The 260,786-nt window shown below is 40.2% G+C and overlaps 5 protein-coding genes and 1 long non-coding RNA gene across 10 annotated transcripts; 2 read left to right on the top strand and 4 right to left on the bottom strand.

Moving 5' to 3' along the window:
- The first annotated feature begins 5,598 nt into the window (after positions 1 to 5,598).
- On the top strand, positions 5,599 to 21,021 carry LOC147320070 (endothelial cell-selective adhesion molecule-like). Its single transcript, XM_086307595.1, has 7 exons — positions 5,599 to 5,605; positions 8,588 to 8,739; positions 11,205 to 11,397; positions 11,502 to 11,657; positions 11,844 to 11,966; positions 16,151 to 16,286; positions 16,762 to 21,021. The coding sequence occupies exons 1-7, from the start codon at positions 5,599 to 5,601 to the stop codon at positions 17,297 to 17,299; spliced, it is 1,305 nt and encodes a 434-aa protein (XP_086163721.1). The 3' UTR covers positions 17,300 to 21,021.
- Positions 21,022 to 34,618: 13,597 nt separating this feature from the next.
- LOC147320069 (endothelial cell-selective adhesion molecule-like) lies at positions 34,619 to 41,018 on the top strand. The gene is made up of 7 exons (XM_086307594.1): positions 34,619 to 34,673; positions 35,041 to 35,192; positions 37,655 to 37,847; positions 37,952 to 38,107; positions 38,294 to 38,416; positions 39,293 to 39,428; positions 39,904 to 41,018. The coding sequence occupies exons 1-7, from the start codon at positions 34,619 to 34,621 to the stop codon at positions 40,439 to 40,441; spliced, it is 1,353 nt and encodes a 450-aa protein (XP_086163720.1). The 3' UTR covers positions 40,442 to 41,018.
- A 2,874-nt stretch (positions 41,019 to 43,892) lies between these two features.
- On the bottom strand, positions 43,893 to 46,725 carry LOC147320068 (uncharacterized). The gene is made up of 4 exons (XR_015131204.1): positions 46,427 to 46,725; positions 46,138 to 46,224; positions 45,371 to 45,439; positions 43,893 to 44,523 (listed from the first exon to the last, which is right to left on the bottom strand). It is a non-coding gene; the product is annotated as an uncharacterized LOC147320068 (long non-coding RNA).
- A 12,521-nt stretch (positions 46,726 to 59,246) lies between these two features.
- Positions 59,247 to 71,822, bottom strand: fez1 (fasciculation and elongation protein zeta 1 (zygin I)). 2 transcript variants are annotated; one of them, XM_086307892.1, is made up of 9 exons: positions 71,500 to 71,822; positions 68,260 to 68,347; positions 65,372 to 65,458; positions 64,653 to 64,818; positions 62,107 to 62,414; positions 61,492 to 61,572; positions 60,538 to 60,613; positions 60,385 to 60,450; positions 59,247 to 60,231 (listed from the first exon to the last, which is right to left on the bottom strand). In XM_086307892.1, exons 1-9 carry the CDS (start codon positions 71,820 to 71,822, stop codon positions 60,215 to 60,217), a joined length of 1,212 nt encoding a protein of 403 aa, XP_086164018.1. In that variant the 3' UTR covers positions 59,247 to 60,214. The 2 variants fall into 2 exon arrangements, with proteins under 2 accessions (XP_086164018.1, XP_086164019.1); XM_086307893.1 differs by lacking the exon at positions 71,500 to 71,822 and adding an exon at positions 68,634 to 68,676.
- Positions 71,818 to 100,306, bottom strand: cfap58 (cilia and flagella associated protein 58). The gene is made up of 21 exons (XM_086307891.1): positions 100,210 to 100,306; positions 98,548 to 98,817; positions 98,217 to 98,365; positions 97,978 to 98,128; positions 97,424 to 97,618; positions 93,890 to 94,027; positions 93,545 to 93,704; positions 92,854 to 92,936; positions 89,375 to 89,566; positions 89,126 to 89,287; positions 88,804 to 88,950; positions 87,251 to 87,391; positions 86,959 to 87,182; positions 86,502 to 86,610; positions 86,313 to 86,417; positions 86,000 to 86,119; positions 85,666 to 85,790; positions 85,469 to 85,568; positions 76,554 to 76,750; positions 76,189 to 76,266; positions 71,818 to 71,852 (listed from the first exon to the last, which is right to left on the bottom strand). The coding sequence occupies exons 1-20, from the start codon at positions 100,213 to 100,215 to the stop codon at positions 76,242 to 76,244; spliced, it is 2,799 nt and encodes a 932-aa protein (XP_086164017.1). The 5' UTR covers positions 100,216 to 100,306; the 3' UTR covers positions 71,818 to 71,852; positions 76,189 to 76,241.
- An 8,755-nt stretch (positions 100,307 to 109,061) lies between these two features.
- On the bottom strand, positions 109,062 to 253,612 carry igsf9bb (immunoglobulin superfamily, member 9Bb). 4 transcript variants are annotated; one of them, XM_086307890.1, is made up of 21 exons: positions 253,367 to 253,612; positions 223,270 to 223,461; positions 204,902 to 205,048; positions 193,465 to 193,616; positions 190,764 to 190,881; positions 176,279 to 176,420; positions 170,150 to 170,295; positions 164,484 to 164,626; positions 164,095 to 164,235; positions 163,593 to 163,709; positions 162,893 to 163,043; positions 161,804 to 161,927; positions 154,158 to 154,333; positions 151,891 to 152,117; positions 142,748 to 142,832; positions 139,774 to 139,938; positions 136,854 to 136,899; positions 132,343 to 132,429; positions 125,205 to 126,842; positions 114,241 to 114,368; positions 109,062 to 113,002 (listed from the first exon to the last, which is right to left on the bottom strand). In XM_086307890.1, exons 1-21 carry the CDS (start codon positions 253,428 to 253,430, stop codon positions 112,788 to 112,790), a joined length of 4,404 nt encoding a protein of 1,467 aa, XP_086164016.1. In that variant the 5' UTR covers positions 253,431 to 253,612; the 3' UTR covers positions 109,062 to 112,787. The 4 variants fall into 4 exon arrangements, with proteins under 4 accessions (XP_086164016.1, XP_086164012.1, XP_086164013.1 ...); XM_086307886.1 differs by lacking the exon at positions 132,343 to 132,429; XM_086307887.1 differs by lacking the exon at positions 132,343 to 132,429 and having other exon boundaries at positions 161,816 to 161,927.
- Positions 253,613 to 260,786: the final 7,174 nt, after the last annotated feature.

Below are 260,786 nucleotides of genomic sequence, written 5' to 3'. Positions count from 1 at the left end.
AGCAATCCTTGATGTGCAGGGAAACATCAGGGTTAGCAAACTCACAACGCGAGTCTTCTTTCTCTGGGCCACATGTGTAATATTTATGTTTTTGTCCATCGAGCCACTCCATAGAGCTTCACCGCAAGTCATGTTTAATTGCAGCAGAGAATAAACACCAGCCTTCAGACCAGCTGCAAAACAGAAAAATAAACACGTGGACAAAATGCATAAATTTGCTGTAATGTAAGTTAATAAAGTAAGTTACATACCGCAAAAGCCAATAGCTCCTCCAGTCACACAACCACTGTTGCCTTGGGGCAGACTGACAGAAGCGAGGCTGCCATATCGCGCCATCGGCCCCTCTGACCACCACCAGTAGGCGGCAGGTGAAGTGTCTTGCCCAAGGACACAACGACCGAGTCTGTCCAAGCCAGGGTTCAAACCGGCAACCTTCCGGTCACAAGCCGAACTCCCAACTCTTTGAGCCACGATCGCCCCAAAGTTTTCTCCACTTTGGATGCCTCCAGTGAGTTCTGGCAAATTCCACTGGACCCCAGCTGCCAAAAACTGACCACGTTCATAACTCCCATGGGCAGGTTTTGCTTCAGGCGTCTGCCATTTGGCATAACAGCACCCGAGATCTTCCAGCGGCTCATGAGCACTTTGCTCAAGGGCCTAGATGGGACTGTCATTGTGATGGACGACATACTGGTTTTCGGGGCTAAGAAAGAGGAGCATGACCAACGCTTAGATGCAGTATTACTGACAATCAAAGCATCAGGCCTTAAGCTCAACAGGTCCAAGCAGCTATGGCCTGCATGCTGCACTGTTACAGGACCATGACGGGGAGTTTTGGCCTGTTGCTTTTTGTTCTCGCACTCTCACAGATGCAGAGAAAAGATATTCACAGATTGAAAAAGAGTGTTTAGCATCTGTCTGGGCCTGTGAACGTTTTTCCCGCTACATCCAAGGCATGGGTCATGTATGTGTACAAACTGACCATAAGCCCTTGGTGCCTTTGATCAACTCATACGACCTTGACCAAACACCACTGAGATGTCAGAGACTGCTGATGCGACTGATGTGATTCAGTGTCACTGCTGAGCATGTTCTCGGTAAACAGTTAGTGGTGGCGGACGCACTCTCCAGACATCCACTGCATGGATGCTATCAGTTCGAGACAGACAGCCGGGTCAAGGTATATGTGAGCAACGTAGTGACAAGCAAACCTATCAAGTCACATAAGTTGGAGGAAATTCACAGTGCTACACAGATGGACCCAGAGCTTCAAAAAGCAATCATTTTCATCAGACAAGGGTGGCCTTTGAGAATGGCAAAGAGTTCATCACTGCAAGGCTTCTATGCAGCCAGAAGCCACCTTTCAGAATCAGACGGTCTAGTGCTCTACCACGATCGCATTGTAATTCCCACAGCACTCAGACCCAGTGTCCTTGACCAATTACATGAAGGCCACCAAGGACTAACTAAATGTAGAGAGCGTGCAAGATCAACAGTGTGGTGGCCCACCATTGGACTTCAAATGACACACAAGGTGAGATCATGCAACTTTTGCAGAGAGCACAAGCCTACACAGCGACGGGAACCCCTCGTGACTACTCCTCTGCCCAATGGCCCCTGGCAAACGATTGCAGTACTCGAAAAGACATTGTTGCCCAGTCCAGTCAATAGGGACACGGTTTGCCAAAGGGATGCTCCAAAGGGAGACTGAGGACTATCTCCTTTCTATGTTCTAAGGGCAGAATAATACCTTATCAGGACTGAGGGTAGTCTACCCCTGTGATGTCGTACGTTCTGACAACACTGTTTTATATTTAAAGTACTTTTGTTAAAGGGGAAGATGTTGTGAGATTTATTTTTCTTGTACTAGTAAGGCTACTATGGGGCCGGCCACTAGAGGTCGCTGGAACACTGTATGTTTTTGGAAAATTGATGTAGCCACGTACACTGGTGCTACAGTTCAATAAAAGTAGTCCGTGCTGAATAAACCCTGCGTCTTATTGCCTCCTATCATGACAGAGCTTGAGCAAGATCTTACTATTTCACAGATGTGGCGTATGGCTGAATTGTGTAAGCCTGATTTATACTGTCCTCAATAAATCTGTGTTTGTTTAATATAGGGCAGAAATATGATAAAATACTTATAATTGTAGAGTTTGTTTTCATGGAAAGTGAGAATTTTTTTTGTTTTGAAACAATAATCATTTTTAAATAATCTCTTTAGTCACAATAAATTTGCAGTGAGCAGGAACATTGTGCACTGAATTCCTGTTTTTTTCTAAATGTAGGTATTATCAGCATCCGATAAAGATCCTTCTCAAAAAAAAGTCTTTGCCAAATTTTAGACACATTACAGAAACATAAGAGCTTCTAAAAGCATCTTGGCCATTTGGCAGCTGTTGAAACACATCCAGACATATTGGAATATTAGGATATATATTATTGGACTGGAATATTAGAAACTACATGTGTATCCCCAGTCAAAATTGCACTCACACAGTAGTCCTGAGGAAATAAACATTTTTGTCTGTCTTTTTTGATAACTTGTAAAAGTCAAAGTTTCCAAAGAATAGATTCAAATGAAAAAAGAAAAAGAAACTTGTGTAATTTATCAGGAGTGATCATACTAAATGCAAAACAGAAGCAAATGAACACACAACTGGGGTAGAATGTTTATTAGAATTTGCAATTAGCAATGTAACATTCACCTACATGACACAAAGGAAGTCATAAATATGCTAATATGCACAACTCTGTTGAAATGAGCTTCTTTCATCGGGGGATGATATCCACTGATATATCTCCATGTAGTTGGATAGGGATGAATGCACAGATACCTGTCACTCTGATGACACAGTAAATAAAAGTACAAAATAAACAGAGTCCATATCAAATATTTAGATACACGTAAAAAGAAATTAGAAATAAGTCAGAAGAGCACTGGATAATTAGCAAAAAGCAAAAAGTAAAGAAAAAAAGCTTTGTAATTCACTGCACTGCACTGCACCCGTAATAGTATTGTTTCCGCTCCTGTACACGGAGTATCAATGGCAATTATTAAAAAGAAGCTAAGCAGATCCTCATTAATCTTATAATATCATTCTGCTTATAACCTTTTTATTATAAAAAATATGACATCAAACATGAAACAGGCATGAGAAACAAAGAACAATCCAAACAGGTTTCCTGCTGCACCTTCAACTGTACAGGTAATGATTCAGAGTCAGAATTCAATTCAATTGAATCACAACATTAAGGCAGTTTATACTGTAGGATAAACCCTGCGGTATTACATAGAACATTCTAGCAACTGGAGCAAGCACTTGGTGACAGTGGGAAGAAAAAAAAAAAAAAACCTCTTTTAATAGGAAGAAGCCTCTGCTCTGGGAGCAACGGCTTCTTCTTCTACCACGTCTGGTTGGCTGTGAGGGGGGCAGACAAAAGACACACTGTCTGAGAGACAGAGATTAACAATAGAAATTAATATAGAGATTACAATTATTGATTACATGTACAGTGGTGTATAAAAGTTGTCACGGTCTGGAGGGCAGACCGTGGGGGATGTAGGAGAAAGGACCCAAAACGCAGACTTAATGGAATGAACAGTGGGTTTATTTACAGTGAGGTAATTGTACACCACACATTAAATCTCCAAAAGTGCTCCCTCAACTCCCGTGACGTGTCTTCTCCCAAGTGCTGGTATCCCGTGCTCTCTGCCCCTGTGCCTTCACACACCCCGTGTGTCTTGCAGTCCTGTGTTCCGCTGTCCTCCTGGGGAAAAACACAGACACAGCCGTTATGGCACCAACTCCGGCAGGCATACACTTTAACAACACTAGAAACACTGACATGGAGTCTAACTCAACGATCCTGCGCCGGAGGAAGCTCCATCGCTCTGTTAAGTAGCTCCCCCGACGATCCTGATCAGAAGCAGGTGTGTGGTAAGCTAGGCGTGACCAGCAGCTGGCAGGGCCACACCCATCAGGCCTGCAGGTGGCTGTCCTTCATCCTCCAGCCTCACACACACACACACACACACACACACACACACACCAGCATGGAACACAAGAGCACAGTGCAGCAAACATACATCCAATACACTAATAACAATAAAGGTCCACACTGTTCACGAACCCCGAGTCCCCGGCACCGGGTCCGTGACAAAAGTAACTAGAAAAATTTGCATTTCCTGCGAAAATGCTGTGTGGATGCCTTAACGCTGAAGATGTCTGCTGAAAAAAGCTGAAAAAGTTGAAAAACAAAAACAAAAAACATTGCCCTGAGCAGGATTCGAACCTGGCCCTTCTGGTCTAAAGGCGGCAATTCACCTCACTGCACCAAACTCATTCACACAAAGACGAGGTGGAGAGAGTGACAATTGTGGTGAAATTAGCAGAAGCTGCTTAGAATTGTGCTGATAAGAGGTGAAAAAGCTAAACATTTGGCAGAAAAGAGGTGAATCAGAAGAATTTCTGCTGAAAAGAGGCAAAGAAGCAAAAAGATGAGCTGAAAAGAGGTGTAGAAGCAGAAGTACTTGCTGAAGATGGCTGTATGTGTAATGACACACTGGAGAGCAGTGACACACAAGAAAGCAGAGCGCATGCAAGCAGGGAACATGTGTAGCAACTGTCACAGGTAGGATTCAAACCTCTGCCACCGGGTCTCACGGCAGATGCCCTACCCTCTGAGCCAAATGAGTTCTGGTCACAAGCAAAGATATGATGAGAGGGACAATGTGCACTGTGGAGCAGAAGCTCAAATTAGCAGAAAAGAGGTGAAGAGGAAGAACTTTGTTGTGAAATGAGGTAAAGAAACTGAAATTTGTGCTTAAAACAAGTGAAAAAGCTGAACTCTGAAATCCTGCTAAAACAGCAGAAGAGGCTGACATTTTTCAGCTACTCATTGAGCCAAACTGGTTCTCACGTAACTGAAAAAAGGTGGAAAAGCTTACAATTCTAATGAAAACAGCAGAAGAGGCTGAGATTTGTGCTGATAAGAGGTGAAAATGCTGAACCAATCAGAGGTACTGCTTCTGTCTGCTTCATCAGGCTGTGTACTTGTATGTATTTCTGCCATAGACTGTTAACAAGAATGTGAGGTCCATATTAGAAAAGCTGCTAAAATCATAAAACTTTGCAGAATTGTAATAAATTATCAATATGAATTACCGGTCTGTGATAGTGTATAAATTTGTACTCAAAAACTAGGTGGGATAGAAGCATAATTCTTGCACTGGGTGAATCAGCGGACTTTGGTGTACTTTGACTACGATTTACATAGCTCTTTGTATCTCCGTCGTGGAGACATGACGAGAGAAGAAATGGCTTAACTTTCGGAGTTTGAAAAATGAGAGGAGGACAGATTTCCACCCCTCAAACATGTTTTTGCAGAAACACTGTAATTTCGCTTAAATAGTATGAAATAGCAGTAATACTATGATTTGGCAGAAATACTACTTTTTAGCACAAATACTATTGTACAGAATGGTGTACGTCAGTTTAATGCTGGGTGGTGCTGCAATAGTAACTATCCTCGGTCAGAAGGAGAGGCTGACATCCAGGGATTAGATTACCACAGGTGGAGTTTATTGGCGGTCAGATGGATGGTACAGGGAGGCATGGCATACAGTAGGAGGATGTGGAGAGGTGATATGGTGTGGTTTCTATGATTAAGAACACTGGCAACAAATTCCTCCACTACAAATCAGTCTGATACCACTTCTTACAGGGTTCACGTTTACTAAGGCACTACCCAAAAGGCGCCACAAGAGGGCACTCCAACACAAGAGATGACCTATTTACACTGTAAACACCCCCTACTTAGCCACTACATACTACAGTGATATTACAGTATACAAATTCACACAAATACTATGATTTGGCAGAAATACTATTACTTAGTAGTAATACTATAACATAACAGTTCAATGTTCTTGCACAAATACCACAATATGGCAGAAATACTATGTTTTAGCATAAATACTGTGATTTGGTATAAATACTACGATTTGGCACACATACTATATTCCGCAGATACACTATAACATAACAGATATTCTACGACTTAGTAGTAATACTATAACATAACAGAATTATTAATTGGGCACAAGTACCACAATTTGGCAAAAATACTATGATTGGGTACAAATACTATGATTTGGCAATAATACTGCATTTTAACACAACTACTGAGATTTGATTGAAATACTATGATTTTGAAGAAATACTATTACTCCATACAAATACGATGCTTTGGGACAAATACTATGTTTGGGTTCCAATACTATGATGTGCAACAAATACTATGATTTGGCACAAGTACTATGATTTAGTACAAATACTATGATTTGGCAGAAATACTATGCCTTAGTAGTAATACTATAACATAAGGGATATACTATGGTTTTGCAGACATACTATGTTTTTGCACAAATACCATGATTTGGCACAAATGCTATGATTTAGCAGAAATACTATGAATGGGTACAAATACTATGATTTTGCAATAATACTGCGTTTTAACAACAACTACTGAGATTTGATTGAAATACTATGATTTAGAAGAAATACTATGACTCCATACAAATACGATGCTTTGGCACAAATACTATGATTTGGCACAAGTACTATCATTTAGTACAAATAATGTGATTGGGCAGAAGTACTATGTTTCAGTACAAATACTATGATTTGGCAGGAATACTCTGATTTAGCAGAAATACTATGTTTTAACATAAATACTATCTTTTGGCAGAAATTCCTGCTAAAAAGGAATATTTCTGCTTTTTAGCAGAAATACTGTAATTTGGCATAAATACTATAATTTGGTATAAATACTGTGATTTGGCACATATAATATATTCAGCACATATACTATAACATAACAGAAATATTATGATTTGGCCCCAAAACCATGATTTTGCACAAATACCATGATTTGGCAAATATACTATGATTTTTCAAAAAATACTATGATTTAGCAGAAGTACTAAGATGTAGTAGAAGTACTTTGCTTTAGCAGAAATACTATGATTGAGGAGTAATACCTAAACATAGGAGAAATATTGATACACAGACACACATACACAGACAGTAAAGGGAACAGGAGCTGTGGAGAGTCTGGGCTTGGTATATGTAGGTCAGTTAAATTAGCTGCACCTGCTGTTGTCAGCCCTTACACACGCAGACACAGAGAGAGGTGTGAGTTTTCTTCAGTGTATTTCTGACATTCAGGATTCCCCTCGAACAAATGGCCATAATTTCCTAACCGTAGAGGCTAGAACGGTCATTCAGACATTGTTTTGTTCAGAAGAGATGGGGGGAATCTTCAGGTCTTCATAATTCAGAGATAAAATATAAATTATTAAAGATATATGACTTGTAATACACTGTAACTGAGTAGAGGCGAAGCAAAAACTGCCTTGACTTGCTCTCAAACAACCTTTGGTAACTCTAAATCTATATGGAGCATCAAAATCATTCTTTCACCGTAAGAAACAGCAGGCTTTGGTGAACAGTCATGGAAATTTTCAGGGCTCTGTGGAAATCCATCAAAAAGATATGATGAGAGAAAAAAGTGACTCATTTCCAGAATTTGAAATCTGATGAAATCTGAGCGAGGGACAAATTTCCTACCCTCAAACAAGTCTAACTCATCTCAGAACGGTAATAGGTGAGAAAATAATTCTTGAATTGTGAGCATCAGGAGTGTCTGAAGATATACCGGGACAAGCCTCATGTCTTAACTTCGCTTCGTTAAGGAGATATGACAATTTGAAAATGCCTCTCATTAGAGAAATCCAGCGGTGATTTTGAACAAACTCTCCATTGAGTTTATATGGAGAGTTTTCTGACTTTGTGTTACTCTGAGGAGATTTGCAAAATAACTATGAGTCCCACAACAATGATAGGGACATTTTCTGAAAGCCAGCAAAAATACCTACGTTTTGGTGTATAATCTGTGGGGCTTGAGTGGAAATTGAGCGAGTAGCAAGAAGTTGTTTGGACATGAAGAGAAAATTCAAACAGTTTCACTGTCCCCTCTGACTTAATTGCATAGCAACCATAGCAACGCATGTATTTTCTGAAAAATGACAATTTTGCAACTGAAGACTTAAAGAGAGATAAGATGAAAACAGTAGAAGATCTGAAAAAGCTGAATCATACAGGAATAGCCCAATCATTTGAGAACGTTTTAAAGTTTGAATGGAGTTTCTAGGTGAAAGTATGAGGCAGTAGTTAAGTTTCAAAGACAAGAAAGTTTTAGCAGAATTGTGGAAGTTTCCCATTCATTTCAATGGGACAAATTAAAGGAAAAAAGTGTAATATTTTAAAAAGTATAATAGTAATAAACACCAAAAGTCATAGCCGGCATAAGCAGAAAGAGCAGAACAGTTTAGAGTTTGAACGGTGAAAATAGCACAAAAATTGTGGAAGTAGATCCACGGCGAAAAGTGTACGGAAACACCCGGAATAATAAAGAATAAAGAGAAACAGGAACTCAATAGTGTGGATGCCTATTAAGGCATCCACACAATAAAAAACTGTGATTTTTACAGTGTGTTTTTTCCCTTTCTTCCTTCATCCAGGCATATGGGCCAACTTTTTAATACCCCTGAAAAATGGAGAAGTGATCGAGGGTCAGTATGTGGAGCTGCAGGCCCGGTACACTGGCGGCAACCCAAATTCCAAGAGTATCGCCTGGAACTTTTTGATGCCTAACACCAGCCAGATGAAGATGGTAAGGAAACAATTACACTTAAGTCTAATATACTGTATATCAAGCCAAGACAATAAAAGACTTAAAGGTTTCTAATACTACTGTGCTGTGCAGATAGATGATCCAAAAGGAGGATCACAATCAAATAGATTTAGGGGAAGAAAGAGAACTCAGGAAGGGAAAGGATACAGGGTTTTTTTTTTATTATTATTTCCCTTAGTGTCTCACCTTACTTTACTCTTTACAGGAAGAAACATTCATTAAATGTAAAAACATATTCACTGATAAAAGAACAAAACTTAACTGCAATCTATTCAGAGTCGTATGTGTTTAGACAAGATAAAGTGAGCAATTCCCCTCTGACAAATTGTTCAATTCTATTGTATTTTATTTATACAGCACCAAATCACAACAACAGTCACCTCAAGTCACTTTATAGTGTAAGGTAGATCCTACAATAATAGAGAGAAAAACCCAACAATCATATGACCCCCTATGAGCAAGCACTTTGGCAACAGTGGGAAGTAAAAACTCAGTTTTAACAGGAAGAAACCTGCGGCAGAACCAGGCTCAGGGAGGGGCGGGGCCATCTGCTGCGACCAGTTGGGGTGAGAGAAGGAAAACAGGATAAGACATGCTGTGGAAGTGAGACAGAGGTTAATAACTAGAAATAATATGTATATAAACACATAGTGAGCGAGAAAGGTGACTGAAGAAGAAATACTCAGTGCATCATGGGAATCCTCCAGCAGCCTCAGCATAACTCAGGGTCACCTGATCACGCCCTAACTGTACTACTTTAGCAAGAAGGAAACTCTGAATCCTAATTTTAAAAGTAGAGATAGTGTCTGTCTCCCCAATCCAAATCTGGTTCCACAGAAGCGGGGCCTGAAAACTGAAGGCTCTTCCTCCCATTCTACTTTTAAATGAACTAGGAACAACAAGTAAGCCTACAGTCTGAGAGCAAAGTGCTCTAATGGGGTGGTATGGTACTAATTATGTAAGTAACTAAAATTTGACAAAGTGATATTTTTTCCAAACTGCTAATATATGTTTCCTATGCATAATATAATAATAGTAATATGGAGAAAATAATTGACAAGAACCTATTGTGCCTTTTCCAGCTCTTGGTTTTGTTTTTGAATGCTATTAGAGTTGCTTGGCATCATTTGTAGTTGAAAGTAATCATAAATACCAATGCATGAGTTCTTGGTGCAGCCCCTCAGTTCATCTTCTCTTTTAAACAGACAGTTTTTGCTCCTCACCGTTCTTACCTTTAAGGTAACAGGCGATGATGCTTTTAGATCACTGTGGAGTGATTTTGGCCCACTCTTCTTTGCAGAATGCTTTAATTCTTTCACATTGGAGGGCTTTTGAGAATAAACGGTCTGTTTAAGGTCTTGCCAAAGCATCTCAATCAGATTTAAGTTGTTTTCTTTTGCTGCTATGTTCTGGATCACTTTCCTGGTGCATAACTCAAATGTAATTGAACTTCAGAATACAAGCTGATGGCAGGAGATTTTCCTTCAGGATTCTCTGGTATAAAGCAGAATTCAAGGTTCCATCAGTTACAGCAAGTGATCAAGGTCCAGACCATCAGGTGACTAGATTACTCAAAGAAAACAGATTTTAATCTAAGAACATCTTTACTTTTTACTGTAAATGATGCATCTGCCTTGAACCGTTCTATTTATACTGTATTTCAGCCCCTTCCACTGCAGAGATACATATGCTGGAACTAGGTTTTATATCAGGCTTCTTTTGTTGTGTTTTGTTTTTTATTGTACAAGAGCCATATTCGTTAGAATGTAGTATTTATCTAACAATACAGACCTGCATAATTTGTGTTAATTAAATTGCAGAGAATGAGAGCTGAGAATTTATAGATCAGGTTCAAGAACATTAATATTACTGTTTAATTTGGCCTTATAGGTGGAAATGTGAAGGTTAGATTTTATTTTATTCACAACTGAACATAGAAAACATGTCCAATGTTTAAACTGAGAACGTACCTTTTTAAAGTGTGGGCTGTGAGTCCGCCGTGCACTGTTTACCTCACCTGCCGATATGCGTCATGTGTAGTTGCTTTGGAGGAGGCTGTAAAACTTTGTGTAGAGTCCAGTAAAGGTTGATGAGTCAGTGAAGCTAACTTCTGTCCAATGTCAGTGATACTAAGGTGAGTTGTTGAAGATGTCCTGAACTTTCCTCTGTAAGCACTGCTGATTTTACCAGTGTTAGTGAAACTTTCTTTTCTTTAAAGTCTTGCACTTGGACATTTAGCAAATAAATCTCTGGAAATGTTTTGGATAAATACAAAGTCCATTACATCCCTGACCTGGATGTCAGTGACACAGGTCAGTGATATCTGTTATGCACAACTACTTCTTCGTGTGCTTTCTTTTATGTACTAAAAGACCCCAAAAAACCCCCTTTTTTTAATCTTCTTTTTGTTTCATGTGACGCTTGCTTTCTGTCCTTCTGTCCAGATCATCTCCTACACCGACAACGAGGTGAAGGTGTTTGACGGACAGTTTAAGGGCCGTGTCGGTTTCCTACATCAGATGCCATCATCAGATGTGTCGTTCTACATCAACAACACCCGGGAGTCCGATTCAGGAAGCTACATCTTTCAGATTGTTAATGATGGTATTACTGAAACGGTTACCCTGGATGTGAAAGGTAAGGGAAATTCACCCGTTGCACAGCTGTACTTCTCAGATTCACTGTGAAACAGTAAAACAGAAAGTCTTGTAATAAAACATTACATAATCCTCTCCCCTCAGTCCCTCCTTCTGTTCCGAAGTGCTCTATGACAGGGAAGCCAGAGGTAAAAGGAAATGTTACTCTGATCTGCATGTCCAGCTCTGGGAAACCTATTCCTTTGTACAAGTGGAAGAAAACCAGCCCCACCTCTGAGGTCTTCTTCTCACCCATGCTCAGTGAGTGCACAGCGAAAAAACAAAGAGTCATTGTTTGCTATAAATGTGAATTATTGATAGAAAAAGCAGCCTGCACACCGTCTTTTGGGATTGTCACTTAGCACATCTTTGAGAACTGTTATACATGTGAAATAATGTGTCTTCATGTGTGTTTGACTGTCTTTTCCATGTAAACTGCTGTGTTAGATGAGAAGACTGGCACTCTGAAGCTGAACAACCTGAGCAGCAACATGTCGGGGAAATACGTGTGCACAGCCAGCAACACGGTGGCAGAAAAGAGCTGCGCAATCGACCTGCACATTACCAACTGTACGCAGCAAGTGTAACCCTGGTTATGGTTTATTAATAAAAATAAGTGATGAAAAATAGTTATGGACCACACATTCAGATACACTATTATCAAGCATGAACAGCGAGCATCGATGTAATTAATTATTTCTGTTGGACACGATCATATCCTACTAATTTCTTATGACTGCTGACACGTCATAAGAAAACTAAATGAATATGCAGCGAACTTTCTTACATATATATTAAAATATTACAAATATACAATAATTTAGCAAAAGTATCATTATAAACCCCTATCACTCATGACTTACACAGATTCAAAGTAAAAAACAAACCCTGTTTGCCAGACATGTTTAACGTTGCTAGCATAGGGCTGTGACATTTTACATTGTAACCATTAGCTTAGCTGACTTTTCTATTCAGCAGCTAAGAAAATTATACTTTTGTCAAAGTTGGCTGAATTTGTCTTACTTTAACATGAGTCTGGACAGTCAACCATGCCCAACACAACCTAGCGTCCTGGGAATATATAATGTTGCAGAAGCCTGAAAACAATGGACAGCGGTAAATTAGTGATCAACATCGCAGCATTATTGTAGTGTCTTTACATTACAATATAAAGCGCCTTGAGGCAACAGCTGTTGTGATTTGTCCCTATATAAATGAAACTGAATTGTAGCTTAAAACTGATTTGCTAGGCCACAACACAACTGGTCACCTGATTAGTCCATGTCTATGTCAAACAGAAAGGACATCTTTACATGACTCGAATATAAAACATTAATCATTAAACATTGTGATGCTTCAAGATGGCGCCGAGTATGGCAGCCTCGTCGCGAGCTCCCCCAAGCAACGGCTTTCTTCTGTGTTTAATTTTACTTTTCCTTTATTTTTTCACGAGCAGCACTTGTCTCCTTGTGTACGACCGACAAACCTTACTGGACATAAAAGACGGTCTTTCTTATAACTTTCCGGAGTTCAAGTTTTGCAACACGGACGCTCCGTTTGCAGACCCCCCATTCATCTCACCTGAGATGCCTTTGTTCTCTGGCCCTGGAGGCCGCAAACGCCGACGCAGAGGGAGAAGATCTGGCGTTCTGGTTCGACTGAGACGGCGCACTTACAGACCACCGTTACCCAGTTTATTACTGGCTAATATGCAGTCTCTGGAGAACAAGCTGTGCGAGCTTCGGGCACGGATCTCATTCCAGCGAGAGATGCGGGACTGCTGCGTGATCTGCCTCACAGAAACCTGGCTATCGGACAAAGTACCGGACTCCGCAATACAACTGCCGGGGTTCTCTGTGCACCGCGCGGACAGGTCACAGGATCTTACTGGGAAAAGCAGAGGCGGTGGTGTGTGTTTCATGATCAACAACAGCTGGTGTGATTATGCGAACGTGCACCCGGTCAAATCCTTCTGCTCACCGGACCTGGAGTACCTGATGATTAAGTGCCGGCCATTCTACATTCCCCCACAAGCCGACACTGACCGTGCACTCAGGGAACTGTACAGCGCGATCAGCAGCGAGGAAACCGCACACCCAGAGGCAGCGTTTATCACAGCCGGAGACTTTAATAAGGGAAACCTGAAGAAAGTCTCACCAAAACTCCATCAACACATCCTTTTCAACACAAAGCCCTCCCCCGCGCCCCATTCGGCCAATCAGATCACTGCTCCATCCTGCTCCTGCCCGCCTACAGGCAGAAGCTGAAACAGGAAGCTCCAACCCGGAGGGCGGTGCACTGTTGGACGGACCAATCGGAGTCTGCGCTGCGGGACTGTTTTGATCACGCGGACTGGGAAATGTTTCACGTGGCCGCCAGAGACATTGATGAATACACAGACTCAGTCTGTGGATTTATCAGGAAATGCGTGGAAGATGTCGTCCCATCCAGAACAGTCAAATCCTTCCCAAATCAAAAACCCTGGATTAACGGAGATGTTCGCGCGGCACTGGCGGCACGGAACACCGCCTTTGCCTCCGCGAACACATCGGACTACAAACACGCACATTACCAACTCCGGAAGACGATCAAAGCAGCCAAACGTGAGTACAGGGACAGGGTGGAACAACAGTTTGACAACCCTCGGAGTATGTGGCAGGGACTAAACACGATCACAGACTTTAGAGGGAAAACCAGCACACCGCAGACCACGGCCTCTCTGTGTGAGGATCTAAACGTATTCTACGCTAGATTCGACACAGCGAACACCATGAGACCGGACAGTGTGCGCACCGCGGATGACGTCAGTGCGCACACTGTGTCTGAGGAGGATGTGCGGAAGTGCTTCAGGAAGGTGTACGCACGCAAAGCTACTGGTCCGGACGGGATTCCCGGCCGCGTCCTCAGGTCATGCGCGGCTCAGCTGGCTGGAGTGTTCACGCACATCTTCAACCTTTCCCTCTCTCTGTCTGTAGTCCCAGCCTGCTTCAAAATGGCCACCATCGTCCCTGTACCCAAATCCTCCACCATCTCCTCATTGAACGACTGGCGACCTGTAGCCCTGACCCCCATCGTAAGCAAATGCTTCGAGAAGCTGGTCAGGGACTTCATCTGCTCTGCACTACCTGACTCACTGGACCCTCTACAGTTTGCATACCGCCACAACAGGTCCACTGATGATGCCATAGCCCTGACACTACACACTGCCCTGTCACACCTGGAGAAGAGAGACACGTATGTGAGGATGCTGTTTGTAGATTACAGCTCAGCATTCAATACCATCGTTCCCTCGAAGCTGGACAGGAAACTGCAGGATCTAGGACTGAGCAGCTCCCTCTGCAGCTGGATCCTTAGCTTCCTGTCTGACAGACGCCAGGTGGTCAGACTGGGCAGCATCACCTCATCCCCCATCACACTGAACACTGGTGCTCCACAGGGGTGTGTACTGAGCCCTCTCCTGTACTCACTCTACACCTACGACTGCACAGCCACTAACAGCTCCAACATCATTGTGAAGTTTGCGGACGACACTACAGTGGTGGGTCTTATCACCAACGGTGATGAGACGGCTTACAGGGAGGAGGTCAGCGCCCTGACCCACTGGTGTCAAGACAACCATCTCACCCTCAACGTCGCAAAGACAAAGGAGTTGATAGTGGACTTCCGGAGGTGCAGAGAAGTACACACCCCCATCACCATCAACGGCGCTGCTGTGGAGAGAGTGAGCAGCTTCCGGTTCCTTGGCGTACACCTGGCTGAGGATCTTACGTGGTCAGTACACACAAACAAAACAGTGAAGAAGGCGCAGCAGCGCCTCTTCTTTCTCAGGAGACTGAAAAGATTCGGCATGAGCCCCCGCATCCTCAGGACCTTCTATCACTGTGCCATTGAGAGCATCCTCACTGGATGCATCACCACCTGGTATGGCAACAGCACCGCCTACAACTGCAAAGCTCTCCAGCGAGTAGTGCGGTGCTCTGAACGGATAATTGGAGGTGAGCTTCCCTCCCTCCAAGACATCTACAGGAAGCCGTGCCTGAGGAAAGCGGGGAGGATCATCAAGGACTCCAGTCACCCCAGCCATAAACTGTTCAGACTGCTTCCATCAGGAAGGAGGTTCTGCAGCATCCGGTCCCGTACCAGCAGACTGAGAGACAGCTTTTTCCATCAGGCCATCAGACTGCTGAACACGTCATAGACACCTCAGCTTCACTACTGGAACTTCAACATTATGCACTCCACACTGTATATAAATGCCACTTGTTTTGCACATATTCAACTCTGTATATTTTATATATTTTATTATTATTATTATTATTATTATTTTATTTTTTTACTATTTAATTTGTAAAAATGTGTATACACACACACACACACACACACACACACACACACACACACACACACACACGTAGGAAAATATTTAGTATACACATCCAGAAATGCATATACTATTATATATTGTACATATATTTATTAGTTTCAGGTTGGCCATTCTTGTATTTTGCTCGTTTGTGTTGTTGTGTTTGCACATCTCTGTTGCTTGTGGGGCTCGCACACAAGAATTTCACTCGCATGTGCTGTGCCAGTGTGCCTGCACATGTGATGTGACAATAAAAAGTGATTTGATTTGATTTGATTTAATCTGCTTTTCTAGCCAGTGCTGTACAAGTACTATTGATTCTACACGAAATGAGGTAATAAAAGTGTTTTTAAATTCTTTGAGATAGTAATTGTATGTTCTTTAATTCCAGCCAATAAAGTGGGGGTGATTGTTGGTGCCACAGTTGGCTCAGTGGCTGGCTTCATCTTCCTCCTTTTTGTGTGCCTCGCTTTTGTCTTCGTGATAAGGAGAAGAAACAACGAGGATGACTTGGCCAATGAAATCAAGTGAGTCAGTGTGGCTTAAATGCAAGCAGAATTTTATCATTTAAAATTCGTAACAGCATCTCAGCTGGCCAGCAGATCTGAACCAGGACCCTTTTGCCACAGTGCTAAACAGTGTCAGTTCAGGCAAGTCATAAGTGGCAGCGTTGGTAGATGAAGTTCTTGTTGCTGCTGCTTTGAATCAAATTCATTTTAGTCCTTTGCAGATGACCCAGGTTTTACTTTTGACATGTACCAATTGCACAGGAATGCACATTTTGATCTTGCACATTTCTCAAACTAAAGTGATTCTATCACACCTGTTTAAGAAGCCTGTTTTTCAGATTTAATTTTCATATCCTGTGATAGCAGAAACAAATGACCATAGTTTCAAGATTTAATGAAGTACTCCATTTCAGTGTTACTGTGAACTAATTATGCATTTCTAAAAGTAATCTACACGCCACAAATAAGTAATCCTGCACCTCGATGTCTACAGGGAGGATGCTCAGGCTCCCAAGCGTGTGTCATGGGCTAAGAGCGGCATGGGTTCTGACATCATCTCCAAGAATGGCACCCTGTCCTCCATCGCCTCCAGCCCACACCACAAAGAGTCCTCCCATCACCACAACAACCACCACCACCACCTGCAGCAGTATCCACAGCGCCCCCCCTCAGACACTGCATCCATCATCACCGCCACAGGCAGCAATGCCGGCTATAGACCGTCCCGCCACCAAGGGGCCTCCACTCCCACCCATTACAGCTACAACAACAACACCACCCTGCCACGTGAACAGCCATTGTCCCCCGAGGCCGGCAGCAATGGCGGTTCCATGCCCAGACCCGAGCGCTACACCCAGTTGCCTCAGGCACAGGCGCTGCCGCAAACGTACAACCAGCCTCGGCTGCAGCTCCAGACCGCTCCCTCCCCGCCACCACTACCCACCTCCACCATCATGGCCTCCAACATCACCCGAATGGGAGGCGTGCCCATTATGGTTCCTGCACAGAACCAGGCCGGATCTCTAGTCTAGCATGAGCTAAGGGAATACTCTCACAAAGGATCAATTGCTGATTTTTCAAAGGGACTTTAATATTTAGCAAAGAATTCAAAATGAAAGGTCATTTACTGATGCCAACAAGCTCTCAGACACACTGTTTACTTCCTTTAAGAATACTTACTTATAGTTCTTTTGTACTCTGTATGCACTGTACACATTTGAAACTATGTATAGATATGATTTTCATACATTTGTCCAGTATCATCTTTTCTACTTTATGGATTTTAATGTTTTCATTTTTCATATTTAGATTTTTAAATGTAATTTCTTCCAAACTGTTTTCCTCCTGCCATTTACTAACCGCAGCTGGAACGCTGTGTGTGCTAATCTCACGGACAGAAAAAAAAGAGCACCAGCATGCTACACTTTATCCATTGTCTTTATTTAGAGAAACTACCTGAAGGACTCATAGGTCATTACTGTTTAAGAAGGAGAATGTTGCTCATAAACACTGGGTTTAATCTATGTATTATTAACTCTATTTCAGCACCAGACATCAAAAGACAACATAATGTGTTGTGTGATAAAGTTTGCCCTTGCAAAGTATCCTAATCCTTTTTTTTGGCTTTGCTTCTGTTGGGTTTTCAACTTGCTTTCAAAATGCTTTTAAACTCACTTCTTTAAATACAGATGAGCAAAAGCTTCTGATAATACTGAGCTGTTTAGGACTGCAGAACAGTAAATTTGCTTATATTCTTGACTAGTACTAATAACCAGTGTTGGGGAAGTTACTTTGAAAAGGTAATTAATTATAGTTACTAGTTACTTCTTCAAAAAAGTAACCGTTAGTAACTGAGTTACAATATTCTAAAAGTAATTAATTACTTGAAAAGTAACTATTGCGTTACTTTATAAAAATGTTTAACCCTCTGGGGTCCAGGGTATAATTGGCCATTTTAACCACTTCTGATTTGACCTCTACATTTCACCTTTAAAAACTGTTTACTTGTTTGGTATCATTCTTTTCAGCACAACCTCACGTGTCTGAATTTCCAGTTATGTTTTCATTTTGACATACTGTATTAACACAATTGATCTAAAATCAGACAAAAAACATAAAATCAGAGTAGAAAAAGTTATATTTTTTACTGTAACAACAACAAACATGTTTAATGAATTATATTTCATAACTTTAAATGCAAATATAAATTGTCAATTTTAAAATCCTATGCACAAGTTTTGCAAACAACAACGTTATTTGCATCCATTTACCTTTTACCTTGATTTTTTAAATAACCATTTCAAACTATTTACAGAACAATCAGTTGTTCTGCATTCAATAAGATGCAACACAAATTATTTGTGCCACTCCAAAAACACAATTTATGTCCACTATAAAGGAGAACATCACAGCCTGATACCTGCAGGTCTGACAGCAGCAGGTGTATCACTCCTGTTTCTACCTGGAGACAGCAGTCGCCTCATTGTTCTGACACACAACACAAAACTATCCACAACACTACACACTAACTACACACTCCAAACACGCTAAACGTCACAAAACTCTCTCTCTCTCTCTCTCTTTTTCGTTAGACAGTGATCATGATTACCGTCCGCGGGAGCGCGCGCAGCTACTTAACGCTGTAGCGTCCACATTACTTACAGCTACTTCCATGCAACTGATATAAGATGCAGTAAGCTGAACACAGCTTCAATCGTCTGTTTGTTGAAAAATAGTAACGGAGCGCATTTTCTTGTTAGTAACTGTAACGGCGTTGTAACGATAGGAATAGTAATTAGTTAGATTACTCATTACTGAAAAAAGTAATGCCGTTATTCCCATCACTGCTAATAGCTAATAACTAATCATTTAAAGTTGCCTGCAGCATTCAAATTGTAAATATGTGAATTTTGGGGGGTAATTGGTAGCACGTTGTTGAGTGCAGCCTTTATGGACAACAGAAACAGGGGACGTGTTTGCCTTTATTACCACTTTGTGTTGGCATTCTTTTGTAACTTAGTCATCATCTGCGTCATCAGCATAAATTCATTACATACATTCATTATTTGGACCTGTTCTTCTAGACTGGCGCAAAGAGCTTATAGCATTAGAGAAAGACACCCGGTGATCACACAGTCCCGCACAGTGAGGATAAAGCTCTCGCTTTTAACAAGAGGGAGTAGGAGCCACCTTCTTTGACCAGTAGTGGATCAAGAAACTGAAAAAATATACAACCGGCCATCTGCCACAACCCAACCAGTCGCGGTAGATTGCCGCCCTTCCCTGAGCCTGGTTCTGCTGGAGGATTATTCCTGTTAAAAGGGAGTTTTTCCTTCCCACTGTTGCCAAAGCGGGTCATATTACTGTTGGGCAACTAACAATAATATGACTTTCTTTGTATTATTTCTCCGTATTATTGTAGGGTCCACCTTACAATATAAAGCGCCTTGAGGCAACTGTTGTTGTGATTTGCTGTATAAATAAAATTGAATTGAACTGAAGATCAAAAAGAGGCCACCAAATATATCAGCTAGCAGCAGAGCACCACTATGCATCACATCAGGATTAGAACCATAAGGCAGGTCTCCTTTCAAAATGGTCCACCGCACTTCAGTACTTATGTATTTAAACTCCTTGGAAAAAAATTGTGGATATACAGTTATGTAGCACAAATTTGACAAATTTCTATAGTTTCTTTACTTGAGTATATCAAGTATTCACATTCTACTTAGAAATATTTGGGGAAATGTTAACAAGCGTAAAGCGCACGAAAGTCTGTTAAGAAGCCTCGAGATGCATTGTTAGGTCAGCAAATTTGAGCCATTTTATCAAGTTTCATTTAAGCTGATGGAGTTTTTGGCTAAAAACCTAAAGACTCCATCAACATTATTGCAGGACCATCAGTCTTGCACTACAGATATTCCTGGAATCTCGACCTCTTTAGACTTTCTTTATGCACCTTGGAAGTTAACAAATGTGTTTCAGTTTGCTTCTAATCTGAAACAAATAAACTAGATTTGGTTCAGAAACTATTTTCCATTTCCAAAATGTGTGGACATATTTTGAATAAAAACTGCTGTGAGGGAGGCACTGTTTTGTAAAAATCACATTTGTAAGAATGTATCCAAATAGCTAAGGTCATTTTAATACACTGAATGATTCCAGAACTTCTTTTCATTAGTTAAGAACTAAAACTATTTATTATGTTTTTACACATTAGCGCTATTTGTAATGTCTGTTGTTACTGAATATGATTTCGATTTGGAAAAGAGAAGAAAGTGTGGTCATATTCTGCTGTAGTGTAATTACACTGGAGCATATGTTTGTTATTTAAGCTTTTGGTTAATGTGCACAGATATTTTTACAATTATTTACATGACATTCTGAGATGAAGGCTGATGAGGTTGAAGGAAAACATACTGTAAAAGCATCTCATGCAAACCACTTGAGAATATAAGCTCAAGACTAAAGTCAAGATTTCATGAGGGAAGTTGAAAGAAAAGAGGAAATCTGTTTGCTGTGCATTTAAGACTCTGTGTCCTTTAAAAGTGTACATTATGGACATTCAAATGTATTCAACGCAAGCCTTTATTTTTATATTGTACATGTATAAAAAGCACATTAAGAAAAGTGAAAGAAGTGCTCACTATCACACTGAGTTATAAACCAGTGTGGATTGTATAACTGCTGTGGACAAATTGGTGGCCAAACAAATATGCTTACTTATACAGACGGCCTAAACTGTAGACAATAATGTGCAGTGTGCACTTGTATCTTCCATATTTATGTTCATTGAAAATGCCTTGTATTATATTTTCAATTAAAATTTAAAAAGATCAGCTGTTTGTGAGTTTTGTTTTATTCTTGTTTTCCAAGTTTTACCAATTTTGTCTTCTTGGCAAGCTTGTAGAAGGAAGGAAGGATTGATGACTGAGCTTGAAAGGACACAGGGTTTTCCTTTGGCGTTTTTTGTTAGAAAAAAGCTGACAAGGATCTGTCATTAAACAATCCAGCACCAAGAGAGGACCAGCCACTCCTTTAAGTAGCGGTTCAGGACAATGTCATCACAGGCGTGTGGAAGTGTGGAACCAACAGGCAGAAAATCTCCACTAAGTCCCGCTGCTGCACAAAAACAAGCACACACACGTAAACACACAAACCAGGATAGCAGAGGAATTGAGTAGATAGCTGAGGTGGAGAGATGGACAGGAAGTAGGAGGTCAGCATGGAGAGGACAGAGGGAACAGATACAGAACTGATGAATAATCAGCAAATACAATGATGTCAAAAGTATGACAATCCCTTAAAAACATCCTGGGATCAGAGCTTTCTGTGTGAACTGAAAAAGATTCTTCATCTTTTTGCCAAACACATTTCGTTTTTCCAAGATCAGACCTATGCATCCTCTATAGCAGGGGTGGGCAACTCCAGGCCTCGAGGACTGGTGTCCTGAGACCTCTACTGAACCCGCAGTACTTCAACACAGCTCACACTGTTACACTGGAGGCATAAAAATAACCCCTAAAAAGAACAAACCCGGTGATTCTATCAGCTGTAATGGTATCATCTGTCCACAAGGTGTCAGATTTTATTGGTCGATTCACTGAGCAACCCTTTGATATCCATAAAGCTAAAACACTTCACAGCCTGATTGTTTGCTTTGCAACAATCCCACCAACTTCATATGTCTACATTATTGCTGTTGAGAGTTTGATGAGCCAGTACCTTCTGCTTCTGCATAGTCTTTATACAGCAATAAACAGCTGTGAATGTTATTGTGTATGAATTTTCTAGAATGAGGCTGTAGAGGTGCTACATAAATCCCAGTGAGGTTCAGTCTACCATGTTGTACTGGATGGGAGACGAGGAGGAAAGAAGCAAGCCTGCTGGAGAAACTCACACTGATTTACAACTGAAAGAAAAAAGTGCAAAAACAGAGAAAAGCCTTACATAAATGAAGAGCTTTTCCCCTCTGCTCCTCCTTCATCAGATCTCTTTCTGGTACAGGAAAATTCAGAATCGATTCGTGTTTATGGATGGATTTATGTGGATGGACCAAAGAAGTTCAAATGAAACATGGAAGCACATAACGGAGTGAGTAGAAACTAGGAAAGTGCTCAAAGCTTTAGCTGTGTGTGAAAATTAACCAAAACAACAATAATGTTTGTCAGGTTACATGGATGAAAATCATCACTTCATAAGATCACTCAGGAGTAACATGACTAAGTACAAGTTCCTGTTTGACTCTAAAAAAAAAACAAAAAAAAACTTCATATTTGAAAGTCCTGAAGTGCACAGTGTCATGTAAAAAAATTAGACTCTAGAAGTAAAAATAGTATTTTATATTCAGTCCTGTATTTAAGAGGGATCCAGTGCAGAGGAGCCAGTGTAGGAGAAAGATGCTCTCCCTTTCTGTTCCCTGTCATTTTTGCTTTGTTTTTTAGGAAATCCTGAAAGTAACAAATTACAGTAGTCAACAGGGAAGCAGCAAAGTCTTAAACACCAGATGTGCTTATCCGGGATTTAAATCTTGAAGTTGGATCAGTGACTCTTGGCTGAATGTCCTGGAGCTGTATGTGAGGCATTCAGGGAACACCAGTCAATCGCAGCTACATTGTTAGCAGAGATTATATTCTTCATGAAATGAACAAAATACAATTACTATTCTCTTAAACAAGCAAAAAGGAAAACCCACAAAAAACAACCATGCTGAGTAAGTTTTTAAAATGTCCTTATAAGATCCCAAAAGATTGACTCTGTAAATCTCAACGTAGCGTTTTCAGTGGGAGAAACATTTTGTCACTCAACCAAGTCACTTCTTCAGTCTCAGCTGGCTACAGGTTTCCCCAACCTTTTAAACAGTACATTTCCACAATGACTGAAACTAGCACCACTGACAAACAATCGGCTGTGAGGTCAGTTCCTTGATCATTAACATGCAAATTGTCTGAGACTAAGAAAGTCACACATGTGCAAATAAGGTTAGGTTCCCCCTGTGTCATTGTCCTCTGTGTACCTTAGTGTGTGTGTGTGTGTGTGTGTGTGTGTGTGTGTGTGTGTGTGTGTGTGTGTGTGTGTGTGTGTGTCCCCTCTTTTTCTGTCTCATCTCCCTTAACTGTTTCCGTTGTTTAGAGCACAGGATTTCCTTCTGTGCCACCTAAAGTTACGTAATATTAGCTGCGCTGTTCTGGCTTCTTTTTTGTAAGCCAATTGAAATTCCTTTGTGCCTTGATGCTTGCATAATATTTTTGCTTTCATTTATGCTCATGTTGCTTTATTATCCATCCATCCTCTTCAACGTATCCTTATCAGCCAGTAATGCAATTCATCCTGATCGGTGATTGGTCAAAAGTCTAGGGTGGCAGAAGGGGGGAGAAGAGGCTTGTGATTGGTGAAAAATGTGCAATAAAGGAGACTTCTCTTTTCCATTTCTCTTTTTTTCTTTATCAGGTGATGTCTCCAGCTCCTTTATCTCACCTGATGCCTGGACTGCCGTCTGTGGTCTTCAGTATGATCACAACGTGTTATTTATGTATTTTGACTGACTTACAATGACAGGACAGTAAGCATTATCAGTGCACATGCAATAAAAGCATGTAGTTGTCACTCGAACATTGATGAGGATTTTCCTTTGGCTCTTTTGAACCAAAACAGGTTGGAAAATCCCCTGAAATTAAGAGCAATCGAGAATGAATTGCTTTCTTCTCTTCTGTGTTATTATGATGTGCAAAGACTAGCCATAAAAGGAGTCTTTTAGGTTGCCCCGATGAGACGATGTAATATATTTATTTTATATTTATATATATTTTCCACTTTTATACTGGAAAATGTGAAGGATTATTTATACCATTGTACTAGTCATTTACAGACATGCAAGAAATTAAATGCATACCGTGAACTCTTGACCCGCACACGAAGAGACATTGTTGCACTTTGCTGCCATGTTAGGGTCCACTTGTCAAAGGTCAAAGAGTTGTAAAATCACGACAAAGATGCTATGAGAGATTATGTTTGTCCTGTGACAAAATATTTGAAGAGGGGTCACTGAATAGTTCATTATGAAAATGTTGTGATCATATACCTTTCACAGTCACTCGACCTCAACCAAGACTATTTGGGGGAAATTTGACTGTCATAACAGATAGATATTAGCTTTGTTATTGTTTCCGAATCAATTCCAGGAAACACTGAAGCTGTTGCAGAGGCATGTGTTGTACAAATACTTCAAAAACTTGTGTTTGCCACCTGCTTGTACACATTGCTTCTGTGGTTCCGGTCTGTTATGTGTTTTGTTATGGAAATTTTAACAATAACCTGCAACACACCCAGTGAGCTTGATTTGAAGTGGGTTTAATAAACACATTGCAATGTGGAGAGAGCATCCCAGTGAAACACTAGGATCATCCCACTATCTATTTAACGTCTCCCATTACAATGGCCTCACTGTGTTAACATTCCACATGCATGTAAACTGGTGATGGGAGTGCTCTTACTATAGTAAAGTGAGAAAGTGATATTACTATAACTAATGTGATATGATTAAACATGTGATTACTACATGAGAAAAGAAGTTTGCCTCCACAGTTTCTACATAGTTTTGTCTTCTGAGCCTGTTGGCAGAGAATGCTATTTGTGTGCAACTTAATAAAAACATATCAAACATATTTCTCTTTCTATAGATTTTATTTATTTATACTTGTATGTTTTGTCAGTGCCCTTACGATTATTGTGGTGCTGATTCAAAGAAGATCAGTAAGTCTAAGGCAGATTAAAGCCCAACTTAGGCATTCATTAAGTGAATCCACAACTCACTGTTACTATAACACAGGACACTTCATTAAAGTGGATGAAACAGGAATACAGGAAAACAGCACTGCAGGGTAGTCAATCAGTGAACTTGATTATGAATCCAATGCAAGGGGCTTTACATAATCAACTGTGTACAAAAAGTCAATAGTCCCTGTCAGGTACGCTGGAATCATACACGTTACCATCAACAGTATCATTGTGAATGTTACACACTTAAAGAAAGTTTACAATGAGCAACATGTACTGACAATAGCCATACACAGGTAAATGTGTAGTAAATGGTAATGCAGTAAATCTGCCTAGTACGATATTAAATACACGAACACTTACGACTTCATATATGTCACATCGTTTGTAACGAGCCACGGAAAGCACCACCGGGCACTGCAGACGTGAAGGCGCGTGGATACCGTCTGTGCCTGTGAATTTTTCTGTTTTGAGGACGGCTTCTTTTACCTGTCACTACAGATGGTCTGTTTATGTTTTGATTGAGAGCCTTTTTTTGGGCAGCTGAAGAGGAGAAGTCTATCTTATGGCCAACCTCTGGCTGTATCTTGGTCATATTACCCAGCAAAATCAAGTATGCAGGTTCATCTGTAACAGTCCTTGTGCCACAGATCCACACTGTTGCTTCTACTTTAAACAGAAGAGCAGAGACATGGGTGCAGGTCTCCGCGACTCCGGCCATACAGCTGCAGTGGGCGGCTTCAACCTTCCCTGTGATGCTCACAATGACCCATGGCTGCAATGCTGGATGATTCAGTCTTTGAGAGTGCAGTACCTGAAACACACACAGGCAAAGTTCAAGACACGAACTTTAATAAGCCAAGGCCGACACAAATGTGTTGTGTCTACGTTCAAATACATTAATCATAAATGTAACAACTAAAGTGTTTTTATGTATCCATATATAGAAAGCTGCATGTTATATTTTAAATCTGCATGTTTCTTTTTAGAAACCTATCAGCAAAAAACTTAAGTATGTAATGCAAGGATGTAATCACTTTCAAGAGTGAGAAAGCATAAAGTTCGACTTTAAGTGACAATTGTGGACACTTAATATGATAAGGCGATTCTGCAGGTCATTAATCAATGTATAAAACTAAAATAAAATGTGTCACTAAAATGTATTTAGTGACACAGCACACAAACACGGAAGCAAGATGTGTAATTAGGATTATTTATAATAAATATGAATTAATTAGTGTAATTTCATTAACCATAGAGAATAACTAAATCCTTCAGGACAATGTCACATCAGTGCACTGAACTCACTATGGCATCCATCTAACAGAGCTTCCACATGTTCTCACTGTAATTTCCCCTCATGAATGAATTTATGCTGCACTAATCTGAATGTTCGGAGGGAAATCAAACGCATTTTACTCGTAGTACTCAAGCTGACTTCACTTGGTTTGAATGACGGCGTACTCACAATTGCACCCAGTCCTTGGTGAATTGGATGTGCGCCTCCAGAGATTTATGACGGCGAAACTGGTGCGCCGTGTATGCGCTGACTTTACAGACAAGGTACGAGAACAGATCATGCTAAGTCAACAGCGGTTTGGTCTTCAGGGTTTCTACTAGCGGACGAACTCTCCTTTCCAGCACCCTGGCATAGACTTTCCCAGGGAGGCTGAGGAGTGTGATCCCCCTTTAGTTGGAACACACCCTCCGGTCCCCCTTCTTAAAGATGGGGAACACCTCCCCGGTCTGCCAGTGCACAGTGATTTTAAAAATAAAGATGAAATGAAAAGTAATTAATAAAAAGTAAATATTTAAACATTCCTACAAATGTGCAATGAACGTGTAAAAATTCTGTTTAGTAGTTGTTGCTGTTTCTTTCTTTCTTTCTTTCTTTCTTTCTTTTTCTTTTTTCTTTTTGAAAAATAACGACGTCTCTGAGGCGCGAATTACTACGTGAAAAATGGCGTCATCTTGTGGCCCCTTTCTGTCACTATAATTCATTCAAGGCTTTGTGGGAAATGCTTCTCCTGTAAAAGTTTCAGTCACCGGCGACATTTTTTCATCAGCAGAACGTTGACCGTCATCACAATGAACCAAATTCGATGACGTCACAAAAGTCAGCTCAAAGCACAACCAATCAAAATCTTGACTTTGATCTGAAAATCCTTAAATAGCCGTTAGTTCGCAGTGTTCCTCACAGCAATCAGTTGCGATTAGTTCACATTTGCTTCGTGTTTTTAAACAGTTTCCTAAAGAGATTTAAACTCTTTTTCAAGGATATTTTAAAAGTTCTGTACCAATCAGCTAAAGTTTGACAGCTGTACCGACCAGTTTCCTCCAGTCTATTAAAGCAGACTGTTTTCAAAAAATGGATAGAGGAGACGGCTCACAAAACCATGACGATGGTGAACAAAACCATGTTGGTGTAGGACTAGCAGTCAATGAGCTGCTTTTGGCACTGCTGCAACAGGGAAATCTTAGAGCAGTTGACAGGATGTTCCCCTGGATTGAAATCAATCAGTTGCGTGGTTTAGTTGATAATCAACTGCCACAACAAGAGGAGGCAGTTGATGTTCCGGCAGGAGGCATCGAAATAAATCCTCCCCAGGAAATAGCAGGACCCTGGGAAAATTTTAGAGCAGAGATGGGAGTAGGCGATGGCATTGAAAGAAATCCACCCCAGGAAATAGAAGGACCCTTGGTCATTAATGGAGCAGAGATGGGAGTAGGAGATAACATAGAAAGAAATCCACCCCAACAGATAGAACGACCATTGGTCATTAATAGAGCAGAGATGGGAGCAGGAGATTACACAGAAAGAAATCCACCTCTAGAAATAGAACAACCCGTGTACAATAATGTAGCAGAAGAAGATCCAATTATTGATGAAATCAGGTGGTGGGAAGATGAGGGATCTGAGAGCGACACTGAAAGTGTTCCTGATAGTGACACAGATGACGATGGAGACAATGGCCAGGATGCTCCTGTGCTATTGCCCCCCAACCCAGTACCAGGCGGTTCGAGGAGGAGACCAAGGGAGGAGGAGGATGAAGAAGAAGAAGATGGGAGAGCTAGGAAAATGTCTAAACACTGAATTTTGAGCTGAGCTGGACAGTCAGTGTTGCACCCATCTTCCAAAGCTACATGTGTCCTACATTGCGTTTCTTTCTGCAGAGGAGCTTGCTTCCAATAAAAGCAGCAGGAACAAAGACAGGAAACAAATAAAAAGGAAAAAGTGAAAAACTGCAAAGCAGAAAAGCAGAAAAGGAGGAAACAGAGACTCAACGAAGGAAGATAAATAACAGGAAAAAAAAGAAGAAAATGTCATGGCTGTGTGAAGGCAGGCAGGAACCCAAGAGCAGGACTCACAGAGGCAAATGTGAAGTCAAAACACCCGTCTTTATTGGGAGTTTGCCGATTGAACAGAAAACTAACTAAACTGGGAAAGCAACAGACAGGAAACCGGGCAAACAGAACAAACAGAGTAGAATGAAGAACGACGCAACGACGAGCAGGGTGAGACTCAGACACTAAATACAAGAGGTGAACAGGACTGAAAGGACACAGCTGGGAGACACGGCTGACACTGATTACACAGACGAGACAGGGAGAGCACAAAACTGAACACACTGACATAAGACACAGACCTTCAAAATAAAACAGGAAATGCACAGACTGGACTCAGAGACACAGTAACAGACAGAGAACAGAAGGAACACATGGGCAGAAACTAAACAGAGGGAACACAGAACCCAGTGTCCTACATGTAACATGCTCAGAGACTGAATCTCGGCTGGCCCCCTCTGACCCACGGACTTAGTTTCCTGCCACCAGGGACCTGTTTACCAGACTTCCCATATACCACCCGTGACCCAATATGATTGTGCATACAAGTGGAAAGCAACATATGTGTCTCATATCACTGGTACCTTGTTAGATGGTGATGATTGTGGTCTCACTGGTCGCAGACATGGAGGGAGTGGTCCTATTGGTTGGCTCCCACATTAGGAAGGCGGGGTTGGGGCCTTCCTATCACCATTGTGCTAACGTAATTATACAATAGCATTTACAACACCACCATCTTCAAATAGAAAAACACATTATGGAATGCTATCAGTTGTGTATTGGCCTCCCCAAACCCTGGACCTCAACATTAGTGAATAGTGGGATCATCTTGACAGAGAAGGGAAGGAAAGGCAGCCAACATCCAAAAGAAGAGCTTTGAATGCATGTCTTTATCCTGTCTTCCTTCTCACCCCAACCGGTCGCAGCAGATGACCGCCCCTCCCTGAGCCTGGTTCTGCCGGAGGTTTCTTCCTGTTAAAAGGGAGTTTTTCCTTCCCACTGTCGCCAAAGTGCTTGCTCATAGGGGGTCATATTGTTGATTGTTGGGTTTTTCTCTGTATCTATTATTGTACGATCTACTGTACAATATAAAGCTCTGTGAGGCGACTGTTGTTGTGATTTGGTGCAATATAAATAAAATTGAATTGAATTGAATTGAATTGAATTGAATTGTTCACACTGCTGACTCATGACTGTGTAGCAACACATAGTTCAAATCACATCATTAAGTTCGCTGATGACACGACCGTGGTGGGTCTCATTAGCAAGAACGACGAGTCAGCGTACAGAGAGGAAGTGCAGAGACTAACGGACTGGTGTAAAGACAACAACCTGTCTCTGAATGTTGACAAGACAAAAGAGATGGTTGTTGACTTTAGGTGGACACGAGGCGACCACTCACCGCTGAGCATCAACGGCTCCTCTGTGGAGATCGTCGACAGCACCAAATTCCTGGGCGTCCACCTGGAGACGGCCCTCGGCTGGTCCCTCAACACCAGCTCCCTGCACAAGAAAGCCCAACAGCGTCTCTTCTTTCTGAGAAGACTGAGAAAGGCCCGGCTTCCACCACCGATCCTGACCACCTTCTATAGAGGAACTATCGAGAGCATCCTGGGCGGCTGCATCACTGTCTGGTTTGGGAACTGTGCCATATCAGACCGCAAGACCCTACAGCGGATAGTGGGAACAGCAGAGAAGATCATCGGGGTCTCTCTCCCCTTTATTGAGGACATCTACACCACACGATGCATTCGCAAAGCCACCAGCATTGTGGCTGATCGGACACACCCCTCTCACACACTCTTCACACTCCTGCCATCTGGAAAAAGGTACCGAAGCATTCGGGCACACACATCCAGACTGTGCAACAGCTTTTTTCCACAAGCCATCCGTCTCCTCAGCAAAAAGGGACTGACTGATAAACACGCACACGCACACACACACATACACACACACTAACATTATCACTCAGCTTAACTCAACTACCTCAAAACATTGAGACTGGACTGACTAATCAACACAAGCACAAACACATTGACCTACACCACCAAACCATCGCACACACCAACCTGTAAATGGTCTTTTGCACAATATTATTACTGGACTTTCTGCACTAACTTCTGCACTTCCTAATTTTTGCTGCTACACTAAGGAATGTTTACTGTTCCTCCACTACCTCAACTCATCATCACAAAACCTTATTATTATGTTACGTTGTGTTTTTTTTTTTGTCACACTGTCACTTGCTGCTCTTGTTTGCACATTTGCACGTGCACTTTGTTGTCTGCTGTCTGATAACAAAAAAAAAAAGTCATCCTTAGAGATAGTTAGATAGTTTTTTGTTAATTTATGTTGTAATTTATGTTAGGTCAGTCTGTCTTGTCTCTGCTAGCCAGCTAACTAGGCCTCTTAGTTAGCTAGTTTAGAGTTTTCTGTTAAATTATGTTGTAAATTTATGTTGCATGTAGCACCTTGGTTCCTGGAGGAACGTTGTTTCGCCTCACTGTGTACTGTTAAACTGTATATGGTTGAAGTGACAATAAAGCCAACTTGACTTGAATTGAACTGAATTGAATGTCCTTCAAGAAGCCTGGAGAACTTTTCCTGAAGACTACTTTCGCTATAATAAAAAAAAAGAAAAAATTAAAGCAAAGGTAATGACTAGTTTGGGTGTTGTAGTCCTTTAATAATCAAGGAAAAGTAGTAAATCCACAATTTTAAAAAAAAATGCTTTTATTATAAATAATCCTGGTGTGGATTAGTTACTTACACATCAAACCAATGTTTTACAGGCAGAACATTGCTCATCTGAGTTTTTACAGACCCAGAGTGAAATTCACACAAGTTCAGCTTTCATTACCTGATCAGTGCGCCACTGAAGCAGACCCACTCTGCTCTGTCTTTGAAGATTCACCATGAGAAATTGGCATTCCTTGCTCTAACTGTCCACAATATGAAAGTCACAGGAAAAACCGACATGTCTTTTTTTTATGTTTGTTTGTTTGTTTTAACCCACTATGGTGCCACTTAAAATCCCTGTGTTTGAACAGTACACTTCAATTCTGCTTTAACAGCAATCCTTGATGTGCAGGGAAACATCAGGGTTAGCAAACTCACAACGCGAGTCTTCTTTCTCTGGGCCACATGTGTAATATTTATGTTTTTGTCCATCGAGCCACTCCATAGAGCTTCACCGCAAGTCATGATTAATTGCAGCAGAGAATAAACACCAGCCTTCAGACCAGCTGCAAAACAGAAAAATAAACACGTGGACAAAATGCATAAATTTGCTGTAATGTAAGTTAATAAAGTAAGTTACATACCGCAAAAGCCAATAGCTCCTCCAGTCACACAACCACTGTTGCCTTGGGGCAGACTGACAGAAGCGAGGCTGCCATATCGCGCCATCGGCCCCTCTGACCACCACCAGTAGGCGGCAGGTGAAGTGTCTTGCCCAAGGACACAACGACCGAGTCTGTCCGAGCCAGGGTTCAAACCGGCAACCTTCCGGTCACAAGCCGAACTCCCAGCTCTTTGAGTCACGATCGCCCCAAAGTTTTTTCCACTTTGGATGCCTCCAGTGAGTTCTGGCAAATTCCACTGGACCCCAGCTGCCAAAAACTGACCACGTTCATAACTCCCATGGGCAGGTTTTGCTTCAGGCGTCTGCCATTTGGCATAACAGCACCCGAGATCTTCCAGCGGCTCATGAGCACTTTGCTCAAGGGCCTAGATGGGACTGTCATTGTGATGGACGACATACTGGTTTTCGGGGCTAAGAAAGAGGAGCATGACCAACGCTTAGATGCAGTATTACTGACAATCAAAGCATCAGGCCTTAAGCTCAACAGGTCCAAGCAGCTATGGCCTGCATGCTGCACTGTTACAGGACCATGACGGGGAGTTTTGGCCTGTTGCTTTTTGTTCTCGCACTCTCACAGATGCAGAGAAAAGATATTCACAGATTGAAAAAGAGTGTTTAGCATCTGTCTGGGCCTGTGAACGTTTTTCCCGCTACATCCAAGGCATGGGTCATGTATGTGTACAAACTGACCATAAGCCCTTGGTGCCTTTGATCAACTCATACGACCTTGACCAAACACCACTGAGATGTCAGAGACTGCTGATGCGACTGATGTGATTCAGTGTCACTGCTGAGCATGTTCTCGGTAAACAGTTAGTGGTGGCGGACGCACTCTCCAGACATCCACTGCATGGATGCTATCAGTTCGAGACAGACAGCCGGGTCAAGGTATATGTGAGCAACGTAGTGACAAGCAAACCTATCAAGTCACATAAGTTGGAGGAAATTCACAGTGCTACACAGATGGACCCAGAGCTTCAAAAAGCAATCATTTTCATCAGACAAGGGTGGCCTTTGAGAATGGCAAAGAGTTCATCACTGCAAGGCTTCTATGCAGCCAGAAGCCACCTTTCAGAATCAGACGGTCTAGTGCTCTACCACGATCGCATTGTAATTCCCACAGCACTCAGACCCAGTGTCCTTGACCAATTACATGAAGGCCACCAAGGACTAACTAAATGTAGAGAGCGTGCAAGATCAACAGTGTGGTGGCCCACCATTGGACTTCAAATGACACACAAGGTGAGATCATGCAACTTTTGCAGAGAGCACAAGCCTACACAGCGACGGGAACCCCTCGTGACTACTCCTCTGCCCAATGGCCCCTGGCAAACGATTGCAGTACTCGAAAAGACATTGTTGCCCAGTCCAGTCAATAGGGACACGGTTTGCCAAAGGGATGCTCCAAAGGGAGACTGAGGACTATCTCCTTTCTATGTTCTAAGGGCAGAATAATACCTTATCAGGACTGAGGGTAGTCTACCCCTGTGATGTCGTACGTTCTGACAACACTGTTTTATATTTAAAGTACTTTTGTTAAAGGGGAAGATGTTGTGAGATTTATTTTTCTTGTACTAGGAAGGCTACTATGGGGCCGGCCACTAGAGGTCGCTGGAACACTGTATGTTTTTGGAAAATTGATGTAGCCACGTACACTGGTGCTACAGTTCAATAAAAGTAGTCCGTGCTGAATAAACCCTGCGTCTTATTGCCTCCTATCATGACAGAGCTTGAGCAAGATCTTACTATTTCACAGATGTGGCGTATGGCTGAATTGTGTAAGCCTGATTTATACTGTCCTCAATAAATCTGTGTTTGTTTAATATAGGGCAGAAATATGATAAAATACTTATAATTGTAGAGTTTGTTTTCATGGAAAGTGAGAATTTTTTTTGTTTTGAAACAAATAATAATCATTTTTAAATAATCTCTTTAGTCACAATAAATTTGCAGTGAGCAGGAACATTGTGCACTGAATTCCTGTTTTTTTCTAAATGTAGGTATTATCAGCATCCGATAAAGATCCTTCTCAAAAAAAAGTCTTTGCCAAATTTTAGACACATTACAGAAACATAAGAGCTTCTAAAAGCATCTTGGCCATTTGGCAGCTGTTGAAACACATCCAGACATATTGGAATATTAGGATATATATTATTGGACTGGAATATTAGAAACTACATGTGTATCCCCAGTCAAAATTGCACTCACACAGTAGTCCTGAGGAAATAAACATTTTTGTCTGTCTTTTTTGATAACTTGTAAAAGTCAAAGTTTCCAAAGAATAGATTCAAATGAAAAAAGAAAAAGAAAAAAAACTTGTGTAATTTATCAGGAGTGATCATACTAAATGCAAAACAGAAGCAAATGAACACACAACTGGGGTAGAATGTTTATTAGAATTTGCAATTAGCGATGTAACATTCACCTACATGACACAAAGGAAGTCATAAATATGCTAATATGCACAACTCTGTTGAAATGAGCTTCTTTCATCGGGGGATGATATCCACTGATATATCTCCATGTAGTTGGATAGGGATGAATGCACAGATACCTGTCACTCTGATGACACAGTAAATAAAAGTACAAAATAAACAGAGTCCATATCAAATATTTAGATACACGTAAAAAGAAATTAGAAACAAGTCAGAAGAGCACTGGATAATTAGCAAAAAGCAAAAAGTAAAGAAAAAAAGCTTTGTAATTCACTGCACTGCACCCGTAATAGTATTGTTTCCGCTCCTGTACACGGAGTATCAATGGCAATTATTAAAAAGAAGCTAAGCAGATCCTCATTAATCTTATAATATCATTCTGCTTATAACCTTTTTATTATAAAAAATATGACATCAAACATGAAACAGGCATGAGAAACAAAGAACAATCCAAACAGGTTTCCTGCTGCACCTTCAACTGTACAGGTAATGATTCAGAGTCAGAATTCAATTGAATCACAACATTAAGGCAGTTTATACTGTAGGATAAACCCTGCGGTATTACATAGAACATTCTAGCAACTGGAGCAAGCACTTGGTGACAGTGGGAAGAAAAAAAAAAACCTCTTTTAATAGGAAGAAGCCTCTGCTCTGGGAGCGACGGCTTCTTCTTCTACCACGTCTGGTTGGCTGTGAGGGGGGCAGACAAAAGACACACTGTCTGAGAGACAGAGATTAACAATAGAAATTAATATAGAGATTACAATTATTGATTACATGTACAGTGGTGTATAAAAGTAATAAAAAACTGTGATTTTTACAGTGTATTTTTTCCCTTTCTTCCTTCATCCAGGCATATGGGCCAACTTTTTAATACCCCTGAAAAATGGAGAAGTGATCGAGGGTCAGTATGTGGAGCTGCAGGCCCGGTACACTGGCGGCAACCCAAATTCCAAGAGTATCGCCTGGAACTTTTTGATGCCTAACACCAGCCAGATGAAGATGGTAAGGAAACAATTACACTTAAGTCTAATATACTGTATATCAAGCCAAGACAAGAAAAGACTTAAAGGTTTCTAATACTACTGTGCTGTGCAGATAGATGATCCAAAAGGAGGATCACAATCAAATAGATTTAGGGGAAGAAAGAGAACTCAGGAAGGGAAAGGATACAGGGTTTTTTTTTTATTATTTCCCTTAGTGTCTCACCTTACTTTACTCTTTACAGGAAGAAACATTCATTAAATGTAAAAACATTTTCACTGATAAAAGAACAAAACTTAACTGCAATCTATTCAGAGTCGTATGTGTTTAGACAAGATAAAGTGAGCAATTCCCCTCTGACAAATTGTTCAATTCTATTGTATTTTATTTATACAGCACCAAATCACAACAACAGTCACCTCAAGTCACTTTATAGTGTAAGGTAGATCCTACAATAATAGAGAGAAAAACCCAACAATCATATGACCCCCTATGAGCAAGCACTTTGGCAACAGTGGGAAGTAAAAACTCAGTTTTAACAGGAAGAAACCTGCGGCAGGACCAGGCTCAGGGAGGGGCGGGGCCATCTGCTGCGACCAGTTGGGGTGAGAGAAGGAAAACAGGATAAGACATGCTGTGGAAGTGAGACAGAGGTTAATAACTAGAAATAATATGTATATAAACACATAGTGAGCGAGAAAGGTGACTGAAGAAGAAATACTCAGTGCATCATGGGAATCCTCCAGCAGCCTCAGCATAACTCAGGGTCACCTGATCATGCCCTAACTGTACTACTTTAGCAAGAAGGAAACTCTGAATCCTAATTTTAAAAGTAGAGATAGTGTCTGTCTCCCCAATCCAAATCTGGTTCCACAGAAGCGGGGCCTGAAAACTGAAGGCTCTTCCTCCCATTCTACTTTTAAATGAACTAGGAACAACAAGTAAGCCTACAGTCTGAGAGCAAAGTGCTCTAATGGGGTGGTATGGTACTAATTATGTAAGTAACTAAAATTTGACAAAGTGATATTTTTTCCAAACTGCTAATATATGTTTCCTATGCATAATATAATAATAGTAATATGGAGAAAATAATTGACAAGAACCTATTGTGCCTTTTCCAGCTCTTGGTTTTGTTTTTGAATGCTATTAGAGTTGCTTGGCATCATTTGTAGTTGAAAGTAATCATAAATACCAATGCATGAGTTCTTGGTGCAGCCCCTCAGTTCATCTTCTCTTTTAAACAGACAGTTTTTGCTCCTCACCGTTCTTACCTTTAAGGTAACAGGCGATGATGCTTTTAGATCACTGTGGAGTGATTTTGGCCCACTCTTCTTTGCAGAATGCTTTAATTCTTTCACATTGGAGGGCTTTTGAGAATAAACGGTCTGTTTAAGGTCTTGCCAAAGCATCTCAATCAGATTTAAGTTGTTTTCTTTTGCTGCTATGTTCTGGATCACTTTCCTGGTGCATAACTCAAATGTAATTGAACTTCAGAATACAAGCTGATGGCAGGAGATTTTCCTTCAGGATTCTCTGGTATAAAGCAGAATTCAAGGTTCCATCAGTTACAGCAAGTGATCAAGGTCCAGACCATCAGGTGACTAGATTACTCAAAGAAAACAGATTTTAATCTAAGAACATCTTTACTTTTTACTGTAAATGATGCATCTGCCTTGAACCGTTCTATTTATACTGTATTTCAGCCCCTTCCACTGCAGAGATACATATGCTGGAACTAGGTTTTATATCAGGCTTCTTTTGTTGTGTTTTGTTTTTTATTGTACAAGAGCCATATTCGTTAGAATGTAGTATTTATCTAACAATACAGACCTGCATAATTTGTGTTAATTAAATTGCAGAGAATGAGAGCTGAGAATTTATAGATCAGGTTCAAGAACATTAATATTACTGTTTAATTTGGCCTTATAGGTGGAAATGTGAAGGTTAGATTTAATTTTATTCACAACTGAACATAGAAAACATGTCCAATGTTTAAACTGAGAACGTACCTTTTTAAAGTGTGGGCTGTGAGTCCGCCGTGCACTGTTTACCTCACCTGCCGATATGCGTCATGTGTAGTTGCTTTGGAGGAGGCTGTAAAACTTTGTGTAGAGTCCAGTAAAGGTTGATGAGTCAGTGAAGCTAACTTCTGTCCAATGTCAGTGATACTAAGGTGAGTTGTTGAAGATGTCCTGAACTTTCCTCTGTAAGCACTGCTGATTTTACCAGTGTTAGTGAAACTTTCTTTTCTTTAAAGTCTTGCACTTGGACATTTAGCAAATAAATCTCTGGAAATGTTTTGGATAAATACAAAGTCCATTACATCCCTGACCTGGATGTCAGTGACACAGGTCAGTGATATCTGTTATGCACAACTACTTCTTCGTGTGCTTTCTTTTATGTACTAAAAGACCCCAAAAAACCCCCTTTTTTTAATCTTCTTTTTGTTTCATGTGACGCTTGCTTTCTGTCCTTCTGTCCAGATCATCTCCTACACCGACAACGAGGTGAAGGTGTTTGACGGACAGTTTAAGGGCCGTGTCGGTTTCCTACATCAGATGCCATCATCAGATGTGTCGTTCTACATCAACAACACCCGGGAGTCCGATTCAGGAAGCTACATCTTTCAGATTGTTAATGATGGTATTACTGAAACGGTTACCCTGGATGTGAAAGGTAAGGGAAATTCACCCGTTGCACAGCTGTACTTCTCAGATTCACTGTGAAACAGTAAAACAGAAAGTCTTGTAATAAAACATTACATAATCCTCTCCCCTCAGTCCCTCCTTCTGTTCCGAAGTGCTCTATGACAGGGAAGCCAGAGGTAAAAGGAAATGTTACTCTGATCTGCATGTCCAGCTCTGGGAAACCTATTCCTTTGTACAAGTGGAAGAAAACCAGCCCCACCTCTGAGGTCTTCTTCTCACCCATGCTCAGTGAGTGCACAGCGAAAAAACAAAGAGTCATTGTTTGCTATAAATGTGAATTATTGATAGAAAAAGCAGCCTGCACACCGTCTTTTGGGATTGTCACTTAGCACATCTTTGAGAACTGTTATACATGTGAAATAATGTGTCTTCATGTGTGTTTGACTGTCTTTTCCATGTAAACTGCTGTGTTAGATGAGAAGACTGGCACTCTGAAGCTGAACAACCTGAGCAGCAACATGTCGGGGAAATACGTGTGCACAGCCAGCAACACGGTGGCAGAAAAGAGCTGCGCAATCGACCTGCACATTACCAACTGTACGCAGCAAGTGTAACCCTGGTTATGGTTTATTAATAAAAATAAGTGATGAAAAATAGTTATGGACCACACATTCAGATACACTATTATCAAGCATGAACAGCGAGCATCGATGTAATTAATTATTTCTGTTGGACACGATCATATCCTACTAATTTCTTATGACTGCTGACACGTCATAAGAAAACTAAATGAATATGCAGCGAACTTTCTTACATATATATTAAAATATTACAAATATACAATAATTTAGCAAAAGTATCATTATAAACCCCTATCACTCATGACTTACACAGATTCAAAGTAAAAAACAAACCCTGTTTGCCAGACATGTTTAACGTTGCTAGCATAGGGCTGTGACATTTTACATTGTAACCATTAGCTTAGCTGACTTTTCTATTCAGCAGCTAAGAAAATTATACTTTTGTCAAAGTTGGCTGAATTTGTCTTACTTTAACATGAGTCTGGACAGTCAACCATGCCCAACACAACCTAGCGTCCTGGGAATATATAATGTTGCAGAAGCCTGAAAACAATGGACAGCGGTAAATTAGTGATCAACATCGCAGCATTATTGTAGTGTCTTTACATTACAATATAAAGCGCCTTGAGGCAACAGCTGTTGTGATTTGTCCCTATATAAATGAAACTGAATTGTAGCTTAAAACTGATTTGCTAGGTCACAACACAACTGGTCACCTGATTAGTCCATCTCTATGTCAAACAGAAAGGACATCTTTACATGACTCGAATATAAAACATTAATCTGCTTTTCTAGCCAGTGCTGTACAAGTACTATTGATTCTACACGAAATGAGGTAATAAAAGTGTTTTTAAATTCTTTGAGATAGTAATTGTATGTTCTTTAATTCCAGCCAATAAAGTGGGGGTGATTGTTGGTGCCACAGTTGGCTCAGTGGCTGGCTTCATCTTCCTCCTTTTTGTGTGCCTCGCTTTTGTCTTCGTGATAAGGAGAAGAAACAACGAGGATGACTTGGCCAATGAAATCAAGTGAGTCAGTGTGGCTTAAATGCAAGCAGAATTTTATCATTTAAAATTCGTAACAGCATCTCAGCTGGCCAGCAGATCTGAACCAGGACCCTTTTGCCACAGTGCTAAACAGTGTCAGTTCAGGCAAGTCATAAGTGGCAGCGTTGGTAGATGAAGTTCTTGTTGCTGCTGCTTTGAATCAAATTCATTTTAGTCCTTTGCAGATGACCCAGGTTTTACTTTTGACATGTACCAATTGCACAGGAATGCACATTTTGATCTTGCACATTTCTCAAACTAAAGTGATTCTATCACACCTGTTTAAGAAGCCTGTTTTTCAGATTTAATTTTCATATCCTGTGATAGCAGAAACAAATTACCATAGTTTCAAGATTTAATGAAGTACTCCATTTCAGTGTTACTGTGAACTAATTATGCATTTCTAAAAGTAATCTACACGCCACAAATAAGTAATCCTGCACCTCGATGTCTACAGGGAGGATGCTCAGGCTCCCAAGCGTGTGTCATGGGCTAAGAGCGGCATGGGTTCTGACATCATCTCCAAGAATGGCACCCTGTCCTCCATCGCCTCCAGCCCACACCACAAAGAGTCCTCCCATCACCACAACAACCACCACCACCACCTGCAGCAGTATCCACAGCGCCCCCCCTCAGACACTGCATCCATCATCACCGCCACAGGCAGCAATGCCGGCTATAGACCGTCCCGCCACCAAGGGGCCTCCACTCCCACCCATTACAGCTACAACAACAACACCACCCTGCCACGTGAACAGCCATTGTCCCCCGAGGCCGGCAGCAATGGCGGTTCCATGCCCAGACCCGAGCGCTACACCCAGTTGCCTCAGGCACAGGCGCTGCCGCAAACGTACAACCAGCCTCGGCTGCAGCTCCAGACCGCTCCCTCCCCGCCACCACTACCCACCTCCACCATCATGGCCTCCAACATCACCCGAATGGGAGGCGTGCCCATTATGGTTCCTGCACAGAACCAGGCCGGATCTCTAGTCTAGCATGAGCTAAGGGAATACTCTCACAAAGGATCAATTGCTGATTTTTCAAAGGGACTTTAATATTTAGCAAAGAATTCAAAATGAAAGGTCATTTACTGATGCCAACAAGCTCTCAGACACACTGTTTACTTCCTTTAAGAATACTTACTTATAGTTCTTTTGTACTCTGTATGCACTGTACACATTTGAAACTATGTATAGATATGATTTTCATACATTTGTCCAGTATCATCTTTTCTACTTTATGGATTTTAATGTTTTCATTTTTCATATTTAGATTTTTAAATGTAATTTCTTCCAAACTGTTTTCCTCCTGCCATTTACTAACCGCAGCTGGAACGCTGTGTGTGCTAATCTCACGGACAGGAAAAAAAAGAGCACCAGCATGCTACACTTTATCCATTGTCTTTATTTAGAGAAACTACCTGAAGGACTCATAGGTCATTACTGTTTAAGAAGGAGAATGTTGCTCATAAACACTGGGTTTAATCTATGTATTATTAACTCTATTTCAGCACCAGACATCAAAAGACAACATAATGTGTTGTGTGATAAAGTTTGCCCTTGCAAAGTATCCTAATCCTTTTTTTTGGCTTTGCTTCTGTTGGGTTTTCAACTTGATTTCAAAATGCTTTTAAACTCACTTCTTTAAATACAGATGAGCAAAAGCTTCTGATAATACTGAGCTGTTTAGGACTGCAGAACAGTAAATTTGCTTATATTCTTGACTAGTACTAATAACCAGTGTTGGGGAAGTTACTTTGAAAAGGTAATTAATTATAGTTACTAGTTACTTCTTCAAAAAAGTAACTGTTAGTAACTGAGTTACAATATTCTAAAAGTAATTAATTACTTGAAAAGTAACTATTGCGTTACTTTATAAAAATGTTTAACCCTCTGGGGTCCAGGGTATAATTGGCCATTTTAACCACTTCTGATTTGACCTCTACATTTCACCTTTAAAAACTGTTTACTTGTTTGGTATCATTCTTTTCAGCACAACCTCACGTGTCTGAATTTCCAGTTATGTTTTCATTTTGACATACTGTATTAACACAATTGATCTAAAATCAGACAAAAAACATAAAATCAGAGTAGAAAAAGTGATATTTTTTACTGTAACAACAACAAACATGTTTAATGAATTATATTTCATAACTTTAAATGCAAATATAAATTGTCAATTTTAAAATCCTATGCACAAGTTTTGCAAACAACAACGTTATTTGCATCCATTTACCTTTTACCTTGATTTTTTAAATAACCATTTCAAACTATTTACAGAACAATCAGTTGTTCTGCATTCAATAAGATGCAACACAAATTATTTGTGCCACTCCAAAAACACAATTTCTGTCCACTATAAAGGAGAACATCACAGCCTGATACCTGCAGGTCTGACAGCAGCAGGTGTATCACTCCTGTTTCTACCTGGAGACAGCAGTCGCCTCATTGTTCTGACACACAACACAAAACTATCCACAACACTACACACTAACTACACACTCCAAACACGCTAAACGTCACAAAACTCTCTCTCTCTCTCTCTCTTTTTCGTTAGACAGTGATCATGATTACCGTCCGCGGGAGCGCGCACAGCTACTTAACGCTGTAGCGTCCACATTACTTACAGCTACTTCCATGCAACTGATATAAGATGCAGTAAGCTGAACACAGCTTCAATCGTCTGTTTGTTGAAAAATAGTAACGGAGCGCATTTTCTTGTTAGTAACTGTAACGGCGTTGTAACGATAGGAATAGTAATTAGTTAGATTACTCATTACTGAAAAAAGTAATGCCGTTATTCCCATCACTGCTAATAGCTAATAACTAATCATTTAAAGTTGCCTGCAGCATTCAAATTGTAAATATGTGAATTTTGGGGGGTAATTGGTAGCACGTTGTTGAGTGCAGCCTTTATGGACAACAGAAACAGGGGACGTGTTTGCCTTTATTACCACTTTGTGTTGGCATTCTTTTGTAACTTAGTCATCATCTGCGTCATCAGCATAAATTCATTACATACATTCATTATTTGGACCTGTTCTTCTAGACTGGCGCAAAGAGCTTATAGCAGAGAAAGACACCCGGTGATCACACAGTCCCGCACAGTGAGGATAAAGCTCTCGCTTTTAACAAGAGGGAGTAGGAGCCACCTTCTTTGACCAGTAGTGGATCAAGAAACTGAAAAAATATACAACCGGCCATCTGCCACAACCCAACCAGTCGCGGTAGATTGCCGCCCTTCCCTGAGCCTGGTTCTGCTGGAGGATTATTCCTGTTAAAAGGGAGTTTTTCCTTCCCACTGTTGCCAAAGCGGGTCATATTACTGTTGGGCAACTAACAATAATATGACTTTCTTTGTATTATTTCTCCGTATTATTGTAGGGTCCACCTTACAATATAAAGCGCCTTGAGGCAACTGTGATTTGCTGTATAAATAAAATTGAATTGAACTGAAGAGCAAAAAGAGGCCACCAAATATATCAGCTAGCAGCAGAGCACCACTATGCATCACATCAGGATTAGAACCATAAGGCAGGTCTCCTTTCAAAATGGTCCACCACACTTCAGTACTTATGTATTTAAACTCCTTGGAAAAAAATTGTGGATATACAGTTATGTAGCACAAATTTGACAAATTTCTATAGTTTCTTTACTTGAGTATATCAAGTATTCACATTCTACTTAGAAATATTTGGGGAAATGTTAACAAGCGTAAAGCGCACGAAAGTCTGTTAAGAAGCCTCGAGATGCATTGTTAGGTCAGCAAATTTGAGCCATTTTATCAAGTTTCATTTAAGCTGATGGAGTTTTTGGCTAAAAACCTAAAGACTCCATCAACATTATTGCAGGACCATCAGTCTTGCACTACAGATATTCCTGGAATCTCGACCTCTTTAGACTTTCTTTATGCACCTTGGAAGTTAACAAATGTGTTTCAGTTTGCTTCTAATCTGAAACAAATAAACTAGATTTGGTTCAGAAACTATTTTCCATTTCCAAAATGTGTGGACATATTTTGAATAAAAACTGCTGTGAGGGAGGCACTGTTTTGTAAAAATCACATTTGTAAGAATGTATCCAAATAGCTAAGGTCATTTTAATACACTGAATGATTCCAGAACTTCTTTTCATTAGTTAAGAACTAAAACTATTTATTATGTTTTTACACATTAGCGCTATTTGTAATGTCTGTTGTTACTGAATATGATTTCGATTTGGAAAAGAGAAGAAAGTGTGGTCATATTCTGCTGTAGTGTAATTACACTGGAGCATATGTTTGTTATTTAAGCTTTTGGTTAATGTGCACAGATATTTTTACAATTATTTACATGACATTCTGAGATGAAGGCTGATGAGGTTGAAGGAAAACCTACTGTAAAAGCATCTCATGCAAACCACTTGAGAATATAAGCTCAAGACTAAAGTCAAGATTTCATGAGGGAAGTTGAAAGAAAAGAGGAAATCTGTTTGCTGTGCATTTAAGACTCTGTGTCCTTTAAAAGTGTACATTATGGACATTCAAATGTATTCAACGCAAGCCTTTATTTTTATATTGTACATGTATAAAAAGCACATTAAGAAAAGTGAAAGAAGTGCTCACTATCACACTGAGTTATAAACCAGTGTGGATTGTATAACTGCTGTGGACAAATTGGTGGCCAAACAAATATGCTTACTTATACAGACGGCCTAAACTGTAGACAATAATGTGCAGTGTGCACTTGTATCTTCCATATTTATGTTCATTGAAAATGCCTTGTATTATATTTTCAATTAAAATTTAAAAAGATCAGCTGTTTGTGAGTTTTGTTTTATTCTTGTTTTCCAAGTTTTACCAATTTTGTCTTCTTGGCAAGCTTGTAGAAGGAAGGAAGGATTGATGACTGAGCTTGAAAGGACACAGGGTTTTCCTTTGGCGTTTTTTGTTAGAAAAAAGCTGACAAGGATCTGTCATTAAACAATCCAGCACCAAGAGAGGACCAGCCACTCCTTTAAGTAGCGGTTCAGGACAATGTCATCACAGGCGTGTGGAAGTGTGGAACCAACAGGCAGAAAATCTCCACTAAGTCCCGCTGCTGCACAAAAACAAGCACACACACGTAAACACACAAACCAGGATAGCAGAGGAATTGAGTAGATAGCTGAGGTGGAGAGATGGACAGGAAGTAGGAGGTCAGCATGGAGAGGACAGAGGGAACAGATACAAAACTGATGAATAATCAGCAAATACAATGATGTCAAAAGTATGACAATCCCTTAAAAACATCCTGGGATCAGAGCTTTCTGTGTGAACCAGAGGCGGAGCCAGACATTTGAAACACCCGGGGCTTAGCCCAAAAGGATAGTATGCATGTGGGATTTTTTTTCCCTTGGGGGGGGGGGGGGGGGGGTAGAAATGACTGAAAGATTAATTGGCTCTGTTTTGAGTTTTGTTCAAAAAAGAATGACTTCATATAGGGAAAAATATATATCACATGTGCAGAACACCTTAAACTAGTTTTTTAATTAAGCAGCAAGGCAGAACAAAATCAGGGCTGTATCAAGACACGAGGACTAAACCCCAATTCAACCAGACCGAGAACTGATCCAGAATTAAAACACGACTACAACAGTTCAAAATCAGGACTACTTGGGACTTAACAAAGACAGAACCAGAATCAGAACTAGATGATAGTAGCACTAAAAATCATCATAGACCTGCACTACATTTATTTTTTAATTTTACCAAAGTACAATATTTAGATTGAGAAAGGTTTATATAATTATTTAGCCTTGTTGTGCAAACAAGCCTGCATAACTTAATAAATATAGAATTTGAAAAATAACAAACCTAAAAAGAAACACTAGGTATGAGATACATGAGTACCTATGATACGGTGATACTTTTGGTAAACAACCATTTGACTAACATGTGTGTCTCACCTGCTCTTGTTCATCTCTGTTCTGTCCTCATTCTCCATCTCCCTCTCTGTTCCTCTCTCCCTCTTTGTGCTGACAATCATCAAATATACAGATATTTACAAACTCTTCAGATAAAAACACTAACACTTTTTAATTGTAACATCAAATCAGACTAAATGTTTATTTTTTTAGATTGATAAATATAAAAAACATATTTGTTAACTTTAAGAGTAAAGAGAGAAATCGTCTGTATTTCTTAATTGCAAATGGCACCAAATTGTATTCAAACTGAGCCACACTTATGGAGCTCCACAGTTCTTTTCCTGGTGTTTTGGTTGACATCTCTTGATTTTCCCATGTCACAGAAACAGGCTCTGTGTTTTGCCTTATATGCATCCACAGCTGTGCCACCTGTTTACTCACATGGACTCTACTAACCTATCAGAAGCTTCTTCAGCTCAGAATGGAATCGTCTGGAGTTTTCTTATTAATTAACAATAAACTTAGTGTATATGTACTCCTAAATTTGATGAAAGTGATAAAAAACAGAAAGCTCTGTCTCTCTTTATTGTGACATATAACTAATTCAAAATATATTTCAATATTTATCTAAAACAAAAGTTTACTCTAAATTGATGTTGTGCAGTAAAAATGTTTTATGTTTTCTCCCTAAAGTGTAAATATCTGGTTACAAATGTGAATATCCTGCTGTGTACTGAAATCCCTCTTGTTTTGCATACAAATATACTGAACAACATACAAAGCATAATATATAAAATAACATTTACCTGAGTTTTTCTTTGAAAGAACCCTCTAATGTCCATTCTTATATTTCAGTACATAACTGAAACCAATTTAGTCGGGGAGGGTAAGAACTGAAAATATGAAATAAACAAACGTAAGCTAAGAATCTCTAAAAAAAAATAGCATTTGTTCGGCTTTTCATTTCGCCATTTGTTGATTCACTTGAAGAGCAAGTAACGTAATATTGGTCAAGTGATCAGTTTGATATCAATCTTTCGTGATGCACCGTCATATTTACATTATTTGTACGGTACGAATGATTTGCTTTGGTACCTGGTCAAACTTAAGCTCTCCTTAGTATGGCTAGCTCCGTCTCTCCAACAGCGCACTGACGGGCAGCAGCTGCCCCGCCCCCTCGCTCAGTCGCTTAGTGCCTGAGCTTGGATCATACCAATATCAGGGGGGGGATTCACGCACAGTCGTAAATTCCCACAGTGTGCACTATGTGCTTCGAATATTGTGTGTACTTTTTGTTTTATACAGTTGTCATCCAGGCATCTAACTATGAAAAAATTGCACTCCAAAATACCCCGGGCTTCTGACAAAACAACCCGGGCTTAAGCCCAGTAAGCCACCCCCACGCTCCGCCCCTGGTGTGAACTGAAAAAGATTCTTCATCTTTTTGCCAAACACATTTCGTTTTTCCAAGATCAGACCTATGCATCCTCTATAGCAGGGGTGGGCAACTCCAGGCCTCGAGGACTGGTGTCCTGAGACCTCTACTGAACCCGCAGTACTTCAACACAGCTCACACTGTTACACTGGAGGCATAAAAATAACCCCTAAAAAGAACAAACCCGGTGATTCTATCAGCTGTAATGGTATCATCTGTCCACAAGGTGTCAGATTTTATTGGTCGATTCACTGAGCAACCCTTTGATATCCATAAAGCTAAAACACTTCACAGCCTGATTGTTTGCTTTGCAACAATCCCACCAACTTCATATGTCTACATTATTGCTGTTGAGAGTTTGATGAGCCAGTACCTTCTGCTTCTGCATAGTCTTTATACAGCAATAAACAGCTGTGAATGTTATTGTATATGAATTTTCTAGAATGAGGCTGTAGAGGTGCTACATAAATCCCAGTGAGGTTCAGCCTACCATGTTGTACTGGATGGGAGACGAGGAGGAAAGAAGCAAGCCTGCTGGAGAAACTCACACTGATTTACAACTGAAAGAAAAAAGTGCAAAAACAGAGAAAAGCCTTACATAAATGAAGAGCTTTTCCCCTCTGCTCCTCCTTCATCAGATCTCTTTCTGGTACAGGAAAATTCAGAATCGATTCGTGTTTATGGATGGATTTATGTGGATGGACCAAAGAAGTTCAAATGAAACATGGAAGCACATAACGGAGTGAGTAGAAACTAGGAAAGTGCTCAAAGCTTTAGCTGTGTGTGAAAATTAACCAAAACAACAATAATGTTTGTCAGGTTACATGGATGAAAATCATCACTTCATAAGATCACTCAGGAGTAACATGACTAAGTACAAGTTCCTGTTTGACTCTAAAAAAAACAAAAAAAACTTCATATTTGAAAGTCCTGAAGTGCACAGTGTCATGTAAAAAAATTAGACTCTAGAAGTAAAAATAGTATTTTATATTCAGTCCTGTATTTAAGAGGGATCCAGTGCAGAGGAGCCAGTGTAGGAGAAAAATGCTCTCCCTTTCTGTTCCCTGTCATTTTTGCTTTGTTTTTTAGGAAATCCTGAAAGTAACAAATTACAGTAGCCAACAGGGAAGCAGCAAAGTCTTAAACACCAGATGTGCTTATCCGGGATTTAAATCTTGAAGTTGGATCAGTGACTCTTGGCTGAATGTCCTGGAGCTGTATGTGAGGCATTCAGGGAACACCAGTCAATCGCAGCTACATTGTTAGCAGAGATTATATTCTTCATGAAATGAACAAAATACAATTACTATTCTCTTAAACAAGCAAAAAGGAAAACCCACAAAAAACAACCATGCTGAGTAAGTTTTTAAAATGTCCTTATAAGATCCCAAAAGATTGACTCTGTAAATCTCAACGTAGCGTTTTCAGTGGGAGAAACATTTTGTCACTCAACCAAGTCACTTCTTCAGTCTCAGCTGGCTACAGGTTTCCCCAACCTTTTAAACAGTACATTTCCACAATGACTGAAACTAGCACCACTGACAAACAATCGGCTGTGAGGTCAGTTCCTTGATCATTAACATGCAAATTGTCTGAGACTAAGAAAGTCACACATGTGCAAATAAGTCTAGGTTAGGTTCCCCCTGTGTCATTGTCCTCTGTGTACCTTTGTGTGTGTGTGTGTGTGTGTGTGTGTGTGTGTGTGTGTGTGTGTGTGTGTGTGTGTGTGTCCCCTCTTTTTCTGTCTCATCTCCCTTAACTGTTTCCGTTGTTTAGAGCACAGGATTTCCTTCTGTGCCACCTAAAGTTACGTAATATTAGCTGCGCTGTTCTGGCTTCTTTTTTGTAAGCCAATTGAAATTCCTTTGTGCCTTGATGCTTGCATAATATTTTTGCTTTCATTTATGCTCATGTTGCTTTATTATCCATCCATCCTCTTCAACGTATCCTTATCAGCCAGTAATGCAATTCATCCTGATCGGTGATTGGTCAAAAGTCTAGGGTGGCAGAAGGGGGGAGAAGAGGCTTGTGATTGGTGAAAAATGTGCAATAAAGGAGACTTCTCTTTTCCATTTCTCTTTTTTTCTTTATCAGGTGATGTCTCCAGCTCCTTTATCTCACCTGATGCCTGGACTGCCGTCTGTGGTCTTCAGTATGATCACAACGTGTTATTTATGTATTTTGACTGACTTACAATGACAGGACAGTAAGCATTATCAGTGCACATGCAATAAAAGCATGTAGTTGTCACTCGAACATTGATGAGGATTTTCCTTTGGCTCTTTTGAACCAAAACAGGTTGGAAAATCCCCTGAAATTAAGAGCAATCGAGAATGAATTGCTTTCTTCTCTTCTGTGTTATTATGATGTGCAAAGACTAGCCATAAAAGGAGTCTTTTAGGTTGCCCCGATGAGACGATGTAATATATTTATTTTATATTTATATATATTTTCCACTTTTATACTGGAAAATGTGAAGGATTATTTATACCATTGTACTAGTCATTTACAGACATGCAAGAAATTAAATGCATACCGTGAACTCTTGACCCGCACACGAAGAGACATTGTTGCACTTTGCTGCCATGTTAGGGTCCACTTGTCAAAGGTCAAAGAGTTGTAAAATCACGACAAAGATGCTATGAGAGATTATGTTTGTCCTGTGACAAAATATTTGAAGAGGGGTCACTGAATAGTTCATTATGAAAATGTTGTGATCATATACCTTTCACAGTCACTCGACCTCAACCAAGACTATTTGGGGGAAATTTGACTGTCATAACAGATAGATATTAGCTTTGTTATTGTTTCCGAATCAATTCCAGGAAACACTGAAGCTGTTGCAGAGGCATGTGTTGTACAAATACTTCAAAAACTTGTGTTTGCCACCTGCTTGTACACATTGCTTCTGTGGTTCCGGTCTGTTATGTGTTTTGTTATGGAAATTTTAACAATAACCTGCAACACACCCAGTGAGCTTGATTTGAAGTGGGTTTAATAAACACATTGCAATGTGGAGAGAGCATCCCAGTGAAACACTAGGATCATCCCACTATCTATTTAACGTCTCCCATTACAATGGCCTCACTGTGTTAACATTCCACATGCATGTAAACTGGTGATGGGAGTGCTCTTACTATAGTAAAGTGAGAAAGTGATATTACTATAACTAATGTGATATGATTAAACATGTGATTACTACATGAGAAAAGAAGTTTGCCTCCACAGTTTCTACATAGTTTTGTCTTCTGAGCCTGTTGGCAGAGAATGCTATTTGTGTGCAACTTAATAAAAACATATCAAACATATTTCTCTTTCTATAGATTTTATTTATTTATACTTGTATGTTTTGTCAGTGCCCTTACGATTATTGTGGTGCTGATTCAAAGAAGATCAGTAAGTCTAAGGCAGATTAAAGCCCAACTTAGGCATTCATTAAGTGAATCCACAACTCACTGTTACTATAACACAGGACACTTCATTAAAGTGGATGAAACAGGAATACAGGAAAACAGCACTGCAGGGTAGTCAATCAGTGAACTTGATTATGAATCCAATGCAAGGGGCTTTACATAATCAACTGTGTACAAAAAGTCAATAGTCCCTGTCAGGTACGCTGGAATCATACATGTTACCATCAACAGTATCATTGTGAATGTTACACACTTAAAGAAAGTTTACAATGAGCAACATGTACTGACAATAGCCATACACAGGTAAATGTGTAGTAAATGGTAATGCAGTAAATCTGCCTAGTACGATATTAAATACACGAACACTTACGACTTCATATATGTCACATCGTTTGTAACGAGCCACGGAAAGCACCACCGGGCACTGCAGACGTGAAGGCGCGTGGATACCGTCTGTGCCTGTGAATTTTTCTGTTTTGAGGACGGCTTCTTTTACCTGTCACTACAGATGGTCTGTTTATGTTTTGATTGAGAGCCTTTTTTTGGGCAGCTGAAGAGGAGAAGTCTATCTTATGGCCAACCTCTGGCTGTATCTTGGTCATATTACCCAGCAAAATCAAGTATGCAGGTTCATCTGTAACAGTCCTTGTGCCACAGATCCACACTGTTGCTTCTACTTTAAACAGAAGAGCAGAGACATGGGTGCAGGTCTCCGCGACTCTGGCCATACAGCTGCAGTGGGCGGCTTCAACCTTCCCTGTGATGCTCACAATGACCCATGGCTGCAATGCTGGTTGATTCAGTCTTTGAGAGTGCAGTACCTGAAACACACACAGGCAAAGTTCAAGACACGAACTTTAATAAGCCAAGGCCGACACAAATGTGTTGTGTCTACGTTCAAATACATTAATCATAAATGTAACAACTAAAGTGTTTTTATGTATCCATATATAGAAAGCTGCATGTTATATTTTAAATCTGCATGTTTCTTTTTAGAAACCTATCAGCAAAAAACTTAAGTATGTAATGCAAGGATGTAATCACTTTCAAGAGTGAGAAAGCATAAAGTTCGACTTTAAGTGACAATTGTGGACACTTAATATGATAAGGCGATTCTGCAGGTCATTAATCAATGTATAAAACTAAAATAAAATGTGTCACTAAAATGTATTTAGTGACACAGCACACAAACACGGAAGCAAGATGTGTAATTAGGATTATTTATAATAAATATGAATTAATTAGTGTAATTTCATTAACCATAGAGAATAACTAAATCCTTCAGGACAATGTCACATCAGTGCACTGAACTCACTATGGCATCCATCTAACAGAGCTTCCACATGTTCTCACTGTAATTTCCCCTCATGAATGAATTTATGCTGCACTAATCTGAATGTTCGGAGGGAAATCAAACGCATTTTACTCGTAGTACTCAAGCTGACTTCACTTGGTTTGAATGACGGCGTACTTACAATTGCACCCAGTCCTTGGTGAATTGGATGTGCGCCTCCAGAGATTTATAACGGCGAAATTGGTGCGCCGTGTATGCGCTGACTTTACAGACAAGGTACGAGAACAGATCATGCTAAGTCAACAGCGGTTTGGTCTTCAGGGTTTCTACTCCACTTTCATACGGGTCCACATTTCCGATGCACGCTACTTTTTGCAAGTACCGTCTCTTTGCATGTGGACACAAACTGTCTCTACACCGTCCTTTTCATTTTGAGCTACAGTGTGTTTGTTTTGATTCGTGGCCTGGTGCTCCCACAATGCATTGCGGCGTTACGTCAACTCCAAAGCCCGTTGCGTGCAGGAGAATATGCGCATGCGCATTGCCATGGTGATTTTAAACGTGCAAAAATTCTGTTTAGTAGTTGTTGCTGTTTCTTTCTTTCTTTCTTTCTTTCTGTCACTATAATTCATTCAAGGCTTTGTGGGAAATGCTTCTCCTGTAAAAGTTTCAGTCACCGGCGACATTTTTTCATCAGCAGAACGTTGACCGTCATCACAATGAACCAAATTCGATGACGTCACAAAAGTCAGCTCAAACCACAACCAATCAAAATCTTGACTTTGATCTGAAAATCTTTAAATAGCCGTTAGTTCGCAGTGTTCCTCACAGCAATCAGTTGCGATTAGTTCACATTTGCTTCGTGTTTTTAAACAGTTTCCTAAAGAGATTTAAACTCTTTTTCAAGGATATTTTAAAAGTTCTGTACCAATCAGCTAAAGTTTGACAGCTGTACCGACCAGTTTCCTCCAGTCTATTAAAGCAGACTGTTTTCAAAAAATGGATAGAGGAGACGGCTCACAAAACCATGACGATGGTGAACAAAACCATGTTGGTGTAGGACTAGCAGTCAATGAGCTGCTTTTGGCACTGCTGCAACAGGGAAATCTTAGAGCAGTTGACAGGATGTTCCCCTGGATTGAAATCAATCAGTTGCGTGGTTTAGTTGATAATCAACTGCCACAACAAGAGGAGGCAGTTGATGTTCCGGCAGGAGGCATCGAAATAAATCCTCCCCAGGAAATAGCAGGACCCTGGGAAAATTTTAGAGCAGAGATGGGAGTAGGCGATGGCATTGAAAGAAATCCACCCCAGGAAATAGCAGGACCCTGGGAAAATTTTAGAGCAGAGATGGGAGTAGGCGATGGCATTGAAAGAAATCCACCCCAGGAAATAGAAGGACCCTTGGTCATTAATGGAGCAGAGATGGGAGTAGGAGATAACATAGAAAGAAATCCACCCCAACAGATAGAACGACCATTGGTCATTAATAGAGCAGAGATGGGAGCAGGAGATTACACAGAAAGAAATCCACCTCTAGAAATAGAACAACCCGTGTACAATAATGTAGCAGAAGAAGATCCAATTATTGATGAAATCAGGTGGTGGGAAGATGAGGGATCTGAGAGCGACACTGAAAGTGTTCCTGATAGTGACACAGATGACGATGGAGACAATGGCCAGGATGCTCCTGTGCTATTGCCCCCCAACCCAGTACCAGACGGTTCGAGGAGGAGACCAAGGGAGGAGGAGGATGAAGAAGAAGAAGATGGGAGAGCTAGGAAAATGTCTAAACACTGAATTTTGAGCTGAGCTGGACAGTCAGTGTTGCACCCATCTTCCAAAGCTACATGTGTCCTACATTGCGTTTCTTTCTGCAGAGGAGCTTGCTTCCAATAAAAGCAGCAGGAACAAAGACAGGAAACAAATAAAAAGGAAAAAGTGAAAAACTGCAAAGCAGAAAAGCAGAAAAGGAGGAAACAGAGACTCAACGAAGGAAGATAAATAACAGGAAAAAAAAGAAGAAAATGTCATGGCTGTGTGAAGGCAGGCAGGAACCCAAGAGCAGGACTCACAGAGGCAAATGTGAAGTCAAAACACCCGTCTTTATTGGGAGTTTGCCGATTGAACAGAAAACTAACTAAACTGGGAAAGCAACAGACAGGAAACCGGGCAAACAGAAAAAACAGAGTAGAATGAAGAACGACGCAACGACGAGCAGGGTGAGACTCAGACACTAAATACAAGAGGTGAACAGGACTGAAAGGACACAGCTGGGAGACACGGCTGACACTGATTACACAGACGAGACAGGGAGAGCACAAAACTGAACACACTGACATAAGACACAGACCTTCAAAATAAAACAGGAAATGCACAGACTGGACTCAGAGACACAGTAACAGACAGAGAACAGAAGGAACACATGGGCAGAAACTAAACAGAGGGAACACAGAACCCAGTGTCCTACATGTAACATGCTCAGAGACTGAATCTCGGCTGGCCCCCTCTGACCCACGGACTTAGTTTCCTGCCACCAGGGACCTGTTTACCAGACTTCCCATATACCACCCGTGACCCAATATGATTGTGCATACAAGTGGAAAGCAACATATGTGTCTCATATCACTGGTACCTTGTTAGATGGTGATGATTGTGGTCTCACTGGTCGCAGACATGGAGGGAGTGGTCCTATTGGTTGGCTCCCACATTAGGAAGGCGGGGTTGGGGCCTTCCTATCACCATTGTGCTAACGTAATTATACAATAGCATTTACAACACCACCATCTTCAAATAGAAAAACACATTATGGAATGCTATCAGTTGTGTATTGGCCTCCCCAAACCCTGGACCTCAACATTAGTGAATAGTGGGATCATCTTGACAGAGAAGGGAAGGAAAGGCAGCCAACATCCAAAAGAAGAGCTTTGAATGCATGTCTTTATCCTGTCTTCCTTCTCACCCCAACCGGTCGCAGCAGATGACCGCCCCTCCCTGAGCCTGGTTCTGCCGGAGGTTTCTTCCTGTTAAAAGGGAGTTTTTCCTTCCCACTGTCGCCAAAGTGCTTGCTCATAGGGGGTCATATTGTTGATTGTTGGGTTTTTCTCTGTATCTATTATTGTACGATCTACTGTACAATATAAAGCTCTGTGAGACGACTGTTGTTGTGATTTGGTGCAATATAAATAAAATTGAATTGAATTGAATTGAATTGAATTGTTCACACTGCTGACTCATGACTGTGTAGCAACACATAGTTCAAATCACATCATTAAGTTCGCTGATGACACGACCGTGGTGGGTCTCATTAGCAAGAACGACGAGTCAGCGTACAGAGAGGAAGTGCAGAGACTAACGGACTGGTGTAAAGACAACAACCTGTCTCTGAATGTTGACAAGACAAAAGAGATGGTTGTTGACTTTAGGTGGACACGAGGCGACCACTCACCGCTGAGCATCAACGGCTCCTCTGTGGAGATCGTCGACAGCACCAAATTCCTGGGCGTCCACCTGGAGACGGCCCTCGGCTGGTCCCTCAACACCAGCTCCCTGCACAAGAAAGCCCAACAGCGTCTCTTCTTTCTGAGAAGACTGAGAAAGGCCCGGCTTCCACCACCGATCCTGACCACCTTCTATAGAGGAACTATCGAGAGCATCCTGAGCGGCTGCATCACTGTCTGGTTTGGGAACTGTGCCATATCAGACCGCAAGACCCTACAGCGGATAGTGGGAACAGCAGAGAAGATCATCGGGGTCTCTCTCCCCTCTATTGAGGACATCTACACCACACGATGCATTCGCAAAGCCACCAGCATTGTGGCTGATCGGACACACCCCTCTCACACACTCTTCACACTCCTGCCATCTGGAAAAAGGTACCGAAGCATTCGGGCACACACATCCAGACTGTGCAACAGCTTTTTTCCACAAGCCATCCGTCTCCTCAGCAAAAAGGGACTGACTGATAAACACGCACACACACACATACACACACACTAACATTATCACTCAGCTTAACTCAACTACCTCAAAACATTGAGACTGGACTGACTAATCAACACAAGCACAAACACACTGACCTACACCACCAAACCATCGCACACACCAACCTGTAAATGGTCTTTTGCACAATATTATTACTGGACTTTCTGCACTAACTTCTGCACTTCCTAATTTTTGCTGCTACACTAAGGAATGTTTACTGTTCCTCCACTACCTCAACTCATCATCACAAAACCTTATTATTATGTTACGTTGTGTTTTTTTTTTTGTCACACTGTCACTTGCTGCTCTTGTTTGCACATTTGCACGTGCACTTTGTTGTCTGCTGTCTGATAACAAAAAAAAAAGTCATCCTTAGATAGTTAGATAGTTTTTTGTTAATTTATGTTGTAATTTATGTTAGGTCAGTCTGTCTTGTCTCTGCTAGCCAGCTAACTAGGCCTCTTAGTTAGCTAGTTTAGAGTTTTCTGTTAAATTATGTTGTAAATTTATGTTGCATGTAGCACCTTGGTTCCTGGAGGAACGTTGTTTCGCCTCACTGTGTACTGTTAAACTGTATATGGTTGAAGTGACAATAAAGCCAACTTGACTTGAACTGAATTGAATGTCCTTCAAGAAGCCTGGAGAACTTTTCCTGAAGACTACTTTCGCTATAATAAAAAAAAAGAAAAAATTAAAGCAAAGGTAATGACTAGTTTGGGTGTTGTAGTCCTTTAATAATCAAGGAAAAGTAGTAAATCCACAATTTAAAAAAAAAATGCTTTTATTATAAATAATCCTGGTGTGGATTAGTTACTTACACATCAAACCAATGTTTTACAGGCAGAACATTGCTCATCTGAGTTTTTACAGACCCAGAGTGAAATTCACACAAGTTCAGCTTTCATTACCTGATCAGTGCGCCACTGAAGCAGACCCACTCTGCTCTGTCTTTGAAGATTCACCATGAGAAATTGGCATTCCTTGCTCTAACTGTCCACAATATGAAAGTCACAGGAAAAACCGACATGTCTTTTTTTTATGTTTGTTTGTTTGTTTTAACCCACTATGGTGCCACTTAAAATCCCTGTGTTTGAACAGTACACTTCAATTCTGCTTTAACAGCAATCCTTGATGTGCAGGGAAACATCAGGGTTAGCAAACTCACAACGCGAGTCTTCTTTCTCTGGGCCACATGTGTAATATTTATGTTTTTGTCCATCGAGCCACTCCATAGAGCTTCACTGCAAGTCATGTTTAATTGCAGCAGAGAATAAACACCAGCCTTCAGACCAGCTGCAAAACAGAAAAATAAACACGTGGACAAAATGCATAAATTTGCTGTAATGTAAGTTAATAAAGTAAGTTACATACCGCAAAAGCCAATAGCTCCTCCAGTCACACAACCACTGTTGCCTTGGGGCAGACTGACAGAAGCGAGGCTGCCATATCGCGCCATCGGCCCCTCTGACCACCACCAGTAGGCGGCAGGTGAAGTGTCTTGCCCAAGGACACAACGACCGAGTCTGTCCGAGCCAGGGTTCAAACCGGCAACCTTCCGGTCACAAGCCGAACTCCCAACTCTTTGAGCCACGATCGCCCCAAAGTTTTCTCCACTTTGGATGCCTCCAGTGAGTTCTGGCAAATTCCACTGGACCCCAGCTGCCAAAAACTGACCACGTTCATAACTCCCATGGGCAGGTTTTGCTTCAGGCGTCTGCCATTTGGCATAACAGCACCCGAGATCTTCCAGCGGCTCATGAGCACTTTGCTCAAGGGCCTAGATGGGACTGTCATTGTGATGGACGACATACTGGTTTTCGGGGCTAAGAAAGAGGAGCATGACCAACGCTTAGATGCAGTATTACTGACAATCAAAGCATCAGGCCTTAAGCTCAACAGGTCCAAGCAGCTATGGCCTGCATGCTGCACTGTTACAGGACCATGACGGGGAGTTTTGGCCTGTTGCTTTTTGTTCTCGCACTCTCACAGATGCAGAGAAAAGATATTCACAGATTGAAAAAGAGTGTTTAGCATCTGTCTGGGCCTGTGAACGTTTTTCCCGCTACATCCAAGGCATGGGTCATGTATGTGTACAAACTGACCATAAGCCCTTGGTGCCTTTGATCAACTCATACGACCTTGACCAAACACCACTGAGATGTCAGAGACTGCTGATGCGACTGATGTGATTCAGTGTCACTGCTGAGCATGTTCTCGGTAAACAGTTAGTGGTGGCGGACGCACTCTCCAGACATCCACTGCATGGATGCTATCAGTTCGAGACAGACAGCCGGGTCAAGGTATATGTGAGCAACGTAGTGACAAGCAAACCTATCAAGTCACATAAGTTGGAGGAAATTCACAGTGCTACACAGATGGACCCAGAGCTTCAAAAAGCAATCATTTTCATCAGACAAGGGTGGCCTTTGAGAATGGCAAAGAGTTCATCACTGCAAGGCTTCTATGCAGCCAGAAGCCACCTTTCAGAATCAGACGGTCTAGTGCTCTACCACGATCGCATTGTAATTCCCACAGCACTCAGACCCAGTGTCCTTGACCAATTACATGAAGGCCACCAAGGACTAACTAAATGTAGAGAGCGTGCAAGATCAACAGTGTGGTGGCCCACCATTGGACTTCAAATGACACACAAGGTGAGATCATGCAACTTTTGCAGAGAGCACAAGCCTACACAGTGACGGGAACCCCTCGTGACTACTCCTCTGCCCAATGGCCCCTGGCAAACGATTGCAGTACTCGAAAAGACATTGTTGCCCAGTCCAGTCAATAGGGACACGGTTTGCCAAAGGGATGCTCCAAAGGGAGACTGAGGACTATCTCCTTTCTATGTTCTAAGGGCAGAATAATACCTTATCAGGACTGAGGGTAGTCTACCCCTGTGATGTCGTACGTTCTGACAACACTGTTTTATATTTAAAGTACTTTTGTTAAAGGGGAAGATGTTGTGAGATTTATTTTTCTTGTACTAGTAAGGCTACTATGGGGCTGGCCACTAGAGGTCGCTGGAACACTGTATGTTTTTGGAAAATTGATGTAGCCACGTACACTGGTGCTACAGTTCAATAAAAGTAGTCCGTGCTGAATAAACCCTGCGTCTTATTGCCTCCTATCATGACAGAGCTTGAGCAAGATCTTACTATTTCACAGATGTGGCGTATGGCTGAATTGTGTAAGCCTGATTTATACTGTCCTCAATAAATCTGTGTTTGTTTAATATAGGGCAGAAATATGATAAAATACTTATAATTGTAGAGTTTGTTTTCATGGAAAGTGAGAATTTTTTTTGTTTTGAAACAAATAATAATCATTTTTAAATAATCTCTTTAGTCACAATAAATTTGCAGTGAGCAGGAACATTGTGCACTGAATTCCTGTTTTTTTCTAAATGTAGGTATTATCAGCATCCGATAAAGATCCTTCTCAAAAAAAAGTCTTTGCCAAATTTTAGACACATTACAGAAACAGAAGAGCTTCTAAAAGCATCTTGGCCATTTGGCAGCTGTTGAAACACATCCAGACATATTGGAATATTAGGATATATATTATTGGACTGGAATATTAGAAACTACATGTGTATCCCCAGTCAAAATTGCACTCACACAGTAGTCCTGAGGAAATAAACATTTTTGTCTGTCTTTTTTGATAACTTGTAAAAGTCAAAGTTTCCAAAGAATAGATTCAAATGAAAAAAGAAAAAGAAAAAAAACTTGTGTAATTTATCAGGAGTGATCATACTAAATGCAAAACAGAAGCAAATGAACACACAACTGGGGTAGAATGTTTATTAGAATTTGCAATTAGCGATGTAACATTCACCTACATGACACAAAGGAAGTCATAAATATGCTAATATGCACAACTCTGTTGAAATGAGCTTCTTTCATCGGGGGATGATATCCACTGATATATCTCCATGTAGTTGGATAGGGATGAATGCACAGATACCTGTCACTCTGATGACACAGTAAATAAAAGTACAAAATAAACAGAGTCCATATCAAATATTTAGATACACGTAAAAAGAAATTAGAAATAAGTCAGAAGAGCACTGGATAATTAGCAAAAAGCAAAAAGTAAAGAAAAAAAGCTTTGTAATTCACTGCACTGCACCCGTAATAGTATTGTTTCCGCTCCTGTACACGGAGTAACAGTGCTAAGTTGGCAGATAAAAGTGCATGGCTTTTGTATTCAGATTAATCACTTTTTTAATCAGAAACCATACGAAGACGTGTGTGGATGCAGTATGTAGTTTAATTTTTCTGACAGTGTAGTCCTTATGAAAAGAATCAATGTACAAAACCATCACTGGTTAAGAGGTCATTTTATGATTTCAAAAATCAATGAAATTCTGTTAGAATTAAAAACAAGAGAAAGTAAAGTAATGAAGGAAAAGAAAGCAGTAATAACGCTATCACTGTACCAAAGTGGTGTTATGGTCATTATGTCATGCTCCATAAGTGAAGTCTGTTAAAAGTGGGAATCGGCTGTTCCACTTGTTATTCAGATGGTCACCGTTTTGTGGCCTGAGTTTGATGCGCAGGGAAGGGAGGAAGTGAGCTCAGCGAAAGGCAGTAGTTGTAGTTGAGGTGAATATGATAATGTTGATGGTGAGGATCCATAGTTGGTAATGGTAAAAGAGGGGAGGTCATGCAGCTTGAACCAGAGGAAAGTAAGGTCAGAAATGCCCTTGGAGAAGGAAGTTTCCATCACACTGCTGCCTCTGGCTTGGTGGCGCTTTAGGTAGGACACAGGACTGAAGAGGAAGACAGAACAAACTGCCTTGATATAGTTTCCAACATCCAAGAAGTTCAGACAGGCAATATTTCAAGAACAGAAAATGTCCCTGTTTTCCACTGTGCTGTGTAAAACGCTACAAAAGTGAGTAGAAGACTGTGTTTGCATTTACCTTTTAAGATGTAGTCGGTCAGCAGTGTAGGCACCTTCTCACTGTCCTCCTTCATGGCATAGAGTACTGCATGAAAAAAGCAGACAACAAGGCTGAATGTACTACTTCTGCCTTTTATTTGGCTCTATTACAGATGTTCTGGTGTGGTCTTACTCTTTGTGAGCATCTGCAGGTCATCAACAGATGGAGGGGTGCTTTTCTTCTCATATGGAATAACCGTGTTTAGGTACTGAAACAGAATAAAGGTTCAGAAGGCTTTCTCAGACTAATAAGAGAGTAATAAGTAGCCTCTGTTAATCTGAAGGATTACATTTCTCTCTTTTTCTTTTCTTTTAAATTAGACTTTTTTGTTTGTTTGTTTAAATTAGAATTTTGTTCAACCAAAGTGCAATCAAGCTAGTGAGTTACTTGTAGCTTTACATTACAAGTAACATGAGAGTAGTATCAATTTGTCAAGCTACTTTTGACAAAATATCATGAAATTCTGTTAAGTCATGGAGATGTGCCCTGGCATGACGTCAGCCACCTTCGTACTACTGAAATACTGGATTAAGCCTGAAGTCACCAGGATTAGTCCGGCTCCTGTTTTGCAGTATAGCTCTAAGAACACCAAACTTTGAATCTGAACCGTCCATCATTGCAAACCAATCTAAGTACCGAGAAAACCTCTGTCAACATACAGTATACAGTTGGAGATCTTCACCCTTACACCTGCTGGTCTTCTTTCCACAGTGCATTAGCTGAGTTCAGGCCAGCTAAGGTAGCCTTTATTTTCTTTGCACCAGTGAACCTTGAGAAGTCAAAACCATGTAGCTGGTTCCAGCTGGTGGTTGCAGCTGTTCACCAGAGGCATCTAACAGGCTTTCTAGTTTCAGGAGGTTCTCTGACACAGCCGACTGGCCATCCTTACGCCTAAGGATGGCCAGTCGCCTTACACTCACGGCTGACTACAAGAACCAACTGTTCACTTACCGTCTAATGAAACGAGAACGCCTAAATATGTCATTATATAACTTGCTCCATCTGTGAGTATTCATAATGGGTTGGCTCATCTGTGCATGTTTGTTTGGGTTTTTTTGTTTTTTATTTAAAACATTTAAACCTTACCTGCTTGTCATTCCCTGTGCTTCCAAATGTCTGTCTGATGCCTGTTTGTAGAATGTTGGAAATTCCCTCCATGCTGAAACGCTGTAGGACACACACACATACAAAGATATAGTGACCATTATTACAAACTACCAATTCATATGACAAAATTCATTTTTTAAATTATTCTTCAGCAGATTTCAGCATGGTATCATTGTGCAATTTATTGTATATATTGCATCCACTTCCTTAAGCCATCGGTATGCTCATATTAGTTCAGTAACAGAGAGTAAGGTACCAAGAGCCAGACTCACAGCACTCAGACTGCTGCTACATCGAATGGAGAGGAAATCCATTAGGCAGTTTCTCTTTTGCTGGATAGGACTGCACTGGGCAGTTACTGTACATAGATGATGGGTCACAGCCACTTTATAATCTTTCCTGGAAGATAATTTAGAGGCTAATGGCCTTTAGATATCCATTATACTAACAGTTAAAGAGGATGGGGAAAGGAAGAGCTTGCAGGCATTCTTGTTTTACCTTCCTGTAATTTACAGTGAAAAGTTTAAAAAAGAAATCTGCACATTCATAAAATGCCTCATATTGTTAATATTTGAGATTAGCACCATTACCCACCTTAACAAGCATGGTCCCTGTCTTCTGGCCTGTGGAGCTATCGTTGCCTCCATTCACAGGCACTGTCCCTCCCCCCTGCAGGCTCATGGCCTTGTCCCGACGTCTGCGTTTGCTGCTGTCTCGTTGCTCCTTCTGCCTGTTCTGCACCTCCATTAGTGCCGTGATGAATGTGTTCTTCACCTCTTTCTCAAACTCCAGCTCATCACGACGAGCCAACTGGCTGACGAGCTCCTCTGAGTACTCACGGATGGCGACTTCCACCCGGTGCAGCAGCTCAACAAGCGCTGAGCTGGGCATCAGGCTCAGGCCTGCAGGATGGATTTGAGAGCGGAAAGGTTGTGGGAATCATTAGAGTTGAGCAGGATGCTAACAGTAAAATAATATTCTTTGAATAGTCTGACTATTGGGAATCGGTGCCACTGTGACAGTATTAATTACCAGTAATGTATACTAATGCGGCCCAGGGTAATTTTGCTATATGAATAAGGTACTGTTGTATGAATAACATAATGAGCAGTCCCTGATGATAGCTCAGCGTATAAAGGAAGGAAGTGCAATCAGTATTTTGTAAAAAGAACACAAACAAAACAGCAGCTTGGGAGAAACATTTCTGACAATGCAGCTGGTACAGTGTAATCATTATATTACATCGCAGATGCCTAAAGACGTTGTCTGTGGCTGCTCATACTGTAATGCTTTAGCTCAACTGGGAAGTTTTTTTGAATTACAAATTTGATCATGTAAAATGCATGTTGAGGCAGAAAATAATATTATATTACACCCACACTAGATATAGTGCCATAACGTCCATTTACTGCACGTAAAGTCTCCACCATTTAAAAAAGAATTGTGAAATAACAAAATGAATACATGAGTGAATATTGATTTTGAAATTATTATTATTATTTTTATTATTATTTAAATCTCTCTAACTGCAATTAAATTTCACAATAAGACCAAGGCTCTTTAATTAGTATACACTTCCCCCAGATACTTGAAAAAAATAATTTTATCAGCATTATTAAATACTTAATTTCCTAAAAAACACGTTTGTCTTTGATCCATGTATTCATGTATTCGTCCACTGTACAGTATTTACTTGTTTCATATAGTAAAATTCCCGAGAAAAAAAGAATGGTGTTAGAGAGTGTTAGCCAGTTATTTTAAAAAAGAAGACAATGTGAACAAAACAGCTGGTTTCTTCATGGTTTTGCGTAACTATTTTTAAATCCCTGTAGAACGGAACCGTGTAAGCTAGCGCAATAATTTTTTTTGTATATGAAACCAGAGGAGTTTCCTTCCACATATAGCTTTTCAAAAATTGCATAAAAAAATGCACTTTTTTGCAATTTATGTAGTTACTATGGACTTAATGCATACATATTATTAAAATATGGGCTATAACAGTTGTATTGATGCATAGCAACTTGAAATACTCCCAAAAATGGCACTACAGCATGTAAAAATATAAAGTAAGCTCTTGCGGCCTTGGTTCTATGGTAGGTCTTAAAGGGTTAAACATGAGGTGTTTCCACCACTTTGGTACATGTGACCAATTTGCAAGGTGATTATTGTGCAGGGTGTTCATATTATGACACACATATCGTGTCAGTCACGGGGCAATTTTTTTGTCATTACATTGCAACTGTGAATCTAAACTATATAAAAAGGCTTTTGACTCCAAATATCTATCTGTATCTGTAACCTTTTGAGTGCTCTTCTCAATGGTGGAAAAGTAGAAGTACAAATAGCGTAAAAGTAGCTGAAAACCACTAAAATATGGAAGCAACATTTAGATATAGTAGCCAAAAAAGAAAGGTTTATTTTACTCATTTAGTGTTGTGGGTGGCTTAATTTATTGTACAACCACCATTTTACTTTGTTTTTAATATGGTGATTTCTCAGTGCAGCCAAAATTTCATGTTTGCTAAAGTTAGCTTGGTAATGCTAACTGACATAGCTGATAATCCCTGCACAGATGCGCATGTGCTGCATGTTTAATGCTGTTTCTGTTGATGTTTCTTTAAGAAGGTTAACTAATTATTATTTACAGTTTTTAGTTGTAAAGAAAAGTTATTGACCTCTTAAACTCTCATCTTCAAACTAACTAAATGAGATAACTAATGTACACAGATGGATAGTTATAGTTGTATTTGAGACTTATTTTTCCCTGAACATTGTATCTTTGCGTTAGGTTTAAATGGATTCATGTTGGAGCTTTTATGAAAAGGGTGATTATAGTTTTTAGCTTTAACTGATGATAATACCAAATAAGAGTCACACCTTTGGTATTTTATTACTATCTTGAGGTATGTACCTTAATTTTGACCTAAAGGATGACTTTAATAGGAAATTATCACATTTCTGACATGCTACTTAACAGAAAATATGCACTTGTTATGAAGTCTAGTCTATTATATCTAGTCTACGAGGTAATCCTGAACGATAGCATTAGAATAAATTAGTTAAAACAGCTCAGTCAGGACATTGCATAAGTCAAATGAAAATAAGAAATAACCAGAAACATGGATTATTCACAGCTTTACCTTCATAGGAGCAGTTGTTGTTTGAAGCCTCTGACAGCTGCCTGATCTCTTCTAGCAGGGACAGATTGGTCCTGGAGGAGGAGTGACTGACCTCTTCCTCCTCATCCTCCTCAGTTTCACCAGGATCTGGAGAATTCTCCATCATTTCAACTATCTCCTCAATGACCTTGAACACAGAAATGGAGGGATTCACAAATAAACAAGCTGACCAATCTGTTTAAAGAGTTTACACCCTACAAGCATGACTGAGGATTTATCTATTAATGAGTTTCTGTGGACTTTACTTTTGTGTTTCTGTGTTTTTAACTAGATTTTGTTATTGTTTCTCCCTCTTTTAATGTTAATGTACTTATTTTTATTTTAACTTATTTGCATTTTTCTGTGTAATTTTGAGTATGTATTACTTTAAGACATTTTGGGGGTGTCCCCCTTTTAATCTGTAGTGGTTCAGTCCAGAATCTATTTGGGCTGTGGCTTAACCAATTAGCCAATTAGCCAGTACCACCTCGTTAAATTTAATTGGTCAACTTGTTTATTTGTGAAGGTGTGATTGGTCCACTTGGATTTTTTCTGTTTCCTGTTTTTTATTTAAACACAAACTGTTTGACATTTTGCAATGACGCTGATGAAGGCATGACGCTGATGAAGGCCACAAGCTGAAACGTGTTGGTCACAAAAAATTTGGCGTTCACTTGATTTTTACACACACACACTCAGACCTGATCTGCTGTGATAAGAGGTTCTTCATTCAGGCAGTTGGCATTGTCGTTCTTCTCATTCATCTCCTCCTCCTCTTTTTCATGAATCTGCAAATGATAAATTATGCCAACAGATTACTGTGGTGAGGATGCCAGCAAGAGTCAAATGCTGATGTCTTTGCATTGGAGTAATTGATGAAAATACACATTCAAAAAAAAAAAAATCAATTGGTGTGTTTGAATGACAGCTCATTCAGGAGTTGTGTTCATTTTTTCCCTGCTCTGTCCAGCAAAAAATGGTAGACAGATTCACTTTGGCAAGTAGAGTAGTCTGCGTGAGCGTGCTTGTGTTCATAAAGTTTCTCCATTTAATGTTTAATAATGGGTGTCAGGAGCTCAGCCCCATCCCCCAGGACCTGAAGCAGTAGACCTGGGCCCCAGAAATGTAGAGGCCCTCCAGAGCGTGAGAGCCCCAGGTGGACCACCACAGGGACAACCGCAGTTCCCACTCAGAGAAGAGCAAAGGAGAGCCCTGGGAGGGGTCACCCAGCAGCCACAGTGCAGACGCCCCAGGTGACTGCAGCGACAAGCTCACAGACTCCACTGGCTACACCGGAGCAGACCAAGCCCGAGACCCAAGGACACCCCAACCCCCACCAAGAGCAGACAAATCCAGGGGGCCCAGGTCCCACCAAGCAGCCACCAGGAACAAGCCAGTACAGAACCGAGCATCCAGACCCAGATACCGAGAAGTACCAATGCACCAGCAGATGGGGGCAACAGTCACTGGCAGGGAATGTGTCAGGGGGAAATAGGCCCCCACACCTGAGGGAGCCTGAGATGTTCTAAGAGAGAGGGGGAGGGTGACATGTACACATAGACAAACAGGCAGACACACACCCTCTTTGGAGACACACAGAAATGGATGCCGTACACACACTTTATACTCCCAGGTCCAAACACCAATAACCCCCAGATAGGCAATCAGCCCCCAGATTCAGGAGATGCCTCCCCTTCAGTCTGGGGTGGAGACAAGCAGACCATCCTGGTCCCCACATCAGGAGAGCAGCCCTCCAGCCCAGACCCCAACTGGCCACTTGAGTTCATTTCTAAGTCTGATGTTTAAATATTTAAAAGGTTTTACATAATTTACTGTTACATTACTATCACATTTTAAAAACCACTTACTCATTCCATTTTTAAAAGCATGTAAATAGACTGCATCCTGTTTACGTGTGGAATTGAAGGAGGAGGCTAGAGAGAGGGTGTCTGTCTCCTGAACCTGAACTGTGAGCAGGATCCACAGGAGGAGATATTTTTGTGAAATATCTTTACTCCTCACAACGTTTCCTGGACCTTTTACGTTAGTGATACATGAATCACCTCTGGTGGTCCACAAAGGTACTGTAGATGGGCTACAGCACTAACAGAACAGTTTGAAATGACTCGCAAGTATATTGAGTTAAATATTTTTTATAAATGTATTTATCGATATAAAAAGTGAATAAAACATTCGAATAGGAGCTGGTTAGTTTGTGATATTACTCATTAGCCTGACCTAAATTTGATGCTCTTGTATTGACGTTTGTGTCCCAGTGGCAGATGGGTCACTATGACTGAGCATTAGCAAGCTATAGTGAAACAGCCTATGTTTTTATATTTTTCAAATAACATTTGAGAAATACATCACTTTCTCTTGAACTTTTATTGAAGATGAATTTTCTGATTTTTAAGTTGGCTGCAGCGCTCTTGACTTTGATCATGGCTGCTCTAGCAACGTTCAAAACTTATGGGTTTCCATTAAGCCTCAGCTATACTTTGTCTGTGGTGCTATTGAGCAAATAGATAGCATGATCACATATGATGGTGCATGTACCAAACATTTTTTTAATTAAGCACTGTTACCATACGTTTTATTATCAACTTAGCATTTAACAGTTTATCCATTCCTCCATGCTGATACAATAATGAGAAAGTGATAAATATCCATGTTACAAAAGGAAAATCTATTTTGTGGCTCAACTCATTTCGAGTTAAATAGAACCACATTTTTATAATATTTAAAAAGTGTGGCAGGAGAAACAATCAGAGGTATAAATGCAGAGAAAAGATTGTCCTCACAGGAAGCTGTCATATGTTAAATATTTTGTGTCTCTCTAGGTATAAAACTTTTAGCTTGAAGGCATGAATGTGATACATTTCCACAGCCACCCTCTGCTCCTGTGATAACCACAGCTCCTCTGGCCTTCACCAGTCCAAACATGGCGTAGAACACTAAGTGTCTGCTGTCCAGCTGAATCTGACAGGCAATCAAGGAAACAGAGGAGGAGGAGGCAGAGCTTAGCTGAATGCCAGACCAGTCACGAGTGGTCAGGCATGCTTTCAATTGTCAGCATGAAATGAATTTTACAGGAGCAGAAACTAGTCATACAATTCATTTTAGCACATCGAGATGGAAAATAATGACACACAGCATTTGTCTTTAAGAAAAGCATCATTATTATCCTTACAAACACAGAAATTAGTGAATGTAGTTAACCATTCATAGCAAGCGAATAGACCAACATGTAAATATTTGACTGTGAGGTGAATTTTCTGGGTCAGACGTGTTCATGTAAGGATGAAATGTGTAAACAAACATTAGAGTGGACCAGAGAATGAGCTTCCCATTCATTCAGCACCCACATTACACCACAGTGCTAAGGATGCTCATCAGAATAGTTTGCTATCAGTTCAGTGTATTCGTTTATATTTAATACTAATTTACAGCAAGAGTCATCTCAAGGTGCTTTTTTACTATTGATGAGAATAAAAATTTGCATATAAATAGTGCAAAGCTATTCCTACATGTATATTATATTATATTAATTAGATTTAAACTAAACATGAAGGCGTGGCATGAAATGTACCTCCTGGTCAGAGATATTGCCGTTGATTCCTTCCGAGTCGGTGCCGTCCCAGGTGGCGATGTAGTTGTCAGTTAGAGCATCCCACACACTGCAAAACAACACAGACCCATGTCAAAATGCAAACCTACTCAAGCAAATATCAAAAAGAAGTATAAAGACACAATTTTTGCCCTCAGCTTTTGCCCTCAATAGATTTGTTTTTCTGATTGTAAAAAGCCATGTACTCAGCCCTATGTTCAGCATTCTGCAACTCAGTCAATATTTCATTGTGGTGGAGTTCAGGGCTGCAGGGCAGCAGTGCACAATAGAAAAGAAGTGCAGCTTACTACGTGTTAAACGGTATCCGCAGCAGAGATTTAGATAAAGTTCCTCACATCATTGTACAAAGTGTTCTCCAACTCTCCCAGCGTCTGTCTGAGGCAGAGTGAAGTAAAAACTGGGAGAGAAGTGTCCTTTGTGTCTGAGCTTGTGTGTGTGTGTGTGTGTGTGTGTGTGTGTGTGTGTGTGTGTGTGTGTGTGTGTGTGTGTGTGTCACTCAGAGGTTGGCTGAGGCCTGTTTCCCTGCTCCCAGTGGCACTGCCTCTGCCTGCTTACACAGTGGACTCCATTGAGCTGGCAGCTTACCTCACCAGTCATGCCTGTGTGTCATGGCTGCTCACACCAGGCCAAAGATTAGTTCTAGTTTTCCTAAAAGTTAACAAAGCCTGATGGCACCTCTCTGGGTTTTCAGAGGTATATTTGTTGCCAATGCGATTCTAATTTGCAGGATCATTAACAGCTCTGGTCGCAGAGTTTGCCTTTTTATATTAATGTGGCAGTACGCTACAAAGTGATTTCAAGTGCATTGGTATTGCTTTAAAACTAAAGAGCTTAAATCAGAATACAGGGGAAAAAAACTGCTTAGAAGTGTCAACAACACACCACAATCACACTGTAGACACAGTGCACAGCTGCACTGAGTGTACTGTAAGTGTTCAGGCAACATGCTGTAACTTGCACTGTACTGTATTTTCTAACTGTTGGATTTCTATTCTGTTATACAGTATTAAGGACCTTCTGACCAACAAAATATACTGTGCACCCCTTCAGGATACCAGATTTTAACTAACTAACTAATATAACTAATATCCTCGATGCATGAAGGAGCGTTTCCGCAGGTCCTTCCTCCCTGCAGCTGTCAGACTGTACAATCAAAACAACAATCATAGATGTTTACATCTGCGCTTTAACTACAATAATTTAATCAACCGATTTACACTACAACCTGGGTTTGCCTCTTATCTGTTGTTAATTTTATTTAATTTAATAACTGTACAGTACTCTGTTTATAGTAACTATTGTCCTTAATGTAAATGTGTAAGAAAAAATGTGTATATTTCTGTTCTGTGTCCTGTGTACTGTTTGTTATATATGTGTCTTTCTGGCTGCTGTTACAACCAAATTTCCCCTTGTGGGACAATTAAAGGATAATTCTATTCTATTCTAATATATTGTTACAGGATACAGTATCTTATTCTATATAAGATTTTTATCTAATCTTTCCTTTCTTTAACAGCCTTGAGCTAGTCGCACATGCTTTCAAATCCAGATGGGATTACTGCATTTAGTACTGCACTAATATCACAGATGAGTATGTGCCAAGGGCAGTGCTAGTAAGAACATTTTTTACTATTTCAGCCTGGTTACACACTGAGTCTAGCTAGCTGACTGGTGGCTGTAGCTTTATATAACACTTCAAGTGGTACCAGTCTTCTTATGTGATGCTTTTTCCTATAAATAAAACTGAAGAATTGAAATGCAGTAAAGCCAACGTAACCAGTCACAACCACATCAGAAACCAGAGCAGCACATGAAGAGCACGTTCTGTGTTTATAACACATGGTTGGTCATCTGGCCTACAGGGAGTGGAGGTCCATGTTCCAACGCTGTCCTGCTGTGTTTCCTGGCCTGCAGCCACACAACAGGAATCATTCTGTTTAAATTTCTAGCTCTCCATCAGCTTGACAGATTCACTCAAAGCTGAGTTTCAGATCAGGGACTGCAGGGATTACTCCAAAATGTGCCACATAGGGTTTTCAACCAAGCTGCAGATTTAGACTGGTGATTAGTTTTGTTGGTGTGTCAGCTTCTCCTGTTTGCTCCTGTGTGACATAACAAAACGCAAACCTTCCAGTTTCATTAACACCAGTACCACCTCTTCATGGGACAAACTCTTCTGAGGAACATGGAACACTCATGTATGTCTGATTGAAATGTATTTCTTATGGTTTCCTTATTTATGACACTAGTGTATCAATCCACCCACTGCCTTTCACTCTGCTCTGTACTCACTCAGAGCTTTATTAACCAATAAAAGCTCACTTTTCTCACCAGAAATTAATCATTGCTCAAAGTCATATAATCCTTTCCAAAAAACTCTGCTGTCACACCTACAGTCAAGCTATATTTAGCATGATTCAGAGAACGCCTCAGAAGCTGCTAGCAAGAGGAGGAGGCTCTGGCAGTCAGAGGAGAGGCAGAGACTGGGACAGAGCCAAAGCCAACTGAGGCGTACGACGCTGCACGCTGAATAATTCAGCATGCAGCCTGACATGGTGGAGGTGGGGAGGGTGGGGTCACAGTGCTGATTGACTGCATGTTTGGGGATGTTGTGGTCTGTGTGTGGAAATGTTTTGGCTTTTGTTCCAGGCTGCCAAGTCGTTTCAGCCTCCAGTGTGTGTGTTGTAAATGGAAGCATAATGAGCATATTGCTAACTGATTAACATGAAAGGCTGTTCTTTTTTTTATGTCTGTTGATATTCTACCTCCTGTATTTCTTTAGGGGACTAGGCATGTTTCTAAAAATGTTCTTTCATATACTTTCTATGTCAACATAACTGTAGCAGAGATCCTGCAGGTTCACCAAGGGACAGAAAATTTAAAGACAGAATATAGATTAATAACTTTTTCACTCAAACATTATTTTTTTTACGATAATTCCAAATAAAACAAACCCTTGTAGACTGTATCTGCAGTAACAGAAACTGACTTTATTTTTTTTCTGTTTTTAAAGGGATTTTAGCTGGGTTTAGAATTGGTGCCTCAAGTTAAGCTCAAATTGTTCTGGGTTCGTTATAGTTTACACACTGAACAGTGTCACATCCTTTATTACCACAGCTGTTTGGAAATACACAGTAACAGATGACTAAAGACTGAAAGATTCCAATAAGTAAACCTTGCTTCAGATATTGTGTCACTTACTCTTCATCTTGCAGTCGCTCCTCGTCCTCCTGATTGTGTGACTGGTTGCGTATGGGCGCCAGGCCCTCCGTCTTGGTGTTGTAATTGTGGAAGCACACATTGAGCTTCTCGTCAAACTCATTTACCAGGTCCTCCATTGACTTGAAGCTCATCATCTCAGAGAAGTTTTCCAGTTCAGAGAACTCCTCACGGGTGATGGAGGCCAGGGGGACGGTGGTGGTGGTGGAGTAGGAGTCGTTGATGAGGCTTTGGTCCATCTCATCCATCCTACAGGGCCGGAGGTCCTCAAACTCCTCATCTAAGCACACAAGAGGGGCTTCCATAGTGTCCCCTATCAAGTTAATGTCTGAGTCCTGCAGGAAACAGAGTCATGCAGCATTTAATGAACTGATTTTGCTGAATTTTGAAGGGCTTTTAAATTCAAGACATTTTAAGTTTGAGCATATGTTGCTTAATAAGCCAAGGCCACAAATGTGTTTAAAGAAAAGACCTGGTCAGTCACAGCACAAAGGTTTTTCGTGATTTCCATCTGTCCCCATCTGCTTTATTAACCAGTGTCCCAGAAGGATTTATCTGGTCTAGCATAAATCATGCCTCTCTGTCCTCATGTGGAATGACACCAGCACGTCTAGACAAAGAGGAGATAGAGGTAGGTGTGCCAGAAGGGGACCAGGTCCCAGGGGGGACCGAACCAGTTTGCTTTACTGGTAAACCAGTTAATTAAGTACACCAACAATGATTTAACTGATGAGCACTTCAATATTCTGGGACATGAAATTATAGAACCATTTGACAAAGTACATTGTATATTATAATCGTGCTATTTTTGTGTTGGTCAAAGCTTTGCTTGATATACACTGAAAAAATACTGAAAAAATAATTTTGGATTACATGAACATTTTCCATGCAGTTTTATTACATAATTGAACTGTAAAATATTTAATGGAATCTGGCCAAATCATTGGTGTCTATTCAGTTTATACCAAGCACATTTTCCTTAATGATTAATTATTTGAATTAAAAAAACAAACCCAAACCTTTGATTCCATACATTTCAGCTGATTATTATTTTTTAATGGTTGTTTAAGAGCAATTTTAACCCACACCACAACCTTTCCTGGACATAACCATGCTTTTTATTACCTAAACCTAACCAATCAGGTTGAGATAGCATACATAAACACTAGGGGTGCAACAATACTCGTATCGATATTGAACCATTCGATACAGTGCTTTCGGTTCGGTATGCATATTTATCGAACAATACAAAATGTTTTATTTATTCGATCAACTTTTCTTCTGACGATGCTGTCTGTGTTGAGCGCTCAGTGGATCTGCGTTCGACTACTCCGCCTAGGCTGCACTGTCGAGCGCAGATCCACTGAGCGAAGCGCAAGCTAGCAAGACAGAAGCTAAGCTCGTTGCAACATGGCAAACTGAACCTCCCCCACCCTCATTCAGATCTGGCCTTTGGAACTATTTTGGTTTCCATGTGAAGCATAACCCTGATGGTAAGCGCGTCATGGACAAAAGTCAAACAGTATGTCGGATGTGCCACGCAATGCTCAATTGGTGGGAACTAGTACGCTAGCGCAGTTAGCTTGTTAACCTGTTGACACCATCCAGCCCCACGCAACGGACGATCCGAGTTAACTCGTTAACGGAGATTTGCCGCGTTATGGCGTTAATGTCATTTTAACGAGATTAACACTGACAGCACTAGTGGGAACACAACGAATATGACTGCACATTTACGCCGACATCATCCTAGTGCAAAGACAAGTGGAAGCAGACAAAAACAACAAGCATGCATGCTACAAACTTTACCTGAGTCATTTAGACAGCCGTTAGCACATGATTCTCCCTATGGGGACCTGATATGTTTAATATGCTGCTGAGAGTATAGCCCAGAAGAAGCGTATAGTATAGCTTTTATTTTGGAAAGAGACATTTCTCTGTAATAAACTCTCTTTTCCAAAGAGTGATTTCTCGATCAGATAGATTAATTTTTTTTATTATTTTGTTGTTTCAGCAACATGAAATTTAAAAACTGTACTTTTGAGTTAAAATATATATTTATAATTTTAATAAATGACAAATTAAAAAGGCATGAACATTTTTTTGTATCGAAAAAATATCGAACTGTGACACCAAAGTATTGAATCGAACCGAACCGTGAATTTTGTGTATCGTTGCACCCCAAATAAACACATACTATACTGCTACTATAGACATACAATATAAGGATCCATATAATATTGATACATTTCATTTTCTGTTAATTAACTAAACTAATTAACTATCAATGTATCGTTTGTTCACAATAAATGTTACCTGAAGACGTTCTTCTCATTCAGATGGACTGACTCATGTTCCAGTAGTGGTACAAACATATAGGTAAGGATCATTTTTTAACACTATCATAACGCTTTTACTTCAGACTTCAGAGCAGTATTTCAAAATGTTTTAGAAAATAAACAAATTTATTGGTAAAATTTTACTAAAACACAAGTGACCATTAGAGTTTCAAATTGCAGCTTTTTTGTGTTGATTGTTTTATTATAGTACCGTATTTTTCAGACTATAAGGCGCACTTAAAATTCTTTAATTTTCTCAAAATTCGACAGGGTGCCTCATGTATTAATTCTGGTTGTGCTTGACCTCGACCGATTTTATGTGGTACACGGCATGGAAAAATATGTCAAAATGTTTTAGTACGACTTTGGTAAGCTACGAAGCTGCACCGCTTGATGGATTGTCGGAGCATTACGGCTACGGTAGTCAGCCTCGCAGAGTAATACGTACTGTGCGAGAACATAATATTGTGGTATCTGTATAAGGACCCCAAAATGGCACCTGTTAAGAGACATGCTTACGAAGCAGATTTCAGTCACGTTTTGTTATAATTCCGTGTGCCTTAAAGTCCGAAAAATACGGTATTTACCTTGGTATGTTTCATTTTTTCCTGTGAAATTAAGCTTAGCTTCAGAAGAACAGAGAAAACTTACAGGATGAGGTATGTTAAATGTTCCCTTTGAGAAATTAGTTCTCAGATTCTTATATTCAAAAGTTTATTCCATTAGTTTGTGGTTTAGCTTATGTTCCAGAGTTGGTGCCTAGTGTCAAACTTGATACCAAAATGTGGAAAAGATTAATAGAATTTATCTATTTAAATTGGTGAATTACTGTTACTGTTTACACAGTTTGTAGTAAAAATATATAAATAAATATCATACTTCAGTTAACTTAACTGAAGAGTAAAACCAGTATACACTGATAAATGTTAATTAAAAATAGTATGTGTATGTGATTTAATTTAATAAAACCAGAGAGAGTGAAGGGTGCTGACAGTCAGTGCTGGAGTACATCTTTTCTGACAAGTTGTGCTTTGCTCAGGCTGCCTGACGCAGGGTCAGACAGCAGTGAGGACTAATTTAGCTCCTTTGTGCTTTGCTGGACTGTGGCCTGGCGTAAATGGGTAAGTACAGAGAAGTCCATTTAAAAACAAGCTTGTTCGAGCCTCTTCCTTCTCATCGCTGCACTCAGCAAAGTGCTGCAGCCGGATATCGTCTTTCAGAATCTCTCCCTTACTTTCTTACTCTCCTCACTGTGTAGCTCGCTTACTTTGTTTGTTAGTGATCTCCCATTAATGGTCTTAACTCTTGTTTCAGTCCACACTGCAGTAGAAGACAAACACATACACATGTAATGGTGACTGACAACTTGTGTCTGTCAATAGGCCAAATTAGGTGGATCTGGTCTCCCAAATAAGGAGCACAGACATGGAAATTAGTGGCTGACTCAAACCTCGCCGTGGGGACTCTTTGTAGGAGGAATTGATGAACTGCTGCTTGAAAATCTGGCAGGCTAAGAACAAAAATTGCAAATTAAATTTCTTAAGAACACTCGTCCCATCATGCAGTAGCCTTTCTGCTTACTGCTGGGTCAGTTTAAGCTGGATGTGGAATATTTTGCCATGGCACAGGAAAGGTGGGAGTTTACAGCATCCTTAAAAATGGTGACAGTATAGAGATGGAGCTGTTAGAGATGTGCAGGTACCTGTATCTGTGTGTCAGCTTTTTTTGTATGTGACCTTCACAGAGAGTGGTAGTGGTCTCAGGTGTGCATGGAAGTGCCAACTGCCTGAACTCATCAGAGGTCATTTAATGCAATGGAACCAAATCTCTAATTCTATTTTTGAGTAGCAACTGCTGAATCAGACAAATCAAAGAGCAGCTCCCTTGCTCTTTTTTTCTAAAGAATTCTTTTATCCTCATTCTTTTGCTCAATTCATTTGAGCATTTTCAAATGATGCCTTGTTAAGTGCTTTTAAAAATAATAGGCTGTGGTGTATTAAGAATATAGAATAAAATGTCACATCTTTTACAGCAATCATTGTTTTAAGCTTATAAAAAAGTCATATCAATGTGATTTTGTCCCACATAAACTGAAAAGGATTCCTTTTAAAATCAATATTTACTGCCATGACAGAAATGGAAATCAAGCAAGTGCATGTCATCAGCTCATCAGAGGAAGGGGAAAAAAAGAGGTAATGGGGGAGGGAGAGAAGAGAGGAAACCATGGTTACAAGGCAAAGATGGTAGCAAGATGCAAACGAGGGTCCGGAATAACGGGAAGGACTGGAAGAACAGACATCGGGATTAGAGTGCAGACAAGAAGACAGATTACCTGTGGTTAGAGGAGCCGTTTTTGTCCTGGCGTGGTGTGTAGGCAGGATCTTCTCAGAGAAGAAGAACAGGCACCTCCCTTCACAGCAAAACCCAGAGATGAGCAGCAGCAGTCGCATTCATTCCAGGGTGAAAAAACAGAGCGAGAGGAGAATTCAGGGAGGTGAAGTGTAGTGTGAGCTTTGGTCTGTATCCCTACCCTCACCCGTTAGCCCACAGACACCCTTATCTGTCCTCCTACAGCCCGTTGTTTTCCAATCAATAGGCAGCCAACCCAGCTCATTCAGAGCCTGCGCACTGCCAGGTCCTGTGACGATATCAGCTCTCCTCACCCTCCCTTTCCCCACGCTTGCTTCCCTCACTAACCTCTCTTTCTCTCTTTGTCCCAGCCCCTTCCTGCTCTCCCTGCCTGCCAGCATTAATTCCCTAATATTCATGAAGTAGGAAGGAGGGGAGGCAAGGGGCTTTGGTAGGAGATGATGCTTGTAGCGAGGTAGCCCACTGTGTACACACAGTGTGAGCATCTTTTCTTTTGTTGTCTGCTTTGACATTCTGCCATAGACCTGAACACACAGAGAGGAAAATATAGCTTAAAATTAATTTATAGATATATACATATATACGAAAAACATCTTAAAAACATGCTTTGTTTTTTAAATGATGATGGAAATGCAAAGGAAAATGCAGAGATAGACACAAGGTAATGATTCATATACTGGAATATAAACCAGTGGCACTCTTAGGTTTTCTCATGTTTTCTCACATATACAAGTCAGATTTATCTTCAGTCCCCTTTTGAGTTGTTCCAAAAGGAAGATTAGGGGGAAACAATCTGCCTGTTAAAATATGAATTTATCTTTGAGTAGCTCAGGGTTTCACAAGAATTTCTGCATATGTTTAAATTATGGTACACATATCTTTTTGGGTTTGTAAGTCTGCCTGAACACAAGAAGGCAGGAATACTGAGATAAACTAGGAAGCTCAAAGAAACCTGGTTCACAACTTACCTATCTCCAAAAAGTTTACATAGCATTCCAAAGAGTTGGAATACTATGTAAGACACAAACAAAAACAAGATTTACAAATCTGTTAAACCCAAACCTGTTTACTTTAGAACATAGAAAACATATGAAATGTTTGAACTGAGAGATTTTACTGTTTGTTACTATTAGCTCATTAGCAAGTGGTGCTAAAAAGAAACAGCTTTGTAACTAGATGAGTTAATACCATGTAACATGACTGGGTATAATCTACAAAATGCATCTACAAAATGTTGAAAAATTTCAGAATAAGAAGTCAAATTGAACAGGATACAGAAACCATCTTCTCCCAGCCAAAGTTTATTTGAAAAAGAAACTTAAAATGACCTCATGTTTTTCCTTAAAGGATGCATTTTCTCATATTTGGCAGCAGTAATAAACAATGTGATGCCTTTTTCATCCAAGCCTGTGATTTAAATCCAGTTAATCCCTACTTTCGACTCTGTGGTCAAGGTTTAGACCTTTCAGAAAGGTCCATCTGGGCCAGTATGAACATGTGCACTCACATAACAGTTTGTATGTTACTGTCACACTCTGATGCTCAAGTTTCCAAATATCAAAACAAGATCTTCACTTCGGCCAGGAACATCCAGCTCTGAGCAATACATGAGAGGACTAGACTTATTAAAGGTTTCACAGAAAATTAGCAACCAGAGAGAGTTCTGTGCATGCTCTGTGTGTTTTCCCACTTATTTTAAACAGTGATGCTGTGATATTATTTGGACATTTTTCCTGCAACCCAGCACTTCATGAATATTTTCATTTTGTATTTGGTGACAACCATACAAATGAAAAAATGTTATTGAATAATATCCTAGAACTGAAACTGGCAGCTTCAGCAGTCACAGGCAGAGAGGAGTGTTGCGTATGACGTCAATACATAGGAGGTGCTGCCCTGGCCTGCTCACAGGCGTGCAGTGTAAAATCAGCATGCGCACTGCAACAAGCCAACAAAAGCCTGCACACACCATCTTCATTAGCCTGCGTGAGCAGCTGCTTCTTCAAGTGAAAAAGAGAAAAAAAGGAAGAAAGGAGACATGTCCTGTCAGAGGCCTCGCAGTACTACAGCAACACAGCTCACACAGTCCAGACTGGTTGCCATGGTTATACTGTAACAGCACTGGAAGAGGAATAACTCCATAAATAAATAAATATATATATATATATATATATATATATATATATATATATATATATATATATATCCATCCATCCATCCATTCGCTTCCGCTTATCCTTTTCAGGGTCGCGGGGGGCGCTGGAGCCTATCCCAGCTGTCATAGGGCGAAAGGCGGGGTACATATATATATATATATATATATATATATATATATATATGCTAAACAAGGGTGGAGGAATTTGTGTGCAAATAGTCATGAACTACTACACAAATAAAAGTATTTTATTTGAAAATGGGGATAATAAATGCACAACGTATAAAAGAGTGCGTGTTCCTGTGTTATTCCACGTAAACATGTTGCTATCACGCCTCAGTGATGAACACACCTTCAACCCACGAAGAATCGTCAACAAACAGCTGTAGCTTTCACAGGACTTTCACACGAACTCAGTTAAATTATCATGACTTGCTGCACACTGTGTGCCCAAGCTGCTATAAAAATGTACTGATTATTTATTTTAGGGCCACATGTAATACTGTCCCACCAGAAAACGTCTGTTTCTTTAAGGGTTGCACCTATAATTGTGCTCGCACTTATAATGATCACATGGTATCATTTGGGTTGCTGTGCTGAAAACAAATACATGTATGTTCTATTTATAATAAATTTTTTCTTCTGATAAGGCATGAGCCAATGAAGTGGTATGTTTTTTCGCTTGTTTGTTAGTAGGATTATATGTAACCACCAAGCCAAATTTTAGGAAACTTGGTGGAGAGTAGGAGCATGGGAAATGAGATCACAGTCTTTAAAATAGCTTATTCACAAACGATCCTCCTCCTGACTGTCCTTCTAGTTTAAATATATATTTTCTTTTATTCCTGGCAAAGAAAACTATAAAATCATGTCTAAGTAATTTGGTAGATGGAATGCACTGTGGTGAGTATTTTGCTGACATCTTGTGGAGATGACAGGGATATCATATTAACTTACTGAAATGTTTCACGTTTTATAACTGAATGATCCGAGGTAAAAATAAAAAAAAATAAAAAATACAGACAGAAGTACAGATACTTGTGTTAAAAAATACTGTAGTAAAAGTTGAAATACTTTTTTTACTCGAGTAAAAGTGAAAAAGTACAGACTCTGAAATGTACTCAAAGTAGAAACAGGCAACAGGTAAAGTATTTTCTGTTGCCTACATGGAAGAGGATGACTTCACACCTAAACAGAAAAATGAGTACAGTCTGGGGTTACAGTGGGATTTGGCAACACTGAGATCTGTAGCTTTTAATATCAGGTATGACAACGCGATAAAAGTCTTTTTTTATTAAATCTCATGAAAATAGGCTTCCAGTACAATATTCTGAACAGATTCTGAACACTACATTTGACAAATTTTTTAATGCTTGTATTGTTAAACAGAATGTGAAGTCTTTTTAAAATGCTTTAGATGGCAATAAACTAACTAACTAGAAGCAAAAACTGCTGCTGAGTGAATGTGTGAAAGACGGAGGTTTGAACGAAAGAAAGCATTTATATTAAAACATTTTATATGTATGCAAATTCCTTTACAGACAGATGAGTCAACATCTGGTTAGCATAGATCTATGGCAGAGCCCAGAAAGATCAAGACTCAGAATAGCACAACATTTAACAATCATGAACTCGATTAGATAGCACACACATCAGAACACTGCAAAACACATGAGTAATGTTCACATTATTCTCTTATTTTAAAAATGAAGAAACTGAATGTTTTACTGCCTGAGCAATCTGTAGTGGTTGATGTATAGTTTAATGGTCAAATGGAGAAGCAGTGAAGCCCAGATGGAGCTGTGCTGATGCTGTGGCTGTGAAAACTGAACACACGGGATTCTTTATTCTTTTCCATTCATACAATCATGTACAAATTGTTAGATTGGATCATTATATCCATCAGATATATATTATTGGGAGGTATAGTGTGCTTCATAAATAAACCCTAAAGTTGTTTGGTGCCCATCAGCAATGTTCCCTCTAATTTTTCATGTGTGTGAGCGAACACACAAACTCCCTGAGCGGACACTTGGACCACTGTGAGCAACATTAGACGTGTGCACTGTGGTCACGCCAGCATCGAATCCATCCAGGTTACATGGTTTATTAAAATAATCAAATTACAGCATTTACATTTATGTTAGACTACTTTTAATTAACTGCTTTAGCCCACTTACAATGAAAATGTAAAAAAAATCTTGTTCATGACCTGTGTAGCGTGTTAACACTATTGTAAGTAAAAATAACTTAAACTCCAATTTTGAAAACACAACTTTCTTTTTTTATTTATTGTTTTGTATAAAGCTCTGACTTGTATTATGAGTATGAGTCTGTGGTCTGGGAGAGTCCTGTAACTCTCTGTCTGCAAAATACAGTATATAATGACCAATGTTGGGCAATTAATTATATAGTTACTTCTTCAAAAAAGTAACTGAGTTTTGCAAACAACAAAGTTTTTTGCAGCTGTTTACCTAAAAATGCAGCCAAGGTGTTTTTTTAAATAAACATTTCAAACTATTTACAGAACAATCAGCTGTTCTGCATCACATTTGATGCCACACAAATTATTTGTGTCACTCCAAAACTAATTTCTGTCCACTATGAGATGAAGGAGAACAACAGCCTGATACCTGCAGGTCTGACAACAGGAGATGTATCACTCCTGTAACACGTGTAACATTCAGTAGTCGACTCATTGTTCTGACACACACAACAAAACTATTGACTACACTACACACTAACGACACAAGATTTGCGCTTAACGTCGCAAATCTCTCACATCTCAAAACACCGCCGTCACTCCTAAAACTTCCCCCTTTCCTAAACAACTACATGCCATGTTGCCATATCATTCTTTGATTGGTCGACATGGTACATTTTTCAACCAATAGGAAAGGGTGGGGTTTTTTGGTTTTGTTTTTGCTCACAGGCGGAGAGTGCTTTCGAGCGTTTTCCCTATAAAACGCTGTTTTTACGTTTCTTCCTGCAGTAAATATAAACAACGATAGTATTCAGGAAGAAAACCAAACATTGCAGATATTTTTATCATAACTCTGCTTTTCGTGCCCTATCAACACAATTTAAAAACTGGTATAAAGTCCACACTTTTTCTGTCAATTGTTCCGTCTGTCCTGCTCACATCTCCAATGGTTGTACACGTTGTCATTAACGTGGCTTCACTCCACATCAGCCACGCCGCTTTGCTAGCTAAAACACCGGTGTCGGCACATAAGGACGCTGTCATAGCCTGTCAACGACGTTGATTAGCTGCGTATATACGAATGTGAATCGCATCATTGGGATAAGGTGGCATACAGTGGGGCAAAAAAGTATTTAGTCAGCCACCGATTGTGCAAGTTCCCCCACTTAAAATGATGACAGAGGTCAGTAATTTGCACCAGAGGTACACTTCAACTGTGAGAAACAGAATGTGAAAAAAAAATCCATGAATTCACATGGTAGGATTTGTAAAGATTCGTAAATTAGGGTGGAAAATAAGTATTTGGTCACCTCAAACAAGGAAAATCTCTGGCTCTCACAGACCTGTAACGTCTTCTGTAAGAAGCTTTTCTGTCCCCCACTCGTTGCCTGTATGAATGGCTTCTGTTTGAACTCATCATCTGTATAAAAGACACCTGTCCACAGCCTCAAACAGTCAGACTCCAAACTCCGCCATGGCCAAGACCAAAGAGCTTTCGAAGGACACCAGGAAAAGTATTGTAGACCTGCACCAGACTGGGAAGAGTGAATCTACAATAGGCAAGCAGCTTGGTGTGAAAAAATCAACTGTGGGAGCAATCATCAGAAAATGGAAGACATACAAGACCACTGATAATCTCCCTCGATCTGGGGCTCCACGCAAGATCTCATCCCGTGGGGTCAAAATGATCATGAGAACGGTGAGCAAAGATCCCAGAACCACACGGGGGGACCTGGTGAATGACCTGCAGAGAGCTGGGACCAAAGTAACAAAGGTCACCATCAGTAACACACTACAACGGCAGGGAATCAAATCCCGCAGTGCCAGACGTGTTCCGCTGCTGAAGCCAGTGCATGTCCAGGCCCGTCTGAAGTTTGCCAGAGAGCACAAGGTTAAATACACGTAGACATTGAGGGCTAGCAGGAGGGACCATGCGCTTACCTGCTGCTCTCTGGCAGGTAGCTCCATGCCCTCCTGGGTTTTAAATGCACCTTAGAACACACATGCATCAACACTACAATGAGCGGGTGGAGGGAGGTTTGGAGTCTTCTCTCACCCCCGTTCTCTGCGACCTGCTGGAGCGGGGGGGATAGGAGGAGGAGTTGGCCGTCCGACTGCGGTCTGGAGTGTGGGGCCTCCCTGCTGCTGCGGAGTCGGGGCGGTCTGCCTCCCCCCACCGCAGGGAAAAGGGTAACACCACCTGGGTCTGGGTGCAGTTCCCCCTCCAGGGGCAAGGGTACCTAGACCCGGTTCGTAGAGTACGCTTGGGGAGTGTGATCGTGTGTACAGCGTCTCTTTATGTCTGTCTCCACGTTGGTTGAGTGTGGAGTAAGTGCATATGAGAGCATGAGGGTGGGAATGGATGTTTGTGTCTGTGTGTGCCTGTATTTCTGTGTCTATATGTCAGGTTGGGTGTCAGGCGCCACCTCTCTGGGGACATCTCAGGCCCTCCAAGGTTTGGAGGCCTATCTCCCACCACCACCACTTCCCCTGCCAGTGGCGGACTCCCTCAGACATCGGTGCGTTGGTGGTTCTTTGTGTCTGGGGATGGGCGTCCAGGTACACACCGGCTCACTCCTTGGCGGCCGCTTATCGGGGCCTGGAGCCTGGGGCTCGCTCGGGCCACTTCGGAGGTGGGGTGCCCCCGGCCTCTCGGCCTGGGGCTCGGTCACTCAGGCACGGCTGGCTGCCGGCGGAGCTCACGGGCGCGTCACTGCAACTCCCCCTGGCTTCTGCTCCGCGGCTGCTGAGTGAGCCCTCATCTGGGACTCTCCTCAGCTCTTTCTGGGACAGTGGCGCGGCTGCCCCTCTGTTGGTCTTCCTTGGTCTCTTGTGTTCTGGGGGCCTCTGGATGTCTGGAGTTTTGATCTCCTCCATACCTGCTTCATGCCCTGGAGGACGGGGCTGTGGCCCCCCCACACCCTCTAGCAGATCATTACATGAAGGAACCTTTTAAAAAACAAAAAACAAGCGCGTCCATGCTCACAGGTGTACACACGGGTGATCACACCCACAAACTACACCCTTTTTGGCTCCTACCTCAAAGCACACTGTGTTCTGTTGATCTTATGTGCTGCACAATAATGTTTAATATTTAGTATTTACTGTCATATTCCCATATATCATTGTGATGTTGTTTATTCTATTACTCTTGTTCTCTTCTGCTTGTTTTCTTTTTTTCTTTCTCAGCAGGTGATCCAGGTGATTGATATATGCATTTTTTTTCTTTTTTTTTCTGCTCATTCTGTTGGTTTATGTTTTTTGCCCTTCTCCCCCGTCCCTCTTCTCAGCTGTTTCTCTTTCCCTCTTTCTTTCTCCCCTTCTTTCCCCCAGTCAAGTCTGTCCCATATTCAGTAAGTGAAAATAAAATAAACAATAAAAGGTGAATCAAATGGACCATTACGGCAAGGCTGGGATGGTCAATTTGGTAAAGTAAATCCGTTGGGCATCTTTCTTTGCCTTTAGACAACAATTCTGATGGCAAAAGAGCCAAACGGGACAGGCAAAAAAAAAAAAAAAAAAAAAAAGAGCACATGGATGATACAGCAGAGGATTGGGAGAATGTCATGTGGTCAGATGAAACCAAAGTAGAACTTTTTGGTATAAACTCAACTCGTCGTGTTTGGAGGAAGAAGAATACTGAGTTTCATCCCAAGAACACCATACCTACTGTGAAGCATGGGGGTGGAAACATCATGCTATGGGGCTGTTTTTCTGCCAAGGGGACAGGACGACTGATCCGTGTTAAGGACAGAATGAATGGGGCCATGTATCGTGAGATTTTGAGCCAAAACCTCCTTCCATCAGTGAGAACTTTGAAGATGAAACGAGGCTGGGTCTTCCAACATGACAATGATCCAAAACACACCGCCCGGGCAACAAAGGAGTGGCTCCGTAAGAAGCATTTGAAAGTCCTGGAGTGGCCTAGCCAGTCTCCAGACCTCAACCCCATAGAAAATCTGTGGCGGGAGTTGAAAGTCCGTGTTGCTCGGCGACAGCCCCAAAACATCACTGCTCTCGAGAAGATCTGCATGGAGGAATGGGCCAAAATACCAGCTACTGTGTGTGCAAACCTGGTAAAGACCTATAGTAAACGTTTGACCTCTGTTATTGCCAACAAAGGTTATGTTACAAAGTATTGAGTTGTATTTTTGTTATTGACCAAATACTTATTTTCCACCCTGATTTACGAATAAATTCTTTACAAATCCTACCATGTGGATTCATGGATTTTTTTTTCACATTCTGTCTCTCACAGTTGAAGTGTACCTCTGGTGCAAATTACTGACCTCTGTCATCATTTTAGGTGGGGGAACTTGCACAATCGGTGGCTGACTAAATACTTTTTTGCCCCACTGTAGTTCTAATCCCACACGGGAGCAGCCAGTCACTAACTGACTAACACTGCAAAACAGAATTGTTAAAGTTTTAATTTTAATTTCAATTCAGGTTAGATTTTGTGCGCAATGCAGATTTTCTGTGCGCAGAGACCGTGCCAGCAGTGCGCAATTGCACACGCGCGCAGCTTAGAGGGAACATTGCCCATCAGAACCATACTGCTATTTCTAATCTGCGTACAAATATTCTTTCATACCTATATTGCTCTTTTAAGATTTGCATAATCACTCTTATTAAACAAAGCACAATATAAATAAATTCATGCTGGTGTACTGCAGAGCCAAGCTCTTAAAGACCTAAGTACAGGTTTTGCTGGAATTTTGCCAAAGATTTACACACATCAAAAATACTATATTAGAACATAAAACTGAAAGCAACAAATGGTCAACCTTATGCTACTGAGGTCATGGACAGGTGCGAGGTCATGTCATGATTTGTGAACTATTCATTTTGAATGTTTTAGTTTTAGTTAAATTATCTTCTTACAGGGTTATCAACTCTGAAACCTCCTCCTGTAAAATGGGGTTTGCTGCTCAGCTGAGGCAGAAGCTCCGGGTGCTCCACCTTGATCTTTGTCCTCTGCTCACTGAGGAGACACACAGTGAACGAAAGGATGAGCAGCTGAACGTTTTCTCAGTGCGTTATATACTGGAGCTTTTAATTAGAACAAAGATCAGCCTCACCTTTGGAGCTTTTTCTCACTTAGGTATTTCTTCGTAACGTTTGCTAGCTCCGTGGCCAGTCTTTGATTCTCACTTTTATACTCATTCATCTTCGAGTCAAGCATCCTCAACTCTGCTATCAGTGCCTGAAAAATAAGATGGAAAAACATATTTTTGTCAGAGATGTGAGAAACCAGTGCCATCTGTCTAAAATAGATATTAAAAAATACTGTCTTTTATGTTGGTGCCAATTTTCTGACTTTAAAACAATATATATTATTTTATTGAAGTCATTATTTATATCAAAAAGTAAACGCAAACAAATGATACAAATCTGTAATTTTCTGCACAAGACCTTGAGCTTTTTGGTTCTGTCTCGGATGGTCCACTGACACTGCTGGAGCTGCTCGGCTGCCTCAGGACCTGGCTGCCGGGCCAGAATGTGCTTTAGCTCCACATACAGCTTCTCCTTTTCCTTCATGGTAAAATTAAAAGAAAGGAAGTTATGGGTAAAGTACATGGCTTAAAAGAAGACCATGCATCTGTGAGTCACACTTATTTTTATGCGTAAACTTCAAAAGACTAATGATCCAAAGAGGCTTGTGCAGGTACAAAGCGAAGATCATTAGTTAGATCAGTTAGTTTAAAACAAGTGTTCAGGTGTTCACCTGCAACAAGAGCTCATGTTCCTCAAGGTCTTGGGTTTTGGCGATCAGGCGCTTTTGTAAGGACTGAATCTTACGGATGAGCTCGTATTTACCAGGGTCACTCCCCTGCAAGTCAGTCATTTAGAACATGTGAAAAAGAAAAGCTAGTGCTATGAAAGTTACGAGCTAACACAAGGATAAATCATTCACCTCTAGTTGCCTCCATCTGTGAATATTTATCGGCTTCAGTTGCTCCTCAAGCACGCTGTTCCTTGCTCTCTCTCTGAGCAGCTGCCTCTGCAGATGAAACAGCTCTTGCCTAAAATACAGGATTACGTGTTAACATAATTTCCATTTAAATTCCGTCAAACTGGAGGCAAAAACAACATTCTACTGCTTCACTCTATTAATTAAGAGTTTAAAAATGAATCCATTGTGAAAATATCACAAGAAATACTGGAATTTTTTAAAGGATCTATGTGAAACAATTTACTGTTTGACAGCAGCGATTCCTACCTAACAATCTTTCCATCTCACTCCTTTTGGCTCTTTTACTCTAAATACTGCGCTCTGCGGGTCCCCTCATTCCTTTTCCTTTTTGTGCTCAATGCTTGTATCTTGCCTTCCTTCTCCTTCTTCACTATTGGCCACAAATGCCTCCCTTTACCTCAGCTCCTCTGTGTTGGGCAAAGTCTTGTCAAGGATGCTTTTCTTGCGTCTGAGCCTCTTGATCTCCAGCTTGAGCAGGCGGATGTCTTCGATCCTCTGCTTGTAGTGAAAGTCCCCCTTGCTTAGGATTGACTGCTGGATTCTGATCTTCTCATACAACAGTGTACGCTCGTCATTGCTATGCAGCAGCTGCTTGCCCAGGCTGTCCCGCTCTCTGATCACCTTGAGAGAACACATAATCAGAGTCTTTTTCTGTCTCTCTCTACCCGTCTATGTTTCTCCTTCTTTACCTGTTCCAGTTGTTTCTTCTGTTGGGTCTGCTCAGCATCAGCATCCGATATTATCTTCTGCAGTTTTTGCTGCTCTGTTTTCTGGCTGTCTACACACTGCTTTGTTTCTTCCAGCTGGAGCTTGATCAGCTGCAATTCTGCCTGTAGGAAATGCAGGAAATTTAGATAGGAGCAAACATGGATTTAATTCAGTTCAAGACAATTTTATCTATATACCACCAATTCATAATTGCAATCCCCCCATTTACATGTTGAAATCTGTCAGTTACTCACTGGAGTAATTCAAATCACTCCAGTGGTTTAATACCTGTGGGTGAAAGCCATCTCCTGTAATGAAATTTATTCTCTAGTGCTGTGTAGTGGATCATTATAAAATTAAAGGCAATCAAAAAAATTGGTGAACAAGACAGGATTTTCAGGAAATACTGTTCAGCCTGAAATGTCAACACAAGTGATTAGAAGTGATGCCAACTGAGACTAATAAAAAAGCTAGATCACTATATCAGATATAAAACCTCTCAATTTAGCAATATGTGTTTTTATATTACCAATGTTTAGGATTATGATTTATTAAATGAACTTCAGAGATGCTGTGATCCCGAACATTGTAAGAGTTAAAGTAGAAACTGTTTGGTGAGAAGGCAAAAAAGTGGACAGAGGAGTGGGGACCATTTCTTAATAAACTTTCCCAACTGTGATTGGTTGGCTACATTCTTTTTAAAATGCCAATCCCAGTATTGAAGTGGTATTTTTCACAGGGTATTTAAGGTACTCTCTGTTGTCACTCTGCTCTACTCTGCACTGTCTCACAGCAAACATCATTATTTACATTAGCGGTCTAGTATAAGTGCAGACAGATTCATGGTTTCTTATGAACTCTCCCTCACATCTTTTATTCACCCAATTACGATTTCCACTGATGTCATGGATGATAAACAAAAGACACAGAGGGAATTATTCCACTGCAACGCCACTGTACCCTAAATGCAACATGAGAGGAAGCTCAAAATGTCAAGAGTAGTGCAACAAACAGCAGCTGAAGCACGTGGAAAACAACCGTTTTCAAACCTCCCCCCCAAAAAAAGAAACAGTAAAAACAACAGGCAAACAACAGAGAGAAAATCAACCATTCACGCTCCCATCCACATGTATGGTAAACATGGAAGCACCACCCAAACAGTCACAGGGAGAAACTCCACACAGTTGGTGTAAACCCAGGATCATCTAGCTTGGAAGTGACTGTGTTGACCAACTGAAGTAATAAGCATTTTCTAGTGAAACACTTCCCTCTACTGGTGAAAGTTTTAGTTACATTTTGCAGAAGGCATTTTGTACTATTTTATAAAAGCATTTATAAAGAAGAATTTAAATCAATTAAATCAATTTTAGAAAACTGTACAATACAGGCAAAACCATCCAGAATGGCAATGGTGGGATTCAAATGAATATATATTTTCACAAGAGTCAAGTTACTAAAAAGACAAATCAGCAGATAAATAAGGACGAGGTCAGACCCACACTCCATCATGAACCGCTGTGGAACCTTTCTGTACCTTGAGGGTCTCGTTTTCTTTCTCTAAGCGTTTGTGCTCCTGTTGATCCTTGGCAAGGGCCAGCTCTTTCCCACTGATCTCATCTCTGAGTCGGGTGACCTGGTTGTTCATGGTCTTCATCTTCCTCTTCATCTCTGCAATCTCTTCCTAAGGGAGAAAGATAGAACACAATGACCACACAGAAAAGGGAAGAAGAGAAAAGATGAAGAGGAATTACAATATAAACATCTGTAAATATGGTGTGTTCAACCTTTCCCTGGTGTAATTAAGCTCTGCTGAGTGATGACACCAGCAGTGATTCACATCATCACTTTGCTATTACCTGAGTTTCAATGAGGTTTTTGCTGTAGAGGTTCCTTTCAGACACGACAGTCTCCAGCAAGTTCTCGTGCTGTTTGAGCTTGCACGCAGCCTCAGTGACCTTCTTCTTCCAGTCAAATATCTCTGTTTCTCTAACTTCTACATCATTCATTTTTTGTTGTACCTGTGGAAAGAGGAAAAGTCCCATTTGTAAAAAAAACCAAAAACGAACAAGCTAATCCAGGAGACTAGCTCCTCCTGCAAGACCTGCCTTCTGTATGAGGTTGCTGGTCTCGTTGATGTAGCGGTCACGCTCTTTCTCCAGCTGCTGGATGATTTTGCGCTGCTTCTGGGCCTCCAGGCGGTAGCCGCTGATCTCGTGCTCCAACGTTTTCTTGTCCTGCTCAAGGAGCTTGACAAGGTTTTGCTGCTTCTCAGTTGACTGCACAGCTTTGATTAAGTTCTGCTCATGGGAATACAAGCATAAAAACAGTAAGCATTAACATAGGCTCCAGCTGCTGAGGACCAAAAGGAAGACACACTCATTTAGTACTGTTATACAGAAACAACTGGTTACTGAATATGAAGAGTGATTGAGGCAAGTACCCTGTAGACCTCTTCTATATCAGTTAATCATAATCACACATTTATCACAACAAAAAATAAATAACAAAAATTCTGAATTAAAAACTGAGAAGTTTAACTATTTTTTTAAACATATGTTCTTGAGTTTGATGTCAGCCTGTGTGTACACAGTCAACAATGTGGAAACCAGTACTGAATCTCTTCTGGTATTACAAACAAAATGATTTTGTGTATTAATGTCTGCATGAAAAATAATATCAATATCGAGCATGTTTTGTCACCAGATTAAAAAACACAAGGTAAAACTCCTCCATCCATAGAAAAGAGAGATATAGACAACATCCAGAACCACTGCTAAGCTCCCAGAGCACAAAATCTTTTAAAACTGGCCTGTGATCTGAATACTCAGATGCCACATCCTCAACAGCAATCATCCAGCTTAAAGCTTTCTTCTTGGTAGAGAAAAAAATACATCCATGAAAACCCTTCATGATTCTGATCCAGCCACAGGAGCACCACAATTCAGGGTACTCTTAGTGCTGGTTCTTAGCCTGGATTAATGGGGAGGGTTGTGTCAGAAAGGGCATCTGGTGTAAAACTTTCTCAAATATATATGTGTGTCATCAGGAATGAGATTTCCACACTGGATCGCTCAGGGCCCAGGTTAACAACAAATCGCCCCGGGTGCTGTTGGGCAGTGCCAATGGAAACTGTGCTACTCTTGGCTGAAGACAAAGCGGGAGGAGGGGGACAGGGTGTGTTAGGAGGCAACGAGAGAGAAGGGAAGTCAGGAGTGTTGAGGTGAGAGTGGGATTTTAAATATAAAGATTATGACTGATAAAGGGAGAGAGAACAAAGGCTGATTTAAGGCAGGGATCTCCAACTTCAGTCTTCGAGAGTTACTGTCCTGCAGCTTTTAGATGCATTCTTGTTCCAACATACCTGAATCAAATTAATGGCTTGTTTCCAGACCTTTGCCAAACTGGAAGACATGCTGAAGAGTTAATTCAACCATTTGATTCAGCTGTGTTGGAATAGGGATGCTAGGGATCAAAAAGCTGCAGGGCAGTAGCTCTCGAGGACTAGAGTTGCATCCTCACACAATAACCTGATATAGGGTATTGTGTGAGGATGCAACTGTCCCACCATGATGTAGATAGGAAACAAAATGGAGTAGGGGTAATCTTGAAGGGTGAGCATGGTGGAGGTAAAGAGAGGGTCAGAGAGGGCTATGAAATCCTATGCGAACTGGCAAGCATTTCAATATTGGCCTCATCAGTTCCCAAACACTTACAGAGCCTACCTACCTACATAACAAAATTAGATTTGTTAAAAGGGTACTGGCAGGTTCCTTTAACTAGTAGAGCCTCTAATATTTCAGCTTTTGTTACTCCAGACCATTTCCTGCAGTACACAGTAATGGCATTTGGTATGCGAAATGCACCAGCCACTTTCAAACGGCTTATAAACTCTGTGTTAGCAGGCATTAAAAACTGTAACGTGTATTTGGATGATATCGTGATATATTCGTTGTGCTGGACTGAGCACATTAGCACACTAAGGAATGTTTTTGGTCATTTAGCCCAGGCTTCCCTAACCTTGAACCTGGCAAAATGTGAATTTGCCAAGGCAGTAGTGACATACCTCGGCAAGCAACTGGGACACTGCCAGGAGTGCCCTGTAAATGCAAAGGTGGAAGCTGTCCTGAGCTACCCTGTGTCCACCACAAGACGGGAGCTCAGGCGCTTCTTGGGTCTAGTGGGCTACTACAGATGTTTCTGCTGGAATTTGTCGACAGTAGTGGCTCCTTTGACTCGTTTGTGCAGTCCAAAGGAACCCTTCAATCACAACCAGAGATTGATGAGTTGGGCATTGCTTGCTCAAGAGTACAACATAGACATCAGACATAAGAGAGGTATGGACAATGTGGTAGCTGGTGCACTGTCCAGGACGCAGTGTTAAACTCCCTAACGAACTCGGTGGTATGTGTTAAAAGTATGTCTGTTTTATTTTATGTAATATGTTATGTGTGTGTGTGTGTGTGGGGGGGGTGTTACGGTCGCTGACCTCTAGTGGCTCTCCCTATGTGAGAGAGAGCCTTTTCTCCCTCTCCTGTGTTCCAGGTCTGCCTCATGAGCTGCAGCTGAGGTGTGTTACAGCTAGTCAGCCAGGGCATACAGACTGCCATCTCAAACCACCACACCTTGTCTTCTTCCCCCTTTTTGCTCAAGCTGTGAGCTGCAGTGGTTTGGGCAGCAATCTGCGGCTGCGTGTGTGTGAATTTACAACTTTGGTGTAACCTTGGTGTGTTGTGTTTTTTTGTGAGTAAGGGTGTGCCTTTACTAAGATATCTGTGAACCACAGTGGAAGCAGGTAGGGGTTCTCTGCCATTTTTGTTTCAATCATTTTCTCCTGTTTTGTGGCCAGTCAGGGAGCTCAGCTAATGCACTTTTGTTTTTCGATAGAGAAAACTCAGTTTGTTTTTAGTTAGAAAGGGGGTGTTTTGTTTGTTGTTTTGGCCTTGGAGACCCTGACGAACAGAGCTTCCCTGTGTTCATACTTGCTTAAGTAGTGTTGTGTAATGAATCGTGTTTTACTGACATCTACCTTGGGGAAGTTTATCATTTCTTTTTCACTTTGTTACCCCCCAACACTTTGCTTTTAAGTGGGGCGTAACATGCTCATAAAAGAACGGGTGAGATGACCCAACAGCTTTCAATTTGTGTCAAAAGTGCAGAACTCAAACTATATCATCATAGTTTTAATCCTAACAGTGCAGTTAAGTGGACTTGAAGTTTTCATACATATTAGCCTTAGACCACAAAAATAGATTAAAGCCAACAAAATACCCATGCTTATGTACTGGACACATCTCACTGTAAATGAACGTGAACCATAGTGAAAAGCAAACATGTTATATAGTAAATCATCTCAATACATATTTGGGGTTCAGGTATTTGTTTTTGTCTGATATTGCAAAGGAGCATTTACTAGCAGTGGTTTATGCTGCTCTCCCGAAGTGCAGGGATGATTATACAGTATTATAATTATGACCTCAGAGGCTTAAAAAGGTTACGTTGTAATCAGATTCAAAATGAGCACATCCTATAAAATGTCCCAGCTTGGTTGATAGTGTGTCACAGAACTATAAACTATAACGGATACCTTATTTAAGATGTCTCTCTCTCGGATCAGCTCCTCTATGGCTTTCTTGTCAGCTTCTACTTGCTTCTGAGAAGATTCAAGATCTGTAGAGGAAGAAGGGTGATGATTACTAAATGATGTCTGCTCACGGTCAGTTGTGTTGAACATTTCAAAATTGACCATTTTTCTTCCATGAGTGTGGCGCTGTGTCATCTGAAGTCATTTCTCAGGCCTAGAAATTGCACTGAAAAATTACACTGCAATTTAGAAGGCTTTGTGGTGTCTCACTCATTAATGAAAATGACGGTAGCACACAAAAGTAGATCAAACTAACACTTAGTGCTGCATCCCTCTACTCTGTTCTGATCAGGTGTTTGTGTGCATTTCTAACAATCTTAACACTTTCTTACTTTTTGGCCTCATTAAGTCAGCCACCAATACAATATGTATCCATGGCCACAAAAGAAACACGTTCTCCAAACTCCTTCAAAGGATTTTTCATTGCAGGATTTTGTTCGTAATACCAAAAAGCCACTTACATTCTGGCTTACAGTTTGTTTTTTTTTGTTTGTTTTTTTATCATAGTGATTACTGTCACTGCCTCAAAATTATATATTATTCAGTATACGCCTGTAAAATTTCTACTTCAAAGTTGCAGATGTCAGACGGTCATGTGCTTGTGTTTCATGAGTCATAAGGTAAGCTCCTTTACCTTTCTCCAGACCAGCGATCTGTGCTTTCAGGGTCTCCCGTTGCACATCCACATCAGCTTTCTGATCCTCTATCTGGTGGAACTTCTTCTGGATGGCTTCTCTCATCTTTGTTTGTTTGGCAACTTCCTGACGCAACTGACTCACCTCCTCCTCTCTCATCTGACCAGTGGGGGCAGCAGGGTGTTTGAAACATTACACACAGTGATGAAAGAGGGATATGGACAGCATATGTCATTGTACATGCAGGACACTGACGCTGACTACATTCTGATATGTCTTAATGAACTCTCTGAACAGTACCATGTTGTGACTGTTTAAGTGTACATTAGTGGACAACAGTGTACCTTAAGCTCATTTATATTCTGTTGATTTTGCAGGGAGAGGTGTTCTTTGGTTGATGACAGCTGCTCACACTCGTGCTGCAGCTTGGTGTTCTTCGTCTGCATCTGCTCCAACTCCTTGGTTGACTTTTCATTCAAAATCTGTTGCAGTTAGAGAACAAATATGTATTCTTTCTTTCAAATCAATTCAATTTTATTCACATATTGCCAAGTCACAAAACCCTGACCTTTAGGTAAGGACCCTAAAATACTAGAAAGAGGCCCTGAGTAAATGTGGTTATCCCAGCTGGACATTTGTCAAATCTAGGAAGGCAGCTAAAGAAAGCTCCAGCCGATCCAGGAGGGAAGGACAACTGCTGCCTAAGAGAAAACCTGTAGTGATCCTGTATGTGACAGGAGTATCGGAACAGTTGAGACACATTTTTTCTAAAGATTTTTCTCTGTAGTTTTTAAATCCCAAAACAAGGTGTGCCAAAAATTAGTCCACCGCAGGGATCGGGTCCCTCGACACAAACAGAATAACATAGTGTGAGCTGTTAAGTGCCAGGAGGATTCCCAGGATTTATACATCGGGGAAACCAAACAACCTCTGGTGAAGCGGATGGCACAACACAGAAGAGCAACCTCGTCAGGCCAGGACTCCGCAGTTTATGTACACCTACAGGCCAGTGGACACTCTTTCACTGATGAGGATGTTCACATCCTGGACAAGGAGGAACGCTGGTTTGAGCACAGAGTCAAGGAGGCCATTTACGTGAAAAGGGAAAGACCATCTCTGAATCGAGGAGGGGGCCTAAGGGTACATCTATCACCATCTGACAATGCTGTGATTGCAACCATTCCCCACCTGTGTGAATGGGACTCATGGCCATTGATCAATGATCAGTTTACCTTGATCAGTGTTTGTTGATCAATGGTCATGAGAATTTGCATATTAATGATCAAGGAACTGACCCCCAGCTCATTGTTCATTCATTAGCTTCAGTCATTATGCAAATGTCCTGTTTATAAGATTGGGGAAACCTGCAGTCAGCTGAGACTGAAGAAGTCACTTGGATGAGTGACCAAACGTTTCTCCCACTGAAAACGCTGCGTCCAGATGAACACAATCAACCTTTTGGGATTTACTTACCTGGATGATTGAGGATGCATCAAGACAATACTTGGCCTTCCTGGGGTTCACTGCCCTCAGTGTGCGCCTCACCTCATATTCCTGCACTATGAGGCTTGGGCTGCTGCTGTCCGATGTTTTTGCTGCTGCTGCCTCTGGTCCCTTCACCTCAAAGCGTGCGAAGAAGTGGTTCAGCTCCTCTGCAAGCTCCGCGTTACCCTCAGTCAACGTGGTATTGCCAGGTTTGTAGTTGGTTAAGTGCTGAACTCCCTGCCATACCTGTCGTGAGTTGTTGGTGGTGAAGTGGTCTTCGATCCTTTTCTAAAAGAGTGTGCAGACCAGCTGGCTGGGGTCTTCACTAAGATCTTCAACACTTCACTGTCCCAGTCCTGCATCCCGCCGTGCCTAAAGTCAGCCACAATTGTCCCACTGCCAAAGCGTACCAACATTAGCAGCCTCAACGACTACCGACCAGTTGCTCTAACACCTGTTATAATGAAGTGCTTTGAGAAACTGGTCCGACGTCACATCATGTCCTGCCTGCCACCCACACTCGACCCGCTCCAGTTTGCATACAGAGCTAACAGATCAACTGAAGATGCCATTGCTACAACGCTCCACACCACCATCTCTCACCTGGAAGTGCAGGGCCGTTACGCCAGGCTGCTCTTTGTTGACTTTAGCTCTGCTTTCAATACGATACTCCCGGACAGACTAATAGATAAACTGCTGGAAATTGGACTTCCTTCCACCACCTGCCGCTGGATCAGAGACTTCCTCTCAGACCGTGTACAGAGAGTTAGAGTGGGGCCTCATCTTTCCTCAGCCCTCAGCCTCAACACCGGCTCTCCACAAGGCTGTGTACTGAGTCCCCTACTGTACACTCTGTACACACATGACTGTGTTAGTTAGGGGCTCATCTCAGGGGGAGATGAGACTGCATACAGAGCTGAAGTTCAGAGGCTGTCAGATTGGTGTGCAGACAACAACCTGGACCTCAATACCACCAAAACAAAAGAACTGGTAGTTGACTTCAGAAGGAGGAAGTCCAAGCTGCAGCCTGTCAGCATCAACGGGGAGTGCGTGGAAAGGGTCTCCAGTTTCAAGTTTCTGGGTGTGCACATAGACACAGACCTCCAATGGAGCTCTAACACCTCTGCGGTCTTAAAGAAGGCCCAACAGCGTCTCCACTTTCTGAGAATCCTCAGAAAAATGGACCTGAAGAAGGAGCTGCTGACCGTCTTCTACCGCTGCTCCATTGAAAGTGTGCTGACATATTGCATCGGTGTGTGGTTCTCCAGCTGCACCACAGCACACAGAAAGGCACTCCAGAGGGTCATCAACATGGCCCAAAAAATCATTGGACATCCTCTTCCCTCCCTGAAGGACCTGTACAGCACTCGCTGTCTCAAGAGGGCACGCAGCATCCTACGGGACTGCACACACCCAGGACACCGGGTGTTTAAGCTGCTGCCGTCTGGCAGGAGGTTCAGGCTGCTGAGGTCCCGAACAAATAGACTCAAGGACAGCTTTTACAACAGAGCAATGGCCCTGATCAATGTAAATAGCTGACCTGACTGGCTACCTCCCTGGACTTTTTAGGGGGAGGTAACAATGTTTAAAACGATAACAATAATATTTATATTTATAACAAGGTGCAATAATAATTAATGTGCAATAATAACAGTGTGCAATACACATACACTTATTCTTCTTTTTTATACTAAGTTAATATACTGTGTTGTGTTGTTTGTTACGTTGTGATGTGTCATATCGTGTCGTGTTGTGTTATATGTAGTGCCGACGTAGGACAGTTTTTCCAATTTCATTGTACTACTGTACTATGTATGACTGTGCAATGACAATAAAGAGTTATCTTATCTTATCTTACTAGAAAGAAGCTGTGTCACTGCAACTCTGCTCTGCCACCTCCAGCTCAGTTTCCTGTCTTTTTCTTTAGTGGCAGCATCAAAACCACACAAAACCTCACTAAAAACCTGTGAAAATTCCCTTTCACTCGTGCTGCTGTCTTTCTATCCCAAATCACCCCTTGCACTTGTTTCCACCCACTCTGCCCTGACTGCACACTCTTCCTCACTTCTTTTTTGGACTGTCTGTTACTTTGTATGGAAGTAACAAGTATGGAAGTTTGAAATTGAAATAGGAGCTAATTCGCTATACTTATTTGTAAAGGTAATTATTACAAATTCTTGTAAAGTAAGAAAAAGTAAGTTTTCGCAAGAATTTGAGGCATTTTTTTTTCCTTTTAAGCACAACATCTAAATATGTAAAATACACAACATACAACTAACAAAAAAGATTCATGCAATAATAACCTATGGTTTTAGCTGAGACAATAACTACAATAGCAGTTACTTTTGAACATGTCACACCAGAAATATAATCCATCCCACTTCCTTGCTTACTTTTAGCTCTTTTAGCTGCTGCTCCAGTTTCTGCTGCTCCTCTTTAGCCTTTTGGCCTTGCAGATTCAGAACTTTGATTTCACCCATCCTGGCCTCCATATCGACATGCATCTGCTTTACCTCCTTATCCAGCTTTTCCTTCAGCCTCATCTCACGGGAAATCTCATTCTGTTGCACCTGAAGCTCCTGTTGGAGCTGGGTTTAGACAGGAAACAAGCAGTAGTCTGGAGTTAGAGTGGAATTTTATTGTGTTTGTCAGAGTCAATGGTCATGCAATCCTACCTCGAGACCAAAACATGCTAATAGAAACTGCATGAAGTCATCTATAGAACCAGAAAATACTACATTAGTGCATGTTTATGTGTATTGGGGTTTGTTGAGACAGGGGTAATACACTCAGGGGTAGTAATACTGTGTCATATTTGAAAATTATTACAATTCATTTAAATATGTAATTACAGACACCCATTATTAACAGAGTTTCTGTTTTGCAGGCAAAGTTTAAATCACTAATCCTTGCTGTGTGTTGCATTATTAGATACAAATGCTTTTACCTGTGAAATACTCTCCATGGCACGCTCTCGTTTGGCCTCTATCTCTTGCTGGGTTGCAATGGCTTTGTTTAGTTTTTCTCTCAGACCCTCTGCTGTAGTCAGCAGCTTATCCCTCTCTTTGGTCAGCTCATCAATCATGTTAAATAGATCACTAAAAACCAAAAGAAAAAACACACAGACATGTTAAAAATGGTTTAATCCGACATCTGTACAGTCAAAAGAATGGGCCACAGACACACTTCTGTTCTTGGTCCCTGGAAAACCCAGTCTGAATTTCAGCCATTTTTGTTAGGTTGGAAACATCTTCTTGTAGTTTCCTGATTGTCTCTTTGTCCTTCTTCTCTTTATCATGAGCAGCATCAACCATTTTCCAGGCTTTATCCAGCTCCTACAATGTAAGCAAATTATTTTCTTTAGCAGAAGCTACATGATAAAGAAAACGTAAAAAAACAAAAACAAAACATTTCTATACCCGTTACCTCATGATCAGAAAATGATTGCTATGGTCAAGCACCTAAATGAATAAGCTATTCTGCACTATGCTGTAGTTCTTGTGTTCGGGGCACATACCCTTTTTAGTGATGTTATTGTTGTTGCATCTTCCTGGGATAATTTCAGGGCTGCAGCCACCTTAGTTGAGGTGGACACAATCTCTGCATTCAGCTCCCTGCATTTAGACATTAGCCTTTTTTCGTTCTCTCTTGACTTCTTCAGCGCATGGATGAGCTTCTCATACTCCACCCGGATTTTGTCCATGCTCGCATCGCCAACCAGCTCACTGAGGACCAACTGAAACTCTGCCAAGGACTCAAAAGAGTCTTCTCCTGTTGATCCCGTCTCCTGGAAACACAGCAGGTAAACTGTAAGTCTATCAGTCAAATCAACTGTATTTAAAGCACATTTAAAGCAATGTCATTTTATCAGACCAAATACAAATCATAAACCCTTTAACAAAAATCAAAGTAAACATCTATTTTAAAGCACATTTAAATAAAAAGACAAGCAAATTTTATTAAAAATTAAATTAACTATCTCGGTTAAGATTTGGACGGAATGCGTGAGCACCAATAAGAAAATCTGACTCGATAGAAACAAAAAACAAACAAACAAACAAGAGACCTCCCTGACTAAAAGCAAGTGGAAATAATATTTCAGCTGTTGGAGGGCACTTTTTGTGGAAGGTCAGACTATTTCAGGGTCTGGGGGCAACAGCTGTGTCTTAAACCAATTCAGGACTTCTACAAAGCCACGCTGTTGCAAGATATACAGCATTTTCTCATTGAAATATACAAGGCTTTCCCAGAAAAGACATTATCTGGATGACAGCATATGTTGCTCGCAAACGTGCATATACCTCTCAGCATTGATAATGCCTGTCCAGATGTGCAAGCTGCCAGTTCCACTATCACTAATGCATCTCCATAGTATCAGATATGCAGGTCTTTGAAGTGATAGCAAGAGGCCAGATGGTCCCTCTCTTCTTTATTCAAGACGAGGCAGTGTCCATGCACTTCCAACACTAGTTTCAAACTTTGATTCATCTGGCCACAGAACAGTTCAAATAAATTGCAATTTATGCAAACTATGTTCTCACACAGAGAAATGCTGCTGAGCCCATGCAATGATTTCCATGACAGAGTCCTGCTGTTTTTTAATGAAACACTGCTTGAATGACCAAAAACTGTCGGACTCCAATACTGGTTTTCAGTCTTGCACAGATATTTATCTTTACTTCTGAGAACTTCTGCTTCTCTAAGCTGCTCTTTTTATAGTCAGTCATATTACTGAACTGTTGCCAGTTCACTTAATTGCTTACAAAAAATGTTCCGCATGCTGTTTCTTTTTAGAACCACTTACTTTTTCAGCCTTTTTTGCCCTGTTCCAGATTTTTTACGACTTGTTACTGTTATCAAATTCAAAATGATCTAATATTTTTAATGAAATAGTAAAATGTCTTGCGCTAAAAAAAAAGATATATTTTCTCTGTTCTGTTATAAATAAAATATGAGTGTATGAGATTTTTTACACAGACTCATGAGGACACTGAGACAATCCTTTCTACAACAGATGAGCCCACTACTTGCTTTATGCTATTATGCGCTAAGTCTAAAATGTCTCTCCTTAGCTTTAATGAAAAGTCAAACAATGACATTTTTCACACCTTAGTTAGCCGTTTAATAGCCAGTGTTCGTCTGTGATACTCTGACTAAACCATTTTCAAGACAAACTTACCTCCATGCTACCAAGTGAAAGTCACTTTATATTTTCTGGGTAAAATTCCTTAGCATAGCACTGGGGTTTCTATCAACAGAGCTGTGTCATTGGTTGCTAAGCAACCGTGATCTCGCGAGAGGCATGGATCTCGGGGATTTACGAAGGAACGGAGCTTCCCTTAGTTTGTACACGCTTTTCTTTTCTGTCTTTATTAATCAGTTTTGATACATATCGTTTTTATGTCTCAGTGACCACAGATGTAGTGACCAGTGGGGTCACGTGAGTTGTCATTCTTTTCTAAGTTTGCACCATGGAGGAAAGTGAGCAAATGTTAGAGAGAATTTAAGAAGATGAAGTCTGACCGCATTCAGCACTTTTACATGCTGATTACAGTGCTCTCCTACGGAACAGGATTAGGGCCAGTGGGAAGAAAAAAAAGTGGGGACGTTCTTTATTTGTCCCCCCAGAATTCTGAGCACACGTTGTTCAGCAGGACCGGTTTGCAGTCGAGGCTGATAACTCAGTCCCCAACCGATCCAGAAATTTACAACCCTCCCTATTTATCACGGCTTGGGACCAGCATTAGAATACACTGGCTTGTGGTGCCCCTATACGGCTGGGCTTTCTAGATGCACAGTTAAAATGCTTACCTGTTATAATAATAATAATGGATTGGATTTATATAGCGCTTTTCAAGGCACCCAAAGCGCTTTACAGTGCCACTACTTCTTGAGCTGTATTTGTTTGTTGATGGGTTTTTCTATGCTGGAAAAATTAAAATAAAATATTGAAAAAAAAATGCTTACCTGTGCTGCTGTTTTTTTTGTTGGTATTGTTGTTGTTTGTTTGTTTGTTTTTACAAAGAAGAGAATATCAAGCTGTAGGGTTGCTAATTTTCAATAATAGCAAAAACACTCTTATCAGCTAAGAACAGAAAACTGAGTACAGTATAAGTTGTCTGCATCCTCACCAACAATTTAGTTGGGAACAAGAAGATGGGAAAATGCTGATTGATGAGTCTGGATTTCTGCTGTGACATTCTGATGGGAAAGTCAGAATTTGATGTAGACAACATGAAATTATGAATCTATCCAGACTGTAGCTCAAACTGTTGCTGGTTGTGTAATTAAATAACACATCCTACCAACCATGTCCATCCTTTTAGGACCACTGCACACCACTGTTTTACTGGCTGCTTGCAGCAGGATGGCGCACCATGGCACAAAGCTCAAATCAAATTGCTTTCTTGACTATGACAATGAGTTCACTGCACTCAGATGGCCTCCACAGTCACAAATCTGCAGAAACTGTGTAATGTCAGCAGTTCTGAAGGCAATGGGCTATAGTAGCACGTATAAGTGTAGTTACTCTAATGTTCCCTTTCAACTGTAATTGCTTTCCATTAATGTCACTGAAAACTGCCATGTTGCATGATCATCAGCGTAAAAGTAATGTATGCATTTTTAAGTAGTGTTTTACAAAGAAATCTGCAATTTATAGCCAAAATGTCAAAAATATTAACCTCCTAGGACCTGGAGTCCACATATGTGGACATCACATTTTGGGTTGTCTAGACCAAAATACAAAATTTTGCTCTACAAGGGCCTGATATCCACTTACGAGGACATCATACTGCCACTGTTCCATCAAAATTTAAAACGAATATCCTCATCTCATTTTTCTTAGGAACAAAAATCAGGTAAAAAAAAAAAAATCTGGTGATTCATTGTTTTTACATTCATCAGGTCCCAATATGCCCAAATATCAAAGAGAAATTAAAAATGCATGCCATGGAAGAGTTCGGGTCTTAGGAGTTTAAAGCAGTATTTTCTCAAACTATGTCTGTTTATTTACAGAAATCTCAGCAGTTTCTGGAATCCTTTCCTTTAATCATCACTCTAAGAATGAAGTTTACATGTATTTGGTTTGTAGTTTCATTTTCTTTTACATCAAATGCTGAGTACCATTTTACAAAAACGGGGAAAAAAAACAGCAACACAAAAGTCATGTTAGAAAATTTAAACATTTTAATAAATAAAAACTGATGTAATATACACCATTATGAATATACAACTACAACAAGCATACCAAGACATTTGAGATACAAAAAATTGACAGTTCAATTTAGATGCTTTAAAAGCTTCAATTTTTAGGAAGAGTGGGGAGGTGAGCAGTGATTACAATAGTCATACATTCCTGTTAGTGTTTGTGCCAACAAATATCAAAAAGCATCACGAGGACTGATTTCTCAGAGATGGGGAACATAAAAATGGATGAAATACACATTTGGACTAAAGATTTCCATGAAAAGACATTTTGAGGTACTGAGTTGTCTACTCCTGTAATTAACAATGAACACACTTATGTTTGTGTTGTTTTCCAGATGCACTGTAACTCAAAGCATTCCTTTATGTCACAGGAAGACTGAACAATTAAGAGAAGACAATGAGCACAGTTCTGTTTAAAAGAAATAAAACATTGTATTGCATTTTGTGATGAGAAAGAAAGAAAGTTTTCAAAAGGTTTCACGTGATATTTGAACTTAGTACACAATGAGCCAAAGGAGTATGTGAGTAGGTTGAAAAAGCATCTTTAGGAAACACTTTTTAGATGCTTTTTCTGGTCTTCAAACATAGCGATGCTACAGGCTGCTCCTCTCATGGGGATTTTTGGGGTAAGTTGAATTATACCCCATCGGTTTAACCTACCACCTAGCATTAAAGAGCACCTGCTGGGAGTTAGCATGATTCTTTGATCTTAAACAATGCTTCTCCAGGGATTTTAAATGATGTTGATGACTATTGAAAGTCACGGTGACCTTGTTTGTTTACTCAGCACCAAACACAATGTGTGGATACAATTTGCAACCACAAATACAGAAAACTTTAAACAACTCTAAAGTCTCCACACACACAAAAAAAAAATCAGTTAAAAAAAATCATCATGATGTGTTTTTGAGTGAATTACCCATTAAATTTCCTTGCTTTCAAATTTGCCACTCCAAATGTTACTCCAATTGAATCTGTGTATTCCCTGAAACAACAGCAGTCAAAGAAAACCTCCTGGAACATATAAGAGAACCAGGACAAACGACTGGCCAGACAACAACCTACATTGCAATACAGTACAGGATTGTGTAGCTACATTTTGTCTGAAGCAAGGAAATACCTAACTTAAAAAAAAAAAGCACCACAGATGTTTTTAAATAGCACCAGTTGTCAGAATGTATATGACATGTTTCTTGTCCTTTTCTTTTTGGCAATGTACAGCAGTGAACTGAATGTCTGGAGTAACTTTTAGCAGCTGCTGCAATGCTCGACCTCCACTTGAGTGCGAAATCCAGGAGAATGTTCAGTAAGTTGCACATGCTTCAGTTTCCAACAAAAATCAAACATTTGGAGCCCCCCTTACATCAGTTCCAAAACAGCAGCACAAAGCACTGCTTCTGTTACACATATACTGAAATATACACATATACACTGTCAAATATTATCAGTCTGCACAGTTTGTGAATTCCATAAATATAACCTACAATTAGATCTCTGTGCTCTAATGTGTGAAGATTGCAAGAGAGCACCGTACCGATTCTTTCATGCCAAAGTAGATTCAAAAATGTTTAACTGCAGTAGCCAAAAAGGTCTAAAAAAAGGTCTAATGATGTTAACCTAACACAGAGCAATACTCCTCTCCATAATGAATACATAAGCAGTGTGGGGTGTGGAAGGTGCAAAAACAATTCAACAGGTACATTTGCAAATGTACATTACTATAAAAACTAGCTCGCTGCAACCTTCTCTGAGATTCTCTGTGTAATAGACAATGAGATATACAGCACAGTGTGGTGCACCATTCTCTTTTGTTTTGTATACAATTAAACATACATAATTCTCTACTTTGTGTACAATTCTGCAGCGCTACAATATAAAGCAGTAGATGGATATAAAAATAATAGAATAGAATATAGACTTGTACATTCTTGAAAACAAGTACTGTCCCCAAATATAGATAGTCGTGTGTTATATATATATATATGTGTGTATATATATATATATAATCTGTCTCTATATTATTTTATTATTAAACTAATTTCTAGGATTTAGAACATTTCCATCACTCACGTATGTTATGGACACTGTTACATCATGTTATAATGTGTCACTAAGCATACCCTACTACAGTTCGCACCCAGCCAATATAGTCGATGTGCATTGTAGTTTCTTCTACACGCACACACACACAACAATGATGTATGTGCATATATATATATATATATATGTATATATATATATATATATATATATATATATATATATATATATATATATACATATATATATATATATATATATATATATATATATATATATATAATGTTGAGAGGGCGTGAGACAACGGATGTTAATTTCAGTTATTATTTACATGGTAGTAACAAACTTTTTTCTTAAACTGTGATCTGTTTTCTGCACTTTAGTTTGTAATGTAGTTTCATACATTACTCCAGGCTGAAGTAATACGTCTGCATATGTATTACTTGCAGCTGTCTGCTGCTGGCTTTTAAGTAGCTTTTGTTTGCATGTCTATTATTACTGTACATCCTTTCTTCAATCAAAGGATGCCTTTTTTTTTCAACAACAAACTGTACTCAAAAGTGTTTAACAAATATGACTATGTTATTTATTTATGGGCTTGTAGTCCCCATAATGAATGTTTAAAAAGACTTTGCAGAGACGTGAGCTGTTTTTTCAGGGTAGTGATGTATGATGGATTTCATCACTGTAACAGTTTGCAGTTCACAGCTATGATGTTAAAGCAATATCAAAGCAACCTCTGTGATAATGACTGACAATGACTGATGCCAGTGTTTACATATAAACTGAAAATTTGAGCTCATAAAAAATAATGAAAATGAGGAAAAAGATGAGTCTGGTTGCATTTAGCAACTAAATCTATTTTGTAAGTAAACAAACATTTTTCCTTTAACATGTGCAGCATGTATTAGCACCAGGTATTCTTTCTCATTTAGCACATGGGGTAAAATCCTCTTTAGCATTTAAAAATGTGAACATCTTCAACAATATGATGACTGGTCACTGAAAGAGGTGCTCCTCAGTTCAGGGACTGAGTGATACAGTACTGAGATTTTCCTCAAAAAGTGTCTTTGAATGCGTGATTTTAAAAAATGTGAAATTCCTGCTTCAGTACCATCAACTGCAAATCATCATATTTGGCTCAAAATGTAGAGCAGTATAGTGAGCTGAGTAATACATGATTTCACAAAGACACACTAATCAAGCATGGGTTTTGTGTGTGTGTGTGTGTGTGTGTGTGTGTGTGTGTGTGTGTGTGTGTGTCCAAAGTACAGTTTGTGATCTACACAGAGAAAAGAAAATGATGTAAATAATAAAAAAATATAAAATACATGGAATATCTCTAATATAAGACAAATTGATATTTTGAATTTATTTTGTTAATCAAATTTCATCTCATTTTTGAGAGATGTTACTGCCACATTCAGTGCAAAAATACACTACCAATCTTTCTTACATTACAAAATGTAATAGCACATTTGGTAATGTCTTTTTTCATTGCCAAACTATGAGTATTTTTCTCTTTAAAATATTTATTTCTGCATATATGTATTCTGAATGCAACAGTCAGGCAACTTTTGCACCTTAAAATAACTGCTTCAGACTCTCATAACTGTCCTGGGAAAGTCGCGTAATGCTTTATAACATAATGTAACACACTACCACCAATGGGTCTTCACCTAGCTAGAGGACAAAACTACCTTTGTATTCTCAATATGGAAACAATGGCAGCAGCAATGTGAAAGAACGTGACATTTATAGAAGGGAAAAGAGAGAGAGTAAGAGACTGAAAAATAATAAATGTTGGAAAGTCTGAAAGGTTGCAGGCAGATACTTAGCTCGCCTTCTTGCTGTTGGATTGATAAGTAATATTGGCTAATCTCTGATGTCTAGAGTTTTTACAATTACTTTGTAATAATTGTAGATTTATCTATGTTAGCAAAGCTGCGAACTAGCTAGTGTGTTTAAAGGCAGAGGGTTAACTGTTAACATCTAGTTAACTATGATAATATTGGCTCTGACATTGTGGTTGCAGGTTTTAATCTTCCAGCTTGTCATGGAGAAACGGTGTATTACAACTGTAGGGATGGCCATGTGCAAAAATACAGATTTTTTTAATATATACCTCCACAGAGCTAACATGACTTAGTAACATGTAGGTAACATGGCCTAACACACACTTACAAAGACATACCGAGGTAGTACATCTACCTGTCCTAATTAGCAGGACATCTAGAAACAATTCTGAAGTCTTAAATCCTCTTGACTACTCAAACCCACAGCACATGTTTTTGCCTGCTGCACTCTCTGAGTTGCATTATTCACCAAAGTAAGTAAACAGCTTTTTACAGTTAGTTTGATTTTGATTGTTCAGCTAAAGATTTTAATTGTGGCTTCTATCTTAAAACCAAGACCACTGTTGCAAATCCCAGTTTTTGTCAGCATCACTCAATCATTTATACCATGCAGACTATATCTGCCAATACACACTATTTACATGGACAAGTTAAGAGGCTAACAGTAATTTTTTGTCAAGATAGATGACCTTTCCCTCGGTCATTTTAAGATTTCTCAGCTATCCTCACTCACCTAAGTCTAATTAAAACCTTTGGTGATCAAACGATGCAAAGTCACACAGTTGTACAACTACAGTTGCTAAGCTAAAGAGCTGTTCTTGTGACTTTATCTACATGTATTTGAACAGGCAGCCTGTTGCACCTGTCACAGCTGAGTATACATGTCAGTATAGTATGTCAACCACACCAATGACAGGTTGCTAATCTGTCACAGGTCTAACACAGACAGAGAGAACCCATGGAGACACCATACAACCAACCTCTGCACAGAAAGGCCCCAGGGTGGATTCAAACACAAGACTAGATTCTTTGAGGTGACACTGCTAACTGCTGCACCACTATGCCATTCCCTACTGATACCAGATACATTCAAATAAGTCTGGAAAGAGTGTTATTCAAGACAAAAACCAAAAATGCACTCAACACAAATGCGTGTTCTACATGCAATCAGTGGATGAAAAGTGGGATGCAATTCTAAGTCTGAGACAACAGCGATGTCAGAGCTGTGAGTCTGTATTAAACCTGCCCATGCTGAATAAGTAGCTGTCATTGTTCCAACACAAGTTCTGGGTGGAAATCTGGTTGACTGGTAGGGGATGAGATGCAAAGTCAGTGAAATATGAGCTCGATATTCATCAAGTTCTCAGGCCACTATAGAAGTGATACAGAGGACTGAGTAGACCCTGCTGTGTGTGCTTTGGGAGACTTGACTCTCAAACTGAAAAATATACACTGGCTATATCTACTTAAAGTGTATTTCCATATGGACATAAATTGGGAAAACATATAAATTGCTCTCATTCATGCATGCATATCGACAAATATTACTAAAATATGCAATTTCTGGTTTTACATTTTACAATATATAGACTAATTAATTTCAATATAGAAACCTCTGTATACATTAGCTCACTTAAAATTCTTTTCAGATGTGAAATAAATACAACATAGAACAATATGTTGACTATTTAGTTAATTAGCAAAGTGAGCTTTCAGATATATGTATTTTAGAAATAATTCATTAAGAGATTTAAGTATACTGGTACATGTCAGTATAGTATGTACATTACAAGATAGCAATCACATTAACTCAGTTTTGTTTTAAAGGTGCTTTTTTAAAATTACCCTCTGCAGAATCTAATTAAATATTTGACTCCTAGGGGACAGTATGCTGAAATGTTTATGGATGTATGCTGCTGATCTTTTAAACCCTGATATTTCATTTTAGTCCTATCTGCAGTTCTTCAAGAGGTTTTCCTTCTGGAGGTCTCTGTCACTAATACTAATAACAATAAAGGGCTATTCTATTCTATTCTATTCTGAAGGTATTTTTAAGCAGTTGCCTGCTTAAATACAGGTTACAAACTGGTATTGCCCAGTACAGTCCATCCCTAGTTTAACTTCAGCAAATTAAACACTGTAGATAAACATTTTATAAATAAAGTCAAAGTGGCTGTTAATTCACATTCTCCTAATAGCATTAGTTAACTAATTAATGATCATTAATTAATAATGCTTAACTTAAAAAGCATTTAAACTAGAGCCCGACTGATATAGGATTTTTAAGGCAGTTATTGATATTTGTTTAAAAGTGTTTTAAAATTTCAATAAATCAGCCGACTGTTTTCTTTTTTCAGACATATGAAATGTAAACAGATTTTCCAAACATTTGTCATATGTAGTTAATTATGAGTCCTTACTGAGATAATATGACAGATTACAAATAATCTGTTATACAGTCACAATAAGTCACAGATTACAGATTTACGCTCTGTCCGACTTTGCTCGGATCAGCTGGTTGTTAACTTATTATTTGTGACATTTCAAAGTTGTGAAGCAAACAGGAAAGTTGCAGGATGCCCCCTGTTGGATAAATTAAGTGCCTTTAAATCCTTGATATAAACTCTTTAAAGGAAGCTGCAAGACTATTCTAAAATCTATTCCATTATTTTAAAAGCCAATTTTAGTCAATCACAAATTTATTTTACTCCTAATTCATTTGTTTCTTCTTAGAACTGTAAATATAATTGTAATACTCTATATCAAATTTTGAGGATATTATAGCTATTTTTTATGCATTCATCTTGGGTCTTCATCCACTGTGTTACATGCAATCAGTTTCAGTCCTCTCTGTTTCAGCCTACAAACTGCCACAGCACCATATTTCCTCCCCTCACCGAGAGACACACACACACACACCAAGGTCTGCTGAAATGAAATAAACTGTGGTGTATTTAACAGGCACAAAGCAAATTAAACCTTTGAATTGTTGTCAAAATACAGCTTTTCAAATCTTGCGATGCCTCAGACAGGGGCTTCATGGAAGAAGACTTCCCTGTTCTTCTTTCAACAGGATTCTGAAACCAATCACCACTCGCACCAAAAGCCTGCTCACATTTTGGAAATGGAAGTGGTATTTGCAGTCATTTATGGATGCATCACTCATGGTTTCCCCAGCATCTCACGAACTTCTGTTTGCCATCACTACTACATCACCTCTGAGGAGATATGAGGAGATAGCTATTTAGCCTTAAGATCGTGCCTTAAGGGGCATCCAGACGTGTAGCAACTAGCAACGATGTGGCAACCAGTCACCACAGAAAACCAGTAACATTCAGCAAGACATGAAGTGGGCGGGACCCACGTTAAACATTTTGCAGCTTCAAGATGAGACACTGAAGCATCTGCCAATGAGTGTGGAGGATACCAGTGATCGACTGAAGGCATGCTAAACTCATTAGAAGGTTACTACCTAAGTCTGGAATGACCGCTGGCAACTTACTACCAGCGACAAAAAGAATATGTGACATGCAGATGAGTCCCTGTGTGTGGTGGGCCCCCTTTGTACTTTATAAAGAATATAAAAAACAACATTCAGGATTTCCACTTTTGTTGACCTTGTCCCTAAACGCAGCACAGAATTTACAGATTGGAGTGGGTCTTGTTAACAAAATGTTACCAGTAATTTCTATAGGAGGTGTGAAGCCAAGTTATTCTGACTAAAACTCTTATTATTGGGCTTTGGAAGTGGAAAATGTGGTTAAAGTTGTATGAATTAACATAGTTATTTCCACAATAAGTGCATTATCTGGAGCTTCTCTACTTTTTTCTTTTTTGTATAACGTCTGTCAAGTCAGGACTCTTCTGTTATATGTTTTCTTTTCTTTTAGCTTGTTTATTCATGTATTACAAACGCACTCAGAAGATTTAGTTACAGCAGCCGTTTTATTACATAGATCTAAATGAAAAAAAGAATCACATCTATTCCAGAATTGCTCCTGCATTACAGAAGGCCTATCTAAAATTGCTCTTTATGAAAGCATTTATTGTGGAAATATCTTATACAAGCAAGTAAATGTAGTCACTGAAAAAATGTCTGATTTTAGAAGACTGCTGGGATTAGCAGCTCAAAATCACAAGAAATAAAGAAATAAATAGATTAAGATGCACATCACCACTGTCATATTAATCAACCTCCATTGTTCTCATATTGCAACATGTCACCATGACACCTACAAGTGAATACACCTTCTATTGATAAAAATCCACACACGACAAAAGCTTGATTGGATTTTTTTGTTGTTGTTTTAACGTACACACCCCTCATCTGCGGATTCCATAATGTAACAAGGGTGGCTGTAGCTCAGGTGGCAGAGCAGGTCAGCCGCTAATCAGAAGGTCGGTGGTTCGATCCCAGGCTGCATCCTGGCTGCATGTCAAATATCCTTGGGCAAGATACTAACCCCATGTTTGCCTACTGGTGGTGGTCAGAGGGAATGGTAGCGCCTGTGTCCGGCAGCCTCGCCTCTGTCAGTGCGCCCCAGGGCAGCTGTGGCTACAATGTAGCTTGCCATTGCCAGTGTGTGAATGGGTGAATGACTGAATGTAGTGTAAAGCGCTTTGGGGTCCTATGGACTAGAAAAGCGCTATACAAATGCAGGCCATTTACCATTTAACAAGAAGCAGCATGTGTACTGTGTAATATAGCTGAGTTTCTGATGTTATGGCACTTTTGTTACTCATCCAATCATTAAAAAAATGAACCGTGTAGCTGCGTAGCATCCAGCAAATCCATCACATGTCAAACACACTTCTCAATCTGTGGAATCAATATTTGAACCAATCTGTGAAAATACAGCAAAAACATTCGGCTCACTGTGTGTGACCTTCAGTGCCACACAGCGTTTTCTTGGAGCATAGATGGAGTCTCAACAAATGACAAGCACATAAATAGAAACCGGACAAAAGAAGCAGATATAAAAAACACAAATAAAAAACAAACATTAAATAAAGTTTGACACAAATGAAACAGGCAAAGATTAAGGCCAAATAAAGCCAGTGTTTTATGCCCTCCTAAATAAATATGAAGCAAAATTGTAAGTATACACACACACACACACACACACACACACACACACACACACACACACACGTGTATGTATATATATATATACATACACGTAAATGATACATATATATATATATATATATGTATCTGAAATGGCACAAAATCCCTAAAGTTGTTTCTTTCTGTTCACTGAATTGTTTTGGCATAAATTTCAGAAGTGGATTTGCAGCCCTCTATGCTAACTAAAGTAGAAGAAGTGAAATGTAAAGGAAGAGACAGGACGTGGACAAGATTTTGCTCCAGTGCAAACCGTTCTGAGATGTAAAAAGCTGGAATTAAAATTAAAATTAAAAATAATTGGAGCAACTGTATAACTTCATAAAAAACTAAATAGAAATCACAATATTTTTTGTTATTAAAAAGCCACATTTGAGGGTGCCAGATTTTTTGTAATATTATGTGGAATGAAGACGAGACCTGTTTGGTTCCCATCTGTCAGTGAAAAACTACACAGAGTGAAGATTAGGCCGAGTACAGTAAAGCTAAAGGTAATGTTTCTGTTTCCTTTTACCACAAGCCCTTTTCCTGCTCATTCAGCACAGAGCAGAAAAAAGCTGATGAGTAAAGATGTGAATCTTTCTTGAACAGATAAAACTATGTGTTCAGTGTTTGCACAGTTGGAAACAAATATAAAAACAGGTACATAAAAAAAGCAACAATAATGAAAAGATGAGTAAAAAGGCTAGTTTGTTGTCCTGGCTGATCCAGGTGGTTGTGTGGTCTCGTGTCCTGTGCTCTGAGGTATACTTGGTAGGAAGTGAGAACACCCATATTTGTGAGGCGAGTTTCTCGGCAGATAAGAGATGCTGCTGGCGGAGAGAGGTTCTTATAGAAGGTGCTGTAAACGGAGACCCGCAGGATGGGGAGAGAGGATTGGCTCAGCACAAGAAACAGGACCCGAGGCTGGAGGGAATGTTAAAATTAAGAATATGAAGACTGGAGTAGGAAAATAGTCGTTACGAAAATCAGCAAAATGGTTGGCTGTATTTATTCTAGTTAATGATTTTGCACTGGAGTAAAATTTTGGACAAATGTGTCAGTTATCACTTAAATCTTTAGAGCTCTAAACATTTTTTTAAATGGAATACTACTTGATGTAAGAACAGAAGATTGCTGTGCCTTTGGGTCTCCAAAGCAGGACGTCAAATAATCCAAAATTTGGGGGAGGAAATGCCTCAAAACCACAATTCCAATCAAAGATGGCATTAATCTGATTTTTTTTTAAACAAAAACATATGTGTGGCTTCTGATAATAATTCTCTTAATCTGCTTTTTTTTGAAGAAATTGAGACTTGTCAAGGTTAATTCATGAACACAGCAGAATGCTTACTAATGCAAACTAAACTGACCAAGGGGTGCAGCTGTGGAATAAACCAAATCTGAATGCTGAAATTTTGTGCCACTCCCCTTTGTAGGTAATAAACTGCGACAATTCTAGTGAAAGTATTCTTTTTTCTTTCAGCTGAGACGTAGCTAGTGCAGTGTCATTTTGGAAAGGGGAGCTGTATTGCACAGCTGTGACTTTCAGAGGAGGGTGGCATGGTCTAGGTCTGTGTTGTCCATGCTAGCCAAAATAGCTTTCTGGTCCTCCTGAATTGGACGACGGTAAAGCAGAGCAGAAAAGCGAATATATGGGTCATGGAGAATGGGCCGTTTCTTCTTTTTGCGGAGGTAGAGAGCTTCTTCGGGCTGGAGTACCTGAGAGGTGTAGGCCTGCTGGGTCTGAGAGGTGGAGACACCTGGAGGCAAAGAGACGAACAGCCAGGTCATAGCCACCAGAACTCAAGGTGGAAATGCTGTTCCGACACTTTCCCTGAAATGATGCTTTGCTTCTGGGCAGGAGTAGATCAACTCCATGAAGCACCCACAAGTCCAGTTTTTCTGTAATATAGTATGAATCTTGAGCCAGCAGGCAGTCAGTTAATTTTAATAACTGGAAACAGTGATTTTTACTTTTACAATGACGACAAAATCCACTATACCTGCATCTGTTATACCTCATTTAAACTAAACATTAAAAACTAAAATATATCTCCATATACAACCTGTAAGTTCATGCACAACGTATGCCAGGCCATAAGTGCTGCTAAGTCAGATCATATAACACGGTCAAAAGCCTGCCTTTTTTTATTACAATGTAAGCATTTTATGCTATGCTGTTTGGACTTACACTATTCTAAGCTAAGGAGGCTCTAGCAATGAGAATGCTCCCTAAGATGACACTTTGAGCTTGTTGCATAAACGTCACCAACTCTCTGCTGTGCAGTAACTCCAAACCTCTGGCATTAACATCAGCACAAAAACTGCAGCAGTTTCTAGAAGCAAAGAGCTCTCATGTTTAATGTGTGGGTGTCCCAGTACTCTTTTCCATATAATGTAAATTATGATATGTCAGTTGGCTTTTTGGTGCATATATTTTCATCTTCAACATTCAACTCTATTACTGTGCTGTACTCTGTTTTTGTTAAAATATTTGAATTTTTAGGGAACTCGAGTGGTCAAGCAATAAGCTAGCATACTTCTCAACCACTTGAGTCCCACTTTTCATAAAAAGCAGATCTTGATTGCAACATCTGACGGAACAGGATGTAATTTGTTTTCAGTGATGCCTCACTGTTTGCTTTTGGGAGTGTTTGGACTCGGAAACACTCCCAACACCTCCATTTGTCAAAAGTCTACAAGTTTAGTTTAAGAAGAAAATTCATTTTTAAGGACCTTGTGTTGTCTGGGGTAATGTTTCATGATTTTTGGAGGGGGGGTGTTACACTTTCTCCTTTAAGGTGGTATTCTAACGCACTGCCCTGCACATTAAAATGATGCTGGAATGTGACAGGAAAGGCTCCTGACCAAATGCCAGCTGGTGATGAGCTTCAAAATGCCATGCTTGACAATCTTCTGAAAATGGCAGCAGGTCATTTCACTATAGAGACCTCAACAGTGGAGAAAATGAGAACAAATATTTAATGGTGGTTCACACCTGCTTTCTTTCTGGTCTTGGAGTTATTGTTGTTCATAGTCATCTTCTTGGCCTTTTTAATACGTTGGTATCTCAGTGCATCGATCCTCTCAGACCCTGAAAGGGCACTCTGCGCACCTCGACGTTTTCTGAATAAAGAAGAGAGAAAGAGGAAAAAAGGGGTAACTCCAGGCTAAACGTGGTCAGTGAACTGTATTTCTGCACTACGGAGCGCAACACAACCCACACAATCTCAGAACAGCACTGCTCGTGCTAAGCAAGAGGTGCAGCACATTGCCAAAGGATCAATGTGAGACACCTATTGAGGCTTACCCAAGCTTTGCAATAAGAAAACCATGTGATTATGACTACTATAACCTTATACATCATCTGGATTTACTATGAAATTTTTTCACTAAATAAAATCCAGATTTCATTAAGTATTATGCACCTTGAAATTTCTGGGGCATTGAAGATATTTTGCTCAAATTGATCCAAACAATTTTCATCCAAAGAAAAACAGAGTATTTCACAACTCCTGAAGCTATCTATTGATCCCATTGGCTAGATTAGGTCAGTGAGAAAAGTTCCACTTAAAAAGACTTGCACTGTTGGTTTCAGAGGAACTGTTTCCAAAATGAAGATTACTAAATGCTCTTTCCAATTCATAAGTCTGCAGATTTGAATGTTTACTCTAATTAGTAAGGCATTTCTCTCTGAAAATAACAGATACAAATGTTTCCTTGGCGTGAAGTACATTTTTCGCAGCTGTTCATCACTTCCCTCCCATTCACAGAGGCACATGTGACAAGGCAGCCCCCAGATTTCTGCCACAAGCACGCGCTTAATTCTCTCAAGGCACAGAAAACAATATGCTTTACAGAGAGGCCATCTTCCCACCGTGGCTGCAGAGAGAAACCGAATGCTGTTAGTAGAGGGGAAGAATCACAGCTGAGCAACAAAGCATCATCAATATGTGTTCATAGACATGGATACTGTCTACAATGGGCTTCACCATGCTGACAGGGGGAGAGATGGCGGGAGGGGAAAATGACTACTTGGGAACAGTCACATAATGAAAAATAAGCCAAAGAAAAGCGAAGCACCAGGACAACAAATGTAACAAGAATTTATCCATATAATTGTTTCTGTTTTGAAACGGAAGAGCAATATTTAGCGATAGCATGCATGGCAGTTTGCACATGGAACACGACTTTAAAGGGGAATACATTCAAAAGCACTTCATTGGGCAGGTAACTCAAAGATTAAGGGGAACCTCAACCCTCCCTGGTTGCCCCACTTTTATAAAACATTGGTTCTTTAGAAGAAAAAGAAGTGCAGAAGCTGCTTTGGCAGGGCACTTGTGTCACATGGCAGTGAGAACTGTTCTGCAGTCCACTTACAAGTGCAATTGTATACTTACAGGAGATGAATTGATTCATGCTCTCTACAGATGCTTTATGTAGAGGATTAGGGCCATGTGTCCACCAGGATTTTGTCCTAATTTATATAGAGATGCTCGTGGGAAGTGCTGGTCGTGGCTATCGTTACGCTATAGCTCTTAAAAACTTTCTAGGAATCTAGTGCAATTTTATTAAAAGCTAAAATACATTTTAAATTACTTTGAGCTCCGAAGTTTAAACGCGCAACAATTTCATCACTGCCAAGAACATGCAACAGCACTGTCTGCTTCATTTTTAAAGCAAAAACAAAAACAACCACAAGAAAACACAGTTGTCAACTATTCCTCCCAGTGGACACACAGCTTCAGGTGACATCACAACGCCAATCTTACAAAATATTTTATTGCCTTCAAAATATTTTCAATTGGGGTCGTACAGTATAAGCATCTGTTATTTAGAAATGGCAGAATGTGTCACGCTTGAGGAGAATGCTAAAAGCATGTTTACAAAGTGATCTGAGAACAGACAGTGTCTATGCGGAGGAAAGAAAAGGTCCACGCAGTCACTGTTTTTATCGAGTCACTCAGTGCCAAAGAGACAAAACACCAAAATCAACCTGTATGGTTTTTTTAAAGTAACAATTATTTTTGCATGCCACTGGACAAAAGCTAACCCTCTAAATTCATACACAACTTTAGGCAGAAGAAGAACAGCCTGTAAAAATGGAATGATTCAACCAAGTATAACAGATATATTTAAACTGAAGATCAAATTTTAATACAAATGGCTAAACAAAATAGTCCGTCTTAGCTTATTTTGAACTAGCTCATTTTATATTAACTAGACTTAAACTTGGGCTGATGCAGTGGGATCATATTACTAGTAACAAGTATGTCTGTTATATTCTCAATTATACAAAACACTTCCTACCATGAATCTACTTCTGTTAAAGCTTTTAATAGTGTTTCACACCAGTTTGCATATTGGTGGGGTAAAAGTTCTGTGACATCATTTATGACCCCAGGTATGTATGTACACACACACACACACACACACACACACACACACACACACACACACACACACACACACACACACACACACACACACATATCTTTATGCCTGGGAGCTTGCAGGTTCCTGTGCAGTATCTTTGCTGTTCCTAGGACTGTACTCTTCTTGACAGAGACCTCAGGTGTTGTTTCTGGGATCTGCTGGAATCACCTGGCCAGTGTGGGGGTCACTGCCCCAGGTCCCTCAGTTACTACGGGGGCAACTGTTGCCTTCATCCTCCACACCCTCCTTCTTTAGCACTTTTCTCAGCCCTTGGTTTTTCTCAAACGTCCAGTCTTCTTTTTTGCTGTCAGTTGGTATAGCTACATCTATTACTGCTGCCTTCTTCCTCTGATTGTCCACCACTTCTCTGTCTGGTTGGTTGATCGTGAGCAGTTTTTCTGCATCTGGAAGTCCCACAGGATCTTCGCTCTGTCATTCTCAACCACCCAGGGGTGTGTGTCCCAATTTCGGGACTTCCATGCCGTACTCCGCACAGCTGTTCCTGTACACAGACACTTGGTTAGACCTCAGCCTCTATCGATCTTGTACTTAGAGCTTGTTCCTGTGTGGCCATGATTAGTTCCACTGCGCTGTCTTTCAGTCCAGCTTCATCTAGCTCAGTGGTTCTCAAACTTTTCACAATGACTACCACCTCATAAAATACATGGCTCTTAAAGCACCGCCCTTATGACCGACATTAAAGTACAGTAGCAGGCCTATTTAACACCATATACAGTTTACCAGAGACAATTTTATTTCTTATATGAATGTTATTTATTTTAACTGTCATAAACAGGATGTGACTAGTGACAATAATAACAACTGTACTGCAACCGTATAATGTATGAACCCTAAACTGCTCTGCGTTTATTAAGGCTGTTGTGGTTTTAACATGTTTTCATGCTTTGTATCTTGTTCTATTTAATGTGAACAAGCCCCTAAAAAGATCACTGTTGGCCTCTCTTGGTTTTTATTACCACTATTCATTTTAATGCTTAATTTTTAAAACCTTACGATGTAACTACAGCCCAGCCCATGCAGCAGTAAATGAATGACTAACCTCGTATTGTGGATGGATTATCTCAGTAGTTCTCCTGACTGAAGTTTGGTCCATTTATAGCATCCTGCCATGCGATTGCATTTCTCCCTAACCATCAGGAACCCTCACGTTAACTTTTATCGAGTGGAAAAAAGTTAGCGTTCATCCTCCAGCTTCACTGTGTTTATGTTATGCTAACATAGCTGTGTCGCTAGCGATCACGTAGCACATCATTATATACCAGCTAGTCCAACTTCAGTAACCCTACAAACGTCACTGCTGTTTAGTTTTCTGTCTTCATTTATGTCGGAAGTGATAGCAGAGCTGTACGTTTGAATTTTTTCAGAAATCCCTGAATCAGAACATGGTACATTATTTAATCTTAATCATGTCAGTCACGTCTTCTAGCTGCCTGTGGAACATACCATGCAGGAGTCTGTCCTTCCATTATGCTGCCCATCTTCCTCCTCTTAATTCTTCAGTTTATGCTGCCGGAGATATTCACTAAGCACATGACTGGCTGTGGCTATCTTCCTGATGTACTTATCAATGTTTGTTGCTTCATCCTGGATAGTGGTTTGGACAGTCACTAGTCCTCAGGCTCCTTCCTTTTGCTTAGCATATTGTCTCAGGGTGCTGGACTTGGGGTGAAACCCTTTATGCATCGTAAAGAACTTTCTTGTCTTGATGTCAGTGGGTTCTCTCTTCCTCTTTTGCCGGCTTATTATCCCAGCAGGATAACTGGTAAGGCTTACGTGTTGACTGCCAGGACTTGTTCTTCCCATTCAGCAGACTGCTCAGGACTTGCCTTACTCTCTGAAGGTATTTGGGGCTTTCCAAGTGGCCTCTTCATGGTTCCCATTCAGGATCCAAGGTACTTGTAGCTATCCTTGATGTCTGCAATGCCGCCTTCTGGTAGTTCATTACCCTCAGCTTTACTTTTTTGACTTTCTTCCCTCTCTGTGTTACCATCTAACTACATTTCTCTCCAGTCTGATGTTGTTCTTTTTTTTTAACCATGACAGACATACTTGGAGTAGCAAGATTTTCTGCAAAAACAATTGCAAAAGCTTTGACGGAGATAATTTGGCTAATGCCAAATTGATAAACTGGCTCAAATGAATGATTGTCAACATCAGAACATGAAGATTATCAAATTTCAGACTATTTTGATACACTATTGTGTACATGAATCCTTCCCATAGAGGTGGGCCCTTAAGGAGGTGATCAGGATATTTCTGCGATGCATCTGCAATGTGTGCCCAGAGCACAGGTTGTATTGCAAATTGTGTTTGAAAGACAAAGCAGTGTCACCTTGCACAGAACCTCACTGCTATTACTTTATTTTATATTATCTGTTATCTTTCCATAATTAGATAAGTAATTTCTTTCAGATATGTCAGCAATCCAAACATTTTCAAGTCTTTCTTTACAAAATATTTTCTACATTACACATCTACATACAAGATTGTTTTTAATTAATGAAGCACCTATCAATGGAATTGATCAAATATGAAAGAACGCCCCAAATGTGGCTCTACCGGACTGTAGATTGTTGTTGATCAAAGCATTATAGACTGAGTTCAACATTTTGGTGTTAAAATGATACTACCATCTAGGTATAGATCAGTCCCTCAAACATAACATGTTAAATGTATTATTTTCTATTTTTATTGAAGCAAAGACAATTTGTTTTGCAGGGAAGTGTCAGAGGAGGATGCTAAATAAACTGTGCAGGTGTAATTTTTGTTTTTAACTCCTTTTGCAAAGAAACAATAAAAAATATACAGTAAGATAAAGAAACGAGCATACGTATAAAAAATGGAAATCACTTTTTAAAAAGTCCTGTTTCCAATATGTCAGGGTCATGTCCTTACTTCGTATATTTAGATGCTAAAATAGCTTTGTGACTTGAGGGTTAATTAGATTGCTTTAAACTGGACTTAATTTCACCTTTAATGTAGCCTGATTGTTTTAAGGCATCTTATCAAGTAGAATTCCCTTACTGCCTTGGTATTCAGATTTTCTTGTCACAGGGAATACTTTAAGTAACTAAATTATTCCTGTTAACTAAGTCTACACAGGAAGTGATTTGCTTTCCAGGCATCACTTTGAAGCTGACAGGTGGTTGCTAGTTGATAATCCGGACTCCAGCTGAATAGGCAACCTTCTTCAGCTAGTAAGTTGAGAAAAGATCATTTTGGGTCCTGACATTTCTTTTCTTTTTTTTCAGTCTTGTGGTGAGACAAACTTGGGAACTGGCCAAAAAGGCAGAGTACAGCTACACTCTGAGCAATACTGATACATAAGAAATTTGACAAAAACAACCAGCTCACAAGAGACAGCTGAACATAAACTATGGTTAATCCATCCATCCCAAAAGCCAAGCAGTTAGCAGTGTGCTCTGCTTTGTCTTCTTGACATAGTGAAAAATGAGTAACAATTTCGTACGCCAGCTGGCGGTAGCTGGTAGGCATACCAAAATGCACAAAAATAATTGGATCGGGCACCGTAAGGTGAGTAAAGCAAAATAAGCAGGTCTTGTTCTGGACATCTTGAAATGAATTCTGATATCGCCATTATTTGCTGATGAGTGCTAACTACATGAACTACTGGATCATGGATTGAGTATGGATTCAGATTTCTTCCTGCTGCTGCAGCTCTTGCTTTGTTTTGTTTTAAACTTGCTGATAAATGTATTATTCTTGCTCACTGTGATTTATATGAAGGTGAAAAAGCTCCTTTTTGTTTTATATGTTTTGTTTTTTTTTGGCATATGATCTTTGCAAGGCAGAATCTTTGCAAGGCAATCCTGCTGACGGTTCTACTACCCGGAGCAAGGAAACTATAACAATTCAGAAAATAACCAGGAATGTGAGGTATTTGGAAAATAATATAAACAAGCTTGGTTAACTGCTTAAGACTCAAACGAAGCACACTGAGAGTAGTCTGAAGCACTTAATGAAGTTACGTTTAGTCAAACCTTGCCAGATCCCCTTGCCTGCCTTCAGGTCTGTTGGCAGGACAGCAACATCTATCTGAGTAGTAAGAAGAAATGTGGAGGGACTGCATTAGTTAGGCCTGCACTTGTCATGTTGCAGGAGGGAGGTGTTTCTGTGATCTGAAAATTGAATTCTTAGCTGTGGGAATTCATCAATATTATGTGCCAATGGAATTTTACATTGTTGATACTATTTTAATCTAAATTGAATCAACACACTGTTTGGGTTCCTCTACCAGCTAATAAAAAAGTCATTCAAATGACTGTGGCTGTGGTGAATGGCTATGGATAATTCATGGATCCTGGCCAACCTCTGAACTACTTGCTGTACATGCAACTGAACAGTTTCGTAACACGTTTGTACTCATCTGCCACAAAGACCAGTATAGAAAAATTAGTTTTGTTTCAGCAAAAGCAATCACTGAATTTTTAAGTCTTTTGACAAGAATATGTTGGAATCACTAAGTGATATGATAGGAGATTACATTGTCATACACAATAATGTGTGGTATCCCAATACAAAAGTCCACTTGGAATGACCACATGACATTGAATAACTACACACATGTGTGGAAGTTACTGATCTTTGTATGTCTGGATATCTTTCTTCTTCAGTATTGCAGACATTGTGATTTATTATAAACTAAATGTTGTGTTTTGAACATTCTAAGTGTTCAGTTTGAGTATACAGTGGTCCCTCGCTATAACGCGGTTCACTTTTTGCGGCCTCGCTGTTTCGTGGATTTGTTTTGTGTGTGTGTGCAATTTTGCATGCTTTTTTTTTTTTTTTTTTTTTTTTACAGCGCATTGTGTTCCATGTCCTGATCAGTTGTAGACCAGTGTCAATCAATCTCCTCCGTGCCGTGTCTCCTGTCTCCTTGTGTAATGTGTTTAACTTGTCAAATTTACATAAATCTTCGATTCCTAGCAGTGTGACTCTGAAGTGCTGTACTGTATGTTTGTATGTTTTCTCCCCAACAAACACAACAATGTCGACGAAACGTTTTGCACCGTCAAAGGCACCTGCAGTAGCACGTAAAAGGCAGAGGACGATGCTAACCATTGCACAAAAAGTTGGACTTCTGGACATGCTAAAGAAAGGTAGAAGTTACCGTATTTTTTGGACCATAAAGCACACCGAATTATGGTAAATGGCCTGTATTTGTATAGCGCTTTACTAATCCCTAAGGACCCCAAAGCGCTTTACACAACCAGTCATCCACCCATTCACACACTGGTGATGGCAAGCTACATTGTAGCCACGGCCACCCTGGGGCACACTGACAGAGGCGAGGCTGCCGGACACTGGCGCCACCGGGCCCTCTGACCACCACCAGTAGGCAACGGGTGAAGTGTCTTGCCCAAGGACACAACGACCGAGACTGTCCAAGCTGGGGTCGAACCGGCAACCTTCCGATTACAAGGCGAACTCCCAACTCTTGAGCCACGATCGCCCGTTGAGGCGCATTAAACAAAACAAAACAGTCAGATAAGTCAAACAACTCATTCTTCTTGCTTCCTCTACTTCTGTACCATTGATTCATTGAATTCATGTTGAATTCTCTGGCAGCTGCTCTATTCCCATGTTCTGGACCTGAAAACAGGGTTTGATCTTTGGTTTCATTCTATAATACTGGAATTATTTTTCTACGAAGGTTTGAACTTTGAGGGTGTTTAAACAAGAGAGAAAAGTGTACAAAGTGTGTAGTGAGGGGTTTTACAGCCTTAAAACATCTATAATAACTTTAAAAAATAAAGTTGGCTACTTCGCAGATTTCACCTATCGCGGGTTATTTTTAGAACGTAACTCCTGCGATAAATAAGGGACCACTGTAGCCCAGTTCAATCTTTACCAAAAGCTACCCATAAATGTATTTCTAATAACAAAGCTTGATTCACTGGCTGGGACCACATCCTCATAAGTTTGACAGCATTTCTAGTAGATAATGGCAGATGATGTGATCATGAATTGGGGCTGCGGCTTGGGAAGGCCTCAGAGAGAACTGGCAGCAGCTCCCGGGCCAGGCAGATCCCCATGTACTAATGAGTAGTTAAATCATTGTAAAAGGGAGGGGGTGAGGGTGGGGCGCAAAAACGAGAACAAACAGCTTGTAGAGAACCGGAAGGGACATGTATGGACGTTTGGCCCCACTTCTGAAATCCAGATAAATTATCTTGAATAAGAGTTCAGCGGCATGAGGAAGAGCAGTCCCCACACAAGTGGACAAGTGGTTTAGTCTTTAGCGGTATATTTCAGTGATACAACAGAACAAGATTCCCACATTACAGAGAGGGAGAAGCTGTAATAGATGGAACAGATGTTCTGGAGAACTTTTTGAATAAAATTCTTCGCTTTGCTTGATTCTTGACTTTTTCTAGTATTATACTACTACTGGTGTAGAGGGTTTCTTGAGGTGCTGACCTATTGTTCAGGGGAAGACTGCATCATGTCAAAATAAATGGCTGTAGGGCTATGAAAACATCAGAGTTGTTGCACACACAACAACCAATATGGTGACCATTAATGAGGGTTAAAGGCATACTCATAGATGCTGACCCATTACTTAGCCAAGCGAACTTAACCCCTTTAATGCACTTAGTTCAGTGTATTTTACTCATGTGACTTTTGCATACCATGCCCGAAAAACATGAGCTGCGTGCAGTTCAGCTGGACTCGAGCATACGACATGGTACTGTGTCCCGGGCTGCAAGACCTGTCTCAACTCAGGTACAAAAGGCCTAAAACATTAACTATTACTACTGCTGGAGTGTGCTTTTCAAAAGTATGTGTGTGTGTGTGTGTGTGTGTGTGTGTGTGTGTGTGTGTGTGTGTGTGTGTGTGTGTGTGTGTGTGTAGGTGTGTGTGTCAAAAAAACAGAAAGGATAAGTGAAATGTACTTGGACCATCAAGCATTGTATAAGTGCCAGCTGATCTTTGCTGAAGTAATTTGGTTAAGGTTATATGTAGTGACGTAAATAAAAACTTTTAAATGTTTTCATGAGATATATACACTAAGGATATATCCATCTGTGATTTGGTATCCTTAACAGATTAACAGGGTTAACGTTTTTGTGATTGTGGTCAGTTAGCAAACAACTCAAGCATGAAAACATGTTGGTGAGACATTTCTGACCTGATCTATTATCTTACAGATGGCATATGCATATCAGTCAGAATGCATAATGTACTTAAGACTGCAGAACTTAAAATGCATAGCCACTTTGACATAAAGGGAAAAAAAGAAAGAACTGAAATCAGCTACATGTGTTGACTGAAGTAAGGAACAACTCAAAGACTCAAAGGCTTGTATTCCCCTTTAAAGGACGAGGTGATCAAAAAAGTCCCACCTGCTAACCCCCCCCTTTCAGACATGGATCCAACCCTTACCTATTGCGGTGTAGAGGACCTGGTCACAACAACGCTGCCCAGATAGCTGAGATCAATCAAAAACAAAGCAGGTAAGACTCCAGGAGCCATCAAGAACCACCACACTGCCCCTACTTGATAATGATGGAGACATTGCAGTACATGAGAAGCGGACAGGCCCTGTGACACACTTTGCCCAACAACCTTCCCTTGGTAGTCAGACCTGGATGACCTGAAGGCGTTTAAGGGAGTTGGGGAGGCGTGGGTTATAGAATCGGGGAGGAAAGTAGAGTAGGAAAAAAAATCTGAAAGATTGGACAGCAAGGGAGAATTGGTCATGCAATCAAGTTACTAAGGCTGAGGATGGGCCGCAGGGCCTGCCACGATGAACTCATCCCTCTGCATGATAAAGGCATCTTCAAGGCTTGGAGCTGGACATAACAATGGGTGTTTTCTCTGGGGAACTGACTTGGTGGATATTATGAGAGTCCTCCTGTTAGGTGAAAGCAGGGTAACATAATACAGATGGAAAAACAGGGATCCCGTGGTGATGTCTGCATATTACCAGGCTTTCAGGGGCCTGCCCCCCCCCCCCAAAAAAAGCATTTGACTGGCCATGGTTTTTAATTTTTTTTTAACCAGATGGATTGTAGCCCTTAAAGGTCTGAAATGCAATCTGTGAAGCAAATGCATTTTCTTGTCAATTCACCATTTACTTACTTACTTTTAGCATTTTCACATGAAAATTTACGATGTACATTTCCAGGTGAATATTTTGAAACAGTGCTTCAGAGATTCAGTGGGTGAGTAAGTTTATGCCTGACATGAAAAGCAGCACTGACCAAATTGAAGCTAAACTTAAAAAAAGGAAATCAAAAAAAAAAAATCCGAACAAAATGGTTTCCTTCCACCTTACAACTTTCATTTTCATTAAGTCAAATGAAAAAAGCATAAGCTAAACTATAAAATTAATTTGCCACAGAGATGACTTTAGGAAATAATGATTAGTACATAGCACTTCAGAAACAAAAATATCAGAGCAACTTCACACACCAAAGCATTATGGGTTGGGGCAGATGACTCAAATGGTATCCCGCTCTGTAATCCTTATGGACCTACCCTGAAGCTGACAACTGGGGTGGAGAAGGCTCCGATGGAAGGATCTCCTCCTCAGTCCTCCTTTGAGATGGCATCTGCCCAAATATGTTGCTGCTTTCCATGGGGGGTGATGGAGACTGGGAAGCTGGGTAGCTGGTTGCAGAGGTGGCAAAGGCCATGTGGGAATGGTAGCTGGGGCTTGTTCTCCTGCTACCCTGGGCTTGAGCAGGTGAGGAGGAGGGAGAAGATCTTCTTGAGAAGCTGGCTGTGGAAGGAGGGAGGAGGGTAATCTCAGACATCTCTGAAGGTATAGTAGGTTGGACAATGCCGGGACGTGGCCTGGGACGAACTACTATCTCTGGGGAGCCCTCATGAGAGCTAAGGGGGCTTTGGGTGAGGGGTGAGAGGCGAGAGGGCTGAAGAACCACCTGATGCATGCCAGGATCCATCCTACGAGCATGTCTGGGACTGAAATGAGGAGTGGTTTCAAACCATCGTGTGTCCAAGCTACTGAATGTGCTAGGAACAATATGGGCCATTGGATCGGTGTAAGGCAAAACCGGCACACCCATTCCATGGCTTGTGTGTCTTAGCTGCCCTAAATGTGCCTCTTGCATAGCTAAATGCTTGGCTGGGGAGCCATGAGGCCTGGCCTTGCTGGGAGACTTGCTTGAGTGGCTCTTTGGGGCCTCCAGTGGCAGGACAGCTGGATAAGTGGGCATTGGAAGAGAGGAGGTCTGGATAGCACTAAGGGGAAGAACATGAGGTGGAGGGGGATAGGGAGAATCGTGGCGGAGATGCAAAGGTTGATGTGGTGGAAAAATGAACTGGGGTCCCTCCAAACTTGCAAAGGTAAAATCCAATCCCTGCCAAATCTCTGGAGAACGAATGGAAGAGGTGAGGGTCAGTGGAAGTGGAAAACCAGAGACAGCATATTGCGGAAAATCACTTTCTCCCATTTCTTCAGGAATCATAGCGTGGCCAAAAGGACCCTCAGCAAGGTATGGAGGGGAGGACATGACAGAGCTAAGTGGGCTGGTATCTGGCATGTAAAAAGGAGGTGGAGGATCATGATCTCCAGGAGGACCTAGATAGCCATAAAAAGCCCTGTGGTGGAGAGAGCCTCGGATCTGCCCAGTGGCCTGGAGCCGACTGCTCTCCATGATGGTCATACCTTCGAAGGGCCTGTGGAAATGAGAGCTGTAGGCTGGAGGTTGCAGGTAGGATTCCTGACTGGAGATAGGGGAGATCTGGTGAGGCCGCAAGGGGGGCATAACTGGTGGAAGAGCCCTAGCGTCATCATTCTCTTCATCTGACTGTCGGAATTCAGGATATAGGTCTGATTCTTCCACAAACGGGAAGCCCTCAATTCGCCGGGGTTTGACAGACATTTCTCTGTCTGTAGGATCTATAACAAAACGTCCATCTGGGCCTCGACTGATGAGTTCAATGGGTGTTGTTGCTTCAGCTTCATGCTTGGGGATGCTGTATTTCTTGCTTGTTATTGCTCTTTTGGTCTTTTTGTATAGAGATAATTCCTCCTTCTTCCCTGGACTTGGGGGTGGTTTTTTTCCACGCTGGTCATGACTATCTTCAGATGATTCTGATGGAGATGCCTTTGAACGAATGCTCTCTGGGCTCACCTTTCCTGAAGATGACCTGTGGAAAACAATACAGATGAAGTGATCATTTAAAATGGTACTTCTTTACAAAATAACAGTTTACTGATGGTGCTGGAGATGAATCCAACTACACCAGAACAAAACATGGATTAAAGAAAGAAAAACTAGACCCCATTTACAGGATTCCAAGTTCTAAGTCAAAGCAGTGATCATGAATCATTAGCAAACAGAAATTCAGCAAGATACATTTCCTGTTTATTTTTAGGCAGTTAAACTAGAACAACAAATACGCAAACTTTCAAACTCAGAGAAGGCACTCCTCCGACGAGACTAAAGCTTTATCCCACAATTTTAAAGTAAGTCAAACCAAAATGTAACAGTTTCTTCCTTTGTCAGCGTTCCACTTCTCCATCAAGTTTCATATGAATTTGGTAAGTGAAAAAACATCTTGACAATACTGGACACATCGTGACTTTTTTTTCAAAAGTAAAAGTGAATGGAGTGTAGATGTAGAGGTTTGATGACATAAGACAAATGTTTGTTTCCAAAGCAGTAATTAAAGTGCACACAAGAAGGGGATATCAACTAAACTGTACAATACACAAAATCATTAAATTCATGCATAATTCTGACAACAACAAACTGGTTTATTGGTACCCACACGAACACTCAATATGTCTTCCCTGAAGGCATGTGCATAGACCAGTTTTAACCATTGCAGTAAAAGACTGTGTACCGGACCCAAGAACTACTAGTAGTTATCTGTAATTTGTTAGATTTATAACTGTTTATGTTATTGGTTTTAAAAGCGGTTTAACATTTAGTCTTATAATGGGATGCCTTAGTTGCAGAATGCTTATATCATATGCCATATTACTGCATTTTACCTTCTTTCATTCCCTCTATATCATCCACCACTTTACACCTGATACTTTAGCTCTACTTCATCATTATCATTTCCTAAAGTTAAAGGCAAACCAGTACGTGTACGGTACAATTTTACTACCAATGAAAATTTCATTCATTCAAAAGTTGAATTCCATTGCAGTATGACGTCACATTTTCCCATTACAAAGCACTGTCAGGAGCACAAAAAAACCAAAGAAACATGATACCCCAAAACTAAATAAATAAATAATAAATAAATAATTTCACCTGATATTAGAAACAGAGAGCTGTTTGTAAAACCCAATGGTTATCGGTTAGTAATAAATTTTGAGCAACACTGTAGTAACAAGTATGAAGTGGCTGTACTGACCAACACTGTTAAAGCTCTAGTATGGTAGAGCTATGACTGATTTATGAGAAAGGAGAGACTTTGATTGATGACATATATAGAAAATTAAGAATATCAGAGCGTGGAGTGAATGATTAGCCACATTTGTCAAAACTAACTGAAAGGATAATTCAATCACCATACCCAGTGAAGGGTATCCCACTAGTTGGGATACATACTATTTTGTGCCAATTTTGCAAGTGTTTGAACAATTTTGGTATCTATCCTTCTATATGATATCTGAGAGGTCTTGACCAAATTCAAATTTTTTAAAAGATTACGAGTTACAGTATATAACTTGTGCTTGTATATAACAAGACACTTTGATGTTATCAAAGTCTTTCTAGCCAAATTCTTGTTAGAAATTAGTACTAGAGCGCTATAGGAAAAAGGAAATGAAACCACAATTTCTTTGAAACCACAATCCCTTTATTTAGTGATAAAAGTCATTTATAGCAGATCTGTTTGTTATAACCTAAATAAACAGTATAGTAGGCAATGTCACATGCAATACATGTTAAAGGTACCAGGTTTCAGTAGCTACCTTCACTGAAAAATACCATCTGCTATTTGAAGTCATGAGGACTTCTCATTAAATGTAACAACAATTTGTTTATCATTACAATAACACCTAATCAGAAATTTGTGTAGACAACAACATTGTATTTCTAAACTATGTGAAAGATGGTGTCTCTGATGAACCAGGATCTTTGTTAGGTATTATTTCTTGCAAGCAATATTTGTTGAAAACTATATAAAATTTAGTAGAAGTTAGTTGTTGTTATGGTAACAAATATTGCTGATAACATTCATAAATCTGTTATCAGACCTACATAGGTGTAATGCTGCTGCAGTTCCTTATATGATTATGGCAGGTTTGTATACACTGTGGTTTGAATATAAGCTCCCTGCCTCTCTTGCAAGAGAGAAGATACTTATTAGGGACTAGAAAGAGACAGCATACTTATCCTATATTGGCTTCCTGCTAAATCCAGAATTGAATTTAAATCCTTCTCATTATATACAAGGTTTTGAATAATCAGGCGCATCTTAATGACCTTTTAGTATTGTTTCAACCCATTAGAGCACTTCATTCTCAGAGTACAGCCTTAGTTGTTGTTCCTAGCGTATTTGAAAGTAGAATATGAAGTAGAGCCTTAAGCTTTCAGGCCCTCTTCTGTGGAACCAACTCCCAGTTTGGATCTGGGAGACAGACATCCATTCTACTTTTAGCATTAAGTTTAAAACGTTCATTTTTGATAAAAAAAAAAAAATATATATATATATATAGCAAGGGCTGGATCAGGTGACCCTGAATCCTCCCTTAGTTATTCTGCAATAGGTCTAGGTTGCTGAAGGCTCTTTTATTCACCTTTTTCACAAACTGTGAATAAGTTTTTTATACACCACTCTGTATGTAATCATTAGTTATTAATAATCTCTGGCTCTCTCCCATCTTTAACTCATCTTTCTCCCTTCACCCCAACCAGTCGTGGCTGCCTCTCCGAGCTTGTTTCTGCCGGAGGTTTCTTCCTGTTAAAAGATTTTCCTTCCTACTGTTGCCAAAGTGCTTGCTCAAAGAGCATCATATGATTGTTGGGGGTTTCTCTGTTTTCTTTGTATTATTGTTGGGTCTTTACTTTACAATATAAAGCATCTTGAGGCAACTGTTGTTTGATTTGGCACTATATATTGTAAATTAAACTGAACTGAATTAAATCGAATTGAACATATTAGTTACTGACATATTTATCCTTATAGTACAAACTGGTTTGTTTAGGCTTCTGGAAACTCAGCAGTTAGAAGTAATGGATGAATCTCCTAAATAGATCATTATCCACAGCTTCACAACTCCACAGCTTATGGATATGCAGGCGATGAGACCTGTCTTCATCAATACATTTTCACATTAGTTTAACAGAGCTTTAGAAATATAGCCCGTCCACAGTCACAAGGCAAAAAAAGTGAGTGAAATTACATGACCATTTGCAAATTGTAGAAAGCCATGAGCTGGTGTTAAGCAGAAGGTTACTTCTTAGAAGAGTCAATGGCAGGACAAGTTAAGGAAATCAAACGAGTTACTAAAAGACACAATCAAGAAGAAAACATGGGTGCCTGTGTCAAAGTTTCCAAAAGTCTGTGTCTGTCTATTTTAACATATAAAGTGGTTTGGATAGAGCCAGGGCTAATTTCTGTTTTACTTGCAGTGAGTTTGAAAACAAACATTTAAAATAGTTCATCCACATCTAGACTGAGATTTTCTGAAGGTTGCAAGAAGCTGTTGTTGCCCCAGGACAATGCTTAGTGCATCTTATTTTCCTGAAACACTTCAGCAGAGGTGTACCTCCTTATTACCAGCCACTGCACTTAATTTTTCAAAAATGGTTTATTTTGTCATTAAAGAAGGCCTACAAGACTTGGACATACAATTCACATAACTGAGCAACATAGAGTCCCGATCAGAAGTTTAAGACCACTTGAAAAAAAGGTTCCAAGTGGAGCTTCAACATGCAACAAGGAGAAATGGGAGTGAGACAAAACAGTTTTTTGAGCAGGCAATTTATTGAAAACAACTCTTAAACTGAAACAGGCTGTTCTCCAGCAGATCAAAAGTTTAGGACCACATGCCTTTAAAAGGCCAAATCTGTGCAAAAATCTGGATTCATTGTCATTTTCTGTCAGGTAGTCACACTGTCATGACATTCTGATGGCAAAGGCAAAAAAACTGAATATGGTCGGGTTGTTAAACTGCATAAGCAGGGTCTCTCACAGCGCGCCATCGCTGCTGAGGTGGGACGCAGTAAGACAATCATTTGGAATTTCTTAAATGATCCTGAGGGTCAAGTGGAAGACACAAAAGAAATTCACCAACACTGACCAGGAGGATCCAGCTGGCTGTTCATCAAGACTCTGGACGATCCTCAACCCAAATTAAGGCAGTTACTGGTGCCGACTGCAGCCCCATAACCATCAGACTGCGTCTTCAAAGGCTCCAAAGTTCTGTAGCGTTATACTTGAACACCACAGAACTGACTGCTTGGACTTCGCAAGAGAGCACCAAACACGAGACACTGAAAGGTGGAAGAAAGTTTTATTCTCTGATGAGAACAAATTTAACCTTGATGGTCCTGATGGTTTCCATTGTTACTGGCATGACAACCAGATGTCACCTGAGATGTTTTCTACGCGCCACAGTGGAGGGGGCACTACAATGGTCTGGGGTGCTTTTTCCTTCAGTGGAAGACAGTAGATACCCTTCGTGTGGCTGTCTTCACCACTTGGAGAAATGTTCCCACTCACTTGCATCAAGCATGCTGCAACACATTTTTGAAGTGATCAACAATAACGGTGGAGCTACTCATTACTGGGTTCATGCTTGGAACTTTGATTTCTGTTTTGGGGGGATTACGGGGGTTCTTTTGGAGGTGATCAGCTGCAAAACAACCTGTTTCAGTTTAAGCGTAGTTTTCTATAGATTACATGCTCAAAAAATGTTTCGTCTCAATCCCATTTCTTCTTGTTGCATGCTGAAGCTCTACTTGGAAACTTGTTAAGAGCCAGACATGCAAAATATGATTTTTTGCCATTTTTCAATTGGTCTTAAACTTTTGATCGAGACTGTATATGTCTTACATTTAAAACATCAGGAATATCAAGTTCCCAATATAAAGAATTTTAAAAGATCAGTTGCCTTGGACTAAATTTTTCACTGAATGAATCACCATTTTAATAATGAGTGGTCATTACATGTATGTATTGTACTTCTATAACAGGGTCTAAGCGCTGGCCTTCATTAAATAAGAAGATTGCAATTACTCTGCAAGTATACTCTGGCCAAGGAGTGAGCCTAACTTAGCAAGAAGACTGGAGGCAGAAGGAAAAGGTTAGCTGTTCTCTCCAAAAAACTACAAACTCCCTCAGTAACTGCAATAAATCTAAAAAAATAAAGGACAGTAATATGAGTATAGCAGTAATATAGAGCAATATAATGAAAGATAATTGTGATTCATTCACTGTGACACATGAAAAAGAGTCCCATTATCTACTTCTTCTATCCTGAATAATATATTCTCATTTTCCCCCAGAGATTCAAATGAAGCTCCTTTACCGCTCATGAACGAAAGACTACGACCAGTATTGTTGTTGCCTGATTGTAGTTGTCCAGAAGCATGCAGACGGGTCAAGAGTCTGAGGTGCTGAACCAACGTGAAGGAGGGTATATAGTGTGCAAGAACAAAGGGACAATGGTTTGCACACTCACTGAGGACCATAACACTGGGACCTGTACCTGCTTGCGTCCAGCCCCTCCCAGTAGGGCTCAATGCTGGGAATGAGGCTAAGTGGACTCCTGCAGAGGTGGGGAGATCAGACAGTAAGAAGTGAGGAGCATATGGAAGTAAACAGGAAGCCTGGCAATGAGAGAGAGGGCAACCAAAAAGGAACAGAAAAAAATGAAAGAAAAAGCTCGTTCCTGTTCAGCAGCTTAGGGATGAGAAGCATTAATGAGTTGGAGAATAACTCAACGTAAAATTTCACAGAAAAAGCGTAAAGATAAGAAAAACTATGCGAGAGCAAAAAGAGGGTTTCCTGCCATAGTTTCATTTCCTCACATTTCCCACTTCAGACACAAGAGGCTGAAAAAGCACAAAAGGACAAAGCAAAAAAAACCAAAAAACATTTCATTAAACGAGACCTTTCCACACTGCACCATCTTATTGCCTTGAAATGGTGAAATATTAGGCTATACATGTTATTGTATGGTAATTTGCAAGCATCCACATGTGTATAGCAAGCATGCATTCGACCATGGTCCTCTACAATACTTTTGGGATATTTTAATACAGTTGTATTACACTCAGGATGTTCACTTCAAATCTGGTGCAGATTTCTCCCATTTACAAGAGCAGGGAAAAATCAGACTTTATTAACTAGCATGACAGCTGTGTCAGCGGTTACTTAAGTAATCTGAAAAATTCCTTGACAAACATTCCAGCCAGTGAATCAAACATACTCCCAAAACATCATAGAAATGCCTTTCACTTTTTAATGAAAGAAAATGTATGCCAAACAAAAAACGTATAGTATTTAGATTTTAGAAACTCCCCTACAGACCTCCTCATGGTGTTAAAGGGAAAATCTATGATCCTAGTATATAAATGTATTTGGGGAAATAAGCTTAGAAAAACTGCAATTAAAGTCTGGCTGTTTTACCTGATGTTCAACTTGATCAATGTATTACTCCTAACCTCTCCCTCCCAAAGAGAAAGGAAGTCTCTGTTTTATGTAAGCAGATTTTTAAATTCTGTACATGGGAGGTTTACTGACGTTTTTCTACAGTTTCTTTGTTGCACTCTAAAAAGTAATTCATCAGACCCGTTACCACCACTTAAATGCATGGCTGCAAGAGAAAAATTCTCTAATTTATTGATTAAGATAAATCTTCTAAATTGAAAACTTTATTTTGTTGGGGTGTGTTGACTTAATAATTTTGGTAATTATATCAACTTAACTTTGTATGTAATTTGAAATTAAAAGGGTTTAAAACAAAATTCAATTTGTAGTTTCTTAATGAAATTGGATAGATAACTTCATTTTTCTTCACTGTAACCTCTGATTTCAAGGTCCATCTCCTACCCAGTTAACATGCCCTACCAAATTCACATATTAAGACTGTGTTGCACGGAGGACTTGTATGCTGATGTTAAAGAGAAGTAACATTTTATTTACAAATAACAGTTCTACTAAAGCAATGCATTTGTGCTAGTAAGTGTTATGACCCGTAGTGGATTTGTTTCTGATGTTATGCTCATACAGCTGAGGAAATAGTTTATCATTATTATTATTATTATTATTATTATTATTATTATTAACGGTGAATACTTCTGTGAGAAGGATAGCTGTAGAGTTTCTGTTTGCCTCATTTATTTTATTTTTTGTATGCTATACATGATGTTACATTTTAAATTGTTTTGGTTACTATTGCAATACAGCAATACAGTAAGTACTGTTCTTGGTCTTAAGAGCTGCATCTATCCTTATTACTTTTTTTAAACACATCAAGTTTTATGAAATATTGTTAATATGATTCTGGTTGTATCACCCTGGCACAGACTATGTGAATCTCTTTGTCATTAAGTCTTTACATAGGCATTTTGTGTATACATAAACATCATTTAATATTTTTTAAAAATATATATGAAATTGATTTTTGTGGATTATCAGTTTTAAGCAAACTTAAATTTAATGCTTTATAAATAACAGGTTCCTTTTAAAGAAAATATTTGTAAAGCCTGACAATTGTTTGTAATAATCCTCAAATTGTCTTATAGCATTTTTCTGTATGTGTGGTGTACAGATTTTAAAAAAGAGTTCAAGAGAGTAACCACTGTAAGTCTTGAATCTAATCTTTTGGCTAAACTTGACCATTGTACCCCAAAACTAATGGATGGGGTTTGATGAAGGGGAGGAGCTAAAGGACTGAGAATCTTGCTTCTTGAGGTATGATAATTATTTAGGCTTTGGCTAACTTCAGAATGCAGTTTGTTTGCAGCCACCTATATAATGTATTAATCATTTTGATACTTTATCTACTTTTTCTTAAATTGCACAATACTCTCAAAGTACGCAGAGAGGTACCCATCGACTCAACCCGGGAGAGAAGGAAGAGGACCTTTTCATGCAGTTTGGTGTAAATAATTCAGCATCTTGAATAAAAATGAAATGGATTTACAAATGTCACACCCATATCAGTGGCCCAACATAAAGGGAATGCACATATTGCCTATTTTTTACAGCATAAACTAGAACATTATAATTAGACCAACACAGTGAACCGCTCGTAAAGCAAGTAAAATATGTTGTTAGAAATCTTTTTAGGTCAAGCAGCCAAATTGGTCATAGAACATGTTGTCTATGTCGTGTGATTATGTTTTGTGTTATGATACCATAATTTTGTCTCATTCTTATTAATGTATCCTAATTTTCATTCATGTCTGTATAAAAATAAATAAACAATAAGTCCACTGATGATCTAGATTCAGTAAGATTCAGTTAGGGTGAAAGTATAATCTGATTTCTGATTTATTTTCAGTGTTTAAATATAAAGCGTTGAAAGTTACAAATAAAATCCTTAAATGTTGAATTCATTTATTTCTTGAAGGCAGTTAAAATTACAAAAACAAGAAAAAGCTAAAATAATAATGATGAAGAAGAAAATCAACAACCTAATGACACCATACAATACTTTCAAATAATGTGAAAAAAGTTGTTGGTGTAACATCATTTTATGATTACACAGCTTAAAAAATAGATTTTAAGCTACCAATTATTAAGTAAGGGGTAGTTAAAATTACTTCTGATTATAGAGGAAAAGTTCATTCTCTTAACGTAATATAGTTTGTGGGTTCAACATAATTTCAACATAAGTTTTCATAACTGAGAAATATCCATGGAAGCTGTTGCGTCATTTTTTGTTGAGCTTAAACATTTGTTTTTAGAGTGTAATCAGATTTCATACTCTTTAATATTCTCACATGAAACTATAAAAGCTAACAGTGATTGTCTGTAAATATCCTCCCCCACCCTGTCTGAGGCCTTGGACTAAACTGAATTTTTAAAGTGTAGCACAGACAACATGGATGGGCTGTGTCACAGAGCAAGCCATGCTGTTTGTCAGGTATTCGATCAACAATGCTCCAAAAGCCACCAACAGCACAAATAGTCCAGACGTCCAGCTCAGAGACTCCATGTGGCTAGGGTGAAGCTTAGCAAACAGTTAGCAACTACAGCGTGTCTGGATCCACTTATCATGCTCCTAAATTAATAAAGTTCAAATACAAAAAAATAAAAATCATGCCCTTTACAGGTGTTATGAAGGGGCAAACTGTCTTTTTTAGAGTGAGCATTAGGTGTAGTTGAGTTCCTGCCTCAACTAATATGACTCTACAGTAAGTATTGGAAAGCTGGAAAGATTCTCACAATGCAATATGAGAACCAACAGAAGATGTCAATACAGTGAAGTTTATGTAGAAAAAACAGCTTTCTGAGGGAGTAATGAACACACACACACACACACACACACACACACACACACACACACACACACACACACACACACACACACACACACACACAGAACAAATATTCAAAATTAAGATGGACAGTCAACAGTGATGCTTTGAAGTTATCATTTAGGTACCTGTAGTACATGTTCATGTCTGTCAGAGTTTTTAGTACACATGTTACTGCTAGTACAGGATGCACTGATAGGGAGGCTGTAGCTCAGGCGGTAGAGCAGGTCATCCACTGATTGGAAGGTTGGTGGTTTGATTCCTGGCTTCCCCCTAGTCTGCATGCCAAATATCCTTGGGCAAGGATACTTGATACTAACCCCATGTTGCTCTCCGATGCATCCATCGGAGTGTGACTGTGTATGAATGTTAGATAGGCACTAACAGCTTAGAAACAGTGCTTGTGTGAATGGGTGAATTAATTAATTGTGTAAAACGCTTTAAGTGTTCAGATAGAGTAGAAGAGTGCTATGTAAGAAACGGTCCATTTACCATAGTGGATAACCTTCTTAATATTATTCCACACAATTTATTCGATATTTACAAGTTTACAATTTATTAGATATTACATTGTATTTAAAACAGTAATATAACGTGTACTACTATTTGATTTTCTTTGTTAAATCAATTTGTTTTGTGAGGTTTTGTTGTTGTTGTTGTTTTGTAGTACAGCAATATATTTGTGTGGCACAGATGTACTTACGGAGTTTCCAGGCTTTTTCTGCAGTGAGTTATTGAAAGAGGGGGGTCTGGAAGATAGGGAACAAAAAACAAAACACTGTAAACTGTAAATACACTGGTAGGGGAGGGAGAAAACAAGCACTTCACTTAGAAGCTGTACAAATAAAGGCAAGGTCATTTGAAGTAGTCCAATGAGCTGTTTTTATTCCTATTTATTTTCAGCCGAGCCTCAATATTAAGATTCATAATGTGGAAAATATCGTTTTGCCATTCACGATAAACGTGTCTGACCCAACACATTTACATAAAAGGCTTATAAAACTAGACTCACCAAAGGCAACATTAGAATGGCTGCTGCAGGGCTTGGAGCAGGATTTGAACGTGAGCGACAGAACAGCAGTAAAATGCAACAGAGGCTTAAAAACATCAACATAAATATAATGACTGACTGCAGCTAAGAATCTATCACTTTTAGCTTTTGATGGCTATGATGGCAGCATAAAGCAGCAGATCACAAAAAAAGAGAAAAACGAGTACAGCAACAAATAATGTGTAATTCCATAAATATATTCAAATCAATGAAAAACTATTCTTTTAACAACTTAAAAGGATGTTCTAACCTTGTTTTTTTGTAAAATGCAATGTTTATATTTAGGAACACCCGTTCATCTGCTCACTCATGCAAATATCTAATTAGCCAGTCACTTGGCAAAAATGATTTGCACTTAGGCATGTAGACATGATAAATGCTAAAGTTCAAACCAAGCATCTGAATGGGGAAGAAAGCTGATTTAAGTTACTTTGAAAGTGGAATAGTTGTTGGTACCTCTACTACCATCTACTGGGATTTTCTCACAGAACCATTTCTAGGGTTTACAGAGAGTAAACACAGCATGTCTTTATCCTGTCTTCCTTCTGTCACCCCAACCGGTCATGGTAGATGGCCCCGCCCCTCCCTGAGCCTGGTTCTGCCGGAGGTTTCTTCCTGTTAAAAGGGAATTTTTTCTTCCCACTGTCGCCAAAGTGCTCATAGGGGATCGTATGATTGTTGGGTTTTTCTCTGTATGTATTATTGTAAGGTCTACCTTACCATATAAAGCGCCTTGAAGTGAGTGTTGTTGTGATTTGGCGTTGTATAAATAAAATTGAATTGAATATTCCAAAAAAGAGAAAATATCAAGTAAGAAGCAGTTCTCTGAACAAAAATGTATCATTGATGTCAGAGATCAGGGGAGAATAGCAACACTCTTTTGAGTTGATGGTAATTCAAATACCAGCTTGCTACAACCAAGGTATGCAGAAGAACATCTCTGCATACTCAGTGTATCAAACCTTGAAGTGGATGGGTTATAGCAGCAGAGACCACACCAGGTGCCAGCCTTATCAGCAAAAACAGGAAACTAAGGCTACAATTTGAATAGGCTTACTAAAATTGGAAAATAGAAGATTGGAAAAACATTATCAGGTCCATGAGTGAATTTCTGCTGCAACATTCAGATGAATGGATCAGAAACAAGATGATATTGCGGGTGGAGCGCTGCTGACTTAGACTGAGAACATTGTTGGACAGTGGAAGGAATACTTTAAGGACCTCCTTAATCCCACTGGTACGTCTTCCATGGAGGAAGCAGAGTCTGGGGAGGGGAAACACTCACCTATTTCTGGGGACGAGGTCATTGAGACAGTGAAACAACTCCTTGGTGGCAGAGCCCCTGGGGTGGAGGAGGTTCACCCTGAGTTCCTAAAGGCTCTGGATGTTATAGGGCTGTCTTGGTTGACATGCCTGTACAATGTTGCGTGGAGATCAGGGGCGTTACCTCTGGACTGACAGACCGGGGCGGTGGTTCCTATCTTTAAGAACGGGGACCGAAGGGTGAGAAAGTCTATGCCAGGTTGCTCCAAGTGGAGGAGTTTAAGATCAAGATCTTGGGATCTTGTTCACGAGTGACGGGAGAAGGGAGCGGGAGATCGACAGACAGATTGGTGCTGCGGCTTCAGTGTTGCGGAAGTTTTACCAGTTCATCAAGGTGAAGTGAGAGCTGAGCATAAAAGCGAAGTTCTCAATTTACTGGTCAATATACATCCCTACCCTCAACTATGGTCATGAGCTGTGGGCAGTGACTGGAAGAATGACATACAAGCGGCAGAAATGAGGTTTCTCTGAAGGGTTAGGGTAAGGGCTACTCCCTTAGAGGCAGGGTGGGGAGTTTGGCCATCCAGGAGGGGCTCAGAGTAGAGCCACTGCTCCTCCACATCGAAAGGTGGTTTGGGCATCTGACAAGGATGCCTCCTGGGTGAGGTGTTTATGGTGTCGCACCAGGAGGAGGCCCCAGGGCAGACCCAGGACATGCTGCGGGGATTATATCTCTCAGCTGGCCCGGGAACGCCTTGGTGTTTCCCCGGACAAGCTGGAGGAGGTGGGTGGGGAGGGGGAGGTCTGGGCTCCCCCCTGTGCTCTCTGCTTAGGCTGCTCCCCCCGCCACCCGGCCACGGATAAGCGGAAGATGGATGGATGGATGCTTTCTGACTTTCAGAATCTATAATTATTAAAATTTTTAATTGTATGTTGTTGTTGTCTTTAGTTTTTAACAAATAACACATGTTTTAATATACATAAAACATGCACCAACATAGTCACCACCATTAAATCTTAGCTCCTTAAATCACTTTTGTTTATGTTTGATTAGTTAAGAGCATAAACATGTAGCAAAAAGGAGTGTGAAGAAATTAGAAATAAAACAATACTAGAAAGAAAACAAGCGAGATGGGAAAATAAAATCAAAGAATAAGAAGTACTATCCAGAATGTTTATGCATGATGATACAATGGTTGCTGCAGAACCTCCACAAGTTAAGCAGCTGACATGTTTCAGGTTTTTAGGATTAGCTTAGTGAATGTGGGAAGTTAAATATATATATTAAATATAACAAGTTTCCCCTCACCTCTTTTCCTCTTGAGTTTTCTCCGCCGCTGCTTGTTGACAAAGCAGGCAGCCATGGTACTGAAAAGGACAGCTGCTGCCAAGAAGCAGATGGTGGCCACAATACCAGCCACCACAGGCCGTGCCAGTCCACGCTCCTCCACCAACTCTGGAGGAGGAAAGAAATCTGAGGGGGAAGAGAGAGGGAGACAAAAGCATAATGAAGTCGAACAGCAAATTCATGACAGAAACAGAGCCCTATACTCCAGGTATGCAGACCGTGAGGAAACATCACAGCAGAGGAACATATACCAATTTTTCTTTGCTCACTGAACTTTTGACATGGCCATCCTTTATATTAATGCTATACTCAGCATTCAATTTGTGGCTCCAAAACAGAGACTGATATTTACTATGAGATATACCACACAGATGTGAGTTTACTGGTAAAGAGCACACTGTCCCTGCTCTTTGATTAAAACTAAACCAGGACTTTCTGCTGTTTTCTGGCAGCTTCATCTGCAAAATTAGAGCTGCAGAGTTCACTCGTTTCTGTGTTCCTGTAGAAGAGCCTCCAAAAACATTCTGTCCTGTCCAATAAAATTCAAATATATTCAAGCTGACCTTTACTGCTGCATATGTCTTCTGCAGGGTGCATGTCACAATGACTAAGCAGAATGCTAACTTTTCCTCCTATTCAGAACTACATAGAAGGTAATGTAATTCATGCACTGTTTTGATTGATTGCGTGGTTAACTAATGTGGTTAGACTGGCTTAGACAAAAAAGAAAATCTTGTGTCTGATGAAATTCAATTAGCTTAGTGTCTGCTGAACAGGGTCAAAAAAATGTATAAATAAATTTTGTTAGTATGAAACGTGTGATTGACTTTTACACAGTAATCAGTAATTGGTTTACATTAGTGCTCCTTACATTTCCGAAGTTCCCTAAATCATCTCTGAGTGGGAAGTAGATGAGAAACTCCATCACATATGTTGTTATCCCTTGTGTGTTTTTTGTAACCAAAAACTGTAATTTTATAAATGTTTCATGTGTTCAGAGCCAGAGGGCAGAGGAAGATCAAATGCAGAGTTTGAAAAAACACAAAATGTTAATAAAAACTTCAGGCAGGAAGTAAAAGTTTGACAGTGAGTTCATGAAATGTGGACAAGAAGACTAGTTTATATTTATTACTAATATTGAAGAATGTTACTTGCCAGAATTAAGTTGAAGAGGAAAGAAGGAAGAAATGGTTACAAATATTTAAACTCTACAGTACACGAGACATTCTCAGGTAAAGAAGCTGGTTGCTGCTGTCTCTCACACTGTGCCTTACACAGACATTCATTTTACTGGCCAGCAGGGGGCAACTCCTCTGGCTGCAAAATAAGCTCGCTAGTTTCCTTTTGGTCATTTCATAAATTCTGAACTATTAGAGTAAAGAAGAGGACAAAGCAGGGTTTCTTCTAACAGTGTTTCTTAGTTAGATCCACTTGTTGGTGACATTCAGTTGCACAAGATGGGTAACCAATGGGTCACACCAAAGTAGTTATATCCACCTTTTATATATGGAGGCTCCACCTAGCAGACCAACAAGACCTGTAAGAGTCTGTTGAAGTGCCAGACACCAAAATGAGTCAATCCATTAGACCTCTATGTTAACGTTTTACATTTTGCTGCATTATAAAGCGTTCCGCCTTCACAGTTACTGTACAGCAGATTAATTTTCTTTATAATTGACACGTGTGCCGACAGAGGCAGCTGTAGCTGATAGCTGGCCTAGGCCTCAACGCTCTACACTCCTCGTGTTGTTGGTGCTTGTCGGAAGATTTTAATTGAATTACTTGACAAATCATATGTCCTGCTGTATAATAGAGTCCATCTAAGAAGCTTGTGCTTTTGTTTGTGTGAGCAAAAACTCTGTTATAATAATACTAATTAATATTTAACTGTAATTAAAATAATGGCATTACTATAATTAAAAGCCAGCCAATGCAACAAAGAGGACAATGTTTCTGCTGTGCAGCTATGATGTCTGGTTGTGGATTTACAAATTTCTACAACTGTCCTCAGTTGAAGGAGTTGGTTCAGTTATCTCTCAGTGAAACCAGGAGGTACAATGGGTCAGCTTCTGTTAAGAACTTGTGAGAGTAGTTTATGTGCTACAGGTGATGTATGATTAGCAAAATACAAAGTATTAATGCAGGAACACCCGATCAGTGAATCACTGCTCAGCTATCCAAATCACCTTTGTCATGTTTGAAAGGACAGAGTGTATCCACATCACGTTGGACAAAATTTAAGGAAAACAGTCAAAAAAATTCCATATCAAGAGAGAAATGAGCAGAAGCATTTGATCATCGTACAGCGTGGTTCCCAGTTTTACCAGAGGGGGGAAGCAGAGTACTTCCAAAAACAAGTGAAAATCTGGTCTATAAATGTTACCGGCAGCTGTTCCTACTAAACGGAGTGTACTCAGTGACCTCTGTAGAGGAGTGCCATCATATATGAATAGTTTAATTTCAGACCCAAAACACAGTCTTTTTTTTTTTTTTACAGCCAAACAAAGCTGGCTTTTTTTAAAATCAGGAAGCCACCCAGTACAATCAGTGGAGAAGCAGACAGGAAGATGATGTCATCCTCCTCAATATGCTACAAAGGAGTGTCCATGTTAAAGCGAGCTTAAAATGAATAGTGCTGAGTGGGTAAAATGTAAAGTTGGTGTTGCTGAGTGTGCAATACATCTACCACCCCTCTTCAGCTCAGAGATGTTAGGCTAGCCTGAGGTTAAATATGCAGTTTGCAGCTAGTTGTTGGGTTGAAACTCACTGAGCAGCTTTATCTATCATTCTTCTTCTCTAAGCTTCATTATTCTTCTATACATACTGGATAATGTAGGGTTCTTACACATAATAGCTCTATATACATATTCACATTTCATCTGTTAGTCATGGCCACAAATGAAATTCTAACATTTTAAATGATCTAATGCCTCACCTGTGCTGGACACTCCAACTACGTTACTAGGCTCGCTGATCATGTCATCCATGATGGCCATGACGCGGAACTCATACCATGCCTCCTGAGACAAAAAAGAGATTATGTTATCAGAAATGTTCAGTAAGCCTGAACCTGTAAAATTCCACTGGCATCTCCAAAGACCACCAAGCTACAACAGTCCAAGGCTTTGGAAACTTTGGAAATAGAACTCAGATGAACAAAACTCCAATATACTGTCATTATTTATTTAACAAAATCCACCTTTAGCAGGATACTTGAAGTAATTGCTTTCCGTATGATTTCATCAGAGGAATTTTGACCTACTCTTCTTTAATGTTTCTTCATTTGTACAGGACATTCCATTCCATTCAATTCATCCATCCATCCATTATCTTCCACTTATCCAAAGCTGGCTATGTTGCCACACAGGAGCAGCAGCTCTACTCCGAGATTCCTCTGGATGTCGGAGCTGCTTTCCCAAATCTCTAAGCCTGAGCCTGGTCACGCTACAGAACAAACTCAAACTTTTAGTCATTTACCCAGACTTCATGACCATTAAGTTATATAACCAATGTGAGAGCTGTGTCTGGATCCGTGTCACAAATTCAAGCACATTTTCATTGGGTGTTGGAATCTTTCAGGGTTCCCCCTTGTCTCCAATCCTGTTCTTGATTCATGGACAGGATCCCAAGATAGCCTCGGTGAGGAGGCTGTCCGCTTTCAGAGCTACAGACAGAATAGGATCTCTGCTTTTTGCAGATGATGTAGTTCTGTTGACTTCATCAGATTCATTCAGATTTTCTGTTTTCAAATTTAAAATTGACTAAGATTAAGACTTGAGACTACAAGAAGGGCCTATAATGTAAAAGTATCAGGCAACAAATCAGAAGAGTGTCTATTAGATCTCATCCCTTCAAGACTGCTCCAAGAAGTCCTACCATTAATCAATTCATTCAATCCTAAATGTGATCAGTCTATATCTATTAATCGTCTAGGTACCACAGACCTTTAAGGTGGGAGTAGTTAAATCATTACTTTAAACGTCATCACTTGACCCAGCTATCTTAGCTTATTACAGGCCAATGTTTGTTTTGGTAAATGAACTGGTTGTAATAGAGCACTTTTTAATTCTGCCTGTGTACTCAAAGCACTTGTACTCAAAAAACTTGCGTCATTCACCTTTTTTCTATACGTTAGTGCTTTCAATTTAAGATTCACAGATAACAAACACCAGACAGAAAGAATGACTGAATGACCCCTAATTTTCTGCTTCTAAATTCAGTTGAAACTGAGGTTAATGTACTCAGTCCTAAACATTTTAGAAACATGGTGTCTAACCACTGTGGATGGCATTACCTTGGCCTCCAGTAACAACGTGAGAAATTATGGAGTTGTTTCCTTAACCAGGATATGTTCTTCAGTGTGCATATTAAACAAATATGTGGGACTGCCTTCTTTGCAATGCTTATGGCATTTGCACAATATTTTTAAAATTAGAAACATCCTGTTTCAGAGTAACGCTGAAAAACTAGTTACTGTTTTTATTACCTCTAAGCTGGACTATTGTAATTCCTTATTATCAGGATGTCCTAAAAACCTCATGCAAAGCTTTCATTTGATCCAAAATATAGCAGCACCCAGCTCCCAGTTTGGATTCGGGAGACACGGACTCTTCTCTACTTTCAAGGTTAGGCTTAAAACTTTACGTTTTGACAAAGCATATAGTTAGGGCTGAATCAGGTGTTTATGCACCACTTTGCATTTAATCATTAGTTACTATTAAACTCGGGCTCTCTTCCACAGCATGTCTTTTATCCTGTCTTCCTCCCCTCCCCTTGCATCAGATTGCTACCTCTCCCCTGAGCCTGTTAGGATGGACAGTGGGCAACAGTAGGAGTGAAAAACTCTCCTTTAACAGGAAGAAACCCCCGGCAGAGCCTTTCTGCCACATCTTTCACCATTCTGTGGCAGAGAGGCTTATGTACTGAGGAAAGTCTGTCATTTTAAACTAAAGACTTTCTGGTTTGTTCACATGATCTTTAGTAAACTGCATCTATGTTCTTTTTATTAATTTCTCCTTGTCATACACATCACTGTTGTTCAGAGTACTCCTGAAACTGTACTCATGAACATTAATATTTGCTCTCTGTGAGACCCCAAGTTGCTTCCCATGTATCCTGGGTCCCTCTGTGATTTTGGCTACGTTCACACTGCAGGTCTTAATGCTCAATTCCGACTTTTTGATCAAATCCGATTTTTTTGTCTGGTTGTTCACACTACAAATAAAATGCGACAGCAAACGCGCTCTAGTGTGAACCCTCAAAGCGGCCCGCATGCGCAAAAAAGAAGACGTCACACGCAACGCGCTCTGTTTAGACCTAGTATTGTTTGACTGATGGCCCCATAAAGACTTGTTTCAGTGTTTACGTTTCCCAATTTTGATTGAAGTTATAAAGTTATTTTGTTATTTACATATGGCCTAATAATGATCCTTATTGCTGTTTAAGAGAGGAGCGGTGCTTCAAAGGATAGCTGCAGAGTTCTGTCAGAATCTGCAGATTATACAGTACAAATAAAATGTTCACATTCTCCAACGTTATCTTCCCAACAGTTTCACTGACATCTACACGGGATGGCCAGGAAGCGTTCACGATGTCTTCTCTGGTGCTTCTCTGGCGCTGATAATTGGCGTCTGTCGTGTCAGTGACGTAAAAGACGGATTTAATGCGACAAACAGCAGTCGCTTTCTAAAACATCAGATATGTTTCAGATTCAGCACCACATACGAAAGTGACCCAGATCGGATTTGAAAATATCGGATTTGTGCCGTTCACACTGTCATACCATGATCGGATATGGGTCGAAGCACTTTCACCTGCAGTGTGAACGTAGCCTTTGTAGTCTTTTATGGGCTACTGGAGCATTGGTGAACTACTGCTGAATAGTGGTTCCTTAACCTATATTTTGCGCTCAGAATAATTGCTGTAAGAAATTGGCATCGGAGTGAAAAGAATGTAGTTAAAGGGACAGATTTTTTTCTTCTGAATCAGCATTATCAGAACATATGCCTTTTAATTTGTTTTAGGAAACCATATCCACCAACTCGAAGAAGTAACTAATGCATGCTACAACAAACCTTCTTTCAACCTTTCTTTTTGTCCTCTTGCTATTCTCAAGACGTCACACAGGGATTTAAAAAGCTCTTCCTTAGATATAAGAGGCATAAAGTTTCACATCATATTTCACACCAACAAAAATGTACATGATATTCATCAAATACTCACCTGAATCAGATTCAGATTTCTCATTGTTTTTCATGTTTCAGGACTACAGACAGCATGCAATACTTTCCCAAAATTGTTGATGTTAGAGAAATTAGTAAAACACATAGAAAAAAAATTGTGAAAACATAAAAGCTCTAACCATGTAAGTGGAATAAATGTAGGCTACCAGTCAGAATTCAGTGTTGCTACAACATATGAATATATCTATATAAGTTTCAGATATCAACAAATTATAATATCAAACAATGGTATGAAGTTGGAGTGGCCTAGTCCAAGTCTGGATTTTTGAGATGCTGGAAATGCTTTCGCATGACCTCAGCAGACCATTCATGTGGCTGAATTAAAACATTTTGAAAAGACGAGTGTGTCAAAGAAAGAAAGAGGAAGCCACAAAGGGGGCAAACAGCTTTTCTATGAAACACACGTTGACCCATGTGACTTTTCTGGGCAGGTTAGACCTTTGATTTTGTAATAACTGAAACTTTTATTCTCTGACTGAAAAAGTCTGCTGAATCTGTGCTGCAAAACCCATGTGAAAATCCCACTCTAGCGGACAAAAACACTGCCTTTTGTACAGGGAGTGCAGAATTATTAGGCAAATGAGTATTTTGTCCACATCATCCTCTTCATGCATGTTGTCTTACTCCAAGCTGTATAGGCTCGAAAGCCTACTACCAATTAAGCATATTAGGTGATGTGCATCTCTGTAATGAGAAGGGGTGTGGTCTAATGACATCAACACCCTATATCAGGTGTGCATAATTATTAGGCAACGTCCTTTCCTTTGGCAAAATGGGTCAAAAGAAGGACTTGACAGGCTCAGAAAAGTCAAAAATAGTGAGATATCTTGCAGAGGGATGCAGCAGTCTCAAAATTGCAAAGCTTCTGAAGCGTGATCATCGAACAATCAAGCGTTTCATTCAAAATAGTCAACAGGGTCGCAAGAAGCGTGTGGAAAAACCAAGGCGCAAAATAACTGCCCATGAACTGAGAAAAGTCAAGCGTGCAGCTGCCAAGATGCCACTTGCCACCAGTTTGGCCATATTTCAGAGCTGCAACATCACTGGAGTGCCCAAAAGCACAAGGTGTGCAATACTCAGAGACATGGCCAAGGTAAGAAAGGCTGAAAGACGACCACCACTGAACAAGACACACAAGCTGAAACGTCAAGACTGGGCCAAGAAATATCTCAAGACTGGTTTTTCTAAGGTTTTATGGACTGATGAAATGAGAGTGAGTCTTGATGGGCCAGATGGATGGGCCCGTGGCTGGATTGGTAAAGGGCAGAGAGCTCCAGTCCGACTCAGACGCCAGCAAGGTGGAGGTGGAGTACTGGTTTGGGCTGGTATCATCAAAGATCAGCTTGTGGGGCCTTTTCGGGTTGAGGATGGAGTCAAGCTCAACTCCCAGTCCTACTGCCAGTTTCTGGAAGACACCTTCTTCAAGCAGTGGTACAGGAAGAAGTCTGCATCCTTCAAGAAAAACATGATTTTCATGCAGGACAATGCTCCATCACACGCGTCCAAGTACTCCACAGCGTGGCTGGCAAGAAAGGGTATAAAAGAAGAAAAACTAATGACATGGCCTCCTTGTTCACCTGATCTGAACCCCATTGAGAACCTGTGGTCCATCATCAAATGTGAGATTTACAAGGAGGGAAAACAGTACACCTCTCTGAACAGTGTCTGGGAGGCTGTGGTTGCTGCTGCACGCAATGTTGATGGTGAACAGATCAAAACACTGACAGAATCCATGGATGGCAGGCTTTTGAGTGTCCTTGCAAAGAAAGGTGGCTATATTGGTCGCTGATTTGTTTTTGTTTTGTTTTTGAATGTCAGAAATGTATATTTGTGAATGTTATATTGGTTTCACTGGTAAAAATAAATCATTGAAATGGGTATATATTTGTTTTTTGTTAAGTTGCCTAATAATTATGCACAGTAATAGTCACCTGCACACACAGATATCCCCCTAAAATAGCTAAAACTAAAAACAAACTAAAAACTACTTCCAAAAACATTCAGCTTTGATATTAATGAGTTTTTTGGGTTCATTGAGAACATGGTTGTTGTTCAATAATAAAATTATTCCTCAAAAATACAACTTGCCTAATAATTCTGCACTCCCTGTATGGACGCAAACGCGCGTTGCAACTTCTTATCTGGTGCGCGTCTTTTATTTTGACAGTGAATGCACACACGCGGACCACTTATGTGCACCCGTGTAAATAACATAATGTTCTGCTGGGTGTGTTGTTGGTTTTCCCTCGATTTCTGAGTCGACAAGCGCCTTTGTTACTGGGACCAGTCATTTTAGAATCCACGAGAAATGCAAGAATTGCATTATTGCTCAGTCTGCAATATCTTTCCCCGAAAAATAACACCAATTGCAAATAACATACTAAAAATAAACCTGAAAATCAGTTTAGAACAGCGTACTATGTTGCAAAGAGTGAACTACCACTGGCACAATTTAGCAGTCTTTGCAAACTTCAAAAAGCAAATGGCCTCGATCTTGGTTCCACTTGCCTCTTACCCGTGACTTCAGTGGAAATTTCAAATTCAGGATCTGACACAGACTGATTCATGTCCTACACAGTTCTTACAAGTTCATAGAAATTTCTGTTCAATTAGAACCAAGTATTTGAGTTGATGATTGTAATTTTTATACAATGTTGTAATTTGTGTTTCAACAATTTTTTGATTAATGTTTTGTTTCCGTTACAATATTATACTTGTATAATATTAAGTACAATATTATACTTGTATAATATTGTAACAGAAACAAAACAGGAAACAAATCATCAATCAAAAAATTGCTCTCTTTTTTATTCGGGCTACTTAAATTTATTTTGGGCTACAAAAAACTTGTATAACTTGTATATGTAAAAATCAGCTACAACATTACACCAGTCCATCCAATCATGTGCACAGATGCACTGCACAGTGTTTATTAACCATTTACAAAGTTTCATCAAGATCAGCTGCAGTGTTCTAACAGCCGTCTAGTTAATTATTTACAAGCCAGTTATTAGCACATAAATATGCAGTGCACTGAGTTGTCAGCTCAGTTGTGAGAACAGATTGAAGATTTAGTTGCGGTGCAGCAAATGTCCACTTTAAAACATATACACATATGTGAGGAACCAAAGAGAGCTTCCATTCTGGTCCCATGACCTAAAAAATGCAGTGAATTTCCAACAGAAAAGTTACACAAGCTAGGTGTGATGTGTGCATCTGTGAGACTGAGAGCTGGAGAGAAGAGTATGTGTGGGTGTTTGCTGTGCAATGGAAGTAGAGATAAAAGCATCTGCATAGAGCTGGAAGTGGTGGTTAGATTAAAGAAAGACGTTTGAAAGTGTCGTGGCAGGAGTATTAGCAGACAGGCGGAAGAGTTGAAATGCTGCGAAAAAAGCAACATCCATCAACAGTGATATACCATTTGTTATAATGTCTCTAGGAAATGTACTGTGTTCTATTAAAAAGCATAAATTAATAAATTATAATGACACAACGTATTCCATTCTTATTATTTTCATGCTCATGCATGACCCTTACATACCCACATAGGTAGAAGCATGTGTGTGTGTGTGTGTGTGTGTGTGTGTGTTTGTGTGTGTGCCAAATGAACTAAGGAAAAAGACAATTTATGTTTACCCCACAGTAAAACTTGCACAGACAGATAGCGAGCCAAGTCAGCTGTGCATACCTGTGTTGTTACTATGACAACCAAGCTGGCTACGACAGGGGATCTTCAGAAGCCACCCTGGCAACATAGGCCTATAGCAACCTAACTAAGGGATGGTTCAGGATTACTTGATCCAGTCCTAACTATGAGCTTTGTCAAAAAGGAAAGTGTGAAGCCTAGTCTGAGAAGGCTACTGTCTCACCACCCTGTTGCTGGGCATTGTGGGAAAAAATTCTATTAGTTATTTTTTTTCATCGGATTCAATGTGTTTCTCAGCTCTGTCAAGCTTAAAGGGCCCTTTTTACTCCTTCATGATGATATAAGGTATTTAAAAAAATTAACATAGGTATAAATAATAAACAAAAATCTTAGTTCTGACTAGACAAAAGCTTCAAATATCATAGAAGAACAAAAGCAAAATGGAAACCTAAATAACAGACATAAATAGAAAATAATGTCTCAAAAAATATAATAGAATTTTTTTTTTGTTGAGATTCAATTATTTAGTCATAATTTAGGTATTTCAATTCTTTTATTTTTAGCATAGTTTGATCATAAGATTATAAGATTATATTAGACTAATACAGATATTATTCTATTATTCTATTCTATTCTATTATTAGCTGGTACTAGTTGCTCCGCATGGTTTACAAAGCATCTTATTTACCTTAACATCGAAAGTGAAATGTCTCCACATGTCTACTCTTCTCTTCCTCTCAAGCGTTAATGTTTTGTTTGTTTTTTATGTGAAACAGGGAGCATGGGAGCCAGCTGAAAGTCCTCTCCCGCCCTGTTTCTCAGCAGCAGATCAAACCTTACTGTACGAGGAGACTACTTCTGATTGGATCACCTGCAAGCTCGTTCCACCTTTCTCCACAGTTAATTACTTGTGATTGGATCTTGTCCACCGGTCCGTCGTGGTGAAGAGGGAGCTGAGTGTAAAAGCGAAGCTCTCAATTTACCAGTCGATCTACGTCCCTACCCTCACCTATGGCCACGAGCTGTGGGTAGTGACCGAAAGAACGAGATCGCGAATACAAGCGGCGGAAATGAGCTTCCTCCGAAGAGTGGCTGGCCTCTCCCTTAGAGATAGGGTGAGAAGCTCGGCCATCCGGGAGGGGCTCAGAGTAGAGCCGCTGCTGCTCCACATCGAAAGGAGCCAGCTGAGGTGGTTCGGGCATCTGACAAGGATGCTTCCTGGGCGCCTCCTGGGTGAGGTGTTCCGGGCATGTCCCACCGGGAGGAGGCCCCGGGGCAGACCCAGGACACGCTGGAGAGATTATATCTCTCGGCTGGCCTGGGAACGCCTTGGTGTTCCCCCGGATAAGCTGTAGGAGGTGGCTGGGGAGAGGGAGGTCTGGGCCTCTCTGCTTAGGCTGCTGCCCCCGCGACCCGGCCTCGGATAAAGCGGATGAAGATGGATGGATGGATGGATCTTGTCTCTTCAGAATATTTTCATCTTGTTTTTATTTGTTAATGAAAGTGTCAGTGCCCTTCGTCATCATTTTTGTCCTTGTGCATTTATTTTTATTTAGTTATCGTCTTGTTTTTATCAGCAAAACTATGATGAAAATTACTAGTCAATGAAATTGAAATAGGAGCTGGTTTCCTCAAAAGATTACATTGATATCTCATTGATATCTCAAGGCTACATCCCATTTTGCTTTTGGAAACACTAAAAATCCCAAGCTGTACTGTGAGGTCTCTGAGATATGCTGGAGAATATTTCTTTCTTGTTGGTGTTGGTGAATAACTGCTGTGCCATAAAACAAAACTTTAACCTCCTAAGACCCGAACTCTTTCATGGCATGCATTTTTAATTTCTCTTTGCAATTCTCTTTGTTCTATAGAACACTATAAAGTCACAATTGAGTAATGATGTGCAAAACTCTTTATTTGGTGTCTGAAGACAGCAGCATTTTTCCCAGGTACAAAAACAAAATGAGAAAGAACAATTGTTCCCGTTTGAGCAATATGGCTCCTTTGAAAGCCATCTGAAAGAGCAAAATTTAGTACTGTGGTCAAGACAACCCAAAATGTGATGCCATATGTGCACGCCAGGTCCCAGGAGGTTAAGGTCTTTAACCTTCCTCCATGTCTCAAGCAACCTCTTAGCTTGGAAAGACGTAAGTCTGGTTTTAAACTTCCATTTTGTATTCAGGCTTTTACCTGGATGAGATCTCGGGCAACCAACTCTGTCTCCCCTGCAGGAATGCTGTCGTCCAAGACCTCCCATCGCTCCCCCAGGCGAAACTCCATGACATAATGCTGGATAGGTGCTGTGTGATTGGCAGGCGGAATCCAGGTGAGCAGGACTCCCTGCTGCGTGCGATTGGCTGTGAGGCACCGTGGTGGGGTAAGCAGCACCAATGGTTCAGGGGTACTTGTGGGAAATACTGGAAGAGCATTTTAGAGTTGAAAATGTCTGTTAAAGATTCAGTTATCTTGAGCAAGTAGCAAGTGTCCATTGGCAGGATAAAAGTGAATCAGCTCCCCTTTACACACTGACACTATCACACATTTAAATCTAACTGTGACAATAATGGTGATGCATTATATCAAAGCCACCACATACACCACATTTATAAGCATTTTATTCTGGTAGCATATATGTCAGTCACAACTTAGCATTTTTTGCTAGCACCCTTACAGCATTTTCATCTTTAAGGTATGCTAAATTTAATCCAGCCTTGCTAAACTGCTATTTGAGCGGTTGCACTGCATACATTACAGAGGAATTTTGACTCAGATTATCTTTTAGCATTAATGTAAATTCATACATTTTGTTTTTATTGTATTTTAAGTTAATCTGGGTTAAAAGTAACTTTTGTTGGACCATCTAAGACGTAAATTTTTTGACTTGAATTTATGAAGTGGTTAATCGTGAACAAGAAAGAATTAAACTAGACTGGTAGTTATACAGCACTTTTCTATTCAATTGTCTATTTATCTATACCTACTTTAACCACCCACACTCCAGCAGATGACCAGGGGGTAATACGGTTCAGTATACTGCTCAAGGATACTTTGAATCCTGGAGTGCAGGAGCCGGGGATCAATTCACTTTCAACTGGAAGACCTACTAGGCGACCTACTACCTGGTCCACACCTGCACTAATAACAGTTCACTCTGTTCATTTAACAAAACTTTTAAAGACACAAAACTAGCAAGTTAGCAAACATCTGATTGTGGAACATTTGGCAAATCTAACAGACAGATTTCTTTTTCATAGATCATAATCTTTGAAATTTTGTGTTTATTATCTCTCTTAATTTGAGTGCCTCGTACGCTCATATGATCAGGTGAAAAATAAAGTAAAGGCTTTACATCCAATCAAATGAATGTTATTTAGAATTGTAGCTTACATATGAAAATGTAATCAACATTTGTAAACATTTTGACCTACCAATTTATTCGTTAAAATATTTACACCCATTCTTTCAAACTCGTTCACTAACTTCGGTGGTAAAAACGTGAATAAAGATGTTTCCAAAATATCTATTAGTTCTACTTTTTCCAAAGACGCCACTATAAGCTGATTGTCATTTAGATTTAAAAAGTTTAAAAGTAAACAAAGGTCAGCAAATGAACCACTGAGCTGGTGATTGTTGGTGTAACCTTCAGGTCTATGAGATACTAGAAGTTAGTTCTATGTATTGGTGTAACGACACAAAACTGATCCTGACTGTGTTTCGATTAAAATGTTTCTTTGCACATGATGGTTAAATATGGTACTAAATATATCACACTAGTGTTTTTATTTGAAATGATGGGGAGTTGGCTGTTTTCTGTGTATAGAAGACACAGTAGCATTTTTTTTTAATTCAGTTTCAACTCAGCTTCGGAAGATAAGAGGTAATAATAACTATGTACCTCACTTCATATTCAATTTAACTAACTTGCCAGCAATTCACTTTATTATTCACTGAGACAAAAGTATTCTGGGAAAATTAAACTAATTCTTAAATGAAAAAAAACATTTAAACATTTAAACCAACATTTCATGAATAAAGGTGACATGAAAATGCAAAGATATCACTATTCCTTTAGTCTGTGAAAGATCACACGACCAGCACTCACACAGAGAGTGTTGTTTGGCCTCCCCGGAGCCGATGTGTGAGTTGTTAACTTGTTAGACTTTATTTACAGCACAGATCCTCCTGAAATTACTTCTCTACTACTGTAGTGTGATATTTAATTGGAAGAACATAAGAAGTGCCTTTTTGTGCCTTTTAATGATAAATATTAGAATGCAAATTAAGATCAATATAATTTAAAATAGCCTACTACTTTTCTAACACTTACATGACATGAAAAACATGTCCGGATGATTTTTCTTAGTTCAGTGTTTTTTGCAGCTCTCTCTACTTGCCTGCCAAAGCTGTTTTATTATTGGATCCTTTCCTCCTGGTTAAGCAGTAGTGGGTGTACTCACCTAGTGTGTTCACAGTGACAACCTCGCTGAAGGGGCCTGTGCCAAGCTTGTTTTGGGCCAGGATGCTAAACTGGTATGTTGTCTCTGGCTCTAAGCCGGGCACCACCATCCAGTCGTGGCCTCCAGGCACAGGTATGGAAAGCCAGTCATACGGACCTAAACGCTCCCTCTTCAGCCTGCACAGGAGTCATGATGAGATGCAGGTACACAGACAGGAAAAATATTGAAGAAATAAATCAGGAGGTGAGAGGGAGACTTTTTAAATCTTTCGGACAAAATGGACATTTATTTACAAGTTACAACTATATTCAAGTCTTTTCTCAGCACAAGTTTCATCACACAGTGTAGCGCATTATAATGATTTATCATAATGTAATCTATTTGATCTCAAACCTAAATTCAACATTGCATAGGTTAATTGTATGGATCTGAATTGAATTGAATGAACCACATATTTTATTTCATTGTTCACAACACAGTTTTGACTTGATGGTATTAAGCCCATGCCGAGCTCAGCTTTGCAGTTTGCTGTTTGCCCATGCCACACATTCAGCTGTGCCTCATCAATCAAATCAAGCAGACAACTGTGCGCAAACAAAAACAGCAACAACCTTCAGTCTAAAGCACTGCCATAATAAAACTTTACAATCAGCTCTCAGGTACCAAGAAATGAAGTAACTTTCTTTAACACATTAACTACGACCTCGTTTCCAAAAAAAAGCTGAAACACTGTGAGAAATGAAAATAACATCATAGTATACAAATTTATAAATAATTTATATTTAAGTGAATATATTTTTAAATAAATGCTATGTGGTTAAAATACAACAGAAGCAACATATTAAAATCTTGAAATGTGTCTACATGTTGAAAAATATATGCTTATTTTGTACCTGATGACAGCAACACATTTAAAACAGTTAAACTAGGCCCACGTTTAGCACTGTGTAGCATCATTTCTTCTTTTACCAATGGTAAACATTTAAGAACATAGGAGCATAATTGTTATGATTTTAAAGTCTCATTCTTGCTTGTTGTAGGATCTCAGCTGCTCAGTACTGTAATTTAAGGTCTCCTTTTTTGGGTGAAAATAAATGCTGCTCCAAAACCTGTACATATCATTCAGTGTTAATGGTTTATCCACAGAGGAAAATTCACCCATGGTAACTAATACATAGCACTGCAATTGCAAATTATAAACTGTATGACAGTGACATCATGGTCTCTATTTTAGCCTTGCAGGATGAGGTCTGCATAATTTCCATAACTCCCCTGCGGTCATGCAGACCACAAAACTGTTTTGCAGTTTCTGTCAGTCCACCTTACAGTGCTGTCAAGAAGTATTTGCCCACTTCTTGATTTTGTAGTTTTTATCAATGGGATAACAACAATCATCATCTCAAATGACAAATGTTTGGAGGTGCTTGCTGAAGCTGACGGAAATGACATAAGGGAATGTATAAAGAAGAGGAAAAACCTGAGAGACCTATGGGGCCTTACACATTTGAGATCATTGAGCAAATTTTAATATTAGACAAGAATAACTCGAGTAAATACAAAATGCGAATTTAAAATGATTATTGAGGAGAAATGCTATCCAAACCTACCAGGCCCTAAATTTAAAGTAATTGCCCCCTAAGCCTAATAACTGCTTGTGTCTTCCTTCATAGCAAGAACTCAATCTGGTCGCGGCATATGGCCGCCCCTTCCTGAGCATGGTTCTGCTGGAGGTTTCTTCCTGTTAAAAGGGAGTTTTTCCTTCTTACTGTCGACAAAGCGCTTGTTCATAGTGAGTCATCAGTTGGTTGGGGTTTTCTCTGTATTGTTGTAGGGCCTTTACCTTACAATACAAAGTGCCTCAAGGCAACTGTTGTTGTGATTTGGCGATATCTAAATAAAACTGAACTGAATTGAATTGCAACTAAACATTTGCAGTATGTCAAGGCTCACACTCAGATGTGAGACACTGAAGCAAAAGTTTAGCAGATTTACAGCAAGCATGGAGCAGGGTATTGTAAATGGTCTGTATTTGTATAGCGCTTTATTGTCAGAGTGGAATGGGCAGTCTGGCAGGGAGATAGTCCACTTAATTCTCTCTCTCTAATTTTACAGATGACTCACTTCCAGGTTCTCTCTCTGAAGGTTTCTCAAGACTGAAAGAGTGCACAGAGGAAAGCTGGGTTTGTTCTAAGGCTTAGAACAAACCCAGCTTTCCTCTGTGCACTTAGAATCTAAGCCATTCCAGTCAAACACAGTGAACACACAGAAGCCAGACAATGCTACTTCAGTAACTCCAACAATCTAGCAACCCATCTGAGCCTTAAGTATCAGATGGGTTAACGTTCCACACAGGTGGGTTGATTGGCAACAACTTCCAGGTGTGAAAAACCAGGAGGGTGAGAAAACCCAGAGGAATCCCGCCTCTGAAACAAACAGAGTAAACCCACGCACACACTGAAAGGAGACAGGGAGAGCAAAAAAAAAAAACCCACAAAGGAGAAGAAACGGACAGAAATGGCACACAGGAGCACCAGGAGACCGTGCCAATACCATCTGTCATGGTTCTAGGTCATTTGACCCAGCTTTTGGGGTTATGGTTTCTTTGTGTTGTAATTTTTTAGTTTTCTATTATTTAGTGTTGAGTTTATCTTTGTATTTGCTGCTATGTTTAGTTATAATTGTTTCCATGTTGTCTGGTCGAGGTGTCTCGTCTCCTCTTCCTGTTTACATGTTTTCCTCCACGTGTTTTGTTCCATGTCTCCCATGCCCGTCATGTCTCGCTCCCTCTGTCAAGTGTCCCCTCTCGATCCCTCTCTCAGGCTCCTGTTGTCACAGTCTATATCTCACTATGTTTCCTGTTTTATTTTGACAGTCTTGCGTTCCATGTTCAGCGTGTGTAGTTTTGCGTCCCCTGTGGCATTATGTTCATTTGTGTCAGCTGTGTTTCCACTTCCCTCGTTACCGTTCTGTGTATTTATGTTCTCTGTCTCCCTTTGTTCATTGTGAAGTCATCGGTTTACCTCCTGACGTCTCCGTGGTTCATTGTTTTCAGCATTTTCAGGTTTCATGTTTTAGTTACTCCCACTCTAGGTTTTGTTAGTTCTCGTTCTGTTTATTTTCTCGTTTGTTTTCATGTGTTTCATCTGCCTCAATAATGGCTCCACACCACAACACGCCGGCTACTCGGCCGTAACACCGCCTGCTTAATAGGAGCCTCTTAGTGACATACTGGGTTTTTGGAATACTTTTGATGGAACCCCTTGACCAGTGAGGGATCCAAAATGGCAGACCATGGAACCCTGTGTCTTTTGTCTTGCACATAACCCCAATCAATAACTCCCAATCACCCAGGTAGGTGGGGAGGGGAAGGGGGGGGGGATTGGAAAAAGGGCACAGAGGACTGAAACAGACAGGTTTCAGCTAATGAGTTTTGGGTCTTAGGCAGTTTCAAAGAGACAGTGACAGGGTTGATTATGATCTCCTTTTTGTAGTGTAGTTGAAAGACAGTTTTTTAGATTCATCATAATTTCATACTTTTGAAGACAACCTGACTTTTTGACCTGGAAGGTACGCAGGTGCCAAAAGATGACGGCTACCCAGTCACTTGGTCTCTATGTTCTAAGCAAGACTGCTTGGGTTGCTCTCTTTAACTAAAGACAGCGACAAAGGTGATGCTAAACAGATGGAACAGAGCTCACCTTCCTGAGATGGGACCAGTGATAGCTGGTGACTGAGGGACACCTTGAAGAGAGACCTGTAAACATGGAGGTCATGTAGTTGTGAGCATACTCTAGCCAGGGAAGTTGCAAGCTACAAGTGCACTACTCACAGAGGGTCCACTTCCAGTTCCTGGTTAATCTTTTCAGTCTGTCTGAGATTGGAAACCAGAAGAGAAACTAACCTAGACACCAATTGCATTAATTCCAGCCCTCCAGACTCTAGAGGTGAACTGTGAGCCAAGATCAGAGACAATATCCTAAGGAATTCAGTGGTGACAGAACACACATGGTCAGTAAGTAATTGAGCAGTCACTAATGAAACAAAATAGGCAGCCTTGGAACACTGATTGACTATGGTCAGTGGCACTATGGTGTTACCTGACGAAGGAGACAGACCGGCTACAAAACCCAAGGCTCAAAAAAGACTCAATCTCCAGGGCAAGGAGTCCAACGATGCACGAATGGGCTCATACTTGGAAACTTGGAACTCTAGCAAAGAATACATGCCACGTAGCGTGACGGGAGTCAGTCATATGGCCGCTTAGAAGACAAATCCACATCCAGGGGGATAGAATTAGGCACAGATGATGCCAATGAATGATAGATTCAGGGGCGATCGTGGCTCAAGAGTTGGCACTTCGTCTTGTGATCGGAAGGTTGCCGGCTTGAGTCCCGGCTCAGACAGTCTCAGTCATTGTGTCCTTGGGCAAGACACTTCACCTACTGGTGATGGCCAGAGGGGCCGATGGCATGATATGGCAGCCTCGCTTCTGTCAATCTGCCCCAAGGCAGCTGTGGCTACAACTGTGGTTTGCCTCCACCAGTGTGTGAATGAATAGTGGAATTGTAAAGCGCTTTGAGGGTCTCGAAAAGCGCTATATAAATGCAATCCATTATTATTATTAGATGTATTTTTCCATTACTTCGTTTGGCTCGTCCATAGAGACGGTTTGTGGGGAGAGGTGATCCAGGAAGGACATCAATGGAACAATCATTTTTTTCCCTTAATAAATGAAATCATTATTAAAAAAAATACTGGTGGCAGCCAATGGTACTCCTCCTAGCCTCCTAGTAGGTGCACATATGGTATCAATTTTAAAGATCCTACTTTGTTCTTAAGTTATTGCATTCATAAGATTTTCAGAAAACTTGACCTCTGAAACCTAACCTTGAGGTCAAAGTCACTGAGATTTGAACTCATCCAAGATTTCTGGTATCAATTTCTAGTCCTAAGTCACTTCCTTCTCAATGGTCACGGTTTCCTATGAGATTTTCTGTAGATTCACTTAAACTGAAGCTCCTACATCACTTCGTTTTCGAGTTATGACATTCACAAACTTGGGTGTCCACGTCACCCGCCCCATCAGCCTTTTACAGAAAAACTGCATTTTGTATTTACTCAGGCTTTCTTTGCCTAATATTAAAATTAGTTTGATGATCTTAAACACATAGGTATGTCAAGGGGAAGGGCGGAAATATCACAGCACTGTAAGTGAACCCACAAAAAAAATGTTTCATTTCCAGATCTTATTTGAACAACTTCCACCTTTGTCTGGCAGGGTTTAGACTTGCATGAATGCAGCAAAACAGTGTCCACTTAGGGTTTTCAGAATCATCTCTGTGCTGATGTTTGGACCTATACTAGTACCCTAAAGTGCTTTAAACAATCAGTAAGTGTATCAGCTGTAGTGGAAAGGTTTAAAGACCCTTTTAAATGACAGCAGAAGTATAGAGGGATCTGATGCTTGTTGTCAGTATGAAGATTAATTAATATTAATTGAAGCAGCTGCCTCCTTGTTTTTATATCTGTGCTGCTCTCTGGTCTCATCACTGTGTTACTAAAGTATGATGGGTTGCGGAGAGCATGTGGGGCTTAATTTAGTCGAGCCTGATCCTGTGGATGTGAACATGGCATCGTAAATATCAAATGAACTTCACACCAGCAATACTGCTGATGTTTAAGCTAATGATCCCTAATAATCTTTACTTGCATATTGTGTGATTTGTGGCAAGTACAAGTAGTACTCTCGTGTTTAATGTTGTAAACACTGTGCTATAAAGAAATCCACAAATATGAGGAATCCCTTCAAATTAGAGCTGGTTGTATGGAATATGGAATAAAGCACTACATTTTCCTTGACTGTCTTATTTATTTTTCAGTGAATATGCTCCCAAACTCGTGTGTAATGACTGGAAAATTGCTTAAGAGGGATTATTCTAAATTGCACTATCTCACCTAATTAGAGACTTCATGTGGTATTGACTTTGTCTATAAAAAGCACAGCTGAATGTTACAGTTTTTTTCTTTTACAGTGATTTAACGTGTGCCAGCAGAAGAGACTCAAAAGCTGAACACATAATACAGTCTTGCTAAACTGCCAGATAAAGATACTATACCATCCTCCAGACAATAATATCAAAAACATGGTGCATTACTGTAAAAAGACCATGAGACCTTTCCTGAATTTTGCCTAAATCACTCACTGAATTTTTGTATATCTTGAGTAGTTTTTGTGAAACGGGTGAAGAGCTGATAGGTGACTTATAGCCTTCATTTTAGGGAATGACCAGTCTCATAGGTGCATTTCTCTAATGAAACTAATTAACCTGTTTAACAAACTATTCTTTCAATTCAGACATTAAAATGAAATCATAATTTTCAGGTAATAGTTTGATATAGAACCGTTTAAACTAGAACCATAGAACTGGAGAGGGCACCACTGCTACTCTGATAGGCAAGGCTAGTTTTTGGCAGCAGCACTATATCTGATGCTCGCTTTATGTCTTTCACTATTTAAGTGGTGAAATTTAAGACATTCGTGTCTTACGTGCATCTCTAGTTTGACAATAACTGTACTTCATAAAGTAGAGATGCATCTTGAGCAACTACCAGAGTGAATTATTTCGTCTGTATAAATTTTTTGTCATTATGTTTTCAATACATTTTGTTCAGCTGAGCTATTAATACTCTATAGCAGCGGTCCCCAACCCCCGGGCCTCGGACTGGTACCAGTCCGTGAGTCGTTTGGTACCGGGCCGCGAGAGTTGAGGCTCAGGTGTTAAATGTCTGGTTTTCAGGGTTTTTATCGGTTTTCAGCGTTATTTTGTTATCGTTTTTTATCGTTAACTCGGTTTTCCTGGGTCTTTTCACGTGTGTTATGAATAAATCTTCTTTTTTTCGGTACCGGTACTAGTTTTATTTTGTTGTATTTATCCGCGACACCTTAAAGGCCGGTCCGTGAAACTATTGTCGGGCATAAACCGGTCCGTGGCGCAAAAAAGGTTGGGGACCGCTGCTCTATAGTACTGGATTTAAAAAAAAATCTACTTCAGTCTACCGGAGTTTCTTTGACATCTAATAACTACACAGTGTTCACATCGATCATCCAAAATGCAAATGGTTCCCTTGCAGACCTGGGTTAAAATAGTACCACATGTTCCCTAAAGAAGTTTAAACACCATAGACTTTAACATGTAGACTTTAACAACCCAGGATTAGCAGCACATCATCAACTCACTTTGTACTGCATTATACATTTTGGACATCTCAGATGTAAGAAAATATAAGAATATAAGAAAAGAAATTATTGTGATTCAAAATGTAACAGTACCTGCCATGGCTAAAATCTTGTGAGACTGAACACATATTTTTAACCCAGGCCTTTTCCCTAGTCAAGCAGTGGCAAAGCAGCAGCAGCAGCAGCAGCAGCAGCAGAACAGAGAAGTCTGGGTTGAGTTCAGTTTAGTTGCTGTATTTTTTGTTATTGTTTTTATTGCGTTCCTCAAGAAAACTCCAAGAGCAGAGATGAAAACTCTACGTTTTCACAACTGTTCTGAACACAACCCTGGAAAAGACATTTTCAGAAATAACAGAGGACACATTGGAAGAAGAAAAAGCAGGAAGCAAAGCATGCTAGGATGACTCACACATGGCCATACCAGACTGAGAATGTCTGCTGGAAACCTCCATTATATCCTGCTTCCCAAGACACATTGGCCAAAGTGGAGAACGCAGCCACATGGACATTGGTGGGGGCGTGGGGGCTTGTGCCTGCAGAGAGGGGAAGCAATTTTTAAAAGGGCACATTAGTCACCGAGTTGCCCTGCTGTGGTACCCTACATTTATTTTACCTGTCAAACAAACTTATTGTGAGCTGAGTTGGGTCCAGTAATGTAAAATTTTACCTGCATAGTAAATACTACCAGTAAAATGGCTCAATGTATTGTTTACTTGTTATACTTGAGCCAAAAAAACCAGGAAAATAATTTGGAGCCAGTGGGATACAGCCATTGTATTCTGCTGATTTGACTGGCTTACATCCATAAATGAGGCACAGTGGTCAGCAAGAACAAAGGCCAAGACAAATAGGCCAAGGCAAACAAGACCAATGACTGCTCTTGGAATTTGACAAGTTATAACTAATCACTGAGCAAAACAGTTCAGAAGTGTGTGATTTTGTTGCTCTGTATTGCATCGTTTAAAGAAAAAGTTCCCCTGCGTCTTTTGTAAAGACGTGTGAGAATTGCAACTATAAGCTCCGAATTGAAAAACAGCAATGAAATGAGTTGAGGTTAGCATTCACACAGCAGTTTCTTCAGAAAATGCATTTTCTAGTTATTAATTATAGATTTCAACCAACAGTTCAAGAATCTCTAACACATAACAAAATGTTACTTTCTAAGCTAGTTAGCTACAGTTAGCTAGTAACTTAGCATTTAGTATTCTAATAATCAGTTAGATCAACCCTCCCTCCCCACTACCATCAATTTAAATGTAGTCAGTTCTGGCTCTAAATAACCATTTTTAGTCTTTTCCTTCAGAGTTGCTACAATATTGCCAACTAATCTTAATCTGCAACATAAAATTAAAAGTTTGGCAGTAAGAAATTAGAAGCTGCTGGGGAAAGAGGCCTTGGTCTACAGCTAACACTATAGTTGCTAAAGAAAGAGAATTTGATATTTGTACGTGTGCGTCTACATATCTATATGTGTTTGTGCATTTATGTATTCAGGTACCTATGACTTGGACGTGCGTGCTGGCAGTGATGCTCGTGGCAACATTGGTGGCGACACACTCCCACTCCCCATGGTCCTCCTTTGTGAGTGACTTCAACTGTAAGCTGCCTCGGGGCAGAACATTGTGCTTGCTTTTACTGGGCTTCCCTACCTGCAATCCACCCGGAGCATGGAAAGATAGAGCCAGCCAATGCAAAAGATAAAGAAAACAGTGCATTGGCATGTGTCATACAAAATGTACACTTAAAAAAAAACAACCCAAAAACAACCAGTAGTTTAACAGCTACTAAAAAGCCCAACCTACCATCTGACATCTGCAACAATACAAAATGATAAAATGTGTGTTCAGTAAATGTGAGACAGAAACAATAGCTAATCATACAGTAGTCAGTAAGCAGGATTAAACACACCCCATGATTAAGAAAAGAATTGAGAGAATCTAATATGTTCCCTGATTGCATTTTTTATAGACATCATTAAAATGTGATTAAAAATGCTACAATGACATACAGTACAGTGAAATTAAAATCGGAGCATCCACTACAGACAGTGATTTTAGAAATGAAGGTTCCTCAGTGGAAAACAGTGAATGTGACATAACACAACAAGAAGCACCGACTAATGAGCTGCCTTACACATGAGATTCAGTGGACAGGCTGTGCACATGTAGGGAGGATGTATGATGTGCAAGGGGTTTTACCTTCCTCCATGTGATGTTGGGAAAAGGGTCTCCCTCTGCTTCACAGGGGATGACCAGTTCTCTTCCAGCCTCCTGCCTGTACACCCCTCCAGGAACCACTGAGAATTTGGGAGGGTCCTGCCCAGAAAGAAATTGAGAAGAGCTGTCTTCACTGAAGAGTACACATGAGTGAAGTTGCATTTAATCCTGGAGACAGATGGATGCTTGTGCCCTTCGTATTCAGGGTGAGATTTATTGAACTGGGCAAATTAACATCATGTTGCAGTTGTCAAAAAAGTGGAAAGCTTGGAAAGGTTTATGTATATTATTCATTTAATCTGAAGTGTTCTAAATAGTTCCTGTATTTCAAATAAATAAAAAATGTTGCAATATACAGTAAACTGTCTGCAAATGAGAAAACAAATCCACACCTTTCAGACTTCAGTAAGTCCTATCAGTAAACCTTTAAATGCCAGAAGAGGGAAGTGCTGAGTATTCACATATGTGGCCTAAATATATGTACCTTTAGCACCAGGGGAGCAGGAGGCGACCATCCCATGGAACCCAGGGCATTGTAAGGCATGCAGGTATAGGTGCCAAGAGAGTCCTCCGTCACCTCTGCCACACGGATGCTCCCATCTTCCATTTGACTCCAACCAGGGTACTAAGGATGGAGAAATTGTGCTCAGCGGATAAGAAGGAGTAGACAGATTACCAGTGTGATGGTTGTCAGTAAATATGATTTAAAAAATCCTGAATCTCTTCTCTTGAGTAAGAAACAGAGAAGTGCACTTAAAGTAAAACAATCAATGTGAAAAATGTAATCACAACAGCAGGAATGAAGCATTCATTTCCAGACTAAAGTTAGGAAAAGTGGAAGAAAGGGACAAAAGCAGCAAAGTGCCGGCTCACCTTATCTATCCGCAGAGGGAGGCCATCTTTTTTCCACTTAACCAGAGTTACAGGGGGGTTGGCATCTACAGGACAGCGAATGAAGCCAGGCAGACCAATGGCTGCGTAGATGACTGATGGCATGTTTACCACACGGGCAGGATCTGGTAAAAAAAAAAACACAAAGAGAGAATAACCCACATGCTAAACCATCACTTTGTGGCAGCGCAATGCCTGTTAGTTGTTCTAGTAGATGTGCAGAGAAACAGAGAGGGCACTGTTCACAGAATGTGGGCTCATCATCAAAATAATTGAAATAATGACAAAATAAAATTAATAAATGAATCCAGTTATGTATATGAAGAACATCTGGTCTGGTGAATCCTGGTTATTGTCAGACACCTCTGCACCTTCATTATATTCAGAATCTAAAACTTTTCTTTTCCTAAAAAGTATTGTTTGGAAAATGAATGTCAGTACGATCTGCTATTTTCTGCCGTTTGATGTTTTCAGCTCCCCTGAGGCACATCTACTACACAATATTAATACTAATAACATGCTTTTACTTGTCTTTTTTCCAATCTGTCAAAGCTTACATGTAGGGACGGCATCACTGTTGACTTGACATGACTTTAGATTCAGATGGATGCATTGGTTTCTAGTGATTAAATTACACAAAATCGCATCTTCCATGGAAATTGATTAGGCTGGACAAAATGTCAGACTGTACATGGAAATTACAAGTTTACTATTCTGTCTGTTTGCTAATTCATCCATCACAAGTAGTTGATGACTTTGCTCTTCATAACACTGTCTGATGTGTAAAGGTACATTTTAGGAATTTGGGGAAATATGCTATGTTAGGTCCACGTCTTCCAAAGGTGAGAAAAATCATACTACCATCGCATCTGCCTCTGCTTAGTTAGTATTTAGAAGCTACAGCTACAGCATATGGTTGAGATGTAGCACCAAAGGACAGCTCCTCCACTGTGTTTTATAGCTGTGACGCTCAATGTACCAACTGATGATAATTTGAACCAAAAATTTATAAACATAAAACCTGTTGCCACTGATTTTCGGTGCAGTTCTTATGTAATTTGACATACCTCAGCCTTTCCCTTTCTTAAGAATGGCTTCTTGACAGCAACCCTTCTCCTGAGACCGTTTCTGATGAGGTATCAGTAGCTGGATCAACGAAAGGGTCAGATGTAGCTCTGGGGGCATGTGTCAGGTCCTTGGTGGATTTTTAAATATTCTTAAGGACACTTTCAGACACTGTCCCTATGCTGTAGATTGACTGTTACTATCTTTGTGCTTCACTTGAGCAGTTTTCTTAAGGTTTTTAAGGACATGCCACACAGCATCTTTTTGGTGGAATAATACTATTTTATGATTGCCTTAACTTTGGCATTTCATGTAGATTTAGCTAAAAATATAGGAAGAAATTATGCATGTTTACATAAAAAAGTGCCAAAAAATTCGATTAAAAGTTAGATCTTTGATAGGTTGTTATGTGTAGACAAAAAACTAATATATTTATTGAACTAGTTGCGTTCTTTATCCTTAAATTATTCATAGGTCAGTGTTAAATGGCTTAACAAGCAAATAGACATTTCTCTGACAATGATCAGATACAAGGACTGGGCTGAAAATGAGTGAAAAAAGTACCTGACTTCTCAGAGGTCAGGTACTTTGATACTAACCTAGATTTAAACAGTTAGTTTGAAGCCCCTATTGGGCTGAATGAGGAATGGAGCTTCAATATTCTTTCAGTGGTCACGGAAACATAAAAAAGTATTGAATTATAAGGCAACTTTGATAAATTCTAAAACAGTTTGGCAACCAAAGCAAGGTTTTACAAGCTTTTGTCACTTTACGCTAGATGTTTGCTACACACACACACACACACACACACACACACAGTTTCAAAACATTACACCTTCATTAACGACTCAATTCAACATGATCGTCACTGCTCGTCTCGTCAGAGAACTGAACAAATTACATGCTAATTGTGATACAGGTGCCACCACATACCTGAAACAATCTTGAACCTCTGTGCTCAAGCAATAACATAACAGCATGACATGTTAATATGTTCATTTTTCTTATAATGTATCCAGTAACTTTAAATAGTCTCAAACCTTACCTAAATATTACTAAGTCAGATGAAAGTTGTTGTGATTTTCAAATGTATTTGTAGTCACAGTTAGTTACAGGCAAAATCAAAAATTCCTGTGACATCATGTGACACATAAACTACCTCATTCAATCATTCAGAGCAGCTCGGATTAGTTCAAGGTTAATTGATCGTCTCTACTTTAGCAGACATCCTTCCAGATGTCCCCTCTCAATTTTAACTCTCAAATAATAGGGATTTGCTATGATGAACAAGCTCAGCCCCTTGGTTTCTTTGGGACAGAAAGGATGACTGATGGAGGGAAAGGGAAGCAAAACTTATTCAATCTGGAATTGTAAAGGGGTGAGAATAGTGTAATGTCTGAATGAGGTCAGGGAGGAAAGCTTCACAGTAAGCACTGGGTGATAAGGAGGAGAGATGGTGTGAGTGGGAGGAGTGCTATCTGCAGAGCGATGGAGAGAAGGGCGAGTGAGGCTGAGCGTGGGAAAGAACACAGGTGAGAGAGGGAGAAAAAGAGACGTGTCACCAAAACAACTTTGTACTACAGTAGTTGTCCTCTAAAGTCCAAACCTCTGGCCGACCGTCATTCTGCCACAAAGAGCCCAGAGCAGCACTGCCACTGGCACCACAGTCAAGTTTCTAAATATAGCTCTGAGACAGCCTATCGCTCACGACACGCTGGTTCCCACTATAAGATGCTTTGGGGGAAGTTATTCCCTGGCAAACGCTTCGGGGAGAAAGACACAGACAGCTGAGGAGAGAGATTTAAACCAAATAAGACATGAAAAAGAATAATGACATAAATAGGGAGAGTGGTTGAGGATTGATAGAGAGAGATAAAAAAGGATGAGGTGAGAATAAGAGGAAAGAAAGAAAAGAGAGAGCCCTCTGCAGTCAAACAGAAAAGTGGTCCTACAGCAATGATGTAATCCCCTCTCCTCTCACTGCTCCCTCCCTCTTGTGACTGCTGTTGCCTACCTCTGTTCTCTCTCTCTCTCTCTCTCTCTCTCTCTCTCACTCACTCACTCACTCACTCTCTCACACACACACACACACACACACACACACAGACACACACCACAATCTAACAAAGCGGGAGAGTGAGGGAATTCAAATTGTCTGTTGCCTTGACTACTGCTGATGGCCGGTCACCAGCAGACAAGGCCGAGCTCTCAGTGCTCGTCCTGAGACATGCAAATAAAAGCCAGATGCTTTTATTTAGTGGCTCAAGCTGGGAGTGACTGATGGACTGATAGAGTGTTTTATGATGGGACAGAGAAATGAGGAGGCAGTAATAATCATGAAGATGGGGAAGGGAGAGACAGAGACGTGCTGGTGTGCATATGAATAAATATTCATAAATGGGTACAAATCAGAAGAAGTAGTGAGGGAAGAGAAGGGGAGAAAAGGGAGGATGTGGGCAGAAAGCAACCAGAAGCAAAATAAAACAGAAAAGTATATTTGAGAGGCAAAACCGGTGTTTGCATGGGATTATATGTTTGGATGAGAAGTGGAACAGAGTTAGGCGGGAGACTAGTCGAGTGTCCAAAGTGATTCCACGGTGCAGAGCATTTCAGTTGATTTCTGGACACACAGTTTCACAGCTGTGTCAGGTTTGACTCAAGCTCAGATGGACAGAAACTGGTGTCCCCTCTTAACAACGCAGAGTGATGAGGAGTTACAATGAGTTGTAGGTTCTAGGGCTCATGTTAGTATTCGGCTTTGTCTTACCCACATCCAATATGTGCACTTTACAAGACTGGAAGATTTTTTCCAAAGCTTTTCCATGTGAATGCAGCAAATGAGGAAAATCTATTAAAAATTAAATCAAAGGTAATCACCTATCCTACATTTTTCTCAAACCTACATAAGTTACAATCAATCATGTGAATGTTACAGGTGTTGAATAAAAAAAAGAAGTTGTCAGGAAGTTTAATCTATTGAAGTTTTCTCACACTGCCTCTAATGCTCTATTACTCGACCTGTCTTACTCGACCTAAGTCTTTTTAGCATTTATTAATTTCTGGTGGTTTGATAGCAACTTTTATCAACTGACCAACCTGGAATGGGTATGGACTCATACCCATTGTTTGACAATTCGGGGTCAGTGACGCTGAACAACGATAAAGTGAATCTTTCTTCATGGAGAATATTCAGGGCTGATGAAGCCAAACCAAAAACTGCAGTTCTTCTATTGAACCCCATGCTTCCAAGAAAAAATGATCGACTTAATAGCATTAAAACACAGGTTTGGCCTCTATAAATAATTTACTCCTTCCTTACATCTCTACAGGTGGCAATTTTTTCTAAATATTTATCCGTCCATCTAGATACTGTAGTTAGGAGTGTGGCCCCTGTGTTGGTGACCCCACAAAGGCCATTGGTCCCTCCACTTATTATAGTCAGTGCACTGGACCTCTGCACTGTCTTAGTGTTGTGCCTTTTTGGAGGGTTTTATGCTTTATTTGACTCTTTCCCCCACAGAACCACAGTTGTATATATTTACCAATTTAATACCGAATGTCATCAATGCCATGATATAAAACATCCAAATATGTCCAACTTTCATTTATCTAGCTTTTGAGGGGAAGTTGAAGAATTTGGAGGTCGTCCTACTTTTTCGGATCGGATTTGCTTAGCAGATGGTACAGTGCTCCTTGGACTTGCCCATTGTTCTGAGTGTTGGTCAACCTAGTAAATGCTGTTAATCACTATAACTATTAGTTATATTCAAGTCATGATAATCAATAACAAGAAGTTAATCAGCCAAAACTGTACATTTATATCATCACTTCTTCCTTTTCTTGTTCTCCTCTTCTTCATCTGACTCCACTATCACTGATCTCACCTCGCTCATCTCCTTCTCATTCTCTTCCTCTTTACCTGAAGCCTCGTCTCCTGAACTGAAGTCAGAGCTCTAATGCAATCAAATGGACATAAACTTGGTATTTTATTCCTGATTGGACAAGTAATCCTTCTACTGTATCTGCGGAAAGCTGACAGCAAGCTGGTGATAAAAACAGCATCTCATTATAAGCTCAGGCAGTATGTGTGGTGGTTGGCCTTATTACCCCACAGCAAAAAGGTCCTGAGTTAGACTGGATGGTAGCTGGCCAGGGAGAGCATGCAGACTACTGTACACACAGAAAGGCTTCCTCCCACACCCCAAAAGCATGCAGTTAGAGGAGTTAGGTTAACTGGTGATTCTAAATTGCCCATAGGTGCCAGCAAGGTGATACAGCGGATATCAAGGAAAATAATACACTGAACCTGGGATATGGATCATATTGACTGAAAGAGTTAAGACATGAAAGTCATTCAGTGTGTAAAATTTTTATTAAATGCAATTGAAAGCTTCTGCAAAATGCAGAAAAAGTTGCAACAACCATCAAAGGCTGTGATGAAACTGTCTCTCATGGGTGCTGCCCCAGGAAAGGATAAGCAAGATTTCATCCTGCTGCAGAAATGTTCATTTAGCAGCACCTCAGACTAGAGCACACACCACTGCTATGTAGAAAGTAAAAAAAAAGAGAGACAGGGCACTCACATTGCACTGTTAGGTAGGCAGAGGCAGTCGGTGGTCGGCCCAGGCTGTTGCTTGGAGCACACGTGTATTTCCCAGCATCTTCTGGCTTGACGTGGGCAATTATTAGGGAGCCGTCTATGAGAATACTGACTCTGCGCTTTAGGTCACTGTAAAGATGAAGAAAAGGGAAATGATCAATCAGCCGTGCTTTATCTGACATTAGGTCATCTGACTACAAAAGAGGGCTGGCATTTCACTATAATCCAGGTTCTGGTCCAACATAAGACTCAGTTAGAATAGAATAGAATAATCCTTTAATTGTCCCACAAGGGGAAATTTGGTTGTAACAGCAGCCAGAAAGACACATATACAAACATATTTACATTAAGGACAATAGTTACTATAAACAGAGTACTGTACAGTTATTAAATTAAATTAACTACAGATAAGAGGCAAACCCAGGTTGTAGTGCGAATCGGTTGATTAAATTATTGCAGTTACAGCGCAGATGTAAACATCTATGATTGTTGGGAGCAGTGTTGATTGTACAGTCTGACAGCTGCAGGGAGGAAGGACCTGCGGAAACGCTCCTTCATGCATCGAGGATGCAGCAGTCTGTCACTGAAGGAGCTCTGCAGTTCAGCAACATTTACATGCATGGGGTGGGAGACTCTGTCCATCAGAGATGTTATTTTGGCCAGAGTCCTTCTGTCTCCCACCACCTGCACTGGGTCCAGGGTGCATCCCAGAACAGAGCTGGCCTTCCTGATGAGTTTATCCAAGGTCTTCCTCTCAGCTGCTGATAAACTGCTGCTCCAACATACAACACTGTAAAAAAATGAGAGATGCCACCACAGAGTCATAGAAGGTCTTTAAAAGCGCTCCCTGGACTCCAAATGACCTCAGCCGCCTCAGCAGGTAGAGTCTGCTCTGACCCTTCCTGTAAAGTTCATCGGTGTTGTGGCTCCAGTCCAGTTTATTATTCAGGTGACCACCCAGGTACCTATCCACTCCCTGGATGTTCACCGGTGTCAGTGTGGTGGGTCTGCGTCTCCGGAAGTCCACCACCAACTCCTTCGTTTTCCCGGCGTTGATCAGCAGGTGGTTCTGCTGACACCAGTCTACAAAGTCCAGAGTCCACTGTCTGTACTCTGAGTCCTCCTCACCTGTGATGAGGCCGACTATGGCAGAGTCGTCAGAGAACTTCAGTAGGTGGCAGCGTGGGGAGTTGATGGAGAAGTCTGCAGTGTAGAGGGTGAAGAGGAACGGTGCCAGCACAGTTCCCTGTGGGGCCCCCGTACTGCAGACCAGCATATCAGAGACACAGCTATGTGACCTCACATACTGTGGACGTTCTGTGAGGTAGTCCAGTATCCAGTGGGACATGTGGTGGTCCACTCCCGATAGCTCCAGCTTGTCTCTCAGAAGTCGTGGCTGCGGTAGTAGTTAGTCCACTGTAGCAATCTTCCACACTGAAGCTTTACACGCCAGTTGAGGAACGTTTGTCAATGACATTATTGACAGATACACATATATGTTGGTCATTCATTGATGATATAAGACCCCTGTATTTAACCTCTATATTTAACTTGCTCTTTTTTGCTTATTTCCCAGCGGATATGTAACTTTGACTTGTGTGTAACATGTAGCTTGAGTCATGATTCACAGCTGGTTGCAGAGGAACTATAAGTCTACAGGCTTCAAAGGTAGCTGGAAATCACAGGAGCATGTACTTCCCCATGCTTGTTACTTACTACCCTACAGCACAAAATAATTTAAGTGTGAGGTTGAGGGATTTATTGATGCCAGTACCACATCGTATATTTCAGACAAAAACTCTATAAACCATTCAGTTTGTAACTCTGTGCCAGAAGGGAAGAAGGGGATCACAGAGGTCCGGGTTCATGCTTAGCTTAGCGTCAGACACAGTGCTGCAGATTTCTCAGCTGCCCCTTCATCCAACCATAATCCTTTTTGTCATCCAAAAGGTGTTTGGAGGTTGTTTTTTTATTTTTCTCAATTTTCAGTTGTTTCGCTTCTATTAGACATTAAAGGTGGAAAAAGGTGGAGAAAGAGAGAGTGGGAAAATACAGGATGTATCACAGTCCTGGGTTATTCTCACCCAGCATTTTGAGTTTCTTGTCTTTTGGTTCTTTGAGTCTTTTTTATTTATTAGGTTCTCTGTGTATTTTATATTTCTTTGCCCAGTATGATTATATCCTGTGTTTATTCTGTATTTCTAGTCTTGGTTTGCCTTTGTGATTCCTCCCCAGTCAGTCTTCATATGCATCTGTCTGTTCCCACAGTCCAGGGGTGTCCAACTCCAGGCCTCAAGGGCCGGTGTCCTGCAGGTTTTAGACGTGTCCTTGCTCCTTGATTTAAATGGCTAAATGACCTCCTCAACATGTCTTGAAGTTTTCCAGAGGCCTGGTAATGAACTAATCATTTGATTCAGGTGTGCTGACCCAGGAGGATTTCTAAAACCTGCAGGACACTGACCTTGATGCCTGGAGTTGGACACCCCTGTCCTACTCAGTCTGCGTTCTTCCTGTTTTGCTTTGATAGGCTGTGTCCCAATTCAGGGTCTGCACGCTTGAAGTACGCATTTTAAGTGCGATTACGTCACCGCCACGCGACGACGGCTGTCCCAATCCGAAGTGTACTTCAAATGCATACTCCAAATGCGCCGTCGATTTCCCCAAATATCAAGCGTGGTGCGGTGCACGCTTCATGGTCCCATATATCCCACAATTCATAGCGCGGCGGTGGGTGTGGATAATTTTGCCGCAAAATACGGCAGAAGGGAGCGGCCGAAGAGTGAACTGTCAAAGTACTGAATATGATGTCACTTATTTATGTGCGAATGTTTAATAATGAAGAACATTAAAACATTACTATTGGCCACATGTCGGCAAAGTTGTGTGACATTAGTGATGTTTGTACTTTCAGCGTTAACTTGGTTTTAAAGCCTATATATATATATCATAATAATCTGACAATACTATAATATTGGCCATATTATATTTGCATTACCACAGTGGGATGACTTTAGTCTCATGAACAACTAATTGTTATTTACTGACTAATCTTGAAATGACTGTTCAGCACAGAAATGAAGCCCAACAATCATGTTTTACGGTCCCGTGGTCTCAGCCTCAGATACTCAACTAATCAAAGTGATGTCATGACAAAAATGCATGACTAACAAAACATTTGTTTCTCCTTCATTTCTGTCAAACAAAGCTGTATGTAACGTTACTGGCGGTTAGTATCATGGTTGCTAGGCAACCTGAACAGCGCGACGAAGGCTAGACCGTCCCATTTCACAAGCCTCTCACTTCCGCACTTCTCGTACTTATAGTACACACCGTACGTAGTGCGCGTACTTCAAGCGTGCAGACCCTGAATTGGGACACAGCCATAGTCTCTCATCGGTGTGTGTTCTGTTTTGCTCTTCCCCGTTTCGTCAGTGTAATTAGTGCCAGCCGTGTTTCCTCTTGTATTTGGTGTCTGCGTCTTCCTATGCTCGTCGTCGTAATCTCCCTCACACTGTGTTCTGTTCATAGTTCGTTCCTAGGTTTTACAGTTCAGTTCTGTATTAACTTGTTCCAGCAATAATGCTGAGGTTTTTTGTGTTTAAATCTTTGTCTGTGGGACTGTGTTTGGGTCCAATCCTGCCTTCCACACAGAGTACATGACAGGATGGGACAGGAAAGAAACCAACAAGGTAGATTTAAATGTCATTCTGCTTTTGGTTATCCAACTTCTGGGCTATCTAGTACGCATAAAGCTTTTAAAGTAAAACTTGATATTGCATTTGTAAAAGCTCTTGTGTCCAAATTAAAAATGGAAACAAACATTTTTTGCATGTCTTATCATTTGATTCCAGAATACTTTGGTACACAGAGTTTATTCTAGTCAACTCAGTGACTGTAAGATATCATCACGCAAAACTGTGGCTAAACAAAACAGGCCCAAATCAACAATCTCCACCACCATGCTTACAGATAGTACCGATGTGCTGTGTGTAGTTTTCTTCTTGGCATTGTGTATTATGGCTGAACATCATTACTTTGGTCCTGCCTGTCAAAAGGAAATTGTTGCAGAAGTCTTATGGTTTGTACAGATTTTTTTTTTTTTAACCTGCAATGCTGTTTGTGACAAACACCATTAGAGAACACACCATCAGCTGCACTTGTCAATTTTTTTATTTCTATTTCTAACAAGGATTTCTATGTAAATAAGAGTTTTTGCATTCATATTAGTTCAAATGTCTATTTTCTCTTATTCTGATTGCAAAGACTTGCAGAGAAAAGCTAAAAACCCATATTCTGACTGAATAAGGTTAGGGTACTATCTTCAAAGTGTTAAATAACTTTTCAACAGCAAATGAGGAGACTTGTTTTAGTCTTAACCTATAATTCCTCTGAAAAATAAGGAAGGCTCCACACTACGTCAGAAAAACTGAAAAATGTGATCAGGCTTTTAATGGTAATAGTACTGCCTTTACCCCTGTAAACTCTGTCTTCTTCAAAAACAGTGCACTAAAGCAGTTTTGATGTAATGTGATGCAAGTGGGAATGTGAATTATAAACCTGACTTAACTTCAAGCAACTAAAATGAACCTTTGGCCACAGATATGTCTGTCTGTATACTCATGTAAGTTTTCTCATATACTTTTTTTCCTTTAACCTCCTAAGACCCGAACTCTTCCACGGCATGCAATTTTAATTTCTCTTTGATATTTGGGCATATTGGGGCCCGATGAATGTAAAAACAAAGAATTAGCAGATTTTTTTTTACCTTATTTTTGTTTTTATGAAAAATCAGAGCCACATATGAGGATATTCGTTAAAATTTTTGATAGAACAGTAGCAGTATAATGTCCTCGTAAGTGGATATCAGGCCCTTGTAGAGCAAAATTTAGTATTTTGGTCTAAATAACCCAAAATGTGATGTCCACATATGTGGACGCCAGGTCCTAGGAGGTTAATGATCTGTACACGTAGTTATAGAAATAAATAAAAATATTTGCATGAGTCATGGGTGTCTTAAAACTAAAGCTGTTGGACATAAAATACAAACTTTTCTGAATTTCTCAACAACGAATTTTTATGGTGTGAGAAGGCAGTTACAAAAATAAGTGCTGGAGCAGTATTATCTATCTATCTATAATCTAATGCACAACAGGAAGTGACAATACTGTTAGAAAACAGCAGCGAGTTCAAAAGTTTAACGATGTGAAAGACAAGCGCTCAGCCTTCTCACAAGCTAAAATGCTGCTGGATTGTAAAACTTACTTCGTCATTGAAGCCTTGTTTAATTACAGGCACAAGGCACACTCGCCTCTGAGTAAATCTCTTAATAAATAATCAGTTTCATCAATTATTGAAGAATTCTGCTGCTATGTTATGAAAGCTGTCATGTACAAGCGTGACATGAGAAAACACTAGCCTGTTGTTTTGGTTCATTATTTATCCACTGAGCATAGAGTAAGGGGTTTTAGTTCTGCAATGCAAAGGTATCAAATATTTTCATGTCTAATGCCTAAAACCTTAAGTCTCCTAATCTTAAAGGGTTATCTTTGAGAAGAGCGTAGTCAAAAAGTCACGTTAAATTCTGCTCAAAGATGCGGACGTGTTTAGCTGCTCAGTTAAAAAAAGGAGGTATTTCCTCTCTAACTTTCATGCTAGCTTTTGACCATCTATTACTTCTACCTTTTCATCTAACTTAGACACCTCCATACACAACTCTTGATGGCTGGTAGATGCACCTATGGCATGAATGTGAAAGTTCTGGATTCACAAGTTTTTCAGAAAACTTGACCTCTGACCTTGACTGTTAGCTCAAGGTCACTAAGTTTTAAACTCATCTGAGATTATATGCACCTATGTTATGAATTTCAAAATTCTACATGGCCTACGATTTATTGTATTCACAAACTCGGCTACCCATGCTGCCCGCCTGCCCGGCAAGGTGACACAACGTTGGCCTTTTACGACTGAGAGGTGACAATGAGTCTGTTGCAAGTCAATTTAAGAAGTTGTTGTGCTGAATATCACCACAACAACACACAACAACAACACAGCACAGACTGTACAAGTAGGTGAGTGATAGAGCAAACAGTAATGAACCCGATCATAACTTTACTTCTTGAAGAAGACGTTGTCCTCTTCCCAGAACCATGTGTAGGTTAGGTTGCGAGGGTAGGCCTCTGCCTGGCAGGTGAAGAAGGCGTCCTGTGAGATGTTCACTGTAATGTTCTCCGGTGGTGATATAATAAACGGAGGGCCTGGTGGGGAAACACACAGAATCAGTTAAACAAACACAAGGCTAAATATTTTCATTGGCAGCTCTAATAAACACTTATCATGTATGATATTTTGCTTGACAGGACATCTGTTTTTCTAGAATGAAAAGGCAACTCTGCTCTCAAAGCTAAATTCTGATCATTCTGGTCACAGAAATCAGTCTAACCTTTAGAAGGTCCAAATGTGACTGGTCACTTTCAAAACACTGATGATGCAGCCAGCTGCTGACGGATTCAGTTCAGAGAATCTTAAAAAAGCCAACTGGACCTTTTAGGTTAGTGTAGCTGTTTCATCTTTCACCCGAGAGGCTTCTTCAGTCCTTCAAACAAATCATAGGGAGTCCCGGGTATTTAACCCCTAGTGTGGGTTGTTCTCTTTGGAGTTACTCCTGAGGTTCACTGACCCACTGAACATGTAAGATGAGCCAGTGGTGGGTCATTACCATCACCAGGGCTAAAGGGTGAAGCGACTGTAGGACCTTGCCCTACCCCATCATGTGACCTTTTGAGGTCACATGAGGCAAGGTAGGAATTAGGATTTAAGCGCCTGGGAAGGGATGTCAAGACTGCACTGGCAACCATGGACCTGCTCGATGGATGAGCAATTCAGTCAACATTTGGGAATCTCTTTGCTCGCCCTAGAACTCATTTTTTGTTTTTCTCTCACCCTCCCATAATTCTTGGTTTTCCACAGTTTGAAAATTTTAAATCCACAGATCAACTGCAGTTGCAGTTTCGCTATCTATTTCCCTACTTTCATAAACCTCCAGAGTTTGTCTGACAGCACCATTCCCAGTTCCCCATTACACTTGCGTATCGTTAATCTTTTTTGTTCTGTGAATAAATCTTTTGAACCTCTTAACTGTGGTCTGAGTCTGCTCCCTGGTTCTGGTAAATGCAAAAATATGACAATTTGTTGTCTTGATTCTTGCTTAATTATCCAGGTAGGTAAATCCCAAAAGGTTGATTCTGTTCATTCTGGACGTTCTCAGTGGGAGAAACGTTTCAGTGGGTTTTCATCAGTGGTTGTTGATCAATGGTCGTGACAATTTATATATTAATGATCAAGGAACTGACCTCACAGCCCTTTGTTCATTCAGTGGGTTGGTTTCAGTCATTATGCAATTGTAGTGTTTATAAAGTTGGGGAAACCTGCAGTCAGCTGAGACTGAAGAAGTCACTTGGATAAGTGATGATTTCTTCGCTTTCCACGCTAGGTCCAGATAGAAAGAATCAACCTTTTGGGATGACACGTTACTTTTTGCAAAGTTAAATTAGACGATTTTGCTATTAAGAGTTACTTCTGTTGTGTGCATATGGCTGTATTTGGCTCATGACTGCGTGCAGTTTGATATTGAAAACATAAAAACTGGAGAATTCTAAGGGAAGTTTTGAAGCACTTCCATCCCAGTCCTGATACACGCATTTAGACATGTTTTCTACAGACTGAGTAACTTTTTGTTGTTGGATATAGAAAAGTTTCTTTCTCCTTAAGGAGTGTACAGTTGGTCTTGTCTTTGTTAAATATACCTCTAATGTGTAAGCCTTTTTTTAAGGTTCAAAGAAAAACGGTCTGGGAAGCACGGTTTGGGTTGTTAGTTCATCAGAAATACTTTCTCACTGTGGCTGGACAAACTGTCCTCTTCTGAATTCTCACACCAGACAGTGGGAGAAACATTCATGCGACTTAATGAATTAGGCAGGTTCAATTTGTGACCAAAAACAGTTCACCTTGTTCTGCTCCTCGTGAAAATTAATTGGTGTGGCAGCAGCCGCAATGCATTTTCAAGGAAGCTACCAGTAAAATGCTGAAATTAATACAAACTAATTATGTGTCAACTCAAATCTGTTCCCAGCTGACTTTTTAATGTCACGAGACCCTCATCAAGGACATTTCACATCTGAAAATTCCATTCCTGTCCACTGAATTGTGAGTTGTCATGCCGAAATGTAGAAATAGGCATTTATGTAATGATGATTTAACATGTGCATCAGACACATTAAAGACTTAAGGATTGACCAAGGCTGCAGTTACAGTTTTTTAACTGGCACTTAAAACCACAAAGCATGAATCATATATCATATGTCTACAGAACAAATATTGATTATGTAGGAATTAGTTGGCATGCGCTGGTTTGGGGTCACATTGGGACATTTCTGGCCGTAGACTCTAATGCATGGATTAACACCACCACCTCTACTCTGAACTCTTAATGTCACTGCAGACCTCAGAGCCATGTCACATACTTATTTTGCACTCAGTGAAGGATTATGCAAATTTATTGAGTGATCCTTGCTGTGCCAGATGGATCCTCGTTGCAAGCATGGTGTCACGGTTTGCGGGGCAAGCCGTGTGGAGTTGTAGAAAAGGACCCAAAAGGCGGCAGCTCTGGTGCAGGTGAATATTTATTTACAACGGTGGGCACAAAACAGCACTGGTGGAAAAACAAGAAACCGGAAACCTAAACTGGGTAAGCTAATAACACAAACCAGAAATGAGGATGCAGGGAGGTCCGGGGAAATACACAAGAGACGCAGGGAGACCGAGGGGAAACACAGACGAACCAGCAACTACCATAACAGAAGACACAACTTAAATACACCCAGAGAACACAGGGAGATTACACACAGGTGGGGAACACAGGTGACACTGATAAACATAACGAGACAGGGCAGGAGTGAACACAACATTACGCATACTGACGAGAGACTGTCAAAGTAAAACAGGAAGTACACAGAGGTTCAGACAGGAGGAGAGAGAGCACGGGGAGAACACAGACATAACAGGCTGGGGGAAACATGGAATAAACACAAAGAGAGACGAGAGCTCATAAATACACAGAGGGGCACAAGGGGGTAAGAGTCACAAAGGGAAAAACACTTAGAGAACACCACAACAGGACACCTCAGAAAACATGGCCTAAATAAGGAGCGAAAATACAAGGAACCAAGAATACTGGGCCAACATGGCCCAGGACCATGACAGTACCCCCCCCCCTCAAAGGCTGGCCCCAGACAGCCCAACAAGAAACAAAACAGCCAGAAAAAACAGAAAACAACCCGACCAGGGCGGGCGGCGGGGGTCCAGGACGGAGGGCCCGAGGCAAAACAAAACAGGAGCAACAGAAGGCCAAAAGACAAAAAGAAAAGCACACCAAAGCACAGAAAAACAGACCAAAACCAAAAAAAGACCAATAAAACAAAACACACCATAGCCCAAGGAAAACGGAGTCCAAAACAGAAGAGTTCAGGGGACCGACCGTGCGGACGGCAACGGCGGCGACGTGGATACAGTTCGGGAGGCCGGCCGTGCGGACGGCAACGGCGGCCACTCAGGCGATGGCGGTCCGGGGGCCGGCCGTGCGGAAGGCAGCGGCGAAGGAGACCACGGAGCAGTTCAGGGGGCCGACCCCGACGGCGGTGACGTCCAGCAGGTGGCCCGGAAAATGGCCGGCGATATCGAGGTGCAGAACGAGGCTTGGGCGGCGGCATAACAGCCGCAGGACCAGGCGTGGCAGAAGCAGAGGCCGCAGGACCAGGCGGAGCAGAAGCAGAGGCCGCAGGACCAGGCGGAGCAGAAGCAGAGGCCGCAGGACCAGGCGGAGCAGAAGCAGAGGCCGCAGGACCAGGCGGAGCAGAAGCAGAGGCCGCAGGACCAGGCGAGGATGAAGACTCTGATGAGGCCGGACCAGGCGAGGATGAAGACTCTGATGAGGCCGGACCAGGCGAGGATGAAGACTCTGATGAGGCTGGACCAGGCGAAGCACAGGCTGAAGCTGGACCAGGCGAGGACGAAGACTCGGATGAAGCTGGACCAGGCGACGACGAGGCGGCCGCAGGTGGCGGCTTGACAGGCTCCTCGGGCCCTCCAGCTGACGCGGCGTGAGGCTGAACGGGCCCCTCGGACCCTCCAGCGGGGACAGGAGACTGAACGGGCCCCTCGGACCCTCCAGCTGACGAGGCATGAGGCTGGTGTGGTTCTCCGGAACCACCAGCTGACGAGGAAGGCTGCTGGACGGGCTCCTCGGGCCCCCCAGCTGAAACAGGAGACAAAGGCCGGAGCGGTCCCTCGGACCCTCCAGCGGAGACACGAGACGAAGGCCGGAGCGGTCCCTCGGACCCTCCAGCGGAGATACGAGACGAAGGCTGGACAGGCCCCTTGGACCCTCCAGCCGAAGCCATCACAAAGCCAGCAGGCATGGAGTCCACTGGCAGACATGAAGGAAATGGGTGCTGTGCTGAGCACTGGCCCTGCTCAGACAGCACTGACACGGGGCACTTCCCAGGTGGCTGCTTAAACTCCAGGGGTCCAGAATCAGCTGAGGACTGGGACCTAGCCTCTGGGGAAGCCCTGGAGCGGCAAACAGTGCCAATGGTGGCTGAACCATGAAAAGCACCTTGAGTAGGACTTAGGCTTTCTCCCTGCATGGAGTGAACGAGTGGAACCGGTAATGCTGGAGCCAGAGCTACTGGGGCCTGCGCTACAGCTACTGGGGCCTGCGCTACAGCTACTGGGGCCTGCGCTACGGGCGGCACTGGAGCTACTGGGGCCTGCGCTACGGGCGGCACTGGAGCTTCTGGGGCCTGCGCTACGGGCGGCACTGGAGCTTCTGGGGCCTGCGCTGAGGGTGGCACTGGAGACTGAGCTGAGGGTGGCACTGGAGACTGAGCTGAGGGTGGCACTGGAGACTGAGCTGAGGGTGGCACTGGCTGCGGGGGAGCTAACTGGGCTGAGAGTGGCTGCGGGGGAGCTAACTGGGCTGAGAGTGGCTGCGGGGGAGCTAACTGAGCTGAGAGTGGCTGCGGGGGAGCTAACTGAGCTGAGAGTGGCTGCGGGGGAGGTGATATGCTGTTCACAAAGTCATCTGCCGCACAGAACACCGCCCCTGAATGAACTGTCATACAGTCCGCAAATGGAAAACAGTCCTCACTCACCACAGCCAGCGAATTAGAAGTCCGAACGTCCAGCTGTGGGGTGGTGCGCTTGCGGCGCGATCGGCGTTTCCTCCCCGCAGACGGCTCCGACGGGCCGGGCAAGATCGCATCCGGCGAGTCGGGCAGCGAGGCAGGAGTGGCTGAGAGAAGGTGGGGTGTGTGCCGGAGAAAAGCCTGCATGGTCGGAGGAAGTGAATTTAGTAGCCATGGCAGGCCGGAAAAGAGCAGTTGTAGCCGACCTTCCACGGCGCGGCGAAGCTCGTACGGAGGATTCTCCAGCCACAGCCCGAGGAGGATCTCCACATTGTAGCCGATGTCATCCTGGAGCTCCTCGGACGGATTGACTGCTGCTGGGTCCATGGTGGCTGGTTCGTTCTGTCACGGTTTGCGGGGCAAGCCGTGTGGAGTTGTAGAAAAGGACCCAAAAGGCGGCAGCTCTGGTGCAGGTGAATATTTATTTACAACGGTGGGCACAAAACAGCACTGGTGGAAAAACAAGAAACCGGAAACCTAAACTGGGTAAGCTAATAACACAAACCAGAAACGAGGATGCAGGGAGGTCCGGGGAAATACACAAGAGACGCAGGGAGACCGAGGGGAAACAACACAGACGAACCAGCAACTACCATAACAGAAGACACAACTTAAATACACCCAGAGAACACAGGGAGATTACACACAGGTGGGGAACACAGGTGACACTGATAAACATAACGAGACAGGGCAGGAGTGAACACAACATTACGCATACTGACGAGAGACTGTCAAAGTAAAACAGGAAGTACACAGAGGTTCAGACAGGAGGAGAGAGAGCACGGGGAGAACACAGACATAACAGGCTGGGGGAAACATGGAATAAACACAAAGAGAGACGAGAGCTCATAAATACACAGAGGGGCACAAGGGGGTAAGAGTCACAAAGGGAAAAAACACTTAGAGAACACCACAACAGGACACCTCAGAAAACATGGCCTAAATAAGGAGCGAAAATACAAGGAACCAAGAATACTGGGCCAACATGGCCCAGGACCATGACACATGGATGTAGTCACACTGTGATTTGCAATCATTTCCTCCCTCTGACCATAACCAGATCTATAATCACACTGTTTTATCTGCAAATACAGTATTTACTGCTTTCTGCTAGATAGTAGTAGTAGTGGTGTGGAGTAGGTAGTAGGATTTGTTATTTATTATTATGAGTCCTTAAAAATGTGGCAATATTACTCAAAACAAGATGTGATGTAAATGTAAAAAGTCTGGGGTCATTTAATGTAGAAGACCTCATTTAAATATGTCGACTTTGTCTGAAGTGACAAAAAGCTGAAGGCAACTGAATTGAATGCTGAAGAGAATTTTCTCTTTAAATAACTACATAGAGACAAAGAATTTACTAAAGGTTAATGGAGTAATGAAAGAAACTTGCCAGCAGTCCCACGTGAGCACCTTTATTTGCTGATGAGCCACAATACGCAGGGCTAATTATGTTTTTTATTCATGCAAAACAAAACAGCTAATTGACATAGTTTCCCAATGAACTGGAAATCTGTCACAAAGAATCAGAATAATGGAGTTTATTTTGTGTTTATGAGGGATTGTAAAACCTGCAGTAAAACTACTTCTTCATTATTGTAGTTATTATTATATACCTATATACCTTACAACATGAAACGCCTCAAGGCGACTGTTCATGTGATTTGACATTATAAAAATGAAACTGAATTAAATTATTTATTTTCTCTAGAAAAGAGAAGCTGACACATGAACCGACCTGTAGTTTGGCAGAATTACTTTACACATCATTATTCTTAGTAAAACATGTATTTTTATTTCAGCTGAAAAATTATTCATGTATTATTTGTTCACTTCACATGCACTGTAAGGACTCTTTCAACCATTTCAATTGGATCTGTAAGCTTCAGCAGTATGAGCTATTGCTTGCTGGAAAATACTATTTATTGTTTATATGTAACTTTACGTTTAGTAACACATTCATAGTATAATGCAGCATAATGCAATCATAATAATAGTATATTAATTTCATTTGATAGGTGCACTTTATATTGCAAAGAGTACAGACAGTGGCTGACAGAGCTGAAGAAACAGAACAGTACCTTGCCAGCAAATTAACCCTTCTCTTTGAAATCCCTGTAATATGAAAACCCTAAAATCAACCTACTAATATTACACAGACCATCAAATACAGACAAAGGAGACCCCACCCCACCCCAGCATCTACACTATAACAGCTGCTTTGGAATAACCTTTGACTTTCTCCTAATGATGCACGTATACACACACACTTATGAATGAATTTCCACTTTGTTCATAACTTGGCTTCATACAAGGATGGACTTTAAAGAATATCACCAACATGCGCACACACACGCAAACACACAGACACACTCAGAGCCAGTGTCGCAACTTAAAACTGCTAGTCTCATATGTTAGTTCTGATCTGTAGCCCACAGCCTGATCCTTTAACAGGCACAGCATTTCCATCTGCCAGGCCCTTAGCAGGACAACCACGATTAGGCCTGTGCTGGCTCACTGTGTTGTTGGTGTTTGAGTGGGGGTGTGTGAGTGAGTGTCTGTTTGTGTGGGTGCCAACACGCCCTATTTGGAACCAGCTGAGTGCTGGAGATTTGTTGGCACAGGAGTCTTTTAGCTGATCTGCTGCTCAGTGGCTTTCCAGGAGGGCTTCTATTAATCCATCTCTACCATAAATTATACAGGATGGGTCAAACAATCACTCGGCCCGTGTTTTGGTGCTTAGTCACAAAGAGAAACGTGATCTCTGTGAACATTGTGCCTGCCTGTTTTGTGATAAATAAAAACTACTAACAACCACCATATGAGGTGAGAAAACCCATTTCATCCAACAGATTTGATGAACGCATGAGGTCAGTAAAAAATATTAAAAACAAGATAACATAATGTTGTCTGTTAGCCACTCATTTCCATCTGTAAAGTCACACTCAGAGGAGTTAATCTGAACAATTACAGAAGTCAGGGTCCTTTTCTGATGTTTTAGAAACCACAAACATACCTTCATCAGTTAGCATATAATTGTTACTATTTCATACCATAAAATTTATTCAGGAACAAAAAATTCTATAATGTAAAACACATATATTCAGTTGTTCAGTTAGTCATAAGGGGTCATCATAGCAGATAGTTCTGCATATTTGATTTTGCAAACTTTTTATGCAGAGTCTGCCAATTCAGAAACTAAGAATTCTATAAAGTTTAGAAAAGTCATTATAGTTGTTCATTAAATGAACTTGAATGTCTATACAACCTTTCATGAGAAATACACAACAATTGTTGCAACGTAACATAGTGCACTTGATAAAAAAAGTCTAACGGTAACCAAGATCTAGTTTCTCATAGGGGCCCATGAGAAACTTATCAGTAATATCCTGTTCACTGTTCAATATTTGTGCTTTTTCTTTGTCCTTTTCTTTGTTCAGATAATTTGTTACACAAAACCATCTGGGATCTTCGGGTCCAAAGTAGGACTGTCACAAGAACGCTGTATTGGTGAGAGCTGTGTCAATAATGCACAAATCATAATATCATAGTAACTGTGAAATAATTCTATTTGTATGTTTTGTACAGTTATGTTTACAGATCTCTGACCACACCTGTGCACTTATATGTTGATCTATAAGTCAAAAAAAGAAAAATAAACACCTTAAAGAAAGATTTGCATAAAGGTAGTAACACTCAGAATAAGTATGATGTTTTTTAACATTTTGGGGACCAGGTACATTAGCCTCTGACATCAGAAGTAGGAAATTAGAGTTCATCCACTCATTCATGCCTTTAGTGCCTTTAAGATGATTTGGGTCATCTATTCAATTCAATTCAATTCAATTTTATTTATATAGCGCCAAATCACAACAAAAGTCGCCTCCAGGCGCTTCATAGATACAGAGAAAAACCCAACAATCATATGACCCCTATGAGCAAGCACTTTGGCGACAGTGGGAAGGAAAAACTCCCTTTTAACAGGAAGAAACCTCCGGCAGAACCAGGGGCGGTCATCTGCCGCGACCGGTTGGGGTGAGATCTGGCTTCATAGATAAATAATGATGCGTATCATCAGCATAACAATGAAAACATATGCAGTGATTTCTGTTAATATTGCCTAAGGGTAGTATAATGTAAAAAGTATTGGTCCAACTATAGAACCCTGTGGAACTCCACGACTGAGTTTAGTATATGAAGAAGACACTTACATGCACAAATTTGAATCTTATCAGGTAGATACAATTCAAGCCACTGCAGCACAATTCATTTAATATCAACAGTGTGTTCTCTATAGTAAAATATTGGGATCAATGACACTGAACATTCAGAGCACAGAGATGACTTCACCGTCAGAGGCTATAAGGGAACTAAGAGGTTCCCTTATGATTTGAATTCCGATTTGAATTCCAGTCTTATCAAATCTATGCTATCCCTATCCAGCAGTTTCAAATATACTTTAGTGTTTTTTGGTCCCTGGAATACATTTTACTACAGTCGCTGGGGTCTCTAGTGGGGGAAAAATCAACTGGAAAGGTAAACGAGTTGTTGGTGTAGTAGGGCCTATGCCATCAACAGGTTACTCACAAGCCAAGTATACTGGCTCATATATAGGCTGTTAATGATATAGGTTTAGCTATGTGGGAAGTGAACTAGAACAGCATGAAGCCAAGGCCTCCAGTAATATTATGAAGAATCCTGGAGTAGTTCAACATGCACAATAAGCAAATATGCAGGACTACCTCCATTTCTTTCCAACATATGGCTAAAAGTAGAAACATCATTTTTCAGAGTGATGCTGGAAAGCTAGTTTATGCATTTATTACTTTGAGACTGAACTAGTATAATTTCGTATTAGATTGTTCTAAAGGATCCCTGAAAACTCTTCAACTGACCCAGAATTCTGCAGCAAGAGAACCAATTGGGACATTGTAACTTCTGTTTAGTTGCTTCTTGTTAAATCCAGAATTGGATTTAAAACGCATACAAAATCTTCAATAATCAGTCATATCGTCACATCATCATAGTGCCTTATTATCCTAACAGAATACTTTGGCTTACTTGTTGTTCCCAGAGTTTTTAAAAGTAGAATGGGAAGCAAAGCCTTCAGCATGAGGTCGCTCTACTGCAGAACCAGCTCCCAATTTGGATTAGAGAGGCACGCTCTCTCTACTTTTAAGATTAGGCTTAAAACCTTCCTTTTTGATAAAGCATATAGTTAGGGCTGGACCAGGTGAATCTGAATCCTCCTTTAGTTACTCTGCAATAGGTCTAGGCTGTTGGGGGCTTCCTATGTTGCAATAAGCATTTCTTCTTCACTCATTTTCTTCACTCCCTGTGTGTGTAGTCAATGAAAATGGTTCAATTAGAGATCAAGTTTCAATTTCCTCAGTTCAGTAGTGGTCAGATCATGTCCATTCAACTGTTGGGAAGTGATCTTTAACTTATATGACCTGGGATGCTGTGGTTAGAGTGTTATTATTTTTCCTCTTTGGTCAGACAAATCACCTCTGAAGTTGCTGCAAAGTCACACATTTAAAGGATATTTACTTTTCATTTCCAGAAGAAAAATACCAGCGACATTGAGAAGTGACGTGTGTATGATGGAAGACATCAGAGACAATTACTGATTCCTTTGGTTTATATTTGATGATTTTGTGGTGGAGCCTGGACTGAGACAGACGAATTGCTTTAGATACAGAAGTTGACATTTAATTTAGAGCATGAGTCAAAAAAAAGCATCCACTCATTCTTATTTCTTTATCTTAGCTCACATGCTCCTGATGTACCATGTACTTGTAAGACGTCCCTGAACTAATTTAAGCATTGTCTTTCTAGTCTCACTCCTAAACACACTGCTGCATCATACACTATTTAAATTCTGCTCAGCCTGGTGTGTTCATATGAAAGTGATAGCATGCTTGAGGGAGCAGCCAGCTGCTATCAAAAAGGTTGTGACTGTTTTACACCAGGCAGAAGACCGATTTAGATGAACACATTTTAAATTAGGGCAAACTTTTACATTATTAGCAATGCTAGCAGCATGTCTCAGTGAATAGAAAAATGTCTGCTAATCCTGCAGCATGATACTGCTCAATTATCTCGGCAAAATGCAAATTTAGATGTCACTGTTTGACCTTAACATCAAAATACCTAAAACAGCTGTGAACTTTTAGGGCATGGGCGCGGGCCCTTGGTTGGGTTGGGTGGGAGGTCTGTGGTGTCTGTTACATAAACATTCACAACTGATACTTTCAGTCCTGTGGGTTGGAGAGAAGTCGTCTGTGGATGTATGTATGCTATAGTTCATGTTTGTGTTATGTCAGTGAGTTTGCACAAAAAGGTGGGCAGAAGACACGCTTTCCAAGTGCTCAGTATATATCAACAGTTGAGTATCAGGCGTATCATTACTCATGTTCTGCTTGCGTATTCAAGTTTCCAGCCATGGCTTTAAAAACCTACTTCGTCTAAATATTAAAGCCATATTGCAATGCAGGGATGCAGTTCTATTGGCCTATTGACCTTTGTAGCTAGCTACTAAAGCTAATTAGCTGAAAAAGTAGCAGACAGGACTGCATTAAGATCATATATGATTCTGTGATTGAAATAACTAACTGGGATCAGAAACACTGCCAGAAATCATTGTATGTGTTCTCGGTTTGGTGTGCCATCCATGAATATAGGGTTAAAGGTCTTTCGTGAAAGAAGACCTTATATGTGAACATGAAACTTGAACTTCAGAAACCAAACTCGATTAAAAATGGACTTAGGCAAAGTGAAAAACAGTTCTCTCGTCAGACAAATTGAAATGTAGAGTTTTTGTTGGAGAACATGCATGCCAAATGTCCTGAATAAAAGAGGAGAGGGACCATCCAGCTTGTTATCAGGGCTCAGTTCAAACGCCATGCATCGAGTACATGAAGAAACATGTGCATAAGTGAATTGAGCAACTTCCATAACTGCAAAGGCACCATCAATGCTGAAAAGTTTAGACAGGTTTTAGAGCAATATATACGCCCATCCAGATTACAGCTTTTCTGGGAGACCTCCTATATTTCTGCAAGACAATGCAAAACTATACTTCATCTATTACAGGAGCATGGGTCTGTAGTGGAAGAGCCAGGGTACAAGCTGACCTCCCCGTAGTCCGGACGTCTCACCAATTGAACGGTTTTTGTGCATCGTGAAATGAAAAATATGACAAAGATGACCCAGGAGTGTTGAGGAGTTAGAATCCTCTATCACGCAAGAATGGGGCAACATTCCTTTCCCAAAAGTCCAACAACTCGCCTCAGTTTCCAGATGTTTAGAGACCAGTGAAAACAAGAGGGGATGTGCCACAGTGATCTGATATGTTTTCACGTCAGCAAACTGAATTATGATATTATAATATTTGCATATTATCTGGTAACATGCTATTTACTTATGTGATTATTTCTGAAGCAACATGTTAAACATAGTGAACCTAGAAATTCTCATCTTTCTTTAGTTGCTGCTCTCTCCAGTAGAATCTACACACATTGAAATGTATCAATATTCAAACACTGACGTGATCACAAACTCACAGTTAAAACACCAGCCTCTATAAAGTAATATCACTTTATCTTTAAAACCAGACAGAGAATTAAATTCAATAATAGATCTGTCTGCCCCAAAGTCATATTTTTAAATTCTCAACGTAATGTATTTGTGCTGTGCCTCTGCATCTATGAGAGCAGAGCAGTTTTCTCCAGCAAAGCAGCCATAGACTGACCATCATTAAACCATGTGCTGCATTTCAAAGGCAGTAAAGGGAGCTGACGTGATTGGCCATTATGGGAGCCCATCCAAACTCCGCCTGCTGATACCACATTTACCCCCACATACCCACAGAAATGGATTGATCCTGCTTCCCTGATGGAATGGTGCTATTTTTAGCAAAAGAAGTATATGTACCATAGTTTTCTGCGCGATGTGATGATCTACTAATATGCAGTGACAGGAGAAAACAACCCAGAATGACAATGAAATTGTGAAAGGATCAACATGGCAAGTATGTGTCATAAACAGCACTGAAAAGCAAAGCATGCAAGTGTTTAATATACCCAAATAGACACTCACTGTTAGCTCAGAAGGTATGCTGTTATCTGTCTGTTGCTGTGGGGGATGGTTTTGCATAGAAAATGGTGCAGAGGTTTAGGCTCTGAGATGAATGACCAACAAATTTGGCTGGTTTTGCAATGTGCTTAGTTTCTGTGTGTGACAGGTAACGGAGGGGGACGTGTGCTTTTGGACTGAAAGTGTCTCACAGTGTGACACTGATGTTTTCTCTCAAAAAAAAAAAGGAAAAATCACAAATCACAATCTTGCAGGAGCATATTCCCCACGTCTGATACTGCCTAATAAATCCTGTTCTGACACTTCTCAGTGAACTTTTAAAATATGCTAGAGCTAACAGATGTTTGTCAGTGTGAAGTTGCAAGTTTTACTTCAATCTGGCTCTAAATTTATTGAAAAATGATTCATCACCAATGGCAAGTCCATCCTAACAATTTGGCTGAAAAGATACATTTGTGTAATAATTCTACAAACATCCTTATCATTTGTATTCTGATGGTGTGCTCGCTTTTGTCTTCCCAATACTGTAGGCACAGCTGATCCAATTTCCAGTGTTTTAGAGCTTCATGACCTGCTCTCTTGAGTCTAGTCAGGTTTGGTCTATGCTGAGAAAACTCATCGTTGTTTAGAATGTCCTGATATGTCACTTAGCTCTGAATCCATATTTCCCTACTGTGCTAGTTAGTCTTGAACTTGAAACTTGAATTAGCAGATGGACGAGCCACAAATCTACCTAAGTATAATCTAAATGTTGCTTTCCGGGGAGGACACGGCTCAAGCAAATCTGACCTTTTATGTAAATTGGTTACCACTGACACCAATCTACTTCAATGTTATACTGATGACTTTTACTTTTGGCTGCTCCCTTATTCCCAAAGAGTCGCTTCAGCAGGAAGCTCTGCGTGTGTGATTTGGATGATTTTCACACCACATGCCCTTCCTAACGCAACCCTAAATGGGATTTGGGTTTTCTTTAAAGACTAAATCAGGGATCTTTTTAGACAAATGTGTAAACCACTACACTATGGAGCCACAATGTTTCTAATATTTCCACATCCTAAAATGTTACCAAGTTTAACAATTATGACTGACTTTCATTTTGGTGTGAGATGTTTGGACTCGTCTATTTAAAAACATTCCCTGTAAAACTGTAAAATACAAAAAAAACATCTACTTTTCATAACTCCTAATGAAATCACCAAGGGAAGGACCACAGGACAGAATGAAGATGCAATATTGGAAATCCTTAAAATTCCTTACCTTGTACTAGCAGCCGTGTGGTGTGAATAGCCTCTCCCTGGGGGCTGAAGGCTCGACACATGTAGGCCCCCCGATCTTCCCGGGTGATGGATAGCACCGTCAAACTCCCATCGGACACCTGAGCGCACACACAAACATGTAACTTTAAACGTCAGTACTGAATAAAACCCAGAAGACAAATAGTTTTGTTGTAATGAGCCCCCTCCCTGAGCCTGGTTCTGCCGGAGGTTTCTTCCTGTTAAAAGGGAGTTTTTCCTTCCCACTGTCGCCAAAGTGCTTGCTCATAGGGGGTCATATGATTGTTGGGTTTTTCTCTGAAAGTACTATTGTAGGGTCTACCTTACAATATAAAGCGCCTTTAGGCGACTGTTGATGTCATTTGGTGCTATATCGCAGTACAGAAACAAGACAATCCTAAGTGTTAAAAGCAACTAATCAATCAAAGTCTTTGAATTTGGTTGTGAAAGTGCCAAGGAGTTAGACCCATTCGAGATCAAAAAGTAGCTTCCTTTGATTTTGACTCGGTCTGCTAGGTTTAAGTCCTTCGAGCAGTATGTTGTGTTATGCAGTGTGGCTGTTAAACATTTCCCTTTACAGCCAAACCTCTTATAGAAGCAAGTCTTGCTAATTGGCAACCATTTACAAATGCCTCCAAGCACTTACTTGAGCAGTTAATTTGAACTTCTATCTAAATTAACTTTAACTTCAGCGGTCACCAAGAACAAAAATAGAATCATGGGTTAATCCAAAAAATGAAACACTCTCTGAAAAAAATGATTTTTCCAGGTGAAAAGTCTTTTCTGAATGAGACCTGGCCAGAGGGCAGCAAGTTGTTTGTTATAACAAAAAATGCCTGCAATCAACATCATCTGCCAGGTAGTATGTCTACTTGCAGACCAATCCCTGTTATTTATTGCATGTTTGTTATTCCCATATCCCTGTATGATTCCTGTAATATCCAGGTTCCTGACCACATACAGCTTCATTTTATGTGCTTCCTTAGTTAGACATCTGAGGACCCACATGAAGACAGAAAATATCAGTGTGAAAGTTTTTTATTTGGGGCAGACACTCAATGACCTTAGCAATAACAGAACACCAAATAAAAGGGTCAGTAAATCAGACGCAATAACTGCAGAACCCATTTTTGGAAAATGACTTTATTTTTTCCAGATCGTCGCTGTCTTGCATAAAACCTACTGAATCGCTGACTTGAGTTGAGAGCATATCCTAATTTTTGGCACCCCTCCACCTGCTGGAAATCTAGGCAACCGCAACCATCCCTGGGAGTTTCATCTAACAGCCCATTTCCACAGTGGAAACCCAAACAACACCACATTACCACTTATTTTGTTAAATTAAAGCACTGCTCGCCATCCAGATCTGTCTTCAGAGATTTTTCTCCTAAATCAGATCAGAGTGCAGCCACTCATATCAAAACCAAATTGTTATTCAGATTAAAATCTCTCCCACATCTTTGTGTTAGCACATGCTCATGGTTTACGGTTGTTATCAGTCTATAACAGCCCAAAGTATCGTGACTAACTTGGGAGAAAGCTGCTGCCTGAGAGAGGGACAAATTTATATGTATAACTCTCCTGTGAACAAAGCTCAGTCACCTAAATAATTGATCTAAACTGAGGGAGTCATTCCCGTTCTTCTTGCAGGATTCATTACTGTACAGCAACAAAACGATCACAAAAGGCTTCTTTTTAAATGAAAATAAAAGTTCTGTTACATTATGTGTGAATGGAATAATGGTTACTGAGAAAAACTCCCAGTGCTGGAACACACAGTGAATCTTATAATCTCTGATTGTTGAAAGTAGTAAGGAAACAAGGAGTCAAGCTGAGGAGTTGTCTGTTAATTGAATGTTGCCATTTCAAACGTAGATCTCTCAATCTAAAGACTGCGAACGCATTTATTCAACCTGAGAAGTTAAGTCACAACAGCCTGACCCGAGATGCTGTTACAGCTCAAAACATCTTTTAAGTGACCAATGTGAGACTTTCACCAGAGAGGTTTTAAATGTTATTCCTCTCCAGCAGACCTGCAAGCCAGCACTAAGCTCCCTGCCATCCAACCTTTCTGATCATCTTTGCTTGTTGGGAAGCTTTTATTGCAGGCTAATGAGATGCCATCAACTTGAGTGACACTAGCTTCTCTTCTCACCATCTCTCAGCCAGTGTGCTCCATGCCCCCCTACACACAAACACTCACAGTGAAGAGAACATGTGGGAGAAAACCATAACGTCTGCAATATTCACTAGACTTCTGAATTCTGCTCTGATGATTAAGACTACAAGACTAGACATCTGTGGAAGTATCCCTTGGCATTTTTTCCTTGTTTATATATGATGCTAAGAAAACTGAGCTAAGTGAAAGACCCCACTCACTCAAAACTGGTAGAGACCAAATGTGGAGCTACAAAAACATTCAATATCAGATTGTACTAAAACTTGAAACTAAAAGATGGTGTAGCCCCGTATCAGCTACTGGTGTAAAGAAGCAACAGTTTGCTAACAAGTAAACTTTTACATATTTAACTGTCGAGTCGGCACCTTGCTGGTAGACTTTGCATGATGAGGCCAGATGCTTCGTACAAACACAGTGGTCTCAGTGCCTGCAACTGTTAGTCTAAACATAGCATGACTATAGTAACATATTTAATAAACAGCTGATACGAATATAAAGTATTTACCTTATACTTGGCACTGCTGACCATGAGACTACCTTCCCGCAACCAGCTGACTGAGGGTTTGGGATTCCCAAAGGCTATACAGGTCAAAGTGATGCTCCCCCCCTCCTTGGCCTCCACGTACTGAGGTGGTGTATCTGTGAAAGTTGGGGGGGCTGAAGAGACAGAGCAGAGGTTGGAAAGGAAATATGAACAATAAAATTAATAAAGGTAGGAAACATACACAATAAAACAAAGAAAAACCTGCATAGCTGCTATTTTCTCTAGCTGCTACCTTCTTTTACAGAATGAATAGAAATAATCCATTGTGATGTGATAAAAGTCATATAAAATCAGTGGCTACCAGTGAACGTGGTGGTGAAAAGTCAGAAATCAAGACAGGGGAAAGTACTTTTTCATGGAACTGTTTAAAAACAATTTAAGAATTTCTAAGTTGTTGCTGGACAAAGATTGCCTGAGTAAATACAAAATGCAGATTTATTTCCATGTATTAAGGGAAAAAAATATGTAAATCTACCTGGTCTTATGTGAAAAAGTAATTGCACTAGCCACACACAGCCCTGATTACTGACAGATCTGTCGAATCACTTAAATACAAAGTGAAATAGGCTCTAAAGAGACTCAAGAACAAATGAGAAACAAAGTCGTTGACAGCACTGGGACACTAGCATGGAGATGCTTTGGAATGATCCTAAACAGGGTATTTTGTATTTATTTGGGTAATCTTCTTTAAGTTTTACAAATAAATAAATAAACTGCAACAAAGCTGACATTTTGTCATTACACAGTTAACTGAATTCAGAGATATAAACATACAGTTTTTAAAGCATAATATTTTTACAGTTAGAAATCCATTACTGCAGATTAAAGCGGGCAGACGGCAAAATAACTGTTCGTCTTTTCGGTCACTTTTTCCATATTTCTGTCTCCTTCAGCTTTTACAGTTTTACGGCTTCTGAACTTTTATAAGGATCCTTTAAAATCCTAATGCATTTGACCCTAATGACAAATATGAATTATATTTTTTGCTTTTTAAGTCCCAACTGAGTGCTTACCACAGCAAAAACAAGAACTGGGGAATGAACAGGAAGAGAAAAGAAACAACTAAAGACCTGCTGTACAAAGATCAGTACACATCAGAATTCTGCATTGTTAGCTGTCAGACTAAAGATTAGGGTTAGTTAAGTTGGGAAAAAATGTGATACTGTATTTCAGAGAAATCTGTTTACATTTAGTGGCGTTCTGATCTCTAAACCTCTGTTTTATCTCAGAATGCAGACCTCTTTACTTTTTGCAGACTTGAAGCAGACTGGGAGCAGCTTGACAATAGGAAGTTTTCTCCCAGATCTCCTAATACCTTATCATTAGGAGATGAATACATTTACAAAAAAACATCTAAATGTTAAAACTAGAAATGTCTCATTAGCAAACACATTTAGAGTCTCAAAACCCAATTAATGAAGTCCACAGAACTTACTGTAGAAGTCAGCAAATGAACTTGGACAAATTGGGACAAGGCTTGTGTATAAAAGTGTTCCTAGGAGAACAGTGACCCCGATAACTGTCAAAGACATTTGAAGGCACCAAACTTCTTGGATGTCTGATCAAACTGTGTATCCAAACTTGCCCTGAATGATGGCTCTAACAGAGCTTCAGAAGTCCTCCCAGGAGGATAAACATTTGAGAAGCACACCATAAATCCTGCCTTCAGGGCAAACGAAAACCAGGTTTGGCTTTAAGAAAAGTCTGATTGTCAATGAGGGGCCCACCCAAAGCCCAGGCCAAACCTTACACAACACGTATACTTGCTGTTGAGACTCGAATATAGCTTTTCACAGGTACTTACTGAGGATCGACCAAGACTTAAAAACAGAGAAGCTGTAATTGCTGTCATAGTTTCTAAATCTTATTTGGTAGACATACCAAGAAAGATAACACGCTCACACACTCATAAGAGTGCTATAAATGCATGAACAGTTTAAAAGTATTAATGCTTTCAGTTAAAAAGTGAGATGCAGATTTGACAGTTTCTGCAGTAACAATGATTTATTAAATTAAGTAAGTGTAGTGACAGTTGATAAATTAATATTTTAACACAGCTAAGCCATCTGAGCAAGATAAACTCTTAAAAAAAACCCTTCCTTTCAGAGTTTTGATAAGTGTGATTTTTGTTTTTTAAGAATTAAACATCAGTGTGCCTGACATGGTGCATTTGGTTAATACCATTTTTTAAAATCCTCTTTAGCTCCGTTGCTGGCTAGAATATAAGGAGGGATGATCATACAAGACAACTGGCACCATACTCCAACAGAAATACAGTTAAGCTGTGTTACAACTGCCCTGCCCCCACTGAACTCATGCCAATTACAGTCTATCCGAGTGCACATGTCAATATCGCTGTCAATGATTCAATGCAGATTTTGTTTGAGCATAATTCCTTTTTTGATATTCTCAATCTAATCACCTTAGGACTCAAGCTGATCTGCTTACATGTGTAATCTCTAGCATGTTATTCCATCTGCAGCTATGAGCCAGGCCATAGTGCTAATTCCACGTCTCACATTTTACCATGCCACACAGCTAAGACCGATTTTACAGTTATGGAAACGCAGACTTCTGACCTCATTATATAGCTGTATTTCCTTGTAACTAGTTGTCTTACTACTGGTTAAAATAAAGGGTGGATAAGACCAACTGTACTGCTATGGAAGACTGCTGGATACTGCAGCTGGCACTCAAAGTTGCTACCTAAGCTAGGTACACATGAATCTCATTGCCAGTGCTGTTATTTGCTCAACCTGTCAGTCGCTTTAATTTGGGCTTTACTTGTGTGTATGAAAATACAGTAATATACACTAGTACGTGAAAATAATATCACTTAAGGCAGCGGTCCCCAACAAATTCAGAAACATGTATTCAGATTGTTAGTTAAAAATCATTTTTAGTTTTAAGCAATTTTTTTTGACACATTTCTAAAATATTTGTGTGTTCTTAGTTGTGTTTTTTGTTTGAGCAGTGGAGAAACAGAGCATTTACCCCATTACAACTTTTTCTGTTATTTCTGCAGGGGTGCTTTAGAGCATTAGTAAGAGGGAGGTAGTCACAGGTCAACCATGCTCTGCAATGCAGTCCAGCAGGATGCTGTTCAAATATCATTGTGGAGCGAAACAGGATGAAAGTCAACAAACTGTTTTTGTAAACAAATCCTACGACTGACAAGCAGTGAAATTTAAAGGCTGTAAGTTGCAAATCAATTTCAATATGCAATATAAATGGCACAGCAGTGTAATAAACTGTTTTACCTCTTCTTCCACCACTAACAATAACTAATTACTATAATAACTAATTGGTATACTGACTACAGTAGCTATCTATGAGTCAATTTTTAATGCTGCATTTTGTCTGAGTGGTTAGGACACTCCACTGGCCAGTAATCATGTGTGCATCTGCTTTTTGACAGGGAGGAGGAACAGTGACCCCTTCATTCTGTTTTCCTCAAGGACCTTAAGAAGTGCTGAAAAGCTTGTGCGAGGGTGCAAACTGGCACACAGACGAGAAAGGAAAAGACATGTCAAAACTAAGGAGGGACAAACAGGCAGAGATAAAGAAGAGCAAAAAATAAGAAAGACTCCATTAGACAAAAAAATAGAGATACTGGGTCTGGCATGTAGCATGCACTGCAAAGTGCTGCTGCAGAATGGTGTGCTTTTTCAAGATGGAGGCATTGAAGACCAACCCTATAACATTTGAACCTTTTTTTATTTTATTTTTTTGGTATCACCTTATCTGCATTTGGGCTTCACCATGACTGAAAGGACCAAAGAGTGCAGGACTTTAAATCTTCTAATTGGAAAAAAGCCTTAATACAAGCAAGGTAATGTTTTTCCCTGCTAGGTAACCTAGAATTTCACTTAATCATTCAAGCAGAAACTTGCATACTTATTAAACTGATTTTACCAACACTTCCCATCTTGCAGCTCATGTCTCATGTCTCCACTCATACACTCTTTCAGGAATGCCGATCTCAAGTGACAGAAGTTCACAGGAATGAAGGAGGCAATTTTACGGAACTTGTCTTTTTGCATCTCACCAGAAATCTAGAAACAGCACTTCTGTCTTAATGTGCCAGTCCTGCTGGCACTGAAGGCCACAGTGTGAAAACCAAAAACTACAGATGTTTGGCAGTGAGAGGTTGAGTGCAAACAGAAGAACTATAATTAGAAGTTCTGCTTCATCTAGATGGTCAGTATAGCACCAAGCCCCCCGAGTGTTCTTCATAAAGTTACTGGTCACACTTAAAACCCTTCTTCAATCAGCTTCACTGTCTAATTAAGTTTTTTGGGTTGACTATGTGTCTTCTTAGTTGGATGGTCAGAAGATTTGCATTTACTATAAACCAGCGGTCCCCAAACTTTTTTGCACCACAGACCGATTTATGTCCGACTATTTTCACGGACAGGCCTTTAAGGTGTTGCAGATAAATGCAACAAAATAAAACCAGTACCGGCACCAACAAAAAGAAAATTTAATCATAATACACAGGAAAAGACCCAGGGAAACAGAGTTAATGATAAAAACGATAAAAAATAAAAACATAAATTTCACACGTGATCTTCAACTCTCGTGGCCCGGTGTCGGTCTGTGACTCGGGGGTTGGGGACCTCTGCTATAAACCAAAGAAAAGCTGTGCCTGTATTTGAGCCTGAGCCTCTAATGACAAAATCAAATGTTTTACTTAACCTCTGTATTGTGTTCATATTTTTGCTATTTAGCCAATATTAGCAGGTCTGATGGACCCACATTATTGCGTTACTAAATCAAACATCATAACAATTTATGTAAAAATACTTTACTTTTAAAGGCTAGCAATTCCTTAGCAGGTAGAGCAGGTCGCCTTCTAGTCAGAAGGTTGGTGGTTCAACCCCTGGCTGCTACAGCCATGCCTTAGTATCCTCGGGGAAGATACTGAACCCAAAGTTGCTGTCTGTTCAGTGCACGAGTGTGTCTGAATTTTAGATAGAAAGCACTTAAGCATATAAATAAAGTGCTTGGATGAATGATGTTGTTTAAAGCACTTTGACTGCTCAAGTGCAGCCAGGTTTTTCGAACAATATTTAATTTAAAGAAACAGAGATGATAAGAAAGGTATGGGTGGAGAAAAAAAAGGTTTTCCTGAAAAAATATAAATGAAGCAATGTTTCAGATCATTACTAATAAAACTAATATTACTTCTTTGATGTGAATTAGAAATGGACCCTAATTATGTCAGTGTATACCACTCAGCTACATTGAACAAATAAACTATTTGGGCCAATCTTCACATTTCCTATTTATTTTTCTTTATGCGTATTTACCTAACATATTTTAAGGTGGTGGAGAAGTGATGGTAATTAACTCTATTTACTAAGGAAAAAAGCTAAAAGTATCTCGCCCTATATGAAAAAGCAATTGTTTACTGTTTTTGCAGTGGCTTTGAGGCAGAGCTCTCAGGAGTGAGCATGAATTTCAGATCCTTTGGATTTGCATGGAAATGCTGTTCCACATCCTTTATATAGTACATCAGTCCAATGACTGTAAAAGGCAACCACAAAAGTAAAGGAAGGTCTTATTTTTCAAGCTATTAGCTCGTGTTCACACATTGGCTAGCACGGCAACTTAACAGATTAAAAATATGAATAATAATTCAGTTGCTGTATTTTTAATCACATCAGGCTATTCTGAATGGCAAAGCAAAAAGTCTTTTGAGTGGTATTTAAACTAATTAAAGATATCAACACTACAACAATAATTGTTAGTTAAGTTATTACAAGAGTGCATATAGAGAAAAACTGTATTTGATGGGAATCGAGGACCAGTTCCTGCAGAGAACCTGTTCCGGGTAGTTCAATTACTTGGTTCTACTTGCACTTGTGCTACTATCAGATGATTTCAGTGGATGTGCTGGAGGAGGAAAATAGTGGCACAGTCCACAGCATGGATATTTACAATACTTTAAATATTTGTTTTTATTGCACAGAATGACAACAGTGCAATGGTAAAGTGAAAACTCCAGCCAGAACAGAAACTGCATTATGTTGCTAACACAACTTCTGCTCTTTGCAATCATCTGCACAGACAGCATGCTAATGCTAAGCTAGCTAAGAACCCAGAGTGATGTTAAAGCTGAGTGAATGCCGACCGCAGCCCAACAGCCAGACCCTGAACTTCAACGTGTAACAAACTGCTGAGCAGTCAGACTATGTTTCTACGTGATCACGTTTCTAAAGTAGAATCACTGTGGCGATCGCTTTGAAGTCCCTTTATGCTAGTTTTTATCTTTGCCGTGTGTTCACACCTAATTACTGAGAGACAGATCCTGTATGTGTGTCCTCATTAGGCGAGGGATTTGTGTTGCTATACGTTAACATTATGAGATGATGCATTTCAGGTCATATTACAGAAATGTGGAAGTAATGTAACAAACAGTGTAACAAATGACCTTCTCCTTTGAGTAATTAAGCAACGTACAGCATTACTTTAAAGAAAAGTGTTCTGTGTCGTATTTGTAATTCATTACTTTTTCTGAGTAACCACCCCAACACTGATCACAACAAAGAGAGGAAATACCTCCAACATGTACAGACATTTGCCTACACAGCATAATTTAATGAATGTAATCTCTTTGATATGCTGCTTAGTGATGGTTGTAACTCTCAAAGCAGAGCCAACGAGAACCCAGTGAGAATCAGTAAAACAATCCATAAAGAATAGAATCAATAACTGATGTTGATAGAATCAGAATCGCTAAATTCTTATCAATTCCCTTCCCTACTTATATCCTTCCCTAGGAAGTCTAAACACCGAAGGCACCATCCAACTTCTAGTGACTGCATGCTTACATACCATTGTTCGGTATACTCACTTTTGCAGAAATTAGTCTTCTGTCAGTGTTTCTAACTTCCAGGGTATTTTAGCCACATACCATAATAACACATAGCATGGTACTATTTTTAAAATAACCTGGCTTTTTTTGTATAAGACTGTTGTCATAACGACCTCCACAAATACTGGCTACACCTAAACTGCTTTATCTTTTTCTTCTTAGTGGAAAAACAAAGGAAACACTGTAACATATTCAGCAGTATATTCAACACATTAAAAGCACTTCATTTTCAAACAGCTTGACCACTTTAATAAATTTTCTGTCTAAGAAAATGTAACAAAGTCAACTTCAGCACATCCGTTTTGTGAAGCTTAGTTTTAGCAATATATTCTGGAAAACTGGCATGCTTGTCAGCTGTCCCCTGTACACCACTGACTGTCTGACTACAGCGATGATCGGAGCCGTGTGGTTCATGCTTGGTACAGTGACAGGATGTTAACAGACAGTGAAGGAGTAACAGGCAGAGAGAAAGGAGGCTAAGTTAGGAGCCTGAGGCTTCTAAACACTGCTGGGAAAGAGGATGAAGAACCAAGACAAAACAAACGCAACGCTGATGAGACTGAACTTGGGGGGTGGGGGACAGGGGCTGCAGGACCGTATCTGATCTGTCTGTTACCACAGCAACAAGCATCTTCATATGCTGTCTGATTAAGTGAGTTGACGAGTGCTAGAACTGCCACATGAAGGCAAGAATATTCTCATCTGTGAAGCCCTGTGAGTGTTAACACTCAGCTTGGTTTGTGCGCAGGTATTCTTTTCTAGAAGTGCAGCAAATCTGTGACACTGCATGTACAAGAGGGGACGCAGTGCTCTGCACAACTTTTTCAAGTCAAGTTCTTACAAAAGAGCCACAGTGTAACCAATCAGAAACCACAAATACTGTCAGTTGAACCACAACATTAACATTAACAATCCCAGTACAGCTTTATGTTTTAACTCTTTCAAATGGCTGAAATCAAATCACTTTAGACAAGTAGAAAACAGAACATCTCCTGTTTCTCAAATGTGAGAACTTTTTTCTATTACATCTTTGTGACACAGAAGGATATGTATGGTTTCTGGACTGTTGCCTAGGTGAAACTAGTAGTCTAAAGAATCATATCAGCTCTGCAAATTCTGACTGATTTGTTAGACTATGAATTATAGCAGAACTGTATTTTAGTGATGCTCTATGGCTACTACAGGCAGCAGAGACACAGATATAGAAAGTGCTGTGCAATCAATTTTTTTTACCCTAAAATCTTCATTTGTAAAAATGTTTGTGGTGGGGCGTGGTCTGCCCGTAATCACGCCCGCTGGGTCAAAACACGGGGACTCAGGTGTGTGTGGTGTTGTTGTGGTGAGTAGGGCAATAAAGATGGCTCTGAATGATGATCTGTGGTCCCGCCGTGCCTTATTCTCACCACAATGTTCATTACATATTATTTGAGATGTAATGTCTATTGCACAGTACATTTGACATATGTATTTACTGGCTATGTGACCGAAAATCTGATTCAGCAATATTATCAAGTTGCTTACTCAATTGCTTATAATTAGCAAAACCCTGCAACCTTCTGCAGTGTTTATCTTTTGAAGTGTTCAGTGCCAGCCCTACATTTCCCTGCTATTAGATTATTTTTCCCTCCACCATTAGGCTAAGCACTGCTAAATCCATCTTAAAAAGGGGAAGGACTAATCATTATGGAAACAGACATAAACAAAAATGAGAGTTTGCTAGCTTAATATTTTGCACAATGCATTTTGATAATAACTAGTATCGGAGCTCAGGGAATTCATGTGTTTTTTAAACCTGGGTATTTGAACACATATGCTCTAACGTTCCCCACACATTTTTCACATCCACCCCAGTGGCGTTCCATCAGGACAAGCAAGGCGGTGCTTGCCTAGTATAAAAAATTAAAAGAGACATCAGTTAAAATCAAAGTGAAAATGTGTTTCCATAATGATCTTAAACACCACAGTCATAAGGTTTCTCACCTGTTTGCAACTATTCTTTATATTATTGCCAAATTGTGGTCACAACTCTTAGCTAATGCCAATGCTCCCCATTTCTCACAAAAACATGACAAAATATCGGTGCTTGGGAAGAAGAGAAAACATATGGACACATTATATATTTAATGTCAAGGGAAATGAGACGCTTTATGAAACGTGTGCAGGAACTATCAGTAAAAACACGACAAGCTAAGACGTTATATTTTTATTCAGCTGAATCAACTTTAGTTTTGTCTGTGACAGGCTTGTGCAATTTAGTTGACTAGACTGAAACTAAAAGAATTTAGATGATTAAATTATTAAATTATGATTGCACCTAAATAACATGTTAGCAAAAACACTATTAAAACTACATCAAAATTTGTGTCAAAATTAACAATGCTGTGGAAACAGAGCTAGCATTTGAAAGAAAAGGAGCTTCTGTGAATTATCATTGTAACAAATAGGTTTTCTCTTACTGGTCATCTTGGCCAACATGTTTAATGTAGAATAGTTAAAGTGCAATGTCAGAACGTTTTCATTAATTCCATTAGCACGTGAGGAAAGAAAACCCTGATAATGGACAGATGGCTTCGGCTCCTACAATCTCTGCTTTAATAAAACAAGCAAGTTGATCTACTGCAGGCTCAGCCAGAACTTTCAAAATAGTTGAGAAGCTGAGAAATCACTTGGTTGAATAAATTTACAAAGTTTAACCAGCTGTTTTGCTAATACACCACCTTCACCCTGTCTTTCAGCTGTGATTTGATTTATTTTTAATATATCTAATTATATATTATCCATCCATCCATCCATCCATTCGCTTCCGCTTATCCTTTTCAGGGTCGCGGGGGGCGCTGGAGCCTATCCCAGCTGTCATAGGGCGAGAGGCGATATATTATATACCTCTTTTTTTTTTTTTAATCAATGCATAGCCCTGCTTTTCTGAGTTTTTTAACATATAGATGAGGTAGGATGTTAAATATAGCAGCTGGGATTGGCTCTAGCCCCACCCGTAACCCTGATAAGGATAAGTGGAAGAGAATGCATGGATATGTTTAGATAGTTGTCGTTAAATAATTATAGATCAGTGCATAAATATGTATATATATTAACGTAACAAGGGACTGCATATGTATATATTAGGCTGTAACCAGAACAAAAATATATCATGAAGTAATTAGAAGTAGGAATTAATACGAGTACGCATCCTCCTAATGATTGGAGGAATGGCTTTTAATGATTTTCTTTTAACTGTAAAGCAGACATCTTTAATGACTAAAAAACAAGAATTGCTGCACAACATAACATTTATTTTGGATTTTTTTTAATCCACACATGATCAAAAGGACAAACACAGTCTAAAGTACAAACACACACCCTCACTAACATCAGGCTAAGTGTCACCTTGACCAGATGTTTTTGGTAGCCATCAAAAAGTTTCTTGCTGGATTTTAAACTCTGTGCCTCAGCATCCACAGACCTCGTTTTGTGATTTTTATAATATCACAAAATATCTCTACCAAATGACTGTGGAATATTTAGTAGCAAGGACTGGACTTGTTGCACAGGTCACATCCTACCACAGTATCATGCTGGAGTTCACTGAGCTCCTGAGAGCGACCGATGCCTATTATTGGTATATTTTTGGGGACAATATGATCTTTTCTTCTATGAACTAATCAAATAGAATGACTGACTGTACCTTTAAAATAAAAGATTTAAAATTGATATCTTCAAAGTGGCCTGTTTACAGTACTACAATACTTTATTAGGTTTACATCTAACCCTTGTGTTGATGTAGCACATGCAGCCTATTCACAGAATCTACATTATTAGGCATTTCAGCATCTGTTATGCAAACACTCTTTTATGTGTTCAGTGCATCCACAGGCTAAGAAATAACAATCTAAAAGACTTATCGATTTGCATTCATTATTTTGCATCTTTGAGGGTTGATCTGTTCAGTTTGTTTCTATTTCTGCTCAGTTTTGTTTTTCCATTTCATCCATTTGTGTCTCATTGTACCTCTGTACTTTTGTCATAGTTGTTTTGACTGCATTGTGCCTTTTTCAGTCGTTTTTTATGTGAGTCTTAGTTCCAGTTTGCTTTGCCTGTCTTTGGTATTTTCTTTTACGTGTCTTTGTATTAAGTGTGCATCTCTTTAGAAATGTTTTCATATTTTTATGTTAAACCTGTTTGTTTTATTTCTGAGACATAAAGAAAAGCAGAATCATTTTTGTTACTTTGTCTGCCTTTGAGTTTGAGTTTGTGAATGTCAAGAGACAGTCATTTGTATCAATTTGTGTTAAGTGTGCATCTTTCTTCAGCTCAAGAACAATCAGAAATCTTGGATTTCCATCGACAAGTGTAGCGCAATTCCTTCAAAGACTGTCAAAAAGTCTATATAAGAAGGTAATAATATTTCACACATACACAACAAAGGTATGACTTTGTACTTGTACTGTCTATTCAGTTATTGTTTCACACTGGCTTTACACTGAACCGCCTGAATAATGCATGATGTCAGATGCTTCTTACCGTTGACAGTTAGATGCACCCAGCTGCCGTTGTGGAAGGTGTCATACTGCTGCTCCAACATCAGCACCTTACACTCATACCAGCCGTGGTCGTCTGAACGCACATCCTCTATCCGCAGGGAGGACTTGCCATGCAGACTGGCCCGGCCTGGCCAAGAGGCGAAGCGGGAAGAGGACACGGAGGCGAGAAGGATGGTTGGATTGAATTTCATAAGGAAAATGAAGGAAAGGAAAGAAGGTGAGAGGTGAATGAAGAGAAGAGAGAAGAGGAACACCGAATGAATGTTAAAGCAACATCAGCCTTTGAACGACTCAGATATAAATATGCAGGGATCACATAGTGCTGACACTGACGTTCTCTATACTTTAGTTTAGAGCCATTTCTAAACAAAGATACTAAAGCACTGTTAATCTGCAAAATAACATGGAAGCAGAGCAACAAGTGCGATAGCTGTGTCTATCACTTACAGGCACAGCTAAAATTGTTGCTCCCACTAAATTGCCAGTTTTCAGCCAGCTCCCAGATGTTGGGAGTCACCTCCTTCTACTGGATCTGCACTATGAACGTGCTCCTTTCATTTGATTGCAGAGTGTCACAAAGACATGCGCTTTCTTCACAAAAACTGACTTGTACGGTTTCCACATTTTTTGACAGCTGAAATATTTTCTTTTGCTTACAAACTGTTAAGCAAGTTTTGAAAATGTAAAATAGATCAAATTTTAGTCTGTCTGACATTTTCACACACTCTCCAAAATCATCCCAAGCAGGTATTCACTCATTCAATCATTCATTCATTTGGCACATCAGCACTCTTCATATCCATCTTCTGGGTTTTAAGTTTGCTTAGTCTTTTGTTCATTTCTTGCAGATTATTGAGATACTAAAGTTTAGTTTGGAGAGTCTTTGGGTTTTGTTATGTTTCTAGTTCTTGTTTAATTTCGTTCCCTTCTGTGCCCGCTCTGTCTTAGTCTCTCCTTGCTGTGTCCTCCCCTTCATCCCCAGTGTGTTGTCTATAATGACGCTCTTTTTCTGTTCCCTTCTCGCTCCCTCTCTGCATCTGTCTCCCTCTCTGTCTTACTTGTCCCTAACTCTCCAGCTCACTCTCTGTTGTCTCAGCTTCCTGGCTCTCTCATTCTTTCAGCTTTGTCATGTCCGTCTGCCATGTGTCTGCTATTGTATTCCCACGTCAAGGCAAGGCAAGGCAAGGCAAGTTTATTTGTATAGCACAATTCAACAACAAGGTGATTCAAAGTGCTTTACAGAGACATTAGAAACAAGAACAAATAAAAAGCATGATTTAAAATTGAATAAAACAAGCAAATAAACTAACTAACTAGTTAACAAACAAACAAACAAACAAACAACAGTATATAAAATCAAAACAGATAAAATCAGAACAGTAGATAAAATCAGTAGTTAAATGTAAGTTTTGAAATTTAAGCTTAAAGTGTGGATTTGGTGCTTTATTCAAATGCAGCTGAGAACAGGTGAGTCTTCAACCTGGATTTAAATAAACTGAGTGTTTCAGCTGATCTGAGGCTTTCTGGGAGTTTGTTCCAGATATAAGGAGCATAAAAGCTGAATGCAGCTTCTCCGTGTCTGGTTCTGACTCTGGGAACTGATAAAAGACCGGATCCAGATGACCTGAGGGATCTGGATGGTTCATACTGGGTCAGGAGGTCATTGATGTATTTTGGTCCTAAACCATTCAGAGCTTTATAGGCCAGCATCAGAACTTTAAAGTCTATCCTCTGACGGACAGGCAGCCAGTGTAAGGACCTCAGAGCTGGACTGATGTGGTCCACTTTTTTGGTCTTAGTGAGGACTCGAGCAGCAGAGTTCTGAATGAGCTGTAGTTGTCTGACTGATTTTTTAGGTAGACCTGTAAAGATGCTGTTACAGTAATCAAGCCTACTAAAGATGAATGCATGGACTAGTTTTTCCAGGTCCTGTTGAGACATCAGATCTTTTATCCTTGATATATTCTTGAGGTGATAGTAAGCTGACTTTGTTATTGTCTTAATGTGTTTTTCTAAGTTTAGGTCTGCATCCATCACTACACCCAAATTTCTCGCCTGGTTTGTGGTTTTTAGATGTATAGATTGAAGTTCTCTGGTGACCTGTAATCGTTTTTCTTTGGCGCCAAAGACTATTACCTCAGTTTTGTTTTTGTTTAGCTGGAGAAAATTGTGGCACAACCAGTCATTGATTTCCTCAATGCATTTACCAAGAGCCTGTACAGGGCCTCGGTCTCCTGGTGACATTGTGATATATATTTGTGTGTCATCTGCATAGCTGTGATAGTTTATTTTGTTGTTGTTTATAATCTGTGCCAGTGGGAGCATGTAGATGTTAAACAGAAGGGGTCCCAAGATGGAACCTTGGGGAACTCCACATGTGATACTTGTCTGCTCAGATGTGAAGTTACCTATTGATACAAAGTATTTCCTGTTTTCTACGTATGTTTTGAACCAGTTTAGTACAGTTCCTGAAAGACCTGTCCAGTTCTCCAGTCGTTTGAGTAATATGTTGTGGTCAACTGTATCAAATGCTGCACTGAGATCCAGTAAAACTAGGACTGACATTTTTCCACTGTCTGTATTCAGACATATGTCATTAAACACTTTGGTCAGAGCGGTTTCAGTGCTGTGGTTCTGTCTAAAACCTGACTGGAAGGCATCGTAGCAATTATTCTGTTTTAAGAAGTAACTGAGCTGTTGAGAAACTGCTTTTTCAATGATCTTACTTAAAAACGGGAGATTTGAGATCGGCCTGTAGTTGTTCATTTGTGTCTTGTCAAGATTGTCCTTTTTCAGTATAGGTTTGATTACAGCAGTTTTTAGTGATTCTGGAAACACACCTGATAATAAAGAAAAGTTGACGATCTGTAACAGGTCTGACTCTAAAGTCTTTGAGACCTTTTTGAAAAAACTTGTTGGCAGGACATCTAAACAGCAGGAGGAGGAGTTCAGTTGACCTAAGATGTCCTCCAGGTCTTTGCTGTTAATAGGTTGAAACTGTTTCATGGTGTTTAAACAGTTTTTTGGTGGACACAGTACATATCCTGGATCTGCTGTTGATGTACCAATTGCTTGTCTAATTTTTTGGATTTTTTCAGTGAAGAATTTGGCAAAGTCATTGCAGGCCATGGTCGAATGAAGTTCAGCTGCCACTGACACAGGAGGGTTTGTTAGCCTGTCAACTGTAGAAAATAAGACCCGAGCATTATGGCTGTTTTTAGTGATGATGTCAGAGAAGTAGGACCTCCTTGCATTCCTCAGTTGTAAATTATAATTGTGAAGTTTCTCTTTATAAATGTCATAATGAACCTGGAGGTTTGTTTTTCTCCATCTGCGCTCAGCTTTCCTACACTCTCTTTTTTCATTTTTCACCAGTGTGGAGTTTCTCCATGGAGACTTTTTCCTTCCAGAGATAACCTTCACCTTAATGGGAGCAATAGTGTCCATTACATTTAACATGTTAGCATTGAAGCTATTGACGAGCTCATTGACTGACCCTCTGGACAGGTCAGGTGTTAATGGGAAGACCTGGTTAAAAATTGCACTACTGTGTTCAGTTATACACCGTTTTGTGATCACTGTTGTTGATATATTTGTGTGGGCTGAGATTTTACTTTCAAAGAAAACACAGTAATGATCAGACAGGCCCACATCAGACACAGTAACCTTTGAAATGCTCAGGCCTTTGGAGATCAGTAGGTCAAGAGTGTGTCCTCTATTATGTGTGGCCTCTGTTACATGCTGAGTCAGCCCAAAGTTGCCCAGAGTGTTACTCAGGTCTTTAGTCCCTTTGTCCTGAGGGTTGTCCACATGAATGTTAAAATCCCCAGCAATAATTACACAGTCAAAATCAACACAGATCACAGACAGCAGTTCACTGAGGTCATTAAAAAAGTCTGTGCAGTATTTGGGAGGCCTGTAAACATTAAGAAACACAACTTTGGATGGGGCCTTCAGCTGTAAAGCCACATATTCAAAAGACTGAAAACTTCCAGGAGATAGCTGCTTACATTGAAATGATTCATTAAATAAGACAGCAACCCCTCCTCCTCTCCTGCTCGCCCTGACCTCACTGATAAAACTGTAGTTAGGAGGGGTCGTCTCGATGAGAACAGCTCCACTGTTACTTTGGTCCAACCAAGTTTCAGTTAAAAACATAAAATCAAGGCTGTGCTCAGTGATTAAATCATTAATTAAAAATGTTTTCCCAGCTAAAGATCTAACGTTTAATAAAGCCAACTTAAGTGTTTTAGAGGTATTACTTGTCCCCTCGTGTTTGGGAGCAGTCTGTGGCACACAAGGTATGTTTACTATGTTTAAAGATCTTTTAGAGTGCAGCTCTCTGTGTTTTGACCAGGCCACATGTCTCCTGTCACCTAAAAGTACAGAAATTTTAAAACCTTCTAGTAAACAGGGTCCCAGCTTCTCCTGGGAAAAGTCATCACTGCCATAATCCTCACAGCCCGGACCCTTCACACATCACACATCAGACTGCGGAGACAGGGCATGAAGAGGAACTAAGGGGGGCGAGGCTGGGCAATGTGACTTCGATTGCTCTGTTGAGGGTGGGGCTCGATGGCGAACCTTTGGCCGCTCTGGTGGGGGGTTTATGGGGGACAAAAAGGGATTGGGACGGGGGGTAGATCTGAGCCCAGCATTGACCCGCTCCATCATCTCCTCAGTGAATTTCAGGTGTGGGGAGGAAGGAGAAAGGGAGGGGGAGGAGGGTGATGGCCTGTCAGGGGTTTGGGGGACTGGGGAAGGTCGTGGTCCCTTGTCCTGGTCGTTGGTGTTGTTGAGAGAGTTGGAGGCAAATAGGGACCCCTCTTCTTGCCTTAGATGTCTCTCCTTTCTGAGGCTCTTCCTCAGATGCCATGGATGTCTCTCCTTTCTGAGGCTCTTCCCGGGTGGGGGCAAATGGAGCTCCTCCTCAAGGTTTCTGCTGGGCTTTGTCTGTTCTTGGAGTACTGTTTGTTCCTCTTTATGAGATAACTCCTCGTTTATCTCAGCCTTGGCACCAAGCACGGATGGATGACGTATGGAATAAAACAAGTTGGAGGTGAACAGTTTCACCCCTGACTTGTTAAAATTAAATCCATTTGCTTTGAACAGATGCCTGCGTTCCCAAAAAATATTAAAGTTGTCGATAAAGTGCACTGAGTGGTCAGCACATGCTGATATAAGCCATTTATTCAGTGTAAACAACCTGCTGAATCTCTCGTCTCCTCCTCTGACCGGCGGTACAGGTCCACTGATGAATACAGCTGCATTCAGAGAGTTTACAGTATTTAATAATCCAGTAAAGTCCCGTTTCAGAACCTCCAACTGTTGTTTGGACACATCGTTTGACCCTGTATGCAGAACAATGTTTGTCACAGTTGGATATTCATCTGCAATTTGAAGAATTCTCTCCTTCAGGTTGTTGACCATATCGTTAGGAAAGCAGAGGACTTCAGTGTTCTTACCGCACATCCTTTGTACATCCTTTACGGCAGAGTCACCCACAATCAGAGTTTCAGGCCTAGCCTTTAGCTTTCCCTGTGGCCTTTCACTTTTCAACAGATTTTCAGACCTTATTTCGCTGCTTTTAGATGGATGGTTGTCCGATATAGATCCAGGGTCCTTTGATAGTGGAGCAAATCTGTTCTGCAGTTTCACATTCAGTTGTTTTGGAGGTTTGTTGTTAACCTTCCTATTCACGGTTGTCCAGTCCTGTTTCCTCCCGTATACAGGGGTAGAAGAGCTTCTCTGTCTCGTAGGAAGTGAAGGCCAGTCGGTTTCAGAGATTTCAGCTCGCTGTGCCCTGCCTGTGATACGTCCTCCCCCTTCCAGGAGACATGATTTATGTCTTTGTTTTGCACCAAGACAGTCTAAGGGGGGATTATCACTTGAGGATTTATAATAATGCACAGAGTCTACTTTCTTGGTCATGTTATCTGTGCTCCTTAGCTGTGTACTAGCTTGCTCATCGCCATTGTTTTGAATCAAAGGCAAGGTTGTTTCATTTCCACACAGTCCATTTACCTCCACGTTTACTTCTAAGCGATGAATTTTTGTCTCCAGTACTGCAATCTTCTGCAGGAGGCTGTGGTAGTCATCTGTGGAGAGGGAAGGCATCTTGTTGCTAGTTAGCCTAGCGGTTAGCACCAGGCTATTGAGGCTGCTCGGTGCCCAGACGCTGTAATCAGGCTTCAGCTGTGTCTAGGCCACAGACACACGGAGCGCTGAGGATAAGGTAACCATAAAATGTTGCTGTTTCTGTTAAGAACACTCTAGTCCTAATGATCTACAAGTGTCCAGAAGTTATCGCAGGTAAGCTCACACGGAAAAAAGGGAAAAAATCAGCATAAAAATCAATAAAAATCAATATAAGAAGCAAAGCATTCAAGAGCAAAGAGATGAAGCGTCCACACTCACAAAGGGGAGGAGCAGAAATGTGAGCTGTGTGTCTGAGTCTGCGTCTCTTTTTACTTCCTGTTTTATTCTGATAGTCACATGTCCTGTGTGCATCATGTTCAGTTTTGCTTCCCCTGTCTCGTCAGTTAGATTATGTCCAGCTGTATCCCCCAAGTGTTTCCTCTTTGCCCTGATTCACTGTGTGTATTTATTGTCTGCATTTCCTTCTGTTCCTTGTCATGATCTCTCTCAATGCTGTGTGTTCTGCCAGCCTAGTGTCTTCTCAGTTTTAGTCTTGTTATCTGTAAACCCACCAATAAAGCTGCCTTCAAGTTTAATTCTGTCTCAGTCCTGCATTTTGGGTCCTATCCTGCCGGCCTCACAGCGCGTCATGACACCTTCACTACATCCATGAATCTTCTCTGTGGCCTTTCTCTGTTCCTCCTGCCTGGTCTCTCCATATTCAACATCCTTTGTCCAATATATCCACTACTTCTCTTCTGCACACCAGCTCCACCTTGCACTAACTTTGTTATCAGATCGCCCAGCTTGAGCTCTTCTTCTCGTGTACTCATTTCTAATCCTGTCAACCCTGCTCAATCCCAATCTTAGCATCTTCAGCTCTGCTGCCTCCAGCTCCACCTTCGGTCTTTATGTTAGTACCATTGTCAGTGGTACAGATGAGCAGGTCTCAATTGTAACTCTTCCATTTCACTTGTGCTGCTATTTAATCTCATCTACTATATAGCTTTAAACTCAAATACCTCTACTCCTTGCATTACACCTCTTAGCTCTTGCAACTCTCTGCCTGTCATTTACATAAATGTTTCACTCAAATAAAATAAGTTACAGTAGCATTGTCCAATCCAAGCTCTCTTTGTCTATTTCACCCTTTTGAAAGACATTTCAAATAGCTCAATCTCTGATACAATTCCTCATGATCTCATTGCACTTCAGCCTTAGCACAGTGGTATGGTGTTTAGCCCTGTCACCTCACAATGAGAAGGTCCTGGGTTCAAACCTAGTCTGGGGTGTTTGTTTGTAGACTTCTGTTTATGTCCTCTTCTTGTCTGTGTGTGTTCTCTCTGGGTACTCTGGCGTTCTCCCACAGTCCAAAGACATGCATGGCATTGCCCGTAAAATGGCTATCTCTCAGTGTTAGCCCTGTTACAGACTGGCATCCTATCCAGCCTGCCTCTCGCCCTATCACAGCTGGCATAGGCTCCAGTCTGGATTCAGGAGAAGGGGAATTAATTTAAAACTCAGCTTTAATGCTGGTAACTTGCACGGGGAAAAAAAGTCCAGAACATTTGCAACATTTGTTTTTCTTTGAGGAATATCAAAGTTTGTGGCATGATGCTTTTTGTGCAATCTTTGGCACTCTGTCATGTGTAGAATTATTATTAACAGGTCATGGTGCTAAATATTTTGGTAATTTTTACAAATATGTACAAAATGTAGATTTGTCCTGCCAATTAAAGTGAGTTACAAACTTCTTAATAATTTCTGGTAATTAATAATGAATGCAGCAATTTGGGGATAAATCAAACTCAGTGTGAGCTGTCATTTTCAAAAGATCCTCATTAAAAAATTAATATTTAGATGTTTTTAAACTGCTGCCAAACCTTTTAAAGCAGAGCAGAAATTAGGTTAAGTAAGCAAGATTAATGCAATTACAATTCTGTCTACTCTATGTCCCTATATAGTGCACGGTCTACTTTCATTTTAACTAAAGTAACCAAAGTGAATTATATAAGATGTACTATGCAACATTTTCTTCATTATGTGCAGTATTTACAGAGTCAGTGCAATTTAACAACCCCCATACAGTAAGGTATGACTAACATGACATACATATATAGTTTTTACACTTGTGGAACACAACAATAAAAGGTAAACTGTAACAAAAGAGAGGAAAGTTGAGTAAGGTGATTTATGCCATGGCAATGAGGCTTAATGGTGTCATGTAGAAAAACTATCTGGTTATTCTGTTGCAATTTATATCCTACATATAGTGTTTAATTAAATGAGTTATACTCAGGCACATTCACCACAGTGCCAACCACTTCCCTGATTTTTCTTGTGTTTGTCAGATACAAAATCCTTAATTTTCACTACATGCGCAGAAATGTCAAATCAGACTCATGGTTAAAGTGTAAAGCATGCACAGGACATCCGGCTGACTACACTAGAAGACGAACACTTCTAGTGAAGACGATGAACACTTTGTTCATTCAAAAGAGAATAATGGTGCCATACAGAGGCCTTACTGTGGCTGAAGCATGTTTTTATCAGAGCCATCTTTATGCCAGGCTTTTACATTTGATGCATGGATGATGTCATCACCATGCAACCCTGCTCTGGCAGATTGTCTTCTGAAACAGTAACGAGGAACCCCATGCCTCCACAGGGCCATGGTTTGCAGTAGTACACCCAGCCCCTGCATATTTAAGCAGCAAACCATGTATAAAAGTACTTCTGATTATTTTAAGGCAGAATTGTCTAATTAGGTTTTGCTCTCTTATGGCCTGGGAAGCAGTGATGGAGTGAGAGAGGAAGTGGAATTTTCCTGTGAAATCTTTTAATTCCAGCCTGGTTGCCTCTCAGGCAAAAATAGTCTGAGGGAGAACCCAAAGTGGCAATCGGGTGTAACCTGTGAAGGTAAATCACATGTCAAAAACCACGAGGAACAATATTTCAGTAGTTAATGGAGAACACGGTTAGCAGGTAAATTCCAGGTTACTCTATTGGACATTGCTTTTAATGAATTTACATTTTTTAGGATTTTAATATGAAATAGAAAGATGGGTTATTTCTTTCTTCTTAACTTCCTAGCAAAGTTATATTGAAAACATAGTCCTTCCCTCACTCATCCTATGTATGTTAATCAATCTGCAATAAGCTTACAATATAAACTGGCACCAGGATTAACAGATTTTATCTATATAGATTTTAGAAGTTAGTAAGCTTTTCAAACACTTACAAATCCTTACAGATTATATATGTGTAGTGACTGATTTCAAAATAAAATATCAAATGCTTGAAAATGCCACAGCGGAAAAATTTCAAGAAGATAGCTGGGACATGCTTTCCAATTATAAAAGTTTGACTCATGAAGCTATATTAAAACAAACTTGATGTTAGCTAAGTTTCCAACACCAGTGACATACGAGTTAGTCAACTTTACCAGATTCATGAGTCGCAAATACCAATCATGGAAATGCCATGTAAATCAGCTCTGGTGTTGTTTTGTATGACGTTATTTTTGTGCCACTATTCTAAGCGCATGTAAAAAAAAATTGCAGGTGCAAGTGTTGCATTTTGAGCAGAAATTTATTTTAAAAAAAATGTTAGACCACTTTTGCAAATATGTGATGTCTTGATAAATCAAGCAGATATTTGAAGTTTACACAGCACCATTCTCGCATGAAAATATCTTAAAAGTTTATTTTGTGACCCAGAAAGAGTAATATTTCAAACTCTGCCACTCTGTGTTCCTCCGCCACTGCCTCGTTTGAGCTTTGGACGAAATGGATTCTGAGATATTGCATTTCATCATTTCGAGATGATTGGAGACCAAATCATCCAATCAGAGTTTTTTGCATCCAAGTCTGTGATTGGCTGGTTTTGTGGCACAAATATAACGGTGTACAGAAAGAGTTGAACGTGCACGGGCAGAAATGTTGAGAGCGCGAGCAACACATTGCGAGCGAGCGCAAATGCAAAAACTGAGCGAGAGGGGCTGCTATTGTGTGTGTGTGGATAATAGCAAACACTGAAATACATTTTTTGCACGCAGCTATGAGTTTTGTTCACTCAAATTTAGCTTTTCTTCGTTCAAAATAAATTTCTCCACAAAATGCAACACTTGCACCTGCAAATTTGTTTTACGTGCGCTCAGAGTAGTGGCACAAAAATAACGCCATAGTTTTGCTGCCAGTTGTACAGTTGCATGTGGATGAAATAGCAAAGAAGGAGGACAACCTCCAAAGTCCTCAACTTCACTTCTAATAAACAACTGGATTCAATTTGACATTGGCTGTTCCAAGAGGACAATGATCCCAGTAGCACAAAGAAACTGGTTTTGGAATAGTTAAGTAGGCCAACATTAAGTCTCTGGAATGGGCTTCCCAAAGCCCTGAACAGAACCCTACTGAAAATGTGTGAACTATGCTTAGAAGTCAAGTTCCTGCCAGAAAACTAACTAACTAACTAACTAACTAACTAACTAACTAACTAATATCAAATCAGCCAAGAAGAGTCTAAAATCCAGATGGAATAATGCTAGAATCTTGTTGAGTACTACCAAAAACATATGGTCCAGGTGTAATCTGCTTAGCAACATTTAACCAAATATTAGTGGGCAGTAGAGCAGGACGATATGACCAAAAATATTTATCACGATATACATTTGAAAATTTGCGATAACGATATAACTGACGATATAATTGACAAGAGAAAAAATACTTTACAACTCCACAACTTTATTAGTGGAAAAAAAAAACATCAATGTATTTTCACTTAAACAAGCAGCTGTTTTTCTGTGCATTAAAGTTATATAAAAGTGTAACAGTGCAAATGCAAATTCCTTGCTGACAGTTTAACCAAAAGGCATTTCCAGTGGAAATTGGCCGACATATCCTCAGCATAACCATGTATAATATCCACAAAACTTAAAAAGAGGTTATACACACACAATACGGTAACATTATGTTGAAGCACAGTACGTATCACTCCGCGAGGCTCCTGCCTACGATAGCCGTAACGCTCCGACAATCCATCAAGCGGTGCGGCTTCTTAGCTTAGCAAAGTCGTACTGAAACATTTGACAGATTTTTGAGCGCCGTGTACATAAAATCGTTTCGAGGTCACAAACAGAATTCATACATAAGGCACACGGGATTATAAGGGGCACTGTCGACTTTCAGAAAAATCAAAGGATTGATTTTAAGTGTGCCATATTTTCCAAACAACACGGTAATAACGACGGCCCGCTAGCATGCTCTACCAAAAATAGTGCTTTGTTGTGTATCTGACGGACGAAAGCTAAACCAGTTCCACCACTGAAGCTGCAACATTTTTACAAACCAATTCTGGTTCATCCGTTTCATTCAACGGTTTGCTTTCGCCCTCCTCTTTCTCCGTCGCCGCCATGCTTTTTCCGACGTGTGCGTATGAAAACAAAGGCACTGCGCATGCGCGTTTTACCCACATTCTATCGCGATATTTCATTTTTCTATTGTTGGTGGTTAGCACTGTTGCTGCACAGAAAGAAGGTCCTTCAGCTATCTCTCATTAAGTAAATCTCACTCAGGTGCTTATTTTCGAGGATCTCGTGTTATTGAAATGAACTGCTTGGATCTGAGTTCATTGTTAGTATAGAACCCACCTTCAACCATCATCAGAGATCGAGATTTTACTTGACCCCCATTTTTTTTATTTGAGAATATACATATTCTAAAAATTAAAGAGATCTGTGGTGGTAGATTTACTTGCCTAAGGCCAGTAGTTCATTTATATTGCTGCCATAAAAATCTCAACAGGTGACAAGAGGAAGATTTTACTGCGGTCATAGAGAAGCCGGAGTCATTTGTATTCCTGATTTATTCCAACATACCTTGAAGCATTACTACACACTCAAATGAAGAGTCACTAGAGGATTTTGGTGGCATGTAAAAGAAAACTGTGCTCTCTCTGGCCATGTTTTCTATCCACACTTCACTAACTGTTTTCAGTAGCAGTTATGTCCTTATCACACACAGTAGTCACTGTGGGTTTCCTCATAAAAGCCATACATTTCAGGAGACATTCCAGAAAGCTGCAATTAAGCATTTCAAACAGTTTCAGCCAGAAACAAGTACTACACCTGTGCAAGCTAACATAACAACAAGAGCTAAATAACACAGCAAACAAAGGAAACCTTTGAACCCTTGACCTTTTAGAGTGGGACTGACATGGATCATTTATGCTGTGAGGGCATAAGTAGACATATTTTTCTGAAATGTTTCCATTTGTCCGCCTTATAACGAATGGTGCCTCCAAATCAATACAGAGATTCTCTGCATTCTTTCCCCCGCATTGCTTCTCACTTGCTCTTTGTACTTGTGTGATAAAGTTACTAAAAACTACTGCAACTTTAAAAGAAGCAGGCTTTAAATACAGATTGTTCTCAGTGTGCAGTGAAAATGTAGTTATTGAACTACGTTATAAATGCATTGACTCGTGGTTAACAACAGCACGAAGACAGCACTATTTTTAACAGCGTCACTGACCACAACAACATGTTGTCTACAGCTCACCATTGAGATTCAAATGAATGTTAAATCATCTTATGGGCACATAGTAAATAGAGCCTAAACTACACCCACAACAATGCAATGAACATATAAAAAAGGAATGTTTTGAAGACAGCAAAAGCAGCAGCCAGCAGGACTTTGATTTGTTGTAATAATGACAGAGGTCCAGCTGTTCCTCTAATCCTATCTTGTTAACTCAATCTATTCCTACTTCTTGTCTCTTTTATCAGTTTCATACAATCACCACATGGCAGTCTATCACAGCTCCAGTCATGATGATTGGCATTAACTTTGATAAGATTAGAGGACTGGCCTTGGGTCCACATTTTCAACTCGGTATGAGGTCGCTTTTGGTACTGCAAGATCCCTTGTTACCGCTGCAGGTGTAAAATCAATACTACGCTCATATCTGTCCATTAAATACAAGAATAGAGCCTTCAACGGAAAATCTTGGAGAAAAAAAAACATGTTGATCTTTTTTCTACTGTTATTTCTGTACAGATCCTCTTTTACCCCAACTTTCTATCATTTCTATGGTACGTGGACACTGAACAAAACCTCTGTTTGTTTCTACTATCACCAGACATTATATCACTCAATGCGAGCCTGCCAGGTTTGCCAGGACAACTTCAGTTCAGTTCTCTCTGTTGCCTACATAGAAGACGACGAGAGTCTATGGAAGCATTTTAAATAATAAAAAAGGAATGAATTTTAAAAAATGTATAATTTTCTTTCTTTTTTTTTAACTCAAGTTACCTTAAGTTAAATAAAATGGAATAAGGGGCTAACTTGACACTCTTATATTATCCTATATATAGGATATACATAGAGGGAGAGAAAGAGAGAGATAATAAACTAATTATTATTTGTGGTTTGTTAAATGATCTTTCAGTTTGCTTATTGATCTTTCATCCATATCTCCATCCTACAGATTCCCATGTGTACCGGAAACATTCTACAAAACTTTGACCCATGATATCTCGGGGCTTCGGAGGTCAGCACTGTACCCTCACAACAAGAAGGTCCTTGATTCAGTTCCACCAGCTCAATGAGGCCTTTTTGTATGAAGTTTCCTGTGAATGATGTGTTCTCTCTCGATACTCTGGCTTCCTCCCACAGTCAAAGACATACTTGTTAGATTACATCATTTTTCTAAATTGGCTTTAGGCATGAATTGTTGTCTGTCTCTATGTGTTAGCTCTGTGACAGACTGGGTTCAGGGTGTGCTTTGCCTCTTGCCTTGTCTCAGCTTAGATAGGCTCCAGCCCCACGGTTACCCTGATAAGTAGAAGAAAGTGGACAAATGCATGCATGGAAATATTCTCATGGGAAAAAGATTTAGAGATCATCCATGAGAACACTGTAATTTATAACCACTTCCTTGTATTTCTTTATTGGTCTCTCTCTCTACCTAGTTTAAGCTGCAATTTCTATTGCATAATTATCATTATATGTCCATAAATTCAATTCTGAAGATCTACAAGAAAAAACATTCTATCACTCAATTTTTTCCTTTGTTTTAGTATATAAAAAGAAACTAGCACAATGCTTGTTTCAGAAGGCAGGACAGAGGGACGTGTAGGAAAGACCGCCCCTGGGGTCAGCCAAATGTATCAACCATTTAGCAACTGTCCCAATCTAAAAAGGAAACAATGTAAGCCTCTGTATGTCTGATGCTTTGGCCATGACATTTAACTACATAATAAAAATCACAATAAGCAATTGATGTCAGCCTACATCATCATCAGTAAACCAAGTTATCTCAGTGCCAGTCTTCTTGCTTCAAATACCTTTATTATGAAGCATATATAATGAAAAATATAGAACCTTTCAGTTGAAATTAATGTTTCAGTTTTTAACTGGACAGTCTATGAACAATTGTTTAACAAAGTCCCCACATCACTGCCCCCCACACCCCTCCCTATCAACTCAAATCCTCAAGCTGCATTAAAGGCAGTGAAGTTTTGTTCTCTCTATATTAAAGATGCTAAATCTGTTCAAAGTCCTCCAGTCTGTTTTCTCACTGTTGCTATCCTGATGTTAAAAATTGGAACATCCTTTTTTCCCAGAAGAAAAGCATAAGGTTTTTTGCACAGAGGAGGCCATAAGACAGGAGGTGATGATCAGAAGAGGATTCAGTCTTATTTGGCTTTTAAAATCTTTGAAAACAAGGAAAATATTCCCAGTCAAAAGTCCTCACATTTGGCACATGTGATGCAGCAATGAAACAGATTTGCCTCTGATTTATTTATTTATCACATATAGGTGATTCTATTCAACTTCACTTTTAAATAGACTTTTAAAATGTTCAACTTTAACTTTAGTCATATCTTAACATTATCTAGCCCCCTTTCTCTTCCCAGCTCTCTTTCAGTCTTTTTGAGACCATCCATATTTATCTGTCTCACTGCTTTTTCTAAATTATTAAGCTATGGCTTTACTGAGTGTCTGACCTTCCGATGTCTATAGAAATCTGGCTTTGGCAAGCTGTTTTTCTCTTGAAGCTGCAGGATGACTGCAAACACACCTTGGTTATACAGGCTCCATCCATCACTGAAGGTTTTGAGACAAATAGGATAACATTGCAATAGTGCCAAGAGAGTGTGATTGCCAATCCTTTTTCTGTGTCCAACCAGGTGGTGACTCTCTAGCCAGTAGGAGATACTTGTTAACTTATAACACACAAAGTCTCGTAGAGCCAGCCTTCCACTTGTTTTGCACTTACACAGGCGACTCTTTTATATCCTTTGAGTTTTGTAATTCCAAATAAATGAAAGAATTATAACATTCAACTAAGATGAATTGCTAAGTTTTGAAAAACGTATAACAATTGAGGGAGGCAAATCATTTTAACTGTAATTAATCTACCAATTAAGGAAATTGGGAGTGTTATGCAGAATTCATTCCACTTTGGTCTTGAACTTCTCCAATACGGCACCAGAATTTTAATCGCTGGCTCTCTTCTATAGTGTCTTTTATTCTGTCTTTCTCCCATCACCCCCAGCCTGTTGTCCCAGATAGCCGTCCATCCAGCCAGGTTCTGCTGGAGGTTTCTTCCTGTTATTGGGGTGTTTTTCATTGCCACTGTTGCCAAGTACTTGCTCAGAGGGGGTCTTTTGATAGTTTGGGTTTTCTATCTATTACAATATAAATATATTCAATACATGTTGTTTTGAGGCGATTGCTCTAGTGATTTGTTGACATATAAATAAAAATGAATTGTATTACACTGACTTAAATGTGTTAGGTGTAACAAACCTTTTGCCCAAAGGCTTGGAAAACAGGGTCGGAAAAGAACAGATGACTGCACAGATGCTTCTCCTGAAAGACTTTTACTGATAGTTTTTTGCAGCCACTTCAGCCCCTTGTCTCGGTAGCATACTCTAAAGCTCCAGTAAAGTTAACTCCATACAAGACACTGTGTCACCTGATGAAGGGAGATATCATACATCTATTAAGGCTAGAATTTTTGTTTGACTTTCGTTTGCCAGTCTTGGGTATATTTAAGAACTTTACTGCCATTTGGAGTACAGCATATTCCACTTAAACACAGGGTGGCTGTAGCTCGGGAGGTAGAGCAGGTCATCTACTGATTAGAAGGTTAGTGGTTCAATCCCTGGCTCCCCCAGTCTGCATGCCAAGTATCCTTGGATGAGATGCTCTCCAGTGCATCCGTTGCAGTGTAAATGTTAGTTAGTAAGAACTTAAACGCATAGAAGGAAGTGAATGTAGCATGCTGTATGAAGAAAAGCGCTCTATAAGAATCAGTCTGTTTACTTGCATATAGCAAGAAGAATATACAGTAGAAGTAGTTTATAATTTGGAAACAAAGTTTCTATTATATGCTGGGTGCATATTCATATTTCATGCTTAATTGAAGTAGTAAAATTAAAGAAACATGACAAAGGTTAAAGTATTAGCTAGTGAGATGTAGTATTTAGGTGTGTGGGATACATATTTAATCAATATTTCATATTTTATGATACTCGTCTCATTAGTGTGAATTAGCACACACTAATCAGTTAAGACAAAGTGTATGAGGATACAGAAAGATTGCACAAAGCTTCTGTACATTTACTACAATCTTCAAGTCTATCTTACTTTTTTCCCCTCCTGCAGCCTGAGACGGGTAGAATAAGGAATGTTAAGGACACTTTAAAAAGAAACCTTTCACTGCATCTGATGCAGATCTGTAGACTTGTATCTACTATGTTAATTGTTTATCATTATATTAAACATGTTTTTAATCGATATGACTGTTTTTCACAAACAATACATTGTTGGAGACACCCATGCACACTCTACTGTGGACACAGGGGGACAAAGGGCTCTGTGGAGTTCTAACATACTCGTGGTAACAACTACATGTGAATAGCACAGGTCTGCAACCAAAAAACTGCATAGGACTTTTTGACTGTTTCACTGAAAACAAGAAAAATATTTTTAAAATTCCATCACGTCAGATTTTCTTGCAAAACTCAGGTTTTTAGTTTAATTAAGCGTACAATTTCCCCTTTTAAACTGAAATCTGGTATCCTATACTTGAGTCAAAAAACCATATCCAATAATGATTTCTAACATTAATTTAATATTTCTAAGTGTGAGACTCAAAGGAAATAAAGCGAAAGGAGGAGAGAAAGTTTTCTCAGACAAAAAGAGTGAACATGTAGTGTTAAATATATCATGAAGGAATTGTTTTTTGTTTCTTTGTTCAATTATAAGAAAGATTATGCATGGTTAATTGTAATAAAATATTGACTTTTTTTTCATCGCTGTTGTGCTTTTTTATTGTAAACTCCTCATGTTTTGCAAAAAAAAAAAAAAAAAGGTTTTTTTTGCAGACCTGTATAATCATTGAAAAACATATAGTTATTATTAAACCCTTTACTCCCTGGAGGTACTTGTACCAAATCAGGCCACATCACCAAAACTGTCACCAGAGCTGGTTTTAAAAGGTTACAAATTCTCTCCATGTTCACGGGACTTAAATAGATGTAACATTAAATTCTGTTACAAAGTCAGGAGAGCTGCAGTTGAAAAGTTTCAGAAAACTTCCAATAATACAAGTGTTTACTTGACATGTTGCAAAACTTCATTTTATTTAGTTAATTTCCCTTTACACAGAAATTTCAATTTGGAATAATCAGGTAGTCTAAATGAAAGAAACCACTACGATTTTAGCTAACGTCAGCACTAATTGCCTCCTTTCCTAATTAGTTTACACATTGCTCAGATCGAAATGTCAGTTTTTTCTCACGTAGCCTACGTACAACTGTCTGTGTTCTAGAACAAAACACTGAGATAACTTTATGAGATAACTCTCACCACCACTATCTAAAAAAGTGGAAATCTATTTATAGTTCCCAAAATATTCATGGCTGCCGACTCCTTCTCAGCCTGGAAAACTCCCATTTAATCATATAAGAGACAAATGGATGAATAATTTAAGTCAAACGAGGGGGAATTATTTCTGCAATGTAATGATCAGAGGAATGAAATCAAACAAAAGCAAGGGAAAATCCCTCTCACCTCTCATTCAACTCATGTCTGTGGCCAAACATCAAACAAATGTGAACCCATTCAGGTCAGTGAAATCCTGGATTTAGCTTGGTGTCAACTGACTGATGTCTCAATTTCACTGTAATCACTATCTTACCAGCATATTCCGGGTCCACATGAGGAGGGTAGAAGCGAAAGTTGATGAAGAAAGGGATGGGCATTCCATACTTGAACCACTCCACCACATAGGGCTGGCCGTTCAAGGGATGGGAAACGTCGCATCCCAGGATGACGTTTTCTCCTGCACGTGCTGTCACAAACTGGGGCTCCTCTCGCACTCCGTGGGCACCTGTGGAAACAGTAACAGGTAACAGTTACAGGTAAGAATCCAGCTTACACACCGACAGAGTGTAAAGTTCCACTTTGGAATTAGATCCACGATCTGAGAACTTTTTATATGTGGAGTTTCTATGTTTTCCCTGTGTCTGCATGGGTACTACAGCCTCCTCCCACAGTCCAAGGAAATGCCCTTAGTGGAGTCGCGTTACCTGATGATTATAAATTGTTCAAAGGTGTGAATGGTTAGCTATCTCTTTATTAGCTCTGCTATAGACTAGTGAACTGTCTAGGGATCTGTAATGGTCCGTGAGTCGTTTGGTACCAGGCCGTGAGAGTTGAGGCTCAGGTGTGAAATGTATGGTTTTTATCGTTAACTCGGTTTCCCTGGGTCTTTTCCCGTGTTGTACTCATGTCTCTTATTTTGAAAGAAATATTTACATGTTACCATAGCGATCAGAGAGCATTAAGGGCCAGAGAGGAGGACGTTACTCTCAATGTTGTTGGCGCATTTCAGGAGGACGCTGCTAATAAAGTTACACGATTACACAGTAAAGACGCATTTATTATTATATTTACAAAATACCACCGTTTTTGTCTCAGTCATATCATTTTATTTTGTTGTATTTATCCGTGACACCTTAAAGGCCAGTCTGTGAAAATGTTGCCTGACATCAAACCGGTCTGTGGTGCAAAAAAGGTTGGGGACTGCTGGTCTAGGGTGTACCCTGCCTTTCTCCACTATGGCACCATTGATAGGTTCCAAGATGGATATTAACATGTCCATGTGATAGCTGTTGGCATATAAATCAACAAAGATTTCTACACTTGTCTCTAAAACAACAGGTCAGGCTGTATATGTTTCAGTTGTTTAGTTATTGTAGCCTTTTATATACCTTCTTGTTTTTCAGTTTATTAGACACTTTAACTCCTCATACTTGCCCTTTAGCCAGATAAGGAAAAAAACAGTCATTGATATACTGAGCTTTCTTCATACTACAGGCCCCAGATCATTTATAAAACATAGTCTACCTGCACACTATTTGTCACAACAATGTAACAGCCCAAAACTTATGCAAGTGTTACAGCTCAGGCAGCCATGGCAGTTAGATGCTCAGTAGCTGTCATGGCTCTAGTAGTATCTATTAGACTTTAGTTTTTTTCTGCTATCAACATTGTTCCTTGATATAGTTGTTTATAGTAGTATTTTTTTCCCCATATGTTCTGTGCTTAACTCTAGTTTTCTGTTATTTTGAATGGTCCTGTTTTGGTTCTAATACAACTGTTCGTTTAAAAAAAAAAAAAAAAAAAAAATGTCACTCCGCTCCATAATAGGCTAATGATGATCTGTCTCAACCAGCTCATTTGACTGACAAAGTTCTCAATCTGGAGGCTAGTTTGAAGTAAACAACAAAGGTGCCTGCTAAGCTCATTCCAGTGGTTTAACAGAAACGCCACGACAGAGATGGTTGAGATTAGCAAGAAATGTAGCAAAAAGCTGTTTAGAAACAGAGTTCCACCCAGGAAGTGAGTGTTTTTGTGTGATAACACAAACCTGGGCTCAGCTAAAAATTCCATCACTCGAGATGCAAAGACCACCGGTGACAAATCCAATACACAACCAAGGCCACTGGGTGGTTGATAACAGCAAGATTAACAGCGCTTTCAGACACATGAATGTGATCTATCTTGTGAGAATCTTTTTCAACTGACAGAATGTGAACAGACAAAAACATGAAAGAGGTGATGTGACAGTAATGTCCCTGATGCTCGATAATGCCCGGTCCTTTAAGGTTTTTCTTTAAGCATTCGCTCTGTTCACTCAGGACCGGAGCAGTCCGAGTCAGTCTGTGTGTCTGTGGGCTAGGCGCTCACATTGATCCCAGGCTAATTACCATGTAGCTTGGTTTTATGAGCGGAAACCCGGTGTGGTAGCATTTTACCAGTCAATACAGCTAATCAGATGTACTCACTGCTCATTCCTCTGTGGCCAGTAAGGAAGCCGGGCAGGCAAACACAATCTACTGCGCACAGTTGATAGCCTGCTGCCCGTAGCGCTTCTAATTATTGAAATCAAACAGTGGAAGGCAATGTGAGCACATGGAACCAACAGGATTTTATCTACTATGTACAAATAATCAAGGGACAGCTCACTAGTGTTAGTACTGTATTCTGTAGAAAGACCTACTACAAATGTGAGTCAGCAAAAATATTTTCAGACACTGATAAAAAAAAAAATGCAGTCACTGTTATTACTGTGAGCTGAAGCATCAACTGCTGAAATATTTAGAAACCAGTGATTTGGTGAGTGGATATACTGTCTCAACCTAAAGCTCAACCTGGTCCCACACCAGCACTATTCATTTTTTAGTTAATTTAAAAGTAGTCCTACAAAGGACTATAGTAAAGACTCTCTATATGTTGTAAATACCAAAGATTACAACTGATTATAACTGTGCTTTATCATCCATGTATTCGCTTCCGCTTATCCTTTTCAGGGTAGCAGGGGGTGCTGGAGCCTATCCCAGTTGTCATAGGGCAAGAGGCGGGGTACACCCTGGACAGGTCGCCAGTCTGTCGCAGGGCTAACACACAGGGAGGGACAACCATTCGCACTCACATTCACTCTAAATTGTGCATTCATACCTATGGGCAATTTAGATTTTTCAATTAACCTATCCCCACAAGCTGCATGTTTTTGGACTGTGGGAGGAAGCCGGAGTACCCGGAGGGAACCCACGCAAACACGGGGAGAACATGCAAACTCCACACAGAAAGACCCTGCTGACCTGATGGTGGAATTGAACTCAGGACCTTCTTGCTGTGAGGCAACAGTGTTAACCACTGTGCTGCCCTGTGCTTTATCATATTTACCTGAAACCATTCACCAATGTGTTTCATGCAGAGGTGCTGAGTATTTATCATGAAGTGCAAGTACTGTTAGTGGAAACAAGCAGAGAGTGAGCTGTATTTCCAGGCTAAAATTAAAATAATGAAGAAATAAATATCTCCACAAAGCTGTTCAATGCAGCACAATGTGGAATAATGTGGAAAAGGACACGTTGGCAAAAAAGTTTGACCTTCTGTTGCTTTCTTTGGGGGGAGAAAGATGTCACGATGGAAACAGAAGAAGAAATATGAACGTGTGAATCAGAAGCAGAATGATAACACATGAGCCTACCTCTCCTTCGACAGTGGTGCCGAGTGCAACAGTAAAGAAAAGGTCGGGGCAAACAGCTCGCAAAAAACACACAGATATTAAAAGGATGCTTTCTGCTTCAGCCCCATCATCAGACTGAAGACCTCTCTAGTTTGCAGTTACCAATATGTGTGTTTGTTGTGCAACACACCAAAACAAATCACATTGATCTAGTAATTGAATATTCATTCAAGACCAGCTATAAATTCTCAACAGCGTTAACCCAAATTAAGTCTTCAGCCAACAGCCTGAGCTTTCAAATGCATATTAAGGCTGGAGGAGGGAAGCACGCAAAGCTTCCACAGTCACCTTGAACTGAGGTCACTACGAAAAGCAATTACCGGTAATTGTGTAAGTTTAGCACTGAACAGATGATATTTATCATATAATTAGACCTAATCGTTGCTGTCAGACTAATGAAATATAAAACACAAAGTGAAATGTAAATCAACAAATATGAGGAGAGCTAGGCTTCCCTAAACAGCGTGGGGTATCTCATTGAGTGATTTATTACCAGGATAGGCCTTTCATTTCCCATAGAATGCATTAAATAACACATTCATGTGCTACATACAGAGTATCTTTATACAGCACGACTGAGAGGCAGTCAGTGTGTATCAGAAGCAGCCTGTGGATTCGTGGTTTGATGTGTGTTCTCATGCTTGTTGGAAGAACTGGCTAATAACTGAGCGAGTGTGATTTTCCTATTGGTGCACCCCACACCTCTGCAACCCCACCCCCTCGCTAACACACACACATCTGCACATGCACTACCTCTAGCAGTGCTATGTGTTGATTGGCTGCTGGTGACATCATCACAGATAGCACAAAACAGCCCCCTTGGAAGGTATGACTTCACTGTTTATAACTGATGAGACAGAGAGGAGCAAGAGACAGACAGTGAGTTAAATCCCCACCACCACCGTAAGGGTTTAGCTCATTTACAATCAAAGACCCAGGGGAGGATACTGTGGCAAGGTAAAACCACTGAGGTGTGCATACACATACATACACACAGCTCCAAGAGTGTAGGCAGGGTGGAACAAAAAGGGAGGGTTCAGGGTATTGTTGCCAGGAGGACTGTAACGCTTGAGTACAGTAAGTTGCTTCAAAGCCACAATCAGATTATAAAGTATAGTGTTTAATGAAGGGTGACACAACAAGTCAGCAAAGTGTACATGTTTATTCTAATCTCAAAGAACTCTGACGTTGACTGATCACTTACAAAGGTAAACTGTTTTGTTTTTTTATTTCAATGTGACTAAGGAAAATGTAGGTAGACTATGATTGGTACAAGGAGAGAGGTGGCTGATATGACGGGGAGAAGGAAGGTAGATATAGTGGGAAAGTAATCCCAGTATTATTGGAGATGGGTTCAAGCAGTTCTACCATGGTGTAGACAAGAAGAGAAATGGAGTAGGTGAATAGAGGGACAGACAGGATATTCAGTTTGAAGTTGGACAATAAAGTTATGATGCTTAATGTTGTCAGTGCATATGCCCCAGAGGTTGGACCTTGCTGAAGAGGAGGAGGACTTGTGGATGAAATGATAGTGTCTCCTTGAGGAGAGATTTCTGACTGGAGAAGATTTCAGTGGAGGTGTAGGTGAACAGAACCGGGGTGATAACGAGGTTCTGGAAAGGTATGGTGCTAAGAAGAGAAATGCAGAAGGCCAGACAGTAGTGGATTTCCCAAAAACAAAAAAAAAGGATTAAATGGCTGTGGTGAACACGTACTTCAAGAAGAGGAAGGAACAAAGGATGACTTATAAGAGTGGAGAAAGTTGCACACAGGTGGTGCACATTTCATGCAAAAAGTGCGACCTAAAAGTGATAGGTGACTGCAAGCGAGATTGGGCAGGAAAGGATGTGCAGCAGGTTACACTGATTAAGGATAGTGATTAAAAAAAAGGACTAATGAGTGAAGATAGCGCATTGAGAAGAAGCACTTTGAGGAGCTGGTGAATGTAGAAAATGAGAGTTAGAGGAGGACAGATGGAAATCAGTTAGTGAACTAGTAAGTACAGCGAAATAGGAAGGAGGAAGTGAGGGCAGCTTTGGGAAAGATTTATTGAAGCGAGCAGGCATAGAGTTGTTCCAGCTATCTATGTCAGTTTCTAACTCCAGTATCCAGATGGATGAGTTCTGCAAAACAATAAATAAACGTTTAAAAAAAAAATCACTGCAACAACAGTTTTCATGATGGGGCAAACTATCCACAGAGGCCAATACGGCTTTTTGCACCAGGCAGTAAACATGCTTTTTAATGCTGTAAAGTGGGGTATTATAATAGAGAAGCGAATGGGAGCTGGATTTAGCCTCCAATGGCACCAAGAGGAACTGCAGTTTTTTAGCTCTGGAGGTTGCCCATGTACTACAAACAGAATCCAGTGGAAAATACAAGTTTGTAAGAGCACACTTCTTTCTTCCTATTACTTGCATGACATTCTCAATGTAATTATTTCTAAACTCATTTTAATTCAATTTCTTTCTGCAGTTGCAAAGAAAGCAAAAAAACTAAATGTAACATATGTGTGTTACAGGTGTTCTCTGGTTCATATTCCAGTACACAGCAAAGTGACAGTCAAAGGTTAACTGTTTTTTCCTGGAGATCATTTAACAGTATGATACACTGTGACACTACAAATAGGTTTATCGCCACAATGAAGTCTCACAGAAAGGAACATTTCTATATTTCTATATTTATACATGGTGACAAAAGAATCCATGCATAAAAAAATCACTGAGGTGCAATAAATAAACAATACAAGAATAATGCATTCTCAACACTGTAGTATCTGAGCTGAAACTCTGATGACAGTGAGCATACTCAGGCCTCTCAGCTGTTCCCCTTGGTTTGTTCCTGGCGCTGCCACAACAGCAGCAACTGTCCACCCTTCCAAGTGTCTACATAATGTTGTACACAGTACAACGTAAACTCTTTTTAGCTACATCCTATTATGCTTGCACCTTCTTTCTGAATCATATTTGAAAGTTGAACTTAGCATACTGTGGTGGTAATAAAATGACAGTCCTGTGAAATGAATGGAAGCATTATTAATCATGCCAGTCAGCCCATAAGCCCACACTCAGAAACCCTTAATAAACATGAAGCAATTATTTTGAGTACAATGGAACTGAAATATATCAAATCAAAGGTTTATTTATTCAAAGTGCTTGCTATAAGCTGTAAATTTAATTTGACCAGATTACATTAAATTTAACCTTTTGCATTGAATTTTGGAACAAATTTTACATGTTATTAAAATAATTAATTAAGCATTTTGGGCAGAATTTAGTGTGGAGCACATATTGTACAACAAGGGATATAATATTCCACCAATGGCTACAACAGAACTCACTGAATTCGCAGGAATTTAAGAGTAGCACTTCAATAGGATGCCACTGTTGCAACAAGTCAGTTCATAAAATGTCTTTAGATATTCCACCATCAACTCTAAGTGGTATTATTGCAGTGTGGATGAACTGAGAAGTAACTCAGTGATGAAATGGCATACCACACAAAGAAGAAGTCGCCAACACTCTGCAAAATCAAAAACTGCAGAGTGCAGATTAACATCCATGTAAAAACTGTGCATCGGGAGCTTTGGTGCATGGGTCGAGAAATGAGTTTGAAGTTGTAAAATGAAGGGGAGATGTTGATTGTCGTCTGTGCATATGGCCAACGGGTTGGATGTCAGTTAGAAGATATAAGATATATATATAATATATATTTCACTCGCTGGGCTCACGTCCTCATTTTATGTTTGACAGTGTTTTTGTAGGTAAAGGTGAATGGCTTGGACATAAATTGAGCTGCTGGTTGGGGAAGTAGAAGTAGGACCTGGCAGATCCCCATGTACTAAACAGAAGTGAAGAAGATAAAGAATTGATAAGGGGAGGTAGGGCGGGGCATGTAAACAAGAATAAACAGCTTATCGGACTGGGGGAGCCTATATAGATGAGAACCGCAAGGAGCGTGTTTGGTGGCGTGGTCCCACTCTTAAGTGTTAGATGGAGTAAAGTACAAACCCATGCACCCTTTATTGCTCTCTATTATTATTATTGTTATTTGGTGGTAGTGGCATTTAAAATAGCATTTACAAATAGTGTATATTAACTCTTAATATTTTTCCTTAGATGCCCAACAAATATGTTAAAATTTTAAAACAGTATCGAAATGTCTTCAAAACCCAAAACATAGGAGCAGACAAGAGCTTGACATCAAACACAAAACAATAAAGTTAAGTGTGCACAACCATGTGAACTGCAGTGTATTTGTTGTGAAAGGAACAGTGAAGAACAATGCAGTCTAAATCTGTGTACTGGAAGAAAGATGTAGGAAAAGGAGGAAAACTGAAATCTGCAATTGCAAAGTCATATCTACAAGCTAAGGGGAAAAGCATAGCTCATTGGTGTTTGTCAGCTTGTGCTCCAACCCTCCGATACACAAGGGTGGCTTAAAACACTAATGCTACCAAAGGATGGGAGACTTGACCTAATTCTGGGTCTTGGGCTCTCATCCCTCATCATTTGAATTTAAATATCTTTCCAGTGTGCATGCAGCAGCATCTGGTTCACCATGAACTGAATGTGTTGCAGAAATTATTTATATTGCCTAAAGCTTGACGAGTTTGACTACGACAAGCTTTTAATCCCAAATACATACTGCTTTCAAACAACCGAAGCCACCGGTTAAAGTGACCACACCTGGCAAAGACTTTCAGCCAGCTTTTTTGATTATGAGGCTCCCATTTACAAAATGTCTTTAAATCCAGTCCACTTTTCCTGGCACTGATGCGCTGATGCATGTCATGTGTTGATTCCAAGATCATCAGTTCAAGCTCAACTACAATGTGCGACTGCCTAAATGGACAAGTCAAATCCCTTCTGGACAAAGGTTTTATTATCTGACGAGAAAATGACTGTTTGGCAACAATGACAGAAAGTATGTTTGGAGTAGTTAAAAACACTATAGCGACTGTCAAACATCATAGAGGGTGGGAATCCTAAAGAAGGAGGACGATTTCCAAGTTCTTCAACTTCACTTCAAATAAAACAGATGGTTGAAACATGGACACAATTAGGCATTTCAGCCGGACAATGATCCCAAACACACATCAAAACTGGTTTTAGAGTAGCTAAAGCAGGCTAACATTAAGCTTCTGGGTTGACTTTCCCAAAGCCCGATCACAGCCTTATTGAAAATTTGTGGACTACACCTAAAAGCCAGGTCGATAACATGAAACCAACCAGTTTAATCGAACTTTCTCAGTTCTATTGGTGAAACATCCAACCAGAATCCCATCTCGACCTGAAGTCTTTGGCTGCAAAGACATCAGGTCGAGGCGTAACTTGCTAAGTTACATCAGTTAACCAAATATCGCTTAGCAATGTTAGTGTGAGTATACTATTTATACCTATACAACCCTGTGTGGATTAGAGAAAATCCAAAATAAATTCAAACTTATGCACGCAGTTATTATTTTCTGCACAGCCAGCTGAAGTCGCAGCTAGCAGCAGCCATGACGTCAGTTTGACAGCAAATTTTTTTGTACAGTGCCATTTGTGCAAGGAACAGCAAGATGGATATAAAATGGTCCATAGATTTGTCTGTGAAGTGTCTGTGAAGAGGACAAAGAAGTGTGATGACAAGTCCACCCGCTGTGATCGAGCAAAGACTGACAAGTTCGCTACAATTTCCAGTGTGTGGGGATCATTTGTCACCAACTGCATCACGTGCTACAACCCTGGTCTACATATCACCGTTGATGAACAGCTTTTCCCATCAAAGACTCGGTGCTGTTTCCTGCAGTATATTGCAAGTAAACCGGACAAGTTTGGGATCAAGTTTTGGGTGGCCTGCGACCTAAAATCCAAGTACATTTGCAATGTCTTCCCATATCTTGGCAAGGACCCCAATCGTCCCACTGGGGAGAGACTTTCTGAAAATGTAGTAATGAGGCTGATGGAACCATTCCTAGACAAGGGCAGAAATGTTACCACGGACAATTTCTTCACATCGCTTTCACTTGCGCAAAAACTTCTTGGACGGAAAACCACCATCCTCGGCACAGTCAACAAGATTCGCAGGGAAATTCCTCAATCCACTAGACAGACAGATCGCAATGAATTCACCACTCAGGTATGCCACTCCACACCGAGCCCTGGAAAAAGGGCCACGTGTCAGGTCAAACACAGATGCAAAAAAAATCAGGCCACTGTGCGATGTGTTCACTGCTACAGGTACACATGTGGTAAATGCAGACGACAGATACCGTGGCAGTGCCAGGATTGTGAGTGATTGCTGAAAATGTTGAAATGTACTCACTCACTTTTTATCATTATTTGTAAATATGTGTACAAATGGTTGGTTTTTTGTACTGTTTTCATCAATAAATGTCAGCAACAAAGGACATACAAAGGACATGTGTTGATTTCTCCCTAAGATGGCAAACTGAAACACTCCACTCCCCCACCCCCTCAATCACTCACCCCCACTCCCCTCCCTCCAGAATTCCTAGGTAACGACCTAATATACATATGAATGACTAGCCAATTTAGCTTCCACTTCCAGCATTTGACTGCTCTCCGGCTTTTAAAGGTAGAACGGTAGAAGCCTGGAAATCCCAGTGTTAAGCCTCTTACCTCCTGCTGACCGTCAGGAATTAAGGCCAAACAGCTGAGGGTAGATCAGCAGACATTCAAGTTAAAGAATGTTCATAAAGAAGCAAGGGCAAACAGCTCTATGACTATTTCACTCTTTAAATACTGACAATTTAATAAACAAGTCTCTATTTCAGCAGGCAGATCGTGAAAACACCACGTTCATTATATAAACCCCAGATTTCTTTACGCTATAGTTTCTGTATTGTCTGTTGTTTTCGTGCCTGCAATGTGTGATCAACCTCTGGCAAACCTAGATCTTTGGTGCAATTTTGTTTGGGAAGATGTAAACTCTCTGATCAAACTGCTGTTTCAGGAGGGTAATGATGGAAAACTCCCAAGTTAATCCTGGCACAAACCTAAATGAAGTGAAGCAGTGTATTCTCATCAAGAGAGGGATACACAGACATTTTTGCATCTATTCAGCTATCAGCATGTGTTACATGTTCCACTCTTTTTCTCTTTAAGTAACTTTAAACAGGTCAGGATCACATTCCACCACTGGAGGAAGTACATATGTATTTCAGCCCACCGTGTTTTTGGTAGGAAATTAACACTTAGGCAGGTTAAAGACACTGTTCAGCATCCACATCTAAGACAACTCCTCAAACAAAGTCAGACATTTCCTCTCAGACAGATGTAAGGAATGTCGAAAGTGCTGTGTAACAGGTGTAGTCGTTATGAGTCTACATTTTGCAAACACCAATCTGAATCCAGGTATTTCTCCGGAGCCAGGGCCCAGGGAACGGATTCAAATAAATTCGACACCCCTGCTCTTGTGTATCAGCCCACACAGCAGTAGTGCGTGTGGGCTTCTCCCATAATTAGCAAATCCCCACATGAAAATACAAAAAAATAAAATAAATGCAGCTCTTGAAGCCTACAAATACTTTAATAATTACTTAAAACAATATCAGTCTTACAGCGAAGGAATGAGGGGGAGTGGTAGAGGTAGAGCAGGTCACCTAATAATCAGAAGACTGGTGGTTCAATCAATGGCTGCTCCAGTCTGCATGCCAAATATCCTTTGGCAAGATACTCCATGTGTGAATGTTAGAAAGCACTTGATCATTGAAAAGGGAGCTTGTGTGAATGGGTGAATGAGGCATGTTGTATAAAGTGCTTTAAGTGCTCAGGTATAGTAGAAAAGCCCTACATAAGAACCAGTCCCGTTACCAAAGCTCACAGAAGTGTGACAAAACACGCAAAATACACAAAATGACCAGCACTGCTCCTGTGTGACTCAGAACATGTTACTTAATTGCAAGATGTTTGAATTCTACTGTAATTTACTATTAGGAAACCACATTTAAAATGTAAAACCGATTTAGGCAACATATATGCTGTCGATGTGTAGCTTTAAAGTTTTCATGCTTTAAGTTTGATCAGGTTTTCTCTTTACTGCAGCCAGTGACACCCCACCAGCCATCTCCAAACGCAGATTTGTTTGGTTTACCCCAGACCTTCCCTGTATTGCCTTGAGTGTCATCAGCTTTTTAGAAATCCTTACAGCTTAGAGATTTACTAATAGTCTACATCAGAAACGCTTTGCTGTCATTAAAAAGCTGCTCTAGCTATATCTACTACGGCTGGGCAATAAAACGATAACGATAATTATGATAAAACAACTTTTTCTCCATAGAAATATGACACATTGTCAACATAAAGTTGGTAGAACTCATTCTGTCCATGTTCTGACGGACAACAAGAAAGGCAAATGACAAAGACAATCATGTCATGCCAGTTAGCAGCTCTCATTTTTCAGATGACACTTTCACAGATGCACATGGAGTATAAAGACAGAGCTAAACAGCTGTCTACAATATCACATGAGCCTCACTGCCCACTTCATTGAAATACTACTGTCTTTCTTTACATTTTAATTCAGTTCAGTTCATTTTATGTTCAGTTCACATGTTTGTGCCTTCGCAATCAGCATGAGCTTATATATTTACCAGAAGTAGAAGTAGGATCAGCAGGTATAGTTTCCCTCTTCCCTTTCTGATTGTTGGGGATTTTCTCTGTATTATTGTTGGGATTTTACCTTGCAATATAAAGCGCCTTGAGGCGGCTGTTGTTGTGATTTGATGATATTAATGTAACAAATCCAGATAAGTTTGTGAGACTGACATTTGAACGATGAAGAGGAGGAAAACTGTCCTGGTGAATGATAGGATATAATCTTTTTCAGATATGATCATCTACAGTGGATTTCTTTAGCTGACATGAGTCTACAGTAACAGTAATTTGTATTTTGACTCCATTAGTTACTCCAAAAAAGTAACAGTACTGTAACTTGAATATATATTGATTATGTTTTTTATCTTTAATCAGTAAATTCTTACTCACATAACATAGCCAAAAGCATGCTTACTGTACACTGTTGTTTGATTGTAGTGTGGACACAGTTTTGTGGGGTGGAGTGGCCTGAACAGTCTGCTAACTATGTACCAAAGCTACACTTTACAACAGTTGGCTATTCATCAGACAAAAGGTCACCGAACTGTTGGAAATGCTGAGCATTCTATATGTAGGACATCTTACTAACAGCAGTTTTGTACTCCTCTCACGATCGAAGCAGGTGATAACCAGCGTTGTGCCAATTATCTAGGATTAGTAATTTTAGGCTCTCTGAACCATGATAGTGCACAAAACTCCAAAGTCAAATATCCTTGTGATATAGGCCCTTTCAAAAACAATCACTCTGAATGTGAAACAAACTTGTTAATCCTGCTTTGTAAATCCCTTTTATCGCGTTAAACTCCTAATTCTCTGTGCAGTAGCAGAAATTATTTTTTTTATTTATTTATTTTTTTGTTGTCCCGTTTGGATCTTTAGCCATCAGAATTGTTGTCTTAAGGCCAAGAAAGATGCCAAGCAGATTTATTTTACCAAGTGGATCATCATGGCCTTGCCATATTGGTCCATTTGATTGACCTTTATTATAACTATGTATTTATTTTATTTTCGGTTGCTACAAACGGGACAGACATGACTGGGGGACAGGACAGGGAGAGAGAATGAAAGAAAGAGAGGGAGAGAAAGAAAACCAGAGGGGAGAAGAGACGGTGAGAAAGGGGAAGAAAGAAAGAAAAACAAACAGAACACCTGGATCACCTGTATGGAGAAAAAAAAACAGAAGAGAAAGCAAACAAAAAAAGAGCAACATAATAAAAAAACAGCACCATCACAATAAACTAGCTAGCAGTAGATAACAGTAGATACTAAATAATAAACGATATTGTGCCGCACGCAAGATAGACAGCGCACAATGTGCTTTGAGGCAACAGCCAAGAAAGGTGTAGTCCGCGTCTGTGAACACCCATGTGTACACCTGTGTGCACACCTGTGTGGATCAGCATGCTTGTATTCCAAAGGTTTCTCCATGTAACGATCTGCTAGGGAGTGTGGGGAGCCACTTATCACCTGCTGGTAGCGACAGCTCTGACCGGAGCTTGGTGTCCTCTGCAATTTAACGCCGGCTGATGGGCCAACACAACAGATGTTTCTATCTTTGAACTGCATACATAAACACAAATGTAAGTTTTCTTTCCTTCTTTAAATAAAACAAAATATATTTTTTCTATTATCAGAGAAAATTATGCTATGATGACAACACCACTGGAGTGCATTGGGTCTCATCGGCTGTGATGCATACTGTTCAGTAACTCTGTGTGGTGTCACATTAACTTCTTGCAGCAAGTCAGGAGCAACAAGGCCACACAGACAAAGATTTTAGTAATAATAGATCCTGAGCATCATCAGACCTGCATCCAACCTGCTTTTTTCAGTGTATTCTCCCTGTATTAACATTACATAACCTGGAGGCCCTGCTGCTCCAAAACCACTCGCTGTTCTTTTTGGCTGCTGCTGAAGATTACACTAAGGCCTGGTGTAAGCACTGAGCATTAAGCTAGTTTTAGAGGTGAATGCGAATCAACAGCACTCAGCTTATACGGTGCTGTGTTTTTCCCAATATTACATTTCAGGTTAAATATTACACAAAGATAACCAGAGTAAATAGAAAACGCAGTTTTTAAAGAAGGATTTAATATATTAAGGGAAAAAAACAGACCTACCTGCACCTTTGTGAAAAAGTGATTGTCCCCTACACTTAATAACTGGTTTCGCCACACTTGGCAACAAGAACTGCAATTAAGAATTTGCAATAACTGGCAATAAATGTTTCACATCACTGTGGGGGAATTTTGGCCCACTCTTCTTAACAGAAACGTTTTAATTCAGCCACACTGGAAGGTTTTTGAGAATAAACAGTGTTTGAGGTCATGGCAAAACATCACAATCAATTGACTGGCCCATTCCAAAACCTTTCTGTTTTTCGGGTGGTGGGGGTTGTTTTGATTGTCCTGCTTTTAATATGGTTTTTTGTTTTGTTTCGGGTCATTCAGAGGTGCTGTTGCTGGTGTCTTTCCAGTCACTGTCCTGCTAAAATACATAAGCCAAGTGAGCCTGAGCTCCAGACTAGAGCAGGGCGATATGACCAAAAATATTTATCACGATATACATTTGAAAATTTGCGATAACGATATAAATGACGATATAATTGACACTAGACAAAATACTTTACAACTCCACAACTTTATTAGTGCAAAAAAAACCCATCAATGTATTTTCACTTAAACAAGCAGCTGTTTTTTCTGTGCATTAAAGTTGTAAAATGTAACAGTTCAAATGCAAATTCCTTGCTGACAGTTTAACCAAAAGGCATTTCCAGTGGAAATTGGCCGACGTATCCTCAGCATAACCATGTATAATATCCACAAAACTTAAAAAGAGGTTATACACACACAATACGGTAACATTATGTTGAAGCGCAGTATGTATCACTCCGCGAGGCTCCTGCCTACGATAGCCGTAATGCTCCGACAATCCATCAAGCGGTGTGGGTTCGTAGCTTAGCAAAGTCGTGCTAAAACATTTGACAGATTTTTGAGCGCCGTGTACATAAAATCGTTTCGAGGTCAGTAAACACAACCAGAATTCATACATAAGGCACACGGGATTATAAGGGCCACTGTCGACTTTCAGAAAAATCAAAGGATTGATTTTAAGTGTGACGTATTTTCCAAAAAACACGGTAATAACGACGGCCCGCTAGCATGCTCTACCAAAAATAGTGCTTTGTTGTGTATCTGACGGATGAAAGCTAAACCAGTTCCACCACTGAAGTTGCAGCATTTTTACAAACCAATTCTGGTTCATCTGTTTCACTCAACGATCTGCTTTCGCCCTTCTTATTCTCCATATGAAATGCTATGTATTGTATTCACAAATTTAACATCCTAAATTCATGGTTTTTACATTTTTATCTTTTGCACTTGGCAGGGAGTGCTGTAATGTTTTCCCTTTATGACAGGGAGTACTTCTTACAGCCATGGATAGTGGCAAGAGGACAGGACAGTTGAAAGTACTGGGGAAGGCGTGCAGTAAATGGCCTTGGTGACAGATTTGATCCTCTACATTAGTCAAAGTGTCTTTCTTTGTCTCCCTTTGAAGAAATTTGCTTTGGACGGAGCAACACCACCCAGACCCACTGCACTCCACATAGTGCAGTGGGTAAATAAATAAATAAAGATACACATTACTCTTTACAAATTAAAGAGTTGTGTGTAATAAATTAGGGGTTTTTTTGAGCAACAACAGCAACACTGGTTCCAACACATTATTATTTCTTCTTGCCAGGTGCTGGCACTTGGTCAGGACCCGTATCGTAACTGAAACCTACAAAAGTCTGTGTTAGGAGTCAAAGCAGGAGACAACCAAAGCAGTTGAAAATCTGCTCGGTAACAAGTTTGTTTATTCCAGAGCTTAAACAAGTTAAATATTTATCTAAACTGCTTTCTCTTGCTGTGTGTATATATACAACCCACTCTTCTGTCTGACCCACCAAACAATTAGTAATTAGTTTCATAGCATCCAGATAGCACTACAGTGATGTTGTGCTACATTACATTGAACCAAATCACTGAAATAAACTCTTTTACAATCAAAAACACACATTAAGGCAAAAACAGACTTTCAAGCTCAACATTACATGGCCTGCTATGATGACAACACCACTGGAGTACATTGGGTCTCATCATCTGTTTCAGATGTTGACTGTCTTAATTACACTGAGCTGACCCACATACTGGAAACTGACGCTAGCAGCACGCTTGCCAAGAAGTAGTTAAGGGCAAGATTTAAATAAAAGCACTCACTACCAATTAAAAAAAAAATAGTGTGATCTCATATACTTCCATAATCCCTGCGATACATCAGATAAGTGAAAACATTTCCCCCACACATAGACGGTACTCATGTACAGCTGCCGAAATGCCAGCTTAAAGCTCCAGTTTGTTCACCTGTGTCGCTCCTTCACATGTGTGCACCTGCTTACTCAGCAGTTATGCGTGGCTGTCGCTGCTCTGACAAGGTCGTGTCATTAGGATCACTGTAAGAATCACCTTTAACTTTTTCTTTCCCTTAGTCTTGTGATTTTACACACAAAAATTATGAATGGATAATTTAGGAAAAATACAAATACAACATTTGCAACAACGTACTCCAGTTAGATAATAATCCAGGATTCCTGAAAGATGCAGCAAACAAATCCTGCATTGTCTGCGAAACGTGCCCATCAAATGTTCACAGTAAACACATTTTGTCTGGTGGTAGAGGAGATACAGTGCCAGCTGCTTTATATGTCTCTATTTAGACATGACAGCTATTCCCTGCCCACCTTAGGTCCAGAGGGTTCTCTCACTGCTCTGCACACAGGTAGCTCTTCTCTCCATCTCTCTAAAAAGCTCACTGCCTTTCATTCTTTCAATCTCTGCATATGAATGAACGGTATAATAAAGGACGACCATCTCTCCGAGCTGCCCTTGCGTTGTGTACTATATTTCAGTAATCAACACAAAGCATCTTGTGAGAGCTCTTGATTGATCCAGTCTGTGAGAGAATTGTTTCTTAAATGATTTGACTGTGATGGGAAGAAATGTTTCACCTCTACAGAAGATCAAAGAGGCAAGTTGTTTGGGTAAAGACCCAACAATCGGACCAGCCACTGGGCAAAAGTGGGAAGGAAAAACTCCAGAAAGGCAGAACAGCAGTTTGCTTCAATTGAGAACTACATCTTGAATTTTACAGCTACTGATTTGTTTTTTGGATCCACGTCAAGTTCCATCAATCCATATACACCAACACTGTTGCCATGGAGCAGTGAAGGGCTGATGTGTCACGTGTCATATCTAGCATGTAGTCAGTTTGCCTGTTATATACATTTTATACAGGGCCCATGTCAAATAATGCCTCTAGAATGCACATAAGTATCAGGGTGAAGATGTGAGGCAGCACAACTGAGGTATCTTATGGCCCTATCCAATAAATGTTTAATGGGTCTAGAGAAGTCAGCGTGGAGGAAGCTGACTGTGCTGCATCAGTAGGCCACGCTGTAAAATGAGACAGGGGAGGAAGCCAGGATGGTGGGGGTGGGCAAATGTGATATGGAGTACAGGATTCAGAGAGAGTATACGGACTCACCAAGATGTATGTTAGCAGGAAGCCATTACCAAAAACCACACTGCTGCAATAAAAAGCCCCCAAATGAAAATGGGATTGGTATGAAGGATGGTTTTTAGACATGCTCTGATATTCAGCTTATTTTCAGAGAAACACACTATACAGTATTTGACTTCAAATGAGCCGCACTGCTCTGTCTGATAAAATGAGTAGAAGTTATCCACTCATCCATCTAACCACTTCCTCTCCCTCACAGCATACACAAGTTTGTGTCTGTAAAACTAGCAGGGGGTGTAAGGTAAAGAACCAGTGCACCATGCACACTGAGATCTCTAAGCAGATCAGGAAAAACAGTGTTAACTCAAGTGAAGGCTTTCCTCGCAAAATGCATTGATTACAAACATTAAACATTGTCAGGATCATTTAGTGGAGTGTCACAGTAACCTTATGAGGATGTGACAGGTTTGCAAGAGACAACTATGTAATGTCTTGATGGCTACAGAGAAAACTGATAATCCACTTTGTGAGGCAGGTCTCATTTTTCTGCTCCCAAACTTTGTCTTTCAAAGTGTCTCAAAACACACTGATAACAAAACGGTTCTTTTGCCCATCAGGAGCTCCCTTATACTGTGTACATCTGCCCATCCATATACCCCACTGCAAACTCATGCAGCTGTGGACAAAGCGCTAATGACGCCTATAATCTCAGGGACATAACAGAAAAAAGAAAATGAAAGTCTGCAGACAGCAAAGTCCCCAGCAAAGTAGGAGGAAGAGAGACCAAGAACACCTCCAATGTAGGGCAGTTAATTTGATTTTACGCCGTCTTGTGATTTGATTGGCGGTTGGAAAATTCACTTTGATAGGTATGTGTACGGCCAGGGTTTTGGTATACATTTATTTCAGTCCTCCAAGCAGAAGGACACCTGAAGAAGTTCAAATCAATCCACAGCACTGCTTCATCAAAGGGAAAGACGACTTTCACCTATCAGACAAAAGGTGTCTTTCCCCTTCATCTGATGGGCTTCATCATTTCTGCTGTCAGGTACCGAAACCCCCGAATAAAGATGGTGGTAGATTGATGCTAAGGTCTTTCCACAGAAATGATTGGTGTGTCCACAGTGACAGTGACACAAGCCTCCGAGACTGCCTGAATCTTTTGGTAAAATAAACCATCTAATGAAACTGGTAAGGGTCAGAACCGGTTTTTGTAAAGAACTGGTTCTGAGTATTTCAGTTCCTACAATTGGCTGATTTTATTTCTTGTGTCTGAGGAGGAATATTGGCACAGTCTTTTTTTCTTTCTTTTCTTTTTTTACATTTTATTGCACAAACGTGTATCCAGAACAAAAACAACCACATTATACTCATGCTATGCTAAAACCCAGAGTGAGGTTAGCTGAGTGGATGCAGGCCAAAGCTCAGCAGCCAAACCCTGAACTTCAACAGCTAACAAACGGATGAGAAGTCAGGCTGCAGACTCTGTTTCTACCTGTTCATGTTGCTGCAGCAGAATCACTGCGGCAATCGCTTCAAAGTCTCTTTGTGCTGGTTTTCATCTTTGCTCTGTGCTGTTAGCTTTGTGTTCATACAAATATAAATATATTTAATTAATCAACTAATATTTAAGTGACAGAAAACAGGACAGTCTACTTTGTGTTGTTTTTTATTTGTTAGTCTGGATCCACAAGTCACACAAAGCTACATAAATGACTAATGACTAACAACAATAAACAAAGAAAGTCCAAGCTTTGTAAAAATTTCAGCCTGGTGGCACGTAATAACCTGAGTTCAAGTGAAGTGGTGAACATGTTCTAAATATAGCACACAACTAAACCAATACCAAGTTGTGTACTCGTGTTTTTATCCAACGATCCCGTGCAAAAGGGTCAGTGGCAGTATATTGTGATTGCTCACTTTGTGTACCGTGACTGCAGCAGAAGAACTGTGGTAATTATTAGCAGGACAGCTTTAAGATGAGTCAGCAAGAAGACACTGGTACAGTGTATTCAGTGCACATACAGGAGAACAATGGCTTTCAGAGATGTGCTACAAAGCTGCTCCAAGTCAAAAGCTTTATCATGAACAGTATACCACGCGCAAGCTTATCTGTGATAGCCATACTTTCTTTTATTGTCACACATCTGAGGAGTACCTGTGAGGTACTTAGAAGGGAGCATGTCTGGAGTGAAACAGAGCAGTTATCATTGTGGGAGTCAAACAACATTTAGTGAGATAGTGTCTTTATTTTATGAACTACGCCGATGGACTCAAACATCCTTCTCTGCCAGCTTTCAAGCTTCTTTCAGGAGTGATATATAGTTAACATTATACAGGAAGTCAATACTAGATAAGCAAACTCTGTCATCCCCCACATAGAATTAGTGGTAAACCCAGGACACTGAGTGACGGGACACACAAATCCAAGTGCAATAGAAAAACACTTGCAGCTGAGCCTGAGAGAAAATCAGCTGTTCCTGTCCCAATTTCAGCACTATAAACGTATTCCAAGCTTATTAAAGCTACTAAAGGTGTGAAAGTCAACACTAGTGTGTGCATATGAAACATTCCCAGTTCAGTCTCCCTAAAATCATGGCAAACTTGATAACTATATTGATATCTGAGTTTCTCTGCAGGTAAATGTATATTTGGGGGATACAGGTCCTTCTTGGATGTCTTTGACAGTTCATAAAGTTTTATTCATCTAAAACCAAAGATGAATTATATTAACTTCTGCCTATTTATCCCATAGACTGTATACACTGCACAAAAATGAAGCCAAATTTGTCCCAAAGTGTTTTCTGTCCTGTGCTCCACTTCTCTCATGTCTCACTGATACTGTGTCTGCACTGAATAGACAAAAATGAACTAAACTAAAATATTTTGGGTTGATTTTTATTTTTATTTGTCAGTTTATCAGGTGCTTTTCTTTGATAACTGAGCTGAAACAGAAATGTGCTGTCCTTGCACTGGAGGTTCTGCTTACATACTGCAAACCTGACAGGGATCTGAAACGATTTACAACTACACATAAAGCGCACAATCTTTTCCATCAGTTCGTGTGGCTGTGTACCCTCAGTGGACGGGTTCACTGAACCCAAATGGAAGCTGCTGGGAGCTCAGGGGGAACGACGGCAGCTGTCAGTCACTGCTCCTTGGCCCAAATAACAAGCTGATTGACATCTAAAGGTTGGTGACTTTTATGAAGTGTGCCATTTGCCCCAAGCAACAAGAGTGCTACTTTCCATTAAGCTCTATGTAAATGAAAGGTGTCTGTATGTGGTGAAAGCACAATATACTGTGCATGTCCGCCACTTTATTAGACCTGTGCACCTGATCAACTGCCCATTAACCATAAACCAATCAAATAGTAGCAGCTCAGTGCATTTACACGTGAAACAGAATGCGATTTAAAGTTAGAGTTTATAAAAAATCTCACCATGAGCTGCGTTAGATTGCACTTCATCAAAAATAATTATATTGCTATACTATTTTATCAGCTTTTTTTTAAACAGTAAATTTAAAAAGCACTTGATAACAACAATAATTATAATTAATTCAAATTAATTAAGGAGTTTAAACAAACGGATCAATTTACCATTATAGAAAAATAAACATACCAAAGCTGTTAATTTAGGGAAGCTGTGATACTCGGTGGTGGCATAATACATTTTTTATGCATTACTTACATGTACAGTCTTGGTAAAAGCGAAGCTCTCAATTTACCGGTCGATCTACGTCCCTACCCTCACCTATGGCCACGAGCTGTGGGTAGTGACCGAAAGAACGAGATCGCGGATACAAGCGGCGGAAATGAGCTTCCTCCGAAGGGTGGCTGGCCTCTCCCTTAGAGATAGGGTGAGAAGTTCGGCCATCCGGGAGGGGCTCAGAGTAGAGCAGCTGCTGCTCCACATCGAAAGGAGCCAGCTGAGGTGGTTCGGGCATCTGACAAGGATGCTTTCTGGGCGCCTCCTGGGTGAGGTGTTCCGGGCATGTCCCACCAGGAGGAGGCCCCGGGGCAGACCCAGGACACACTGGAGAGATTACATCTCTCGGCTGGCCTGGGAATGCCTTGGTGTTCCCCCGTATAAGCTGTAGGAGGTGGCTGGGGAGAGGGAGGTCTGGGCTTCTCTGCTTAGGCTGCTGCCCCCGCGACCCGGCCCCGGATAAAGCGGAAGAAGATGGATAGATGGATGGACTTACATGTACAGGCAACTCCACTGAAAAACTCCTGATGTGATTTCTTTTGCAGTATCCTATAGGTCTTTGGCATCACAGGGACCTAATAATGTGATTAGTATTTCTTACTATTGTGTTTCAGTTCAAGATGAAGAAGGAAAACCTGCTTTCATCCTAGCCAAACTAACATTTAAATAAATGCTGGATAAAGTTTACAAGGGGGTAGTCCATAGCTGTAAACCAGAGTGACAATGATCCAGCTTCAAAGAGTACGACCACATGCCTGAGAACATTAACTCGACATGAAGCTGGCAGGCAGAAAATTCAGTCTAAAAATATCCACTGACAAGTGCCAACTTTAAACTGCGTCTTTTTTTATGCAAGAGGATTCAAACTAAGATACATTCTCATTTTAACAGGATGCATGACCTTTAGAAAGTTGAGTGTTTAGCATCGGAGAGCCATTTTCATGCACACAGCTCAGTCTGTGCATCTTCTGACTCACACCTACATTCACATACTGGTGAATTACTATTATCAGCTATTATTGGCCTCTCTGAGACTGACACCCATATTGATATAGACCCAGTACATAATGCTGAAAAAGATGCAAGACGATGATTTATGAATTGTTCCTTTGTTGAATAATGGGCACACTGGGAAAAAATATTCAAAACAACAGCATACATGTACATTTTAATTTACACTGTATGCCTCATACAGTCCTCACTAACCATTTATTAGCCTTTAGCCTTGTTGCAGGAAGTATACCATGCAGGCAACTTACAGGACCTTTTCTCAAGATCCTGAAAATGACAGCAATTGGAATTTTGATGAATTGATTAAAGTCAAATAGTGGTGGCCAAACGTTTTATAAGCAAATTTATTTGCTAAGAGAATTCTGTGTTAAAAAAAAAGAAAGAAAGAAAAGAAACAGTCATGTACTTTACCATACTGCTGAGTCTAGCCTTCAGAATGAATCTGGGTGCAAAGATGAAACCACACTGAGATTTGGCTCAAAGAAACTAAATGTTTGCTTCAAAGACTTTCTGAAGCTTCTGTTCCCGTTCCATGACTCCATATCTTTGCTACCATATTAAAGCTTTAAAATAACACAAAAGCCTTGAAAAAGATATCATCTCAGTTTCCCACTTCAGCTATAATTGTTTGCATGTACCTTTGCTTTTCCCTTTTGCTACATTGTTAACATGCAGTACTGTGGAGGCAAACCTGACTGTGCCATGCATTGATGAGCACAGTGAAGCAACAAATATTCAGGTAAAAACTGACCTAAAATGACACATAGGGCCTTATTTTGACATGTAGGTTACAGTCCTCTCAGCTGGGCTGTGCCATATCATATCCCTGCAGTAATACACATTATAGTATACATTTTTATGTGATATAAAAGTGTCATATCGTGATATCATTGCTATAGCAACACCATGCATTTGTATTCCCTGGTGTGCATTACAACAACTCAAGCCTCGGCACGTCTGAGAGTCCCGTATCAGCTTTTGCTATGATGATTTATTACTTAAAAAGGGATCCACTTCAGCAACCACCAATAACGCACAATGCTTTACAAAATATACAAGACAACTGCTGCTGCTAAATGTGGAGACAACAAGCTTTTTTCACCACTTGAGGCAAAAACACTGTTGAGTACTACCAGGCTAGCGAGGAGGAAATACATGCAGCTGATGATGCGCAACCCAAATGCAGCTCCTGCATAGTTACATGGTTAGAGCGCTTTAGTTATTGTTAAAGTGTTAAGGAGTTATATTATACTTTTACTCACATTTTACAGGGAAAACACTAACTAGGATATTTGTAAACACTATTTGACTTATGCTGTGTCATGGGATATAATGCTATGTCACTATTACTGAATGATGCTGCTGTTGGCACCTTGTTTCAGGAAATTCACACTTTCAGTTAGGAAGCATGTCATCACTGACAGTAGCTCATTGGAAAAGGATGGAAAATGCCCCTGCTTTTGGTTTTGAGTCTGTGATGCCCACCGCTATGTCTCAGAACTCTCTGCATTAAGTAATTTACTAACTAGTTTGCTGGACTATTAATATAGAGTAAATTCATATTTCACCCTTTTCGATGTGACTCTAAAATTCTGTATTTAGAGTGTACATTGCATAAATGAAAGAAGCTGTTTATAATGCCAACAATAAGAAAAGATGCGAACAGGTGATCTATCAATTTATACTGCATGTGTAGAAATTAGGTCATTAACGTCAGTAATCGGATCAATAAGAGGTCGGATCTGAGCATTCCTAATGAAAAGCAACTCTCAGCCCACTCAGAAAACACAAGTCCTTCAATTAGAAAATGCTGAACACCCGCAGGATTTAAATTCACGCTGCAAATGAGACACGAGTCTCCCATTTCTTGGTCAGCAGCTTTATTTTTGCCAAGCAGCCACCCACTTACAGCGAGACTGCTCATTAAGTGATCATACTGTAGGGATCATCAAAAAACTGGGATACCAGGAAAGTTTGTGAGTTCAATTAATTAGGCAGCAGCACTCTGTGCCAGCTCAGTTTTGCCCAAAATACACATGCTCTGACAACATCACTCAGTCAGTAACACAACTTAGGCCCAGATGAATCTCATTTCACTGAATCTACCATAGAGGCCTCTGTATATGCATCCTGCAAGATTTGACTGAGAACAGCTGGTGCAGACCAGATGACCCCCTATGAGCAAGAGCTTTGGAAACAGCGAGAAGGAAAAACTCCCAATTCACAGCGGTGGAAAAACGAGAAGCGAGCCAGAGATTAATAATGACTATTTATTAAATGCAGTGGTGTACTGTATAAACACATAGCGAATGAAAAAAAAGCTGAGTGTAGAAGAAAGACTTCATGGGAAACCCCCAGCAGGTTTGGCAAACTGCGGCGTAACAAAGGTGTCACGGTTCTGGGTCGGTTCAACCCGGCGTTCCAAGTTTATTATGTTTTGGTTTGCTCATGAATGATCGTTTTGTTACCTTTGTGATTTGTTGGTTATTATTTGAATTCTATGTTCTTTTTATTCATGTTTATGGATTGTTCTTTGGTTGTGTCTCATGTTTAGCATTGAGTTCCATGTGTTATATTCTGTCTGTCTCTCAGTGTCGTGTCTGCGTCCTTGTGTAGTGTTTTCTTGTTTCCTGTTTTATTGTGAAGGTCTGCGTCTCATGTGAGTGTGTTCAGTTTTACCTCCCTTGTCTCGTCTCGTTAATTACTCCCTGCTGTGTCCACCACCTGTGTGTAATCTCCCTGTGTTTCTCTGTGTGTATTTAAATCGCGTCTTCTGTCATTGTAGTTGCTGGTCCATCTGTGTATCCACCATGTCTCACTCGTGTGTTTTCCCTGCTGTCCGTCGTCATTCTCCGCTGCTCATCCTCCTTCATGTTCATGTCCTGGTTTGTGTCCACTAGTTTAGTCGTTCTCAGTTTAGATAGCCTTCTGTTCCTTTTGCCGTTTGCCCATTTTTATTTTGTGTTTAATAAACCACCCTCACACCTTTACAAGTGCCTGCGTTTGGATCCTCCTTTATTTCTTCCACACGGCTCAGGGTTATTCAGGCTGCAAACCTTCATCACTCTTTATGTTTATTGGACACACATCTTTGGTCAAGTGGAATGTGATTGTGTTGGTGATTTGTATCTTTGTGAGGTGGATGGTTTTTTTTCTTGGGTAACATCACTTCTAAATATTCAAAGTATTTTCAAACAATGGAAGATGATCCTTTTTGAGGAAAAAGCTCTTTACCTTCTGCTGTCCCAGGCATTTGATTTTTTTCTTTTGTACAGAAAACTTCACACTGCAGGGTGCAGGGACAGCTGTGATTGGCACATGCAGGCACATCATCAGGCAGTGATTGAGGGAGCGCATGACTTGCTTTTGCTTTGCATTCTATTGGCGGAGCACACATTTTCATTGTTGCTCGATCATATTGATTACGTGAAGCCAAAATTGTGATCATGACTAAAATTTGCCCTAATTTAAACTTGAAGCCCTAATTTTAAGATTTGTTTGCTTTTCCATGTGTTTCCATGTGGATATACTAACTGGGACCATTAAAAAAAAAAAGCATACTATGTCCATTACTTTTTCTCACATTATCACACTCCGATGTGATGGTGACACACAACAGCAATCACTCACTCCTCCTGTTGTCCCCCTGAGTGGGTTCCAATCATTGAGACCCTTGACATGGGGGTGATGCAACAGTAGTTAAGGGAGCGCTTTACACCCACTATCATGTTTGCCTCAAACAAAAAGCACGACATCGCTCGCTTACTAGCATGCATACATACTAGGAGTTTAATTCTCACTTCACAAAGAGACATTTACAGATCAGTGTAAGATGATGAAAAACTTACGTTTAGCATAGCAGAGCATAAGTGGAAGAGCATCAACTAAACAGTCATGAAATTGACCTAGCTTGCTCCTTTTTTTCCCAACAGACCAACAGTTATAATAAGCATCTCTGCAAATGTGCATTCGATTTTAAAATCAAACTAGAAGACAGAAACATACTTCTGGTTCTACTGTTTGAAGGTTGAAGAAGATGATCAGTGTGATTGTTGGACAAGTTCCTTTCAAAGAGAGCAGGTATCTGAGCAACATGAAACTACAGTGATGAAGATTCAATTATTTATAAATATCATAATAATGATTGCCATTAACTGGAAATTACATGAAAAATGGTGGTGAGCCACAGCCAATCACTTCGCCACACATCCATCCCTGAGGATATCATCCATTGGCAATTGCACCAATTTTCACAACTTTTTTACAAACCATTCTGGGGTTGACTATCTCTGCCCAATTCAAGGATCGAGACAAAAGACCAGAAGAAAAATGCAGGAGATGGAGAAAGATGAATAAAAAAAGTTCTACGGGTGCCTGCACAACTAGATATGTGATTAAGAGCTTTATTACTATGTTATTACTGTAGACTCCAAATCCATTACAGGTTCTGAAGAATGACAAACAGGTACCGATGCAAGGAAAAAGAGACGTCTTGGGCAGGATTGTTGTGCTATTATTACTGTGGGCTCACGCTGTATTTTTAGTGGACTTAATGAATTGACAGAGCACACAGAGGACACAAACACAGACATTTTCAACTGCTACTGACTGATCACGTTAAGATCTTCATATTCATTTAGCACTTACAGTGATACACTGTGTATAAGTGCTAATTATTGCTACCTCAGGATTCACCAACGGTACATTCATGCTAAAATAACCCGGATGCTTATTGCAAAAGCAGCTGGCTTATTTACTTAGTTTTTAAGCCAAATGTAAACTGAACCAAGTCTCTGTGTTTGTGGGTTTATTGGGTCACACTGTTTATTTTCTCAGCAGTCCAAAAGAACTGAACAGAGCACAAACACATCAGAGTTAGAACCAGTCTACACAGATCATGAAAAATGATGAAAGCATTCTTAAAAGTGGACCTATTACGCTTCTCCTTATTTTTTTTCTCATGTGTGTCCTGCTCAATTGACAGATGCTCATATTAAACATGAGCAAATAACAAAGTTTCAAATTTTAGCTCAGTGTGTAGCTGTGGCTAAAAGCTTTAGCAGTGGCACAAACTTTGTCTTTGTCTCACTTTTTTGATTTGTTTTTTACTTTTTACGTTTCAAATTAATGGAAAATTACTTTCGGCAGTGGCGACACTATCAAAATTTTTACCATGAATGCATGCATCCCTGTGGATCTTAAGCACGAGCTTCAGACTGCTCTAAACACTCTGTTTCAGAGTATGATGGGTATGATGTCATAGAAAAGGGGCATCTAGGTACCTAGGTCACACCTAGGGTCAGGGTGAGGAGTAGGATAAGGGTTGGCTGCCTCTTTTTAAGGTTAAGTTTTCAAGCACTTTAAGGATGCACAACATCCTTCTTCTGTTATTTACACATAGGTCATGTCTACAGTAATGCTCCTCAAGGCTTGAAATAGCACACAGTAATCAACGTATGAGTGAAATTGAATATTACATGAAGTGGTAAAAACTGCACAGGGAAATTCTCTTTTTACAAAGCAAACAGCCCCTACTTCCCACCTCCTATCCAGCCCTCTTGGCATGTCGTAGCATGTGTATTTATGTAGCAATTGAGTGGCATTTATCACACAGCTTATTTATAATTAGTTCACTTAGTCTGGGGGAGACAGCCTGTTAGTTGGCATATGTTCAGATCCTGGTTAAAGACACACTGCTCCCCAAGGGGATAGTAGAACGTTGACATGTGTGCATATGGTGTGTGTGTGTGTGTGAATGACAGCAGACAGTCGCTGCAGAGGGTGCCCTGAGCCTCCATTAACAAAACCTACCATGTTGCTATCCCTCGGCTACCCGGCCATGCTGAGAGAGACCTCTAGAAACCTGGAGGGGAGCGAGTTCATCTGAGTGCATGGAAGAGGAAGACGACAGGGCAAATGTACAGAGAGAAAGCAGGAAGAGGAGGCGACGAGAACCTGAGTCAGACAGGATAAGTGAGAGGAGGGAGAATGTTGGGAAGGGAAGGATGAAATAAGAGGAAGGAAGGCTGGAGAGAAAGAGAGGGAGAATGGTTCAAGTCCAAGGTTATCACATGGCGAAAGTCGAGCCACTTGCCAGCCGCCAGCTTGGGACAGCAGCGCTCTGATGCAAGGATGCTGCCCTGCGCCGCTTCTACCAGCTGGGCCGTTTGTCTCAGTGAGTGTGCCTGTGTGCTCAAAAATGGATGCTGCAGAGCTCCGTCACAGCACAAGGATCAGATGCATAACCTGACAGACTTCCTAAGGGGGACGTCTTTACAAAACGCGAGTCCAGTCACCATCGCTCCTCCTTCTACAAGTCGCCAGCTGTCCCAGACATTGAATAGCTTGGGGAAGCCGCTTAAAAACATCGCTCTAAGTCTCCTTCCTTTGGCAGGCGATGCTTAAGTGTATCCTTTTTAGGCTGCATATTACATAACTGTTTGCAGTGGAGCTAGCGGAGCCCTGTCTCACATGCCAGAATGATGTGAGCAAAAATAAACATAATAAAAAACCTGCAAGTGTCTGTTGTGTCAAAAGTCTGAAACACAGTGGTGGACAGCTCGCTGACAGAATCCCTTCCTTATCATTTAATCATGCCGAAGCACATATGCTGTCCCAGTCGCCTGCATCTCTCCTCTCTCTCCAAGATGAGTGGGGGATTTTTAAGGTTAAAGCGCTATTGCAGCTTTGCTTGCCTGCCATATCCCTCCCTGTGCATGACATCATTGATGTGAGACAGACTCAGACTCCATGACACACTTTCAGACCACTGAATTATATGTGGCAAGGAAATGATGCCATATAGAATTAAAGCTCAGACAATTAATTAACTGGTTCACAGACAGCTATGTGGATACTTTTGAGCTTTGGAGAGTTGATCAGACTGAACAAACAGTAACAATGTGCTATGTGAATACTCTCAAGCTTTGGAGCGCTGATAAGGCAGAACAAACTGTAGCAATATGTCAACTTAGCTTTAAGAAAATTATAATTTTTCACTGTTTTTTGTCCTTTTTTGACCAAAAGACTGCCTCCTACACTGATGTGCTCTCTGAATATAAAGCTTGGTAACAGCTACACTTAACCCTCTCAGAAGACGTCCCTCAGCGCCCCATGGAAAGGTTATGATCTTTCACCCATGACGTCAACAAGCCAAGAAATCTGAAGTCATCACAACTTGTCATTAGTGCGTGAAAAGCAGCCTGAAGAGTGACGACAACCGTGTGAATTCCCCTAAATGTCAAAGTTCTCCCTCTAGCGGACAATGTCCGCCACAACTGAGCTTCAGCCGCTCCCCAGGAAGAGGTTAATCCATTCATAGCATTATAATGACATCTACACCAGCGCACCATACTAATCACATCTGCCTTCAGATTTCAGCAGCTGCAGACCGGCGTGGAGCTCAGTGAGACAGGCTGCTACAGCTGCGAGAGCCCAAACTCACGCGTCTCGGGAGGAATATGCCAACCCAAATAGACTGCAAAATCTGTCACTCTGGAGCCAAAAACGTCACAACTTCGGCAGTGCCATTTATCAATGATAACCACAAATTCCCGAGATACATTACGGCAGGAATAAGCATGTTTAAACCAGGTTTTATCCTCCTCCTTTTTTTTCTTTTAACGGTGGACCGGTTCCTTATCCTTTACCCACTCAGGTGATGAACACACGTATGAACTTGTTTTGACATTTTCCCATAGAGCCGACACAGTCAGAGTGAGCAAATAAGAAAAGCATAAAAAGCCGTTTCATAGTTTGAACGTGCCAAAGTGAAAACTTGAGCAAAGACACACACACTGCACTTCGACTCACCTTGAGCGGCCGTTCCTCGGGTGCTGAATACACTTGCTATCAAAGTGGCCACATACCAAATCATAGTACTATTGCCGACCAGAAATAAATCTCATCATATCTCAAAGTGCCCCTTTCGGTGAATCTCTCATCGCCGGGTGCCCCAGGACAAACTGAAGCGGGCCGGTATCCTTGTCTTCTTGTTAACCGAGCCCTGGACACTTTTCCATCGGCGCTTCCCCCTCTCTCTTCCCCTCTCCTCCGCTCTCCACTCGCATCCTGAGTTGGATCACCTGCGCCAATGGGACGAGAGCAGGCGACGCTGTGAAACCAAGCCCGAGCCTTTAGATATCCACGAGCCCGCCTCCACACCCGTTTCATTGAAGGGTGTGGGTGGGCTCCGGACGCCGATTGGTTACCTGCGCTGTCGTTTTCCGAGTTGGAGTGATGCGTTCCTGGCATGTGGTGAGGCTCGGAGGTTCTGCACCTCTGCTCGGTGGAGCGCCCAGGAATAGCTGCTCGTCGCTGGCTTTTTGTGGTTTGTTTGTTTCAGTGCGAATAAACTTACATTAACAGCTGTAATGGCATGTATCGGAGAAAATAATATTATGTTGGTCACTTGTAATAGAGTTAGAGGCAAACCATCCGATATGGTAAGTGCAGCATCTCAATGATAAAACTGAAGGGAAAAACTTATTATACAAAACCACGTCAGACATCCGCAGACAGAAACAACCCAACAGGTGGTTACCCTTTATAATGGATGGAAACCAATCCTGTTTCTTTAAGGCGCTTACTGCTCTTTGACTGTATTATGCGTGACTCTGAATTTTTGCAAGTCGACGGAATCGGTGCTTATGAACAAAACGATGACTTCCTGATTTTAGCTTTTTAAAGGTAATTAATTACATCTTCCCATTTTTCTTGGACAGCATGAATGCAGCAGTGGAGGGAGCGTTTCAAGGTGGGTTGGCGTGTGGAGCTGTTGCGGAGCTGCAGTATCATGCTGCGCAATAAGACGAGAGGAATCCACCACCCTGTGTGTGTGTGTGTGTGTGTGTGTGTGTGTGTGTGTGTGTGTGTGTGTGTGTGTGTGTGTGTGTGTGTTGGGGGGTACATCATCACGTGACTCACACCCGTGCATTCATATCCCTTCTGAAATATGAGTTCACTGTTTAAATGACGTGCTGGTGGTCTGCCAAGTCACCAAGACTGCCATTAAAGAATCCTGACTAATTTCCAAGACTTCTGAATTCAGCATGATTCACACTTTTTCATATAACGATTCCGTCAATGGCAGTTTTAAATTCAACTGACTCAGCCTGCCTTGCTCACAAGCCATCCATCATGCCTCATAGCTAATTCTACCTCAAGGTCTGCAAGGACCCCCACACCTCCTTGAGGAGGAGGTTTTGTTAATAGCCTCTGGTAGGATGACAAATACAAGTGATTTAAAGTCATTTTTATTTAACATATTCCTGTGCGTCACTCTTATCCTTATTTACGCTGTTTCCCACGATTCCCATTCGAAACTTTGGCTGCTGTTCAGCCCAGTTTCCTGCTGAGATCAGTGAGGTTTAAGCAAATGATTCAGGTCTGACAAATCCACAGCTGAATTAACTTTGGGATGCTATACTTGTAGAAAAAATAGTCAAATCTTCCTTTTTAAAGGACATATGTAACAATTTTGTGTGTTTCACAAAATCTGTTTAATTTCACTAAAACATTTTGGCAACTTTCAAAACTTTTCTTTAAAGGAGTGTCATAATCAGTTCAATAATTATGTAATTGTATTTATTAGCAGTCTTTATATATGTCGGTACATAGATATTGTTCCACACTAGAGTATGGTTCATACCCCTGCTGTGTTAAGGGAGAGGTGTGGGGCCCAGACTGGGATTTGGCCAAATAGACTAGTGTGCTATTTTCAATAGATAATCATTTGTAAGTAAGTAAGTAAAGTTTATTTATATTGCCCTTTTCACAGATGAAAATCACAAAGTACTTCACAATACAAAGAATGAAAATATAACACCTAACGATGTAAAACAATAAAATACAACATAAAAACAACTAATTAGTTGAAAACGTATCTATAAAAATGTCTTCAGCTGCTTTTTAAAAGAATCAATGGAGTCTGTAGAGCGTAAAAACAGTGGAAGAGAATTTGCCTAATAATTTGGCCTAGGGGGAATATATAAAGTAAAAAGAGAATTGGACCCAAGACAGATCCCTGAGGTACCCCACAAGGCTAAACATGTTTTCAAGTCTACTGGATAATAGAGCCAATGGTGCGAGTTGCCATAGCCAATCTTCAAAAGCCACACCCCCAACTCAATAAAACTGGCAGAAGTGGAAACTCACCTGTCACTTATGATCGCTTAAAGTAAACGGTCAAGCAACTCATCTAAGCCATCATGTCAGAAACAGTATGAAATTTATAGCCTGATGGATTAAACTACAATTACACCCAAGTAAACATTCGCAGCATTGTGGTTGACACTACGTTATCACTCAGGTCAAACTTGTAGATAAAAAAACTGAACTGTAGACAGACAGTTGTCACAACAGTTTAACCAGGAAAAACATGCATCACTTGTTCCAACCAGAAAGCAGGCAGAAGCATGTGGCATGTCAAGCACCAGCATATCAGTGTCTCTGACAGTGACATTGCTGTCACATAGATGCAAAGTAAGGTCTACTTTCTTGATGTTCAACGGCCATTTTGGCCTCTGTAAAGACTAGAGTACAGCCTGGATCACTGCCACAATGAGCAGTGGGCTTTAAAGGTGCTGTGTGAAGTGCAAATAGCATATGGAAATTAGGCTTTCATCACACTATCTGAGCCACACGACTATGCTCAACTCCAAGAGGCTTTTATTCTCTCCGTTGTTTAATGAGCCAGGTGTAATCTATCAACTGCTGTGGCTATAAACTGTAACAATGACACAAACTAGTATCGTGTCATTTAAAGACATGCTCTACATTTTCTCTCTATATTCTACCTGAACAAGCTCAATTTTAATTAAAAAAATAAAATAAAATCTGGAAAACATCTAAAATGCTGTCACTTAGGGGGACCTGTCCAAATATCAGAGATAATAAATTCAATTTAATAAACAAGAACATGTGATTAAGCAAAAACTTAAAATTAACTGAAATTATTTCAAATTACTGCTTAGATGAGAAGCCTGGAAAGCAGACTAAAAAAAGGAAATACTATGTTTAATAATAACCTTTCCATATTACCTTTGAGTTCTTTTTTATGTATACAGGTAACAGAAGGCAGAGGCACAGAGAGCAGAGCTCATTCCATGCAGGTACAGTATTAACACTCATTATTATTATTATTATTATTATTATTATTATTATTATTATTATTGTTGTTGTTGTTGTTGTTGTTGTTAATAATAATAATAATAATAATAATAATAATAAATAATATTCAAAATGACTGTTAGTTTTACTAGAGTCAGATGTCTAAGCTTCCCAGGATCACCATGTCTGGATTTACAAAAGAAGACTGTAGATACTAAAATTCTTGCTCACCACAGAGTTTAAGTATCCTGATCCTCAGTGTACGTTACTTTCAACTCACTGATATTTACTGTTACAAGTCATGGTTTTTCTACAATTTTGTGGCCTTGTGTCTGAAGTCCAAATATACCTTCAAATAACCAAAGTGACAGCGACCTCTAATGGCCATTATCCCTCAGGGATAACTTGAGCCATTATGAGCAACAACAGACTTCAGAATATATTTATAGAAATCCCTGTCTGTGTTAATTGGTCGGGGTGGATTCATAGCTTCTCACAACACCAGATACATTTTACACCTTACATCCCAACAGGTTGATTTTTGATTTATCTGGACGTAGTGTTTTTAAACCCTACATCAACCTTTTGGGATTTACTTACCTGGATGATTCAGCATGCATCAACACACTCTGCACCTTACCGTTATTAATGTGTTGTTGTGCAACGGTGACAAAAGTTCTTCTAAAAGTCCGGAAAATTAATGAAGAAAGGCTCTGCCAAAGGCTCAACCTTCAAACAAGCAAAATATTTCCCTAAACCACCACTTAAAACATCAACATGACAAACTGGAACAGATGGAAACATACATGTTCCTGATTTTGTACTGCCTGTCTGTATTCTTTTATCATTTGTTGGCCAAAGACAACATTTTTTTTACCGTGGATTTTAAAGTTAAGTCACTTTATATCAAATAAAAAAATATACATCACATCAAAGTCAGACAGCTTATTTTTGATTTAAAGGGCCAGTAGTTCTGACCTTTTAGTGTTCCAATGTCACATAACCAGTAGCCTTTATATCATCACCATTAAGCCCAATCTGATTGCCAATGCAACCTTTGTACACAAGGTCAACATGTTTCCTTTTCCTCATTTGTTCCCCTCTGAAGTAGCTGAGCTGAGAAAGTGGCGTATGCAATAAAGGAGGGAACTGCAGTAGCTAAGTAAACCTGTTCCTCTCTCAGGTTCGGCCTTTGGGTCCAAAAACCTGTGCCAGTTATGACTGTTACAACAGCAAAGATGGCGTAAAATACAGAAGTTCTGATTCCAAGTTGTGGCTACTTTTAAAAGATATGAGGGACACAATGCATCCTCCAGCAAATATTTGCTCTCTGGCACCATAAAAGATTGATTCAGCCATGAAATAGATTCTTCAGTTAAAATTCCCTTAACTGTAATGAACAAGTTATTGTGTCATTATCCACCACCATAGCTTACTGTATGAAGAAAGGTTAGTTACTGGACAGCAGTAGAAAAGTTTAAAAATAAACAATGAAAAAGCTGCTTCCACATAACCTAAGATATAAAAGCTCTTTCTTCATATGCAAGATCTCTTCTGGGTTGCGGTTGAAATCTGAGTTACATCTGACCTGATTTGTGTTCATAAATTTGCAAAATTCTCAGCTCATTTAAGAGAAACAATGTCTTGATATCCTGGATGTGTTTTGTATTGAAGCCTCCCTGTAGGCCTTGGAAAGGAAACTGCAAATACATGTGAACTACAATAACAACTTTGTACATGGGCCAGATTTAAGCTGAAGTTTAGCACTTGTGTAAAACAATTCTTTGGTAAACGTTAGAGTAATTCAGCTTCTGTACTCAATAAAAGAAATTCAGTTCAGTCTGCCAGGGTGGCTGGAGTCTATCCTAGCTGTCATAGGCAAATGGCAAAATGGCCTGTATTTGTATAGTGCTTTACTTAGTCCCTAAGGACCCCAAAGCTCTTTACATGTTCAGTCCTCCACCCATTCACACACACATTCACACATTTTATCATTTATAACACAGGTATGTCTACTAGTATCCCAAAGGGATACATTTTTATATGTTTATAAATTTGTAATTCTTTATTTATATATTGATAAAGAATTACAAATAAGTTGATGCTTAAAGCAGGTTTATTTAATTAATATCCAATTTATTTCCAATTTGTATCGAATTTATCTTTAACATGGTGTTTTAGGTATGATTTAAGGACCAATGTAATGGTAAGGTGTCTGCTGCTCCACTTTGAATATTGAGAGATTACCTAATGGATTTTAAGCAAACCCAAGACCATATTCGTTTGTTTGTAGAAATATTGTAATTGTAGAATTGCTAGCTCCCCTAGAGTTTTGGCCACCCCAACTATCAGATGATTCCCTATGAGCAAGCATTTAGCAACAGTGGGGAAGAAAAAATCCCTTCTAAAAGGAAGTAACCACTAACAGAACCGGGCTCAGGAAGGGACAGCCATCTGCTGCGATTGGTTGGGCCGGGGGGAGTGAAAAAAAACAAACAGCCAAAGTGATTATTATTGGAGCAGCTTAATTAATTTTTGGAGTGTAATGTGCTGTTAATTGCCTTTTCCAACCCCTATTTGTGTTTTTGTCACTTTTGTCCAGGGTCAAAGAAGCAATGCTGGAGATTGATTCTGTGTGGTCTTTCTCTTTTCCTGCTTGAAGGCTGCTGAGACTGCAAGGTTTTGTCCCCCTGTGCTACTCATGTCAGTGCAGGGGGAACTCTTAGAGAGGCCAAGGTTGAACAAAGGGATGCTGGAGAACCTCCAAAGATGTTATGCGATCCTCTTAAATGGGTTTGTACTTTACACTTGCTTCTGCCTTTCCTGTTTGTTCTCATGTGTGCAGTATTCCTGGATCATCTTCTGATATGAATTACTGAGACATCTGAGAGATCATCCAACTACTATGCCTTCACTTTGCATTGTTGTTGAACATTCACTTTCAATCAACGCACTAAACTTATTCTCCTGAGTTCTCCCTAAAGTTGTGTTTAAATTAGAACCCAGCATTATTTGTTATTATTGAATCAAGTATTTAAAAGTAGCTGTTACAAATTAATTTTATATCCTGGCCAAGTGAGAACTCTTCTTTTTAACCATGTCATCAAATCATGTAGCTGACCTGCCATACAGTCCAGGGTTCTGTTATGAAACTGATTGTCCACAATAGAAAATTAAAAAGTTACAAGTAAAGTAAATTAATATTCTGCTGCAATGAGTCTTTACATCTCCATTGCTTTGTAGAATTAACTTGAAACAAATTGTGCTGTAGCTGCAGGACTGTGCCACAGTGCAGTAGCTCACTGAAACCTTCTTTTTCTACTCTATGATGACATTTCTGCTAGTGTGTGGATTTAAAACGACAGCAAAATTATATTTTAAAATAAAAACATGGGCCTAGGAGTAGCCTACTCAGTCTTCCACCTAAGCTGAAATTGTGTGCCTTCTGAATCAACTTTCGTGTTTTATGCCGTTCTGTGTTACCAGTCTTGTTAGTTTGCAGATGCTGTGGAGGTGTTCCCATCTGTTTCAAACTGGCATGTGCGCAGGGCATGCGTCACTGCACAGAAAACAGGGGAAAAATTTGGTAAGAGCATAAAGTGATAGACCAGATTAAGTCAAAGTGCAAACACCTCAAAGCTACCCTTAAGTAATAAGTAGCTGCCTGTAAGCTGATTCTATCTCTGACAATAAATGGTCTTGTCTGAATTTATTGTCAGTCTGACCTTTACTTTTTCACAAAAGGAGTTGCAGTTACTAAACTGACTGGTCTCTGTCATAAATTTAGTTGCTTTTTGGGGGTGGGGGGGCAGTTCTGTACAGATGAAAGTCATGAGGCTCAAAATTAATTTGTTCATTCAGTTTGAAAAAGATCCAAGGAAGGGAGGATCTAATCCTTCAAGCAGCATTTAGGTGAAGCCTCACAGTCATGTGAAGCTTGGAGCTCTGGGCTGTTTGTTGGGCCTTCTTCACAGACCAGTTCACAGTTCCATGCCAGGAAAGTCCTTTAATTTTTTTTACAAAGCTCATATATTTATCAGGGAGGTAGCACTTTACAACCGGCCTCTATTCCTTTGAAAGCTTAACCAGAGAAAAGGAATCATCTTCCATGTCCTTAAAATTC

Source organism: Aulonocara sp. 'chitande type north' Nkhata Bay, linkage group LG10 (genome assembly GCF_057382095.1).
Source record: "Aulonocara sp. 'chitande type north' Nkhata Bay isolate Kocher_YH1m ecotype deep benthic linkage group LG10, A_spYH_male_GT1.1, whole genome shotgun sequence".
In the NCBI taxonomy this organism is placed as follows: domain Eukaryota; kingdom Metazoa; phylum Chordata; class Actinopteri; order Cichliformes; family Cichlidae; genus Aulonocara; species Aulonocara sp. 'chitande type north' Nkhata Bay.
Note: the sequence above shows the minus strand (reverse complement) of the source record. Positions and strands in the feature narration are given on the sequence as shown.

Coding starts and splice junctions, on each gene's coding strand:
- LOC147320070 (XM_086307595.1), top strand. Junction 8,740..11,204: donor ACACCAGCCAGATGAAGATG/GTAAGGAAACAA, acceptor CCTTCTGTCCAG/ATCATCTCCTACACCGACAA. Junction 11,658..11,843: donor CTTCTTCTCACCCATGCTCA/GTGAGTGCACAG, acceptor CTGCTGTGTTAG/ATGAGAAGACTGGCACTCTG.
- LOC147320069 (XM_086307594.1), top strand. CDS start 34,619: ATGAGAAACAAAGAACAATCCAAACAGGTTTCCTGCTGCACCTTCAAC. Junction 34,674..35,040: donor CTGCACCTTCAACTGTACAG/GTAATGATTCAG, acceptor TCCTTCATCCAG/GCATATGGGCCAACTTTTTA. Junction 38,417..39,292: donor CGACCTGCACATTACCAACT/GTACGCAGCAAG, acceptor CTTTAATTCCAG/CCAATAAAGTGGGGGTGATT.
- fez1 (XM_086307892.1), bottom strand. CDS start 71,822: ATGGAAGCCCCTCTTGTGTGCTTAGATGAGGAGTTTGAGGACCTCCGG. Junction 68,348..71,499: donor GAGCGACTGCAAGATGAAGA/GTAAGTGACACA, acceptor GTTGTTTTGCAG/TGTGTGGGATGCTCTAACTG. Junction 62,415..64,652: donor CAACAACTGCTCCTATGAAG/GTAAAGCTGTGA, acceptor TCCATCCTGCAG/GCCTGAGCCTGATGCCCAGC.
- cfap58 (XM_086307891.1), bottom strand. Junction 86,418..86,501: donor ACAGATGGAGGCAACTAGAG/GTGAATGATTTA, acceptor ACTGACTTGCAG/GGGAGTGACCCTGGTAAATA. Junction 76,751..85,468: donor GTTTCAGAGTTGATAACCCT/GTAAGAAGATAA, acceptor CTGTGTGTTCAG/GTCTATGGCAGAATGTCAAA.
- igsf9bb (XM_086307890.1), bottom strand. CDS start 253,430: ATGATTTGGTATGTGGCCACTTTGATAGCAAGTGTATTCAGCACCCGA. Junction 193,617..204,901: donor GGTGCATCTAACTGTCAACG/GTAAGAAGCATC, acceptor CTGTCTCTTCAG/CCCCCCCAACTTTCACAGAT. Junction 142,833..151,890: donor TTGCCCGAGATCTCATCCAG/GTAAAAGCCTGA, acceptor TTTTTGTCTCAG/GAGGCATGGTATGAGTTCCG.